The 275,560-nt window shown below is 37.9% G+C and overlaps 10 protein-coding genes across 22 annotated transcripts; 7 read left to right on the top strand and 3 right to left on the bottom strand.

Annotated features, from left to right (window-relative positions):
- Nucleotides 1–3,455: 3,455 nt before the first annotated feature.
- cacng8a (calcium channel, voltage-dependent, gamma subunit 8a) lies at nucleotides 3,456–16,681 on the top strand. The gene is made up of 5 exons (XM_042012635.1): nucleotides 3,456–3,974; nucleotides 8,022–8,273; nucleotides 12,818–12,901; nucleotides 14,522–14,662; nucleotides 15,410–16,681. Exons 1-5 carry the CDS (start codon nucleotides 3,944–3,946, stop codon nucleotides 16,255–16,257), a joined length of 1,356 nt encoding a protein of 451 aa, XP_041868569.1. The 5' UTR covers nucleotides 3,456–3,943; the 3' UTR covers nucleotides 16,258–16,681.
- Nucleotides 16,682–37,502: 20,821 nt separating this feature from the next.
- LOC121656312 (voltage-dependent calcium channel gamma-6 subunit-like) lies at nucleotides 37,503–74,097 on the bottom strand. Of its 2 annotated transcripts, XM_042011342.1 has the most exons (8): nucleotides 73,973–74,097; nucleotides 71,401–71,532; nucleotides 45,555–46,247; nucleotides 43,270–43,380; nucleotides 42,972–43,080; nucleotides 39,422–39,496; nucleotides 38,778–38,915; nucleotides 37,503–38,681 (listed from the first exon to the last, which is right to left on the bottom strand). In XM_042011342.1, the coding sequence occupies exons 3-8, from the start codon at nucleotides 45,759–45,761 to the stop codon at nucleotides 38,461–38,463; spliced, it is 861 nt and encodes a 286-aa protein (XP_041867276.1). In that variant the 5' UTR covers nucleotides 45,762–46,247; nucleotides 71,401–71,532; nucleotides 73,973–74,097; the 3' UTR covers nucleotides 37,503–38,460. The 2 variants fall into 2 exon arrangements, with proteins under 2 accessions (XP_041867276.1, XP_041867277.1); XM_042011343.1 differs by lacking the exons at nucleotides 71,401–71,532; nucleotides 73,973–74,097 and adding an exon at nucleotides 49,392–49,428.
- On the top strand, nucleotides 61,026–83,895 carry si:dkey-14o18.2 (neuronal pentraxin-1). The gene is made up of 8 exons (XM_042011434.1): nucleotides 61,026–61,173; nucleotides 61,381–61,506; nucleotides 72,026–72,579; nucleotides 77,186–77,501; nucleotides 77,787–77,960; nucleotides 79,214–79,464; nucleotides 82,043–82,222; nucleotides 83,194–83,895. The coding sequence occupies exons 1-8, from the start codon at nucleotides 61,026–61,028 to the stop codon at nucleotides 83,401–83,403; spliced, it is 1,959 nt and encodes a 652-aa protein (XP_041867368.1). The 3' UTR covers nucleotides 83,404–83,895.
- A 3,232-nt stretch (nucleotides 83,896–87,127) lies between these two features.
- LOC121628139 (C-type lectin domain family 6 member A-like) lies at nucleotides 87,128–94,899 on the top strand. Of its 2 annotated transcripts, XM_041967064.1 has the most exons (7): nucleotides 87,128–87,321; nucleotides 87,776–87,898; nucleotides 88,056–88,145; nucleotides 91,139–91,303; nucleotides 92,735–92,886; nucleotides 93,388–93,512; nucleotides 94,208–94,899. In XM_041967064.1, the coding sequence occupies exons 1-7, from the start codon at nucleotides 87,258–87,260 to the stop codon at nucleotides 94,359–94,361; spliced, it is 873 nt and encodes a 290-aa protein (XP_041822998.1). In that variant the 5' UTR covers nucleotides 87,128–87,257; the 3' UTR covers nucleotides 94,362–94,899. The 2 variants fall into 2 exon arrangements, with proteins under 2 accessions (XP_041822998.1, XP_041822999.1); XM_041967065.1 differs by lacking the exon at nucleotides 87,776–87,898.
- Nucleotides 94,900–95,413: 514 nt separating this feature from the next.
- On the top strand, nucleotides 95,414–99,896 carry LOC121657219 (cytochrome c oxidase subunit 6B1-like). 2 transcript variants are annotated; one of them, XM_042012626.1, is made up of 4 exons: nucleotides 95,414–95,584; nucleotides 97,119–97,243; nucleotides 98,657–98,757; nucleotides 99,768–99,896. In XM_042012626.1, the coding sequence occupies exons 2-4, from the start codon at nucleotides 97,138–97,140 to the stop codon at nucleotides 99,819–99,821; spliced, it is 261 nt and encodes an 86-aa protein (XP_041868560.1). In that variant the 5' UTR covers nucleotides 95,414–95,584; nucleotides 97,119–97,137; the 3' UTR covers nucleotides 99,822–99,896. The 2 variants fall into 2 exon arrangements, with proteins under 2 accessions (XP_041868560.1, XP_041868561.1); XM_042012627.1 differs by lacking the exon at nucleotides 95,414–95,584 and adding an exon at nucleotides 95,773–95,843 and having other exon boundaries at nucleotides 99,768–99,890.
- Nucleotides 99,897–101,376: 1,480 nt separating this feature from the next.
- On the top strand, nucleotides 101,377–115,898 carry slc2a3a (solute carrier family 2 member 3a). 2 transcript variants are annotated; one of them, XM_041967157.1, is made up of 11 exons: nucleotides 101,377–101,691; nucleotides 101,970–102,101; nucleotides 107,423–107,524; nucleotides 108,150–108,310; nucleotides 109,513–109,753; nucleotides 110,106–110,268; nucleotides 111,110–111,297; nucleotides 111,659–111,763; nucleotides 112,640–112,738; nucleotides 113,262–113,465; nucleotides 113,676–115,898. In XM_041967157.1, the coding sequence occupies exons 2-11, from the start codon at nucleotides 102,090–102,092 to the stop codon at nucleotides 114,012–114,014; spliced, it is 1,614 nt and encodes a 537-aa protein (XP_041823091.1). In that variant the 5' UTR covers nucleotides 101,377–101,691; nucleotides 101,970–102,089; the 3' UTR covers nucleotides 114,015–115,898. The 2 variants fall into 2 exon arrangements, with proteins under 2 accessions (XP_041823091.1, XP_041823092.1); XM_041967158.1 differs by having other exon boundaries at nucleotides 101,967–102,101.
- Nucleotides 115,899–119,061: 3,163 nt separating this feature from the next.
- On the top strand, nucleotides 119,062–132,602 carry LOC121656568 (polyhomeotic-like protein 1). 4 transcript variants are annotated; one of them, XM_042011620.1, is made up of 15 exons: nucleotides 119,062–119,353; nucleotides 120,570–120,701; nucleotides 122,694–122,810; nucleotides 123,155–123,226; nucleotides 123,346–123,474; nucleotides 123,566–123,727; nucleotides 123,814–123,886; nucleotides 124,006–124,982; nucleotides 126,281–126,416; nucleotides 126,531–126,703; nucleotides 126,797–126,887; nucleotides 129,175–129,262; nucleotides 130,052–130,277; nucleotides 131,267–131,477; nucleotides 131,849–132,602. In XM_042011620.1, exons 1-15 carry the CDS (start codon nucleotides 119,171–119,173, stop codon nucleotides 131,998–132,000), a joined length of 2,922 nt encoding a protein of 973 aa, XP_041867554.1. In that variant the 5' UTR covers nucleotides 119,062–119,170; the 3' UTR covers nucleotides 132,001–132,602. The 4 variants fall into 4 exon arrangements, with proteins under 4 accessions (XP_041867554.1, XP_041867555.1, XP_041867553.1 ...); XM_042011621.1 differs by having other exon boundaries at nucleotides 123,814–123,895; nucleotides 130,070–130,277; XM_042011619.1 differs by having other exon boundaries at nucleotides 119,080–119,353; nucleotides 123,814–123,895.
- A 1,922-nt stretch (nucleotides 132,603–134,524) lies between these two features.
- styk1a (serine/threonine/tyrosine kinase 1a) lies at nucleotides 134,525–148,845 on the bottom strand. 3 transcript variants are annotated; one of them, XM_042011628.1, is made up of 10 exons: nucleotides 148,585–148,845; nucleotides 145,395–145,450; nucleotides 140,215–140,418; nucleotides 139,852–140,088; nucleotides 139,456–139,637; nucleotides 138,966–139,034; nucleotides 138,384–138,598; nucleotides 138,230–138,270; nucleotides 137,685–137,781; nucleotides 134,525–135,935 (listed from the first exon to the last, which is right to left on the bottom strand). In XM_042011628.1, exons 2-10 carry the CDS (start codon nucleotides 145,447–145,449, stop codon nucleotides 135,740–135,742), a joined length of 1,296 nt encoding a protein of 431 aa, XP_041867562.1. In that variant the 5' UTR covers nucleotide 145,450; nucleotides 148,585–148,845; the 3' UTR covers nucleotides 134,525–135,739. The 3 variants fall into 3 exon arrangements, with proteins under 3 accessions (XP_041867562.1, XP_041867563.1, XP_041867564.1); XM_042011629.1 differs by lacking the exon at nucleotides 148,585–148,845 and adding an exon at nucleotides 147,911–148,016; XM_042011630.1 differs by lacking the exons at nucleotides 145,395–145,450; nucleotides 148,585–148,845 and having other exon boundaries at nucleotides 140,328–140,418.
- A 5,341-nt stretch (nucleotides 148,846–154,186) lies between these two features.
- Nucleotides 154,187–200,080, top strand: clcn1a (chloride channel, voltage-sensitive 1a). The gene is made up of 23 exons (XM_042011623.1): nucleotides 154,187–154,237; nucleotides 164,627–164,897; nucleotides 164,984–165,115; nucleotides 166,672–166,805; nucleotides 166,902–166,979; nucleotides 167,122–167,200; nucleotides 167,840–167,965; nucleotides 168,349–168,433; nucleotides 170,208–170,309; nucleotides 170,406–170,490; nucleotides 176,456–176,611; nucleotides 183,292–183,361; nucleotides 184,396–184,506; nucleotides 185,658–185,871; nucleotides 186,116–186,249; nucleotides 187,131–187,222; nucleotides 187,932–188,024; nucleotides 189,072–189,159; nucleotides 190,284–190,366; nucleotides 191,677–191,721; nucleotides 193,426–193,530; nucleotides 196,572–196,658; nucleotides 197,447–200,080. Exons 1-23 carry the CDS (start codon nucleotides 154,187–154,189, stop codon nucleotides 197,954–197,956), a joined length of 2,931 nt encoding a protein of 976 aa, XP_041867557.1. The 3' UTR covers nucleotides 197,957–200,080.
- Nucleotides 200,081–204,633: 4,553 nt separating this feature from the next.
- On the bottom strand, nucleotides 204,634–275,204 carry LOC121656570. 4 transcript variants are annotated; one of them, XM_042011624.1, is made up of 11 exons: nucleotides 275,015–275,203; nucleotides 241,874–241,911; nucleotides 223,131–223,166; nucleotides 217,829–217,934; nucleotides 212,619–212,837; nucleotides 211,350–211,490; nucleotides 209,170–209,325; nucleotides 208,901–209,073; nucleotides 207,859–207,993; nucleotides 206,901–207,035; nucleotides 204,634–205,511 (listed from the first exon to the last, which is right to left on the bottom strand). In XM_042011624.1, the coding sequence occupies exons 1-11, from the start codon at nucleotides 275,040–275,042 to the stop codon at nucleotides 205,281–205,283; spliced, it is 1,398 nt and encodes a 465-aa protein (XP_041867558.1). In that variant the 5' UTR covers nucleotides 275,043–275,203; the 3' UTR covers nucleotides 204,634–205,280. The 4 variants fall into 4 exon arrangements, with proteins under 4 accessions (XP_041867558.1, XP_041867559.1, XP_041867560.1 ...); XM_042011625.1 differs by having other exon boundaries at nucleotides 217,838–217,934; XM_042011626.1 differs by lacking the exon at nucleotides 223,131–223,166.
- Nucleotides 275,205–275,560: the final 356 nt, after the last annotated feature.

Below are 275,560 nucleotides of genomic sequence, written 5' to 3'. Positions count from 1 at the left end.
GATACTGATTGCAGCTTTTAGTTGGTGACCTGTCAATCACAAGCTAGCTGCATTGTTAAAGCATACATACTACAAATTAAATATCATGCGACCCAGACCATAAACTCACTAAAAAATATTTGAGAAGGGAGAAGTGTTTTTTTTTTTCTGATAGACTTCTCTATGTTATGGCCATTTCACAGAATGTAGGTTAGACACTTTTTGCACAAACTAAATTTTTTAAACCAAGATCCATCTTTTATATCCAAGAGTCTGAGCATAAATCTTCTGGTTTTGACTTATTTTAGTGGCACACTGACATTCATTATGCATTTTCCTGGAGCTGTTTTTTTCCCTACAGCAGGGTTGCCCAAGTCTGGCCCTCGAGATCTACTATCCTGCAACTTTTAGATGCATCCCTTCTTCAAAACACTTGTATCCAATGGCTACATCCATTCATCCATATGTTATTCATCTATGCAGAGGCCTGGTAATGAGACATTCATTTGATTCAGGTGTGTTGGAGGAGGGATGAATCGAAAAATTGCAGGATAGTAGATCTCGAGGACTCGACTTGGGCACCCCTGCCCTACAGCATCCCAAGCATTGGTATAAAATTGGGTAGGGATGGAAGGGACACGCCTGAGTTGTCGCTATCATTTTCCGTAAACAACTGCAAGTAGAGATGTGAAGTTTGTGAATTAATCCATTCTTCTGAATAGCTTTTTTAAATGAATGATGAGAACTGAGTTGCAAGCCATTTGTTTGCAAGCCATTCTTTTTTATTTACAAATTTTCCACACTGCTTTCACATGACGTGTGTGCCATCCTGGGAGTCTGATGTCCAGCAAGCTCTGTTCACATGAATGTGTCTGTTTGGAAACAAATACCATGAGTCCCATTCAAAACGTTAACTAACATTTGCACTGCTATCCATCAGGTTTATTCTGTTTTTGTTTCTATTTTTTCCTGTATTTCTGTATATTTCCTGTATTTTTTTTAATCTTGTATAATTTGATATAAGTACATTTTTTTATTATTTATTACTCTTGTATATTGTGAATTCTTTTGCAATATTAAAATGTTCTTGTGTGGAAATTCTGGAATAAATTTGTTTTGCGTGGAAGTTATTGTTGCCTGCTGAGTTTTTGTTGTGCCACAAAGGTTTTTGAGGGAAAATCGAAAATAGTGATCTTACTGTCAAAGCATGGTAATATGGAGCCACCTTATGAAATGGTAACAATGAAAACACAAGTTAAATAAAAATATAACCAACATTCCAGAATAATTCCCATAAACAGAATAGATGTTGGTGGGGTGTGTAAGTTTGAATTATTCTGATCCAATTGCTAAAAGTGATTTTGAAAGAATAAAAAATAAGGATGAACCAGACTTTTGAATGGCTTTTTGAAAGGACCAGCTCCTCAAGATTAAGCTCCTATCAAAGAACCATAAATCTCATCTCTGAGAGACCCATGAGCTCTGTTGGCAATATTGCTGCAATAAGTCCTGCCATAACTTCAGCTACACTGATTTGATGTTTTCTTTTTTCCTCTTCTTCTTCTTTATCTTTGGTTTTTGTTTCGCTAACGTGACTTGCTGTCCGGCTGTCACTCACTCAGTTGCCAGACCTAGCACTTCTGGCTAGCTAGCTATGCCAGAGAGCATAACACTGATTGTGGCAGTACTTTAAGAGGAAAGGAAAATAAAGGCGGACATCAGGAGTAATTTTAGAGTGACAACTTAATTTCAAGTGTATGTCACACAGAATTTACTTTTCAACTGCTAGGGTCATTATTAATGGTGATAATAACTTTCACTAAGTTTTTAAAAAAGAAATTGTTTCCTTAGTATGCATCAATTTGTTATTAAAACCTACTTTGTATAAAGGGTGCTTCTTTGGGACACTTTTATGTCCCTGCCAATATCAAAATCAAACCTACATTGGACTGACATTGACTGATTGGAGAGAGCTCAGAAAGGAGACAGGTTGCAATGCTGAATAAGCCTTGATTAGGAGGGTGTCAAAGTAAAAAAATCTGCTGTAGTTCAGTAGTGCAGCTTTCATTGCCCTGTCTGTTGTGTATTGCATTGTAAGCTGATGTATATAAGTGTTTCAAAAACCACTTAAGTATAACCTATTGTTGTCTGCAGGTTTATAAAGAACATGATTTTGGTCATCAGGTTCCTTTGGATCAGATTTTTTTATCCATTCATTCTCTGTTTTCCACAAGATTTTGGACTGTAATTCTCTTCCAAAGTAATCTCTTCTAACATTTCGCGGTTTGATGCCCAGTGAAGAGACAATTTGTCTCTAATACAAAATGTCATGTACAATAATATTTTCAGTTACTGCTTTAATACTAAACAATTAACAGCTTTTCATTAAGTTTTTACATAATAAATTTTAAAAAAAGTTATAAAAAAGTAAATAAATAAAAAAGATATGTGCTATTATTTGGCTTTGTAGGTTCTTGATATGGCTTCTTGCTCAGAAACAAATTGGGATCCCATGCTTTGCCACTGCAAATATCTCTTCTTTTTTCTTTTTTGTAAAACATGTTTTTTAAAAAATGCTAAACTTGACCCTGAGTCAGTGCCGCTGGGGTTTTTTTCTTCAGGAAAAATGTGGCTGAATGAATGTAAGTTTAAGCAGGAAAGCATCTGCACTACTGACATGCCCTTAAGCAAAGCATCAAATCCATACTTGATCTTCCAGCTTTGAAAAATCTGTATTGTGCATTTCAAAGCGTGAAGCAGTGCTAAGTGCTGGTGATGAAGCCATCACACCAACAGGAAGAAAGTTGGATAGATGAACCATGCTGAGACGCTGTGACCACTGCGCGAATGACTCATGAGTCTGTCATCTTATGAATCTTTACTCCTCATCTTCCATACACGGTCATGTATGTCAACTACATAAATGGGTGCTTTTCCATCCAGGATGTATAACATATCAGGCACCAGTGGAATTCACACACTTTTTTGAAAAAATATTTTTAATCTCAGCAAAATCCTCTCAGCTGTTACATCCATCCCTTTACTCCCCCAACACAGACACACACACACACACACACACATACATGCACACTCACCAGCTCCACCATAGACTTTGGAATCCACTGTTGCCATGGCGATGGACTAGAGCACGCTCTCTCGCATCGCCAGTTCTTTTCTTTTGCTTTATCTCTCTTTCTCTGTGGAGGCAAACCAGCTTCGCTCGTTTGACAGGGGGCTTGTTTTTGCCATTAGCATCAGGTTTTGCTTGTCTCTTTATTTCACTTTAAATAATATTTATAATAATAATATGTATGTATACATATAAATACATATATATATGTGTATATATAGAGAGAGAGAGAGAGAGAAAGAGAGAGAGAGAGAGAGAGAGAGAGAGAGAAAGAGAGAGAGAGGAGAGAACATGTTTATGTGGGAGATGTTTTGGTAGAGGAGCATCCCCCCGGTTTCAAGACCCATGTCACGTTTGTTAATCAAATTCCCCGCCCACCTCACCTCACCACTAATCTAATCTTTTCATCTCATTCTTCCAGGCTGAGCTCTCTTCCCTTCATCTATCCTGTCTTTTCTCTTCCGTCCCTATCTTTTCTGTCTTTTCTCTCAGTCTCTCTTCTACTCCCACCTCCTCACCACCAACTCTAGCTCGCCCCTGTCAGTTGCTAAGATGACTGCCGTGACAATTCAATGAGAGGAGAGGACGCAGAGTGAAGTGTCCACCACTTGCTGAGAAGGAGCGACGGAGTGCTCAAGGTAAAAAAAAAAAAAGAGAGAGAAGAAAAAAGAGGAGGTGAGAAGTGTTAAGAAGAGAGGAAGTGGCAGAGGAGCAAGGGAAGGGGAAGACGGTGAGAAAAGAGAAGGACAAACGGTGGATGGAGGCGGCTCGGACCGGGGATACGGAGAGCTCTTCAACAACGAAGAAGAACAGCAGCAGCAGGGGGGAGAGGACATGGAGACTAAAGGGAGAAACATGCCCCCAGGTAAGACACTCACGCAGGAATGTGCATGTGCTCTGACACACACAGCCAGTCGTCTACATATGTCGATTCTAATACGCTTGCATTCACACACATGACTCGTACTGTATGAATATGCAAGTTTAGGAATTAATTTTCAGGAACACAGTCATGCAGGAAACCACCCTTATGGACACATGGACAGGAACACCAAAGTACAGATGTGTACAGATATCTGAATTCAAAGGGCAAGGGCTTTTGATTAATATGCACAAGCATTGCTGTAACCAAACTAAATGTTTGGTCATATTTAGATCAGATATGACAAAAAGGAAAGAAATTTAATTTATGTTGTCCTTACGTGCATCAGTCTGACAGATTTCTCCTCTCATTTGTACAACACAAACCAGCCTTCGTCACTCATATTCCTTATATTCTTTCAAAACGTTAGCCAACCAGGATCAAGTAGGGTTGTGTCATCTCCTAATGTCGGCATGGACAATTTCATTTTTAGCCATAAAATATATTTTTATCATAATATTGGAATGTGAACAATACCATAAGAAACCAATTATTTAAATTGATTGTTGCTGCAACCTAAAGCATACCTGAAGTTTACCTGCCTGGTCTCTTTTTTTTACTTCTAGTATATTTGAAGTACTAATTGTACAAACAAAACTATATAAGGCTTTTTGGCAGATCCATGAAGCAACTCTGACAATCAGTTTAATTAAAATTGTGCAAAAATCTCCTTAACTAAATCATTTTAAACTGTGAAGACTTGTTAATTGTTACTGTTTTTAAATGGAGCTTTTTATGGTTCATGTGCCTCAGTGTGGAAGCCTGTTGCTGCTGTTTTGCTGTGTTGGTTTCTGTGGTTAACTTCAGAATAAAACAGGTTGGATAATAAAGAAAACTTTTTTTTTTCTAATTTACTGAAAATCCATGACACATGTTGATTTCATATTTTTTAAGGATAAAAGGTTGATGTACATGTTGTAAAGTTTTAAACACAGCCCTTGTTTGGTTTTATCAATGATGTATTTTGCAGTATACCCTAATAACCTAAAAAAAAAAATTCTACTCTTTTTTTTTTTTTGGTTCCCAAGCTGCACACACACAAAATAACAGAATTAATAAATACATTCTTTTACTATATATATTTCTTTATGGAACTGCGGATAGAAATTAGCAACCTGCTAAATCTGGCATATTTACAACAGTATTGTACATTCATTAATGTTGTTATTAACTATTAAAGAAGTTTTATGGGAAAAATGCAGAAATAAAGATTTGTAAGTACGTCACAAAATTCTTTTCAACATTTAGTCCCTAATAATAAGCATGTTTGAATTCACTGAATTGAATGAACAATTGTCTTTGGGATGTACCCTATGCATATTCAAACAGCCAGGTCACTTCCAGGGTCATACGTACCAATGTTGTTGTTATTTTGGGAGTTGTTACCATGGAAACACCCTGCAGGGCAGATGAATTGGCCAAAAAGTTCAAAAGCTCACAATGAGAGTCTTATTCTCTGTGCAATTGATTGCTTGCATCAACCTTTCATTTGGGATGGCATCAGTTAATATGGTTGCTCAGGGGTGTCACAACAGTAACTGAATTTTTATGCACTTTTATGCACTTGATTTCCAATTTCATTTGAATGGTTGACCCCTATTGTTTCCAACCACCCAACACACACTAAACATTGAGATATAGTCCTTCTTCAAAAGCTTGCACAATTTCTACAGTTGTTGTGCTCATCTTCATTCTTCTGCTTTTTTGTTCCCTTCCTGATTCTCTTCTTCTTCTCTGGTTTGGTTCTTTCCTTGGTTGCATGTCAGTTATTGTGCTCAGCACTGCCCCCCTGATTTCGGATGATATTGCTGCCTCTTTAATGTGTCACCGCTAGCTAAGCTCCCTGAAAACTGACTAAATTATGCACGTAACTGACACAGGAGATGGAGGAAACTGTCAGTCCGTTTGCATGTCTATCTTCTGTGCCAAGCAGAAGTGGGCCTTAACTTTACTTGAGAGGAGGAGTATCAACTAGATAGCGATATGCCTCAGCTACGTCCATGATGCCATCGCAGCACCTTCCTTAAAGTATATCCAAAACATGACTCAGAAACAAAGGAGGAGAATGGTGGTCATCCAACAGTGTATGTTCTTTCTTCTTGGCGGTGCTTCATAACGACATTGTAAATGGAGATTTAATCAACAAAAAGAAAACATTGCTCTAAACAAGGAGTCGTTCCTGCTTTGTTTTTATGCCAGGTCGCACGTGAAGTGACTTTTTTCCTCAAACAATCAACAGATTGCAGTGTGTCAAGCTCCACCCTTTTGGGTCGGTTCGGTCAGATTGTTACCCTAACAGAAGGGTTCCAACAAAGTAGGGCAGGTCGGGTTGGATATTAGGGTACCCTTCCCAATTTTCGTGAGTGGTAATGCAAAAAATTGCTCCTCGTCCCGTTCCAACCTGCCCTCATTGGAGGAAACGGGACTATAGATACTAGTGATGTTGCAGTCCAATCCAAAGCTAGACTGCCTCTGACTAAACCGAATATTCTGTAAAGGCATAGATTTGATTTTATTATTATTATTATTATTATTATTATTATTATTATTATTATTATAAATTGCAGGTGGCCCTACTGTAGTGTTATTTGCAGGATTTTATTATTATTTTTGTGTGTGTGTGTGTGTGTGTGTGTGTGTGTGTGTGTGTGTGTGTGTGTGTGTGTGTGTGTGTGTGTGTTTAGGTGGGGTCTGCATTTTGTTTGTAGATGGCTGCATGCTGCCATCATACGATGGGAAGACTTAACCCCATAAGCAGCTCCCACCAGTCACTTACAGTGGCCCAATGAGGGACAGTAGTTCTATTAATGCATGAATTTATTTGACTACTGAATACACCAATTACAGGTGACATGCAGAAATCAATCAATCAATCAATCAGTCAATCAATATGTATCTACAGAACACTTTTTTCATACAAAGAAATGTGATGCAAAGTGCTCCACATTAAAAAATGTAATGAAATACAAAATAAAAAAAAAAATAAATAAAAAAACAATACCTATCAAGACCCCCAGACCACAAACCCACAAGTCACACATAAACACAGCATATTTACATGCAGAAAAATATAAAAACACACACACACACAGAGACACCCACACATGTACATAAAACTATGTTTCAAAAGTAATGGTCACATGGCGTTATACGGAAAAAAGCTTCACATGCATAAATGAATATTTTTTTCTCACTTTATTTCCTATTATGCTATGATTAGTTCCTAGCTGCTTCTCAATAACCAGCTTAATGAAAACATCAAGAATCATGAAAGAATTTATTAAAACAGACCATTCAGACGAATAATGTGGGTAGGTAAAGGTGCAGGCAGTCCCAGCAGAACTCCCGCTGGTCTAAAGGTTACATCTATGTTACATAATACCCTTTCCAGACAACTTACTTAGTTAGAAGGTGCACTATTCTTCCTTTCCTTCCTTTATGTTATTCAAAAATAACATAAAAAAAATGTAGCAGTAAAAAGAAATATTTCATTTTGCATAAAAAGACTATTATAATACAAATATAGCACAATTTTACTAAAATGTGATGTTAAAAAAGTTAAATGGGTCAGTTCAAGTTTAATTCTGGCATTACTCTGGTATTTTACTGTAAATTTATTTATACTGTTAATATTGTTATACTATTTATATGTGTATATACATATGGTGTTGGCCTAGAGGTTAAAGAAGTGGACTTGGGCCTGAACGATCTAGATTCAATTTTCCAGACAGGTAATAAACTGAATTGTTTTATATGTGTTAGGGTCCTTCCTTAAATATTAAAAGAACTAAAATAAAACATAAGACCCTATGCAAAAATAAAGGTGCACACTAAAATTTTATTATGGAACTTCACAATTGTATTTTTCCTCTTGTTTTACAATATTCTTTTGCCCCAACTGCTGGAAAATTACAGTTTATGTGAAGCATAACTGAGCGCAGGTCAGATATATCTACCAGACTGATGGTTTTGTTGCCTTTTTTCTTCCAGACATCAGTTTCCTTCCCCGTCCAGCGATGGTTTGGTGTGAACGAGGCATCCAGGTGTTGCTGACCACCATGGGAGCTTTTGCCGCTTTTGCCCTCATGACAGTGGCCATTGGGACGGATTACTGGCTGTATGCCCGGGCCTTCATCTGCAATAGCACAGCTAACTCAACCCAGGAGGACTCCAACAATAAGGACAAGAAAGACCCCGGGGCTCTTACCCACTCCGGCCTCTGGAGGATCTGCTGCCTGGAAGGTACAGTTGGTGGAGTGTTTGAATACACATTTGCCTGTTTGTGTGTGTGTCATGCTGCAGACATAATAGTCCTCTAACTTTGTTTTACTGTTTAACCATTATGTATTTCTGATTTTGGACAGCTGCCTCATATTATTGCTGCAAAATTATGCTGATTCTGGTTGAGCTTTTCCATCTTGCTCGCCTTGAGATGCTACCAGCAATAAATTTGTGTTTTCTTACAATTATGCTAAAAGAAAAACTGATTATTTTTTCTTTTTTAAACAATTGAACTTAGTACAACTGATTTAAAAAAATGGATATAATTAGGGTAGATGGCAGTTTATACATTATGGTCTCTCAGCTCAAATATTCTGGGTGAAAAGCCTCTTATTGTTTCGTTCGTAGTTTGTGGCATGGCATACACTGCCAAAAAGACAAACAAAAAAACAACCTATCTATGATTGAGGGCGATAAAAAGTAAGCAAGAAGATCCACATGTAAGAAAAAAGAGAAAAATGCTTTAAAGTATAATGAGAAAAGCATGGTGCTGTCTGTGGGGCTGAAGAAGCAGGTGGACTTTTATTGTACCTTTTTCTTTTACCACTGTGTTATCACTCCTGCTGATAAATGATAAGTCATCTACAGCCTGTCTTGTAGCCTTGTCAGCTGTGGGAACAATTTGAAGTTTGTTCTAGCTCATTATTTAAGGTAGAATTTTAGTTTCAATTTTACTGATAACAGGATACCTTCAATTATTATAACCTCCATTGAGACAGAGATTGTGTTTTTGGTGGCACTGGTTTGTCTGTCTGTCTGTCTGACAGCCAACATAACACAAAAATGTTTGGATAGATTTTAGTTAAATTTTCAAGTAATGTCAAAACTTGAATATGGAACAAATTTGGGCGGAGATCCTGATCACTGCCTGGATCCAGCAATTTTTACCATTAGGAGATCAGAATATTTTTGACATTAGTACAGCTTCTTCACAGGCAAAACAAATAAATAAATAAATACAAGATGACATTATGGTAGATGTTAAAAACACTAACAGCTAACCCAGACTCCCATAATTAGAGAGAATGCAAATTTCTTCAGTAACTTCATGACTATTACAGCCATTTGCTGAGGGTATGTTTCCAGGGTCAAGTATTCTAAAGATGTGGGATCTATCATGATGATGGAATTAGTTTGAAGTACATAAGAGTGTTGGCATGCAGTTGATGACTGGGTGGGCTTTTTGGTCTTTTGAAATTTTTACTCAGGTGAATAACTTTGCGGAGGTCTGCGCTCTCCGAGTGCTTGTAGTTTTTTTTTTTTTTTTTTTTGCTTTTTTATTTGTTTTCTAGTTCCTGATCCTTTCAGATGTCATGCTTTTCTTGGCTGATTTTTTTGTTGTTGTTTTTTTTTACAAGTGCGTGTGTATTTGATATCTCATTTTATAATGTTAATACAAAAATGGCAACTGTAAACAAATAGACGTGTGTCAGTAGAGCAAGGATATAAAAATGCTTCATGTTGTCATTCGTTGCATATAACACCAGAATGGTGGTATGCAGTTTAGCAGTGGCATTGAGGAATATTTTTAGCCTCTTAAGTTCAGCACAGCATGTATACAGGGGGCACAGAATTATATGCCACATAGAAAAGTGGAGGAACAAAGACAGCATTTGTGTTTGAGAGAAAATGATAGATTTTCACAGACTACATCCAGATTCAAATATGTTTCCTTCTGATTCAGCTTTTGTCTACTATTTAATCAGAAATGGTTTCTGATACTTCTTTTTTTTAACATGCAAGTGCTTGACTGAATGATTGTGTTGCTCACTGTTTAATTTTGGTTTATGCCCTTTTTTCGTTCTTTTTTTTTTTTTTTTTTTAAATCAAAAATACAAATTTAGTTGGAGGTTTCCCTTAAACTTCGTCATCATCTCCTCAATTACAAGAATACATTTTATATTTGGGGTTTCATGTTACATGAATTAATGACTATTGGACTATTGGGTTTTAGGTCCCACTCAGTTTCTATGTACTGGTGTTTGGTCAGGAATATCAACCGCCTTTAATTAATATAATGTGGCTTGTAAGCAATGTGGAGAAAGTTGAAAACCCAAAATATTGTCCTAATACAAACCAAAGCAGTTACAAAGTGCCTAATTGTTGTCATTTTTGTTGTGTAATGCTAACCAAACAGTAAGAGACAGAATGTGATATTAAAAAAAAAAAAAACAAAACATAATGGTCTGACGTTAAACTCACAGCTGCAATGGTGTCAAATTAAAATGTCCCGAATCTTCAGTTAGTTTTAACAAGGACTAACTTCTAACTTCCAAATATAGATTTGTTTGATGGTTTATAGTGTGCATGCTGGGCTCTGGTGGAAGACAAGGCTGATGCTTAGGATACACATTGATGGAGGATTATGCTTATACATGTGCAGGATGCTTTGAACACCATTTATCTGGTCTCATTGTGTCTTGTTCAACTATTAATAAATTTCTAGCTAGGTTGAATTCAAACTACAGGCGTACCCTTTGAGCTGATATTTGACACAAAGGCCTGGATTTACTAAGCAGGGCTAATTACCATATCTTTTTTTTATTCACTTATTAACTTCCATTACATAGTATAAAAAACTGTTAATATAAACAATTAATATAAAAACATCCAGAAAACATCATGTTTTCCGGTTGTTGCCATGGTTCTTCTTTGTTTTTCCGGTTGTTGCTATGCTTCTTCTTCTTCGCTTTTGTTCAATCACGTTTGATGACGAAAGATTTCTGGCTCGGAGGGCTAGATTCTAGATCGGTTGTGGGACAAAATTGTTATGTGTGTGTTGTTCTGTGCTGAGATTATTGGAGCACACCACACACAGTATGATCAAAACTGTAATGCCTGATTTTTTATCTTTATGTGTGGGGTCTCTAACAGATAACAGAACTTCAGATATTGTAAAATCTTTATGTGTGTCTCAGCCTTTAGATGACTGTCCACCCCAAAGATATTAAAAGGCTATTGACCTCTTTCTCTTTTGGACAGATAATTTTCCATTGCCCATTAGAATAGCACCAATGAAATCTTGTACCATTAAAACTCAGCTGTGAACGTTATGGTGGGTCTCTTAAATCTAAACAGACATAAATGAAACAAGGTGCAGAAAGGAAAAGCTGCAAAAAGTTTAGGTCCACTTGAATCTGTGCCCCCTGAAGAAGCATCACTGCAGAGCAGACAGTGGCTCCATAAGCACTTATGCATAAGACTGGCATTTGAAAACTGAACGTAGTTGTTAAAACTTAGCACACTAAGCTTTTTCTTGATATGACATTTTCCTGTATCAAATGTCAGTGAGCCTCTGGTCAGTTTAAATGTCTATAGATGTGCTTTTAGAGTTGTGCAGTTATTTTAAGAATAAAATTTAAGCTGCGATTCCAACATTAAAACTAGATATTTAACTGCAGAAACTCGACTGATTTTCCGAGCATTTCATTAACTTATCTTTGCAAGAGGGTCAGACACAAATATCACTTTGTCAACAAATTTTAGATGCTAGCTTAACGGTTTGCCTTGTTGTTTACCGATACAGGGTTTGAACCAGGCACAAAGCAGTAATAAATCTGTTCCCAGTAAGCGTCCAGTCAAAGTAAGCAGAATCTAAACTAGTATGGAAAACACTGTCAGTTGCAAAAGAAATCATATTCAGGTGATCAGTTCTGGGGTTTGGACCAAAAACTACACATAACTACCACAAATCCCAATGCTCAGCATAATGCTTCCACAGAATTTATAAATTACTGTTTCATTTGAAGTGGCACTCTAAGAAATTCATTCTTGGGAGTTATTTCCAGCATGGTGAATTTATTTCTCCAGGCTAAACATGCTAACATAAGCATGAGGCATTGTTATTGTGTGCATGTTAGCATATTGTTTACTTGGTAGTCTTTAGCTCAAAGCACTACTGAATGTCATTTTATAGCTTGACTGTAAATAAGCAGCATTTATTTGTTATCAAATTTGTTCTTTTGAAAACAATTACACCTCAGGTCTGTCTTTTTCTTTTTTATTTTCCATAGTTTTAGTCTCTTCATCAGTTCATTAATATTGTCAATGCATCTCTGAAGATCCTTGATCCTTTCTCTCACAGCTTGTTTTAATTCCCTTGACTTATATCTCTCTTCCACCATATGCTTTACCCTCCCACTTCACTCTTTTTCACCCCCAAACCATCTTTAAATGCTCTTTCCAAAGGAGTTGGTATTTACCACATATGTTTGCACGTCCCTCCCCTTCACTGCCAGTCTTCCTAATCTTACTCTTATCACCCCCTTTTACCATTTTTTTTTCTTTCTTTCCCTCCCCTTCTCACTCTAATATCATGTTATACTCCACTGCCATTTTTTCAAAAACAAATTAAGACTGAGGGACGCCATGTGCATCAGTTTTTTGATTGTGTATTTTGTATAACAGAGACGTCAGAATGTTTGGCAAATTGGCAGGATCTTAAGTCGCAAAAAATGTTTCCTTGTAATTTATTTCTATGCTCTTCTTCTCCATGTTGTTTTCAGGCTTGAAGAGAGGTGTTTGTTCACAGATCAATCATTTCCCAGACGACGCAGACTATGACCAAGATGCTGCAGAGTATCTGCTGCGTGAGTAACATGCACAAAGTTACAAATACACAAACAATAAACAGAGAAATGTATAGTAATATTAGATAACAATTAAATGGCACACACACTTTCTGCACACTAAACAGCACACATACACAACACTCTTCATTACACAGAAGGGGAGGGTGGGCGGACATCAATGCATGGATGTCAGATTCTAGCAAAGTGTTCGTGAAGGTGTGTGTCTGTGCAGTGTGTGTGTGTGTGTGTGTGTGATGCCCAGGTGCATGAGGTTGGGAGTCTGGGGGTGTAGAGAAGGTTTTTTTTTTTTTCTTTTTTCACAGATGGATTGAAAGAACAGCCTTCACTAATGGATTATTTTCAGTGCAGTATTCAGGTTTCACATCATGCCTCTATTGTGACAGCAGTCATTTCTGACAGCCCTGAACCTTTTAGCTTAAAAAGATAAGAAAAGATAAGATTGTTGATTCCTCAATGCGGAAATTTACATGCCACAGCATGTATACGTCAGCAAAGTATATGTTATATATGTATGTTACATAAAGGTATTTCTGAAAAGGGGGCTGTGATGCTATCTTAGGTCCCTGTGTCTGCTTTGCTTTGAAACTCTGACTGAACAACAAAGCTACACTAAAGGCTGCAGAATCTGTTCTTACTGGAAACCCTATAGTTAAATGTTGTGCTATAGAGATGAATGCCACCCACACAGAACTTTTCTCCTTTAAATTAATGATAATAATAATAATAATAAAAACTTAAAAATCAATTGCTTGACATGTCTGACAAGAACTGCATTGAATTTGTTTATCAGAGGTTTATTTTTCCCTTTTTGAGGTAAACAATCTAAAGCAAACTGAAGTCACCTTGAAAATTTGAACACTGCCTTTTTGACTGTTTCCACCTGAGTTGGAGACCAATCCTCTGTAATTTCTTGCTGCTACTGCTGATGGTTTGCAGTGTCATCAGTATTTGTGAGGACATTGGAATAATGCAACCTTTGCAGAACATCTGGGCAGATGTGGCTACTGGCTGCCTGTTAATATAATTCTTTGACAATAAATTACTGGATGTGTTTTATTTTCTAGATTCTGACACAACAGAAAAGCAATTCTTTAGGTTTGATAAAGGCATTCCAGATACTAAAAAGACATTTTTTACTTAATATTACATAGGAAACTGTAGCAAATTTGCAACGTCAGGGGTAACCCAGCACAGCAACCACCACAACTCAGTAAGTTTTACACACACTTACTGGTGCACCAACACAACAGCCGTCTTTCCTTGCTCCCGGATCCTTCCTGTCCCAGGCTCCAGCATGCTACTGCAGATAAAGAGTTCAGGATTAGACATGCGTTGCATCTGTTACAATCTGCGTTACCTGCTGCTCCCTGCACCACCACCTCACTCTCCTTCTCACAGCTGAGCCAGGACCACTCCCCCATCGCAGAAACATTTAACCAGATGGCTGCCGTGCCATAGCAAAGTTGTAGTGTCGACCATAACAAGTTTCATTAACACCTTATCCCAGGGGTTCCACATGCTATTAAATCAAACTGTGTTGAACCTCAAGAAAATGTGTTGGCTTGACTACTGAGAAAAGTGCAGCTAAAAGGACAATGTGTTTGCAATCATGTGCAGGTGTGGTTAGAGCTTCCAGCATCTTCCCCATCCTTAGTGCCATATTGCTTCTCCTGGGTGGAGTGTGCGTTGCCTCCAGCGGCTTTTACAAGAGCAAAAGGAACATTATTCTTGGTGGAGGGATACTTTTTGTAGCAGCAGGTAAGTGTACAGGTGTGCTATATTTTTTGCAGAGAAATGTGCTTTTTCAAGTTCAGTCTCTACATGTGCTTTAGTATTTCAACTTTAGCAGGTGTTGTTATCCAAAACACATACTTTTGCCCTTCTAATTTATTCCCTTTTGTGCCTTTTTTCATGGTCTCTTTCTTTTTCTTTTGTCAAATAAGTATGCAATATCACTTCAATAAGAAGAGATTAAACAATAAACAAAACATAGTGTTGCCCAAATGTTTAATACAAATGTTGGACAATTACACTCTGATAGAGCATCATGCTAGAAGATTGTATGAAGGTAACAGGAGAGGAGGTGGATTTTCTGAGACAGTTAGGAGAGAGAATGACATAAGAGAAGTGAGTTATGAAGGGATGGGTGACAGACTGGCTTGAAAAGTAGCAGGCAAAAAGAATACTCGACCAGTGCAGTGATGGCAGAATTAAGAATGAGGTGGTTTGACAAGGTGGGAAAACAAAAGTGACTAACAGTAGCTGAGGGAAAGCCTAAACACCTAGAATAAGAGCAGACATGAGTGAACAGATCTTTCTTACTGAACTTATAGCAGCTTCATTTTGTGCTGCACAATTTGCAAAATGACTTTATTATTGACTTATTACATAGTACAAGCCTCTTATTTATAATTGGATGCACTTCAGTCTCTGCCTGCAAAACTATTTGTGAATCTGCAGGTTGGTTTATATAAGAGGAGCAATTAAACGTGTATATCTCCCCAGGCCTCAGCAACATCATCGGAGTGATTGTGTACATCTCAGCAGCACTGAGCGACATCTCCCCAAAGAAAGATGAGGATAAGAAGTGGCATTACTCTTATGGCTGGTCATTCTACTTTGGCGGCCTGTCCTTTATCCTGGCTGAAATGGTAGGCGTCTTGGCGGTTAACATCTACATAGAGAAGAACAAAGAGCTGCGCTGCCGCTCTCGCACCGACCTCTTCAAGAGCACCACTCACGCCATGCTCCGTCTGCCCAGCTATCGTTTTAGACGGCGCTCTCGTTCCAGCTCACGCTCCACCGACCCGCCTCGTTCGCAGGAGAACTCGCCCGTCGGAGCTTCTAAGACCTTCACCCTGCCACCATCTGCCCCGCCATTCTCTGTGGCCACTCTGCCCAACCCACACCACACCAGCAGTGGAGGGAGCGGCGGGGGCGGTGACATCTCCATGTACACCCTGTCAAGGGACTCCAAGCTGGGCAGCCTTGGAGGAGGCGCCCCTCCGCTCTACGGCACAGTGGACCGAGCCACGCTCTACCAGCTCCACAACTACTTCCCAAAAGATTCGAGTGGCAGCGGGGGTGGAGCAGGTGGAGGTGCAGTGATAAGCAGCGGTACACTCCCATCCCTCTCTAAGTCCAACTTAGCAGCGGCAGCGGCAGCTGTAGCCCAGAATGCAGCACCGCTTAATACGTCCACATCCGCTGCTGCACCTGCCCAGGCAGCCCCTATATCCACAGCTACTATGGAGAGGGACAGGGGAAACGTGGGAACCCTGGACCGACTGACAGCCAAAAGAGACAGGGATAGCAACTCAGATACGCTTAACAGGAAAACTACGCCAGTTTAAAATTAACCTCAAAGAGTAGGGGTTGAGGGCAAAGGGAAGATAATGGGAGGGGGAACAGTAGGGCTGAAATGTGTAGGAAACATCTCAACAGTAATGTTAATGTCATTGAGCCTGGGGTATCTCGCAGCCATAGATACAACTATTATCATAAACAGTCATGAAACACCCAATGCCATGTGCAAGTACTTTACCTCTGCCTTAAACACTTGTTTGTGTGCTTTGATTGTGCAGCGATGGAATCAGTGTATTAGAAAATTTTTACGTTTACATTTTGGTTTCTGAGTCTCCGTTCGAATGACATGTTAAACAAAAATCATACTTTGCTATGTGTAGATATCTGTTTTGAACCTAAATTCTGAGGCATATTTTCTTTCTTCCAAACACAAAATCCTTATTTTGAGACATTCTTTAACAGTCAACACACACAACAAAAAAATGTGCACAGATGTATGAGCTACAGCTGTGTCAAATTTCCGTTTAAAGAAGCAGAATGACACAATATCCAGTACCGAGCTGGCCACCAATTCAAGATGACAGTAGTTACTTAACCTCTGGTCTACAGAGATTGACCCCAGCCATATGTAACCTAACAGCACACACACGGGAGGATGCTGCCACACTGTGAGCCCATTTATTTCTGTGTTAGGAGTAATTACGATGACAGATGGGCTTTCAGCACAGTCCAAGAGAAAGAAGGAGATATACAGTACCTCGGCTCTTCACTTTGAGCGTCTCCATTAAACCACTGCCAGGTGTTACTGTTGAGTTAGATACCACAGCATGATGCGCAACTTTATCCCGAGTCTTTAATTTTGTACTCAGAGAAATATTCTTTGTTTTATTTTTTTGTTTGTTTGTTTTTTTTCTCTCTCTTTCAAGTCAACTCAGTACATTAATAGTAGCATCTTGCTATATAGTTAGGCTTATGATTTTAGCAGGGTTTAGCCACTACATCCCTTCATTAAAGGTAAAAGCAGTGAAAATTAATTACCGATCACAACAAAATCAGCTGCATTTTAACTTCCTGCTCATCCATTATAGTCACTGTGTGCCAGGAAGCTGCACAGTCTATCAAAGTACTTGTATAGAGGATCTGTGCTGCACCCACTGTGGCATTTAATTACTTAAAAAAGAAGGATATTGGGGGTTGTATGACTGCTTATGATGATGATTAAATACTGAAGGCTCCAAGGCAGCATCTATTGAGTGTTCCTGCTAAGGGCTGAAAATAAATAAGAAACAGGGTAGGGGTTGAAATCAGTTTACACTCAGGGGGTGGAGTTTTAGTTAAAGTCCTTAAAAAACCTTAAAAGAAATTAAATCACACATTGATCTAGAGTGAAATATCAATCTTACTCTTCAAAGTATGTAATTTAGTTTTTAAAACAATGAAAAGCACATTAGAGATTATTCAGAATATTGGTATTTAGAGAAGATTTCTAAATAAAAAACAATTACTACTTTGAGTGAAGCATATTTTGAAACATTATCCGAGATATTCCAAATAGAATAATTCTCCAAATTATATTCTATATAACATGTTGAACCAAAACTCTTGGAGTTGAAATATCTGATAATGGGACTGATGAATCAAACACTGAATGCACTTCTGAAAATGAATTCAACCCAAGCATCTGGTTGACGAGGTGGAGGAGGAGGGGGAAAGAGATACTGCCCCTTGTCCCCCTGTTCTTCTGTTAGCTATAACTAAATACTGTTTCACAAAATAGAATAACAAATGTATTATGAAGTATACTATTGACCCATTCATCTAAATACAAGCACATAACGTCTGTAAATGCTAATCTTTAAGTTGTTTTTTTCGTTCTGAGTGATTGATTATCATCTCTAGGTTACATGAGATTGTATCTACTTGAGTATTAATATCATGTTGCTGGTGTTTCTTATGATCATAATGTTTATTGCAGGGTATTTTTTTTTTTTTTTTTTCATTTTTGTAAGTTTTATATTCTTTTTCATTTCCTTTTTTTTGCTCAGTGGTGTCATGTGGAAAGCATGTGCACAGAAGTGAGAGGGTGTTAATGTGTAAAGTTGTTTTTATTTCATCTTCATTGTTGTATTTGCATCCATTTGCACCAGGACAGTTGACTGAGCATGCATGTTCTGTTTCAGCAACGACCTGCTTCACCCTCACGCAAGCATTAAAAGCTGGGACTAGAACCTGCCTAGTTTAAACCTTAACTGTCTGGCTTGTTTCTGAGCAGCTCCCCTAAAACAACTGGGGATCATGTGCCTTGCTCGAGGGCACATCAGTATTTGTTGAATATATGTAAGTGTTTTTCTTATTTTTTTCTGATTGTTCCACTCATTCTAAAGAGATAAATGGGCATCTTTCTGATACACTTTATTCCCAGTGTCACTGTTATTTTTCTTTCTTTTTTAGTTTTTACAGTAATTATATTAATGCCCTTTGTTTTATTCTGATTTCATGTAATTATTCTTTTTTAATACATTACTTTTTCTTTTTCTTGTTGTATATACTTTTTAGTTTTTACTTTTTTTCAGTATTTTTGGATCCTCTCTTATTTCTTATATTCCTTCTTGTTTTTTTCTATAATAGGTTTGTCCTCATTTCCTTGAAGGAACTGCATTAGTGTTTTACACATAACCAACGTAGCCTAATAATCAGTGTTTTTTAATGTTCTAACTAGTGTACAACTGTAGGTGATAGACTTTATATTATATTTATTTTGGTGGTGGTATGTATAGATATTCCTAATGTTATATTGTTTCAGAGCTCTTACACCTGTAACTTGGGGCTATAAAGGCTTCAGGCCTACCTGTGACACATGATCGGTAGCCTTAGTGCTGGCAAAATGAGATACACGTGGCCTTTGCCGGCAGTCTCAGTGTTTTGTTTTGTTTTTTTTAGTATTAGACATAATTTACAATAAAGTGCATCAGCTTCTGTGTTATAAAATGCATGTATTGTTATATCACTAAATAAACATTGGCATTTTTTCTAAACTTGGAATAAAAGTAGGTAAAGAACTAGTATTTTATTATTTTAGATTTGCCCTAGCATTGTAAAAGCCATCCTCAGTTATTTTCCCAACACTTATGCTACCGACTCAAGTCAAGTCTGAAACTCTTCAGATGTAAAACTAGTGAATTTCCATTCAGCAGACCGATACATGTAAAGGACAATAATGATAAAGGGAAGCAATACAATACTGTACATTGATCCTCACTGGAAAAAATAATAAAATAAAAAAATAAAATAAATAGAGGGTATATATGAAAATATAAATATATCAATACATCCAATAAAGTTCTCTATGAAAAACTGGTTGAGTCATGTCTGTTCTTGATTGCCAATATGATTCATATGACCAACACGAGCAAGCTACATGATTAAAACCCCTGACAGGTGAAGTGAGTAACACATTTCATTTTGTTAAAATGCAATGTTGGGGAAAAACCTGCATCATGAAATTTACATGGATGAATTTGTCTACTCAGTATTAAGCAATTTGTCACAATTTCATGGCTGTTTATATATTAAAATGACTATTTCCCAGACATTTTCAGCTCTAAAGATGGAAAATACCCAGACTTCGCCATCTGTGCATTTGGTCCAACTTTTGTTTCTTAAGAGCATCCTGAGATGCATCAAAGGAAAACAATTTGCAGGGCACAGCAGGTGTGTGCAGTATTCATGGAACGAAGCTCTCAATGCATTTTGGGCCCACTGGGCGTTGATTAAATCATTTCCAGATAAGTCAAAACACTTCAGAAAAACTTTCTATATATGTACTGGTGTGCTTATGAGGAGGCCAACATTGCACTTTTAGGACTATTTTGTGTGCTTTTGCTTGCAAAACAACAAAAAACAAAGAACTTGCTGGCACAAAATTGAGTTAAATATTGTATAAGGTTGGTTGAATCAACTATGGCTGCTTGTGGACATGATACACTTGTGCATACTGTTTAGAAAATTGTTTCACACATTTAATTTAATTTAAAAAGGTTTCAGTGAACTGAATAGTTCTTTCCTCTATGTGCTATGATTGCTGCTGAGGACTGCTACAGAATACAAATTGGTCATTCATACAAATAAAAAAATAGACAGATGGCTAGATGAATAGATAGATTAACAGCAGGAGAATAAAAAATTAAGCAGTGCAGACTATGACAGGTAGTAATGAAGCTGTTGCACTTTCTTAATAAAGCCGACACAACATTCTCTCTTGAGAAAAAAGACAGGGGAAGAGTGTAAGCCCCGGGGAAATGTGCCTTTTTTTTCTGCTGACAATAAATCTGCTGGCAGAGCACATCAGAAACTTTGAAGCATTTGGTTGAAGTCACAAGAAAATGGGATTTGATGTCGAAGTTTTAATTGGTTGGCCTCTATTATTCTGACACCACAGAGTCATATTTGAAACACAATATTTCTGCAATGAAGCAAAGACATAAGAGACCTAGCATTTTTGTGGATCACTGAATTTAGAAATTCTTTATACAAAAGCACATTGTCTTTTTCTTTTATTTTGGATTTTCTTTGATTATGACAGTTACAGCTGCAATAAAGAAACTGAACATCACAGAACAGGTCATGAGCCATGCAGCCGATTCATTTAAATAATGTCAGAGTGTTAGTGACTTTACAGGAACACCTCCTCTGGGAGTTACAAGCTTGTCTCGTTGAGTAAAGCAGACAATTTATCTCCTTAACAGACATGTCACTGCATTTCTTTCAACACATCATTTATACACTGTTCATCAGCCTTTGGTGGAACATGAGGTTTGGTTATAGGAAAAAACCAGGCTAAGGGTTGGAAATCTTTTAGAGGCATTAATGACTTTTGACACATAGTGATCTGAGCAGTTTGTATAGAGAATTATAAATATTTGGATCCAAGATTTAAAAAAAAAAGATTCCATCATAGTGATTCCGTCAAAATAATTTGAGGAAGACAAAAGGTAGTTGGGTTTAGACTGAACTGGTTACATGGCTGTGATCAGGGTTAAAGTTACTGTCCCACTTACCTTACTTACACTAAGGGAATCAGAGATAACAACAAAAGGAAAATAAAGTCCGTTGGGAGTTTCCAAGCTTTTCATGTATTTTCTTCCCTCAAGAGACAACATAGCATATGTCTATGCTGTGGAGTGTTTCTCAGCAGCCAGCTCAATTATACTGCAATGAAAGTGTAGCACAATATAAAGCTGTTAAACTACTGCATCATTACTCCCAACACGAACTTTTATTCCTCACAATTGTGCTTTTTTCATTTAGCCAATTTTGTTGTTTTATAAATAATTGAAAAAAAACTGGATGATAAAAACAAATAAAATTGGCACAAAAAGTAAGGAAATTACTTTAAATAATACAAGTTGGTGTTGTATTGTACATTGTTGAAAAACCTGATTAGTCACAACAAGGTAAAGCTTGTAAGGATCATGCTCATGTGGATTAATTAGTCACCTTTGCAATGACATCGGAATGCTGCCAGGTGTGTCAGTCACAGATGTATGACTGGTATCTGATTTGCATTTAATGTATAAGACAAATATATCAAAATGACATTCTCGAGCCAGTGGTATGACATATCTCCTGATTCTGGAGCTTAACACCATCATCAAGACACCATCTCCCACGTACCCAGGATAATCACAGAGAATAACCTGCTGTAAGTACGGACCTCAACCTAACTGAACACTTGTAGGATCCGCTTGGTTGTGCTGTTTGTGCTATAGTTACCAACACAACTACACTGGTTGAACTTCATCAAACAATGAAAGTGACCAGGCTGTTGACCAGCACGAGAAAGAGGCTTCCAAGCTGTTGTGTTTTTTACTTTAATTTGTTTTTGTTTTTTTGTTTTTTTTTTTTTGTTTTTTTTTGTTTTTTACTTGCTGGTTAGGTTTATGCAACTCAGTTTCTGGCTTAATCCCCCCCCCATTATAACTTTTTAACCTTTTAACTTTTATATGTTCATAATTTTTTTATGTGTTACAACTATACCTGAAATTCCCTTGCTGGAGGATTCATGAACATATATGCAAAACTGGCTATCAATGATGTCTTTCATCTACAGCAGGGCTCTTTAACTCACCACCATCTTGCAGATTCTAAATGTTTCCCTGGCTCAACATAACTGTTTAAAATGAAATTAACTCAACAGCTTGTGAAGTTCAGCACAATGACCAGTTAATTTTAGTCAAGTGTGTTGAAGCAGGAAAACATCTAAAACCTTCAGGTCTGTAGCCCTTGAGGACTAGACTTGAATAGCCCTGATTTGTAGTCTCAGAACGATGAGGTTAAATAGCCCGCATGTTCCACATGGAACATTTGTGTGGTATCGCAGTTAATAATTTGTTACTAGTATACCTACTTTGATATGGCTCGTAGTTATACTCCCTGTAGAGGTGGTCCACTCATTCTAAAGAAACAAAAACCGGAGTTCACGCTACCATTCCTATAAAGTAGTGGAGACAAAAGATGAAAGTGACAGTGACGGCTCTGGACAGGACTCTTTCACAGTGAACAGCATCAAAAGTAGACAAGAGCAACTTTACAAATTAGTGGGTTGGAGCACATGGCACCCGCAAAAAATAGACCCCTACACTGTGGATCTAAAACTCAGTGAAAGAGATGTAACCTTTGAAATTCACACTGGATGCTACCTTATAGTCATGAGTCAAGAAACATTTAAAGAAGCACAGAGACACACCAAACTCCCTAGTCTGAGGCCCATCAAAATTAAACTGGAAACTTACACAGGGGATCATGTTGAAGTGATTGGTGCCACACTAGTCAGAGTACTAACGTGGCCAGGAAGTGCAAAACAATATTACATCCAGTGAAACACTTTTACATTTTTGTGATACATATTTACATTCAGTGAAACATCTGGATCTCAGATTTTGGTCTAACACCTATCTTTGAAATTGTGTTTTGGTAAACTTGTAAAATTGTTTCACTCGATGTAATATTGTTTAGCACTTCTTGGTCACCATAGAGTAAAATACCAGCAGCAAACAAAAAAATTGCCCCTGATCAAGGTCGAAGGTGATGGGCTCAGCTTGCTGGGGCAAGGCTGACTGAAGGACATGTTCCTTTTGCCATGCGAGCAAAAGTAGATGAAGAAATAGACTGACTACAGGGAGAAAATATAATCTCGGCAGTAAAAGATGTGGAATGGGCGGCACCAGTTGTGCCCATTCAGAAGCCTACAGGGACAGAAAGACTGTGCAGAGACTTCATGCATACCGTAAATACAGTGGCTTTCCTGGAACAGTATCCAATACCTAGAGTGGAGGACCTGTTCACAGCTCTTTCAGGAGGAAAGCAGTTCTCAAAACTCGTCACGCTCACCAGAAAATACTCCTGGATGAGGAATCCAAAAAGAATGTGACAGTGAACACGCACAAAGGCTATTCAGGTACAACAGGCTGCCTTTTGGAGTAGCATCTGCACCAGCCATATTTCTGTGGAAGGCCTTTTGATAGAGATACCTGTGGTGGTTGTGTATTTAGATTTGGTAAGTGGGGAGGATGAGGCAGACCACCTGAAAAACGTAGCCGAGGTGTTGAGCAGGTTGGAGGAGGCTGACCTGCGGCTGAAAAGAAGCAAGTACTTGGCTTTGTTAAACTATTACAACAAATTCCTTTCCAATCTGGCAACCCTATTGGCCCACCATACATGAACTTTTGAGACAGAATGTAAACTGGGTGTGGTACAAGAAACAAGAAGCATTTTCCAAAAAATCGAGCGTTACTTCTCTCATGTGATGCGTCACCATGCAGTGTGGTAGCTGTACTGTCATACAGGATGGACAATGGTAGTGAGAAACCGCTGGGGTTTATGTCACGCCCATTCTCACCTGCTGAAAAGAGGTACTCTCAGCTGGACAAAGAAGGCTTATTTGTATGGTCGAGTTTTCACTATCTATACAGACATAAGCCACTAATTTCTCTTTCAACATGAAGAAGCCTATACCTCAGATGGGCTCACCAAGAGTGCAAAGATAGGCTGTGACATTGAGCACTTGTGAGTACAGCATAGCGTACAAGCCAGGCAAACACCATGCAAATGCTAATGTGCTGAGCAGATTGCCTGTGCAAGAAACAACACCTGAAAAGGTTGGCCAAACAAGTATTGATGATGGATGTACTGGATGACATGCTAGTTGCCACCGCACAAATCAAACGTTGGACAACTAAGGACACAATTTTGTCCCAAATTCATTAACACACTTTAAAGGGCTGACCTGTACAAACAGATGCCTGTTTCAAGCCATATCAACAAAAACACGGTGTAAGGGATGCAGTCAGAATAGTCATCCCCACCAAAGGCAGAGACAAAATACTGAAGCTTCTGCACCAGCATCATATGAGCATCTCAAAGATGTAAGGCCTGGCAAGGTCATATATATGGCGGCCAGGTATGGATGAGAACACTGAAAGGGAAGTGCAGTCGTGTTAAGAATGTCAAACATACCACAAGTCACCACACCACCATTACACCCTTGGGAATGGTCATAGTCACTGTGGTCCTGGATCCATGTAGACTTTGCAGGGGCTTACCCTATCAGGTACTTACTTAGAGCTGGAACATATCGCTACATAGTGCTTTGCAACAGCTGATTACTTGTTTAAGCATTCTACTGCCACATGAAGGTATTGGTAACAGTATACAACAATTTGAAACATACATGCCTCATAGTTTGGTTTTTCAAGTTCCTGGTTTCTGCTCTGAAAATGGGAAAGAGCTCCTTAGCTTTTGTGGAGAAAGTACATGTGAGAGTAAAATTCAGCTTTTAGCCAAGAGCTGTCTGGGAGCTTGGTTGCTGCAGACAGTCACTAAACTAGCTCTTAGATGAGCCATGAGTCAAGAGCTCACTTGTGGTGGCTCAGTTGATTCTCTGTCACCTCTTGATTCAAGGCTAGCTAACAATGCTTTAATATGATAGAAAGTAAATATATTACTGTTCTTATCTTTTCATGTGCATGCAACTTTGTACAGTGAAGCTTATATTGTGGAAAAACACTGAAAGGTACAATTCTATAGAAAACCTGAATTGTTTTGCAGGATGATTAACTGATGGTTTGAGACATAGAGCTTAGGCACTAAATGTGCTTGGTTAGACATTCAAAAGATTGTGATTTTATCCAAAATTCATTCTTTCACAACTGTGTTATGTTAGAGCAAATCTTTCTGTTGGTTACATGCATGCCTGTGTGATGTTGCATATTTTGGAATATTCATTTACCATGTAGTTGCAGTTTTAACAATAAACCCGTCGGGTGTTTTTGTAGGAGAGAAATTCTCAACAATCAAAGCTCAATACAATATAATAATTTATATACACTTGGATCTCCCTTGGTGCACCTAGATGTTATGCTTGGATATGGCTGCAGCAATAAACAGTGTTGTCTTCCAGACAATAAAAGCCAATGCCTTGTGTCCTTTTTCATGAGTCAACAGGAGTATGACAACTGAGTAGACATTTTACATTTTAATTTCCTCTCCTTGTTCAGTCTGAAACTTTGCCCAACTGTCTCTCTTTCCAAGGCTCTTTGGTGGTGAAAAGTGTGTGTCTGCAGTCACAGATAACAGCTTCAGGCACACTGACAGATATCCATATGGCAGTGGGGGGATCTGTCACTCCCTAGTCCTCAAATCCTGCCTCAATTGGAATAAAATCCAAAAACAAACCTGGGCAATATTCAAGAAATCTAAAAAATAAATAAATAAATAAATGTAAAAAAAAAAAAAACACCAAACAAGGTGAGTTGCAAAGAGTTATAACAAACACCTGCAAAAAGAGAGATTTTAATTCTCTGCAAGGCCATTAATATTGTTTTATCTAAAACTAAAGTGATAGGGTTTCATATATGAATAAAAACTTGCAAAGTTAGCCCAGTGCAGATTAAGCTCGTCAGGGCTGTATGCACTTTCCTCCCTATATGATAGCTGTATATTTTACACCAAAGCTCAATGTTCAAGAAATCTTTATTATCCCATAAGGATAATTTGCTTTGCAGCAAGCAGTAAAAACAATCATTCCGTCTACAATCACACAAAAATATTTATTATTTAAAAAAAATACTTGTCATCCCAGTGGACCAGCTTTATTGCTTCATTCGCAATGCTAACAAGAGAGACGTTTGGAGGACTCTTCCAAGAGTTGATACACATTTCTTTTGTTTTGTTTATGTTAATGTTAATGTTAACAACAACCAGCAATTATGTATTTGTCAGAGATGGATGGAGGAAGAAAATAAAGAAAATGAAAATGGGAAGTGGTTGCCCTTTGGGTACAGAGATGGGTTTGGGTCAGGAGAACCACTGTGGGCCCCTGAGTAAGGCCCTCAACCCCTGAACTGCTGCTCCCATGGGTGCCGATATATGACAGCCCATCCACTCGAGATGGGCAAAATGCAGAACCTTATTTCCCAATTGGGATGAATAAAGTGAATTTATAAAGGCAAAATAAACTGCAGCATATGCAAGTAATGTAGTAATGATCTTTGGTGGAAAAACCAAAAAAGCATTAGAAAACAGTTCCAGGCTGCACAACATAAAAAGAAATTTAAGATTTAAGAGTAAAGACGCATCCAAAAAGGATGATAACAAACAGGATTTGGTCCTGCACAGCTTGTGTAAATACACTCACTTCTGGAGGGAACAGGAAGTGCAGCACTACACATAGGTTCTATAAAAAAAGTAACATTTAACTGAAAAAACTGAATGGTGTATTTTCTTTGTAAAGATTGAAACATAAAGCTGACAATTATACAGTGGATCCATCAGCCCAAGCGATTATTTATCTTCTATTTTACTGTCTCCCTTATTTCCTCAAAGCCATGTCAGAAAAATCACACAGTACAAACACAAAGGGCTAATATTACATTTCAGTCAACAGCATGATTTTGTATTGTTTAACTTTAAGTCATTATCTGACACACACACACAGGCTTCATCATTATTTGATTATTTTATCCCCTTTTTGTATCTCAAATAAGAAATAAAATAAAATTTAATCATTTTTATTATAAGATGTGCTTCTTTCTGAGTGACCTTCAGTCACAGGTTTTTAATAAATGGTCTTGATTTAATTTCAGTAACAGAATGAGTGAGGATGTTAAGACCAGAGATTAGCTATATTCATGAGAATAATCTTTTGTCTTTATATTTTAAATGAGAAGCAATTGACTGCTGTGACCCTCTGAAGTTTTAAAAGACTGAGTCACCATTCTGGGATAAGTGTACATTTCAGAGGCCAAACTTTTGAAGAACAAAGGAAAAGAGTGTTTTTTTGTTTGTTTTTTTGTTTGTTTGATTGATTGTTTTTTTTTCCAGTTTTGTGATGCTAATGTATTAATTATCTGAGTAATTTAATTTACCCACAATGGAACACGGTTCTTTCATAATATACTTTGTGATCAATCAAAACTTTATTTTCAAATCAAACTTTATTTATAAAGCGTTTTTTTTATGCTGAAGGCAACACGAAGTACTTTACATGATTAATAAAAATTAACAAGCCTTTACACACATCAAAATAGATAACAAAGCAATAAAAATAAAAACAAATAAAAAAAAAAAAACAAAATACTTATTAAAGTCTTTCAGACACAGTCGCACGCACACACATGTATACACACAAACAAAACAGTACCTCCTGCCCCCCTTCTGTACAAACATGACTACCTAATTTCTGTTTCCAAACTGAATGTAGGTATAAAACACTAAAAGTCATAAACATTTGGCTTGATGTTGCTGTTAGAAAAAACAATATCAAGGGGATTCAATCACACCAGAAGCCAGTCCCTCCCATGTCCACAGAGGCCACTACCCAGGCTGGGGCTTACACCACAGCCATAAAGCTGCAGTGCAGGGCCCGATCCATCAAGACCGGGGTGATCACCAAGGCAACAACCCCCAGACCAAGCAGGCAAAACCCCCAGCATGAAGGATCCCCATTAAGAAAACACTGAAGCTAAAACAAATATTTAATAACCTTAACAAACAATATGGACAACTAAGAATAAATAAATACATAAATAAATAAATAAAGTTGAGTAAAATTAAAGTAAAAAATTGTTGAAAAAAAAAATTTAAAAACACATTAAGATCAAATAAAATTAAATTAAAAGCTAAGCTAAAAAGGTAGGTCTTAAGCATCCTTTTAAATACATCAACAGTCTCTGCAGCCCTGAGATTCTCTGGTAGGCTGTTCCACAGACGAGGGCCATAATAATGGAAAGAGGCCTCACCATATGTCTTGGTCCTCACCCTTGGAACAACTAAGAGACCGGTACCAGAGGACCTCAGGGTCCATGAGGGTTCATAATTTAAAAGCAGGTCAGATTAATAAGATGGCCCAAGACCATTAAGACATTTATAAACTACTAAAAGAACCTTAAAATCAATCCTGAAATGCACGGGGAGCCAATGCAGTAATTTCAAAACTAATGTAATGTGTTCCCGTCCTCTGGTCCTCGTCAGAACGCATGCCGCCAAGTTCTAGTAGTTGTAGGTTTGTAGTGGAGAGCAGGGCATTACAGTGATGTAATCTATTCGAAATAAAAGCATGCATCAGCACCTCCAAGCTGGCAAGAGAGCGAAATGGGCAGACTCTGGAGGTGTTTTTAAGATGATAAAATCCAGTTTTTGTTACATGATGTGTGGAGTAAAATCCAGCTCAGTCAAAAAGAACACCCAGATTTCTTATAAACTGAGAAGGATTCAAATGTTGTAATTTTGATAAAATGATCTCTCTCTTGCCTCCAGGACCAATAATTAAAACTTCAGTTTTGTCCTGATTAAGCTGTTAGAAATTCTCTGTCGTCCATGACTTTATATTTAAAACAGAGTTGAGAAGGACATTAACTGGCTCCAGGTCATCAGGAAACACGGTGATGGTGGTAAACACATATATAAGTAATAACATTGCCTAAATTTTACTAATCTTTGCACCTGCTGTCTCATGTTGCCAAAGAGTTACAGTAGTTAAGGAAAGTATATAGCCTCTGTCATTGAAACTGTTTCTCTTTTTTGTTCCATCCTTTAATTGTATATGGCTTCTGTACAGTTTGTAACCATGTAGACTTCTCTGCACACTTTACCATGCTCTCAGAGTCACAATTTCTTTATCATTCCTTTAGTTTGAATTTACTGTCAGCCTGGATGGTGGCAAAATGCTTCCTAATAAGATATCTTACTGCGCATTGGCTTTTCATGTTAGAGGGAATAATTGTGTAATCATTAAGAAATTAAATTAAATTAAATTAAAAATAATACATTAATCCCCCTGAGGGAAATTATAAATGACAAAAGAATAAATACTAAAATCCATAAATAATAAGATAAATAATAAAATAATGATAATTAAAACAAGTAAAAAATATAAGCAAATTAATGATAACATAAATAAAAGATAATTATTTCAAATTAATCTAAAAAATAAATAAGTAATAAAATACTGAAAATGTATTTTTAAATTAACTTATAACTTGTTTTATCCCAGTTTTAATATTTTCCTTCATATTCCCGGAGCCAAGGTTGTGACACTGACAGTTAGAAAGACAGGAGTATTTTTCCTCTAAACGCACCCCCTCCCCTTCATGTGCTGACCACCAGTATAAACAGTGAGCATATACATTTTGCTCATTGCCACTTCTCAGTTTGCACTGAACTACAAGAACTGGCTGAACGTCTTTTGATGTCAGCTATGCTGCAGACTTCCAGCAGTCTGCTTGCTGCTGCTCTGTTTGGGCTAAACTGTTTTAATGGCTGTCTGGGTGAATGTTCAGATACAACTGCAGAGAAACCTGGAAGAGTAGACTGTGTACGAAATTCTCCCACACACTCCTCTCCTAATGCCAACATTAGAGCGTAATATCAGTTTCCACTGAGTGCACTCATCACTTGTGAAGTTCTCATATTTATTGCAAGTGTGTAATGTTTTTTCCAGAAATTTGGATGAGGCTGCAAGTGTATGACTGCTAGCTGTCACTAGAAATCAAACTGTCCACTAGCTGTTCAACGAGAAGTTAAGTAGCACTCTGCAAATTATGTTTGACTGACTAAAGTGCTTTATTTGATAGAAATGTTGTGCATTTTCTTTCCTAAGTGAAGAAACATTATTTCAAACAAGGCAACAGTGCAAAGATGAAGATTCACAAATGTATTAAAATCAATACAAACTCTTTTCTCTCTCTCTTTCTCTCTCTCTCTCTCTCTCTCTCTCTCTCTCTCTCTCTCTCTCTCTCTCTCTCTTAATTTCTGTTTTCCCTCCATTGCACACCTGTTGGTCATCAGTCATCACTCACCTTGCATATGTACCCCTCTGGTTCAGGAGTCACTTTTCACATTGTGTTACTTGCTCTGCAGTTTGCTTTCCCTGCAGGGTTCTAAAATTCAACCTCAGCTTACTCCTGATTTAACCTTTTTTTTCACTTGTTTATGGCATTGATATTTGTGCATAGATTGTTTTTTTGTACCTTTTGTTACTGGCTTTTAGTTTTGATGGATTGTGAATCTATGAAATTCTCCAGGCTGACTGCCTGGTTTTGAGCTGTGCTCTTTCATTTAAGCCAAGTGTTAAAGTGTTCCTTTACATGTATTAGAGTTTTTTCCTGGTCTGCCACCACACAAATGATAGGATAAGCCTGCTCACAGATTTTCATACCTGCAAACTCAGAAGTTGTGAAAAAGGTGACAAATTCACATGTTTCTAACTCTGAGTGCAAAACAAAAATATATAAAACGAAAAAAGACATTTTAAAATAGCATTTGTAAAATCTTGCTCTGATCTTTTTTAAAATACTCTGTCAAGGAAGCTGTGATGAGCTACTTTACCTCGGTCTTGACCTTTTAGTCTTTAACCAGGTCCAGCTTCATTTGCCCTGAATGAAATAGCGTCTTCCTTTTTAAAATCTCTTATACTGGAGAATAGTTGTCCAAACACTGTTGGCTAGCCCAGGGCTCCTTTTTTATGAACATAAACATTTAAGGCTAACCGCAACTGAGCCATCAGAGCATGTATTGCAATCATTTATTAAGCCAGATACTGGTATGTGTTTCTGTTCCCTTCTTATTTTACGACAATAATGTGAATTAAAATCAGAAAATGATACAGAAACAGCGAGCGCTAACAAACAGATGGAACTTTTGTAAAGAAAGATAAAAAGTTTAACATGTTGGGAAAACCTGATAGAGAAACAGATCATTACGTACTACACATTTTTAAGTTACACAAGAAATTATACTGCAGATACTACTAACAGATAACGAGAATTACCTCCAAACAACCGTTGACGTCTATAAAGAAACGTTGAAGGCAAAAATATTTGTTATCCATGGGGCAAAAAAACAGATGCTGTCATCATGATTGTGATTGGGCAAATGAAGACCCTGACACATTCCATCAAAATTGTTCTATTGTGAAGAAGCTAATGTCCTCTGTTTTTTTCTTAATGTCCTGTTCCTGATGTTGAGATTCACCGACATCTTTCACTAACAATAAAAGCTGTTTGAGTTTACTGGTTTGGTCTAGAAACATCTTGCTTTAGGTGCGGAAAAAATAAATAAATAATAAATAATAATATTAAAATACAGTCCTTTTTTCCCCACATATGCATCACATTTAGACCAGTGCTTTTCAAAGTAGAGGTTGTGAGATAATTTCAGTGGTCACCAGATAATTCTGAAAAATATATATCCTACATTTATCAAAAAAATTTGGGATTTTTACCAGGGCTGTCTAAATAAACCATTAATTTAATTTAATTTTTTTATACATTAACCCATAAACAACGAAAGTTAGTACACATGCCATGTTAAAAAGCTGAATTTGACATTATCTCTGCAAGAAAAGCTAATTTTGGACATAGGTGGTTTGTCACAGTCGTGACAAACCACTTTACCGTTTTTATTTAAGAAGATTCAGACAGTTTTCCAGCCTTAAATTTAAAGAACATTTGCAAGATGACCCATATAATACATCACACAATTAATCACTGAGTTGTCGAGTGGGGGTTGCGAACACCAACGTGTGTTATATTGGGGGTCGTGGCTCAAAAAGTTTGAGTACCACTAAAACAGAAATGACCCTCATGTGAGGGTTGAACTTCTGAATCAGAAATTCAGTTTCACAGTGGATAAGTTTTGCAGCACAAATAAGAACACTCACAAACATGTATAAATGTGTAAACATCCATTTTAAATGTCACTGCCCACAAACCCAGTGTCTGCTTTATGTTGGTATGGTTTACAGTAATACATCTACTAGAATGCAGTGCAGAATTCAGAGTTCACTTTTGAGTTCCGTTATCAGTTGTATTGCAAACATGGCAACGGTGGAGATCATGATAATGTACTTTCTTAGAAAGAGACATAAAAGGAGGCTGCATAGTAGACGGCCATTAAATGCATTGCAGCTACTTCTTCTTTGTTCCTTTTGCTGGTCGTATGTAAGCTATACATCTTCAGCCGACATCCTTGTTTAAATGCTTTGTGTATAGTTCAACAATAAGATTTTTTTTAACACATCAGGGGATTTTCAAACTTTATTTTGTGCTTTAAATGTAAATAGAAATGGAAAAGATCCAGGGCCCAGCTCAGATTTTTAACTCATTTTTTGCCACTACATAATACAACATTAAAGAGGTCATGTTTCCTTTTTTCTGCATGTTTCTCTGAGATCAGGTTGATTAATAATGCAAATAAAAAGCCTGAAAGCCTTATGAAATTAGTAATGTCACAAAGAGGCTAATCAGCAAGTGGGATTGTTTACCAATAGAGCACTGATGTCAGCTAGTTTGCTATGTTTTCTACTTAGCAAGCTAGCAGTGTCTGATTATCACAGAGGAACAGCTGCTGGAGTGTAAAAACTGAAAGAGAAGGAGCTGGACCTGTAGCAGACTGCTGATGTAGAGAGAACTGTAACTTTAACAGTGCTCACTTTAGTTTATGACTTCTCCTGTTAAACTGAGGATGATAATTTGATTCTCTGTGGTGCAGTAAAGAGGATCAGATGACACTGAAGATGTTTGACATCAGGGGTTCAGGTTAAAGTGGTCTCTCACTGTTGTCACCTTTCAGGCTCCATGTGTCATTGACAAGTCCTGAGCATGCAGAGTAGAAAAACCTGCATGTGGACAAAATAAAGAGCACACGTGTGTCAATAAAAGAATTAGAGTGTGTTTGCATGCACAGCCTCCAGGTTTGTGTTACTCTCTTGCTACGTCAGTCCTATTGGCCATGCTCTATTTTTAGCCAGGAGGTTGCTGCCAAACAGCGTGGGAGATGGTTCTGAGAGACGTGAGCCTGGAAGGAGGTCAACATGGTGACAGAGATGGGCTGTGAGAACGTTAACAAGAAATTAACCAGCAATTAGGGCAACAGAGGGTCAGAAAGTGGCTCAAACAACAGTTATAACCCATCCAACCACATTCAAAGTTAATCCAAGTCACTGTGTGAAGGTTGTGGTGATCCTACACATATACACTCATTCATAAAGTTGATCAAGTTTTAAAGAAAACCATACAGACTGCTCTAACTTTATCAGGACCAGAAGCAACTACTGAATGTGAAATATCACAATTATCATGTGATTATTTAAGAGTCATTGCCAGTATAAAGAAGAAAATAAAAAAGCCATACTAGTTCAGGCACTCTAAAAATGCACTGTATCATATAACAGCATGTAACATGCAACTGAAACATCCCGAGTTCAAATTTAGCCAGAGATCTTTGTTATATGTCATTGCTCTCTTTCCCTTCTCTGATTTCCTGTTGCTGTTCATGGTAACTTGTCTTAAAACCATTACAAGGTTAAAAATATTTTATTTTAAGTGATCCCAAATTGAAATATTTCTCATAACAGGAGGTATTTTCACACATGAGCACTTGAGATTTCCAGGAGAAAGTCTGGAACATTTGGTCCAGTGTTTTTCCACAGTTCCTTTTCACTTTCTGCTGAAGACGTGCTCTCCCACGGAAATCACTGCTTTTTTTTTTTTTTTTTTTTTGCAACACATTGAGCATTGCTGTTGATGCTTCTTATCGTCCTTGCCAGTAATACATGTATCTGTATAGAACATCAACAGTGGTGAGCAAGCATAAAGCAGCATACACATTCTCACAGGTGCATGTTAACCCGATTCTTTCATTGTAAGCTTGAACAAAAACAGGTAAAGCAATGCAGCGCTATAGGCTCAGAGGAGCAGCAGTAAATGCACTGGAATATTTGTTGTCTCACTTGCTGATGTTTGGAAGATATTACGAAGAGCCTGGATGGAAAATCCTGCAGAAAACACAAATATTGTAGATATTTCTGCTCTCACACCACTCCAGAATGCTTTAAAAATTCCAAGACTAGTGCAAAAGTGGCCTGGTAGAGCCTAAATTTTCTGGTTTGATTTCCATCATCCTGGACTTTTACTGCAGGTTGTTCTTCTGCTCTCTGTCCTCATGGTTTTCATCTCAATTAGCTGCATGGTATTAATAAATACAAACTTCCTGAAAAATAGGTTCTCATAGGGATAAAAAACAAGCTTCCATGATAATGCTTACTCCAGATAAGATGGTGATGTAACATCACCTCCAAATGTTTAAAGCTGTGATGTTAAATCAAGACTAACTGCAGCATCACCAATGCTTGACTGATTGATGACGATGAAGTTTCACCATTAGACCCGCTAGTGCACGCACCGCCTACCTAATTATTTCTTAATAAGGCGTTATACTTTTTCTATATATCTTTTGTCATACAGTATACATACATGTGCCATGGATTATCTCCACTCATTGGTTCAGGTAAAGTGGTGGAAAATGGTTGGTTCTTCTATTTGGGTTAGGCTTGGTTTTTTGCTTTCATAAATATCTCATTCATTTAGTTAGTATTTGTTGCATATTCTAGCCACTTTAATAGCCTTCATTTTAGACTGACTTAGATTAGTGGAAGTACTTTTTCTTTTAACAATCAATTGAAGTCTTGTGTTTTCTTGCTTGCAGTGAAGATTTGTGCCTCAAATACCATATTTGCAACTATGATCAAAATAGTGAGAATTATTTTAGGGGTGGGTCTGGATGCTTTACCCATCTAAAAAGATTGGTCTATGGGTCTTTTAAGTTCTATATATTGTACATTAAACCATTAAATTAGCTTTGGGTTTAAATTTAGAGAACTAAAACTATTTGCATCCCAACATAGTTACTGAAGCCCATGAAGGAATAGTGGACTGAAGCCTGAACAGACTGTATGAAATAAAACTAGTCAGCTCAATTTTTATCATGACTTGTAAAGTGGATTTGCTCACAATGACAGTGATTGAGAAGGCAGCAACTGAAAGATGAGAACATGTTGAGAGTTCAGAATAGGAGAGAAATGGAACCTGAGAGAGGATGACATTAATTATTCATGTCATGTTTAATAATAAAATGAACTCATTCATACTCAATCGATCCAGTTCAAAAGAGTTACTGAGATTGTCTGTCTTTCATTTCGGCATAGAGGAGCACTTTGTTCTTTCATAAATTATCAGAGATAACACTAAAGGTCAAAACATGGCAGCCTCTACATGCTAGGGATTAAATGTTTTCTGGTTGTAATTTAAGTTGTGAACCTTGAACTTCTAGTTTTCTCCTTCTCAACTGAATTATAAACAAATGCCACAGGAGAGAAGCCGATCAGCTGATCACAGACAGCCGTCTCAGAGACGACCAGAGAGCCACTGGAGCAAACACGTTGGTGCAAAACGTCGCAAGTTTAAAAAATAAAGCTGGGAAAGTGCTGGTGTGGAACCCTCTCACCAGGAAAAAAATGTGTGTTAAAACACCCTCATTCTCCACAGAGGCGCCGTCCATGGGTTGTGTTTATTCTCAAGTCCATCCATAGAGCCACCCAGCTGATCTTTACCATCGTTCATCCCGCTGTCATAACAGAGAAGTGACGGATTTATGGAGGTTGTCATGCGTTAACAATTTAACTCAATTATTTACATAAATTAAGTAATGCCTTTAACGCGTTAAACCATTTTTACATATTTGTAACATTGTTGTTCATGACAACCATGTCTGCTTGAAACTATGAGTTGGATTTTCCCAACGGAGTCATAAAAACCACCTGAAAATTCAGTTCAAACATCATTAACCCACCTCTGCATCAATATCTCCATCCACAGCTTTAAATCATGTTCACTTTTTAGTGTTGTAAAATTGGAAAGATGGAACTTGGAAACATAATTTCCAACCTTCACATTTTCAAGTTACGACAATGGGAAAGAAAAATAAATTATTTTTTATTGTTCCTCTGTTATAATAAATTTACAAGTTTTGTCATTAGTTACCTGTCGTAATTCACTCAGCAAAGAAATAAGTTAAGAATGTTTTGAAATCACCTTGTTTGTTGTATGAGGTCAAGAATAACAAATTAAAAACTTTACATTTATTTGTAAGCTACATTACAGAGAAAACCTACTTATAAGGCAAACCTTTCCAGATTTCACAACTAGGAAATCTTAAGCTCCAAAATTACCCTGTTATCAAGCTGTTGATCTAAACCTAAATTTAATGTAATTTCTTGGAAACATGGCTGACTCTGACAACTACACAGAATTTTTAGCTAACGTACACTGATCACCCACAACATAAAAACCACTCCTATAATTATATAGGTCTCCCTCACTGACAAAAAAGCTGTTACCCATAATGTTGTAGTTAATCAGTGTCTATTGATAATCAACAAAACAGTCAATATAAAACATAAAAAGGCAAATCTGCAGAGGAAGGCAATAATTGTGATGAAAATCACATATACTCTTGAGAAAATTTGTTCACCTTGTTCATGTGTAGCTGAGGAGATTCTACCTCAAAGACAGCTCTGTGGCGTAGGTGCTGTGTGAATCTCACTTTGCATCAGCTGCTGTCTGTCTGTCAATCATTTCTGTCTGTGCATCCCGACCTGCCCACACCTCCACCCCCAACCCTTGCGGTTTCAGGCATTTTTATAATTCGGCTGTGGATGGAGTTACACAAAGAGCAGTGTGTGTAGTTACACTTCTCATTGTCTTTGTTGTAAGTCTAACCCATCACACATGGCAAAGTAGAAAGGTAAGAAGTATTTGAAAGATATTTGCCCACCATCTGTATATACACATTTTTTCTGCTTGTCATTGCTTAGCAATATGATTTTGTGACAGTTTCATAACACACAAAATGTAAACATGTCAAGGAATTTGGAGCCCAGAAAGTAACTTTGCTGTTTTTAAACGTTTATTTTAAAAAAGTACTATATTTTCAACTAAGGGCAGATGTGGCTCATTTACATTCTGGTACAAGAATCATGCATGAACCTTCCCAGAACAAAAAGACACAATTTCTCACTTTAAAATGACAAAACATTGACTTGAGGATTCATCAAACACTAGACTTGCTGTCTGCCTATGCATTATGGCCTGCTTTATAGAAATAGTAGCTGAACACCAGCATTTTTTAAGGGTTCAAAGACATCAATAATCAACTTAAGCCACTGTGTAAACTTTAAAGCAACACAATTAAAAACAGTGTTTATTGTTTGACTCGAAGTTTCTAATGAAAATTCAGAGATGGGAGACATTGCTGAAAGGTTTTCATTACGCAAACAGCCTTAGTGAATGTTATTGATAACTAACAGTAAATTGCTTTCAAACTGCTAATAAGTAAGACAATATAGAAATGTTTCCCACATACATCTAAGCATTGAGATCACTGTATCTTAAATAGAACAAAGTGTTTTCTTAAAAATTTTAATGAATTTAGCACCAGTAATCCAGAATGGAACAAGAGGACAACATTAAAATATAGTAGGCTACTCTTGTGAAAAGTGGTTGGTACACTTTTTTTTCCTGGTTGCAATTCCTCCAGGTGCGTGTTTCTCAAGTACCACTGCACTGCATGTTTTAAATGTTCCGTGCTTCAACACACCTGGCTGAAATGAATGGTTCATTAACAGGCTTGCAAAAAAACTTGATGAGAAGATTCATTAATCTGAATCAAGTATATTGGGGTAAGAAAACATCTAAAAAATGCAGCGGTGGTACTTGACAACCGGAATTAAGAAACATGGCTGCAGGTCAACCAAGAAAGTAATCTCTACCAAGACGTGTCTGGGAACCATCCTCACCTCTCTACCTCTTTCCTTCTCAAAGAAGGGGCAGATAATGTGCACCATCACCTCTAAGCAACTAACTGCTGCTGTCCTTATGAGGGAAACACTTCTGCCAGGGGCTGCAGGGTAGCGCCAGCAGCAGGAAGAAGATGCCACCAACGATGAGGACGGCGCCGGCACAACCGATACACGAAACTGACCAGGAGAGCTCGTGGTGAAGAGGAACTGTGTGGTCGCTGGCTAAGAATGCCAGGACGGACTGGTGGAAGACCAGGAGGGACAGTAGCACTAGAGCACCTGAGAAGACACCAGTTTTCTAATTATTATTATTTTAATAACACTTTGCTTAAGATTTCTGAGTAATTCTATCAGTTTGCTGCTACCTTTACTGACCTGAGAGAATAAAGCAGATGGATGCTGGCTTTAGGAAGAACAGGATCTCTTTACTGAGAGACATGGTGATGCAGATGGCCCCCATCACCATCAAGAACAGGCTAAAAAGAGCCAACATTGCTGTTGCCACATTCAGGTCTGATCAGAAAAAGAGGACAATATCACCAACTCTGAAGATATTCATCAAATGAATACACTGAGGCCTAAAGAGTGATTTTGGTGTACATCTCTGCATTTATTGTATGGCACTGTGTGGTCTTAATACATTATGAAGCTGCCAGTGAAAAGAGAGGTTAGACAGCAGCTCAGAGACACTTGAATGCAGCGTGGGTGGAATACATTTTAAACATTCAGAGAGCAGACAATAGCCAACCTAAAAGAGAGTTTTGAGGAGGTGAAGGCAGTCACAGAGGAAAGGAAAGGAGACAGAAAGAGAAGGATAGATGGTGGAATAGATGACAGCAAGAAAAAACTAAGTGAGAGCAGAAACAAAACTGCAAGAAAAGCAGAGAAAAGGGGGAGGCAGTGAAAGGGATATGTGGAGAAGATGGAAAAAGAATGGGGAGGTTAAAAAAGGAGGGAGTGGGCGGATAAGGTGGGACAGCGGCTGAAGCCAAGAGAGCCAAAAGAGGTGCATGACTCACTCTTCTGTGTTGTCTTTTGAAACATCACAGCATTTTCCCCTGTGGTGAAAAACTTGAAGTAGGTGCAGTTTGATTCTGCAGAAAGGAGAGGAACAGCTACTGTAACTGAGACAGAATAAACACTGCCAGGTAAATTCTGTTAGCCACAGACAATCGTGATATACATCTTATTGAAATTCAAGGAGGCACAGTTCTCTTACTCCCTCTCTCACAACCTGACCACGAATGATTTTAATTGTTCTCCATCAAACATAATCAGCTGTGAACGTCAATGACAAGCTCAAGGTGACAATTCAAAGCTTCCTGAACAATTTGCATTCTGCTGTTCCGATGATGTGTTACAGCAATTAGAATTTGGGCGTCAAATAGATTGTGACACCTCTATCTGTTCCCTCGCACATTTACGAACACAAGCAAGTTAACATGCACACACATCACTCCTAATTAATGTGATGAAAGCCTCGTTTTTTTTCACCAGAGCAGCTAAATGTGCTACAGCAAATACTGCTGCACACAATCCCACTTAACTAAATTAAAATCCTATTAACAATTTAAGGGTAGCTGCATCTGGCCAGTTAGAAAATTTGGCATTTTACTGACCCCATGTTTTTGTTTTTGTTGTTTTTTTAATCTCTTGGGGCACATCTGCCTGAAAAAGACATCGGCTCTGCAAGGTAGAGTAGTCGTCTTGTAACCTGAGGGTTGCCGGTTTGATCCTCGGCCAAGTCAAGTTCGTGTCGAGGTGTCCTTGGGCACCGAACCCCTAATTGCTCCTGATGGGTCGTGGTTGAGCACCTTGCATGGCAGCTTCCGCCATCAGTGTGTGAATGTGTGTGTGAATGGTTGAATGTGATGTATATTGTAAAGTGCTTTGGGTGTCGTTCCAGGTACAGTAAAGCGCTATACAAATACGGACCATTTACCAATTTACCATCTTTGCTATACCATAATACGTTAAAATTTAATGTAAAATGCATTGATAGAGTTTTAGCTTAAATGGTAAATTCATTGCATACTGGTATCATAATGAGCTAATCCTTTAAAATAAAGTAGGTAGCTTATTTATATCCATAAATATAACACATATTGATAAGTAAAAAGTGGGAAGAAATGTGACTTATTTGAACGTTTAACAATGAAGCAGACATAATTCTCAAATGGTTTTTTTTAAGAAAAGTGCATTATTGCTTTCACAATAGTCCTTTAACCTGCATTTGTGGATGGAACCTACAATTATCTCTGGAGCCCATGCACTGATTAAAGTACTGCCTGACGGCAAGTAATGATTTTTCAGTCAGGTTCCCTCTGTAACAAGGTGTCTCCAAACTGTCTGTTTTTTTTGTTTCTTATTAAAGGCTTGTAAATGATTGAATTTCCAGTTTTTTACCTTTAATTTATTTTGAGGAACTTTTTCTAATGTTTCCCAATCATTTTTAAGTGCAGGTTTCTGTGAGTTGCTAAATTTCTGTTTATTTATACTGCAGAGAGACTCTGCCTCTCTAAGGTGCTCTTTTTATATTAAAACCTGTTAATGGCCTGCTGCTCATAACCTATTTTCTGCAACATGTTTTAACAGCTTTTTCTTGATACCACTTCTTTTCCAGCCCTCATGTTGCTACCACGAGATTTAAGGTGAACTAAACATTTTCATGGAAAAAGAAATGTTTTATTTTCAATATTTATTTTGTTTTCTATGAACTATTGTAAAGAAATATTAGCTTGAGATCTTCAAATTACTGCACTCTGAATTAATTTAAATATAGACAGTGTCCATACTTTTTTTTGTACTTGTGTTATTCCTTGATTGCAACTTTTTGTCTTTACTAACCTCAACTCAGCTTCCTTTATAAAGCACCTTTTCCATTTCAGTCAATTTCACAACAAGCAGACCAACCTAGACAGAGCAAAGTGCTTTCCTGGGGTGATAGGGAACAATAAAATCTTTGAGGCAGGTCATTGCTTGACCAATAAGAGTTTTGTAGGTGAAAAAATGGATTCTAAATCTGATTCTAAACTTTACAGGGAGCCAATGTTAGAGGCCAAAACTGGAGAAATGTTATCTCTTCCGATTGTGTGAATGAGTACACTGACCTCAGCGTTTTGTATCATCTAAGATAGAAATGTAGTGGTATTTACTTTTGTGTTAATCATTCTTCAAAAATGTGAATTTAATGAGGTGAGTTATGACCAAAACTCACCAAAGAAAGTTCAAATTTAGATGTATTGCAGTTTCAATGAAGTTATGTTTTATGTCCTTTCCAACAGTTGTGCTTCAACCTTAAATTACCAGCTAATTCAAATTGGGAAATGACTACATAGCTGTAGTATGTTGTTGTGCATGTGAATGGGTTTGTTAGGCTCTGTTATGGCCCCAGGCTTGTCAGCCTGAAGCCGTATATGTAAATATAGGAGTGTGCCAGCGCTTCCCAGTGATTGGCTTCAGGACTGTTTCCTGGATCCACCTTCCTTCACCAGGATTGGTTGCTGACTGTTCTGGATCTTCAGTGGCTGACCAATCAAGACGATGCTTCGCCTTTAAATACCTTGGATTTCCCTCATTCATAGCAGCTGTGTACAGCTGGGACACAGTTCGCCAGTTTTGGTGTGATCGCTGGACTGTTAGCTGTTTGTTACCCTGTGTGGGTTTTGATTACAAGTTGTGGTAGTAATTCTGAGCTTACTGGCTCTTTCTTTCCTTTGTTTTCTGTGTTGGATTTGACATCCTCCCTGAGCTGAGTGAAGTTGCATTGAGTTGAGTAATTGAGTGAACTTGAGTTTCATTTCCTTTCCTTTCTTGTTTGTTAACCACCAGTGTGGGCGTGTAAACCTGAAAAGGGATACTTTTAGTTTCAATAAATTTGTTGGATTTTGCCTTTTCTTTTATTTAGGAATATTTCAGCATTAGTTTTGGTTGACCCATTTTTGTTTATTGCTTTTATTGTAAATAAATTGGGTTTTATTGTATTTTCCCTTCTCCAACTAGTGTGTTACTTCCCTTTTACACCCCTAGACAAAAGGGTACGTAACAGGCTCCTTTACTAATGTATCTATGTAGTACTATATTGCTGTAATTCCATCAGTTTTCCATTGCAAAGATGATCTTTGGCCTTAATAGGACATATAGTTGATGAAAAATAATACTTTTTTTAATGGTCAAAAACCAAGACATGAAAACTCAAGCAACTCTAAAAATAAATCAAAATGTAATTGTGCAGACACCCTGCATTCATTTGAACTAAAAACAAAATGTAGACCATTTCATTCATGTCACAATGACTCAGCCAGTTAGTCAGCTGAACTGTTCAGACAGCCAGCCTTCACACAGTGAGCCAAGCATGAATTGTCTGGGCAGGAAGTCAGATAGACCACTCAGTCATGCTCACTCACACCATCAAACTAAACTTTCCAACAAGCTTAACAGTTTGACAGATGACCAGTCAGCCAGTTTGTCTATCAATCATCCACTTAAACCTCTCTTCCCTTAAAAAGAGTAGTCAGCCATCACAAAACACACACATCCACCCAACCAGCCAGAAATACTTTGAGTCACCTCCAGGCAATTCAGCAGGTCCACAGCTCTCTCGTTCTGGGTCGATATCAGCCACCCACAGGGTCTTGGTGCAGCCCTTCCACAAACCATAGTGAGCTGTCAGACAAGTCTGCAAAATGGAAATGAAACAGAACAGGGTCCACAGTTACATTGCTTTATCATCTCAGCAGAATTTCATTTCTGAAAGGACATTACTTCTATGCTTTTTGTGCTGCAAAACACGTCCCAGAACAGATCAGAGGTTCTGGTATGGGTAGAAAAACAACAAATTATGTCATGAAAAATCTGGAGGTTTCACCTGATTGTTATAGAAACTCTTTGGGGGTGCCAGCTCCACCCAGAACTCTGTACCAACCCCAAGAACTGTCAGAACAACACCAACGATGGCCACAAAGAATGCCAATTTGATCTAAGGACAAACACAATAAAAGATCATTTCAGTGTGAATTTATTTTATTTGTGAATTAAAAACATTTTTCAAGTTTGTGTTTAAGAATAACTCGGTGTTCCTCCTTCATTAAACTCTGTTTTTAGCAAACATTCGCAGATGTTATAACAATGTGGATATAAAATTTGTACAAGGAAATTTAACATGTATCCTGTTCCTTACTATTGAGAAATGATACAAAGACAGTTATGCCCTTTGCTCATACAGACTGGGAATGGAAATAGAAATAGGCCTCCTGTTCATCACTCCTACACAAAACACAGCACAGAATTAGCATGGTGCTTACTTCAGTCAGAGATGCTCTCACTGTGCTCAGTTCCAAGTGCTTAAGTCCATTTCCAGATAATTCTCATGATAGCCTTACATCTGATTCATAACAGGCGGATGTTAGTGTAGTCATTCGTTTGATTTTTATTTTGACTTCTATTGTTCTTAGTTAAAATGAAGCACACCTACTAAGGAGTTAAAATACAAAACTAACAACATTTTCAATTTATTTTATTTATTTGTTTATTTTGGTGAAGCAGCCTGCAACTCTTGGATTACCAATACCTAAAACCCTGTACGTTGACAAAAAATGCTTTATGAATACCCTATATATTGAAAACCACACAAGGAAAGACACAATAACAAGTAGTTAACACATTAGTCCTGGAAGTTTCCAATCCAGTCATGCTCATTTCAGATCAGAATTGTATTCAGATCAAGAGGGGTGGGTTTTGCAGGCTGTTTTTGATCAGCATGAATGAAAACTATTCTTACTGCACATGCCTGGAATACTGCTTGTATTGCACTGTTTACTTCACTGAATAAAGTTCATTTAAAGATTTTTTTTTTTTTTTTTTTTTTTACATTTAGTGTCAGACAGAGTGAGACCTAAACCAGGAATATAAAATTATTAAGGGGTAGAAACTGAATTTTGTAAGATAAGTATGCAAACACTGCAGTGTTTGTTTACACCACAAATCAAAGCTTCTTCTATTTCTACTGTTTCCGGTAAATCGGATAGCGGTACAACTCTGCACATGTCAAAATGATCTATTGCATTAACACAAGTGATACAAGTAAATGTGAAAAAAAACAGCACAGGTCTGACTGGAATTTTTTTACTTGATTGAAGAGATTTGGTACTTGTTAACATTGCTAATAACAGGAAATGTACCCATAGCCAGCTTTTTACTATAGCTAAACAGGCCATGATTCTACACTATTAAAACAATTGTATTTTTTTTTTTCTTTTTTGTATTATTTCACAACATCCCTGTATTTTTTAGATACTGGAAAATACCAATAAAATCATTTAAATAGTCTGCAAATTGACAAGTCAAATGTGAAACAACATGAAAAATCTGTGAAAATACCTAAGAAAAATTAATTTTGTAGAATGCAATACAATTTAATTTTACATAAAAGTGCTGTTATGATACATTTTCAAGTTTATCATAATTTAAAGGATCCACATTAAAGTCCCCAGACTGGTAATGAATGGGAACCGCTGTGGGCCCTTGCTGCTGCCTTGGTGCCGGAATACCCATTTTTATAATGTGAGGGATTATGTCTTATATTTGTAATTTAATTGCTGTTGTTATACATGCTAACTTTCAGTGGCTGGAATATTAGATTTCTTTTTTCTTTTTCTTTTTTTTTCTTTTGACAGTGTAGCTAAAAACAAGTCCATGTTCTGTGACAGAATCTGATGCAGTGGTGGCACATTCCCTGTGGATCTCAGTACTTTGAAGTAACAGAGTCAGAATATGTATTATTATAAATGAACATCCTGCAATCTGACAAGATGTCAGTCACCAAACTTGGGATACCAATTTAGTTACTTCCCATACATATATTTCGGTCTTTAAAATTAAAGGAATCAATAAAACTATTAGATAAAAGCTTTACAGTAAATACAATCCCACAGAACACTTAAAATTATTTTTGAGTTTAATGTTTCTCTCTTTTGAGCTCTTGAAGACATTCATTAAAAATTGTTTTTGATATAATATTGTTTTCCCTACTATGCAGACAAGTCTGGTTTTAGTTGGAATAGCAGCTTTTTGACAGACTGGTTCCAAATGTTCAACAAAACATTCATGCAGCTCCAGAAAAAACACATTATTACAACACACAAAACCAGTCACCTTTCCCTCCTGGGCTTCACTCATTGCATGTCCTGTTGCCGTCGTCCTGCGGCGTTTCCCTCCAAATGTACTTCGTCCACCCATCAAGCTGGCCAGACCACCTCCACCCTGAGGTGGTCCTCCTGCTGCAACCCCTCCAACTGTTCCTGCTCCTCCTGGTGCCATGGTGCGGCCATCTTCATCAGTCACAACAAATGTTGACCACATTTTGTACAAAATAGAGAATAACAAGGGGTAGCTAAGATTTGTCTTGATTAAATTTCAGCAGCCAAAAAGACGAAAGATGATAGCAAAAACAATTTGTTGTGTATTATCAGTTTTTTTTTTTTAAAAAAAAAAGGAAAACTAGCTACAAAGCAAGAAACTGTCCTTGAAATATTTCCAAATGTACAAGCAGAAATCTAGAAAGTAAAAAAGAAAAGAAAACTAAAAGTAGAAAAAAATGTCTTCAACTCTCCTTTGTAGCAGGAACCAAAGGTAGTGGTTCTGAAAGATTTAGTAGGGAAAAATCAAGTCAGGAAACAGTCTTTTCATGAGAAAACAGCACACAGTCTCTAACAGCACATTCATAGCTGGTAATTAAGTCATCACGAAAAAAACAAAAAATCCCACAATAAAGGAGGAGTTTAGGAAAATCTCTGCTTTTCAGTGTGAAAACAGGTAGAAGTGACCAAGTGATGGTGACGATTCTTCCTAAAAAGTAAAAGAGACAAAAAAGCAACAGCAATTATTATCAAATAAAACTTAAAATGCAGGTGTTTTGTAGTTACTAAGACATATTTTTTGTCTTCAATAACTCAGATAACTTGGATAAATTAGAATTGGATATTGGGTAAACCAGCTGCCAAATAAAAGTAAAATACTCATGTCATTAATGTTACATCAGAATTTATTAAACTTGAATACATTACAAACAAAAACAAATTTAAAGTAAAACAGGTTTCAATGTATCCACAAATAATTCTCTCAAAAGTTGCAATTATGTGGCATGATCACACGAGTAATTTCTAGAAATATTTCAAGAACCAAGAAGATTTAACTCATAACCATAACGATCATCTGATGATAGAAGAAAAGCAAAATGAAAACAGTGAAGACCTTCAGCAATGCTTCTCAATTACACTACCGGTCATAAGATTTGGGAAACTTTCCCATTAAATTCAGTGGGACAGTTTTTCAAAACTTATGACCAATAGTGTAGATTTTTTCTCTTCTTCATTTTTCATCAATAAAGAAATATGAAAACATTAGCAACACAAATCATGCCAGTTATATCACAGCAAACATATGAAGAAACCTGTCAGCATGCTGATACCTGATATCTATTTTCAGGCACTTTGTGTTATCTCTACAGCACTTATTATGGTCAACTCAAAGCCAGTTATCTTTTCTGGGAATCCCTGCCAAAGAGAGGTTACACAGATACACAGCTGGAAAATTGAATCCTTTGTTTCTGCCGAGTGAATGAAGCAGCTGTTGTTCCGCATTCTGCTCAGATGTGGTGACAACAGACGTGACATACAATCCTTCCTCTTGTTAGCATAAATTAAAGGCATCCCTTTGGGAGACCATATTTTCGACTGTGTCTGCCTTGTTAAGAAGATAACAAGCACAAGTTTTGAGAGGTTTTAGACAGGTTCATGTAACCAACAGAAGACAAACTTTTTTTTATCAGATTATAAAAAAGGAGTATTTCATTTAGCCACTTAGCCATTTAGCTCTTTTTCAATGGTTTTCAATAAAGATGAAGGCATACATTTTTTTGCTTTTTTTTTTTGTTTGTTTTTTGCTGCAAAGCTGTTCAGAGTGTAGAAGTGTTCCATTATGATTTCCAAACTCCATTTGTCAAAGCTGGTGTCTCTAAAACATCTTAAACTGTCCTTTAGTATTAAGGGCAAGACAAAACATTGCTCTATGAATGAACTTTAAAAGAGCTGAAAGCCTTCCAATGGATTAAGTTACAGGACTTTCACTTTGGAGACCTAGGCTTGACGTCCAGGCAAACCTCTTGGGTTGTGTTTTTTTAACAAAGTTTTGGCTCAGACAATGTGTGTCAAATATGTAACATGTTAAAAATGATCTCCTCTAACAAGAAAGTCTGTAAAATTTATGGATAGATTTAATTCACACATAAAGGTGCATAGCTCAGGAGGAAGAGGGGTTGTCTATCAATCAGAATGTTGCCAGTTTGATCCCTGACCTCCCCAGTGTCAAATGGGAAAAGATATTTGTAGGTTGTAAGACTGCAAAGCAAGATATAAGGTGATGTGGTTAGGATTGTAAAACAGGTTTACATGATATGCAAAATTAGATAAGTACCTAAGAAATAAAGGAATATTACAAGATATTGGACATTTGAGGTAATTTGCCAACCACTGTGCAAATCAATAAGAAGAAATATCTCTTCAGTCTTTCAGTCACTGAGTTTAGTTTTCACTGAAATACAATCACGAATACAAGCTAAATACTGTAATAATTTCAGAAACCGATTCTGGTGTCTTATCTGAAGTTTGGTATGTTGTGCATTAACATGCTGCCAAGCATTTAACCAGAATAAAAGCATTCTTCCATCCATCCATTTTATATCTATTTATTCTAATGCAGGGTCGGGGGGAAAGTACGACCAAAACAATATTAAAAGTGCAGTTTTCCCAACTTTATTTCCAACTGAACTGAGCATAACATGACCTCTCCTGTTGTCTATAAACAAGCAGAGAGTGAACGTAACCCTTTACAGTTCAGTTTCTTTCTTTCCACTTTGAAGAAACTCCTTTTATCCACATATTTATTACAATCAGAGACAAACAAACCAGTATTAGACATACTGAACAATGTTGTTAAGATAAGTCATTGCAATAAAAGTAGACCCATCTAAACACTTAATGGGTAATTTAATGTAAATCTATATGTAATACTTCTACATATTTTAAATGCATTTGAACCTGATGTATGATAAATCACAATTAGCTGTAAAAATCTATTAAAAACTAATGTCTGACATTCCTATCTAAAACAGAGCATCAGAGACAAATTGATAGTATGACGTCCATACTTTAATGGCCATTTTAAGCTTACATAGTTTTCATTCACACAACCACTCATTCAGCACTTCTTATTCTTCTAAAGTTACAGAAATATGAGCAGATTGGAGGCAATGTTAGTTTTGAGTGTTTAGCCCATGGACACCTCACCACATGGAGCTGCATTGGATTAAACTACCAATTATCTGATTGTAAAGCAACTACTCAAACACTGGAGATAAGGCCAACATCAGCGTGGGCTGTTGCAAAATAAATGAGCAACTTCAAAAAGTAGTCACACTTCCTATCAAAATGTAGTCATTTTTGTTAGTGATTGAAAACTTTAGAAGTTGTTGAAAAAACACTTGGAACCATTGAAGAATGATAAATAAGATTGCTTGTCCTTACTCATCAAAACTGACCACGTTCCTCCTTATAAGGGATCCATTTTGACTGACTGGAAAATCACCATTGAAGCACAAGGAAGAAACTCAGACCAGCGTCAAACACATTCATTCTTATAACAAATCCTTTTCTTGTCTCTAAATAGGAATCAGCTCCATGGAGGATATTTCTGTTATAATACACTTACACTAAACTCTGTGCAGGCAACATTTAAAGAAGTCAGTTTAGCTTTATTCACCACCAGCCCAGCCCCCCCTCAACCAATACAGTTCAGCAACCAGAAAGCATCATGCTGAAATTAGACACATTAGTTTTATTTATTTTTACTCTTTAACACGTGCTGCACGCGTGCCTCACAGTGCTCTCTGTCACTTCACAAATATCACAACAATGACATTAACAAGTTGCTGACCTGGTTTTTGTGTGTGTGCTTCTGCTCGGAGTGACGAAGGGCGAGGTGAGGCGAGGCGAGGGAGTCGGCAAGGGGGAGGCGTACGGGTGAGGGGGGTGGGAAAAGGGGGCGGAAGTCAAAATGGTTTGGTGTTACGTATGAGGGAGGACGGGACGATGGGGGTTAAGCCATGAGCCCAAATGCCTGTGTGTGTCTGTGTGCTGGTTGTGCATGATGTGGGTTTACTTGTGTACATGCACATAGAGTTGCAGGTTGCATATCTGTGTGTGTGTGTGTGTGTGTTAATTTATAAGTGAAAGTGCGTGTACATTCTTACATATTAACTTGCAATTCCGTGTGTATATGCCTGCTTCCATAAACGTAATGCTTAAAATAAGTGTGTCTGCATGCATGTGCATGTGTGAGGTATGAAACCACCCTGAAGCTTCTGTAACTGAATCTGTTTGTTTACACTAACTGCAACAGTTGCACTGAATGAGATCCCTATTTTCTTTTTTTTTTTAAATGTACTTGTGTATAAATGCATTATACCTTGCACGCTCAAACTAATCTTCTTAACTTAGTGTATGTATGTGTGTGTGCCTCCCCGAGCTATTTTTGTCCCTCACCTGTTAATGACATTAAAGTCGGCCAAGGGGAAAGGGCTGTGGCAGGGGGGCTTGTGTCAGCTCAACGCTGGCTGACTCTCATGTCTGCTACCGCTACGATCCCGCTGATTGAAGAGGCAATAGTAGATTCAACACCTTGAAAACAACTATTGCTGTCAGTTGGATGTCTCTGGGCTCACATGATCTTACAGCTCTGACATCTGACCAATTCCACCAGACAGTGATAACCTGATACCGTTCTGCCTGCTGACACAAGCAATGCAGCACTTGATCCAGTTTGCTGTACAGGAAGCATGTCTTGAGTTCTGTTAATACTAGAATAAATCTATTTATTTAAAGGTTTATAGTGTTGTTCTCAGTCAGAGCCAGTGAAGGACGATTTTGCATTTATACCAATACCAAGTATGATTATATATTCTGAATAATCTTAAGTAATATTAGATGCATATACCTGATATACATAGATATTTTTCCATGTAGTTGCAGACTCTTGTAACATAGTATGTCCACATAGTAACACAGGATCCCCCCTTTATGGGACAAGAGTGAAATTCATTAGGAAGTGATTAGGTTTCTCGTCACACGGTCTGTGAAGAGTTACTGCAGCTTTGCTACTTTGTAAATGAGCTATTTCAGGATGCATAACTATTATCAACAACCAGCTGGAATAGGTTCATATTAGGACACACGGTACTGTGCAAAAGTCTTGAAACACTCCCAAAGTTTCCTTGTAGAAAACTCTTTAACAAACCTGCTCACTTACATGCTCAGTTATGCAATAAACTGCTCACTGGTGCAATGACCATGAAGATATTTTCATTTCTAATTCTCGAGGTCTTTTTTCCTTTTTTTCCTTTTTTTTTTTTTTTTTTTTTTTTTTAACATGGACACTGTCAACAAAACGTTCTGAACAAAAATCTTCAGAGGTTGATTTAACTCATATTGCTCTTCACTCAAAGTGATCAACTTTTTTCATTTCAGTATTAAGCAGTGTTGATTAAGTCATTTTAGAGATGCCTCTCTAATGTGCAAAGGCAGATTATTCCACAGTTGTGGAGCAATAGTGAAGAAGACCATGTCCCCTCTGGGCTTCCTTCTGGACCTTGGTACCTGCAGGAGCAGCTGGTCAGCTGACCTAAGGCACCGAGAAGTCGAGCAGGGGTGAAAAAGCTCAGAGAGGTAAGGCAGGGCAGGGCCATTTAGACATTTAAAGACAAAAATAAGAATTTTAAAAAGAACCCTAAAACGTATAGTCAGCCAGGGGAGTGAAACCAGGACAGGGGTGATACATGTTCTCTATTACAGGTAAAAGTTGTGCAGCTGCGTTGTTGTGTTGTTACAGACGTTCTGAATCAGCTGCAGGCGTGACAGTAAAGATTGACTCGTTCCAACATAAAGTCTGTTACAGAAATCCAAGAAGCTTGAAATAAAAGCAGGTATCACGGTTTTGTAATGCTGCCTGAAGAGAAAAGATTTAACCTTTGCCAGTCCATCACTCCGAGCAGAAGACACATAAAATAACCAGACTGTTTTCATTTTTCCAGGATGGCCTCGCAGTATAGTGAATGCAAAGAAATCAATAAGGGCTGTAAACATACCAGTGTTACCTTCCACTAATGTTTATTGACATTATACTGAATTTTAAGTGTCAATCACTGCATTTGCACATTCCAATCCAGTTTCCTTCCATCTTATCAAAGGGTCATTGAGTGTGTGGTCCTCCTTTTGCCTAGGAAATAGAGCAAGCACTGCAGTCAGATGTGCCTGGCATTGTGATCAGTGGTGTGTGTATTACCAGAAGGCCAGGCAGACAGAAACACACACAAAAATGGAGGGCTAGAAGTGAAGGACAGAGAAAGAAGATAAAAGAAAAGAACTGTCAGGAAAAAGGAGCACTTGAAGTTGGTGGACAGGGAGACAAGATGAACTGAGACAGGTATCTCACCTAAGAGCCAGAGCAGGCAAATTAAAATGCTCAGCAGGCTGAAGTGGAAGATAGAAGTTCATACAGACCAGCAGAAAGCTAATTACATGAGGCTGTTTTTAGCCATTATTGAAATTTGGCCCTGAACCAAATGGAAAATACAGCTTCTTCTTACATTTGATTGTTTATTATTGTAACTTGATGTCAAATATGAATATGATGATAGTTTTTGTTTTCTTTTTACTGAAATGTTTAAACATGTTGAAAGTATCCCTGTTTTAGCATTTCACCATCAGTTTTGCCCCTAGATTAAGTAAGGTGGTAGATAGCTCTGTAAAATTAGACCTCCTTCTTGGTTGTGGATCAGCAGAGGTTGGGAGAGGTAGATATTTCTGATGAGGCTCCTCTGCTCCCAGGAAGACATGGCAATGGGGAGGAAGCAGGATTCACAAGAGTCCATCTGGAGCGGAAATGACGAAACAGAATATTGTTTAAAGAATGTGGCTCAGCCAGATAAGTTCAAAAAGTAGAAGGCAATAAGCCCAGACACCAGAGAATGAGAGCAGATGCAGGGGAACAGATATCCCTTATTAAACTTTCACATATTAAATATTTATCTGAAAAGAGAAGAATACTCCTCTAGGAGCTCTGCAAACCTCTTTAGCAGACTTAGCTTGTGAGGCAAATGGATTCTTGGGATTCTTATTACATCACAATCTGTCATGTAATCTTCAAGCAATGGCAAGCAAAACAATGTGTTGCCTGCTTTAAAATGTGGCTATTGCTGCTGCCTCTTAAAACAGTATGTTACATTTCTTTTAAGCCCCTCCAGCACCCCTGCATCCACTTATAGGTTTAAATTTCTCTAAAATATTACTCCAATATCAATCACATGTGTGAGGAGGGATGGGATCGGAGCCTGATGCTAAACTTCAGTCATATTTCTTTCATAAACATTGACTTTCTGATCAAACTCAACTTTAACAGGTCATGCAGTAAATTCACATCTAAACTTCTTGCACAATATTGATCATTTCAGTTTGTCTGACCAACATTTTGTCTCCCAGAAGTAACCTTCATCAGTGTTTCTCAAGCCTGGTCCCGGGGAGCCTGTCCTGCATGTTTTAGAGGTTTCCAACCTGTTTTAGATTAACTAAACTGTTCATCAAATGCTTTGCAAGCCTGCTGATGAGTCATTCATTTGAGTCAAAGTACAGAAACCTGTCAAACATGCAGGGAAGGGGTCCTCAAGGACCAGAATCAAGAAACACTGGCCTACATGACCCTGAAAATGAGATTTACTTCCACCTGACTTTAACCAAAAGCTAGATTTTACCAGCTGGTTTTTCGACTTTGCCCTACTTGGTTGACTTTTTTTTTCCATGAAATGGTTGTTTTTATGTCATTGCCTTTTCCAAACATCTCCTCTATCACAGCCGTGTTTATTTGCACTTGTTAATAGTTCTTTGGTTCCTCCTAAGTTGCTGGTTTAGACTAATTCACTCTTGGTGTTTTCTTTTACTACGTTTCTTTTTTTTTTTTTTTTTTTTGTAAATCCTCTGTATTTGTTTTCATTTCTGTTTTAAATGTTGATTTTGGATTGTTTTTGGATTTGTCTCCTAATTGCCCCACACCTGTGTTTTACTAGTTAATTACCCCAAGTAATATCTAACCTCTTCAGCCCTCTCTGTTTGCATCTAGATCATTTTTTTCCTACTGTGTTATTGACATCATTTAATTTAGTTTTTCCAGTTTCTATCAGGCGTTACAGTCTGTTTTCCTCAACATTTTGGCTCTCTTCACACAACATGTGACATTTCTAATGATGGCCTTGTAAATTATTCTTTGTACAAAAGATGTGCTTAGATCCCCTAGATCTACTATAAATAAAGTTGTTTCCTTCACCAAAATCTAACAAAATGATACAAGCTGAATCATTATAAAGAAAACATTTAACTGTTGAAATATTGCTGCACTGCATACTGATGCTTTTGATGATGAAAATTAACTACCAGTCAAAAGTTTTGGGAACCTTTCCCATTAAATCCAATCGGAAAGTAAAGTCTGTGTGAAGCAATGAAAGTCAAAGACTAAACAAGACAAAGACTATGAGTATACATATTTTTTCATTTATCACTTGCTAGTCTTAAATTAATTGCAGTCATGTTGTTAACTGGATTACTTGGAAAGCCTTCATGCCAAAAGTAGCAAGTTAGCTCTACTGGCTCATAGCACAGTTAACACAATTCAAAAAGCCAATACTCAGTAAAATCACAGAACTTGGAGGCTTAAAGAATCTGAAACCTGCCCCCGAAGACCCTTTTCCTGATAAGTAATTTTTGTTGCCTAGACTAAACCAATAAGGAGGTGGTTGAAGTCAGCTAAATCAGATTACATGGTGATCTCAGGTCTAATTACCACAGCCTAATTCCAGTAATTAGATGCTGGAACATTTTTAATTGGACTTTTTCTCATTTTGCCTGATTGAAATGTTCCACTGCTTGAGTATTTTATAAACCTATTTTAATTTAACTTAGGCTCACCCAGCCAGTTAATCATGGGGTATTTAATAATGAACTTAAGATTTGCTCCCACATTACCAGCACAAGCTCGTTTGTCTCCAAGGAAATCTGCCCAAATATCTATCCACGGTGCAACGATGATTCCTAACCATGAGATGGCAGTACCTGGCAGAGAGGCATAGATGAGGGGGTGAAGGGTATGAAACTAAGCTGTCCTGACCCCCCAACATCCAGAAAGTCAGGACTGGGACATTGTGCTGCTCTGAGGTGATAAGATTACACCAACACAAAGGACAACACTAGAGGAAATTCATCCAGTGAGTAAGAAAATGGAAATAAGTCGGCAGTAGATGTTTTAAAATTATTGTTTTAAACACAATAAATATTTTTTTATGCAAAACTTAACTATACAAAAACTGTATTGGGAAAACATAGGCTGCTATCTTAAATGGTTTCTTTTGATTTCTTACAAAAAATAATGCATAGATATTCCACACATACCCTGCCTATTCCTGAGCAAAGATAAGTCAGTGTTGGAGCTTTGTCATGGTGTCTGCAGCACTTTTCTAAAGAAAAAAGTCAGGAAAAAGATTTTAATAACTTCATTCAATCATTCACTGATTCATTCATTGATTCATTCATTCTCTATTCCAGCACTAGTAGGCGAGCCTTTTATCTAAATGTCACTGAATTAACTGCGGTAAACTATTAAAGTTTTGTGTTGGACATTTTCTGTGTGTAGCTTATATCATTCCATGCATCCATCCATCCATCCATCTTCTTATGCGTGGTTGGGACGCAAGGGCAGCCTTAGCAGAGAAGCCTAGACTCCCCTTCCCAGATTGTTTGTTTGGGGGTGCTGGCTGAGAAATGTAGTCTCTCCAGCATGTCCTGGCTCTTCCCCAGAGCCCCCTCCTGGTCAGATGTACCCAAAATACCTCACCAGGATGGCATCCAGGAGGCATCCTAACCAGATACCTGAGCCACCTCATCTGGCTCTTCTCAGTGTGGAGGAGCAGCAGGTCTACTCTGAACCTGTTCCAGATGACAGATGCCTCCTAACAGGTTGAGTGGGCTGTTATCATCTATTCATATCGCTGATCAGCAGCACTGATACAGCAAGACTCTAGATCCCATCTGAAAGCCATCCAGTCTGCCGGTAAAGGTTAAACACTCAGCATTATGGCACATTTTCATAAAAGTAAAGCATTTAAACTGTGACCATGAGCAAAACAAGAATGATAGAACAGTCTTCCAGTGCTAAGTCCACCTTTCTAACCCGCTGCTTCTCTATACAACATTTTACAAGCTTAATAGTCATAATCAGCAGGATACATTATGCCACACTGGGTTTTACTGGAATTCAGCCTTGATTTCATTGTCAAAATGAATCTCACTACTAAGACAGACAGATGAAATGAAAATATGGGTATATGTTGTATTGGTACAACTGCTTTAATGTGAGCTTGGTGGTCCTGTTTTTCACCAATGATGCACTCGTTCTGTAAACTTATAAACCTTATTCATCAAATAGCTCAACTCAGATATTTATCTCAAAGCTTTATTTAAAGACTGAAAGATTTTCTCATAGCCTATAATAGTTGAAACTTTTAGAGGATACACAAGTCTGCTTGTAGAAGAGTGGCACTTCAGCTCCTTAACTGTGAGTCAATTTTTTTTTTATCAGATGACAAAGTTCTCTTTTCCACATTTTGAACAGAAGTATTTAAATTTATTCATAGTTTCATTCCACTGCGTTTACATGAGCTTATCTCTTCCTGGAAAACAATTATGTACATGTCAGTCCAACACTTCCTGAAATGTTTTTATCACACAAAGAGCATTGTTTCATTCTGGCTTTGTTTCACGTTTGGGAATAAAACGATTTCATGACATCCATCTTTCAGTAGCACAAAGAGGAGTGAGAAGACTGCCAGCATTAAAAAAGGACTTTTTTTCAGGCAAGCATTCAGCACACCTGCTGCCTACTGAAAAACTAAACTTTTTTTGTGAAAATTTTCTACATGTAGAATTTATTCATTATGCCATTTGCATGTGATAACAGAAAGGCGAAAGTGTCACAGCTAACACTAAAAGATCTACTGGGTATCAACTGGTTTTTTGGCAGAGTCAGACACTTTAGAATAATTGGTTTTTCATCCTCCTTTTAGTTTTGCTTCCTGTCTTTATTTCTCACCTAGATTCCTGAATCTGACACCTGCATCTCTCCTCTTCTCCGTATATATTGTTCTTCGTTTTCTCTATCTTACCGTGATATTCATTTCTGAGCTCTTCTTTTCAGATAGATAGATAGATAGATAGATAGATAGATAGATAGATAGATAGATAGATAGATAGATAGATAGATAGATAGATAGATAGATAGATAGATAGATAATCCATTAAAGCCCAACCCAAGAAAAAATGGTGAGAAAAATTCTATTTCTTTTAAAATCTGAAATCTTTCTTTTGCTCTTAAGCAAGATGTTAAAAAAAATAAAAATGTACTTTGTATATTAACCATTTTTTACCATGTTATATCAATATAATATTTTTATTGTCTCCACCAGGGGGTAGAAGACAAGTTTCAGATTGTGTACAACATGGTTTTGAGCTATGTTTTTACCACTCAGTGATTCAAAAGGTCTCAGAAACACTGTGTATCAAATATGATACCTACAGCATCAAAGGGTTAAAGAAGAGCTCCTAGTCCAAAATGGCTCCAAGGTTCCTCATTTTTAGACTTTCATACTGAGATTCTCAGGTCCAAAGACAATAAATTTGGTTTTGTCGTCCAGGCGTTCATACAGCCATGTTTTAAGACTATTTATACACAACTGATCTCATTTCGTTTCCTGACAAAGACTAATATTACAACATAAGCATTTAACCATCCAATGACAAATTTAAACTAAAGTAAAATGTTTTTTTTTTTGTTGTTGTTTGTTTTTTTCTGGCAAGGTGCTGGTAGAGTTTGATGTGAAGTATTGGGATGTATAATTAATCGTATCACTTTTAATTGAAAAATTACATTTAAATTCAGTTACAAACTTTTACATTTCAGTAAAAATTTTAAACGGAAGGATTATTCTTTATACTTAATAACCTACAAAAATAACAGACTTAAATTGATATTATTTACAATTAAAGCAAAAATTAGTTGAATCTTTTCTAATAATCTCTGAGTTCCCATTAAGCATCCTTAGATATAAGTTTTGAACATTTCTGTGATTTATACCATTTTTGCTTAAAGAGAAAATTAAGAAAAACTTGTACCATCAAGTTACTTTGAATTTTCACTCTTCACCAACATGAAATGTGTTAGTTCTTTACTTACATGTGATTATCCAACAGTAAACACATAATACTCATTAGTCTAATTTCTTTTTTTTCACTCTCTGTCATATTTTTAGCACCACAGAGAACTTATATGATGACCTAACCCCAAAGTGATAATAATAACAGTTAAGCGGCTGGTTGCCTGTATCTGCTGGAGCATAACCAGAATAACAGGGGTCAATGTGGGAAAAAGATCTGGATTTAGCTTGGCAGAGCGTTTTAAGGTCAGCCTAGCAGGATTATAAAACATGCTTACTGTACGCTGAGGAGGAGCCCAGACCTGCATGTAATCTGTGAAGTGTTCTGATGCCTGATGTGTGACCCAGACATGAGTCATGGATAATACTGTGATGTTAAACAGAACTGAAAACCTTAACAGTTTAAATTATATTCATCTCTTTGACATTTTCACAGCAGCTCCAGAACTGAAAGGTTGAAAGACTGCCATGGTTACATGCACAGACATCCTGTATTCATTACACTGAAAAATTGAATACCTGTTCTTGGGTTACACTGCACCACATCTCTAAGTAATTTCATGATACTTTTCATTGTGAGGTAATACCTTAACATAAAGAGAGGGCAAGCAATTCTACTTCATAAAGAGAGTGAGTTTCAAGATTGGAAAGTTACATAAAGTTGCACTAAGTAACTCCCTTAAGTAGAACAAATAGCTTCTCCAGGAGATTTTAGCCTGGACTTCTTTTTTTGTGCTTCTAGTCTTATATTTTATTTAGTTATTTTTTATCTGTTGGGACTGCTGGATCTGACTGATTGTTTCTAGATTGATTGTTGATTGTGAGGTGGATGTGGGTGAACCACAAATGAATTGTCCTTTAGGGATCAGTAAAGTTGTCTTGAGTTTCCAAACTTAAAACTCTGCTTTACAGATTTGTTTGATGGTACAGGGACATTTCTGATGTACCGTCACTGCCCAGCAGCATCCCAAGGCACAGAAAAACACTTCACAACTTTAGCTTTTGGGCTGCTGTGTGCAGCTTAATTTGGCTTTACCCACCATGTTATACACTAGCGAGGAGATATTTACACACCAGCTGTTTTGTAAATGCAAAACTGCTGATTCCGCAAAGAAACGTAAGAGGAATTCATCAGAGGAATAGAGGAAAAGAAAGACTCAGCAAAATATAAGACAAGATTCAATATAGGACTGACTTTAACGTTCTAGAAAGAGATTGTGGTATAGGTAGGATGCAACATGGATGCTGAATTAACTGTCATTAAGTGGTGCATCACTGAGAATCTGACACAGTTCTGTAGAAAGCATTTTTATTTAAATAATATTGATTGTTCAGCTAAACTGAGCAAGTTTAAAGATGCTATAATTCTAGCATTACAGTAATATAAATTAAAAACACATGCTTGTTTTAGTAGCCTCTTGCAACCCAATAAAGAGCTCCATTCTACAGTGAGTGCTGAGCAGCAGTGTTAAAATCATACAAGGATTCCATGGAAGAAAAGGAAAGCTTTTTCTTCACCCACATACAGGTTTAGAAAATAGATCAGAGTGCAGTGCAGTCAGAAGACCTGCTTTAGTTTATTCTCACTTTTTTTACACTCACTTAACTTTCACACTTTTGTTCTTACTACCACTACCACCCTCCACCTACATGTACAAGAACAGAAGCCAGCAATGTGCAAGTAAGAGATCTCACACTGTGGTTGGACAATATGATCTAACATTAACACATGAACACCGTTCCTTTAACCACATTTTTTTGTTTTTAAATCTGTTTTGAAAGTCACTTTAGCATGCACCGTTTTTCTCTGTTTCAAGACAATATTGACATGTTTCTTTCTCAATAACCTGAATGCAATTGTCTTTTTCTGTGATGCTTTTTCTGCTTTTCCAAACTGAAGTTAGAGCTTTTATAACCAGCTTTTAACCTGTTTCAGCCCAGTTAGTCATTATATTTAGGATTCAATGTAATGTTTTCTATAATGGTTTCTGTAATGGTTTCTTTCAATACTTGTGTTTGGTGATGTTTTTGTGGTATCATGATTCCAGAACCCAGCTTGCCAACCTCTGAACCAGGAATCCTCAATGCTGGTCCTGGAGGGCCAGTGTCCTGCAGGTTTTAGAAGTTTCCCTGCTGCAACACACTTCATTCGGACTTGGTATAACATGGAGCTGTATTAGATCTACCATTCTTGGGGCGACTATATATTTCTCAGAACTTTTATTATTTTTCCACATCTGATCATGAGCCATTTCTACCAGCCAGAGCCACCTATCATCCCACTATTATCTAAACCAAATCTGCCTCAACATGGGCCAAATCATTAAGAGACTGATCCCACTTAAATGCTCTACTGAACAACACAGGAAATCATTCCTACCTGTGTCCATCAAACTGAACAACTCCTCCATATAGCAGCAACATTCACTGTTATACATTTGTACTTTGCACTACATTTACATTTACTGTATCATATTGATAATACTGTACATATTACTCACTGGCAGGATTTATCCTGCATCTGTTTATACAGATGTTGTAAAAAATTTGTAATTTTTCTTATTGTGATTGCTATTTCTACCTCATCCTTCCTTATTTGGTACGGAGCAACTGTATGCACACAATTTCCTACAGGATTAATAAAGTATTCTGATTCTGATATTGAATTATTTAACAGTAATTTGTCCTGTAAAGTCAAAGTTAATTTAGTAGACAGGGCCCACCCTCAACAATCAATTACCCGGCCTTTTACTGTCTCCTGGCATCAGGACAGAGTACCAAAACCTTAAACTATGCTCATGAGATTTCAGTAAAAAAATAAATAAAACATAAGATCACAAAGACAGTTATCCAATGAAGATATAACCACACCTTTCTTCACCAGTCTAGGCAAGGCTACTTTGGAGGAATGCTCAGGGAAGTCTGACCTGAGATGGCCAGGATACTCGTGGGAAGAACTTGCTAAGGAAAAGAGGTCTGGAATAGCGTAAGAAGTTTCCATATGATCCAACCATGGATGGATGGATGGATGGATGGATGGATGGATGGATGGATGGATGGATGGATGGATGGATGGATGGATGGATTAATAGGTGAATTTGTCAAGGTGGGACTGAGCTTAAACCTTAATCAACTTTATGGTTTTATATTGTTTGATATTTTACAACTTTGCATGATTTTAACAATTAAAACTTGTTTGTGGCTTGTATGTATTGTTTGCATTGTTTGAATAATTTTGTTTACCACACCTCCATGGTTTTGAAATGGACAATGGGGAGCCTCTTTTAAGGATCGAGTGGAAGAAAGGACTGACAGAACAAGAATCAAGGCAGGCTGAGGACAGGAAGCCGAGGCAAGCAGAGGAGAGAACGACCGAATGCAGACAGAGAACTGCTGCACCGGCGGGACCTGGTGCGTTGGAGGAAACAGCTCCATGGATCACAGGCAGAGGACAGGAGATGGCGTGGAACCGATCCAGGCTGAGAGGAGAATGATACAACGCCCACTAACAGCTGAATAAAGGACAGTGAAAGAGCTGGTCTATGCTACAAGCATGCAACCTTTTTCCTTCCTCCTAAAATTGTACAACCTGAGCTGTGCTCTCCTCTCCCCTCACAGCTTTAGTATTGGCCGACAGTGTGGCGACCACGACCTCAGACCCCGACCTGTCGATGGACCCGGATTACTTCCTTGAGGATGCCAAGGATTACGTTGGGACATTCTTTGAAAGCCTGCCAGTCCCAAGTCAAGGACAGAGGTTACACGTTTTTGGTTCCCTTCCGCCTTTTAATCAGAATTGGGGGCAGTTTTAAACCATTGTTATATTATTTTTTTATATATTTATATTATTTGTTTTAACAATTTTTTGTTAATGAAATTGTAAACCTTGCTCTATTTGTGCCTTAACAGAGGTAACTATTACTCTTGCTGGTATATTAAAGAATCTCACACTACTATGTGATTGATTGATGGATGACCACAGCTGGACAAACGTGAATGTGTTTTAATTAGATAACAATGATTACACTTGACTTGATGATGCCTGTAACATGCCTTGAGATGCCTGTTGTAAATTGGCAGCATATAAAAGCTGAATTGAACTGAACTGAATTGAAAGCATTAAATCAAATCTGCCTCCTCTTCTTTGGCCTTTGATTTCTTATTATCCAAAGCAATCTGTTAATTACTAACCTAAATGCCACCTGACACTGTGCAGCTGAGTTTAACTTCTCCAGACCACATAATGGCATGGTGCCTAATGCACACTTCAAAGGTTGACCTCAAACTTGCATGAAACTTTTGTGAAAAGGTTTAAGAAATATTTAATTACATTTTTGAATCACTGTTGGCAGACATGCAATAAAGTCCTGCTATACAAACAGCATGACACCTCAGCAGTATTGTTGTTTCTAATCCTGGCATCATGCCAATCAGGTAAGTAGGACTTTTCCATTGTGAATCTTCTGACCAGCCACATCCTGTGACGCAGTGAGACTGTGTGTGAGCCTGCTTGAGATTTGTCGGCTACAGACCAAGGCTCGTGGTTCAGCCTAATTATCGATTAAAAACTGCTTTTGGGAGTTTGACCCAGTTCAGGTTTGGAGTTAAAACCCAAATATGTGTTGAAAAAGCCAGAAGTGCAACAACTTTTGACAGAAGTCTTAGTGGTTTTTTCCATAAATAATCTCAGTGAAGCTCAGACTTATGAGTCAAATTTCAAATAAGAATCTTGACTAAATGAAGTGAAATGCACCACCAGGTTAACTTAGCTGTGAATTTTTGCTGTGTAATTTACAAAATTTAAAGACGCAAAAGTTTATTAGTTTTCCAAAAGTCATTAAGTTAAATATAACACATTTTATTAAGTCCCTGGGTGCTACCTTTAGAATCTTGTGTTGATAGTATGGATGGAAATGGCATTATAGGAATTAGATTATTCTCTAATGCCTGATTTTTCTCAACAATAACTTTTAAAAAAAATTGTATGGTGCTCTGTTCCTTTTTTCACCCTAAAAATAGCACAAAGATACAAAACACAATGATAATGAAGAATGTTGTTAATAATGGTAGTAGGGGTGCTGATTTCTATGTTTTAAAATTAGTTTCAATCCATACAGAAATCTTTCTGATGTAAAATGCTCCGGTCATAACAGAGTGTGGCAACATCACACTGCAACATAGGGGAGAGAGTGAGAGAGAGAGAGAGAGAGAGAGAGAGAGAGAGAGAGAGAGAGAGAGAGAGAGAGAGAGAGAGAGATAAAATTATCCATCTAAAGCCAATCCTCCTCAAGCTGATCAGTGTGCTGAATGGACTAACCAGCTTGGGGACTTCAGACTTGCAGGCAGGTAAGCAAAAACTTTTATTCCCCTTTCCAGAGCTATTTCTCGTTTTTTGTTTTTGTATTGTTTTTTTACAACAGAGACTTTTAGACAGTTAGATTTCTTCCAACAAGCTTTCATGTGATTTTTTCAATCAAGCCTAAAAACAAAAAGCATATCAGCAGGTTTATTTACAGTCACACAGAATACAGTCACAGGAAAGTGCTCCGTCAGTCTCGATGAGATATTTGTCTAAGCCTTTCTCTTTGGTACAGTTTTGTTACTTTTTTTGTATTATAATGTAATTCATCAGTGTATTTATTTTCTTATAAAATTCAGAATTTCTTAAGAGGGCCACAGTTTACTGGATACCATAAGCTCCAGCTTATGTTAATAGGGAACATAAAGCACACATTGTAGCAGCAGTGATCTCAGATCTGTTGAAATGAACAATCGGACAATCTATGTAAAATCTCCACTGACACATGGTTTGCAGGCCATATCTTTGATCCTTTTAACATTTTTGAGAAAGAATTTAACAAAATTATCCCAAAAAATTAGGTTTTAAATTGCATTTATGCTTAAGAAAGTACTCTAAAAGTTATAATACTTAAATAAATATGGGTGCATAGGTTAATGGGTTGCATGACCCTGATTGAGTAGGTATAGCTGATGGACGGATGGATGGATGGATGGATGGATGGATGGGCAGACGGACGGATGGACGGACGGATGGCTGGAGGTTAATGAGTTGTATTTTTACTTAGAGCTCAGATTGGGATGTATGCCTTACACATGCAGTGATGATGAATATGAGGCGTTTTCTGTCAACTTGTGCTAAATTTGTGTGGTTAATTTAATCTGCTTTGTTTTGGACGGAAATACTTCCTGTAATCAAGTTTTTTTTTACATGTTTAGAGCTTATTTTATTCTACTTGTACTATCCAGTTGTCTTTTTTTTACACTCAAGAGAGTTTAGCATTTAGCAAGATTAAATTAGATCATTTCCTAATGTGCTCTGAGTACTCTCCTCTTTTTTTGCACCTCTTACCGGCATGTGCCTTTAGCCTTGTCCAATTATCTGAGCAGTTTTGATGAGCTTTAGGCCACGTGCAGCTAAATTCTTAAGGTATTTTTCACACCTCGTACTTGAACTCACATGTTAGAACAGCTGATACCGATGTTTGTGCGTAAATATTTGCTTTAATATTTGCAGCATTTTAAAAGTAAACATGATTTTACGGTAATGGCTGTAACTCTGCTGCTGCATCACTTTTGGGGTTCACTGTAAATCTGCTGTATATTTATAGTGAATTTACAGTGTTTTTCCATTATTCGTAGTAATTATAGATAACATTTAAATAACTTTGCCTACTGTATATAAACAGTTAGCCAATAACAGCAGAGATAGTAATTAAACAGTGTTTTCTACCATTGATGTAATGACACAATAAGTTATTGGATTGATTATCTTATTTTAAGACAAATGCCAAATGTCTATGGAGCTCCTGGAGGCCAGTTTACAAAACAGAAAATAACATGATTGTTGGAAAAATGACTTACTACAAAATCAGTGAACTTTATTTGTCATCTAAGGAACAATTAAAAGAAAAATCTAATTCAACATCAAACAGTCGATAATATTTCTGCTTTTGTGCTTCAAGTTCAGGTATTTTAATTGTCAAATTGAATAGGAAATTAAATGAGCTATCATTAGATAAGTAATATTACTTTTACCTACACAAAGTATTAATAAAATAAGCTATCATTCTTACATGTTGTCAAGAATTTACTGAAACTTTCAGATCTTTTTGCATTTTGTGGACTTTCGTGCTATCTTAAATGAGTTGAAAAGCTAGTCTCAGTTTTTGTTGGTTTTTAAAATGTGTATGCATTTGTAAACATATTACATGTAATAGCAAAAGATTGTGTTGCTATATGCTGTAGAATTATTTAAAACAGCTCTCCTATTGTCATATATGTAATCCAAATTTGGTTTATATTCTCTGGGCTAAAAAAAAGAATTATGTCATTTTTCATGATGCTGTTATGCTCAGTTTATTTACAGGGACAAGAGCAAGAAATTTTTCTTATTTGGAAACTGTTTATGTAAATATATAAAATTCCAAACATCTGATATAAATAAAGTGTTAGGTTCTGACTCCAAAACCAAAGGTGGAGGGAAACTAACTACTTCTTAGTCCTTGTCTGGTCAGTGTAGGGTTGCCAGGCTTGAGGCCACGTGCAGCACTGAGACCTTTAGTTTGACTCCTCTTCATTGGCTAGAATCAGCTTACAGAGGCCAGACAAAAAGTGGGGATGATCCATCACCCTTCAGATCAGAAGTTCACCTGCATACAAGCGTGACGCCTTCTCTCACGAAATCACAGACAGGGAAGAATTTATTTGGACGATAGATTCAGAATTTTTCCAGATCCCTAAAATTAGCCCTCAGGTGATGGCAAGAAACTTCACATACTGGGTTCTGGATATACAGATTTTACCTTTTCTGCAAGAAAAACACAAACAAATATGCATATGAAAGTTCTCAGCTTTTACAATGAGGCACCTGAGAGCACAACAGAATTAAATAATGGGAAAAAATTAAAATGTATTGCTCATGTTTTAAATATTAAAGTTAAAACAGAAAAACTGACTCATCAGCTTCTGTTTAAATATCTTATTGCAGCCCCTCTGGAATAGCAATGAGTAACATAAAGCCCTCTGCCTGTACGATATCTCGTAAGCTAGTGTATTGTCACATTAGTAAGTGAAAGTTTTCACCCTCAGTGCTTGAGCCTTAGAACTTTCCATGCCATTGCAACTATTCTGAGCCAGCCCAGGAAGTGGAGACCTCACAGAAGAAGGTCAGAGCTGTTAAACTGTAAACTCAGGGGATGTGTCTGCTGGTCAACCTCCAAATCTTACAAGTTAGCTTAATTTAATTTAGCTTGACAAGTAGTTATAGTGACAAAATATTTTCATTGTTTGTGGTTCAGTCTTCAGAAATTGAATGTGTCTTTGGTCAAAAAGCTCTCTGCTTTCATCAGCAAACAAAGCATAATTATTTTTATTTCACATTCTTGTCAATAATGGAATTACTTGTTTTCTTTGTGAAAAAAGTATTAGAGGTTAATGGATCTGTCGAATATTATGTAATTTATAGCATTACCTATTAAGATTGACTTAATGGCCATATAATTTCCCCAAATACTTCTTGACAGTGCAGATTATAAACACATGAGCTCTGTTTGTGCTAAATTTGACAGAAGCATAAACAGATATTTATCTATTCATCCTGGAAAAAATTGTGTTCTGTAGATTGAATTTAAATTAGAGTTCTGCCTTTTTTCTAATCTAATCTTCATTTCTACAGATAAGTTAGAAAAACTGCATAACTATTAATATATAAAACACAAAATGAGCGAAGCCTCTCACCTCAGAGCTGCATCAAAGTGGACGGTTGTTGACCGGCCCATTCTGGACTTTTATCTCATGTGACTGTGGAACAGTGATAAAAGGTTTCCATTGAAAAGGAATTTTTTTGTGTCGTGTGTTTTGCGAGTAGAAAGCATGCAGCTTTGTGCGTTTTCATATTAATACAATGCTTCATCCTTAGTTTTCATTTGTTTGCCTGATTAAATGAGATGTCTGCACCTTTAAGAAGAACGAGAGCAAACGAAACAAGTAGCTACTAAGTGTTGTTATGTTGGAAGTTTGGAATTTAATATTCTGAATATTCAGAAAGTAAGTAAAGACTTGAAAATAAATATTAAGCTTGATATATTGTAATGTGAATCATAAACTTTGAAACCAGGAACCAGGAAGTGGCACATTAATTTGCAAATAAGGACTTCCTGCTTTATGAATAGAATTTTCATTCATTAATTTATACATAAGCTTAAATTTAAAAAAAAAAGATTGATCTATTAGCTATCATAATAATGTGTTTAGTAAAAGACATTCTTCTGTTGTTCAGAAGGGCAAATTGTCAAAGGATAAATAAAGACTTGCAGTAAGGTCCAAAAAGGTAAAAGCTAGCTGAAATACTTAATCGTAAAAAAGCAAAAGAAATGTCAGGACCAACATTTAGTAATTAAAACCTATATAATAATTAAAATCTTGCACAACAAAAAATTCTCAGTTGAAACTGTCATGACTCCAACTTTGTTCCATAATTTACTTTAATGTTTCTCGTTTGGGTTTATTTGCTAAATGTTCCAACAGAAAACTACATTCACTGATAAATCTGCCCACAACCAAATACCCTTTATGTTCAAATCCCTAATTTCAACCAAAAAAAAATGAAGGATAACAATAACAATCTTTTGACTTGTCAAACCTGAAATTCTTGCAGTTAAAATGATATATCCTGAATGATTTGAAAAGTTCACAATAGTAAAAATAGTTTTTCAGATTTTATTTCCTGAACGTTCTGTGGATACCCGGTAACTCACTTCCACTCCAAGCTACACAGCACCTGACAAACAGGTTAACTCATGCAAGGTTGAGATCACCACATGCACAGGGGGATGAAGAGGAGGTGGGATTTCTTTAAGCTGCAGGGACAGCCTTTTATCCAGTGTTTACATGTCCTAAACTTGGATAACTGACTCTTTAGTGATGAACTAGAACTCACCTGAAACTCTAAGAATACAACATGTATTCTATTTAACAGGTGTACGAAATAACTACAGGACATTAAGATTTTTTTGCTTTTTTTTTAACTTCAACAAGAGATGTTATTTTTGCATATTATAGTTTGTAGGTGCATTTCTGATGCATGCATATCTTCTGCAGAGACATTTGTGACAACAGTGGCTTGACTTTGTGGATGGGAGTGTGATTACCAGAGTTTCTAGCAGACGGTACCCTGCAGGCAATCCCTCATTAAACAGTATTACATCTAACCAATCCAGTTAGTCCGTCACCCTCGAGGAGACCAGGAGAGGCCTTGAGACACGGTCTGCACTCTGCACCTCCATGTGTTGCTGTGAGTCCAAATAACTTCGTACTTTTAACCACTAAACAAATCAAAATGACAAAATATAAAAATCTATCTTAATATGTCTAATAATACAAATGTAGAGGTCTTTTGACAAAAACAGCAAGATATGTTGATGTATTTGATTAAGAGTTAAAACATTAACTTTTTTAAAATGCTATTTATGATGGGTTTCTATTGTACATAAGATTATCTTATTGTGTATGGTCAAATATAGTCATATCCCATATATGAGACTGTCTGTGTTATATAGGTGCGGGGAAAGAGGAATATTATCAGCAAATTAGTGCTATTCAAAGCCCTTGTGTGGAAAAATTAGTGCATGAACCTGACTTTGTTGACCCACCTTTGCTAATTTTCAAATGGTCCTTCAGTAAAGCAAAACTATGAAGCAATAGAGTGGAAAGTTGTGCTTCAAACAGACATCATACATTTGTAACCTATTTAAAATGATTTTCCCCTTTCACCCTTAAAATATTTTATTTTATTTTATTTTATTTTATTTTTTTTTATGAACTCCTACATTAAGTGGGAATTTAAGGTGGTTACTGTGGTTTTATATCAAACTTTGTTAAAGTCTTATGTTTGAAAAGGTGCAAAAGCAAAAGTGAATATCACTGCTCATGATGTGACACTTTTTTGACTCTTGTGCGAAGCCACGTGTCTCAGCAAAGTATCACGTCCTCTAAATCTGCACTAATGTTGTCTTTAAGTATCAGACAGCAGGGCTCATTGTCAGATTAAGGCCTCCAGCTACTGGCTGCATGCACATCCCTGAATGCCTCATTAAAAAGGACTCAGTTCTCAGACTGAACCAGAGAAACATGTTTACTACTCAGAAATAGTTCATAAATCCGACTTTGAAGCTGCCAAAAGCAGGATATTTATTCGTGTTAATTAAATATTGGATGTTTTAGTAGCTTTTTCAATTAAGATTTTAGTTTCTTGTGATGATACAACTACATCTTTTGGCACTGGATTGTTAAACTTCACTATTTGTACATCAAAGTTCTTATTTGGAAATAAACTCTAGTTCATGCAGTAACAGTGGAGAAAATTTGATGCTGGAATAGATATAAATTAACAAGTGTAGTCAATTTTGTTTTAAGGAAGATCATGGAAAGGGCAGTCCATAAGGCCTGGAGGTTTCTACTCAGTGTCATGGGTTCACTGGGTGTTTGAACTGTTGATAGGCTATAAAGATAAGGAGCTTAGAAGTAACAACAGCTTATGTGTTCTGCTACTTGTTTTTGGCTTTGTGTCCTGCTCTCTGGCAGATCCAACAAGCGTGCTGGAGGTGCCCTTTCTGCTGCTAAACAGCGCACAGACAACATTTCTTTCTTTAATCTAGAATAGTAAATGAGATGTCAAGCAGCGATTAAACTTGATTTTCCAGATCAAGGAAAAGAACCACACTTATGAAAGAATGAAAATTTCTGTGAAATTACTTACATTTTTTTCCATACAGAGTTAAATGTAATACTGTAAACTTCCCGGGAGATTTGCATGTGGGTAAATTTTAACCCGCAGATAACAGATTACAAATAAGCACAATATTCTACAACTAAGTAACCAGTAACATCTGTTCATAAGAAGAGTTGTGGACTAATTTTGAAATGGGAAAAATATTAAATGGCCAGACGTGTTAGTAGTCCATACAAGTGTCAATAAAGCTTCAATTTAAGGAATGGTATAAGAGGACAAATAATTTATTTTCCTCTGAATCATGAAGGTTTTGACTTTTAACAATATATAAACCCAATGAGGACTTGACTTCATAGTGACTTTATAATGTGCTGTAGTGTTGATGTGCCACCAAAGCAACAAGCACTACAATGTTCGTTAAGGTTGTTCTAAACCAAAAACTTTGATTTTTATCTTTAACCCAATGATGTTATTACCGATATCAAACCAGGATGCCATGAAAATGTAATTAAGCATTATGTTATTGGTTGTAAATACCCCAGAAAATAAAAACGCAGTCGTTGCATCTGGGTGTCAAATTTGCGACCCATGGCTTACAGCCTTGCATGTGATCGCAATATCCACCGATTCCTCCTTGAGAGGATTTTGTGGGGTTTTTTAATTATGCTGTAAAAACAGAACAGTTGAACCAACTTATATTAATCATTTGAATTTGGTACCAAGTGACTGACTTAAGTTTATCCAAGTCCATTAATTAAATTCATTCAACTTGAGAGTTTTAAGTCTGACCCACACAAACAGTGTAGTTACCTTCAAATTTAACATTAACAGAACAGAACATTCCTACAACATTGTCTAAATGTATATGCATGTAACTCAAATTTATAGGACAACAATCACAAAAGGTTCAATTCTAGCTAAATATGCATTTCCCATAATTCTGTGCTCTTTGTACAATTGGTATTAAATAGCATTATTGTTGTAAAAAATGGTATTGTTACAAATTAAAGTAATTTATTTAAGTTGATTCTACAAATCTCTTGATTTCAAGTTAAGTGAACCAACAAAGTTCTTAAGAGTCACTAAGAAAGTCACTAAGAATATTATTAGAAATGCATATAATTCAAATAGGTACAACCAAATATGTTCAACGGTGGTTCTTGATTGCCCCTTCTGAAAACCAGACCCTTTTACTCTGAATCTGACTCTTTGCTTCTTTCATTCTGTAAATCACTGGACTTTGAGGGCAAAATCAATTAGCTTTAATCTGACTAGACTTTAGCTTTAAAGCAAAAGCTTTAAAGCTAAAGACAAGTCAACCCCCCCCCCCCCCCCCCCCCCCCCCCCCCCCCCCATCTGTCTATGTCACTGATCTTATACTGTTGTCTATTGACAGATTGGAAAACCATTCTGTTAACTTTACTAACACACTGTGTCCAGTTGTTTAGCTATAAATCTGTTTATCTATACATGAGGACAAATTCTGTATAAAGCTATTCACCACCTTCAATTATTAATTCAATCGTGACCCAAATCCTCATCTATACTTATGCATCTCTCCTGAATTATTTATATTTTACAATGAAAAAAAATCTAAATAACAATGATGTACAGTACCATTCAAAAGTTTGGGTAAACATGTCCAAACTATCGACTAGTACTGCACTTCATTATTGTAAAAAAGACTTAATCCACTAAGCAATCTAATTCCATTATGTCTTTACTATCCTCAACTTGTTATCTTAATATCTTGTTTTTATCTGCTTTCTGTGTGTGTACAATAGGTCATGGCACTTTTGGAATTGATGGATGGTTAGAAGCCGAAGTTAAAGGGATTATACTCTGCTGTTGAGAGCAGGAAGTCTTCGGAGCCAGGAGTGATTACTTACCTGGCAGTGGCCCAACATCTTATCCTGACGACGGTGGGAGAGCCTCTTAGGATATATCAGCTGACTCTTCATAGTCTTTTAACCCCCTGGCAGTCCTGCAGGAACATCCAAAGTCGCCGTTCCTGCGACCCACTGGAATATCAAAGGGTGAAGTTGTCATGGAGCTAAAAAACTTTGCCTGATATTGCAAAGTGGTCTTGGAGGCAACAGTAATTTTTTGGAGTTTTTGGTTCATTTCTTTTATGTTTTCTAAGAGGAGATTCCAACTACACATTATCTGTTGACATGCTTTGCCCCAACACCCATCAATCCAACACAAATGACTTCCATTCATGCTGTTCTTCACAGCAAAACTAAGTCTTGGACAAACTGTCAGTTGTTGAGGAATTACTTGCTTTCTATCCAGATATGGCTAAAGACTGCATTCCTCTGAGCCTCATGCTTTCATCAGCAAGGCATGAGCAAAAGATTGGACCCTCTCTGGGATTTGTCTTCCCCCTTTTTCCCCTTCGCAGTTTAATTTTTTATTACTTCCTCTCATGTGCTGCAACAGCAGGTAGTTTACATGGCATAGAATACGAATATGGCATAAGCCCCAAATTTGTTTGCACTCCTATTCCCCCAGAAGCAGACCCCAGCTGCTATTCACCACCCAGTGTGCCACATGGACCAAGCAGTAGCAGTCATAGTAATGACCACAGCAGCGGAAGTCATCGAGGCATGATGTCCGATGAGGCCAAAGCCACTATCTTGCACCTACGTGAAAGCCTTGTGAGGCAGAAGGAAACCATCCTGGACCAGCGGGAGACCATCAGAGAGCTAAATGCCAAGCTCACCTTGTGTGAGGGCTTTGGGGGTCACCATAGTGTTGGCCATCATGACAGCCACCTTGACAAACACCACAGCAACCCTCACGACACCCACCCTAACACCCACCACAGCAACTTTGACAACCATCATGATGACCACCGTGGACGTCACGGTAGCAATCATGGGCCATCTTCATTGCACCACGGGCCCTCAACACATCATAGCAATGATCCCCACTACCCCCATGGCAGCCACAGGCCTGATCCACACCACAGAAAAGGCTCTTCATACAGCAAACACGGCACCTTCTCTCCTGAACAGACTGGAAAGACCCTGCAGACACTGAAGGAGAGGCTTGAAAACTTGCAAGTAAGTGGAATGAGGTTTGTTTTTGTTTTGTTTTTGTTTTTTTGTTGTTGTTTGTTTGTTTGTTTGTTTGTTTTTAGCCAAGTCTGAACCTTTTCTCATTTGTGCTAAGTGCCAACTTAATTTATTCTTCACGAATAACCCATACAGGGATAACAAATCTCATAAGTGTTTTCTTTACTATGGTTCCAAAAGTATTCAGATAGACCTGCTTGCAGACGAATACTCATTTAATTATGGGTATGGCAACTTTCAAGCATATACCCAAAAAAAAGTTCAGGATTAAAAGGATTAAATAGAAAGTTAGATTTTTCACAATTTGCCAGTGCAAGTTAAATCATCTTCTTTTTTTTTTTTAAAGATCCATAAATTGATTTTATTCTTTTGGGGCCATAAAATCCCTTTATACTTCTGGCTACCTTTTTAAAACAAATATTTTCTCTATTAACAGATGTATGTAAAAAATCAGTGTAAATACACATGATTAAAAAAATTAAAAAGGTGGCGTGACCACATAATGCCATCCTGTGGTTACACATTATGCTGTGGTCATTGCATATTAATGCAAGGAAATTAGATAACTAACTTGTGGCTATGCATTAGTTAAGCGCATATTTATGGGCATTTATTATTTAATGTGATTCTCTTTTAATGCAGAGCTGATTTATAGACTTGTAATCGAGCTTACTGGGTTTGCCTAGCTGAACAGTTTAACTACAAAACAAGAAAGTTAATGTGGTGTCCCATCTAACAAAACGTTCCCCAAAAATGACAAATCCCACAAGATAAAAATCCCACATTCTGCCTACACGGTGGTAGCCTTGGGAGGACATACATCATACTCAAAAACCCAAAACATTATCATCCAAATTGGTCCTTTCCATTGATATCCTGCAATCTACTGTGATTTATGCATCCCTTTTCAAAATAGATATTGTTTCACATGATTGGCCGTAAGTTTATTTAATAGTTAATGTTGCTGTATCAAAGTTAACTAATTTATAATGCATTCATTGTATTTCTTATCAGGATTATGGTAATGTAAATGATCATTAGTAAAATGAATAAATAAATGAATTGTAGGTGTAATAAATGGTAATTACAGTTAACACTAGCAGAACTGCAGGTAGACTTCCATAACTTTGACTTAAATATGTTGAGGGGCGTATTTCACAAATGCACAATAAACCCCAGCAAGCTTATGGTGATTCATGCATTATACATATAATTTTATGATCAGTGACACATTTTCCTTGCTCAAGTTAAGAGATGCTACTTGTAGGTGCCTTTCTGGTGATATGGATTTAAAACCACAAGAAAATAACATCACAAATCTGGACTCAACATGTCTCACACAAACATAAAAAACACCCACTAGTCAGTGCGAGACACTCACCACCCACAGAGCTCAAATCAAGGCAGTTAGAATGGACGTTTCTACTTGCTGTGGCTCTCTTTGTCTCCATTTTGGGGATCACTGGACAAGAATATGCAAGTGGATTAACCATCACCTGTACCTCAGAAAACATATGTGTATATAAATAAAGAGACAGAAATGAGTTTGATCACAAAGCGAAACACAAGAAGCCAAACAGAGGCAAAGGTTTTGCTTATCTCCGTTTTCATTTATTTAATTTGGTCAAATTAATCTTTTCCATTTAATCTGACAAGTGTATGTACATTGTAGTTTTTTATCTATGTTTTGCAAGTTTTTTTTTGTGCATATTTTAGGTATTACCGTGAAGACATCACATTTTAGCCAAAAATGCGCTTATTGAGAATAAAATTAAACAGCAGTTTAAAGCTTCATCACTGTCACAACAATAAATCATCAAACCTTTTTTTAATATTAAACTATATATTACTGTACTATACTACACTATACTATACTATATATTGAATATTATACTATATAAATGATCCTGGAAGCAGAGGAAGGTGATTTGCTGCTAAAAAAAAATATGTCTGAACATTTTGTTAAAATGGTAAATGGACTTGTACTTATATAGTACTTATACTTAAAGGTTGGACTGGATGTAGTTTAAAAAAGACTAGCAGCATATTTGCTTGACAATAAAAATGGTATTTGTTATATTTCAACCAAAACTAGAATTTTAAATATGTGCTTAGATGCTACTTAATATGGTCCAAATATAATATTTCATATGGTACTTGTTTACAGTTCTGTAAAATTATGTATGTAAACTGTAAAACCTCCCATTTAGATTTTTATTCAATTTGCTATTGTTAAATAGCTAAAAACATCTGTAAGCTCACAGTCATATAACGTGTTTCCTTTCTGTGGTTCTTCAGTCAATAAGTTGATTATTATGCAAAACTGTGCATGAATACTGGGACAAGGACAGCGATGCAGTTAAATGGAAAAATCAAACTGTAATTGAAGTTTGACTCAAATGTAGGTTTCTTGAGAAAGATTGGTTGAGTTCTTTGAATTAATTATCCATAATGAATAGTTTTAAGATAACATTTTGTTCTTTCAATCTCTGAAGAGCCAAAAACATTAGAACAACTAATCCTGTCATCCAAAATCTGTCACTTTTAAACCTTAAATTTTCTTAAATATAAAATTTTGCAGCTATTTCTGTCTTTTTGTTTTGTGCTTAAACTGCGCATCATATTGTATATGAAAGAGCATCATCTGTTCCCTCATTTTCCATGACCCCTAGTGTCACATTGCAAAACTAAAACTTTGCTATCCACTGGCCTGTGAAAGCCTTATTATTAGCGTGGGTGGTCGCAGGCTACGCTCAGGGAATGTGCTGTTAGAAATCCCCTATGAGCTCCCTTGAAGATGCGAGACATAACACAAGAGGAGCCGGGATTTACCCTCCATCACTCCCTCTTCTAACAAGATGTCTACACCACCAGCCTCTGGTCATGCACCGTGGGGTGCTTGCCAACCTCACCTTCAATTAGATTCATCCTCCCTGACAAGGCTATTAATCGTGGCGTGTGCTGGCAGGGAACAAAGCCGGATTTGTTGGTGAGGAAGAAGAGGATGAGCAAGGAATAAGAAGAAAGTGAAGGGAGGGGTGTAAATTTTTCTCCCTGCAACTTTAAATGTCATGCCACAGTTCTTCCTACTTGAAAATAATGCAAAGGAAAATTTACAATGCTTTGACATTAACACCAGAAGTTAAACAAAAATCCTCTTCAGTAGCTATTTAAATATAAAGACACAGCACTTACAGTTCAAAGGAAACAATATTTTAGAGAATGAACAAAGTCCATCCACTAATGAAAACTAGTCATTAACAAACAAAGGGGTGAGCTTTGATTGTTTAGTCACGTATAACCACTGGCAGAAACAACATGAGTCACCACTCAGGATGTTTATTCAGCTGTTTTAGCTCTGAAGTCACAAATATGACAAAATAATTTAAATAGTTTAACATTAAAACAAAAAACTTTTATCTAGTAGGAAATATGTGTTATAATTACATCTTGAAGGCAAAGTAGCAGAATCATCTTGGAGTTTGTATCTCTAAACCAAAGAGCCACGCATGTCTAAATATGTAAATGAGTCTGCAGTTAATGAGGGTGTTTGCAAATGAACTGTTGTGCCTGGCTGATTGACAAGAAACAAGGTCTCAACAAGAGAGCTGTCGGTTCAAACATTTAAAATGAATATAAAACTCTTTCAGCCTAGCATGGCCAAAAGAGGATGGCAGTTTCCAATCAGCTGTGTGGAGCCATTAAAACAACATATAAAATGTGTAAAAGGGAAACATGCAGATAAACCAAGGAAGATGTAACGGACTGTGAATCATTGGATGAAAGGGATGTTCAGTGATGAATCACAAATAAGCATTGCACAAACAGATGATGCAGGAACTCTCTTTGGCTCAGGTCCAATCGAACTTGTAAAGGTGGCTGCCTGCGTATACAGCCACATTTCCATGGTAACTGACAATATGAGGTGATGTCAGGTAAATAACCAGGGGAAATGGTAATTATTACATCCTCAGTAAATGAACAGGTGTAGGCCTTATTTGAATTTTTTTTAACACTTTTCTTATCCACCAATACAAAGTAGGTTTTAAGGATGACAATGCATCCCCCTGCAGAGTAAAAAAGGTTAAAACGACAATATAAGACATCATCACTCAAAGGTGACTGACCAAAATTGGCCAAAAAGTAGATGAACATTAGAATTTGATTAATAAATAATTTTGCTTTTCATTGGTGCCATCCATAACTTGAATAATTCGAGCCATGATTAAAACCATAGCAGCTATATAGTTGTTTTTCTTTTCTTTTTATGTACATGATTCAGCAGTTTGGTTTACAACTTGATCTTAAATGAATTGCCTTTAATTACAAAAGTATTTTAAATGTCCAGAATGTTCATACTTTTTGTCATATTGGGGGTTTTATGTGTGTGTGTATTGTTTTTAACCTTAAAATTAAAGAGCTGAATTATTTGCATTGAATATATCAACAATAATGCTAATACAAATATTATTGCAATGCAGCGTATGCTATTATTTTTTTCAAGTTAGAAATTTGGTATAATTTACTATTGAAGTTGTCTGGAAGGCTAATGTTATCACTATATGGAGGCTGAGTAATTATCTTATCTCTACAGGCCAGGAACTCTTCCAGCTCTTACTCAAACTCCCTGAGAGAACTGCTCCAGCGAAAGATCAGTGCCCTTGAAGAGCAGCTGCACTCATACCACAGTGAACACCCTGACTACGGCCACCATAATGACCACCACGGAGATCACCATGATGACCATCCTGAAAACCACAATGGCAACGGCCACAATGATGACCATCATGATGACCACCATGGCACTGGCCACAATGATGACCATCATGATGACCACCACGGCACTGGCCACAATGATGACCACCATGGCACTGGCCACCGTGATGACCACCACGATACTGGTCACCATGAAGACCACCACAACAGCCACCACAGTAACCATCACGGCGGCAATAGGTATAACCATCACAGCAGTTACCATAACCGGCATAACGATCACCACTATGACCACCGCTTTGACCAGCACCATGGTCGACGTTATCATCGCTATGGCAGCCATCACAGCAGCCACCACAGTGACCACCACAATGACCACCATAATAACCATCACGATGACCACCATGATAATCACCATGGTGGCAGTCACTATAACGATCACCACGATTATCACCATGGTCCTGGACATCACGATGACCATCATGATGATCACCATGAAAACCACCATGGCAATGACCACCACGATCCCCACAATGGTAATGACCATCATCCACATCGGCTGCCTTCCAGCAGCAAAGAAACCAGTCTGCGAGGCACCGGGCACAACAAGCTGGAAACGGTTCTCAGCCAGATACATCATGGCAACGACCACGGTAAAGATACACACAGAGGGTTGTGGTTGGGTTATCACAGAAGACACTTTAAAAGAAGTGTTTATCTTTAAATAGAACTGATGTCACCATACTGGATTTTTTTGTTTGTTTGTTTGTTTTCTTTTTGTTTTGTTTTGTTTTGTTTTTTGTTTGTTTGTTTTTGCATGCCTATCAACTACTTTTTACTGCCATTATAAAACAAATTTGACAGGCCTTGTACTATGATTTTTTTTAAAAAAAGACCCATCTGTTAGCTTGGTTAAATAAGCTTATTGTGGTCCTTTGTAAGATTTCAACTCATTTGATATTTTAACATTTTGGACATGAATGTAGTCATAAAAGACTATTGCTTTGCTAATATATGGTGTAGTGAGCATGTCCTAAGCAAAAAACAAAACTGGCAGCCAACTTGGTTACTAATGGATGTAAGTCCCGCAGTCACGAACAACCTTTCAGATTTACTTCCTCAAAACATCCTTTAACCTCCATAGAGTTCCTAATTTAACTTAAATATCTAAAAATCTAAAGTTTTATTATATCTTTTAACAACATAATTATGTTAATTATAGATGGAGACAAACAATGAAAAAGTTTATTTAGGTTGGAAAAAATAGTTGCTTAATTTAGTTTTCACCTGCATGTTTAAAATGTTCTAAATATTAACAATAATTGCTCAAAAATTGTCAACAGCACAGGATAATAATAGATATAATTATTATTATAAAATTATATTATAATACAAACTCATCAACTAGCCATATAAAGACTTCAAAAACCTCTTGTTTACTAGATTTTCCTGCATAAAGCCAACATAATGAGTTTATTTCTGTGTTAAAGAGTTCAATTGAAATCCCTTATTTTATTATCTAAAAAAAAAAAACCAGATGAAACTTAATTATGTCCTAATTTAAATGTTGCACTTTGATTGTACCACTCAGGATAACTTTCACAGTAAAATAACTTTCAGTAGCAGATTTTTTTCACCTGTACTTCACTTGTGTATTTGGCAGATGGATTTATCCCCATTAGGACATTATTTTTACAAGCCGTGTGTAAGAGGTTCTGTTTATTTTTTGGCTAGTCAAGACTTTTTTTCCTGTCTTTGACTAAGAGTTTTCCTAAACTTAACCAAAACTTTTTGTGAGCCTCTTAGTTTATTTTAGCCAAATTTGACCTGTATTTGAATTTAATGGGAGAAGAAACAGATGTTCTTTATAACAAAAACTTAACTTAAACTTTGTTCATCTCTTCAGCAAACCACAAGAAGCTTAAGAGTCCCAGCGCATTCCTGCTTGATTTCCCCATGAGGACTAATTACATGTACGCCAGGATGAAGAGGTCGGTGGTCAATGAAATCTTTGCCATGACCATCTGTCTGTGGCTGAAGCCAGGTGAAGGTCCCGGCCTTGGGACTCCCATCTCCTACGCGGTACCTGGACAAGCTAATGAGCTAGTACTCATCGAATGGGGCACCAACCCAATGGAGCTGCTTATTAATGACAAGGTGAAAACAATATGTTGTTGTCTGTCATCACATCATACGACAAAGCTTTATGACTCAAAAGTTAAAAACCTAAATCAGGATTTTAGAACAGGCCTGACAACATGAAGGATTTTTCCCAGCTACTGAATAAGACAAATAATATTATGTTTTGTTTTTTTTTATTATTAATTTTTCATTGTTGTTTTGTTTTTGTTGCTTTGTTTTTTGTTTTTCCTTAACCTTGTCCTGCCCAGCATCATAAGGAGTAGAATGATGGTCTGGCTACCGTGTTGTACCAAAAAAACTCACTTAACTAAGACTGGGTACAAACATAAAGATTTTTTTAATTTGATGACATTTTTTATCTGTTCGAGACCTCACACATGAAAATAAAAAATCAAGCATTAAACAGTGCTGATCATACTGTGTGTGGTGTGGTCCGATAATGTCATCACAGAACAACACACATAACAATGCTGACCCACAACCGATCTACAATCTAGTCCTCCAAGCCAGAAATCTCACATGATCAAACATGATCTAACAAAAATGAAGAAGAAGAAACATAACAACAACTGGAAAAAACAAAGAAGAACCAGAAAAACACAACATCCAGCATGGAAGAATTTACACAAAACGAAGGAATGATGGTGGTCTTGGGACTATTGTTAACAGAAAAAACCAGAGCCTAAAAAAATAACAGACTGGAGACAACGTGAATACAGACTTTATATCCCTCCTTGCTCCCACATATGAAGACTTTTGGTCGTAAATACTGAACATGTTCAATACTTCTGATTGTCGGCCACGACCCATTTCGGAGCTGATTGTCTGGACTAATTCGTTCTTAACACACCTCAGACCAAATGATCATTTAAATAGTCCGGAAGGGGCAAAATCAGGTCAAAAACAACTCAATAATCTTTGTGTGTACCTAGCCTTAGAGTGAGCTTAACGGGTATAAAGGGATTGCAACTTGCTGGGTATAAGGCTCCATGACACTTTGGTGATGTTCTTTTTTTATATACGTTTTTGCTGAATTGTAAGAAAAAGGAAGGAATAAGGGTTAAAAAAGAATAACAAAAAATTCTTCCTGATGCACAAAAGCACTCCCTTTATCAAACTCTGAATAGGCCAAATTCATGAGCATGATTCTTTAAAAATGTGTTTCAGAGCTAAATGTTAACTATTTCATTTTAAGTAAATCTGACTGCAAAGTATCTTAAGAGTAGGTCACCCACTGCATGTAATGCAGAGCAAATAGTCAACACCTTTACGCCCTTTTGCTGTCTGTTCACAAATCAAATAAAATCCGGTGTCCAGTTGTAACATCTTATACCATCCAGTATTGGAACAAATCAAAAAAGAGCAACTTTTAGACAGTTTAGGAGGTTGTTGGTTTTTGTTTAGTCTTTCAGTGGTTTATCGGTTGAAAACTGCCTCAAATATGCTCATTTTATCAAGATTTTATATATTTTTGCTCAGATTTTAGTGCATTCAAAGTTCATCTGTGTATTTCATGTTTGTAAACATGCAAACAAACAGCTTTTTATTGTCTTCTGGTTGTTTTTTTTCCAGTAAAATGCTGTATATGACCCAGTTTAAGTGACATAAATCTATACATTACATATATGTTTAATTATTCTGTTAGCCAAGTAATCTTGTTCTCCGAAAAGCTGATATCTTTTCCAGTAAACAGAAGATAGGGTGTTGCCTTTTTTTTCTTCCTTGCCCTAGTACTGTTTTCAGTGAGCTAGACAAACAAGTCCACAAGGCAATTAATCTTGTTATTGTCTTGCTGATTGACCTAATTGTCTGTGGGAGAGACCCAGAGGGATAAACCCTCAGGTTTGTAATCTGGAAGTCACAAACTCCGTCATCAAACTGATCAATTACACGGTTAAAGACGCACTACAGAACTTTTGCAGATTTTCTAAGTGACGCACATGCTGTCAACGGTTAATTCGGCATCCAGCTATCCATTCTATCTGCACTCAGAGCTCACCTGACTGAAAAGCATGGTGTGTTGATATCCGCTTGCTAGCGTGTGACATGTTGCATAAAGTGAAACTAGGCTCCAACATCACACAGTGTTCTGGAGGACAGAAATTGTTTCTCAGCCTCAGGATGCTGCTGGGCAGCAATGGCTCCAGAAATGTGCATAATAAATGTCACTGTGCCATCAAACTAGTCAGGAGTTTTAAGGTCAAAAAGTTACATATCTTTAAGTGGTATTATGCTGCAATCTCATTGTTAATTGATTTTTTTAGAGTTTAAAGGGATGTGATGAGTAGAGATTGGCATATTGTACTAATCCACTCCCCATTAAGTTAGTATGCATGCATGACTCACATGGTCTTCACTGAGTTTGCAGAGATCAGGATGAAGAAGTCAGAACTCAGGGTTTTGTGACCTGAAAGAGCTGCCCAAGCATGGATCATGCAATTACCTTTTCACTGGCTGATAGTCTCATTTGATGAATTTGAAAGTTTTTAAGAAATTGCAGTTATCAATAAAGTGATGAAAAGCCTTTAAATTTGACTATTCCTCTCAGTGTTTGGTTTTATACCTGTCTTCCTCTTTGTATTTATCTCTTTAGGCGGTTACATTGCCCATAACCATGACAGATGGGAAGTGGCATCATGTTTGTGTGACATGGTCGACACGTGATGGTGTCTGGGAAGCCTACCAGGATGGAGTGAAGAAAGGCTCAGGACAGAACTTGTCAGCCTGGCACCCAATCAAACCAGGAGGTGTTTTCATCCTGGGTCAGGAGCAGGTGAGCTCACAGGATGCTTTTTCGACAACGGCTCACACAGTCACCAGAGGACTAAGAAATCTGTATCTCTTTAAATGGATTTAAACCTTGATCATGAAAGTTAAGAGGACATGATTTTCAGCATCTTCACTCACCAACTTTATTGTGTCAAGAAATATAAACAAATGTAAAATCTGATCCAGCAACTCTCTCAAAAGAATTGAGACGAGAAAATGAAGGCAGAAAACTTAAAAAAAAATGTATTTAAAAGGAAGGTTTAACAATGGTTTAACATGCACCTGCAACTTTTAATGAGTGTGCTGCTGGCATCATATTTCGAATTTTATATTTAACTAACACAGTGAAGTTGGTCAGAGTAGACATTGAGGATCTTTGTGTTAGAAAGATTCAAGAAATTAAATAACTTATGTCTTTAATTCCTTTTTCCAGAAGAGTGTGTGTTAGTATTATTCACAAACATTTTTCCATTTTTTTTTTATTTTTTTTCCATTCATGGTCATTGATTTATTTATTATCTAATTGTAGTTTTGTTTAATTTTCTTCCAGTCCTTTTCTTTATGTTGTTTATTTTTTTTTTATTATTTATTTATTTATTTTATTCACTTTTCATGTAATTGTAAATAAATTTAGGCCTTGAAGAATTAAATTAAATTAAATTAAATTAAATTAAATTAAACTAAATTACTATTAATTTTCTGAAGCTGTAAGACATGAAAGATATTGTTTTATTAATTAAAATATATGTGTGAAGATACATAGAATACATAGAAGAATCATCACATTGAGCAATACTCAAATAATCACCTATTAATCATAAACATATTGTAAACTAACCTTCAGTAGACGTGGCTTTACCGAAGTGATCAATTAAGTAATTTTAAGTTTTTATCTTCATATTTGTCTGACAATTGTTTTATCTGTGTGAAGAGATAAACCTACATTTTCTGTGTTTCTGTCTCCTCCATCTACAGGATACAATGGGAGGCCGATTTGACATCACTCAGTCCTTTATGGGAGAGATGTCAGATCTACAGTTCTGGTCCAGAGTCCTTACGGCCAATGAAATCCAAACTCAGGCGACCTGTGCCGGCCACCTGGTCGGTGATATCATGTCGTGGTCAGAAGAATGGGTGGAGCTTCATGGAGGCCTCACCGAGCTTCCTTTCGAGCCCTGTCACTAAAGATGGACACTGATGATACCCTAGAAGCGGAGCTGTAGACTCATTTGTGATTAAATACCTGTGTCAAACATAGAAAGTGCAAAAAATATGGTCATCTACCAAAATGAGGAAGTAACACTTTTTCTTCGCGGGTTTTTCATTGTTGTGATCAACACAGCTTGGTTAACCAAAGCTCGGCCATTGGTGACAGGCAGAGGAAAAAACTATATTGCATTTTCTTTTTTTTTCTTTTTTTTTTTGCCATTCCTGTCTGACATGTCTGCCTTCTCCGCCCACTCCCTCACTTCCCCACTCTCAGCAGTACAGCTTTGGAAGCTCCAGAGAGCGCAGAGCTTTGGACTTACTGCCGTTATGGCCATGTCTGCGTCTGCGCCAAGGGATCAAACATGCGTAATTAGATTTCCTGTTCAGAAAATCAGCTCAATAGGTTGCTTGCTGCCATTAACTAGCTTGCTGTAACATAAACATTACAGAAGGTGAACAAAAGATTAAAAAGGACAGGGGGCGGGGGCACATCTGCACCGGCGTGTGATGATATTGTTGAAGGACCGTTTCATTTTTTTTGTTATTGTCTGTTTCTTTTCTAAACAGTGCAAGCCAAATTTGGCATTGTAATAGCATGACATAATAATGTTGATTTTGCACATTATATTAGTATTTCACATTGAAACTATATTAAAGTTTCTTGTAGAGAGAAACATGCTTTTGTGGCATTTAAAAATGTTTGCTGCATGCTTTATACGGCATATTCCAGCAAATGCTGCATGTAGTCGATGCAGGACTGAATGTCTTTCAACTTTAAATGTCCTCTGTCTTTAAGTGGATCACTGTCAAAAGGTTGTTACATAAGAGCAGGAAGGTTTAACGTCAGGTGTGACATGTCACCTAATAGCATTGGCTCAAAGTTAACCAGCCCTCAACGTGTCAGTTAATGCCAATGTCTCCTGATCAAGCGGTGGCTTAAGGTGGGATTTAACTGTGAACACCTGACCTGATCTTGCCTATTTCTGAACAGCTCAAACCACATGGCAGAGGCAGAAACACCAACACATACACACACTTGCACATACTCAGAGAAGCTATAGGGGAGGAAGGGAAAAATGCTAATCTTGTGCTAGCTGCTTATAGCTTCTCTCATGTTTTTATAATGAAAAATTATTTTGTACACATAAATTTCCTCCTAGTGTGTTCTTGATTTATAATGAGAATGTATTACAGTATTTATCACATTGTAAATAAGTCAATAACAACAATGCACCTTCTATTAATTTTTTTGATAATTATAGCCCTTTGCCATCTGAGTTTAACTCAGGGTCAGACAATGCTGCTTTGACTTCACTTTGTTAGTAAAAAGTAATATCTGTGGTTCATTTTCACGCTTTAGCTGTACAAATCTGCAAAATCTTCACTTGTGATGCCAAGGTGAGCAGCACTTTGAAACCATGCTCCTGTTTCTTCTTATAATAGTAATGGGCCAAATGTATTTTATCATTTATTTTTAAATTTTTTTGTCACTAAGTTTTGCTCCCATATATTTTAACTGTGTAGTTTAATATTGACATGTAAAAATGAAAAGGAAAGAGTCCTGTTCATTACAGATTAACATAAACCCTTACTTGTCTTCGCCTTTGGTGTACATTTCAACATTTCATAGAATTGATTTTGTTTATTTTTCTGTCTTTGGTTGTAAATATACTCAAGTATGACAGTGTGTTCAATCAACAGTCCCTCCCTCGTGTGTAAGCCAAAATATAAAATAAGGTTGTAAAACTTGAAAGAGTAAGATAATGCATTTTAAATGCTGTTAAATATTGTAAATATGTGAGGATTTTGAATAAAATTATTAATATATTTCATGATTTCAAACAGAACTGTGAACATTTTTTTTCTATTTTGCATAATAGGACTTTATTTTTCATTTTTAGTGTGAAAAGTAAAACATATAACTTAGTCCAAGAAGTAAAGAAATTTGTGTTTAGTCAATTATTTCTCCTTTTTTTAACAATTCCAATTGATGTTGCATTATGCATCATTAGAAAGCCTGCTTAGTCACCTTTACAATGAGGTATAACTTCTGAGAATTGTGCTTCTTTGGAATGAGCAGAACTGCTAAACATGTAGGTAGTGTCCCCCAAAAATGTACCAAAATCCTTTGAAATAATCTCCTTTTAGCTCTTTGAGTTCACGGATTAGATTGGATAATTGCACATTCCCACAGTAATAAGGAAGAAAACAACACATATTGGTAATTTTAACACTTTATTTATTTTGCACTCTGAGTGTGTGGAGGATCCATACGAAGCCACGGCAGCTTGACGTCTACTCTTTACGTTGGACACCAGCCTGGTTGCATTTAGCTGAGGATGGCATCCCATTCCTCAACCAGGACTTGTTGAAGGTCAGCCAGTGTAGTTGTGTTGGTCACTAGCATGTACAGCATGACCAATCTGATCCCACAGTAATTCAGTCGGGTTGAGGTCTGCACTTACAGTTGGCCATTTTATCCTCTTCACTCAAAAAAAGCCTGGAGGTACTCAGTGATGATCCTGGTTCTGTGGAGAAGAGCACTGTCAGCCAGACCATCATTCTGCTTGCTACGATGCTGGACAGGACAAGTTTAAAAAAAAAGAAAACAACAAAAAAAAAGAAGGAAACGTGTGCAGATTCAACAACATGAAAAATTGTCACAAAATAATTACATTGTGGATCGATTCCAGGCTTCCACTGACCATGCCGAAGTGTCCTTGGGCAAGACACTTAACCCCACGTTGCCTCCCGATGTGCCTATCGGGGTGTGAATGTGTGTGTGAATGGGTGAATGTGATAAGTAGTGTAAAGCGCTTTGAGTGGTCAAACTGACTGGAAAAGCGCTATATAAGTACATTTAAGTATATTTACCATTTCCATTTGTTTGGGATCATTTATCTTGTTATTTTGAGAAAACAAAGTTTGTTTCTGGAGATGACGAATTATTATGCAGACTTGTGAGGAAGCTGGAGCTGCTCCTGGTCAATCACAGAACAACACAAAGAGACAAACATTCAATCAGACTCTCACTCAGTCCTAGCGAGAATTTAGACTCAAATCAGCCAAACATGCACAACAGATAATGAGTTAATTTTCTTTTTATTTGACATTTTAGCGCATAACATTTACATGCGTTGGCATAAATCAATATTCAATCAATAATTACTTTTATAATCAAGATTAATAACTACACTCATTTGACACTTTGTTAGGTATATTTTTAGCTCTGATTGGTCAGTTCCAGTGGCCTGATCAGATGCTGCCAATTTTTCCAGATCAGCTCTACTAAAATCCAAGAAAATATGATGTGCATTCAAGTGCAAGATGAGTCATCAGTATGAATACCGGGAAAGAGACCTTCAGTCACCACGTGGGCAGATAATAATGTTCAGAGATATTCAGCTAAATATGCTTAAACACTTCACATCTGATGTGAACTCATGAGTTTGGGTCATTGCTCCTCACACACAACTGCTAATCTTTACTTTCTTAATCAAAATAAAAGCAAATATCCATGTCAAATAACAACATGGTTTGACTGTATTAAAATGAGGCGTTCATGTGCTTCCCCTCCTAACAGACTTGTTTGGTTATCAGACTCAGTTCTGCTTTGCATACAGTTGAATGTGAGCTAGTATTTTTAAATTCAGATGAGATACGGCTTACATTTCAATGTTGAATGCTGGGCTGTCATATGTGTCTTCATTTGGGGATATAAAGCATTTCGGATGACTTAGAGACAAAGTTTAACACAGGACAATTATGCATTAATTTAAAAACAAAGAAAGCACCGCTGTGGTGTGTGGAGTCTGTGTGACCAGCTCGACATGGGAGTGAATGATGGATCAACAGTGCTGAAAGAAGAAACTCCTGAAACATCCACAGACAAAAGTAATTAATTTTTATTATTTTTGCATGAAGCACAGCTTCATGCATGTATTTCCATTTTATAAATGCTTTATTTAAGATCAATTTTAATATAACAAATTCAAAGCTTTTCACCGCCTACAAAGATCGAGAGCTTTAAGTGGGTTTCTGCTGCTTGTTATTTCTGTATTTGACATTTTAGCCTCAAAATCTAATGAACCGTGTCAAGTGGGTTTTAGAAGAGTGCTATGAAATCAGTGTTGTTTTTGTTGATAATTTTAGTTAATGAGCTCACTCAACTTTAAGTTTCTTTTTTATTTATTTATTGTGAAGTGAAATTATATCCACTCATCCCAAGTGGCGTCTGGCCATGCTTATAGTTTCAGCTTTATTTGAGGTTTGAAGAAGCAGCTTATCTTGTATAATCAAAGTGATTTTAATGATGTCATTCAAATATTACTTTTGACAATCTTTCCAGAGCCCATGTCCCAGATACTTATGATAATCTACAAAACTCGCAGCAGGAATGTGGTTGCAGTGTTTGCAGCAAATTACTCAAAAATGAAAAGCAAACTATCAGCATGGCTTGATGTTATTAGAGGTAAGTGAGGAAATGCTCATAGTGCTGCACTGTTGGGTTGGTTTTTATCAATTAATCCTTAAAAAAAAATGTGTTGCATGGTGATAATTGAATTCCCACTGATATGACAGAGTGTGTTAAATCAAATTGAACTTTTCTGTGTGTTGTTGTGTCTTAGGTTCACTCAGTCAATACAGACAGCTGGCTCATTACTTATCTCTGCTCTGCTTCCTGCTCACCATCATCACTCTGCTGCAGACACTGTGCTGTAAGTAGTTCATGTTACATCTGCCATAGTGACCAGAATGATGTATAATTGTATACATACAACCCCAAATCCAAAAATCGGACGATATTTCATGGGTTTTTTTTTTGTTTGTTTTTTTTAAGTTTTTATAGTCAAATTCATTTTATTTCTTTATCAACATCAGTCCCCTTATTACAGGCCTGCCTCACAACTAGACTAGTTATGAATTTAAATAAATCACTAAATAAATAATAAACTAAATACCATTATTATTCAAATAGATGATAGGAACCGGGGGTCGTATTTATGGTCTGGTACAAAAGCAGTATCTGTGAAAGATACTGCTCCATTTTTGATGAGTTTGTTTTTAAACAAATGTATGAACATTTGTTGCACAAAAAAGAAAAAAGCAACAAAAAAGAAAGGAAGGTTTGAAGGGATTTGCATATTTCTCCTTCTGTGTTGCATAATATTAGATAATTAAGGGAAACTGGAGGAATTTCAGTGTGTGTAGTAAACAGCATGACCCATTAACTGGGTCTTTGACCAGACAGCACCGTATCGAGTACAGTCATTCCTCAAGTGTTGCTTTGCATATAGGCAAAAGAAGTCCACATTTAGAAGTCGAATGGGTTGGGGGATGGAGCTACATGCTTCACTGCATTACAAATCGTCTTTAACAACTTATATTACACATACTGGCCCACAGCTAACAAGCTAACAAGTTTCAAAATGGATGCTGGAAATATTTGTAAAGTAGCTAAATTACCCTTTTTAGCTTCTGTCTTCAGTTCATGTCCCTTGAGTTCCTGTCATGCTACATATGACATTCCCACTCTTGTGACATGATGACGTGAACGCATGTGACATAGCTTAATGATGACATTTACTGTTCATCAATTACAAAAGTTCCACATAAAGGGGAGAGAGAGGTTGATTTCCTCTTCACTCCTATCTTTCTTGCAGAACTACTACCTTTTTCCTACGTGGACAAACATTACCGTTTAATCATTTCTGCTAAGACCTGGCTGACCCATTGTTTTAATGAAATGACAATTTCCTTGATAACTGGGATCTGAGTTTTGCCCGTCTTTGCCAAACACTCAAAATGTGCTGGACAGACAATATAACACATGGAAATACAGCATGAAAAAATATAGATTTCATCTTCATCTGTTCACTTCCTTTTATGTGTTTTTTGTCTTCCCATGAGACTGGGCTGTAGGGAACATCTGACACATCAGTCCAGGATCTCCTTTAGGCATTCAGCTGGGTTTATCAACTGCAAATACCATAGCATATGATTCACATCATTTTCATGCTTATCAAACCCTGCCACATATGGAAGCAACTCCCCTCCAGACACACACTTTATGCCATCATTGTTGGGGTCGAGCAACCTGTATATTCTCTCGGTGTACATCATAAATGCATTCGCCCACATGTCGAGTGCTGAAAGATGACTCATCTGAATATATCATCTTTTTTCAAATCCTTGTAGATTACTTATCATGTTTTTTTGCACCACTGAACAATCAAATATGCATTCATCATTTTAATAATGCATTACAATGCATTCTTTTGGAGCTGCTCTCCTACTTTGGAGATCAATGCCCAAATGCTCCAATTACCATAGTCGCCATTATTTCCTTCACTCCCCATATCTTTTTAACTTCCTGCTTCATCCCTTAGTTGCCTAGCTTGATGCCATTTTGGGATATAAATAGAAAAGCCAATGACTGTTAACAACACAGTGGAGGACAGAAATCGAACCATTCATTTCTTGCATGACGGGATCACTGATTCACAAATATACATGAATAAGCAACGTCTATCATCCCCCACTGAAAGCATTTAGAGATCTTCAAGTGCAAGCCACAAATTTGTCATCTGTTCAATTTCTACCCTTCATGCTTTATTCAGGAATTATTTGTATAAATTACTCTATTAGTCAAGTGAGACTGTACAAGCCAACACAAGGTATTCTTCTTTAAAATACGACGTAACAGAATGTAATGTTTGTGATTTCTTTTTTTTATAAGACCAAAATAAAATGAAAGTGTTAGATCCCTGCTTAGATGAAGTGTGAATACCATTCTAGCTGGAGCTAAAGTGACTATACTATAAGATGCAAGCCAATGAGCAGCTGGACTAAATCCAGAAAGAAAGCCAAAAAAATAAAAGCTCAAAGCCTGAGCATGTGTTTCTGCTCAGCTTTTTACTCACTTTTTTTTTTTTTACTTTTTTTTCTTTTAAAGAAGATGGCATCATAATTAATTTGGAAAGAATACACACATATTTTGTTTGGTTTCAAAAAAGCAATTTTCTTCATTCTGCAACAAGCCGATGGCCCTATGTGCATGCCAGTGAAGCTTTTCTCAGTGACCAAGAACTGAAAGGTCAAGCCAGTCAACCGATTATAATTATACTGATTATTTTATCACCTGAGGAGAGGATTTGAAATGAAATACAATAAAAATCAAAACACGTCAGCTCCTTTGAAGGCTTGAAGAAAAGACACTGATGATGTATGCGAGGGGATTGAGTTCTGTTATCATTGCATCAAAGTGCTTTGTAATTCTTATTTTAATGGATGCTTTCATGAGTAAAACACAGTCATTCTTTTTGGAGCATACAGGGTTGAGGTTCGTTCAACAGCAGAATAAATCCAGAGGAATGATTGGCTGGATAATCGTTGCTTCCTGTAACAAAAGAAGAAAAATAAGGAATCAAGTTTGACCATCTAAGGAAAATTAAAATAAACCACTTAGAATATACAGCAGCTGTTATTTAGTCAGAAATAAAGACGTCAGTTTTCTCAATTTTTTTTAAATGATCTTTAAATGTGATGGCTTATAGTGATTATCTGTTGTTTTAAACAGTCTCAGTTTTCCTTTCCTTTTTTTTTACTTCGATCAGTCTGCTTTGTTTTCTCTCCAACACATCCTTTTTTTATCCTGTATCCATGGATACATCCATGTGCCCAGTATGTAATTTTCCATCTGATACCACAGTGGTTCAAATCACCTTGATGACTCAGTCCCAGTCGACGCTGCAGGAAACCAAACTGAAAGATGTGACCAACAGGCTGGAGAAGCTCAACAAGTCACACCAGCTCTTGTTTACCCAGTTTCCATCTCTGAGCCAGTACTGCCCCATCACAAATTCCACCACTGGTGGTGAGTGTGTGATCATGTTTTATTATTATAAGTATGCACGATGTTTAGCAAACAGCCTATAAAGCTTGACCTTAAAAAATCTGGTGCCATTCTAGACGCTTTCCTTACCTTACTTTAAAAAAATACATTATAAACATATCTGACACAATTTAACTTGACCTGCAGATATTTTAACGGATCAGACCATCACTGAGTGTCAGTGCAGCTAGAATGTTCCTACATGCCATGATATGTGCTCACAGTGATTATTGCTTCACGGACAAAACATTTAAATATGACTGTTCCATATACATAATATGAAATGGACTTGCACCACCACTACTAAAATCGTTTAATTGAAAGGCCACTAGAACCACCACAAGAGCATACTTTGGTCCTCCACAGGCACACCTCTTTTGGACTATCCATGTTGTCAGTGAGGGGTAGCAACATCTGAAACACAATACCAACTGGAATAAGAAAACCACATACACCACTTTTAAATCCCATTTAAAAATTGGCTTTTAACCAACCAAACTTGTTCTCACAGCTAGAAAGATGCTCTGCAGTGTGCAGATACATATAGGTATGTAGCTGTGTACATCTGCCTTGCTTTTGATGGTTTTATTCATGTTATGAGCGGGACATGTTTACATAATACTAGTCAAAAGTTTAGACACACTTTTTTTACTTTTTCCAATGGGAAAGTGTCCAAACTTTTACTGTATGCATGAATACCTTTGTATACTTCTCCTGTTTGAACAGTAAATGACTGTGTTTCAATTTAATTATAGTGTTTGCATTTTATCTTGTTATCCTAAAACTATTTTTCAAGTCTCATGCACCTTAACTTTTGCACTTCATACAATATTTATTGTCCACTTTACTTTTTATTACTGCACCTTGTTTTTATACCTGTATTGTTGAGGTTTGTCTGTGACCTGCTATTGGACAACAGATGTAAATCAGCAGTCATGCTAACTCTGCACACATTGTATTTTTTTTTAACTTGTGCTCATCAATGTGCAATATTCTTCTGATTTGTTTGAAAGGGCAAACAAACCACAGCCTTACTATGACAGTTTTAAGAGTGCAACAAAGAAATGTACAAACTTAGCTCAGACTGATAGCCATCATGATGGAGAACTTTTATTACAAGGCTGTATTAATTTTGCATCAGTGTAAAATGGATTTTAGCCCCTAAAATACATCTAGGAGTAAATTAATGTGGTCAAAATTATAATAAAAATAAATCTCATGCTGCTTCGAAAAAAAAGTACTTGCGAATTAATAATTTACACATGCAGAGGCTACAAAATCTCCTACTGGGATGTCTTCACAGCTGGAAACTTTCAAATCGATGCTGGAAAATTGAAAGGGTTACTGATGGCTTGAAGCAGATTAAAATAAGTTTGAGTTTCACTTATTTAATTTAATTTTTTCTTCACTCAGAGAGAGAGTGCAGACCATGTCTGGTTGGCTGGATGCCTCAGGGGGAGAAATGTTTCCTCTTCAGTCAAGATAGAGCAGATTGGATCAGCAGTCAGTACCGCTGCATGTCATTGGGTGGCGCTGTAGCCACAATCAGGACAGAGGAGGAGCAGGTTAAAACGCTCTCTCTCACACACACACACACACACATGCAACACTATTCTAGTCTGTCATTTTCTCAACATTACTGTTCATAAAGCACATTTTTATAGTACCCAAAACACTAGAAACTGTCTTCATGCTGAATCTGAAAAGTCTTTTGCTGTTTTTGTGTCTAACTTGGAGCTTCACTGTCATAATCTGCATCTTTCCAGTTGTAAACATCTGAGATGTTGATATATTAGGTGTTAGGACACAAATACACACAGACACATAGCATTGGAGAGGAAAGGTCATGGGTAGATTTACAACTTCTAAGAAGTATGCATATGTCTGAAGAAGCAGCCACCACTTCAGGTCATTCAGGGTTTTGTCTTTCACCAAAGTTACTGTTCATATAACACATTTATCTTTTGAACTGCTCTCCAGCAGAGATGAAACACACTGAAGAAGAGGAGAGGGGCAGTCAAAAGGCTGCAAAAACAAATAATGACATTTTCTGACATGTTTCTTAGGTGTTTCTGTTTCAAACTGCTCAGAGTCTGAGTCATGGAGACTCATACTGGCTGGGCCTGAGGAGCAGCAGCAGTGACGGGGCCTGGCAGTGGAGCGATGGCTCCCTGCTGGAGAAAGGAGCACAGTGAGTATGAGAGGTGTGAGAGGAAGGCGTAGGAGGAGGAGCCAGGGGAGGGTTGCTCTGCTTCTAGAGCTTGTCACAGTTTGATCGGATGCTGCTGGACCAGCTGTCAGGATGCAGCGCCATCCAGTCACATGCTACTGATGCTGAGATATTAAAATCTATCAATGCTGAACAATGACAACTCTCCTCATGATTTACACCTAAAAAGTGTGTGTGTGTTTGTTATATATGTTTATCATTTCTTGACTAAAAATTCCCAAACTTTATAGAGTAAATTATTTATTTCTAGCCATCGCTAGCCATCTGCAAAGTAAGAGAGAAAAAAAAGAGGTTGATCTGGAAAATACATTAGTTCATGGTTCAAGTCATTTTGACCTAAACCATAGTTTGCAATGTGCTTAGGTCTTTTTTTTTATTCTGAGAATGAGTACACTGTATGAAACAGGCCACATGTTAAGCTAATTAAAAATATACTAAACTAAATTTGGATTTGAGAATCAAAATGTCCTAATTATGGTCTCTTGCAGCTGTGGATATACTGAGAAGCAGATGAAAAGACAGTCAGAGACTACTTTAATTGCATAATGTATCTTTCTGTGGAGTAGAAGCGGTTGCCATGGTGACAGATGAAGTCATTTGGGAGATTCATTTTTCCTTTATTCCTCCTTTTTTACCCTGCTCACTTGTCTTTGCAGATTTTGGGAACGTGAGCCAGGTAAAACAGGAGATGGAAGGGAGCTGTGCGGTCGACTCACCCCAGGAGACAACTACAGGAAGAGCTGGTTCATCTCCAGATGCTCCAGCCAGATGAGGAGGATCTGTGAGAGGAGAAAGGCAACTTTACAGTGAGAAGAGAGATGAAAAGAGAAACGAGCTCACAAACACATTCCTTTGTCCGTGTTTCTCTTGCATTTTCTACAGCAAGCAATTAACCTTAACTGTTATTTCTTTATAATATTGTTTTTATTGACTTCAAACTCTCAATACCTTTTATTTACTTTAAGATAGCAAAAAACAGAGTTTATCTTAATGTCTGTTCTATTTTTCTGATTTTCTGATGTTCTGTATGCATGTTTGTTTAAATGACTGAATTTTATAACATTTTCTCACATCCTCAATGATGATAATATTTTATTATATTATCACAGCCCTATTTCTTAATTTTTCACTGTTAATTACTTATTCATGCTCATTTATACTAGTCTGTGAGTTAACAATGTCATAAATGCAGGTATCATTTTTAACTGAGAGTTATTTACTTGTTTATCTATTTTATATAAAGCATAAATAAAGATTAAAAACAGCAGCTCTTTGAGGTTCTTGGTGGCTGATTGATGTCATAACAGTGAGAAGACCATGAAATTTATTACTTCAGCTACAAACTCTTTTTTCGTGCTGTTGTGTTTTTGTTTTAGAAGTTATTATTATTATTATTATTATTATTATTATTATTATTATTATTGTTGTTGTTGTTGTTGTTGTTGTTATTATTACATATATCACTTTGTATTTCTAACTAATAATTTTTTATGGAATAAATTGATAAAAGATCAACTTTGGAGTCATCTGATATATTTACTAGTTTGTGAGATCGGAATTTAGTCTTAGATTCCAAGATAGGCATTTGTAAGTATCGGATGTGCAGTTAACTGTTAGTCCTGTTCTTATTTTGGTCAAGGTTTCTTTGACGAAGTGCCCATCCTAAGGTTACAGTGTATTCTTGCATTACTATTTAATATGAGATTAACATTCTTATGATTATTTTGTCCTCTAAATTAATCAAAGTTCGTCATTATAATTTTAACAGAGGACTAACTCAGTTCATTCTGCTGTCTGGTTGCACCTCCTAATCTCGTCCAGCAGGTGGCAGCGCCATTCTTTTAATATATTTGGTCCAGAATCCTTGTCCCAGCATGCCTTGCGTATGTGTGGGTCTGCTCCTTTACTGTCAGCCGAACGATGAACCGGTCACCAAAGAGAGAAGTGATCGTGATGAGAAGCGGCGGTGAGTTTGCCGCTTAAGTGGAGGGGAGAGCGTTTGCTGGCGGAGAGAGGCTTTTCCATACCAAGAGGCATTGGTCTTTCAGTGCGAAACTGAATATTTAAAATTAAAAGTTAAGTATGAAGCCATAATTTTATACACGTTTCTTTCAGGTTGTAGTCTGCAAAGTGCAACAGTTGCCATTGGAGGTCTCTTAACATATAAGGACAATTAGTTTAAAAAACCCCGCCCATCCGGCTAACCGCCGGGTCGCCCGGACAATAAATAGTGCGTACCCACTATCCCTGAGGACGCGGAGAGTAAGAGACAGTCCAGTGTGTATGTGGAAGGTATCAGAATTTATTTTATATTTCTGAGTTCTGCTCGAGTTACACATCTTTAGAAATTAATTTTAAATGTGTAACTGCTTAGTTTCTGTGTTATTTATTTATGTTAATTAAGTTATCTAAGTGTAAAAAGAGTTTTCTGAGTCATTAGCGTACCTGCAGTGACCGTTAACAAGGCTTAGTTTACTATAATTATCCCTTAAGACAGGGGTAGCCAACGTTGGTCCTCGAGGGCACCAATCCAGCTGGTTTTCCAGATTTCCCTGCTCCAGCACATCTGACTCAAATTAAATGGATCCAACAGCCTATAGGGATCTCCACAATGACTTGTTAGTTTAAGTCAGGTGTGTTGGAGCACGGAAATCTGGAAAACCTGCCGGATTGGCGCCCTCGAGGACCGACGTTGGCTACCCCTGCCTTAAGATTAACGTCAGTGAACGGCTTTAAAAAGCTCAGCGTTCTTTTCAGTAAACATTAACTTTATTTTTCACAAAGACAACCACTTGATGAAGGAATCGTGCTAAAGTTACATTATTTGTTTGCTTTCTGAATCAATTAAGCCACACCTGAAATAAAGCCCTTTGGCATCAAATTATAGAGGGTTTTCTACAAAAGACGAGACATTTTTTTCAAATTGTCGTCAGTATATGTATGAGCTTCTCCATAACAATTTCCCTGATAGATTATTTACGAAAAATGAGGTTAAAAATAAATAGGGCACTATTTTTCTACGTTTTATCAACTGAACTTGTTTTCTTATATAATACAGCAGTGTGACACATAGGTTATACAAGTAACTTGGTATTTTATTGGAGTTTTATATTAATAAACAGTTTCATCTGTAAATATTAGTGCAAAATGTGAAATGACACAACTTCTCTGTCCATATACTTCAGGAATGTTTTCACGTATTATTAGTTACTTGTGCTTTGTGACAGAAATCTCTTTTTCTTTGTTTTATAGAAAACTTTTTAATTTTAGCTTTTTCTAATATTTTTATTTATTCATTTATTTAGCAGTTAATTTGTTTGAGTGTCTACGAAGGGAATTCTAATTATAAAGAAGAGAACTTGACTGTTTCTAGTGTTTTTTAAATGGGCAATTTAATTTAATAACAAATTTGTTGCTCTAATCTTATCAGATGGAGAACTTTCTAATTGTTTTTTTTTATTAGATAAGTGTCTGTTTTTACTTTTAACCTTTATTGATAATGCAAATGCTTGTGTGCGTACTAGTATTAAAGTCAGGAGTTGCTGGCATGTTGTTAATCTTTTGCAGAGAACCAGAAGGGGGGAAAATGTCTGACGAAATCAGCGAGAAGCTGAAGAACTACAGGACTGCTCCATTTGATGCCCGCTTCCCCAACACCAACCAGACCCGCAACTGTTACCAGAACTATCTGGGTACGCAAGATAACCTGCTTCACACAATTTTGAGAATATCTGATTTAATCTTTTTGAGTTACGCATGTTTTTTGTTCAGTTTTACTGTGTTGTTATGACTTGTTTCCAGGTAAATCATGGTTTTAAAAATTTTGATATGATTTCAAAACTGCTAAAAGCTCCCATTATACCATCCTTCTTTATGACCCACAACTGAAAGTGCAGGGATGCCAGCTGTGTAGAATAACACCCCCTTTTCTCTCTGGAGGTAATAAAAGCTGTCAGTCAGTTGTGATGACTGAAAGAGGAGAATCCTGATTCCCCCCCCCCCCCCCCCCCCCAAAGATGGGTAAAAAATCCAGTTCTGTACCATTTTTAGCTTTTATAACTTTTAGGCTACAATATTCAGTATGAGTGTTGCAAAAACATGCAGGTCTGTGCTGCTGTGTTTACACTGCGCTTGTCGAGGACTGACACACCAAATAGCCAATGAAACTCTATACTTTGAAATGGCCAGTAAGGAATGTTTTGCACAAAGCAAACAACTAGAATACAATGTGCACTCATGAAGAGTAAACTATGTTTCTTATTTTTGTTTCTCACATCAAAATGTGGCACAAAAAACATCAAAGCCAGTTCACTCCACATTCACACACTGATGGAGGAAGCTGCCTCCATATATATATATATATATATATATATATATATATATATATATATATATATATATGATTCAAAATAACAGGAACAGTTAGATCATAGATTTAAAAAAAAGCCACAAATGTTTTATGTTATTCTGTAAAACTGGATTTTTTAAACCACTTTAGAAGCAGCCAGCATCTGCAGCATAATGCAGTCTTTTAAATATGTTTGTGAAGGCTCCACATTATTGGATAGCAGGAAAGCAAATAAGAAGTGTATAAATAAATTAAGCCTAGTATCTGTCACTTCTTATAAGAGGAAGAGCCATCCAACCTTTCCATACAGCTTACAGTGATGAAGGTTACATAACCAGTGATGAATACAGTCAACACAAAAACAGAAAAAAACAGCCAACCAGCTGCTACACCTGTAGCAAAACTCTTCCAGCTTCTCTAAGAAAACAAAGCAGAGAATCAACAGGAGCACCTAAAAAAAGCCAAACTGAAGAAAACATGAAGACAACAACAAATAAAAATAGAATCTTATAGTTTATGTGTGTTGTGCATTGCATTGACGGTAACGTTCTAATTATGTCCAGTTGTTACAAACTGGAATATTTCTTGAGAAAATGGTGTATACTTCAGTTCAGACTTTCATATTATTTTAACATACTAAATATGTTAAAGTCAAATATTAGTTGCAGACAGAGACAACATTAGAAAATATTAATCCATCTCTTTGTTTATCTTCTCCTAAGCTAACTGGTACTTCCTTTCTCTGTTTCTCCAATAGACTTCCATAGATGTAACAAAGCTCTTTTGGCCAAAGACCAGGACACAGCTCCCTGTGAGTGGTACCGCCGGGTGTACAAGAGCCTCTGTCCCGTTGGCTGGGTACGTCCCTATAAAAACAGATTTCTAAATCTGTGCTCAAAAGTGTCTTTTTCCGCTTGTGAGGGCTTGGCAAGCGCCCAGTCAGTGTGTAGAGTACAAGTTTTACTGAATTCCCATAAACTCCATTCATTTAGTCATTTTAAAGGAAAAGTTTGACATTTTAGGTAATATGTCAAATCCTACATGTCATGAAATGGCCTAGAAAAAACCATTTATTTGCTGATTGTGTCCTAATTGGACTCTTGCAATTCCCCTTATTATGGTATTGGCCAGTCGTCTCTTCATCGACTTCAGCTTGCTCAAAACGCAGCTGCCCATATGCTGACTGGGAGGAGATGATGTGATCACATTACGGTCGTCCTTGCTGATTTACAGTGGCTCCCTGTCAGTTTTAGGATCCAGTTAAAACATGTATTAGTCGTTATTAAAGCATTAAATGGCATGGCCCCTTTATTTTTGTTTGAGTTAGTTAATCAACACATTCCAGTCAAATATCTTTGAGGAACCAAGGTGGTTGTAAATGTGCTTTATAAACACAATAGGAAGATGCTATGTCACACTAAGTTACAAGAACAAATCGCATAAGGAAGTTTAATATTTCACCTGTTTGAATGTCTTCCCTGCTTTTTCTTTCTTTTCACTTCATCACCCAAAACATTTCATCATCTGTCAGTTATCCAACGTGAACGTGAAAAGGCTAACGTCAGCATTTTAATTACATGCAATAATTGTTGTATAATGGCTGGCATGAAAGGAAAAAATGATATCATTAATGTTGCGTCTTTCTGTTAATTTTGTGTGAATAAATTAAATATGAAATTTTGATTGTTGGACTCACTGCAAACCTAAACTTAAAACCCATGTTTGAATTTATTTAACAATTTTGGTATTTTTGATTTAATGTAATTGCATACAGGAGATTGGATCATGCATTATAGTCCTGCTTTATCTAACTATGTTGCTTCATCATTTTCTGTTGGTCTCATGCACTTCTTTTAACTCTCTTACAGGTTCATAAATGGGATGACCAGCTGGAAGCAGGAACTTTTGCAGGGAAGATTTGACAGCCCATTCCTCATGATTTATTTTCTCATCTTAAAATCTTAGTTATACATTCCTATATTTATGTACAAAAGCAGTTAAAGAAAATAAATAATTCTACTTAAAACCGTGTTGTACTTGGACTGATAATCCTGAACACAAAACAAAATGGGTAAACCTAAAGAGGACCATATATGTAGACTTTAAATTTGCTGCCGTGAGTCTTAAGAGTCCAAGTAAAAGTAGCCAAGAGGTGTTTCTGTCCTTTTCTGTTTGTGGCTACTTCTTCTTTTATTCCCAGACAACCTCAGAAGACGTAAGAAACATAATCAAGGAACATAAACTTCTTGAATTGTTTATTCTTTTGTTGCATTTGAGTCTTTTATACAATCAATATAAGGGAAAGGAGGGCGTTTTGGGACAAAAAATTTTTTTTTGTCTGTCAGTACTGAAGAAATAAGATTAAATGGGATGTGCATGGAAAGAAGTACCAAAAAAAGCTAAGTTAATTTTGTTGATACAGATACATATTTGATTAGCAAACATTTGGGATAATAAAAAAAATAAAAATGATAATAAAAAATTTTTTAAAAATTAATTTCTTAAATCCGTTTTAGTCGCAGAAGTCCAATGCTTAATTCTCTCAAGTCCAAAGATCCACAGAACTATTAGGTTATGTAATTTACAATTTGTTTAAACTTAATGTACAATTACTGAGTTTACATTGAATTTTGTTAAAGGCCACAGTATAACTTGTTGAGGACTCAGAGCTTTCCTCTTTCTTGATTTAAAGCTTGCCTTAGAATTTGAGCAGAAAATACTTATATGACTTACACAAGAGTGACTTGGTCCAATCTCTGAAAGGATATCACATACAAGATTGCATAACAGTTGACAAAACAATCTAAATACAAGGCCTCTTCAGTGGCTATTGTGGTGATTCTAAAACCCTAAATTAAACCTCTGTGATCTTGGAAAGATTAAAGCTTTCTGGAGCTTTGCAGTGACTGGAGAGCAGGTTATACTGGAAGTGGCTGGATTTCAGTGTCTGTTGTCATGTGCACAGAAGAGTTTGTTTACTTGATGCTTTGGGACAGATTTTTTTCAACCTATTGCATAAGAGTTTTACTAAATTCTCCTTGACATATAGATAGCTGATTTTTGTCACGAGCAAATCATGATGCAACAGCAGGGAATGGTGCATTTATTTGATGCCATATAAATAGACCTATATAGCTTTACCATGTTGAAGATTAAAAAAAATCTTATTTGCAGATGCAGGGCAAAAATTTTAAGTAATCATTTCTACAACTTGAGCAACCATGACCTGCATTGACTAGTTGCCCCAGTAACGGCCCTCGTTGCATCAGCATCCGCAGCATCAGCATCAGTCACCCAACGGCTGCTGTCAAGGTCGCCAGCGAGAGGCATCATGGGAGGGCGAGGAGGACACCAGAGCGCGCGAGAGAGAGGGATAGTGGAGGTTTAGAACATCTCACGACTGTAGACCCTACCCCACCCCCGCCACCACTACGCATGCGCCCATTCTATTGTCAGCTGAGCTGACCAACTAACCGAATAAAGGCTCTAACCATAATAGGACATGGAGGCCGCCTCGCCCAGCGGGATGCGGTGCTGATGCACGACAGTCATGGGTTTGTGCACGTAAAGGCGGGAAGGCGGGACGACGTCACGGCATCCCAGCGCTGCCGTTTCTAATAGGCTGATAAGAGACGAAATAAATAATGAAAACAAGTGCGTGCGGTTACGTGCGGTCTTCCTCGCAGTCCCTGTAAGAGACCACATATACGAGAAAAGGAGGATCCGCGCTGCAAAAGCTGACTGCTGCGGCTCGCTGAGGGCTTCTGGTCTGCAGCACTGAAGTCACGACAGGTGAGTGTCCGGCACTGGCCGTTTCTGCACTGATCTGGGGTCATGGTGAGCTTCAGATGGAAAGATATCTGTGGTTTGTCCAGTTTGACCGACATTAAAGCTCAGAAGTAAAATGATTACTGTGTAGGCTTTCACTGCATTTAGCCTACCCTTTTGCTAGTCAACATAGGCTAATACATTATCTTGGATGTTGGTTATTATTTGTTTTCTAAAGAAAAGGGAGACAGCTGTTTAAGGACCACGGACAGCGACTAATGAGATTTGTTCATTTTCAGCAGCTGTCAGAGCTGGGTAGGTCCTGTGAGGGTTTTTAACCACCACCTGAAGCTCTTTCCTCCTTATCATCTCAACATTCTGCAAATTTGACTTCCTAGTACTCGCCAAGAAGATTTCTGAAGATGGAGGGCCAGGCAAGTGATTTTCTTATTGTACTGTGTGTGAGAGCCATTCAGAAGCGTATTAAGGGGATTTGCTGTTCTAGTTAGAATGAAATGAGTTGCAGCTTGTTCTTTACAACTTCAGAGTTTATTTGTGTTGCAATATGTGAATACTGCATGTGCAAATCTTGTTTATAACTACAGTCAGTGTCTAAGTAGATGTGTGGGCGGTGTGAGCCTTCAAAGTATGTATGCCATAGCATGAGTCACCCTCTAGCAGTTCACGTGTGTTAGTTGTGTTTCGGATGAATATCAAGTCTGTTTGTGGAGCTTTTCATCGTATATTACATATATATATATATATATATATATATATATATATATATGTAATATACTATATTACACACACATATATATATATATACTATATATATCAGTCTGTTCAACAGTCATATTTCACAAACTATGCAACAGAAGAAAGCAGCTTAATGTGCTCAAGCCAATTCAAAAGAAACTAAATATGGTTACTAGTGCTCAAGACAACACCCACTTACACCTTGCATTTGCTGGCCTAGAAGTAAGAAACAAAATGAGGCTAAGATGTATTTCCATTTCCCATGCATGTCTTTTTGCACGTACTCTTACTAGAAATGCAACCGATCGATGAAGCTTGTACACACCTACCCTTTGGGAGTCATAAACAAAACCTGAGGGAAATACAGGAAAAAGCAGATGGAGGAAACAATGAGTGAGATGTGGTAAATATGGCTACAACAAGCAAGACAAGTAAATCACAGCATTTTTTCTTTGTTTCTTTCCTTAGTTCACAAATTACATGAATATAGATTTACAGAGTAATGATCCAGACATAAAAAAACACCTATACAGAAACTTGTTTTGCATCAGCATGCATCACCTACATAGTATATATAGTTTTGGATCTTTTTGTCCAAGTTTAACACGAAAAAAAATGGAAAAGACTTATATTAAATCTTATTGAATATACAACTATAATGTTTTAGCTGCTTCTGCTATATGCAAAACTTGAGCATTCAAATCTACTTTGTTAAGGTTGTTGGCAACTGGAAGGAAGAATTTTAATAAAAATAAAAATTGTTTGGTGGATAAGCTAACACTTGCATGTCTAAAAGGTACAGTTTAAACACTTCACATGTTTAGTAACCCAAATATCTCTAGAAACATCTTGTGCATGTGTGTACCCATCCTATTGATTCCATCACAGAACCTGCCACCTGTTTTAACACTAATTAGCTGATTAATGTCTTGTTTGTTAGCTTTGTGCAGATGCAGGTCAGATGTAATCGTCATAATTCTGTATGTGGTTATGCCCACGTGTGTGTAAACATACAGGCTGTCTTACTCTATATGAGTGTTCCTTGTGTGCATGAGTGCTGCTCTCTGATTACTTTCGGCCTATGTCAATAAAACTCCAGCCTGCTGCTATGGAAATGGGTGACAGAGGGGGATGGTGGGGCTTAGGGAGAGAAATGGACACTTGTGAAGGGATGGACAACAAGGAAGGGCTGTGAGCTCTAGGCAAACAAACACAGTCATTTTGTTTTAAATGAATTAAGAAGAAGAAAGATGTAGCGTGAGTGTGGACAGTGTAAAGAATAATTAGATGAGACACAGCACAGATGTGTCCGTTAATTTTCTATGTTTAGTTTGAGAAATGTATCTGTTTAGTTTAGTAGAAACATATATAACAACTGAAACACAACATGAAATCAAATTGGATTTGTATTCCTTTAGACTTTAAAACTGATGATGTCACCAAGATGCCGGTCGCTATGGTAGCGTAGCATCGTTCAGCAAATCTGCCTGTTGCTGCAGGCTTCTGGCAGCACACTATTATAAAGTATTTAGAGGGGGTTTCTGCTTTTTTTGCACAATCAGACATTCTTGCCTGTTTTCTTAAGACACCTGCCCTGTCTTTCAGCAAAAAGGTAATTACATCATCCTCATCTTCACAGCAACATGAGTCAAATGCTAGAAATTAGCTATGATAAGAGCTGGTTAACTAAAGTGGCTTCACCAAAATACAAAACAGTCCAGAAATTCTCATTAGTATGAAATGCTTTGAATTATAAAGTAGTCATATGGATATTTGTCCTGTATACTTTTATTGGGTCACTATCCAAGACATTTAGGGCGTTGTCATGTGATTGAAAAAAAAAACAAAAAAACACTGTCATTAGGCATAAAGAAGAAAAATTGGTGAACTTCGGCCTGTTTATAATAAACGATGCACATCTGTGTGATGGAACGTTGTTTATGTTACTCTAATGCCATGCTCCGGGTTCTTACCTCTAAGCCTGTTAATTAAGTATTAAGTGATAATTATGACTGAACTGATTTCTTTACAATGTTGTTTCAGTTAATTTGAATTTGTCTACATGTGCGCACATTCTCACTGTTTGGTTGCTATAATCATTGAAAAGCAAAAAATAAAAGGTAATGAATCACGTTCCAGGTGAAGGTCTTTCCATCTCAGTTCAAATGCTGAGATACTGAGAGCAAATGCAGGCAGTTCCTTGCCAGACACACCCAGAGCTTTCAGACTCCGACCGCTGACAGGTTAATTGATCGTCTTTAAATGTCATATAAATCCTCTGGGAACAAATCTGAGTGCCAACAAAGGGAGAGGAATAAAATGAGACAACTTTTAGCAAAAAGGCTATTTTCCTAAACCCCCAGAGCCTTTAACACTAGAACCGCATAACTAGTGTGAAAAATATTTCATCAAGCAAAATGGCTAACACGTAAAGTATTGGTGAAAATAATTATCAAAGCAAACATGGTGGATATTGCTGCAGACAGCCTGTTGATATATGATAAGTGAGATCCTGGCCTGAGCAGAACAGCAGGAGTCCACCTTCTTTACCCCCACCACCATTTTGCCTTCTTGCCTACCCTGAAGTTGTTTCTGGTTATTTTCACCTTTCAGAAAAGCTCTTCTGTCTTGGTTCTCTTGCTCCCCTCTCGTATTACCAACTTAAACTAACACATTTTGACTTTTGGTTTATTTATTTTTTTATTTATTTATTCAAAAGGTTTAGGAGCATATACACGAATCCCCTATGATCCACCTGTCTCTCTGACTTCTGATTGGTCGTGTTTAACTAACACCCCTCTGGCTAAAATGAGCACAGTGTTTATACACTATGTTAATATCACCTGACCTCGTTCTGATGTTCTACCAAGGGCAGTGGATCATCTGAGGCTTGGCCACACCTTTATTCCATCTCATATAACAGCAGCCAGTTCTGCCCAGTCAGCACTGAGTCTGCCTGTGTGCTGAATCACGAACATCAGCAAAGACAAAGACACACTGCCCTAATACCTGCTGTTGTGGCCTAACTTGACCTGAATCCCCTGAGGTGGATCAATTATTCAAAGACTGGCATATGTTAAAAGTCATTTTATGAAGTTGTATTTTATTATCACTTAGTGGTAGCAGAGGCATAAATACTGCTAATATGTACTGCTAATACTCTGCTCTATGTCAATGTAGATTTATAGAACATGCTGTTAGTATAATAATAATAATAATAATAATTAATAATAATAATATAAAGTAAGAAACAGAAGCTGGAAAATGAATACAACCAAACCTTTATGCTAATTTTCTCATATTTCAACATCTCAGAGTCTTCAGTTATTTTGTGTATAATCCAGTTCAGTTCAGTATTGCTGTTACTTTTATTTAAAACACATTTAAAAAGGTGTAAGGGTGATGCAACATTGAAAAAGGAAATATGTTTATTAGGTTTTTTTTTGTTTTTGTTTTTTTTTTTTGTTTTTTTTTTTTTTTTGCTTCGAAATCAAAAATTTAATTTTCTAAACTCAATACTGAAGAACAACCTATAAGACACTTCACAGCAACATCATGTGACCCTTCTACAGGGAAGGGTACAGGAAGAACCTGAAACCTGTCAAGGTAAACATAGATCTTATTTTCTTATCTTTCTTATGAAAAGGAAGTTTTGTGTAATAATTGAACCAGAAGATGATGTAAACATTTTGGACAGAGAAAACAAACTGTTGAGAAGAAGTATTCCATTTTCATTAATCATTACTAAATGTTTAGCTTGAAGAGACACTACTGAACTTTGGCAGAATTTTGCACTTTGGCGCCCCCTAACAAAGGCTAATTCAGCATTCACCCTGCATCCTGTCTATTCTCTGAGCACTCTCCAGCAACTTAAAGCCAGTCTGATGTTGATCATGGGTTTTCTTTCCTGAATCAGCTGTGGTGCATATCCAAAACAGCCGTGGTAATGATAGCCAGTTTCTGGCATGTGACCCGATGCCATAAAGCAAAAAACAGCTGCCACGTGATGCTCCGTGCTGAACCACAAAGTTATAAAGTGTGGTTTATCAGCCCTTTTCTTCTCAGGCCTTTCTTCAGGGCAATGACAGCCCTAGGACTGTAAATAATGAATGTCAATGTGCCATCAGAACAAGGAGGAAGCATTTTAAATTGCAGTAGAGTTGATAATGGTTATGGATGTCAGGTCACTGAAACTGACTGAAACGACCACACTGGGTTTTGTGGAAAGGGAACAGCCTCCCTAACCTTTGTCTGTACACTAAATATGTATATATTGTGAAGATAAATCGCATGCACATACACAAAAAATAAGCTCATCACTATTTCTCATAAACATTGCTGAGACTTAATGAGGGTCAGACATTCAAACATCAGATGATAATGACAACTCCTTCACAGAGCATCTTGGTTTCATTAATAAGATAAATTAATGTTATTATGAGAGCCAGGCCCTATTGCAAGAACGCAAGTGACTTCAGAATTTGATAATATTTGCATTTATGTAATTATCTCCAGGACAGTCAAACCAATTCATAAAAGCAATTGATCATAAGTGTGCTATTTGCAAGATTAAGCTAAAACTTGCAAGACCTTATAAAAATGGCTGTAGAAATTTCTTTTTAAAAATCATTTCAAGTCACACACTTAACATAATGTATGAACTTATGTAATACCACAATACAGCATCAACTGCAATAACCCGCAGGTATGAAAATTGAGTAATTGTGTGTAACGTGGATGCTTTTCACTTTAGTTTTTTGTTCACGGTCCATCACCTGCCACTGTTGTTTAATTGTATGTGCATCACTGTATCCCTGACCTGTGTGCCATCAGTTTAGCACTTTATCTCAACTGTCTTACTGCTGCAGTGATTTAAAATCCAATTAGGAGCTCATATTTCATTCATGTCATACTCTGTGTCTCCTCCTCCACCCTAATTATGTTTCCATTTTTTTGTTTTATCTGTTCTCTCTTTCTCTTCTGCTCTCTCTCTCTTCAGGAAAAGCAGGTTACAGGTTATCTCCTGTTTTCATTGGGAACCGCTGTCATTGGCTCTCTGCAGTTTGGTTACAACACAGGAGTCATCAATGCTCCAGAACAGGTTGGTAATGGAAGAGTCATACAGTAGTAACCTTAATTTTAAGGACTTGTAAATAAGGATTTTGCAGAAGTATGTCTAATTTTACATTAATATTTGCAACCAGTGTTACCACCTAAAAGCTTTTTTGTTGGCATTACACAGCTTTTAGTTCTATATTCATAAATATATTTTTCACAGATTACATTTATAATAGACCACTCATGCCTGCAGTGCAATACAACTTTTGAAAAGAACTACATGATTTGGTATCACTTTTAACAGACTACTGCCCAACTGAAAAAATAATATTTCAGCGTATTGCAATAGTGAAAAAAGGGGTTTTTAAACAAGCATGTCACAGTTATCAATGTATGGCTAGCCAAACTTGACAGAAAAAAAGTGGTAGAAGCTATCTCTAACTTATATCTTATATGTTTTCATTTGTATGCCAAAGAAATATGTAAAAGCAATCAAATATCTTAGTGTGAGTTTTTACTGTCAAAAGAAGGCTAACCTTCTGTTGGTCTTTAAGCTAGGCTAAGCTAGTAGGAGAATTAGCATCTTCTCTAACTTTTAAATAGGAAGATCAAATTCAACTCAGAATAATGCAAAACCTTTTTTCCTCTTTTGTCCTCCATTGATTTAGAAACTACGATCTTTCTTCAATAATACTTGGGTGGAGCGTTACGGCGTGTCCATTAGCCCGGGAGTTTGTACCATCGTGTGGAGTATTGCTGTTGCCATTTTCAGTGTTGGTGGCATGGTAGGCTCCTTCAGTGTCGGTGTTATGGCCAACCGATTCGGCAGGTAGGGAGTGAAATGTCTATTCTTTGTTGCCTTTGAAACAATTAACTCGATTCTTAATTCTTTTCGATTCACCAGGACTACAGATATTAGTTGTTTTTTTTTCTGTTTGCCTCTGAAATTTGATTATCCACATTAAAACAAACTTAAGTTTTCTTTTCATGGTGAGGCCATTTTTTTGTTTTGACTGTATTATGAATATTTTTTCTGAATATAGTCAGAGATAAGTCTGATTGTAGCTCACATTGCATAAGCATTTGCCCTTTTTAAGCTAAACGTTTCCAATGTAAAGTCTAAGCCAAATTTGTGAACTAGATATGAAAAATAATTGCACACAAAGGCTGCCATCTCCCATCTGGGATCATAGATAGGTTCTTTACTTACTATGTATGAATCACTGGATGCATTATGCAGATGCATCTCTGATTTTTTCTTGTTATTAAATACACTTTTCTTGGCAATGAATGGTTAGGTATTTCCATTTGACTTATTGCACTGATGACATGTTTGATCTAAGTGTCATTGATGAGCAAAGTGTGGATACAGAGTCTGTAAAGTTTTATGAAACAAGATCAAAGTTTTACACAAAGTAAGCACTGTAAAGACTTCCCTGCCTGACCTTGTCTTAGCCTGGGACCATGTTCTGTATATTTGCTTAGCAAAGGCTAGTATAACCTTGGAATAATAAACAATTTCATCCATCATTTTTGGCAGTAAGTTCACTTTACTGCCTTGTGATACCTGGATTTGCTTGTACAGAAAGAGCCTTTACAAAACTCAGTGTACAAAATTGAAAATCTTTAGAGATTCAGGTGATTAGCTTAGCTTAGCATGTAGACATGAAGTAGAACAAAAAATACACGTGTGACTGTTTTTTTTTTTTTTTTTTAAGAATTATGTTTGTTTTGAATAATGAAGGTGCATTTTAATTGATGACATTATTAAAAGCTAGGCTTTGTTTTTTCACCATAAACCACCATGCATGTCAAATTAAGATACTTACTGTTCTAGATCTTTGTGTTTGGGGCATTCACAAAATTTGGCATTGACCATGCTGCTGAGATGTCTAGTCAAATAGTATAAACACTCAAGTTGTACATAGGTCTTTGAAGGTTGAACTTTTCTAAAATTCTCAAAATATGTGATTAAGTAAGAAAAACACACCTAAACATTATGCTCTGCTGTGTCACTCTTGTCCCCCTCAGGCGTCGCTCAATGTTTCTGGTAAACTCTCTAGCGGTGATAGGCGGCCTTCTCATGGGCTTCTCCACTATCTGCTCCTCCTATGAGATGGTGATCGCCGGTCGCCTGGTCATTGGCTTGTTCTGTGGTCTATTTACCGGCCTGACTCCCATGTATGTGGGCGAGGTGTCACCAACACCACTTCGTGGCGCTTTTGGAACTCTGCACCAGCTCGGAGTGGTGGTGGGAATCCTGATTGCTCAGGTTATTATCAATATAAGCACCATATATATATATATATATATATATATATATATTTTTTTTTTTTTTTGTTTTGTTTTGTTTTGTTTTTTTTGTTGTTGTTGTTGTTGTTGTTTTTTTGGGTTTTTTTTTTTTTGTTTTTTTGGGGTTTTTTCTTTTTGTTTAATTAAAATAATCTTCTGGTAGGTCATTCTACAACTAAGTGGCCCAAAGATAAGTGGCCTCTAATTTGAACAACATGGAATGACCTACCAGGGGCCACCAGGCTGCAATCAGACTGTAGTGGGGGTTAAAACTAACTCTCAGGCACCCAAAAGTTGATCTTGGGTTTCCATTTGTGTCCCCTTGCATTTAGATCTTTGGTCTGGATTTTCTGCTTGGCTCGGACAAGCTGTGGCCCCTGCTGTTGGCCCTTACTGTGGCCCCTGCTGTGCTGCAGTGCATCCTGTTGCCTTTCTGTCCTGAGAGCCCACGTTTCCTGCTGATCAACCTTAAACAAGAGGAGCAGGCACGCAAAGGTATGCACTGATGATGCGAACTTCCTACCGTATCGACATACAACAAGAAGATTGAGAAAATTAGAGGGTAGTATGCAGAGATGACAAGTGAACTCAGCAGCTGCAGTTACATCAATATGAGGTCAGATGAGATGGGCAAGTTTATCCAGGAAGAACAAGTCCTTGAGCAGACAAGGATTTTTGGCATCTGTTCAAAAATCAGCCTATTTTGGCTCAGAGGCTTACTTGTCTCTATAAGCAAAACAAGCACATGATCAATGCTCTGCTGTTAAACATTCTCATATATTGAGTGTAAATTCTAAAATGTTGCAGCTACTGAAATCATCACATCCACTACGTTGTTTTCTCTCCACTTTGGTAGCTTTTGTGCTAATTGTGGCTTCTCTGTGGGACAATTTATAACCATCACCATATCTACAAAAAGTTTATACAATATTGTTTTATCTCCACCACCATAAGTAAAAATATTTTAATCTTTTTGTTGAGCTATCATATTAACTTACAGCGTAAAAAGATATTGTTTGTTGGGACAACAGGAAATCTGTGCTGTTTCTTTTTGGAACAATTAAAAAAAACAGCCAAAGTTCTCATCACACCAGTGTGTGAAAGACTGAATGAAAGCTTGAGTTTAAGGCAATCTTATGTGAATAGGCTGTACTGACACTTTTAGCTTTTTTAATCATGACTATAAGTACACCCACCGAAATACAATCCACTGATAGACACTAGCTTGTTCCAGTGCGTCCGTCCAGAACTTTTCCTGTATGGATTTTCTTTTTTGTTTGCTGAATCAGCCCATATCTGTAAAATATAACGCATCCTGTCTGGATTCTGTTCTCAGAACTGGTTCGTCTGCGCGGCACCGAGGATGTGAGTAAAGACCTCCGGGAGATGAAGGAGGAGAGTGCTAAGATGGCATTGGAGAAGAAGGTGACCATCCTTGAGCTTTTCCGCTCTGCGACTTACAGACAGCCTCTCCTCATCGCAGTCATGCTGCAGCTCTCCCAGCAGCTGTCAGGGATCAATGCTGTGAGTTCACAACAGGAAGCATTTACATATACATAGAAAACTTTTTAGTTTCCTGTGGTCAGTTTAAAAAATATCCACTATTAGATCACATTTTTATCAGACCACAAAATTGTAACCAAGTAAAAAAAATAACTTATTGACTTATTTTAAAAAGAATTGCTATGATTTGTGTACAGATTTGATTATATGAGCTCACTTTTCCAACCTGCATATGCTGGTACTTGGGTTGATCGTTTAGCAATGTAATATTAGGTTTATGAAAACTGGTTGCTAGCAAGAAAATGCATTTTTAAAAAAGTATGAAATGTTCTTATAAACTCTGCAATCTTGAATATCTCTTTTTTTTCTGTCCTCTCTGCAGGTATTTTACTATTCCACGGGGATCTTTGACTCAGCCGGAGTGAAAAAGCCCATCTATGCCACAATTGGAGCTGGTATAGTTAACACCATCTTCACAGTTGTTTCTGTAAGTAACACATATGGGTTTGTCCTTCTTTCTGCATGTGTTTGAGTACAACCAAATAGTCAGAAAAAAACGCCCATCTATCTTTTCCTAAGCCAATGTCATGAAGTTAGGTAAAGATGATTAAATCAACTTGACTGGGTTTAGTTTCTTTAAGACTTTTCGCTCTCATTCAAAAGAGCTTTTTTAGTTCTGGTGGAGGTAGTGGAAGATTAAACCACTTTAAACATTTAAGTGAGATCTTCCACCATCTCCATCAGACCTGAAAAATCTCCTCTGAAAAGTGAAACCTCTTTAAGAAACTAAACGCATCCATTTTACTTAGCTCAACTAATACCGGGTAAAGATCTGGATGAATGACAACCATCATCATACAATCTGATTTACAGTTCTAAAACTATAGAAGATCAATACATAGTCTACACAAAGTGCTTTAGATACTTCATCTAATGAATTTTCCATTGCACTGTAACTCAGAGGCCAAATAATCTATTTACGACATATCAGGCCTATAAGATACAATAGAAATTAGGACTTTATTGTGAAGGTTAGTTATTAAAAAATGCACAGAAAAAGACAAAAATGTCAACTCCTCCCCCTGTCTTAATATTTTTACACACAAATCCACATAAATCACTTTGATCTGGATGTTGTCAGAAACTGTGGGATGGATTTATCTCTTTTCCTAAATGCAGGATGATTCAAGGTTTTCTATACTACAAGAGAGAGATAGCAAAAAGATCTTAATAAGTCTTATCATGGCCACCTCTCTGATACATCCAGGTCATTTTACTCAGTAAAGAACCTAAGCAAAAAAGAAAAAAAGGAGATATTTGTGCATTCAGCAGCACTTCACCCTCTCCTCTCTCTGTTCTGCAGCTCTTCTTGGTTGAAAAGGCGGGACGGAGGACTCTACACCTCCTGGGATTGGGTGGAATGGCAGTCAGCGCTTTGCTCATGACCATCTCCCTCCTGCTGGTGAGTTCAGTTCAGAACAGCTTGGTTAATGCAGGAGGTGCAAACTGTACACAAATATATCACCTACTTCTGAATGGGATTCATCCTAAGAAAATAATTAAAATGCCAGTTAGATTTTTTGGTGATTTTTCTTTGATCAGCCTGGATGTTGCTAAAAAAAAAAACAATGAAATAAAAACTAATCTCAGCACTTTTATGCAGATCAAACTTTGCTTTTTGTCTCACTCTGATTAACTGACAATTCTGGAGTTTCGATAAATAAAAAAAAGAAACTAAAATGTTTTAAACTCATGAAATGTTGTCATTGGACTATACCTTAAACCTTTTAAAGAATCACGCAGGTATTACTAGATCATTCTGAGAAAAGAAACTAAACAAAGAGACATTAATTAGGTAATTAGAGTTGTTTATTTACCATCAGCTGTTCTCACAGTCATTAACTTTAATGAAGATGACAGTTAACTTGTAATAAATCTCTATGTCTGATGAGCTCCTCTCCCTTTGTCTTCCTGAATCTGAGCAGAAGGACACCCCAGCTATGAGCTACGTGGCCATCATGGCGGTCATGCTCTTTGTGGCTATGTTTGAGCTGGGACCCGGCCCAATCCCTTGGTTTATTGTGGCTGAGCTGTTTTCCCAGGGACCCCGCCCTGCAGCCATGGCTGTTGCCGGCTGCTGTAATTGGACCGCCAACTTCCTTGTTGGAATGAGTTTCCCAAAACTAGAGGTAAGGGAGGGGCAGTTATGTTGGTTTGGTTTAGTTTGAGCTCTTTTTTTTCTCTCTCTGTTTTTGTTTTCTTTCCCAGAACTTGTTGCTTTGCTATTTTCTTTTGTTTGATTCACCTATTTTATACTGAATTTATATATAACCAATAATCATCTTGTTTTCATGGAGTAGTTACTCAGCTATTCTGACTCCACCTTCTTCTCTCATCAGGAGTTGTGTGGGCCATGGGTCTTCCTCATCTTCACTGCCTTCCTCCTCGCCTTTTTCATCTTCACTTTCATCAAAGTTCCAGAGACAAAGGGAAAGACATTCGATGAGATCGCCCGCAGCTTCGGTAGCATTCCGCCTCCCACCACCTCGTCTGCTGATGACCCTCCTGCCACCACCAGCACCGCTGTCACACTTCCTGTCTCACCCAAAAAGGAGAAGGTCCCGCTGGTGGAGACTCCAGCAGCAGCTCCGCCTCCAGCAGGAGCACCTCCAGCAGCTGAAACCGCTCCCCTCGCAGAAAAACCCAGTGGTACAGTAGATCCTGTAGGTCAGGTGTAGACAAAAGTTTTGATTATTAAGGGAGTTTATAAATGAAGGAAGATTCCAAACACAATGTAAACCATAGAAACAATTTCACTTCCTTTTTTTATTCCTTGGACATTTCTCACACTTCCTTCTTTTAAATCCTCTCTTACTTTAACTATATTCAGTTGTACATTCCTGGGAATTTCTCTGCAGGTATTTAGAGGGTGTGTCCGGTCAGGATGACACACATTTCCAGTTTATTGAAGTGAAAGCTGAGGTCAGTAAAGCATCCAGCTGAAATGGTCATCTCACCAGTTCAACGAGGCTGTGAGGAACGATACAGATGTTTCCGTAAATGTGATTTCTGAGTTCACGTCCAAGTAACGTGAGCGAGGCAAAGTGGGTATCCATGGTCATCTTTTTAATTAATATATTCCTGTTTTTTAACTTCAAACAGGTGTTTGTAGTGAAATATAACTCACAGCCGTTGCTGTAGGTTTTATTTTATTTCTTTCTTTTACATGTTGAAATGTGTTAAGAAATTACAGTTATGAGAGGATATTTTCTAAGATATATGCTCTGCTTCCAGCTAATACAATGCAGGGCTTTTCAACATTGCCAAAGTACTGAATTTAAATGACCACCTAATGAACACACCAAGTCCTCTTGAAGTTCAATTCAGCTTGAAATAAGCTGTAACCACAGATCGTGCTAAGTTTAATCATGAAGGCCAGTGTTGTTTTTTAAAGCTCTGATCCACAAATTTGACATTGTGTAGTTGGAATTTAGCACCACACTTGGTGTAATGAATAGATTATTGGATTTGTTTTGTTCTGTGTAAATATCGTATACGGGTTATGATATATTGCAAGCTTGAGAAATTACAATCCAAATTTCTGGACAAAATCATTTTGACCACATAGTTTTAGACCTTAAAATTGCATTAGACTGATAAGCAGTGTAGATTTTTTGTGTTAAAGGAAAAATTATTATAACTACCATAGAGATAGATTTTTTGGTATAAAAACATATAGTTTTAGAGAATATTCAGAATTTTAGTGGCTTTTGGCTTTAAAGTATGAAAAGGGTCTGAAGTGATCTTTCAATGCATCTCTTAAAGTGCTGCTCCAAGATTAAGATTTATTTTTCATTCACCCTTTATGCACTTTGTTAACCAAAAAGTAAAAATAAAAACAACAAGCATTATAATGCCACTATCAACTAATCTAGAAGTCACTGAGCACAGCAGCGCTTTATGTCAGACTAACAATGATCTAAACTGTATTTACATGAGCAATTGCATATATCTAACATAGTTGTTAGTAGAACAGATAAGAGTTATATAAAATGTGCAATCAATGTAGAAACTTCAGCCATAATGGGAAGAGGCAACTAAAGGGAGTGTGCTAATATTGTGCAAATAAGGGTTAAATGGTATTCACGGGGAGACATAACTGCCTTTAGTGGGGGTTTTTTTAGATAGAAAACTAATTTTTTGTTTTCATAAAGGGAGAAAACACTACTCATAATCGGAGAAAAGCATTTTAAGAATCTATGTACTGGAATTTTATGTGTTTTATTGTCTTATTCCACGAACGAAATGTGGAATCAGCTGTGATGGAGGCAGGACTGATTGGTGGGCAAAATGTACCAACCTTTCTGTGTATTCATTCATTTTTCTTTGTTTCTGAAGGTACGCAGACAAAGTGTTGGCAAACCTTTTCGTTTTTAAGCTTGACAGACTGTGGCTTTCCTCAAAGTTTGCTCTGTTGTCACACTGTGGAAACACTGAGCGAATATGGGGCTGCACAACCCCCAACCTCTAACTTTAGTTCCCCTTCTGGTCTTTAGTTTAGTTGTGAACCTGAAATTTGTCTTTGGGTCATAATGAACATATTTTTGTTCCCATGAGTATTTCAGATCTATAAAATCCCCCCCCACTTTTATCTAACACGAAGAATGTCTTCAAATGCTTTAAAAATTCTCAAAACAACCAAGAACGGCTCTGCCTGCTGTTGTTAACTAAGAGGTCACAATGAGTTCATTTAATTAACGCAGGTCAAAAAATGTTTTAAGAGATTCTATAAATGTGCCCTCTTTTCCCCTCAGAAGAAAGAAATCCTGGCAAAACATTGTTCGCTGTTATGAGATCACATGCTTATTCTGGAAAGGCTGAAAGTTAGTGTCTGGGTCATTAATTTTAGATTTCAAGATAGATGCTAAGACTGTTCAACACAAGAAAAGAGATTAGTTTGTAGTCTTAAATTAAGAGCTGACCAACATCCACCTCTTCACTTCAGCTGCTCCAGAAGTTAAAATGTAAACTAACCCAGAAAAAAAAGTTTATTCCATTATAATAAAATGATTCAGTTGTGATCTTTCCATTATTAAAAACATCAATCATGGCTGTCATTTGCTGTAACGAAAACTTAATACTATTTTAATAGATATCCCTCTAAATATGAAAACACCTGACATTCTGCTGCTTTGGTTAACAGCAGCTTTCAGCTGTGGTGACTTTAAATCCAAAAAAAAAAGTCAGGCAGTAAAATGTGTTTTGTTCCCTTCTTTCGTCTTTTTTGGTTGGGGGGAGGGGCTTAATGCTGTCAACACTGTGACACTTTGTCTGCAGATTGAGTCTTCACAGATTTATGTATTACAATTGCTGTACAGTGTGTGTATGGTGTATATGTGTGTGACACAAAGTATATTTTCTATATTCTGCCGTGACCATGTGGATCACTGTAGCTACTTAAAAAAAAGCTATTTTCACCCACGCTGGCCACTAATTATATATTTATTTATGTATTTCCTGTATTATTTATTTTTTGACTACACTGGAAGAATATTTAACTTGACAAATTATTGAGAGAAAGGTGAAATATTTTAAACAGATATTTGAAAGTTTATTGGCATCTATCAGATGATGTGAACGGGTGCGTTAAGATGAATAATTCTTACAGTGAGAGGATGAATTCATGGCTTTGATATGTATTCCTGTATTTGTGGATGATATTGATGTACTGTGATTGCACTAAGGGAAGGGTTTCTTACACTCCTCTCTGTGTTCAGTGTTTGTATTCACTTACTCCTGTAAAGGTCCAGCTCTCAGTAGGCTGCACTGTTTCTGTACTTTTAAAGAAAGCTTAAATGATGTTTTTTGATGTGGAAAGATTTTACTTTTGTGCACTGCATGTAAGAAAGAACTATTAAGTTTGGTGCAATCACACCGACAATGTGTTTCTTTTAATTCCAACCGTGATCGGAAAGCAACTATTTTTCTTAAAGTTGGTAAAACTGCCTATTTGCTGGTAAACCAGGGATAGCTAAATACAGCACCAGTCTTGTTGCTCAATAGAGATTCAATATGTCACTTTTTGGACATTTAGATTGACTAAGTGAATAAATAATTCAGAGTTCAGGCAAAAAGTTTTCTGTGATTGCACCATGAAAGACCTCTATGTAGGTGTAATGTAGCACAAAAGTACATGACAGGGTTTAAAACGCATAAATGGACCCAGGTGCTTCTACCATTGCTGGCTACTTAACACACATGTATGAATTGAAAACCTTCCACTGGCAGAAGTATAAACAAAGAGCATAAACACTCCTTTGTAAATATGTATTTTTAACAGATTTATATGTTAACTTACGTGTGACTAACACCAGTGTCTGTGTTCTCATTTTCACCTCATGTCTGCTTCCATCACTCACTCGCAGCCATGCCTGGTCAGATTACACTTGGAGGTGTTTATGTTTAAGTTTTGGCAGCTACATGGTCGTTATCCACAATCTGAAAACATCTTGGTCATAATGAAATTTACTACTGCTGCCATCCTTTAAAAAAATTTACCACAGAGTCATGTAACCTAGCAACAGAGTAAATTACAAACAGTCATAACGCCCAAGTTTAATTAAAAGGCTGTCTTTGTAGGACATCTTGTCACATTTTCATAGGGAAATGTCCAACCTATTGTGTGTTAAATCGGCCGCTCTGGATTTAAAAATGTGTCCAATTTGAACATAACGTCAAGAAAAATACCTCATTAACTCTGTGGCTGCTGCGATTTTGTTGTGTGTGTGTTTGGTCCTGACTTGTGTGGAATTGCTGGGTAAATGTTCGTGTATCGCAAGCTTTTTGTCAGCTCTTTGTGCCTCTGTACCTCATACATATTTTCAACAGTTATTCAGTGTGTGTGTTTGTGAGAACGCTCCCATCTGCTTCTCTGTGTGAGATGTGTCAGGAGTCACTCCTCCCTGCATGCTCCCAGTCATGCTGCAGAATCAGCAGGTAATTCAGAGTGAAATATCAGGATCTACATCCACAAGTCATCTGCTATTTGTATGTTTAAATGATGACTTGTGATGCAGTGCAGCAGCTGGAGTGATTTCAGACACATAACAGGCATCGTCTGTTTGCTTTGTGTTTCAGTGGCGGCCAAAAACTATATGTGTCTCAGTTAAGTGATATATGAGATGTTTTAGGGTTTGATGGTTTAATTGGTGAGTTTATCAGAGCAGGTGATTCTGTGTGAATATCAAAGCTTTTTAACATTTCTCTGTGCCACAAGTCATACTGTTTCTGATTGTACTGTACAAACCAGATAATATTGTTAAATAAACCTGTCATCATATTACTAGAATCAGTGTGAATGTATTTTTATCCCACAATAAAGAACAAGAAACGTTTGGTTCTAAGGTTTTACATATCAGGATGTCATTAAATCAGATCTTTGTAATAAGGTAAATGCATGGGCTGAACAATATATTATATTATATTATATTATATTATATTATATTATATTATATTATATTATATTATATTATATGCCTGGGTATGTGAAGAAAAATAAATAAATGAAACAAAAAGTCATAAAAAAGTCATCATAATCAAGAAAATACTAGTAATAATATGAAAAGAAATATTTTGGATATCCTCAAGAAATTGTATGATGTCAGATAAGGGATAACTCTCTGCACTTCGGCTTTGTTACATACTTTTTGGGATAGTTTATATATGTTTTATTAAAACTCAATGAGCCAGCACGGGCTCGGCTACATTGGGGGATCTATGCGGGGTTGGGTGTCCCCCTCGCCCAATCCTGCTCCGTCATCCTCTGGCGCCGGAAAGGGCAGAACGGTGGAAAAAGGAGGCGTTGCCCTCCAAACAACACATCAGCTGCAAATTTATGCAGAGCAGTGAAATCTCTGCTGCTGCTGGTGCTGCCGTCCGTCCTGCAGAGAAGAAGAAAGGGAGGCTGCATCGGACGAAGCGTTGGACGAAGGGCGCGGGGAGGCCGCCGAGTCGCTCGGAGTCGCTCTGCTGCGGGCCGCCGGTGCAGGAGGAGGCTGAGAAACCCGGAGCGGTGAGGGTAAGGACGGACCGAGGGACCCCGCTAACCAGCCAGACAGCAGCAGCGGCTAGCGGGATGCTAGGAGGAGTAGCCTCCGGTGGATCCAGTGTCAACTGGTCTGAAACATGGAGGGCAGCTAGCTAATGTTAGCTCTGTGTTGGCTTCTCAGGTGATTGTTCCAGCTGAAAGAGGTTTTTATCAGGTTGTGGAGAAGAAGGCTGGTGCTGCTGGGACAGGATGGTGCGATAGGAGGAGGAGGAGGAGGAAGAGTTATCACGATGCTGTAATGATAAAAATGGATTATGAACACCTGATTTTATGGATATAAAAATGAGCTGTTGAGGCATTTCTAATTGCGAAGATGTTTCTGCAGCATAAATCAAATCGCTAGGTCCGTTTTCCCCACCTTTCTTTAATTTCCTACTTTTTCTTTTTTTTTTAGGTTAATGCACGTTTTATCATACAGTGATTTACACAGTTTATACATATTTTCTCTTTTGAAAAATGTGGTTAATATTGTGGACTCCACAAAGAGCGGATCCGCTGTTGCACGTGTGTTTTAGTGGTTAATCCACATCAGTTTATCTGAGGGGGGGACAACATAAATAGATGCAAAGAAAAATTCAACTTGGACTTTTTAATCAAATAACATGCACTCTTGCATCTGTGCAAACAACTGACATGCAGTTTTATTTATATTAGTGTTTTTTTTTCTTTCTTTTCTGACATTGAACTTAGTCTGCAGCTTTTGGCTTTGAAGATTTGCATTATTCTTCAGGTTTTGAAATGGGAATTTTTAATTTGTAAGGAGACTTTTTTCTTTTTTTTTTTTTTTTGCACTTAAAGATACTTTGAGAACAGGAAGTGAATTAATGTAAATCGCCCATTTTATTTTTCAGTTCTGGGGTTGTTGGATGTATCTTGTATTTAAAAGTTTCTTCTGCGCTTTGCTTGGCCCAGCATCCATCTCAGTTTGTAAAATTGAAACGTAGTGATGCTCTGCTAATAAATGATCAGATTGAAAGATGTTGTAAGGCACTGAAGGCTTCTGTTCATATCATTTTCACCAGAACTGTATCAGTCAACATTGTTATCATCCATTGAGTAAAATATGGACTCCCTGTCACGGCTCTGTGAGGAATGATGTTTGTCAGAATCAAAGACAGGTGTTTTTCTTCATCAGCCCGGCTCTTGCAGAGAGAAAGTCATGCTTCGTTTTGTGTTTGACTGACAGTTGGCTGCCATGGAGACGGATGGAGAGCAGAACCAGCAGGGAGCCTCCACCAATGGGAGCTCCGCATCTGGGGCGAGCTCCCGTCCATCGCCAATGAATTCCATGTCTCTGTATGAAAGGCAAGCGGTGCAGGTAGGTGTAATAGTGTATTTGTATGACTATAACTGTGAGGGCCGGTTTTGTCTGGCCCACTTTCTGGCATATCCACAGACAGTTGATTGAAGGTTGAGACCTGACTTTTGGGTTGCGTTAGATCAATAAATCTCTTTACAACGAGAGCTATTCCATGCTTTATTTACAGTTTATATCGGGGAAAAGTGCATCCAGTCATGCTTTGTTTTTTTTCTCTCTATGTTGTAGAAGAACACTGACATCCAAATTATTAAATAACTCATGGAATAATGTGGTAAACAACCATGACGAAGAAACGTCTTTGCTGACATTTTCTCAACCAGCTTTAGTCTTTAAGAAGTTCTCAGTTATGTTTAGCATTTGTTGGCATTATTTATTTACTACACTTTGTGGTCCAACTTAAACTGTCTCAGCTGGGTTGACTGGAGATTAGGTGAACTGTTGCAGCCCTTTAAACATCTGAAACTGTGTTCTGTTGGTCCCACTAAAACATTTCCAAAGTGCTGATAAGGGACAATTTTGGTTTCAATTTGGACTCAGATGAAAGTACGGATTTCTTGTTGGCCTTTCTCCCTCTGTAATGGTTTCTGTGCAGCAATGCAGTAAGGTGCAGTTAGCTGATTATTTCTGAGGCTGCCAGTGTGAACGAATTCATCCTCTGCAGCTGCAATGTGTGTGTTGGTCCTCTTGTCTGTCTTTGCAACTACACTGAAACACATTGGCAATTCTTGTAGTTTTTCCAGATTAAATGACAATCATGTCATAAAGTCATGACAAACTGTTTGTTGTTTTTACTTATTTGAGCAGTACTTTACAATGATTGGATACTGCAGTTATTATTTAGGCATGTTAACTCTTCATCCTGGTTAAGAAAGGAAAGAAGTTTATCCAACTCTGATCTCTACGCCCACCCAGGCTACTCTGGATATGACACGCATCATTGCCTTTATTGCAGCTGTGTTGATAAGTTTTTACCAAAGGAACAGCTTCAGTTTGAACTTTTTACTCCTGTTTGTCATGAGTATGTCCATTCATGGCTTCATGAGTCTTTAAGAGGAAAAAATGTCATGTCTCACTTTCCTTATCCTCTGCTTGAAACTGTGCATCTCTTTCACCTCGGCAATGATGGTCCAGCGGCGAGGGACGTAAATTCAGCTTGCGAAATGTTATTGTTGGACGAAAAGTAGGCTGCGTGCCTGGAGGATTTGAAAGCATATGTACAGGTCTAGACTTTAAAATGAGACTCCAGGGAGCTTTCAGGCTGTTGGCTCATTTCAAATTTATGTAGTATGCTTCATAAATTGCTTACAATGGGTCTTTGTGAAAGCAACAGTTTAACAAGACCTGAATTAAGGTCAGCTGCACCTTATTGTTACTGATGGTTAAACTATTTATTTACAAGCATAATGAGAATTCAATGCTAGTTTTAATTAATATTTTAATTTCCAAATTCAGCATTTGGCTGCAGACCATTTGTGGATATGTAAAGGAGGAAAAAGAACTTCTTTTACATGATAGTGTGTGATTAATGAGTAAGCTGATGGTTAGAAAGTGATGAAGACTGGCTGAATCAGGGAGGTGCAGAAAGTGATTGAGTCTTGCAGGTTTGACAGAGGCTCTGCGTTATTTTCCCAGGCTTTTGTCACCCTCGATGGCCATCTGTCTTTGTCACCTAGCACATACTAATCCAACCCGCCGCGCTCGCTTTCATCCCTCAACTTATTACTGCACGAGCACCGGCTCATACATCAGACAGCTGGCAGGAAGGTGCTACAGCATCCCGCCTTCCCTGTTCTCCCTGCCCTCCTTTCTTTCAATCGACTCCCTTCTTCTCCTTCTAAAGTCCTCCTGCATTCATTTGTCATTGATTGTATTCTTTCACAGGCTTCTCCTGTCATTTTTCAGCATATCCTCATCTTTAACCCCCCCCTCCCTCCAATCATTTGACAGTCTGTTCAGTTTTAATATTTGCTCCTGTGCTCCTCCCTCCAGGCCTTGCAGGCATTGCAGAGACAACCTAATGCAGCTCAGTACTTCCAGCAGCTGATGCTTCAGCAGCAGATCAACAGCGCCCAGCTGCAGAATCTGGCCGCTGTGCAACAAGTAAAGGTGTGTCATTTTAAAATGTAAAAGAACTGTGTTAAAGTTGTTTTCAAAAGACTTGACAAAGCAAATCACAAAGCAAAATAAAGCTGACTGCAGCCAGCACACATAATTACGTTCTATGAAAACCACAAGAAAAAGATGAGGAGGCAATGGGAGAAGTGGACAGCTTTGCTGGATGAGCTGAAATATGGAAAAAGGGTGGTTCAGTAACCAAAACAAAAAGCCACGACTTGCTTTAACCACATGACAGCCTCTGTAAACACTTTGTTTGGATCTGACTGAAGCCTGTAACGTTTCCTCTGTCATTTTCCCCCGCCTCCTCCTCCTCTGTCTCTTTTTCCTTCCAGGCTACTTTGGCTGCCAGTCGTCAGTCAAGCCCCTCCAGCAGCAGCTCTTCTCAGACCACCAGCACCACAGCTGTATGCTCTGTTGTTTACAAGCTAATGAAACCTAGGATATTTCTCACAGACAGTTGACAAACATTTTCTCTCAATTTAGCATCTTTTCAAATAAACAAAAATACCAAATTCTTCTTTAGGCCAGTGTGACATCTGGGTCTGGTTCTACGGCCAGCAGCCGTCCTTTGGGCACCTCAACAACATCCACGATTAGCCAGTCGGTGCTACTGAGTGGGACGGCAGGAGGGCAGGGACAAATGTATCTGAGGGTGAGTTTCGTCATCTGACCGTTTCCATGCCTACCGCCACCATCCACCTCATCTTCCGTGCGTTTTAGTGACTGCCCCAATCATCTTACAGGTCAACCGCTCCCTCAGGGCCCCTATTCCCTCTCAGCTAATCTTCATGCCAGGCAGCACGGCAACAGCTGCTGTGGCAACTGTTGCCCAGCAGCCACAGACTCAGCAGCAACAGGAAGGGACTCCAGCTTCCTCTTCCAGCAGCCAATCAGATAATGAGCAGGTTTGTTTAGTAAATGGGTTGATGTTTGGAAGAGAGAAAATGGATCGCTGGTGTCATGCAAGTATTTTTTGTGTCTATTTTTCTAGGCACAAAATCTAGCCATGCGAGGTGTGTCGAGTCCCAAAGGTGTAGGGGTGAAAACTGAAGCCCAGGAGAGGAGTGACTCAGGTTTGAAAGAAAAGAGCCTTTCAGTTGTAAACAAGAGACTTGAATATTGTCAGTTTTGTATTGTTTTGTAAGTTTAATTGTGACTTTTCTCCTTTTTTTTCCTTATCCAGCTGCCTACTCTCTAGTCCAGCCTTCCCACCAGTCAACCCCCCAATCCCCCGCTAAACCAACCACCCAACCAACTCACATCAAAATCCCCTCTTACCCCCAGCCGACTAACCTCAAAGCCCACCCCTCCTCTTCCTCCAGTGCTTCATCTTCCTCCTCATCCTCCACCTCCTCCATCCCTCTCTCCCAGCTCTTGCTTCACGGAACTCGAACCCTGACCACAGGAAGCGCAGCTCCCACAGCAGCACACGCCCTAGTCCTAACATCCAACGCCACTTCTCAGCCTCATGGGTACCCGGTTGGCACGGCAACCATCAAACCGGGGGTTAACGCTCAGACTTTAGTGGTGCAGCCTTTACAGAAGACATCACTCGGCGCTGAGAAATCAGGCCACGGGAATGGACCCATCCCCATCCAGCCAAAAACTTTACAGGGGCTCCGCCTGCCTCTCCAGCTGCCTTCTAGGAACCCTCCTCCCATCCTTCCAGCCCCTCCGCCTGCCAGCAGCTCCGCCCAACCTTCTCAACCTCCACACATCCCAGTTCAAATAGTGGGTGCCAGGCAGAGCACACTGGGTAGCACCCAGGCTCTCGCCCTCGCCCGGGGCAGCTGCAATCAAGAGGGAGCAGCTATCCTAAGCAGCTCATCAAGTCTGCTCACTATGGTGGCATCTATCGCTTCCAGGGAGGGTGGGGTCGTTGGCCGAGGGGTGGGGCTTAAGACTCTTCAGTCATCCCAGGAGGCTCCTCCATTGGCTCAGGTGTCTCAAGTGCACCCACAGGCCAATCAAAGCTCTGGACAACGTCAGAATGGACCTCTGGCTCCCAGCCTCGCCTCCTCTCAGGCCCCCACTGTTTCCTCTCCTCCATCCATGCTGTCTCACCCCTCCCTCTCCCTCCCCCTGGTTACTGAAGAGCAGAGAGCATCATCAGGTGCCGTGACCACCAATGGAGACTCATTGGGAGATCAGACACCACAGGTCAGCTGATTAGTAATTAGTTCTCAAAAGAAAGCGGAGACGTGAGATTACTACACAAGTGTCAGAATTAAGTTATGTGTTACTGTGTCAGAGTACATTCACCTGGAACACAGTAATGTAAATGGTTATTTCCTCATTACTTTCAATCAAGCCAGAGGGTAGCAGCCCAGTTCATCTACGTACTATAAAGTAATGTCTGATAATAGAACTCTGCAAAAGTAGAAGCCAAATAAGGAGAAGCTGAACAGTTTTACAGATGTTGTAATTGGAGGTGTTTCACAGTTAATTTCTTCAGGCCATAATCTGATATTAATAATTGACACCTTAAATTGTCAGTCAGGAGAATCGATGGGTAGCCCCCAAATCCACCTTAGAAACCCCATCAGGGTCCAGACAGAGGTGAATGCCAAGATAGAACACTACTCACAAAAAGTTAGGGATGATCAGCTTTTGGTTGGAATTTTCGGAAAATGTCAAAAGTTTTGCTACTCTGATATTATATCATGAATTTAAGACGTATAAGTATAATAATGCTTCTCAAACAATTTTTTGAAACAATCTAACAACGATGGTGGATGTACCACAACATGAAATACATCATTGTGTCAGTAACTTGTTATGTATTCGGTGTCGTTTTGGTCTGATGTCAAAATGTGAAGAGTATGATGAAGAGGACTGTTGAGATGCAAGATGTCATTGAAACTGAACATTGAGTGGTCAATTTATGGACACTATTCTTTTGTTTGTATTTTTTTATGGTTAATCACCTTGTGGGGGAAGAGCACATCGTATAATAAATACTTAAACAATGAACAGTTGCACATGGGAAATGAAAAGATTAGAGAAAATCAAATTATATTCACCTGTAAAGGTTATAATTAATTTTAGGTACATTATGACATACAAAAAGCCAAATTTCCCTTAGTTTTTGTAAGTAGTGTTTGTCATAGGAAGAGTGAATACTTCACTATAAAACCTTCATCTTCGTGGAGACTGCTTAAAAATAGAGACATACATCTTTGTAATCAGCAGTCTCTGCATTCACATGACACATTGTTTGTGTGGTTTGCTTGAAGTGGACAAATTAGTAGAAGCTCTAAAATGGACAGTGCTGTTTTTCTTACATTCCCATGTAATAGCTTTGAATTGTGTTGTATTTGGATGCTAGTGCTTGGTTGAGTCTTTTAGCGGAGTTTTTCTAGTCTTTACGTATCTCATGCTGCCCCCTGTACAAGGGGCTCTTGTGAAGAAGAAGGTAATCTGATAATAATCTCCTTTTAATTTATTCGAAACTTAAGGGGAAGCAGATGGCCGTCTCCCTGAAAAGGAAATCTGACTCCAATCCAGTAAATGATGAAAATGGCCCGTCTCCGCCACGACTCCAGCCCATTAGAGACCACGTCTCCGCATCCCCAACCAATTCCACGGGAGCAGGTGACAACACAAAAATGTATCGCTGTAGATTATACAGCAGCCTTACTGATGTTAAAATTAGGCTAAATATATTTCTTCTAACTTCTCTGGTTTCTCCTTGGCCTGTCTCTCCAGGCTCTGGTTCTCCTCCTCCAGCCTCTTCTTCTCCTGCTCTAGAGCTGTCGGTGTCCCGTGGGGCTTGCAATCAGGGGGAGAGAGCTCCTCCTCCTCAAGCTGTGGTTAAACCACAAGTTCTCACACACCTCATTGAGGGCTTCGTCATCCAGGAAGGGGCAGAGCCTTTCCCGGTGTGTACACAAAGCATTTCTGTTTAAATATCCCCTTCGGTAAACACAGTACTGGTAACTGAGATTTGTGTCTGTTGTGTCTTTGACTGACAGATGTGTGGGACAGTAAAAGACTCAGCCGGTGAGGATTTGACCAACGACAGTCCAGACACTAACCAATCGGAAATTGTTACCACGGCAACAGGTACCCACCAAACTGCCCTGGAAAGCTGTTGGAGGAGTAAAAAAAAAATCTGAGTTACCATCATTTATACAAAGGCTACTCAGTTTGGTCCTACCAGGGGCACAGTCCTGCAGGTTTTCATTGTTTCTCTGCTCCAACACCCCTGATTTAAACTGAGTCATTGTGCAGAACTTCATGGACTGTTGGATCCATTTAATTAAACACATTATTATTGGCATTTTGCAGAGTGCTGTAGCTTCTTATTCCCTCTTTTTTTTAGAAACCCTTTTGTTGAGCTCCCGTCTCTTTAAGGTGTGAAAATCTAGTCTGCTCTGACTCAAATCATGTGTGGCAGCTGTGCGTGAGGAATCGATCCTGGACTATGTTTGTGGTATAAAATCTTTTGTATAATTAGGGTTTTATAACTTGATTGGATCCACAGCCTCTCTGGCTCCAGCCCCCCAAAACAGATGCTATATTAGTTCTAATTCCTGTCTGAGACAAGGCAAAAAAACTGTAACTTTAAGGGCCGATGGCTTGATTAAAGAAACCAACCAGGTGTCTAGTCGGCTTATTTAAATTAAAAACTTAAGGGGGCATTCACACCAGCCCCACTGACTTGTGTTCTAGTTTGTTTGCTCGGAAAGTCTGCTTTGTTTGGGGAGGTGTGAATGCACAAATGAACTCTGGTTCAGATCAAAGAAGTCCGACTAAAGGTGGATTATACTCGCGCGCGTCTGCGTGCGGTCGGTTACGGCGTAGCTGACACTGGTGAGTTTGCTCTCGCACTCAAGCGTAGGGGCTACGCGTCGTTTTGGTGTCGTGTTGCAGTTTCTCCTCCTAATCTGAAGGTGGCAGCAGGGGTGGTATCGGCTGGTAAACTCACCAGGTCGGAGTTCTTTTCATGGTTCACTTCAGTTCGGTAGGTATTATCTGTTTTAAAACAACAATGGTGTCCAGTATGGTTCAGTGTTTTTATTAGTTTGTGGAAGAAAACAAAGAAATAATTCAATCAGCCTCCCATCAACTTGACCCACTGGGTGTTTTTCAGCACGAAGATCCAGAAATCTGGAAACTTGTAATGCCAAATTGACCAATCATAAGGGAGCACTTCCATGTAACCGTCTGCATAGCAGGGGAGCATGTCGGGTCTGGAAGAGGTGTGCGTCGGGCCTCCGCGGAGCTACGCTGTGCCTACGGCGGTGACGCAGACGCCACGCGAGTATAAATCCACCTTGAAAAGCAGGTCTTGATCTGCTTCAACTGAGCCAAATACAAGTGGACTGCAACAATGATCCCACTCCGAGTAGCTGTCCGGTTCCTCCCTGATTCCCACAGCAAAGAGCAGTGCACAGTTTTAAGCGGCTGGATTTCCCACTCAGATCAGTGGTTCAAGCGGCCTCTATAAACCCTCCACAATCATACGGTCGATACAAACACCAGAAGATTATATTGATGTCATACAACATTAATGAAGCTAATCATGTTTGCTGAATTTATGTTTTGTCCTAGGCGGTGCATTAAACAGCAAATCACTGCTACAGTTTTTTTTTTTTTTTTTTTTTACCACGCAGCACGTATATCTTGTCGGCATTTAATTACTTTGTAAACCTTGTTTGTCAATGGCTGCTTTGAAGTGTTTCCTTCTCTTCTGACAAACATATTTCCCTCCATTTAAGATGCTAACACCTTCCTCTTCACTCCTCATCACATCTACCCGGCTCATTTGCTGACAAAGGGACAGACTTCCCTCGAATGATTCACACAGCCCAAATTCAAATTAATAAAACGTCCATTAGAGTAGATATTATGGCTTCTGGACAAAAAAGGCCGAATAAACTTGTGTTTTCTTATTAATTAACTTATGGGAAGGAAAGCCGCTTTAAAATATCTTTAACCAGCATTTAGTTTATAATAAAAAAAAAGTCTTTGATTAGCTAAAAGATGAGGACATCATCAAGTTTAAATATGCACTTCCAGCTAAATGTTTGCAGGAATTATCGGGTTAACTTGCCAAATATAATTACCATCTCATGGACATGAACCGGAGGTTTTTATGTTGTGCAACAGCATAACCCATGATTGGCCCTTGTCTGCTTGAGCCAGGTCACATGAGCACAGAGAGGTTTTAATTAACGCCTCCGAGCTGGAAATTTCCCACATCCGAGTGTGTATATAATAAAATATCATACAAGCATTGTTTTCTGCAGATGTTCTGGAGATGGACTACATTGTTTATGTAAAACATACTGTTGAAATTATGTATTTACATCTACTTTCTTTTTTTTCCTCTAAAATCTCCTTTCAGTGCTGAAGTGTGAGTACTGCAAAAACTTTGCTCCTGCCAGCCAGTTCAGAGGCACCAAAAGGTTCTGCTCCATGTCTTGTGCCAAGAGGTACTTCAGAATGCATGAAATAAATGATATACAATGGAGGCCATCGGAGAATCCAACTGCTGTAGTCCAAACTGCTGCAGCTGATGCAGATTTTGCAAAACCGTTGCAAGTCTTTTACTATTTGACGGTATAAAATTCTGTGCTGTAGCTGCAGTTGTAGCAACGCTCAAGTGACACAAACCTCTAGAAAAACTGCTTTGTTTCAATTTTATTTAACAAATCTAAGTATTAACCTCAAAACTGAGTGCAATTTAGCTTTAAATTAAACTCCAGCTCATCATTTAAAACCCAACGTTCTCAGAAATAGTAAGAGGACTAAATGTTAGCTGTGGGCTGCTGCGGTGGCAGCTGCAACAGTGGTGTGCATTCTTTGGTGGCTTCAGCTGTATACTTCACAGCATCCATGTTTTCTTTGCTTATGATTTGTCTTTATTTTTGATAACTCTGACAGCACCGCTTCATCTGTTTTGCTACACAGAAACAGCCTTTTGTTTGTCGATTGTGCACAACATTCTCGGGAATTGGACATTTTTTTTTCTCTTTTGAATTTGCTTCATATTAGAGTCTAAATTGTATTTATCATGTTTCACTATATAAACAATGCATTCTTTGCATTGTTTAGATTATCAACTTTTTTTTTAAATTTTTTATTTTGCTTCTGCTTTGCATTTGACCCTTTGCCCACAGCATGTGTATAGCTTTTATACCATGTATGGTGCAAAGAGACAAAAACTGTGTTGCTCATCCTGGCTTCAGTACCGTATATGTCACTCTTTGTCTACGATACAGTATGTATTGGTTCCCCAGGTACAACGTCAGCTTCAGGCAGCCCTTCTCCGTGCGACAGGGTCACAGCCAGCGTCAAGATCAGGATCACACTGCAGATCGGGATCAGGGCCACGGCCACATCTCCAACTCAGACGAGGAGGGAGGGATCGGCAGGAGGAGGGTTCCCCGCAGGACTAGCTCAGAAATTGCTAGTGCAAAGATAGCAGGGAGACCCATACCTGTGAAGGTGAGGCAGGACTTTAGTTTGCAGTTTTTTTTTTTAACAAGGGTCTTTAACTTAATGAAAAAAGAGAATTATTTAGTTGTCTCTTTGTTCTTATGGATTCTGATCTATTGCAAAGCTTCTTTAGTGTTTTATTAGCTCCATGATGCAGCCACAGGTCAGTGTTTTCAAGGATTTTAATTACCTAGAAATTATTTATATTCACGGCAAAGATGCAAAGAACTGGCCACTTTATTAGGGACACCTGTAAAATAATAATAAAATTAGCCAATCAGCTCAGTGCATTTAGTCATTTAGTCATGGTCGACGATTTGGTGACGTTCATCCAGTTTTTAAGGGTTTAAGTTGTGTGTACATGCTGCATATTTTAAAATTCACCTTCCTTCTTAAATTATACCGCTCTTCGCTTTCTGAAACAGATTCTTTACGTAGACATGCACATCAGACTCAAATGTTGAAAACAATAAACATTCTAAAAGAAAGATAACTAGTCCACATAAGTTTTTCACATCAAACTGGAAAAATTATTTTTATTAGAGATCAGATTTTGTTCAGAAATATCATGTATCATGAAAAGGACAAATGTTTGTACTGTATTATATCATTATGTGTTTTTTTTCTATCCTTCATTGTTACAAAAGACAAAGGGGGCCAGGCCCAAACCACCAATAGCCACAGACTGTAAACATGTGGACACACCTCTGGACACACTGTGTTTATATAATTTAGAGTAAAAATGTGCTACTACAACAGAGCTGAGTCATTAAAGATAAGTTTTGATGCCATCTAGTGGCAGCTGTGAAACATATTAAAGTACAAGCAAGTTAATAAATTATTGTGGTGTTCAAACATAGACCACTTTTTAAATTCAGGTCATATTAGTTTTCTGACACAGCAGCGATGTAGAATGTCATCTCAGGAGGAAAAACACAGCAACACCAATATAAAAATCACCCAGTAATGCTCTGCTCACCCGCTTCTCTCACTTGCAGTGCCGTTTAGAGTCCAGCCATTCAGAGGAGGAGTCCACTGGAGAGGAGGATGAAGATGACCCCTTGTCTCTCTCGCCCGCCTCCTCGGCTTCCTGCCACCAGCCGCCCCCGCCTCCGATCCAAACGGAGAGCTCGGCGCCCAGCTGCTTGTCTGCGAGCCCTGCTCAGTGGAGCGTGGAGGAAGTGTCACAGTTTATTTCCTCACTACAAGGTTGGAAAATTACATTTTTTTTTTCTTCATCCATTTAAGGGTTAATATTTGCCCTTTTTTCCCAATAACTGTTGCATATTGAATGTTCTTTTCTGGTTATAGACTAAACAATTCATCTTCTGTTCCGTCCCATTGTTTTTTCTTTTACATTTTGTTTTTTAATTTATTTAAAAAGGGACATATTGCACATTAATTAACGTAAGATAAAGCGTACAAAATGTAAATGTGCTGCTAATTTGTCCCTTGGCATGTCAGACAAACATTTAACAATACATGTATAATAACAAGTCACATTTCAACTGTTCAACCGTTCCCTTCCTCTCCCTGTTCATCCTTTTCTCTTATTCTGCTTCTCTTCCTTCTCTTCTCAGGCTGTGAGGAGTTAGCTTCCCAGTTCCTGTCGCAGGAAATTGACGGACAGGCTCTGCTCCTGCTGAAGGAGGAGCATCTCATGTCCACTATGAACATCAAGTTGGGTCCTGCACTCAAGATCTGCGCTCACATTAACAATCTGAAAGACTAAATTTCCCATAAATCCGACCATGGTTCAGAGTCAAACCCTGGCCATCTTACCCACAAGTCCACGCTCCGATGTGGTGACAGACCTGGAAGTGATTGTATGAAGAACAGTTCATTTTCAGAACAGAACTCAAAGCATCCAGGCCCTCCCAGGGCCACGCCAGAACGTTGGTTGTTGGTTTGTTCAATCCTGACCTTAATTCTGGCTCATTTATCCAATGATAGAATAAATGGCCAGCTATATTTTTGGTAAAAATACCATTGCCCCAAAAAGGCTGTTGCTGCCCAAATTTGGTACTTGCAGTCCTGAAAAATGCATAAATGAAAGCTTTGAATGTCTTTTCAATGTAGATGTTGCTCGTTTAAATCTACATTTCTAAAATTTCTTTTTTCTTTTTCATTTTTATTATCTACGAAAAGGGCTTCTCCTGTCGTAGACTGAGGCTGTGACATTCTGACAAGTTTATTAAGTCTTCTATTTTTAAGTTAAGGTTAATCAAACAGTAGTAAAAACTTAAGATATAGACAATAATATCTTCTTCAGTGTATGTACAGGAAGTTTGAAGGAAATATTTTGGATAGATTTTCCAAATATAAAGCTTAAATTGGTTCATTTTTTTTTTTCTTTTTCTTTTTTTTTTTTTAGAAATATGTTTTAATTACAGCGCTTCATCTGGTTAAAGCTCCAATTAACACCAATTTCAAATTACCCCAAATATCATGTATGTTATTATTTAAAAATGAGACACTTTTGCTAATTTCCTGTGAGAAAAAAACACTTTGTTGATTCCAGACGTTATGTTTGTAAAAGCGATTACTTCTGAGTTGTGATTATTTAATAAGAATAAGCATCACTGTGTATACATGCCCCTTTAGAAGTGGCTTCTCTACAACCAACAGGGTACAGTGAGTTTACAGGGTAATGGCTGCTCAAATACCTGACCAGAGTCCAAATAAAACCAAAACCCCTCAAGGTTCTGAGAGCATTTCATATGTTAGGTGATGCATGTATAGAAAGCACAACAAGAAGTTGCTTTTCCAAAACTGTTTCCACTCCATCTTTATGAGCTTTATACCAGAACCCTCGCTGTTGAGTTCTGTGATAAACTGTCGGCCAGGTTCAGGGTCGTTTTCTTCAGAGGATTCAAGCAGCTGCTTCTGATCAGTCCAGCTGGACGTGCAGTGGTGCTGTTGCACGAACCAAGATGCTGTCATAGGCTTGATTTTGTAAAGTTTAAAAAGAGAAGCTGTTTAAAGTGTCTTTACGCTACATTATTGAGTCTGCTAAGAAAAATGAAACCACATGTGGACCTATGTTTATGATGGATGGGGGGGGGGGGGTCATGCCTGAGTGACTGTGTGAAAGAAGAAAACCCTAAACTATACTGTAGTAAATGTAAAATTTGCCTTTCTATTTAATTGCACATTTTTTGCTGGACTGCCTTGTTTAAGCTTTTTACTGTAGGAGTTTTTTCTCATATCTCTGTGAACCTCGTGGCCTTTCTCACTAGTTTCTACGCTAGATTTTAGATGAGGATTGTCTGTTTTTTAAACTGCTTTTCATATCATTCCTTCTTTTACATTAGCGCTTACTTTTTTACAATTGTTATTTCAAGCAATGACATCCGTTGCCTTTCCCAAAGTGTGACTGAGTAGTAGCGACCTTGATCAAGAAAACTTGCTGTCTTCCTCATAGCTTTGTCACATAGCGTGTTACTACCAACAGTATTTACCTTTCTAGTTAGCTATCTTTGGCTTTATTCTTAGTGACTGTGGCTGTTAAAGTATTTTCTTTAAAAAGCAAAAAGGATATTCCTTGATAGCTGTGTGTTTATATTTCAGTCTCCCCAGGATTTTGGAGTCTTTTCTTTATCAGGTCCTTTAAACAGTTGTTAAGATTCGGGGGGGAGGACCCAAGTCTAAGGACAAGTGATGTGAGTGGTTCAAATTCTGATGTGAATTACATGTGAATTATTTCCTTTAGTGGCAGATCACGGCAGCTTTGCTTGTGTGATCTCCCTTTACTCAAATAGTAGCACCTTTTTACCCCCCAAATAACAGCAAACTTTTATATAAAGAAGTTCAGAATCAAATGCTTGCTTGCAATAATCAAAAAAGCTGCAAAATCTTGGAGGAGGCGAGTCTGACTTTTGACAAGGAGAGGTTAATATTATATTGCAAATAAATAATCAAAGAGCTGTTTTAAAACTTTGATGTTGACGTTTTTTAATGTCTCTATAAACAAAGGTTTTTTTTTGTTTCCCTACCTACTTGTGAACATTATTTGAAAGTTGCTTGACATTGCTTGGAATATATGCAAAAAGAAAAAAAAGGCCACATTCCAAGACTTGAACCTGCACTGGCTGCTATTTTTTCCCATGCAGGCATCCAAAAACCTAACAATGCATGACACTGAGACAAGTATGCCTTGAGTGCTGATTGGCTGGAAGGCTAACTTGGATTTGAAGGGGCCTGCTAAGGCTGAAAGCCAGTTTCTTAACAAAGAGGACAAAGTTCCAAAAATGATAAATAGTAAAGAAGCATGACACTTAGTTTTATTTCACCACAAAGCAAATATTTTCCACTTTAACTTCTGTTTCCCACAGCAGAGCAAAGCTAAAGCACTAACAACACAATCAAGTGCAACCCATAGTCGATTGTTCCACATATTTCTGATACTGCCCCCAAGTGGTGGCAAGACGCTATCGCATGCAGACATGGGTTTGCAAAGCACCAAGACAAGCTGCCGTCAGATATTTTAAAATATTTTAAAGTATACAAGTGAATAAAATATTAACATCTGCAACTTCAGCTTGCATTTAGTATACATAGGGGTAGATTTACCATCTTGGGCAAATTAGCAAATATTGTTTGCGAATAGTGAATTCTGCAGATGGGAATGTTCAGTTATACAGATGAGGTCCTAAACTGTGCTGATAAAAAGTTTAGGGGCTATGATGTTTTTTCAGTAATGACAAACTGCTTATATACAGCAGGAAGTGAGGTTTTTCATGCATTCCAAATAAAATTTATATAAATAAAATATCTCTTTCTTCACAATACTTTTACCAGTGTTGCAACATCCTTGTCAAATCAGGTGTGGAGATGACAATGTAAGACCTTTGTTTTCAGAGGTAAATAATATTGAATGTTGAATTGAAGTGATCAATAATCTAAAAAAATCATTCTAAGTTATTCATTAAGATTGGTTAATTCAAATAATATCTTCCCTGAAGTTTTTTTTTTTTTTCCTTTGGAAAGGAAACTTCTGTAAGTACATGCAAAGCAGGGTTAGATGCAAAGACCACTGTGCACAGCTGTCAGGTAGTTACCTCAAAACAAGGTGAAGGGGAATCTGTTTGATGGGATCATCCCCTATGGATGTCAAAAACTGTCTGGCCCCATGTTAGCATAATTTTATAGTCCGATTTAAAAATAAAAGCAGCACTGACCTTAAAATGAAAATACATTAAACATGTCTTTTAAATTTCATAATTATTTACCAGACCAGAGTAACATTTACCAAATTAAATACATATTTACAAAAAATAAATTATCCTTCAAAGTGATTGTGCTTTAAATATTCTTGAATGTGTTCCAACAGTAAAAAGAAGTACAAAACAATATTTATTTTATATATAAAAATATAACTTTTTTTTTTGTCTACATTGTTCTTGGTAATAGTTTATCGGCGCGGGAACAGCAGCCTTAAAGAACTTCTGATTGATAAACATTTTAACCAATCAGAGCACAGCAAAGTTGAACGCCTCTCCACATCCCGCCTCCCTCATATATCTCTCGAAGTTCAGTGGTTCCGTGACCCTCAGAACTGTTCTCCCATTGGCTGATTTCTCTTTCGTATGTAGCACCCTGAGTAGTTCCGACACGGAGAGACGTTGCTGAGGATTCCATTGGCAGCATGACTTGATGATGGAGTACCTACGGACCAGAGTATAACAATGTGAAATTCAGCAAAAATACATGATTTGAGTTTCTACATAATTAAAATCAACAGCTATAAGATTAAAAGAAGTTGTCCTCATAAGCATAATTTGCACCACACATTGGTACTAGTTAATCTTTTAAACTTAACTGATAAATTAATTGATAAATAGCTAAATAAACAGATAGATAATACAGTGCAATAGCGTTTATTTGGTCATATTGTAGGCTCTAATTTTTACAAACAAGACAAAAATGTATTGGAGTGCAAATATTAAGGTGTGGGGATAATTTTTAAACTTGTGGCTAAATACAAGACTTTTTAAGATTGAGAAATCAATCATTTACTTTAAAGCAAATTCAGCTGCGGTGCGGCCATGTTTGTAGTCCTACGAATTGGGAAAGCTACTAAATGGAACTGGTCCAAACATTTTAAAAACTACAATACCCGTCTGCCTTCAAATCTATGCCTGAAGATAGCAACGCCATAAGCGCGAAGGTGATGGGGCAGTGTCAGGTGTGTCGGTTGCTGCTGTTACCTAGTTTTATTTTATTATTTATTTATTTATGCTTGTTTGTTTATTAGTAATAATAAAAGTTATAGTTTGTTTGAATCCTTTATTTCTGTATATTTATTCTTATAATGGAGGAATTTGTAATTGGTGCAATATTTGCATGCCACTAAGGTAAGCGTAGAAAACAACCGAAAATATTGTTCGAGTAAAAGTTAGGTAAGCTATTTTAGCTAGTTTCTGAGATTCCAAATGGTTCTTTGCTTCTCAACAGACAGCTGCTTTTAGTGCAATACGTGGCATGTAGGGCACATCTGGTCCAAATTAATGCACTTCAAACCTGTGGTAGTTTAAAACTCATTTAATTGAGGTGAAGCTAATAAAAGCAGTTAAACAGTTCATTTGATAACGTCTACCCAAAAGATGGGGGAAGTATGTTTGATTTTTCCAAAGGGATCTCATCCCTTTCCCAGGAATGAAAGAAAAGTGTAGCAGATGTGATTGTAAAGGCAGGAAAACTCTATAGTGCCTACATTCTGCCTTACAATGCAAACTGATGTCATGAAACTTGACCTGTTTTACATGACCTAACACAACCATATGAAATTATTGACCACTTGGTCAGGAATTGTGTTAGAATCCAATAGTATATTTTTTTAGGATTAATTGATTTATTGATTTATTTGATGGGGTCATAAGTTCAACCTGTTGAAGCTCAAGTGTGATTAGTTTCAGCCATTGTCCCAGTCAGAGCTGCTGATTTCTGTATCTCATATAGTGTGTTATGCAGCTGATATCGTGAATTAAGCTATCAACAATGATCAAAAACTATATTAACTTCAAAGTAGTATTTTATAATTTAATTATTTCATTGTGCTAATGTTTAAAAATATCATGGCTGGCTTCTTCTGCATTTTACAGTCAGAATCTGATGGAATTTAATGATCCCAGACTGGCAAACTGTGGCATTACAGCATCATTATATACAGCAGCTTATATAGAATTGAATGGAAGAATGAGATACAAGAGCATATTAAATAATCATAATTGGAAAATACTGAAGTGATATACATTTAGAGTGAAGATTCATTCATCATTCATTCATTTTCAGTACCGCTTAGAGTGAAGATGTGTAATATAAGATAACTTTTGCACCCTAACTGCAATTCTTATAATACTGAGAAGGAAAAAAATCTTAATTCTTCATGAAAATAAACTCTGCTGCTGTTCTTACAGTGAGTTGGAGCAGGTGGCTGGCTGTTTGAGGGACTTTCCCCTTTGGAGATACTGCAGAAGTTCAGTTGCCATAATTGAAGCAAAAGGTGGGTCACCTTAACATAAGAGAAATATATGTTAAACAATAACTCTAAAAAGCATATTCATTAAATATTAAGGGTGTTGGACACCTATAATGCTGTATGCAGTGCCAACATACAGTATGAATTATTAAGACTCATTTCCTCACTTTAATAATATCAATCTGTTTAGCAGAGATGAGGTGATCTTTCTTTTGGGGGGATCAAGGAGTAGTGGCCATCCAAATAGCCTCCCACACCACATTTGGAGGACCAGATGACCACTTACACCCAACAGGTAAGTACCCTTTATCCCTCAATACAGATGGATAGACTCAAGGGGAGGAATTGTAGTAGGTAGTTAGTAGGTTCATATTTATTTTTTGCTGGAAGGGCCTCAGTTTCGTACTGTTTTTGGTGACATTTTGGTATTTACTGAATTAAAAAACTTTTGAGAGACATTATCTATTTGAAGAATACTCACCCAATGTGACCATTTCATAGAGGAGGATTCCAAAAGACCATCTATAAGAAAGCAAAAAAGATGGGCAAAAAGCATTTGCAATTCATCTTTTAGTGGCATACAGTATTCCCAATAAGTCTTTTTAATGTCATTGATGTTTTTACAATGGACTCACACATCACTGCTCGGACTCACGGGCCTCCCGGCCAGCACTTCAGGTGCCTGCCATTTACTCAGCTCCATATCGTCCACTGCCCCCGGTGAGCCCAGCTGTGTTCTCCTGCGGTAGACTGAGCCCAGTCCCCAGAGCTTAGCTGTCAAATCTTCACCAACCAGAATGCTGCGAGCCCCCATGTTGCTATGGATACAGCTCTTACTATGCAGATACTCCTAGAATACAATCAGAAATAAACAGAATATTATCAGAAATGATTTGAAGATAGGTTTTTTGGGAGCTGGTTGTGGAGTTGTGGGAAAATTCAGTAATACAAGGCTACTAGAAAGATACATCAACCAGATTTAGATTAGCATTTATCGTCATTTGTAAACTATAAAAATAACTTTAACCTGAATAGCTAACATATTAGAATTACTGAACCATCAGGGGAAAGCTGGAGATGGGCACAAGTTAATGTAAAACTTTGCCACCAAAAAAAGATTTTTCAGTAAAGATAAGAGATGAGCAGGCAGACGGAATAACCTCTTTACAATTTGATTTCCATAAATTGTTAAAGGACCAGAAAAAAGGTCAACTAACCAAAGCTGAAGCCACTTGTCCCGCCATGGTGAAGATCATCTTCTCTGTCATGTCATAACCCGAGTTATCCTTCAGTAAAAGACAGGGACAAAGTAGAAATGGGGACACTGTGTCACTATGTTTTAATGAGATATAAGATCCCAGAAATCTGCAGTCATTAAAGTAATTCTTGAAGGAAAATCTGTCACCATTATCCTCTTGTTTGTGTCCATAGCAACTTGTTTTTTTTTCCTTCCTTGAAGTATAACTATGTCTTGTACAGAATGGCAGCCTTTAGTAACTTTTAGTTTCATGTAGTGCCACCTTTTTTAAAAGACATTACACAGCCTAGTTGAACTGCTTCAAACCAGTTAATAAAAATAAAAAAATCATATTCCTTTTTGGTGACTTTTAGAAGTTTGTTTCAGATTTTCTGCACAAAAAATAGACATTCTGCAATTGTGAACCCATGTCCTACAGTATGAATAATCTCTTCTACATAACACTGTACCTGTCTGCATTTCCACAGGAACCCCAGCAGGTCTCTGTGTTTTAGCTCCTCCACCACAATAATTAAAGGTGGTTGCACTGAAACAACACCCAGCAGCAAAGGAATGAAGGGGTGTGGCCCCAATTCTGACAAGAAGGAAGCAAACCCCAAAAAGTGCTGTTTCTCACTGCTAGTTGCTGTATCTGGGGAAGAAGATTGATTATAGAACAGAGCAGATTAGACATTGAAAGTACACAAATTGGGAGATAAATCTCTTTAAAGAACTTTCCTGTTTCACAATTACTGTCTTACACATTTAGTCCAGTGCTTTTTAAACTTAGAGAAAACGTTTTTTTCTTAGACATGCAGTAAGTAGGTGGTTGTCTTTGAGACTTGCTTTGTACCAGCTCAGCTTACCTTTCAGCACCCTCAGGATGACATTCTTGCTGTCCATGCTACCCCGGTAGAGGTTTACCGTGTCGTTAGGCTTGATGGAGTATGACTGCGGCAGTGCAGTGACCTGACCGAAGGCTCCCTGATGCCTCTCTGTGGACACCTGCGGTACTGCAGTTGGAGTTTGTTTGCTATTTTGCTGCACTTGTTGAACTTTCATTGGCACCTCTTCATGTTCCAGTGGGTTTATCCCAGGTGGTGCTTATGAGAGATAAAGAGTCATATAAAACACTTTGAACAGAATACACTAATAGATCTATATGAGTAGATTTTGTGAAATATAGGGCAAAAGTTTAAAAGAACACAATCATTTGCTTGCTTGCTTACCATCTATGCCGTATAGGTGGTGTCTGTGGCTGTGTCTGTTAGTATGTCTGTGTGTTGAGCTGTGGTAATGTTGTGGGGCTGTGACTCGGGTCCGCTTCCCCTTATGGCAATACCTTAGTATTAACACGGTCAGTAAGGTGATGGCGGTGCCCAGGAGGAGCAGTGCAGGGACAACAATCACTTCCAGCTGATACTCCCGTGTAACTTGAGGAGAGAGACACAATTAACGGTGTAAATTTCAGATCCAAGTGGAATCTGTAGATTTTAGCCTTTTTTGTGATGTGTCTGCTGCAAATGTCTTAGAAATGAGAGACAAACTTTGCTTTTCAGAGTATGTCTAAAGGCTGAGCAGGTTTAGTTTCAGAGTAGCTTGTGGCACTTTTACAGGATGACTGTTAGGCTGTAGAAAGGTTGTCTCATGATGACAGGATGTTCTGTCTTGACATTGCTTCATCATTCATTTTCCCTGGTGCTGAAGTGTTGTTACTTTATATAGCCAGACATGACTGTAATTTGGCAAAGACTGGCCACATTTAAATCCAGCTATCAGTATCCTCATTATGAAATCACTAGAATTTTCTATTGGGGAGGTAATTAGAAAGTTTGTCAACCATAAACCTAAAAATATATTTTTATTTTTCTCTGTATGTGCAGTTATAAATTAATCATTTAGGCAAAATCTTCTTTTCTGAACATTTTTTTCCCCATTCTTATCCTTATGGAGCTAAGAAATGCCAGGACAGTTGATGTTTATGAAAAGTGCAGGATAATACCTGCAGTGTCCATTGTAAGGCATCAGTGGCTGAAATAAAGGTCAGAACTTCCTACTTTGCAGTGAAAGACGTTTGTGAACATTATATCCCTTATGCTGCGTTTACTTGCAAAAAAATTACATTAATTTATATTTAAATACATTTCTTAACCAAAGTCTGTTCTTTTAAGCTAATAAGTGTTTCATTTTAATTATGACTACAATGAAAGATTTCCTCTTCTGCTTAGCACAGGGAACCCAGAAAGCTAACATTGAGTTAGTAAGATTCAAAGCCAGTACAAATAGGAGTTTGATAATCCAGCAAGACCATATTTGTCCCTAAAATCAATATAAGTAATTGCACAAATACACAATTTAATAGTAAGTTGAGAAGTAATGAGTTTGGAAAGTGAACTGAATGTGGTACATAATACGTTTGTTTATTCTCTTGTGCTACATTCAGTCAGTAAAACATTTTTGTCGCTACAGTTCACTGGTTACATTGAAAACCCTTTTAATTATGTCTTCTTTATGTTCTCCTATGTACTTTTTCTGCCCCCCACTGTAAGGCTTTTAATGTTTTATGTAGGATACTTTAAATTGTCTTGTACATGAAATGTGCTATACACCTGTCCCATTGACCATCACTATTCAGAGACTTCACATGCAGTTGGTTATAATCCACACAGTCGTCAGTTAAAGTGAGGAGGGGAGGCCACAGTGCATAAACACATGAAAGACGAGCAGAGAGACGATGTATAAGAGATTAATGCATCCACAATTTATTTACTACATAATGATTAATCTGTTTTGATGAATCGGTGTGGATTTCATACCTTTATTTTCATATAGTCTTAAAGAAACGGGATGCTAATCTCCAAAAGCTAAAAATCAGCTCTGCAGAACCCTTTATTCACAAAGATCTCTGATGCTGTAACAGGTAGCTAACCCATTACAGCATTTCAGTGTGAATATCACACATGATGACTAATTTCAACATATTTCGGCTGTGCACATTCCACAAAGGGAACAAAGTTCCCAGTGTAAGTTTTTCCATCTACACCATAGAAACAAAGATATTTTTTCAGGCTTTTCAGGTGGTTGACAAGACATATAATGACAGGAGAAACTCTGCTTGTGTATAGCTTGATTTGCCATAACTGGCAATTTGAACTGAATTGAACTAGTTTACAGAGATTTTTTTTCTTTTTGAGTTGGCAATATATAAATAAGCTATCAGTCTGATCAGTCTTGATAGATTAAACTCTGCTTTTCAAATGTATACACATTTAATTATGGTTCATGCACACAGGGACAGATGGGAGCAGCCACAAATAGACAAATTGTTGAAATTGTCCCTTAATTTGTGGTAACTGTATAGCAGTTAAACATCTCTGCTCACTAACATGAACAGCCATGCATCTGCTTTCCATGTCCAGAATGAATAACTTGTATGTACAACATCTTAGTTCCTTATTTCAGCTCTAGTGAGGTGGACTAGAGATTTATCTTCATTTAAACTTAATATTTATCGGGAAATGCTGTTTGACCAACTTGGCAGATTACATGCAGTAGGTTTCTCTGTGCCCATTTGTGAGACAAGTGCGCAGACCAGTTTCTAAAATTGAAAACAAAGACAAACAACATCACCTGTCTTGAATGCTCGATCAAAAGATAAAGGTGGACTATCTTAGAAAAATAACTTGGCATTAACCTGGAGTTATTTATCTTGAGATGTAGTTTTCATTAAAGTAAAATTTATTTAATACATTGCAGGATTTTCCATTAAAGAAACAAAGAATATCAGACTGGATTAAGAAGTTTACTAATGTTTCTTTGGTAGATTTTTTATATTTCATCACTCATTTTTACTGGCTTACCTGGCTAATACATAAACAACTCTTCTGCTCCATTGTTAGCATAATTATTTCACTTCATAAAGCAAAATGGGTTTCAAAGAACCAGGATGGGCCATGTGTTGTCATCCAGATAATTAATGCAACCCTTGTTGTTTGATTACATGCAACTTCCAGCTGAGATGCTGACTCATATATCAATAGTTGTGACTTAGAATTTTTGCATTTTTTAATTTTAATTTTGTTTTCAGTGCCACTGAAATTAAAATAAGTGTAAGTAAATTTATGCAAAAATTTAACAACCATCTATCTATCTCTCTCTCTCCTGGTGACTTTCTTGAAAACACTACACACCGTTCTAGTTGCACATTGTATTAGACATAATCCTGAGAAATTTGTAAGGTTTGTCTTATTTGTTTGCTCATTACATCATCCTTTTGATTAATAATTTGGTATTATTACACCAAACACCTTCTGTGTCCTTTTCTAAGGCTGGGCAGGCATTTAAATCCACTGGTGTGTCTTTAAAAAGAAAAAAAAACAAGTTCTGGTTCTGGCACATTCTTAGGAGTGGTGAGAGCTTTGTGTAATGACATATGATTCCTGACATGGTCAGGAAAGGCTCAACCTAAACTTTCAAGAACGCTTTTCCTCAAAGACTCACAAGTTTGTTTATTTATTTTAATAACCAGGGCCTTCTAGCCCTGTTCCATTCATAAACAAAAAATGGGCTTAAATTAAACCATAAACAGACTGAAAAACAGCTGGATAGGAAAAAAAACAACAAAAAAAACAAAACAAAACAAAACAAAAATCAGCTGAAAGGGCTGAACATCCCATTTATCTCTATAGGTTCAAAAGATGTTGTGATCACACAATTACAGTCAGGCAATCCAGGGAAGTATTTTATGGCTGCTCTGGTATAAAGTTTAAGAGACTGACTGATATAGCTTTATTGTGGGTTTATTGGTTCTGTTTCGTGTTTTTAGTCTTGTGTTCAGATTGCAACAACTTGTACTGGATGTAAGAACATTTTTAAAAAGGCTAAAAAATTATTTGTACTGAAATCAAAAAGGAAAATCCTCATAACTCACAGGGTTTAGTTTAGTTTATGAGAATATTATACAACTGTTGTCTGCTTGGATGATGGGAAGACAGTGACACCTGACAGTGTATGGTACACTCCAGAAAACATTTAGCAGTAATGCAAAGTAAAGTTTAAAATGTAAATAAATAAATAAATATTAATTAATTAATTAATATATATATATATATATATATATATATAATCACATTGACTAAGGGATTTATAATCGACACTTATAATCAACCTAAACTCCCCCAAAGAGATCAGTTTTTTGTTAATTTAATATCAGTTTGTAAGTGTTTCCAACGGGAAGGAGCAGCGTGTTTGAAAGCTTTTTATTTATTTATTTTTAGGCCATGTAGCAGTAACATTCAAAGTGCAGTGATATGTATGTGATTTCCATTGTCAGTAATAAAAGACAAAGCACACTGGTACATGGTAGCCAGTTTCCCAAGATACTGACCAGAGGCTTTCAAAGAAAAGTTTCTCATTATCAAGCAGAGACGAGAAAGAAGCTGACATCAAATATTCTCTTATTTTAAAGAAGAATTTGTTCCTGAAAAAGTAACCCAATTTAACTTTTAGCTCGTATACAAGGTTATCAGTGTGTGTCTTGTATGACAGATTCTGATCAATAGTGATTCCTTAATAGTTGATTATATTACTAGTTAAACCCCTTAAAACGTTAGAAGCTAAGGAAGATTTTAATTTTAATTTATTCTACTTGATTAATCCAAGCTGGAAAATTCTTTCTCTGCATTTAACCTATTCTAGTTGCTAGGAGCAGTGGGCTGCCAAATTCCAGCGCCCAGGGAGCAGTTGGAGGTTAAGGGCCTTCGCTCAGGGGCCCACAGTGGTTTACCTTAGTTGCCAGCCTACGGTCTTGAATCCAGGTTCTCCAGATCCAAACCCACCTCTGTAACCACTAGGCTACCAAGATGAGATGGTTTTCCTTTAATGTGACATAACTGAAAATGTATGGAAATGTACCACACTGACATGGTGACGTATGGGAACTTAAACTGTGCCTGTGTAGGAAACAGACTAAGTAAAAATGTAAATAATGTGTTGCACTGTGAACCAGTTCTGTCATGAGACAGTGCTCTATTTACTGTTCAAATGTAATGTCATTTTATCCACCAACAGATGAATTCAGCCCTATTGCAGGACATAATGAAATTTCTAACATTGGAGCTTAAAAAAACAATTGTTACAGTTTGATTCTGTTATAAGAGGAAGTTGGCAAAATACTAGGTTGGAAGTACTTGCATGGAGTTCCCCACTGTAAAGTTTAGTAACCTTTGTCAGGTAGATGTAACAGTAGTAGTAGTAGACTGATATCTGGGCATGTTTTAGATGGCTGAGAAAGAATTGGACATTTGCTGAGGAAACACAGATTGAGAGGTAAAATAGGAGCAATGAAGGGAGATGGTTTGTAGGAATGGTAAAGGAAATTATAACGATGAGAGAGTTGTTGTGTCCTTACTGCAGAGTTTGTCATTTGGTTCACACAGATTGCCGGAGGTAGAGTTGGATGTCATGCTGGAGAGGAAGAGAAGAGCACAGTTGTATCAGCATTACTATCAGTTAGAGGGACAGATCAGCATTTCCTCTGCTCAGCAGCAATCCTAAATCCTCGAAGCTTAGACAGTCATGCAGTAACTACCTTAATAACTGTACAGTACAAAGTGGTTGAATAAAGTATGTTCAGGGAGAGTAATCAACTTTTTAAGAAGACCTTTTTTTTTATCTACGTTTGTATGGAATCTGGAATCATATTACAAATATAAGAAGAAATGCTTGAAGGCTTGTTTTCCAAAGCTATCAGTTACATATATGATAGAGGAGTAGAGATCATCTTAACCACCACTCAGCAGTAACCCAAAATCCATCAAAGCCTTGAAATTGAGACCAGGTATTCAGCAGCTCATTTAGTGTCTCAAATCTCACTGTTATACACTGGACTTCCAGTGCATCTGGAAAGTATTCACAGCGCTTCACTTCCTCCAGTTTGTTACAGCCTTTTTCCAAAATTGAATAAATTCATTTTTGTCCTCAAAATTATACACAGAATAACTCATAATGACAATGTGAAAAATGATTTTTAGAGATTTTTGCACATTTATTAAAAATAAAACTAAAAAATCCCATGTACATAAGTATTCACAGCCTTTGCCATGAAGCTAAAAAATTAGCTGTTTCAACTGATCATCCTTGAGATGTTCCTACAGCTTAATTGAAGTCCTCCTGTGGTAAATTCAGTTGATTGGACATGATTTGGAAAGGCACATGCCTGTCTATATATAAGGACCCACACTTTACAGTGCATGGTAGAGCACAAATGAAGCATGAAGTCAAAGGAATTGTCTGTAGACCTCCGAGACAGGATTGCTTTGAGGCACAAATCTGAGGAAGGGAATAGAAAATTATCTGCAGCCTTGAAGGTCCCAATGAGCACAGTGGCCTCCATCATCTGTAAATGGAAGAAGTTTGGAACTACAGCATTCCTCTGTGGAGATAGGAGAACCTTCCAGAAGGACAACCATCTCTGCAGCAATCCACCAATCAGGCCTGTATGGTAGAGTGGCCAGACGAAAGCCATTCCTTAGTAAAAAGCACATGGCAGCTTGCCTGGAGTTTGCCAAAATGCACCTGAAAGACTCTCAGACCATGAGAAACAAAATTCTCTGGTGTGATACAAAGATTGAACTCTTTGGCGTGAATGCCAGGCGTCATGTTTGGAGGAAACCAGGCACCACTCATCACCATGCCTCTACCATCCCAACAATGAAGCATGGTGGTGGCAGCACTATGTTGTGGGGATGTTTTTCAGCGGCAGGAACTGGGAGACTAGTCCGGATAGAGGGAAAGATGAATGCAGCAATGTACAGAGACATCCTGGATGAAAACCTGCTCCAGGGCGTACGTGATCTCAGACTTGGGCGACAGTTCATCTTTCAGCAGGACAACAATCCTAAGCATACAGCCAAGATATCAAAGAAGTGGCTTTAGGACAACTCTGTGAATGTCCTTGAGTGGCCCAGCCAGAGCCCAGACTTCAATCTGATTAAACATCTCTAGAGAGACCTGAAAATGGCTTTGCACTGATGCTTCCCATCCAACCTGATGGAGCTTGAGAGGTGCTGCAAAGAGGAATGAGCAAAACTGCCTAAAGATGGGTGTGCCAAGCTTGTGGCATCATATTCAAAAAGACTTGAGGCTGTAAGTGCTGCCAAAATTGCATCAAAAAAGTATTGAGGAAAGGCTGTGAATACTTATGTACATGTGATTTCTTAGTGTTTTATTTTTAATAAATTTACAAAAATCTATAAACCTTTTTCACATTGTCGTTATGGGGTATTGTGTGTAGAATTTTGAGAACAAAAATGAATTTATTCAATTTTGGAATAAGGTTGTAACATAACAAAATGTGGAGAAAGTGAAGCGCTGTGACTACATCCCAGATGCACTGTATTTTACCTGAGAACATTTCTCATGAATTGTGAAATGAATTTCAGTTTTTATTGTAATTGATAGTGTCTCCATGGAAAAAAACATCCTTGAAAATGAGCTTGGGGGGGTTAGGTGAAATGCATCCAAATACTGAAAACATGAAGTTACAGTAAAAGTGAAGGGGAAGTTGGAGCTTAAATACCCCTGGATGTCACAAACGATTGTTTTAGGTGCAAGCATGTATGCTTTCCCCCACTGGTTTGATTTGTTTAGCAAATGTAGCCAACAGGCAGAGATGTATCAGGCTGTGGTTGAGTGAGATGCAGTCAAACACAACAGTTTAACACTGTAGTTAAAAGGAAGAGAATGATGTACATCCTTCTCTTTTGAATATGTTTACACCCTATTAATTTCAGTTTTAAAGTTGATTTTTATATCATTACTTATAAATCTTGTTACTTTTGTCTGACATAGTGAGCTGTTAAATAAAGGATTTTTCCAGAGGTTTCTTTTACTGGATTAAGTATCAAAAGTAGTTTGCATGCCTACCTTGTTGTTTCTTTCACGTAATTTCACCAGATGCATTTAAATCTAAGTTAATTGAGGTAAAGTTTCCACATTGATTTCAGGGAGATGTACAGTATGCATATGTAGGGTAAAATACAGTTATGTGTTTGTTTTAGGTGTTAGAAATGCCCTATCATCCTAGCTGAGTGTACGCCCATTGTGGTACATGAACATGCATTCTTACAAAGTGACATTGGTATGTAACAAGCATTTCTGAAGGCTGAACACATGTACGTGCAGACACTGTTGTTTGTGCTTTAGCTTTCATCCATGTCACCGAACCAGTTTGTCTGCATTGTGCTTTGACATTCATGTTATCCAAAAACTAACAACACATACTGTTCTCACATGCACAGCAAAAATGACCAAGTCATCTCACAACACACACAAACACACACACAATCAGTGAAAGCAAACTGAAAGTATGCTGTTATAGACATAGACATATCTGTACATGCGGTCCTGCAAACAAACTGGTGCGTCAAAACACAGTAATTCATCTGCAAGAGTGTGCATGTTGATACAGTAAATAGTAGAGATTATGATCTTGTGCGATTTAAAAAAAAAAAAAAAAAGTAGAGAAATATGTTTGAACTGCACTTCATTTGTAAAATGTTCTGAGTTTCAGTGGTTGAGCCACCGTATTTACATCTTACCTTGCTAGCTCTCTGGGACTCTTCAGGTATCCAAGTCTGTGTTCTCTTTTAAATGTATATTTCGTTGTCCAGATTGCTTTCTTAGTAGAGAATTGTAAAAAAACATCCAAGCCTCCCTCTCAGTTTTCATGTTTCCTTAGTTGGTCCAATGTTTTCAGTGCAAGCAACGGTGAGACACATCTCCGATTGGGGTGTGAGTGATTTTAGATATGCTGATTCTATTCTGCTATTACCAGCTTCTCTCACTTGTATTTCCTCTTGTCTCTCTCGATCACACAGGTTTGCCACACCCACCTGTCAAGACTTTTTTCCAAGTCACACTTATCACTTGCACACACCCACGCTCAGTGACTGTTATATATGTTGTCTGCACCGTTTATGCCTTAACATCTGTTCATTAGTTCACAGACAGCTGGCTTCACTCATCAGCCGTGTTTTTCTAATTTAGAAGAAAGTACAGAGCTTCTATTAAACAAATGAACATGATATAATAATCCATTAAAAATACTTTTCTCTTGTTTCTGCGCAGTAATTTTATCATCTTTACAACATGCATTGGCACAATGGGAACATGTTTTAGAAAGCTTTGGTTTTCTTGGACCATTTTTGTGTGAGAATTTTAGATAATTTAAGATGAATGCACAAAATCTATGAAAACGAGTAAAGTGATTCAAATAAGTTCTGTAATCAGAGTTGAGCTAATTTCTACACCAGATATTCTTTATTATTTAAAAAGAATAAAATGTAGTCCACAGTCTTTAATTTTTCTTTAGATCCTACAGATAAGAGTTAATAGTAGAGAGTTTTTTTCTGTAATTTATTTTGCTGTAGGTATGCTACATATTACAATATATGGGTTTTATTTAAGCTAAAAAGTCTGACCCACTAATAGTGGTATGGTCGGTATTTGTGCTGAGTAATCATGACTTTCATCTGGTGTCACCTGTTGGGCCACCTCCACTCCTCCTCTTTTTTTTTATTGTTTAAAGCAGTCTATTGACACACCTAGCGATACTGAAAGTACTTTGGTATGTTTCACCACTGTCACCATGTTGATTATTACACTGATGAATTAACATATTTTCACTAGAATCACATTGATGTGAAATATCATTTTGACAATGTGGAGGCTGCAGATTTAATTCTCACCGCAGCAGTTTTAGTTTGATGTCTTTTTAGCTTGTAATACAGTAAAATTAAACTGTTTTGGTAGCGTGTGCTTAATTTGTACTGATCCTCTCAATTTATTGTCAAGTAGTTTTGGTCTCTATACCTTTATCTTTATTAAAAAAAAAAACCAAGAACATGATAATCCTACTTTTTCTGTTTTATGTTTGCTTTGAAAACAGTCAGCGCTTTCTCTTTTTTTTAGAAAATAGGAAAAAATTTTTAATGTATAGTTTCCTTTATTTCTACCTAATCAGGACATTAAACTAGGAGATTAAAAATATCTTTACATGAAAGGACTGAGACTAAAGAATAACCCTCAAACAATGAAGTGTGTTCAGTCAGAGGCTTCTTCAGCTCCAGTGCAACAAAGAATGGTACATGAGGTAATTTCTTCCAAAACAATAACTTTACACAATACCCTTGTAATCATAACTGACTGACTACTACTTACATTTAAAAATTATTTCATTTGTTGGAATTGATGAACTATTATACACCGTATATTCCAGACAGTAAGTCACACTTTTTTTACATATATTGTTTGGCTGGTTCTGCGGCTTATAGTCAAGTGCGACTTGTATATATACAGTATAATTTAACATGGTTTTAAATGTTAATTCAAACCGACTGACATTAACTAAGGAGTAAACATTGCCATCTACTGCCACTAGAGGCCACTCTAGCCTTGTAAAAACCACGGTATTTGCTGCTCATGTACCACTGAAAAAACAAATTAATTTAAAGACAACTGAGAAAGACTGAACACTATTCACTGAACACAGACTGAAAATCCTATTCTGCAGATTACAAACTGCACGTAGTAAAATATGCAACCAAAAACTGTAATCGAGCAGTAATTGGCGGAGTTGTTCAGAAGAGACACGAAGGATGAAGAATTCAGTAGCTTCAGTGGAGTGGAATGAGATCGGGAGCTTGGTGAACTTGCTGACCAGTAACTTGCTTGTTGAAGTCACTGGCTTATTATGTTAACTTAGCCTATTCAGCCTAACTGGTATGATGTTTATGATGTTATGAAGCTGAATGTGTTCAGAGTTTCCGTTACATGAATGATTGTGGCACACCGTAACTGCAAAATCAAAGCCACCAGGACTTCAGGACTTTTTTTCTCCAGATGTTACAAAGCTAAATTATTTTTATGAATTGATCCATATGTACAAGTCTCTGTGCACATTTACAGACCATAATAAGAGTTTAAAATTGTACTCAGGAATTGTGACACTGGTCTTCAAATATGCCACGGGAACAAGAAAAGTTTGTTTTGGTCCAATCAATTCGTACTCCAGGAGAAGCTTCGTCTGCGATGGTACGGGGCTTTCTGCAGGGGGATGTCTGTGTCTTTATGTGCAATAAACAACTGACCCGGTTATGTCATATTTAATATGATACTTCATCGGTAGCAGACACAGTTGTGCACATGCCATTGGCTGTGTCTTTAAATGCCAAATTGTATAAATGTTCATACTTTCTCAGCACCTAAATCCGCTGTTCATTAAATGTATTAAGGAGACTAGTTCTTCCTCACAGTTTAAAAGAAATCCTGGAGGAAACTCTGGTGTTACATTAACATACTGGACACATATTCAGCCTGTTGTTCTGTGGGCTATTGTGTAGCTGAATGACTTGCCTTTTCAGATTAAAGTGTAATTACACCACCTACTTAACTCCACCCACTGCCGAATTTGAAGAATGCCAGAAACTTCAAGGGTTGGGGTGGGAGGTGTGGGGTTATCAGGGAGTGGAGAGTGGGCGGGTCAGGATACACAGGCAGAAATGTTTGACATAGAACAACTCCGTTCACTGGCAAGATGCAAAGCGAGATTCACACCTACGCCACAGAGCAGTCTTTGAGGTGGAAGACTTTTCTCCTACACATGAACAAGGTGCTCCTGACCCGTATCTGTCTGAGCCGTTAGCGCTGTTGTGCTGACCTGTCAACAGCTCCAGCAGCTCTGGAGAGCTGTGGGGACTCATGGCAGGTTGTGGCCATTGCCACAATTTGAGCTGCTGTCTATCGCCAGATGAGCATCAGCAAGTAAAGAATAAAGTCCAGTGTTACTTTTACACCCCTTAAAAGCACAAGTCTGTCCCATTGAAGGAATATTTCATCAGGAACTCTGTCAAATAAAAAGAAGTCTGAAACTAGCAAATCTACACCATATCAGTTCACATCCCTTCATATGTGTTGGTGGGCGTGGTTTCTATGCCTGCAAGGTGAGGACCCGCCTCTCTGCATCTGGAGGGAGGGGCTGTGGGGTTTTAAAAAATTTCATGCGACATAGATAACCTCTCTATATCATGAAAAACATAACCTGGTTTTACCCTGTAGCAGCCGTTATGAGCCATTTTTTTACCCACAAATTCCCGTTTATTAAATAAATGTAAAAAATAAGAATTTTATTAACAGCATATGTGGTTTTAATCACGATTAAGTAATACTGTGTTGTTTACAGCTCAAAAAACACATTTTTGGGTGCACTACCCCTTTGAATGTGTGTTCTATGGCTTTGATTTTGAATGGATTTTTTTTTTTTTTAAATAAATTCGACTTATACTCCAGAGCAGCTTATAGTCCAAAGAAATATAATTATATTTCATTCACTGGAAGCAGCACAATTTCAAAGCTTTCCGATGAGCATATGTTAATAAAATTTACATGATAGTAAAAAGGCTTTATGAAATTATAAAATCACAGGTCATTTGTCACAAGTCGTCATGATCATTAATCTAATTTCTTTTGTTTGTCTTTTTAAAAAAAAAAACATTGCCCGTCAGACTTTGCTTAGCTGTTAGCAATGTGATTTTTAGCTTCTTACTTTTTAATTTAACAGTCATTTGGCTTTTTTGACGCTGATGATACTTGTTTCTTTGATTGTGTCTTCACTAGATTATTTTATGACTTCATCACTGCTCATAAACGTGCTTTTCCTGTACTGGGAACCAAACTGAGACAGCTGTGTGAGGAAAACTGCTGTCAGTCCTCATAACAGCTGTAGAGCCGGTGTATGTTAATTATACAAACCGCAACCTAAAATCACATCCAGGAATGCTGTTTGGTTATTTATAATTTTTTTTTTCCTTTTTAGATGAAGCCTAGGGAATACTGCTAAACAACTAAAACTTTCTTTATATGTTACTACTGCATGCCACTGTATTCACTCTGTACACTGCCATGTGTTTCACGTAGTCACCAGTGTTTTCACCTGCCAGCAGATGCTTCAGCAGCAGAGAAATTTTACCTTAGTTTGTGTTTAATAAAAGTCTTGCATAAACTAAAGGCTGCACCATGAATGTCTGTCCTGCACCATCAGCAGGGTGGATTTCAGCTCTCTGAGTAATAAGTGTTTGGTACTGTATGTTTGATCATCTTAGCTTTAATCACATTTAGACCTTTGTTTCTGACCTTTTATTCCTTACGTCTAGCAGGTCAAATGTGCAACACAGGGCTTTACTATTAAGCACTTTCTGTACTTTCCAATGTACCTGAGGTTTTCATGTCAGAAATGATAACTTATTAAATTTTTCAACGTGAGATTCCCTCCCTTCATCAGAAATAGATCTTTCACTGAAATTATTTTAAGGTGCAAGCAAGAGAATGACAGGATGTGTTCGACTTAAGATCGCCAGTATCTTGCGTACACATGACACCTGCAAGATAGTCTCTTTTTGTTACCCTTTGCTGTTTGAGTGGATCATGTTCAAAATGAAAAAAATAATCAGAAATGGAAGATTTATTTTGAAGTTTAACTTGTGTGCCAGGTTGTAAAATTTGGTTGTACTGTCTTAAAAACAAATGACAGCAAAATTTGACTATATGGTTGCGGTCTGAGAAGTTTATTTTTTTAAGATCTAATGTTATTTTTACAGTAGCTTTCTATTTTTTATGGAGTTAATGACGTACAGATGTGTGCATTGTAGTTAGAGAAATTACTGCAAATTTTGTGCCATGATGTGATCGTGTCAAGATTTTATTCTGCAGAAAAATGAATCCATTTAATCTATTTAACTACTTTGTCATTTTTGTTTCCTTTTATTTGCTGTCAGATTTGGTCAGGCAGCATGAGAGCGTGAGCCAAAAAAGAACCAAACCAAAAAGCTTGAGGACTTGTTAATACACACTGTAGGCAAGGGACGTTTCCAGGGATGACTCCCAACCAGGGAAAGACCCTCAGAAATGGGCACTGGCCCAGGGAACAGGGACATCTGGTCACACTATTGTAGGAATCCCAACTTACAGTAACTACAACTGGAACCAGTTCACATGCATAAAATGTGTGTGTGTGTGTGTGTGTGTGTGATGATCCATGCCTTTTTGTGTGTGTATGTGTGTGAAAGAGCGTCCAGAGCGGTCCTGGTAATGCTGAGACACCCGTTGAGTGGCTGTGTTTATTTTTGGGTCAGAGACAGTGTGTCAATGGCCGCAGATGCGTCGGAAAGGAAGGCTCTGAGATACAAGCAAACTCTGGTCAGTGTCCCTCTCTGTGTCTCTTTACTTTCTTTTTATCTCCCTCCATCTTTCCCCATCTTTATGTGTATGCCAACCTCCATCTGTCACATTTATGTCTGTGCCGTGTCCACACCGTCTTTGCCAGAATCACTTCTCTCTCATGACGCACCTGTATTGGCAGTGCCGACTGCACTTGCATGGACGGTGTTTGTCTAGTTTAAGGTTTGTGTATCTGTGAAGGAAAATGTGTCTGTGAGCTGTAGTTATGGTTAAAACCAATGAGCTCATGTAAAACAACATTGTCATGTACACACGGTCAAGCAACAGGTGCCGAGGCACTGCACCTCCTTTACCCCTGATCTTGGCATGCACGTATACATGTGCACAGGCATGCATACATGATACATTTTGACACTGTCTTGCTGTTTCCTACTTTCACTGCCACCACCTGTTTGCTAGCCTCTCTGCACCTTGTTTCTTAAGCCCTGGTCAGGCTTAACACGTAGGAATGACTTCTGTGAATTGTGTATTACAGTTTTCCTGTGTGTGGTTGTGTGTGTGTGTGTGTGTGTGTGTGTGTGTGTCCTAACATGTTTATCTGTATATATCAGTTACATGTGTGTTAATGTTTTTGTATGGTCGCTTTCATGTTTAGTCCCGTGTATGTGTGTCCTGGATGTTTGCACTTGTCTTCCAAAGAGGAGAAACCTGATCACACATGTGCAGTGGCGCCTATTCTCACCATTCATGCAAATATGGAAAAACCAAAGTCCATCTGGATGAGTTTGATTAGAATATATTTTATCTCTGTTATTGTTATTTATGTTTCTGTTTATGAATGTACACTGCAAGACCAGAAAAGTTCCAGGACTTGTGTGTTCCTATTGAATTCATTTCAACAGCTCTTACATAATTATTTGTTTGAACATGCAGCTTACATCCAACAGTGGCCTCTGTAGCCAGGCACAGGAGGTTTCCCGTAACAAAAAATGAAAAGAATCGGAAAAAAAGAGGCTAAAAAAGAAAAAAGTTATGGAAGTGTCTTGCGTTCACTTTTTATTAAGTTAAACAGGTTATTTTTTTTTTCAATAAAATATTTATTTTCAGTTTTTCTCACTTAATAGTTACATTTTTTTAAATATATTTTTTCAATTTTTTTTTCTCTTTATGAATTAAGTTTATTCATTAGAAAATTATTTTTAGTGGAAAATTATTAAAAAAGGAACAGAAAAAGCCCAAATCTTATAAAATTATCTAAATAAAAGAATAAAAAAAAAGTCTAGTTTGGAAAAACATTTTTTTTCCTTGTTTTTTTTTTCAAGTGAATGCAATATGACTCTGTTAACACGATGTTCAGGTCTTTTTTTCTGATTTAATCTAGTATTCTCAGAAGTGAATCTTTGCTTGAATATTGCGTTGGGCTCTCATTGTAACACTATAAATCTATACTGACAATATTGTGTTACGGTGTGTCAGGCAGGAATGCTTTCTGGACCCCCAAGAGTCAGACGCTGAGCAACCAAAAACAGCAGAGAGTGGTTGGGTTAAGAAACAAAAGGGAATTTAATAGAGTCTCTTTGAACAGTATCCAAAGCGCAGTATAAGCCACAGGCAGGATCCAGGAATCACGATGGTTCATGGTAGGCAGAGTGGATGACAGGCTGAGCGTTTGTGTGGAGCTGGCTTGAGCTGGAGATGGATGGGAATCAAGGCGACAGGAAAGCAATCCAGGAGGGAGGCGTAGCAGGCAGGGCTGACAGAATCCAACGAACCAGGAACCTGAACACAAGACAGCGTTAGAAGACACGAGTTGGGATTTTAAGCAGAGATCTAGAGAGGCCACGATATACCAGGAAGTAACTGGACGATCCGGCGAGGAATGAGGAAAGATCAGGTGTTTAAGTATGCAGTGGTTGATGGGATGAATGAGGTCCTGGTGTGAAGATCAGCCCAGGTGAGGTGATTGCTGCTGCTGACACTCTCCTGGCTGGGGACAGACATGACGCACAAGACAGACAGAGGGAGCCAGACGCACACACTAGGGCAATCCAGAAACATAAACACACATAGGGGGGACAGACAGGGACCCTAACATATTGTAGCTAAATCAAATCAAATCATACCTTTCTGGCCGCACTCAGTTCATCCAGTTGAAAACATTTACTTCCCAGTCACTTCGAGTCAGCACTGGTGTGCCCCAGGGCTCTGTCCTGGGGCCCCTGCTGTTCATCATGTACCTCCTCCTCCTCAGTTATATTTTTAGAAAACACCACATACACTTTCATTGCTATGCGGATGACACCCAGCTCTACCTCTCCACCAAGCCTAACTCTGCTCTCACACCATCTTCCCTCACAGATTGTCTTCAAGAGATTAAGTCCTGGTTCACCTCAAATTTTCTTAAATTAAACGACAGCAAAACAGAAATGTTATTAGTAGGCACCAAATCCGCTCTCTCCAAATCTGACAGTTTCTCCATTCCCATTGATGATTCTTCCATTTCCCCGTCCCCTCAGGTAAAGAGTTTGGGTGTCATCCTCAACAGCACTCTGTCTTTTACATCTCAGATCAATAACATAACCCGGTCAGCATATTTTCACCTTCGCAATATCAACCGCCTCCACCCCTCCCTCACCCCTCACACCGCTGCCATACTCGTTCAGTCTTGTCACCTCCCGTCTAGACTTCTGTAACTCCCTTCTGTTCGGTCTTCCCCAAAAAACACTTCATAAACTTCAACTGGTTCAGAATGCAGCAGCCCGGGTCACTACAAGAACCCCATCCACCCATCACATCAGCCCTGTTCTGCAGCAGCGCCATTGGCTCCCCGTCACCTACCGCATCCACTACAAAATCCTGATGTTCACCTACAAGGCCATCCCTAACCTCGCTCCTCCCTACCTTTCTGATCTCCATGTCTCCATACCAGTCCATTCCCTAAGATCCTCCTCCTCCACCTCATCGTTCCCCCAGCCCGCCTTGTTACCATGGGGAGCAGAGCTTTCAGCTGCTCTGCTCCTCATCTCTGGAACTCACTCCCCCCAGACCTCCGTAACTCTAATTCTATACAACTGTTCAAATCCAAACTCAAAACACATCTGTTTAAACTGGCATACTCACTGTAATATTTCACACTGCTTTTTATTATTGTTTTATGCATCCTTTAATTTGAGTGTATTTATTGATTTGTTTTATTCTTGTGTTTTATCCTTTAAGGTGACCTTGAGTGTCAAGAAAGGCGCCCACAAATAAAATGTATTATTATTATTATTATTATTATTATTATTATTATTATTATTATTATTATTATTATTATTATTATTATTATAGGCACAATAGAAATAGTATTTATTCATTGTGAAAGGTGTCATTCACTTCCGAATCCTTGAAGTCTGATGCATTCAGCTGCATGGGCTGTGTGGTGTTGATATGCTGGAATGTAAAGGCTGGTGATCATGAACACCTATAGAATTTAATAGCTGTTGAAATCTTAAACCAATGGGTTATGCAGCAAGTCTCAGGTCATCAAACCTGTGGGTGTGCTCTTGAAAGCTCTGTGGACTGTGGTGACCCTTTTTGTTTATACTGTGACTCATGGCAGGAGGGAGGGATATACACAGAGATCTGCTTCAATTTTCTGCCCTTTATTTCCTTTTATTTTTTTCCAAATAGACAATCATAATCACACCCCAGCTTAAAGCTGATATAAAGACGGGCCACGTGACTGGAGACTTGGCAGCCATGTAGGGAATGTATGGAGTTAAACCCTTCTCTATTTTAGAAGACCTTCATATGCATACGTTTGACTTCAAATACATGCTTATGATAGCATGTGCTCATATTTATTCATACACATGTAGCTGTGTGCAGAGTTATGTGGGGATCAGAGGGCCTTTCAATGACATTGTTCCATAAATGAGGTATGAGTCAGTTTGGAAAGAATATCATTATAAAAACGTTTTCAGAAATATATCTGAAAATCTAGCAGTGCAGAGGAGATCCACCTAATTCAAGACTGATAGTTTAATATGCAAACACATACACAACAACAACAAAAAATTCAGATCTTATAACTTAGGTTAGTTTCTTCCATCAGTGTTTTCTGCCGTTAAACTGCTGTAGATGTAAAATGGAAATTAAGTATACCAAAAAGTTAATTGGTTTTTAGTCCTTTCAGTGATGCAGATGCTTCAGTGGATGTTTAGCTAAATCAGATGTATCATACACATAATGATTTATTTCTTAAGTCGATATGACCAGTGGATATGTATTGTTTATCTATAAAGCCTGCATTGCATATTGTGCATAGTCAAGACACTCCAACTTTTTTATTCTTTAAAAGAATATTGATAAGTATGAGGTCAAAGTCAATAATTTACAGTAATTAAGGTTTAAACTCAGATTTTTTTCAGGTTTTAGAAGGCTGTTTGAAGCCAAGCCTAGCCTTTAGTTTTAAATACATTTTCCCATATTTTCTTTAAAGCGACGCTGATCAACTTTGGCAGATATGTGCACTTTGGAGCTGCAGAGTTTTACATTGGGGATATTATTGCACATACACTTTTTCTCTTTTACAGTTTGGACTAAGGCCCTAAGAATAGACTTCTGATTATAGTGAAGTATGTTAGGACGAAAGGCAGGAGTTGGAATAGTACAGGAGTTGGAAAAGTAAATGAGAGAAAGAGATGAGAAGGAAGGACAGTTGAATGTTGGAAACTGTGAGGCATTGTTTGTCTTTTAACTAGGGCTGGCCATTAATGCATTGATTAATTAATGGCATCTCTGAACACAGAGAAACCACATGCAGAGGCTTGCAGTCCAATGCCTCTTCCTCCATGCCTTGTCCTGCTGCAGCAGTGCGTCTGATATAATCAGGAGAGAGCAGGTTTATCAAAATGAAGAAAAGTTTTCTGTCTGGCACTCAAGAAAGGGGGGGGGGGGGGGGGGTATAGAGAAAAGAAGTGACATTTCTATTTGTCCATCAAACCCTTGCAAAGGGGCAGACTATTGCTATTTTTGGATGGAAAACTGATCCCAAAAGACAATGAGAAAATTTTTTATTTTATTTTTTTTAACTAAATGCAGTTTTATATGTAATTTTTGAAGCAAGACAGCAAAGTAAGATACTGTATGACTGTTTTACAAACATGAAGTATAAATTGGGCTTTCTTTTGCTTCTGGTTTAGTGAATCTTGGTCATAGTGAGGCTAAATTGGCATCCATCTTTTACCCTGTCTCTTCTCTGAACTCTCTCCAGCCAGTAGAAGTCAGTTTGATGTAGACTCTTTTCTTATCTTTTGCTATTTCACTTCCTGTCTTTCTTTTTCTCTCTTCCTCTGATAATGTTCTCTTTGGTTTCTTTGCTGAGTCAGCCAGCCAGTGTGTTGATATCCAGATGCTAACAGGTGACAAGGTGCCATAAAGAAAATGCTGCTGTCAAGTGATTTCCTGGGCTGGATACAAAGTTTTAAAGTCATATTCTAATGTAGTATTGCTTTGAGGATATTAAGTGGCATATTTGATTTTGGAATATTGCATGCTTTCTTTTCTATCTATATCTTCCATAATTGCCTGTTTTTGTATTTAGTGCTTCATCTTATATCTTGGAAACAGATGTTGTTACACAATGACCCAGGTGGAGCACATTTTGATTAGTTAACCATTAACCATTCTTTTGTCAATATTGTACTTAGGGTGTGGCACATTATACATTCCCATCAGGTGTTGGGTGAAGATTGGTAAGAAGCTTGTAACTGTGAACTGCATTTACTTGATGAAGCCTAGATGGGAAATTTTTCTAGAACTACAAATCGAGCCCTTTAAAAGGGGGCTTCTGGTGACTTTGGAGTGAACAGATGGCAGAAGTTTCCATGCAAAATATGTTTTCTGTTTTGAGGTTAATGAGGCTTTTAATGTGCAAAAATTGTTCCAAATTCCAATTTCTCAACTTAATTCTACTTTATACTAATTTGCATCTATTTAAATAGATAATGGCTCATTTGCACATTTAAATAGATAATTTCTGAGTGTTAATTTGTTTATTAGTAGAAACAGATTTTGGGAAATTTAATGGTAATATGTGTTAGTGAAAATAGTGCTGTGTATGTGTATATATATATATATATATATATATATATATATAAATATAATTTTTTTTTGTGTAAAAAATTAAACCTAAGAGAAACTGAGGAAGCACTGCAACGTACACAGATGGTGAAGAGAGAGGTGTGGGAACTGTAATGAGGAATATTGAATCACACTGGTACTAAATTTAGCCCGGAGTAGTGTTTCAGTGGCACTTGGGGAGCAAGGGAAAGAAATGAAAAGGAGACTGAAGCAATGACGGGAGTGGGTAAAGAACTGTGAGAGATTAGTGTAGGATTGAGTTTCGCTCATGTAGAGGAAAAACAGGAAAGGGGTCATGGTGGGACAATGTGGAAGTATTTTATTTATGACAACATAATAAACTTCTTGTAGCAGCAAGTCCTTCTTTTCCTGGGCTGAAAGTTGAACAGCTGTTTGCATTTCCAAATTTTAAATTAGGTTTAATTAAACTCCACAGGGGTGAATAGTGCGGATTAGCATTTTAGGTGATTTTTGAAGTCAACTACTTAGGCCAGTCATAAGTGATTAGTCGTTATGTCATAAACAATTATCTCCAAAGGGAAATTGTGGGAGATGTTTTTTTGTATTTTTATTATTTTGTAGGATCTAGTGTCTTCTATTGCAGTGATCCTTAACCCTGGTCCTCAAGGTCCACTAGCCTACAGGTTTTCCTGCTGCTACACACCTGGTTCCAATTAAATATATCTGTACAAGCTCTATACAAGTTTGCTATTAAGTCATTAATTAGTCAGGAGTGTTGACACTGGGAAACAATGAAAGTCTGCAGGACAGTGGGCCTTGAGGACTGGAGTTGGGGATCCCTGCTCTATCATTCAGCAGGTAGATGAGAAAGTGGGTCAGGGAGATGTCTGGATTGTACCTGGCAGCTGCTATGCTAGGTGAACTAGACACCGTACCCACAGAATTATTCAGCAACAACAAAACTAGTTATTTTTGCTTGTCTTTCCTTCTGGTCTTTTTGCTCCTGAAGCAACGTTTCACTGTGTAAATAAATTTATTGTTTTTGATAAGGAAAAGGACATTTTAACAATGCTATTAATCGCAAGATTTCATGCAATTAATCAGCATTAAAAATTTTAATCTTTGCCCAACACTACTTTTTACGTTTCCATTAAGTCTTTTAGCAGACACTTTTAATCAATTTTCTTAAAAGTGTAATGTATCATATTGAACTACCTTTAGTATAGACGGCATGCAATTGATTTTCATGATTTTTGTTAGTGGTTGAAACATCTTGGTGGTGACTTTAGGTGTGATGCCTGATGCTTTTGACAGGCAGCCATATCATGTCCGTTAATGTCTCTTTCAATATAGTGTGTGCCATAAACTTTTAGGAGATTGAGGCAGGAAAACATCTATAAAATGTATTTAGCTTCTTTGTTGAAGCACTTTGTGCACTTTAATGTTTTTACAGCAATAAAGATGCATTAAAAACAAACTTTAAAACAAATAGAAATAAAATAAAAATAAAAAAAGCTAAAATTAAATGGATAAAATGCAATAAATACAAGTTCCAGTGTGAGTATTTAACAGTAGTTTTGATAATAGGAAGAAAATAGAGAAGTTTTTAATCTTGATTTAAAACTGCTGAGAGTTTTAGCAGACCTGCAGTTTTCTTGGAGATCATTTTACATGTGAGGAGCATAAAAGCTGAATGCTGGCTCTCCATGTTTTAGTTCTGACTCTGGGAACAGAAGGTAGACCTGACCCTGATGACCTGAGGGATCTGGTTGGTTCATAACAAACCAGAAGATCCTGAATGTATTTTGCTCCGAAACCATTCAGTGCTGTGCAAACTAGCAGCAGAATTTTGAAGTCTGTGCTTTGACAGACAGGAAGCCAGTGTAAAGATCTGAGGACTGGTGACTGGTCTTATTGAGGACTCGGCCAGCAGCGTTCTGGAGAAACTGCAGTAGACTCCACTCTACTAAAGATAAATGCATGGACCAGTTTTCTAAATCCTGTTGAGTCATCTGTCCTTTAATCCCTGATATGTTCTTTAAGTGATAATAGACTGACTTCACAAATGTCTTTAATATAACTGCTAAAATTCAGGTCTGAGTCCAGGACTACTTCCAGATTCTGGCTTGATTGTTAGTTTTGAACTTACCTGTTTGAAACACAGTTCTGATTCTTAATCTTTCTTCCTTGGCTCCAAAAACTGTTATTTCAGTTTTGTTAAACTGAAGGAAGTTCTGGCACATCCAGTCTTTAATTTGATTGATGCAGTTGATCAGTGTTTGGATAGGACTGTAGTCTCTTGGTGATATGGTTATGTAGACTTTAGTACCATCAATATAACTATGGCAACATATTTAGTTGTTTTTCATCATTTGAGCGAGTGGCAGTATGTGGATGTTGAACAGCCGTGGCCCCAGGATGGAGCCTCGAGGAACTCCACAGGTTATTTTGGTTCACTCAGCTTTATAGTTACCTATAGACTCAAAGTAGTCCTTAAATATAGTTTTTTTTTTTTTGTTTGTTTGTTTGTTTGTTTTAATCTCAGCAGAACAACACATAAAACGTTTGTCTTTAAACACTGGAGCCCTTTATAAAAATATATTATTTAAATGGAAACACTTCCTGGTTTGAGCATTTTTTTTTATCTGAGGTGCTTTTTGAATTGGGCTGCAATGCATTTTGGCTCGCTGACCTATTTTCAGTCAGGAGTCAAACAGACTTAAATGGAGTTTAAGATTTCTTTATTGTGGAATTCCATGAATAGGAATTTTCTAACTGTAATGAACTTTCCATCAACAGCACTTCTCCCATAGGAATGGCAGAAAAAACAACAAAGAACTACAAATTGGTATACCTGAATACAACAGAAGATGCCACCATTTAAGCCACAGCATCCTCCAACACTCAAAGTCAACTACATAACATCATTAACAGTAAAAATTACAAAACAATTTCAGAACAAAAAATTAAGTTTTACAGTTTATGAAATGATTAATGATGTACTCCAATGTAGTTTTTCCCCCCCTACATTTGTGCAGTGATTACATTTGTAGGAGCCCTTTTGTTCTGATCCCAACCAACTACAGCACCTTTCACCAGGTCAGGACCACTGTGCCTTTTGTTGTTTGGGCCTTTGTTTTGTGCTGGCATTCAGTTACAGTACATTGTGTGTTTGGCTCATTAAATTTCACTGTGCAGTGACTAGCATTCCTGTATGCACGCACACACACACACACATGCACACAGGCACACACTCACATGTGCTAGCACACACAGCTTCTACAATGCTTTATGTACATGTGTGTCTATATAAATCCATCCATCTTTTAAACGCCCTGTCCATGAACCTGCTACATTAGAAGCTGTTGAAAGGTTACTGCATGGTCATCATAAGTGTTGGCATCACACACACCTTACCAGCTTGTCGCTTATATTCCTGGAGTGCAATTGTCTGCATCTGTTATAGTAGCACGAACACATTGGAGCCACAGCCAAATATTTGTTATATTATGTTGCAATTATTTATAATTCTGACTTGCTTAGATATGTAAATTAATTGATACCATGAGTATAGCTGGTTTATTGAATGCATATTTTTGCGGTGTGGGTACACATAATCCAACATAAATTTTTTATTCAAGTCTCAACTTTGGAGACCTCTAGTGTCACATCACAGCATTGCTTTAGCTGTCAGGGAGAACCTCTAACTTTAATTTGACTAAATTACCAAATTAACTAAATTGTAATTAGATTACAATCAATGTATCCTTCTCACATATCCTGTTGAAGTCCAAAGAAAAAAATTCCCAGTAGCATTCAGGTTAAAATACAGAAGAGAAAGTATCTGCATTATATCAGATTTAGAATAGAAAATTAATATGTGAAGGAGAAGAATAAAGAATGTGCTTTGGTAGGTTTATGTTGGATGTTTGAGATGTTTTGTTTAAAATAATACAATAAATAAAAAATACAAATGAGAGAATCTTCCATTGTGAGCTTCAACATGTTTACTAGTGGCAGAGAGACTGAGACAGGCTGGAATGAAAATTAATATCTTCCCCAGATGTCCTGGGTAGTTTTCAGGGAGCCTGTCCAGAGGTGATAAATCATATTTCCGCTTCCAATAGAGCTGCGTGGGTCAACATGGTCCCGTCTATTTTTAAAACGAATGCTTCTCTGCCAGAATACTATCACACTCCACGTTCTTACTCGTTACAATCTTGCTTTGGAACTGTTGGTGCAAGTTGATGTGTATGAATTAATGATTTGCCTTCTTGTGTATTAATTGTTGAACGGACCGGTCCACTGATTGGCTTACAGCTCTATGGGGAATACCAAGAGCACCAAGGAGGCTCGGGGAGGCGGGAGGCCACACGCCTGCTGACAGAGAGGCAGATCAAAAAACATGGTAATCACCATCACAACCATGGGAGGACACGGCACGGGCATGGTCGCCATGGCCATGGTCATCACAGCAGGCAGAGGACTAAATATCAGACCAACATGGACAGAGAGTGTACTGATGAGCAAACACCTGAACAAGATCTCACCTCGTCTATGAAGAAGAAGCGCTCCTACTCCAAATGCAGAGGTTAGGAGTACTAAATAATATATTTATGAAAGGGGATGAATTCATGCTTTATTTACCCTTTTTTTTGTCTATCTGTTTTTTTACAGACTGTATAGCACGAGTGCAGCGATTCCTTGTGACAAGGCTGGGAGAGGACTGGATTTTCCTGATTCTGCTGGGTATTACAATGGCACTAGTCAGCTGGACAATGGACTATGCCAGTGCAAAGAGCCTGCAAGGTACAGCTATAAAGATCACCACATTCTTAGGACATGAAATAAGTTAGATATTGGTGCCAAAAAAGGAAACCCCTTTTGGTTAGATTTCCATTCCCATTTTAGCTTTGCTTTCAGAAAATGTTAATAAGAAAATTCAATGGAAACACCATATACTTAGCTGTGGTGATTTTTGCTGAATTCAAGGAGTACTTGATGCACATTAGGTGGCCTGGAAATAACTTTTAAGAATTGCGTTAGACCTGGTTAATATCAGCAGCTTTAATTACAACCTCACCAGCTGTTTCAGGTCAGACTCATGTGACTGATCAACATCTTACCAGATGTAAAATAACTGAGGTGTTGCTAGAGAGTGCATTCATAAAAGCAAAACCATTTCTTGTCATCATCTCCTCAGGTAAGAGATCTAGTTTCAGGATAGGACAACTGCATCACTGTAACCTATACTGCCACCTTCTGGTGACACTACTCAGACTAGTTTTTCCACATCACTCCAGTTCAAGAAAACCTTTCTTAACATTTATTTACTTCACCTTCACCAGTAAATATACTGGTTCTGTCCATCATGCTTTTTGTTTCTTTTTATTCCTCTCTCCCCTTTCTTTTGCTCCTTATCAAGCCATTATTTTCATTTTGTCTCTATCTGTTCATCTAATTTGGTTATTCATCCAATTCACTCATGTTGCTTGTCAATTTCCTCTTTCTAACCCATTCCTCTTCAGCCTATAAATGGATTCATGGAGAGCTGAGGGGGAACATCCCCCTGCAGTACCTGGCTTGGGTTTCCTATCCTCTGATGTTTATCCTCTTTTCCTCCATCTTCTGTCACCTGGTTGCTCCTCAAGCTATTGGTCTGTACCTCTCTGCTTCCTCATTATCATCATTTATATATATCATACGTTTTTCTGTGTACAGCTGCCTTTTAGTTGGATGAAAATTTGAGAATCGTTACTTCAGGGTGGCCTAGTAAGTAGAAAGGAAAGGAGCTCCCATCTGGTGTATACTTTTGGCCCCATTTCAGATCCACCTTGGTTTTCACAGGGTGGGCCAGTCACAGTGTGTATCTGAGATGTTATGGGTTTGATAAAAATGTGACTTAACATTAAAACTCCAGTGAGGCTTGTCATTGAGTATTACATCACATGTTTCATAGCTCTGATGGGTAGGTCTCTTAAGTATTGTTCAGAGGCTTTTCTGTCTTAATAACACACCCTGGACATTGAAAATACAATGGGAGTTCCCACATTTTACGTTTGTGTATTTATCTTACAATACCAGGCTGAATTCAAAGATGTAACCAGGAGGTGAACAATATTTTAGTACATTAAAAATTAAGTCTGACAAATTCAGATTCTTATCCAAACATTTGGTTGCTAACCCTTCTGAACAAGGACAATATTATAACATTTTATCAAGGGAATCGTAATTTTAAGTGTTTAGTCTCTTTGTGTCATAGTTTTGGCGTAAGAGTACACAGGTGCTTTAAATTCTACAAGGTCTACAAAAGCTAGTATCTTCCCCTCCGGCTTAAACAAACTCTGTCTTACCTTCTTTTAAAGGTTCTGGTATCCCAGAGTTGAAGACCATCCTGAGAGGGGTTGTACTAAAGGAATATCTAACACTCAAAGCCTTTGTGGCCAAAGTCATTGGTCTGACTGCAGCTTTGGGCAGTGGCATGCCAGTAGGAAAAGAGGTAAGTAAAAAAACAAAAACGAGATTAAACATTTATGTATTCATCCCAACGCCTTATTGCTTCATTTATTTAGTTTTCTTGTTCATTTCTTTTCAGGGCCCTTTTGTCCACATTGCCAGTATCTGTGCAGCCGTTCTCAGCCGCTTCATGTCCTTCTTTTCAGGAGTTTATCAGGTAAGCTGATGTCAGGAAACACACATAGTTTCCATAAAATATTTAATTTGACAATCAAGAATGTGTACAGCATAAGATATTCTTCATCTATGTGATACTTTTCTACTGTTTAATGCTGTCTCCTCCCTCTCTGGATCAGTAGAACCCATACTGTTATACAGACATCCTCACAGTGGGCTGTGCAGTTGGGGTGGGCTGCTGCTTTGGTACTCCACTTGGAGGTACATGACCTCTTTTTCTCTCTTGTTTAACATTTTATTTTAATTTTATTTTATCCAGTTAATTTATTTGACATTTAATCTTATATTTTTTTAAATAAATTATTTTGTCTTATTTACTTTAATCAAATAGTTTATTTTAATTAATTTAATCTTATTCTATTTTGTTTCAGTCATTTTATTGTGTTTTCATTTTATTTTAGTCTTTTTTTTATTTTAGTTTCTCTTTCTTTCTTATTTTAGTTTCTCTTTCTTTCTCTTTCTTATTTTATTTTCTCTTTCTTTCTTATTTTAGATTCTCTTTCTTTCTTTCTTTCTTTCTTTCTCTTTCTTATTTTAGTTTCTCTTTCTTTCTTTCTTATTTTAGATTCTCTTTCTTTCTCTCTTTTCTTTCTTTTCTTTTCTTTCTTTCTTTTCTTTCTTTGTTTTCTTTCTTTTCTTTTCTTTCTTTGGGCATTTTCATCTATCATCAGCAAACATGTTTTGAAGAAACTAATCTAAAAGCCAAAACAAGAACAAGCTGAAAATATCCTGTAATATTTATTCATAGTTTAAGTATCCTCTTGAATAAGTTATTTTATTAGAAATGTAGTTTTTGAGGTGCCTGTCTAATATTTTATTGGCCTTTTTTCTCTCCACCAGGTGTGCTTTTCAGTATTGAGGTAACATCCACATACTTTGCTGTCAGAAACTACTGGAGAGGATACTTTGCTGCTACATTTAGTGCCTTCATCTTTAGAGTGCTGTCTGTGTTTAACAAAGATGCAGGTATGAAAGGGAAGGAGAGTATTAAGTTGATATTTTAGGCCTGATCATGTTACTTTCACTTTCTCAGACTTCCACCAGAGGGCGCCCTTACTCCAATATCCATCACGCCTTTATGCTGGCACACAATATGTATATGTGTTCTAAACACGTTTCATTAGATGCTGTGCTTCTCCATCACTTAACATCAGGGTTTGTTTTATGTCTATTTTAATGTTTTTTGTTATGAAAACACTGAAGCTGTTGAGTAAAACAAATGATTTTGGTTGTTACAAGGTTTAAGCTGACTTTTGTTCTGCTGAAATGACCACTTGGTATCCATTTAGTGGTTGAATCAATAACTGGTGAGATGAATTTCAACATTTCAAATTTTCTTTGTTTTCTAGTGACCATCACTGCTCTGTTCAGGACAAACTTTCGTATGGATTTTCCCTTTGACTTGCAGGAGCTACCAGCCTTTGCCATCATCGGGTGAGTGATTACCAAACTGAGACAACTGCAAATGACACACATTTGTAAGGTAAAAAACTTGTTTAGATAAAAACGATAAACAAACTAACAATTGCCAACATTTAGAGTTAAAGTTGGAGATGGGAATCACCTCAAATGCTCCCTGTTCCTGTCTAGTTGTGCTACATCTATATCAGTTGGCTAAATTACATAAACAAGAAATTCTGATGCTGCTTTAGTGATTTCCATCTATTTCTTTGCTTTCTTATTTTGCCTAAATCAATTCACCTCTCATGTTTTCAGTTCTTTGACAAACTCGATTCATGCACAACTATCTGTTTTTGCATTAGATAAGAAGTATGATCCTCCATTTCTCAAATATTTACCCTCAAAGATCTCCCAAATTGTTACTGACACCCTGGGACACTTCTTCTTTCTTCCTCAGATAGTTCATTTTTTTGTTTATTTTTTGGGCACCACGCACAAAACAAATTAATCTCAGAAGAGGCTAATTACCATATGCAGTCTTAGGGCAAGTAAACAAAAAGTACATTATCATCTCTTCTTCTTCTTGCCTTTTTTATGACAGTAATAATAGTGGGTCTTAAAAAATAAAGCATAAATTATGGTTTAAGATAAAACAGCAAAGTGATTAGATTCTAATTTAAACATGGCTTTTAATGATATTATATACATTTTACCATTACGATCCTAGTTAATCTTTCATACTCAATTTTTTTAAATCTTAAAAAACATCAAAACATTATGCAAATTGCAAAAACTTTGTCACATGTTGCTTAATCACTGAACTAGCCGGCATATGGGAGGTTGGACTCATGTGAATCAAGTTAGGTGGTAAAAGCATTTGGTGGTAAAACATCTTGGGGGTGGTGGTTATTATGGTGATGATGATGCCAAAGGCCAGCACTTCCAAGTTTTTATATTTTTTTATATCTATACTTCTATACTTTGGCATATTTCTACATTATACCAAAGATAAAAAGTGACGTATGACTCAACGTACTGCAACATGTCAGATTGCCTCCTCTCCTGCTGTTCATGCTTGACAAATTCATGTGAAAACCACCTTAGGTTTTAAGACCAAAGTAAAAAAAGAGAAACCCCAAAAACCAATTTAATTTGTTGCTCAACTGTTTACTTGCAGTGAAGAAGCCGTTTTTGGCCCTGGGCAATCAATGAGCCGGACTTTCTTCTTCTTTCTTTATGGTCAGCAGTCGTTTTGGGGAGTACTGCCCCTTGCAAGCAGTTATTGTTACTGCATGACATGATCAAAGTGGTTTGGTCTGCTTGAGTAAAGTGTGAAAGCAAACTAAACAAAAGTGCAAAATTTTCGGAATTCCCTGTCCAATCAGAGTCCACCGAACAATTCTGGTGTGTATGTGCCCTTAATATCAGAGGTTTATGTGGTGTTGGTTAAAGTCTTTTTTGTAATATTCATTCATTCATTCTCTGTACCGCTTATTCCATTACGGGTCGTGGGTAAGCTGGAGCCTATCCCAGCATTAACAGGTGAGAGGCAGGGTACACCCTGGACAGGTCACCAGTCCATCGCAGGGCCAACACATAGGGGACAAACAACCACTCACACACACACTCACTCCTAGGGAGAATTTAGAGTCATCAATTAACCTAAACATGCATGTCTTTGTAATACTTTATAATTAATTTATTTTTCCACAGATGGAGATTTTCTGTTTTCGGGGCAATTTTCACATGTAGTGCATTGAAAGTGTTAAATGCTTGTTAACTTAATTTGACTATATTATTTGTGCAGGATCTCCTGTGGGTTTTTGGGAGCGTTTTTTGTCTATCTCAACAGAAGAGTGGTTTTGTTTATGAGACGACCAAACGCTATGACTCGCTTCCTGATTAAACAGTAAGTCTCTGTATGCTTGGTTATGAAAATTTTATGTATTGCAATTTCTACCACCCAATTCCTTTTTTTTTTTCTTTTCTTTTCTTTTTCTTCCAGTCGACTGGTCTTTCCTGCTGTGGTTACGTTCATTATCTCCACCTTGACTTTCCCACCTGGATTTGGACAGTTCATGGCAGGCGAGGTCAGAGCTCAGATCTTGTCAGTCTTATCTGTCTCTTAAGCAAACGCAGAATGCCCTACATGAAATTCATATATGAACATCTGCTATGTTGACTATAAAATGTACATGCTTTTGAAAACATTTGGTCAATATATTTATTTACAAAAAGGAGCAAAACTTTGGTGCCCAATAAACAGAATATTCTCTGGCAATTGTCATTATCCCCTGAAAGCCAACTCAGAGCAGCAGGTTTTAAAGCTCCATCCAGATCCATCCAGATCCGCAATACAAAGAAATCTGTCACCAACAGTCAGATCTTTTAGTATTTTTCTTCTTAGTTTTCCTTTGGTGTGAAGCATCATCAGAGAGGCATCAGATAAATGGGAGGCAGCTCATACCTTGAACTGATGCAACATCACAGGATTATTTTGGTATTAAAGTTCAAACTGTGACCTTTCTTTGCTTCAGTGAGCCCCCTAATGTGTTTTTGTGTGCCCAAACAGCAGCAAGCTTTGGTCACGCAGTAATATTCATGTCATAAAATTAATTCAGTTAAATGTGCAAAAGGCTAAAAGGACTTAAAGACTTAATGTAAAGATCACTATTTTTGATGTGTGAAAATTGCTCGATTTCAGGGTGCATTTACGATGCAGATTTGGAAGATTCTTTATGAACAGAGCTCAGTTGTGTCACAAGGCATGAAGGTTTGAAACTTCAATAGTTGCAAGATGTAGCTTCAGTAATTTGCCCTGCTGCATTAAACTGCGTTGAAATAACTATAATATCTTGTGCGACAAGGGTGAGGTAGATAGATCAGCAGTAAACAATTAAAAAACAGTATTTTAAAAGCAGACCTCTGGAGAAGAAATTCACCAAATCTGTGGCTTTCTTTGGTCATATGAAATCAGAGTTTTGTTTTTCCTTCTTTGATCGACAGCATAATAAGATTGAGTTGATACATCCATGCCTTCACACAGCCTTGTAGGAAGGTGCTGCATCAGATGATTTAATGTCAAAGTCCCTGCTCTGCTGTTCAAGCATGAATGTGTGAGAAGCAACTAACAGGAGGGAGACTGATTAGGGCTCCAACTCAAGGAACTGCAAATTTATGGTTCTCACACCTGCATGCTGTCATTGGCTGGTGTCTAATCACCTACTGGCAAAAGTTTTCAACCTAAAACCCAAAGGTTTCAACATGGTGAAATGAGAATCAACACAGGGAATATAAGCAGAGGATTTTTTTTTTTTCAGTAAAACACATAATCCTTTGGAAACATGGATGAGGGAGGTTGCTATTATATGTAGTTAGTAATATTTTTGTAGTATAGTTTTTGCACATTTTGTGACAACATTAAAACCCTAATATTGTGTAGGCCAATTTATTTATTTATTTATTTTTTTTACTTCTCCCGTACACCATGGTAGCAGGCAGAATGATGGTCTGGCTGCTGTGTTGTGCAAAACATATTTGCTTTGCCAAGGGGAGCTTTATGGGTATAAGGCTTCTCTTGATAAGCTCGCTCATTCATTTATTCATTCATTCATTTTAAATTATGGAATTTATGGAATCTTGCTAGACCTGGTGGAGAGATGTCGTGAGTTCTGGAGGAAAAGTAATACATCATCTTAGGTTCTATATTGTTTGTATGGATTCCTTTAATTTCTTTATTTTGTCTTCTGGCAGCTGCTAAGGGTTCAATAAAAATGGCAAAAAGTGAGGGAGAAGGCCCCTTTCTACAAGAGTCCCATGGGTTGTGTTGGGGCTTAATCCATTTTTGGTCACATTGGCTATATGTACTTGGACAGCAGCATTTTGACTATTGAACTCAATCTAAGGCTGGGCTTACACCAGAAGACTTTTAAAAGATTTGCACAAGACTCTGTTTAGTCTTAAGTCTCAGCCTAGTCTCAGACTGAGATTTGACAAAGACTGTGAATCTTGTAGGGTCACAAATCACAAGACTGCAACTAGATTCTTTTAGCCTTTTATTGTGATATGTTGGACAGTTGATTTCAAACAGGGCTGATCTGCCCACAGTAAAGCAAATAAGCGGAGAATTTCACTCCAGGAGGGAATTACACATCATCATTAAGTGTGGCTTTACATCTCCACCAGGTGTTACACCGACTCATCAGAATCTGGAGGGATGAATGAGTTTCTCTTCTTCTCTTATTTGTTAGATCATTATACTGTAACACATAAATGATCCACAGCAGACATTTACTTCTAACAACCACTCGCTCCTCTTTCTGGACGATTTTGCTGTTTTTGTTGTCCCCCGTTTTTGTTTAAAGTGGATTAATTGAGCCTTTTCCTCACCCAAAAAGTATGTTGTTTTTATACACTAACATTCTTATTCTGCTGTGAAACAAGCAACCTGATGTATGAAAACAAGCTGAAAATAATCAACAGTTTAGTTTATTCTTTATTATAAAAATAAAAGAGGCCCAAAGTCATTCATTAGTTTAGCGGATTTGTGTACTAAGGCAGCATGTAAACTGTGAAATGATATAATTGAAAATCTGCTAGTTGTAGTGGGATTAGTAGGGGACATTTCTAAAGAGGTGGAAATCACTAGACAGTATTTTGACTAAGCTGATCACAATTGCAGATATCTCAAATTGTGCCACAATGCAATTTTTATTTGATCTGATTCAGGAGCCATTGATTTGAAATGAGACGATGTCACATGCTGTTTTAACAGTCACTTCCATTTAAATGAAATTGCAGTTAACAACTGGAATATCAAAATATATTTTTTTCCTAAACTGAATTTAGGTTAAGAATTAAAAAAAAAAAAGAAGTTATTTTAACAAAATACACTGTACCGTATTAAATATATTGAGTTTTAAATGTTTAATATAACCTAAAAGAAAACTGAAAGAACTAATTTAAATTTGTACTAATTAAAGCAGGATATAGTGTAAACCAGGCGTGCCCAAGTCTGGTCTTAAAGATCAACCATCCTGTAACTTCTAGATGCGTACCTTCTACAACACACCTGAATCAAATGGCTCATTACCAGAGCTGAGTGTGATGCTGATGAGGAAATTCAGCCATTTGATGTGTTGGAGAAGGGTTGCATCTAATTGTTGCAGGACAGTAGATCTTGAGGACTGGACTTTAGCCCTGGTGTAAACCTATTGATTTTCTCAAACAACAAATTTTTAGAACTTAGTTATAATAACCAAGTTAGTTTAATCAGACTTTACCACACCTTTGGATATCGAAATTTTCTTAATCAAATTAAGAAATTTTGGTTGTTAGAACAAATTGTTTCCATTGTGATGAAAACAATTCTACTTGAGTTCTTTCTTAAGCTTGTCATTAATGTTATTACCATATGGGTGTTTCATAGATTATTTTCAGTTTAGAATTATGCATTTGGCTCATTGAAAACTGAATCAAGGTATTTATGTAAATTTGTGTATTGTTACACCCCTGCATTTCAACACAATGGAGCTAAAGCTGAAAATATACTTGCTTTTAATTACAAGTACACGTTTGTCTTGGCTGCCTAGCATAGTTTGCCTTTGTTTGATGTGTTGTTTTAGAAGTCCTTAGAAAGTAATGCTTTGCACTTGAAAGCTGCAATATGACTGGAAGTAAGCTATGGGGATCAATAGTGGCAAAAATGCTGGAAAGTTTCGAAGCAAGACATGACATTCTTGTTTCAAAGGCCTTACATACCATCTACGACACTGCTGCTGTAGTTTTCTTCTGACATGATGAAAAAAATTAACCAAATAACTTCTCTAATAACCTCCTTTATTCAGGGTTGCCCAAGTCCAGTCCTCAACTTTCTTCTACTATCCTACAACTTTTAGATGCAACCCTTCCCCAACACACCTGAATCAAATGAATGGCTCACTACCAGGCATCTGCAGAGCTGAATGACATGTGGATGAGGGAATTTAGCCATTTGATTGAGATGTATTGAAGAAGAATTACATCTAAAAGTTCCAGCATAATAGATCTCGAGGACTGAACTTGGGCACCCCTATGCTACATTTATCATTTTGTTTGAACCACACACATTCTGCAACTCACTCCAGTCTCTAATGCGCTCCCAGTGGAATCCTTCAGTAACAATCCTGGTACACAAGCAAGTACAATTACACTCAGAACTGGTTTCCTTCACAAACGTGAGGTTAAAATGCAAGCATGTTCTTGGCCCAAGACTGGCATACTCCACATAACTAAATTTTGTTGTTGCTTACTGAGAATATAACCACTTTTTATTCAAGATAATTAGAAAATGCTGTTTTTGTTGCTGAGTCTGAGTATGGTCTTAAATAGTGAATATTGTCATTTTCCTGTGCATGTAAATGTATCTAATGCAATCTATGGAGTTTCTATGTCATGTTTGTTTTCTCTTTGTTAGGTCTGTAGAGCTGCTGTTTTTTGTATGATGCAGCAGAGCATGTTGTGTATGCATAGGCAACCATGTTTACATGGGTGGTCCATGTCAAATACCAGGACTAAAGGTCTTCCAGCAAAACACTGCATTATAGCATGACCAGTGTGGCACTGGCTTATTTAACTCATTTCACCTGTCAGCAGTTTTAATGTTTTGGCTGATTTATATATCTAGAATATTTGAACACAATCACCATATTAATGTGCATCTGCGGCCTCATTGTGAAGTCAGTGTCCTTGTTTCTACATGAATTGAGTCAGCCTGTCTTGTAGTCTTCTCTGCTTTACAAAAGGAGCTTCAAGGTGAAATCTCAGATAGCTGTGTATCAACAGCTCACTAAGCCAGAACTAAAGGCTCATCATGTGTTTCACAGATGCTCAGAATAGACTGCTTAGCAAAAACCAGGTGTGTGAGAAAATGCCTGTGTGTGTGTGCATATGTCAGTCAGTAACACCTTAACATGCTTTACACCCTCATTGTAGAAATGCATCACACCTTTTAAACAAATGCTCAGGTTTTTTTTTTTTTTTTGTTGTTTTTTTTTTAATGGCAGTGGATTTGGGTGATATATTAATTTAAATAGCTTCACCTCAGAGAGTCGTGTTGCAAAATGGATCCAACATTTTTTGACAGAAATCCCTTTTCTCCTGTATGAGTGCATATGGAGCTTTTATAGCATGAAATCCTTCCAATCCAGCTTGATAGCACAGTGCAGAATGACAGAGGAGGTAGCAAAACCAGAAGAGATAAGATGCTGCAAGGTTTGTGGACCAGACTTGAACCCACAACTTTAAAAAAACATGAAGAGGAGAGGCATTTCATCCAGCTCTTCCAAGGCTGTCAGCAGCTTTTCACAGGGTTAATCCTCACATTTTCGCTGCCATTGGAAATGATACATTTCAGGGACGAAATTCAACCCTAACACCAGCAGGAAGTTTTAAGCAGTGGTGTTGTTGTTGTCCCCCCTCCTAGAGAGGTATTATTTGAGGCACTGGGATTTGTGTCTGTGAGCAAATTCAGAGTTTTATGCAAATGTGGAGGAACATAGCTCAAGTGAATTAGTCATTCATGACTCATCAAGGAATGAGTCATTTTACATTGCCACCAGTGCCCATCTTTCCAAATTTCCAAATGCTTTACTGCCTGTTTTTCTTGACTTTCTTCCCCTCTTCATCTTTTTTTCCCTTTTGTCTAATCTTTTTTTCTTTCTTCCTTTTTTCCTCTAATCTTTTCTTCTTTCTCTGTTTCCTCTCTTGACTAAACCTCCTTTTCTTAACCCTGATCACCTTTTATAAACCTTTATTTTTGACCTTATTATCCTCTAATGTGTACTTGCTTCCCTTTACCTTCGACCCACTTCTTCACCTCATTTTTCTTTTTTTCTGTCATTGCTTCCACTATTCTTTTTAACCAACATCAATTTCTGTCTCTCTGCCCACCTGACTTAGATTTCTAACCACTCTTCTATTTTTCTCTCTTGCTGACACCCCTCTATGCTCCCCCTTCCCTTCTTCTGCTTCCACTGTTTTCTTCCTCTTTCTACCTCCTCTCCCACCTGTCTACAGTTGATGCCCCGAGAGTGCATCAGCTCTTTGTTTGATAACTTCACATGGACGAAGATTTCAGGATCTCCTCCCCCAGTCGGTCTGGGCCGCTCCGCCGCCTGGCTGCATCCCGACGTCAGCGTCTTTGTCATCCTGCTGCTCTTCTTCCTCATGAAGGTATGTGGCTGCTAGGGGATTTTGCTGGGTCACTTAGATATTCATGCGCATATCAAGCGTGTGTCATTGTTTCTGTGTGTGTGTTTCGGTGCATTGGTCTCTGCAAGTGCATGCTTGTCTTGCATCTGCCAGTATGCATTGGTGTGAGCTTGTGAATGTGTGCGCGAGGGCCGGCTTCCCTTGACGTCAGCATCTTCGTCATCCTTCTCTTCATAAGGGGCATTTGTTGCAGGTCATTCATGTTCTGTGTTGGTGACAGGGACATCTGTGTATGTGTATTTGTCTTGTTTTTTCTTGTCCAAGGTCAATGGTGTTGGCAATCTGCCCATAGTTTTAGCTTTCTTATATTTTCTTTAAAGCAGGCACACACACACAGACACACAGGGAGATTCACGAGTATGCTGTCTTATGAGCTTAGACATGCACTGTATATAAATCTAGGCTAGGTGCTTGGGTGACTGTGAATCAGCAAAAAGTTTATAGCACTTTGAAATAATTCCGGAGAATGCATTCAAGTAGAAAAATAATCACTAAAATACTACAAACATTTTAAATAAATGGTGGAGGAATCATAAGGAGGCAGCAAAATAGATTGAGATGAATTTGATAAAACAGTATTAACCATTTTAAGTCTATATTGATGAGACCTGGCATTAGTAAATGTCTAAGATAATCCTATCCCAGTTGGAAAGTTTCAAGAACAGACCCATAATCACCCAAGTTCGCATTAAATTTTAAAATATAAATTTTTGCAGCTGTGATCAGCAAAGTTTAACCGTGTATATAAATTATATCAGTGATGAGGAAATGGGTGATATGGTGTCAGATGGTTGTGATGATGTATGACAGATTCAGGCGTTCATCAGAGTGATGGCATGTGGGAAGAAACAGAACGTGGTTGTGCTGGCATACCATGTTCTTTGGCACCTACCAGAAGGAAGAAGTGTGAACAGGTTGTGTTTGGGGTGTGATGGGATAGCAATGATGTTTCTTGCTCATTTCCTGACTCTGGAGGTGAATAAGTCCTAGATGGAGGACAGTTTGACACCAAAGATCCTCTCTGCTGTCCTGATTGCCCTTTCAGCCTGTGTCTGTCCTGTTTGGTGGTTGAGCCAAACCAGACAACCAGGAATGTGCAGAGAACTTACTGGATGACTGCATTGTAAAACTAGATCAGCTACTCCTGAGGGCAGTGTTTGTTCAAGTAGTTAGTCCATCTCATGACCCCATTTGGCAATAGTCATCGATATCCATAGAAGATGCCAAATTGTAAGAAGGGAGATGGAGGTGGTTTTTAGATTTTAATTACACTTATATTTTTAATTTTTTAATTTATTTATTTATTTATTTTTTTTTACAAATATTAATGAAAACCTTCTGTGGGTTTTAAGGTCACATGAACAGAAGTGAGGAACTTCTGTGGTGGATGCTACTAAAATCACTAATCAGCTATGAAAAGGTGCCAACAAAGTGTGTTAACAAGCCAAACAAAGGTTGTAATGATTGTAGATTCTCTTTGTAGAATTTTCAGAAATGGCTATGATTTTACAGTGATCCAATTATTAGTCATTAATTTCACAACTTATTTATTTTCATCTTTATTCCAACATTACTAAATGATAAATCAACAAAAGGTTCCATTGCAACAAAATCACCTCTGCTATGTAAACAATAAATAAATACTGTATATTTACTCTGAATTTCTCATAGAGAAAAAGTGTACAGGACTTCTACTTGAACTTAAGCTTCTACTCGGAAGGTTTTTCTATTTTTGTAAATTACTTTACGGGACTTCCGGTGCCGTTATAGAGGGGATGGCAACTTAGCACCTCGGGTCGGTGTGTCTCCCCGTCGGCGATTTTACGTAAGAAGTTTGAGTTAGATTGGGACAATGAACATATCAAGTATTTAGGAATACACCTGACTAGGGACCTCTTCAGGCTCTTGCAGGCAAATTATGAACCAGTATCCTTGGACATAAAAAGCGATCTATACACTTGGAACCTGGTCCCTTTCCTGGGCATTAGCTCTAGAGTAAGTGCAGTTAAAATGAATTTACTCCCCAAACTACTATACCTATTTAGAAATTTGCCTATTGAGGAGAACGAAGACCAATTTAAGGAGTGGGATAAATGGATTTCCAGATTTATTTGGCAAGGTCAGAAACAGAGGATCAAATATTCCACCCTTCAACTCCCCAAGGAAAATGGAGGGCTAGGCCTCCCATGCCTCAGAAATTACTATTATGCAGCTCAAATAGCCCCCCTCTTAAATTGGTGCAATAAAAAATATATAGCTAGGTGGAAGGTGTTGGAGCTCAGTTTATCAAGTCAGTTCCCCGTTCAGGCTGCTATTGCGGATACGGGTCTGATGGGCCGCTTGGAAAAACTAGGGAACCCTTGGCTGTCTCACACACTGCAAGTCTGGCAGAAGGTTACCAATTCTTGCAAACTACATACAGTTTTAAGAATTTTTAGATGGTTTGCGTATGACTCTGACTTTATTCCTAATAAATATTACTCTAATTTCAAATCATGGTCAATGTGCGGCCTTTCAACCTTTCTTTCACTTACTAAAAGTAATATTGTCCACAGCTTTGAGTCCCTTCAGGTCAATTATAGCCTGGGGCGAAGTAAATTCCACAAGTACTTGCAACTGGGATCATATATTAACAGTGAATATAAATTGACCGACCTTTCGAAAGCTGAGTCAGTTTTTTTTTTTTTTTTTTTACCAAATCCTGAAAAATGCTAAGGATGTGATCCCCTCCAAATCCACTTCAAAGCTATACAAAGCTATTTCCTGTGCCAGAGCTGATAACACCCAGTATATAAAGGCTAAATGGGAAAGGGAATCTGGGATAGATATTACTATGCTGTGTGGAGTAATATTTGGTCTTTTTCAATGGTCGACGTCCAGTTCCATGTCCTGGAGAGAATATAATTAGAAGAATATAATACGATACTTCAAACCAGGAAAATTATAAGGGAGCTCCTATGGCATGCTGGAGACAGTGTGGCTTGATTGGTGCCAACCACTACCATATCTTTTGGGAATGTCCCAATTTAAAGACCATATAGGATATACAGGCTTCCCTAAGTGCAGTATTTCAGATTCAAGTACCCTTGAGGTTTGAAGTTCTCTACCTAGGCCACATTATCTTTTTGAACCATAGGAATGAGGTTAAGTTGTTTCAACTACTTTTAGTGGCAAATAAAAAAGCAATTACTAGGAGGTGGCTGAGCCCGGTCCAGCCAAACCTAGACAATTGGATTGGAATCATTACAGCTATGCTGATGATACGCAGCTTTATATTACTGTGTCTCCTGATGACCTGGAGCTAGTTAATGTCCTTTTAAACTGTATTTTAGATTTTAATGGATGGATGGATGGCAGAGAATTTCCTACAGATTAACCAGGACAAAATTAATGTTGATGCATGACTTAATATATAGTAAAATAGAATACTGTAATGCTCTGCTCTGTGGTCTTCCCAAAAGTGTATTTCAAAACTGCAACTACTTCCAAACTCAGCTGCACGTATTTTGACGACACCAGTTTAAAAATGGATTCATTGGCTCACTGTGTGTTTCAGTATTGATTTTAAGGTTCGTTCATAAATGTCTTTATTGCCTTGGGCCTTCTGGTTTTATGGGCCCTGAGGTCCTCTGGTACCGGCCTTTTGGTTTTTCCTAAAGTCAGGACTAAAACCAACTATTAGGCCTCTTTCCAACACTACGGCCCTCCTCTATGGAACAGCCTGCCAGAGAACTTAAATGCTGCAGAGACTGTTGATGATTTTTAAAAAGTCTCAAGACAAACATTGCTTCATTAGTTCGGAGTCTCATGTATAAGAACAAAAACAACATAAACCTGGTTCTTGAGTATTAGAAGCTGCTTTTAATTAAGTATAAATCATAACAAATAATTTCTTTTTAAATTGGTCTGTTTTATTTTTGGATTAAGAGCCATCTTTATAGTTCAGCATTATATTCCCAACATAACTTGAACAAAATTAGAATTTTCCCCTTAAAATCCACAAATTCTTATTGGCCTTTTTAGGGTTAGCTTAATTCTGTTTATATGTGCTGTTTAGACTCAGATTAGGCAAAAATGCCTTAAAGATAATCCTATCAACAGGATATTAAAGCCTGTCACTCGACATCTTACACTGCACTGGCGCTCCTCAGTTGAGTGAAGCCGCTCCCCTGTTGTGAAATTTTAATTCAGCCAAAGCGGAGAGCAGCTGGATGTTAAAACTCCTCTCACAACATGTGCACCCACTGTGTTTTTCTGCTTTCATATCGTCTGCTGCCGTCAGCTTTTCTTTTATACACACTCACACACACTCTGGATCTGCCTCAGAGATGCTTGTGATTCCCTCTTTCTGTGTTTGTTGCTGCAACTCTGCCTGACATCCAGCAGACTTTTCAATCCTAAGATTTAGGAACATAATTTGATTTGATTGCAATTCAGAAAGCAGAATTGTTATTATAAACAAGTATAGATGTTTTTTGATTCATTCATTGTTTAGCTGATTGTAACAATCTAGATTTTCAATAATTAGTTTCTGCATCATAACGACTCTTCACTCCTCTTGTGAGAAGTGAACATGATTTTTGATCGTATGCTTTTATTTGATAAACAGATGAATTCCGTCATCAGAGCCGGCTTCTTTCAACTAAGAATCCTTTTTAAGGTCAAATTATCCCCCTCTTTTTCTGACCTTGAGAAAGCGATTCATGCTTTCATTTCCTTGAGACTGGACTACCGTTAGAGTTTTTATTCAGGTATGAGTCAGTCTCGCCTGAAGTTTGTTCAAAACGCAGCTGCTCGACTTTGAACACTCAAAAATGTGATCATATAAATTTGAGCTTTATCACTGGCTTCCAGTCCATTTTTAGAGTCTATTTTAAGATTGTTTTTAAGTGTTTCAATGAGCTAGAAGCCTCTTATTTTTCCAATCTTTTAGCACATCTTAAAACAAGACAAACCTGTACCACCAAAGGGAACGTGGATAACTATAGAAACGGAGCATTGGTTTAAAGGTTGCAAACACAAGTAACTGCAGGATGAAATTACCTCCTTTTTTTCTATCTTTTTTTTCTTTTTTGTTCTTGAGATAAAGATGGTCTGTTGCTAAAGGAGAAAACAGAGACAAACAATGGACCTCTTTCCTTAGTACTGGCTGCCACTCAAATATCTCCGTATCATTTCACTCAGGTGAGGTTCCTAAGTTAAGTTCCTGTTCGATCTGACCCTGTATATAATACTTTTTTTACTGACAGGTTTGTGGCTTTTCTAGTTCAGATCTTGAGAGCATTGTTCATTGCTGATGTGTTTCGACTTTCTCAGACTTCTGAGATGGACATCTTGTACTGACAGAGGTGAGATGTTGCCCAGGTTTTTGCTCATTATATTCAGTTAGGTTACACATTTAAGTTTTAATGTCACATTTTGTACTATTCCTTCATCTTTAGTTCTAGTCCTTATTTTCTATCACTTTAAAACACAACAGCAGCTGCACTAATTCTGTGTTGCAGCTCTTATTCTCGGGATTTGTGACACTGATGTGAGTGTGTGCCGGCTGACACGTCTCTGTGCTATGAGACAGGTTTTGTGAGCTGTGGGTGTTTCTCTGATTGATTTTGGCTCTCATGATTAAAAGAGAGAACTGAGCGTGGTCCTTTCTGTCATCAGAACAGTAACCACCCTGTGAGAGACGTGTTAATGAGTTTTTATCTCGTTCCATACTAATTAAGTTCTCAAACACTGATGACGTGATGATGTGTGGAATGATGATATGCATTGGTAAAATGGTAATTTCATGTTTCTAAAAATTCTTTTTTCAATCTAAATGACAAAGCGCAGCATGTGGCATTTTAGAAAACACAGATGCTTTCACCCACGCACCTTTAAAATTCCACAGCTTTTCCGAAGGTAGTCATTATCTCTGATGAGCTCTCTGTGGCCAATAACGAAGCACATTATTAGAAAATCTATTTTGAAGTTACATTTAGATTAATATAAACTATGTTTGGACACAAACATGAAAGATTTATTTCAGCTCTTCACCTGGCGCAGGAGTTAGCACCTTTTGTCTTTTCAGTCTTTCATATCAGCTGGCAGCCGCCCAATGCAACGGCAGCTTCATCTTCTGCAACTTCACTGCGGTAGCTGTTGATTAAGCACCTTGCTCAAGCACACCCCGGTGTGATTGAGTCTCCACCCTATCACACACACACACACACACACACACACACACACACACACACACACACACTCTCTTCACCTCTGTAACTCATCAGTCTGTGGCCAAATAGGATTATATGTTTTCTATTAACTAAAATACAAAAATTGAGACACAACCTTAAAAGGGATGCAGAGACTGAATCACCTTTGTCGCTATGCAACAGAGCACCTCGGTTGCAATCTAATTAGTATTATGTGATCTTCAGGAAAACAATATTGCTAATAAAAAAGAAACCAAAAAGGGTAGATTATGTCCCAAAAAAATAGAATTGAGTATAATTTTTTACTTGTGGATCATATTGACTGGCTGACAACAAAAATCAACTCACGATTTGGTAATCAATATTTTGATATTAAAAAAAGACCATATTACCCACTGATATTTATCAGTATCGTTTTATCAGCTGCATCTTTCTCCTCTTATGCAGTTCTGGATGTCTGCAGTGGCCACCACCATGCCCATCCCTTCCGGAGCCTTCATGCCGGTCTTCATACTTGGTGAGCAAAACCCCTCTTTGCTTTTGCATGCAATAGTTATTTCAGCTTAAGGATGTCTGAGATTATATTCTTTTTTTATATATCATGTATAGAGACTATTATCATCAACAGTTAGCCTTCATTTGAAAAAGAAATGAAGGGATTAAAGGGTCATTATTTTCTATCTGGTATATCTTTATCTTATCTTTTTCTCCACTCTTTGTGCATACACATTGAATTATGTATGTTTCTTTTATATATATCAAACTCTGGCCTTTGTACTGTCACTGTTGTGCAGTGTATTAACATTTTTACATATCAAATCACCAGGGATCCATGAAAAATTAAAAGATCCAGGGTTGCAGTTGCACGTTTTTCTGACTGTAGATGATTTTGAAAAAAATGCAGGATGCTTATTATGTGGCTCAGTAGTACATAAAGTAGACCTGAATGTTTTAATTTCAGTGCCCCTGTTTTGCTCTGAAAGATTTTTCCCAGACATGCAAAAATAAAAGCCAGATTCTTGGAGCTTCTTTGTGTGTTTGCATTTTTTGAATTGTTGGACCTTTTTATGTGTAGCCAGTATGTAGAAATTAGATCAAATATTTCAGTTGGATCAAAAGCTTTTCTTAACATGACTGCAGTTTGAAATGGATATTTTGGCCAGTTGCCTGCAAACCGCAATCACTTCACTTCCTGGCTGTATTTTGCAAGTGCGACCTTGTGTGTCCTCTGTCCTCATTATATCTCAGCTATTTAATGAAACCAAATTAAACCTTAAAGATATTGTGCAACACACCAGTATACAGTGGTTTGCTTTGTTGCATGATGTTTTTCTAAAGCAGATAAATCTGCTGGAAATCTTCTCTTTCAACTGATTTTCCATAATTTTGGCTCACTTGTAATTTACAGATGTAATTTAGATACCTTAATATACATGTTTTATTATAATTAAATATTGCAATGCTGACATGTAGAGTAAAATGCTACTGGATGTTTTTTCAAGGTCTTAATTCAAACATAAATTCATCTTTAGCTTTTCCTTTCTCTTGTAGGAGCTGCATTTGGCAGGCTGGTCGGTGAGATTATGGCCACCCTGTTTCCTCATGGGATTGTGTTCGATGGCATTCTGTACCGCATCATCCCCGGAGGGTACGCAGTCATTGGTTAGTCCCTCGTTTCTTGTATTAGCAATCTTTCCACTTATTTATCGCTTTTCACCAGTAACTCTGTTGTAAATCTCATTGTGAATATAGTTTGATAAAGACCAACATACCATGACTCCACAAATTACAATCATTATAAATCATGTGCAGTTGGAATTGCATACTTTAAAAGCCCATACCATCGAACTCTTACTATCAAGCTGTCAACTTCCTGCTCCCTCAGATTGTCAGCTGTGGTCGGCTGTCTTCTTCCTGTCAGCTGTCACTGGGCTCATCATCTCTCTCCTCTAACTACTTCTAACCTTATGTCAAACTCTCCGGCCCTCCAGTCGTTACTCATGTCAAATTGTCTTACTCCCCACCAAATCGTCTTAACCCCCCCACCCACACACACTCCTCCAGATTTCCATCCTCTCCTTCCTAGAGCTCCTCTGCCTTCCCATCAGAACATGTGGTCACTTTGCCTTGACAGTTAAATGTCACCGTTGGTTTGCTCTACTGTCACCTCAACCACTGACCCAGAAACGTGGCCTTCCTTCAGTCTCTCTCCAGCTGCCCCACAAAGGCCATCACTCCCCTTCATCCCCTGATCCCTCAGCTCTTTCCTGTCCTTTTTTTTTTAATTCTCAATGCTTTCTTCCTCTCAAAGTCTCTTTGTATTCCCATATTGATGCTAATGCTTCTAGTTAGTACGTACACATCTTATTCATTTTCTTTTTACTTTAGTCTGGTCTTTCACTCATTCTTATTCTACCCACAGCTTTTCTTTTTTTTCCACACATTATCCTTGTGATGTTTGATTCCCCTTTTTTCCCTGTATCTCTTTGATCTTATTTCTGTAAAGCTGACATTATTTCTCCATCCCCATTATCTTTACTTCTTTTGGTAAGCATTTCCCATTCTTCTCCCCCTAATTAGATTCTGCTTTTCGCTTTTTCATTTTACAATTTAACTATCCTCTTCATCGCTCTTCCGTACTCCCACTCCCATCCTCCTGTTTCTACTAACTTTTGCATATTTGCTCCTTAACTGTCCATGTACCCCTTAGTTTCCTTTTTACCGCACCTTTCCTTGCTTCCCTTTTCTTCCTTCCACCATCATCCATTTGCCTTTTCTCCCATCCTCCTCTCATCTGCCCATTTTTCTGACAGGAGCAGCAGCAATGACGGGAGCTGTGACTCACACAGTGTCAACGGCGGTTATCTGCTTTGAGCTGACCGGCCAGATCTCGCACATCCTGCCTATGATGGTAGCTGTAATCCTGGCCAATATGGTGGCCCAGGGCCTGCAACCCTCCCTCTACGACTCAATCATCCAGGTCAAAAAGCTCCCGTACTTGCCAGAGCTCGGCTTTGGACACATGAGGTTTGTGCTAACTTCAAATGTGACTTATTGGACACATATCAGACACCTTAATGCATTGCTCAGCATGTTATTAATACATGGATAGAATCACAACTCAAGCATCCTTTTAAAATGGAAATAAAAAGATAAAATGCATGAAAATGGATGAAATACCTTTCAGAAATGTGCTTGTATGGCTCTTTCTGACGGTGTTTGGTATTTGTTTCCAAGCAGTTGCATTCAAATATCTGTGTCCATTCTACAGCCAATACAACATCTTTGTGGGGGACATTATGGTGAGAAAAGTGAAGTTTATTTCTTCCCAGTCCACATACAGAGAAGTCAAACACCTCCTGGATTCCTTCTCACTCAAAACAATTCCCTTGGTAGACTCAAAAGGTAAAGGAGTTCATCATTTTATTTAAACACTGGAATTAATAAAATAATAGAACATTTTAAAAAGCAGTGACAAAAATTCAGTTATTACATCCGAAGGTTTTTAGACAACCTGTAATGAAGATGATCCTGCTGTGCCTCCTCATATCACCAACATCTGTGCAAAAATACTCCAAAGATGATATCCAGCCACCAAACTGGATGATTTGCAGCAGTTCTAAAGCAGCAACTTTGCTGTGTTGAACGCAGCAGTAGTCTATTATTATTTATACCCGAATTCCAAAAAAGTTAGGGTGCTGTGTTCTATTGGGAATAAAATATGGGTTGAGATTTGCAAGTCATTGCATTATATTTTGTTTACATTTTACACAGCATCCTGACTTTTTTTTGGAATTGAGGTTATACCTATTTTTTTTTCTTTAACAAAATTCATGTGCTGTGTGTTGTGTGTTTTGTTTTAGTTTCATGAATAAATTTTGTACATTTAAGCTTTTATTAATCATTTAAGCTTCATACATTGAAAACCAACACAGTTAAATGTCACATTTTCCTGAGGAGTTCATTTGTTACACTAAACAGTCAATCATAGGCACATTCTGCAGATGCACCTTAATTCTGTTGTACTTCTGTGCAACAACAAACTTTATATTTTAGACTTATTGACAAATCAGTGTATGACATATTAGACACTGAAAAGACTCCAGATGGTTGTCGGTTTTGTGCATAAAGACATCTAAAAAGAGAGTGCTTACTTTATTCATTAGAACTTTTTTCTGCTATAAAAACAAAAAGAAAAAAAAATCAATGAATTAATCAAAATCAAAATAGTAGTTTCGGTACATTGAGCTCTGTGTGGAAATCCAGTTAATCCCTTTTTCTTTTAGATTCTATGATCCTGTTAGGCAGCATTGACCGGTTGGAGCTTTTGGCTCTTTGCGATTGGTGGTTGTCACAAGAGAGGAGGCTCCTGATGCAGGTGAGAGCCGTTAAAGAGAACTCTAACATTTATGATTGTTTTATTAAGTCATAACTAGCATATATAATCAAGATTACTGGCTTCTTGGTTCTTGGCCGGTGTTCAATATCTTAAGAGAAAAGTTTGATTTCAAGATGAGATGATGGAAAGGATATTACTGATTAGTGCTTTAGACATGTTGTGGTTTTATTTCCAAATGTTCTTTCATCATGTCCACCCGGTTCCCAGGTGAAGCCTATCATACTAACCATTGCAAAGTTAAGTGCCCTTCAGTGGGTTGTTTGCTTCATAAAACAGATGTGTTATATCAGTAGTCTGCAAACATAATTGTAAATGCAATAATTGGCTTAATGGTTGACCTAAATTGCAAAAGAGGTTATGTTTAATTTGGATAATGATTGTGCCAGTAAATGAGGTTGCTTGAGTGCCTCATATATTTAGCTGAGACTGTTATGGAGTTACAGAAAAAGGAAAAGAAACAAAAGAGATGAAGAAAAATGAATATTTAAATATTATATGTATACTATATGTCACCTAAAGGCCTCTCAAATATTCTGTTGTGTTCAGTATGAGTGAGCTAGGACAGCTGGAACTAAAGCACAGGTGTTAAAGCATCATCAGTTCTATTTTTTTTTTTTTTTTTTTTTTTTTTTTTTTTGTGTTGTGACATAAAGTAATTCAGTGTATTAACATGTCTCTCTGGGTTCAGGGTCGCAGCCTGCAGGAGCAGAACCAGAGTCAGAAACACAGCTGGGAGTCCTTCGCCTTCGTAGATGAGGAGGAAGAGGAGGAGAGAGAGAAGGTTGGCTTCTGATTCGTCATATTTAGTATATTTTTTATGTAAATTTTTGCTGTTTAAATCTGACTCAGTTTTTATGCTACAAGTTTGCTTTGTTCATTAATATGGATTTAATTTTTAGCCATTTGATCTTCGAGTAAAACATATTTTACCGTGGAAAACCTTTTCACATTAGTTTTTCATAACCCTACGTTCATTTTTTCCTCTCTGAGAATGTTGAGAAATTTCAGTTCAAAATGTTGCATTTGCGAACTGCAGCTTCTCCAGAACTCTGCTGCTCGTATCCTGACTCGCACCTCTTCCTTTAAACATATATCCCCTGTACTTCAACAACTCCACTGGCTCCCAATAAAATACAGAATCAGCTATAAGTTACTGGTCCTCACTTTCAAAGGTATTCACAATCTCGCCCCTCCTTATCTGTCTGATCTCCATATTGCCACTCCCTCCCGTGCTCTCAGGTCATCCCCCTCCGTTCACCTCACTGTTCCCCCGGACATGGTCTGTCTACCATGGGGAACAGAGCCACTGAAGGCTCTGCTCCCCAGCTCTGGAACTCACTCCCATCTGAGATTCGGAACATCAACTCTCTGCCATCATTCACATCTGCACTCAAAACCCACCTGTTTAAACTGGCCTACTCCCTATAAATCATGTAAACTGACTTTTTTTAACTCTTATGTAATTTATTTTTATTTACCTTTTATTTATTTTTCCTTTTGTGTATGGTGACCTTGGGTTTAGAAAAGCGCCAAGAAATAAAATGTATTATTATTATTATTATTATTATTATTATTTCCTTCATCTTGTTGCTCTGGCACATTGTACCATCAAGATACTACAGTAGCCCAGCAGGTACAAACCAAACTGTAGCTATTTGTCGCTGTTGTGCATTTTTCTTGCGGTCGCCGCAGTTTTTCCAGCACACTTGGAAAGGGAGTGTGAAGTGAGGGGTTGTAAATTGTAACTCATACCACCAGATTTAACTACACCCTACATGCCAGACCTATAACTGTGATTTACTAAGTTATATCTTTCTATTTTCTGCAGGGCAGTCCTGCTCAGGAGGAGAGAAATGGACCCCTGCCTCCTCCAAAACCTCAGGAGCCTTCATCAAACCACACCGCCCCTGCTCCTGGTGAGTTGAGGGGACTAAACGGTTATTGGTCATACATTATGTGTATAATATACACTGTAATTGTCTTTCTGTTGCATTTTGCCCCAGCTGCTTCAAAATAAAAGGGTACTTGTGCTTTGATAAATGACCACCCACTAAATATGACGAAGTCTGCAAAGCTGCCGTGAGGTTAGCTGTTTATCTACATGTGAGCCCACAAATCTGTCAGTCTAGCTGAGGACCACCAGTTTAATGATCAATTCCATAAATTAAACTGCAACTTCTGATCTCTTTTTCATAACTCTGTTTCACATGATGGGCTAAGGGGCATGGTGGTGAGACCTTTCGGATCAGTATTGATTCCTTTTGACATGTTTTTCTCACTGCCGTGATGTAATAAGATTTATTCTTTGCTATGTCTTCCTTCCTTTTCCTCAAAAAATGATCTGCAGAAATGACTAAGCATTTAGTCAGACCCCAGATGGCGGATGAGGTTCATAGGGTTTTCATGACACTTACTGGTGTTGAACACATTTGACATTTAACTAAATTATACGTGTGATATAACACAATGTATAAAACAGCAACAAGGGTCCAAAGATGCAGACGCCAAAGGATTTTAGGCTCTTTAGGTGTGTTTCTTTTGAGGTCTTTAGATGCACATTTTGAATTAGCATTTTAAATGACCAATGATAAAAATCCACAAAAGTCCGCTGTATCTTGTAGTTACACCAGTGTCCTTCTACCTGTTGAATAAAAACTCAAAATCAACTATTCTCATATTATTTCAGCATTTCACAGTTAAATGAATTTGTGCAAACATGTTTGTTTCACTGCATTTAACAGATGCCAAACAATCAGAGTGAATAATCTTACATCAATGACTGAAGGTTTGGCAGCATATCAACAGAAGTATCCAGGTGGTGCATCTCTTGTGGCAGAGTAAACTTGTCAGTAGCCTGTCACACTCAACAACAGACTCTCTGTCATTGAAATGGTATCCAGGCAACAACAATAAAGGGTTTCTTTGGGTCTGCAGGCTCTTGTAATTCCATTTGCAGTGAGGTTATTTTCTCCAAAAGCTGCATTTGTATAATTTATTGACTTTTATCCACTTCACCTCTTTTTTTTCACTCAACTTGCAGAAAAAGGTCCTCTGCAGTCTGTGAGGAAAACTCTCCGAAATCTCTTCACTTCCAAGAGCAGACCATCAGAAAGAGAGTCACAGGTGTGTTTCTGTGCACTTCTTATTGCATATTATATTTCTGCATTTCTTGTCTATTCAAGGCTTTGTTCAGTTCCATTTTTATGCATTTCTGCACGACTCACGGTTTAATATCTTTGGAGGTCTCTACACCTTTTGGAGACCTTTCAGTTATTTTAATTATTTCATGTCATGAAACATTTGAATTCAAAAACTATCCCATCCTTTGGTCCAAGCTACAACAAAAGCATACCTTCATAGAGCCACTGCACTCATAACAGGTCTGCTCTTTATTCAGGTCGATGCAGTACAAATTTATCTGATTGCCAGAAGTTCATGAATACACAACTTCCTTGTTCTTAATGCCCCCAAGTCAGGCATATTTCTTTAAACCCTTTCTCAGATGGAACATGGGAAGCCTTGTATTTGAGGCAGAGTTTATTGTATTCAGCCCAGCAGTGAGTCTGACTCACAGGAGGAAAACAAAACATGTCACCTGCAGGAATGAAAACTGCACTGTGTGCAAGTGTATGCTTTTAATCCTTCAGGAGCACAATTTAATTTCAAATTTGGGTTGTGAATTGCCAGTTTGATTATCTATTACATTTTTGGAGTCAGTCCATTCCTCCATGGGGAGTGTTTTTAACATCAAGCACATTTGTACCAGCTGGAAATCAAACAGATGCACGGTGAAATATTCCCACCTGCAAGCCAACCATTAACATTTCTAATATCTGGAATTAACAGTGTGCCAGCATGTTGTTAACTCTTGAAGGTGAAATGTTAGTGTACTAATAAACACTCAAATTGGAATACATCCACTTTTTTATTAATTTTACTCGTGTTTGCTGGAAGAAAAAAAGTGATCTCTTGGCTAGAACTCTCATGGCGGATATATTCTTTGATTAAGATGTTTTTATGTTTGTTCCTTCAAGGATATGAACAGTCAGGCTGCGAGTGAATGAATGTGTGAACCACCTCTAATAAATTCAGTCCAAAGAAAAATGGGTCACAACAGGTGTTGGCCTAAATTTCACCTGCTGCATCCAGTTAACTCACAAAGCTGCAGGATGTACAGAAGAAGCAAACAAACTGAATAAAAACAATGGTTGATGAAATTTAAAATTAATTCAGTGTCTTTTTTATTATTACTGTTAAACTGAATATAATTTTTTTTTTTTTTTTAATGAGTTCTGCTTTAGGTTACTGTCCCTTTGTTTCTCTGTTATCAGATTTACATGAGATTTAGAGGGGACATCATGTTGCAGAGAGGACACTGTTTTTAGAAAATCTCTTACAGAAAATATTGTATTTTTTCTTCTTATCCCCTCCAGGAGTCCAGCGCCCCTCCTCTGTCAGACAGTATGACACCAGATGAGGTAATGATGAAAAACATTCTGATTATTTTTGGCTGCTTGAATATTTGCTGAATAATTATCAGTCCACTCTGATATGCTGAGTCACTAAATATCATTTAAGTCCAGGATTTTAAGGTGGAAACAATTGTCTTCAAGTAATTTTAGAATTACATACATAATTCAATTTACCTCTGTTAGATTGAGGTAATCTCTATCTCTCTGTCAGCTAATTTACTTAATAAAGGTAAATGTACTTAAATGTTTAGATATTAGAAGACAACATTTGCCACAATGAGAGGGAAGTAATTTTTAAAATGAGGGGTTTGAATGCCCCTGGAAGTATTATTCAGGTAAAAATCCGACTTGCTATGAGGACGCTGCAGGTGGCATTCTCAACCTGTCCAGTCAACTCGACCAGCAGCACAGATCACTTTAGAATTCCAAAACATCAGCAGAGACCAGATGAGCATGTTGAACAAGTGTACCTGTTCAGGGAAGGAGTAAGCCAACAATTCAGTTAAGCCCAAATTTCAGAGAAATCAAAAAGCCAATTAAATTCTGAAAATGCAGATATTTGCATGTCTTAACTTATTTAAATAAATGAAGTCAGAATATTATTACTTGAAGGATTAAAGGACTCAGCAGGATTTAGAAAAACTTGCCCATGCATTTATCTTTAGTAGACTGAACTACTGTAACGCTGTCCTCACAGGTCTTCCCAAAAAGTCCATCAGACAGCTGCAGTTAGTCCAGAACGTTGCCGTTCATGTCCCCAATAAGACCAGGAAAGTAGATCATATAACTTCAGTCCTCAGATCTTTACACTGGCTTCCTGCTGTTCAAAGAACTGACTTCAAAATCCTGCCAATAGTTTACAAAACACTGAATGGTTTAGGGCCAAAATACATTCAGGATCTTCTGTTTCTTTATGAACCAACCAGATCCCTCAGGCCATCAGGGTCAGGTCTACTTTCTGTTCCCAGAGTCAGAACTAAACATGGAGAGGCAGCGTTCAGCTTTTATGTTCCTCACATGTGGAACAAACTTGTACATGAAATAAACTATTGGGCATTCACTGGTTTGATGTAAATAATATCTATGTGAATGGCATTGAACTATTTTTTTTAAATATAATGAGCCAGAATTTTTAAAAGATTAGTTTATTTTTATTTATTTCCACAAGCGCAGCGAAGGCAGTGTCCTCCCCTGCAGTCCTCTACTGTCTGCCACTTTCCTCTATTCTTCCTGGCACCCTCCCAAATTGCCCCCATAACACCTCTCTGTAATTCTGCAAGACTTCTGCCGCTGTCACAGCAGGCCGATGCTTGTAGGTAAAATCCATAGAGAGGCTAAAAGGTGTCAGACACCCTAAATCTCAGGAGGAAGAGCGGGACATGCAAGGACGCTACATGAGTTTCAAGGTTTTCCACATCTGAAACCCTTCCACTAGTGAACTACCTACCCCCTTCCACACACACTGTTTAAGCACACACCTTGAATTTCACCCGCACATACAGAGCTAAATGTTGATGATTTATCTAACACTTGTTGTTGTTGCCTGGTATATTTAATTAAATGCTTCGTGACTCATGATAAACAAGTATTAATGTTTCCCTGTGGCTGAACTCAGATTTGAATAGAATGTTTTCTCTCATCGGGAGCGTGAATCCCAGCCTCTGCCAGACATTTCATCTCTGTGACCTTGCTATTTATTTGCTGCTGCAGATCAAAGCCTGGGAAGAGGCGGAGATGGACAAACCGATGGAAATCGATGAGATACGTGTTGACCCTTCCCCTTTCCAGCTGGTGGAGAGAACATCGTTACACAAGGTTGGTGGAGAGAATGTAAATATTAAAGTCCTGTTTCTATGCTGTAATGGAATTCATATAAAAACAGGAGTGTGGAGTAAATTTTCTTTCATTGGAACTTTTTTAATTTTTCTGTTCCGACAACATAATCTGCAACAAAATTAAATATCTGAATTTAATAGAAAAACAATTTGAAGAAAAGTTTGTATTTGATCTGAGGAGTTACACAAGCAAAGAAGAAAATTAAGATTTCAGCCCTTTGAGCATTCATCAGGCCTTTTGTTGATGAGTGCACTTGCTGCACCTTAAATTGTTTTCTTCCTTAACATCTCATTCAGTGAAGGATGGTGCTAACCTTGACAGAGGGAGACTGTAGATGAAAAAGACTCAGCGAGGACTAAATTTTATACACAGTGTTGTCTAACCAAATGGAGAAAGGCACAAAAGCTTTCCATTTACTTACTGGGAATTGTACTTTCCCATGTCAGTCAGTTGATTGGTTGTTGGAGTGCATCATCACATCAAATTTGTTGGAGAAAACCCTGCTGACTTAAATTAATCTTTGTGAAGATATTTAACGAAGATATTGGGCAAAGGAACAATACTGGATCAGTTTGTTTAAACTGAGCTGAAATGTTGCTATGTTTGTTAAAATACTGGATCTCACAAGCCATCTGTAGATCAACATGACTCTTCAATGCCTCACACATCAACGAGGAAAAAGTGCCATCTTACATCCACTCCCACAAGCTACATTTAAAGGTGCAGTGTGTAATAAAATCAAGGGTCAATACTGAATAACTATTATTTTTTATTCTATTAGACTGCCTTTTATAACTACTTGGTTTGGGTATACATACATAGCAGCTGCCATATTTGTGACATCATTTTTACTACGGTGTCTCTGAATGGACAAACAACCCTGTGTGAAGTGAGAACTGTCTGAGCTTTGAAACTGCAGCACTGGCTTTGTTTGATAGGTGTTAGAGCATCGTTTGGGATGAGTTACGCCTTAAAAGGCACAAAGAAGGAGACAGTACACATGTACACAATTTTGAAAAAGTTACCTGTAGTACAGTCATCACTGCACCTGAGGCCACTGGATCCACTTGCAGAAGAAAACATGTTTGGAAGAGTTTTGGTCACTGTCTACAACTGTGCTTGGCATTTAAAATCATCACTATGCCCATCTTTACCACTGGATGTCAGTAATTCTGACACACTGTACCTTTAATAAACAAGTTCATAAGCTAAGGGCAGCCTTACTGCTGTCACTCCTCAGGATAATCTAGTTAAGTCCATGTGTGGAGTTGTCTGTGGTAATAAAGCTGATTCGGATGAAGAAATTTAAGAGCTTCCTGACTTCGTGCTCAAGAAAAAGAAAAAAAAAACAACAACTACATCCTTTTGAACACAGTAAAAACACTAAAAGCAACAATTGTATTTGGAAAAATGAATCAACTCCTAAATAAAGTTATTCCACAAGAACACTACAAATGGGACTTTGACAGCTTAACAACCAAAGTGGTAAAATCACAACCCCGTCACAAACACGTACCGGGGTTGAATGTGACTGGGTTGTGATTTTTGCTTAAAATTCCTGCTGCTCTACATACTGAATGCCAATGAGAGAGAGCACATGGCATGCATGAGATTCAGAATTATTATATATTTTTGACATAGCAAACATACCTTTTTAATAAATAATAGTTTTGAATAATTTTTTTTCTGCACAATAGACCACATACAGCTAAAAAGGTCAGAGGTATTTAAACCAATTTCAGTGAATAACTCAAAGATTTGTGCTTCTGGACAGTGAATCCCATACTATTGGAAAGCTTGTTTGTGGGATGAGCAGCAATGGGTTGAGTTTGTGGGTTGCACTCATTAAAAACTTGCCAAATCTTCTCTGCCATGGCCAAGCAGCTTATTCTGCTATTTACTTTTGTTTGGTGTTTTAGCTTCTGCCTCATTTTAACATTAAAATGTTAAAATGGTGCGTAAACCTGTTGGAAACCTTCCTAATGATTTCCGACAGATTTTTAAGGTGGGATATTTTCTTCCATGTTAATCAGTGCATGAGTTGATGTTGTAATCAATTACCAACCTGTTTGTTGTTAATTTCACTCTTGCATAAAATATTTTTAGTGCTGACTAGATCTTTTAGTGCAGATATTGTTTTGAATTTCAGCTAGAATGTGGTTATTTTGTCAGCTGGAATATATGTCCTGGTGCGTTCAGGGGGCTTATACTTGCGGTGACTGGGCATTGGTCTTGGTTAGAGACCAGTATAGTTTCATTTTGGTTTTACTGCATGAAAATTGAAAACCAGCACTCACAAATGACTTGTTTATTTTAAGACAGAAATGTTCTGTAATACATTTTATGATAGCTCTAACACTGGCATTATTCATATGCAAAAAGCCCCAAAATGAGCTCTTTACAGCTACTTGGTTATAAATATTTTCTGGATTCACTGTACAAATTTTGGTATTTCAACAAAAATGCTGAAAATGTGTTATTTGTTCAGTGCTTACACATACCTATTTGTTATTTTTTGTTAATCTTTATTGTGCAATTGTTGCGATTTGAATCACATTATTGTTATTCTGACAAATCTTAAAGTGATCCAGGATTTGCAGGCATTTGCGGGATGCTGCAGCTTGTAAATACCTTCCACCATTATTATGTTTATTTCTTAATTTTTTTTTTCTTCAGTATGATTTCATTTTCAAGGTTAATACTCAGAATATTGCATTTATTCATGTGCAAAATAGGCCTTGTGATTGAGATGTGCTGATGCATACAAAGAGCTCATCCACAGTGTGACCTCAGCTGGGTTATGAACAGAATGTGCATGCAGACACAGTCAAGGACTTTCTCTTTCTGTTTTTTCACCTGCAGCCTGGAGCCAGTTTGCTTTCATCTCCCTGCTTTTGTGTCTAGACAGAGCTGACAGAGAACCACTGGGTTTTTAAATAATCTGAAGCAACATATAGACAAATGTAAAAAGGCTGTTTTGGAGTGAGATACGTTGACTGATTTTCACCCTGTCTCCACAGACCCACACATTATTCTCGCTGCTTGGACTTAGTCATGCTTATGTGACCAGTATCGGCAAACTTGTGGGGGTAGTGGCATTAAAAGAGGTAAGAATAATAACTTATATTCTTTCCCCTCCCAAACACACTGATCTGTCTGCCCAAACTCAGAAGAATATCTTTACATGTGGTCTTGATTTTATTGGTAAACACCACATTACCATGAAGACATCCTGTCAGTTTATCAGTGGTGGTGATACAGGAACAGTTCAGCTCTTATAATGAACTATTTAAACTAGCTCCTGTACAGCTGACAGCAAAGTAAAGGATATGAGACCATTTGTAGAAACTCTACCACAGATATTCAGGTAGAAGCTGCAGCTACTGAGAGGTCAACAGAGCAACCTTCTCTTTAGACTTTAGCACAAACAGCTGAGGACACAGTCAGGAAGGGTGTGGTCAGACAAGCTACCAGGCTGGACCACAGCAGCATGACCCACCACAGCTTTCCCCTGCTGTGAGTGTGTGCTAGAAACACATCATTAGGGCTTGGCACGGCACAGTGTGGCGAAAACAAACAACTTAAAAGGATGCAAAACCTCTAATACTGTTTGAAGGTCACCTAGAAACAAAAGTGTAAGCAGCAAGCCTCTTGAATGGAATTGTTCTTCATTTGTTTGGAGTTTTATTTTATTTTATTTTATTTTATTTCTCATCCAGTGTCATTTCCTCCTTTTTTCAAACCCTTTTGTCCATTTTTCATTTTTCCCACTGTCTCCTTCCAGTATCCAGTTAATGGTTCCTTATCATTTCTTAATCACCCTTGTTTTTTTTAACCTTTTTTTCCTGTCCTGACTTCCTAATTTCCTTTCCCAAACCTTTCCTTCCACACCCAGCTTCAGAAAGCCATCGAAGGCTCCACACGCTCTGGTGTGCGGCTCCGCCCTCCTCTGGCCAGCTTTCGGGACGTCAGCAACCACAAGTCTGTCCCTAAACCTCCACCTTCTTCCACTGCTCCTTCCTCTCCTTCCTCCACTTCTCCTCCCTCACCTCAGATTGTCCCAGAGCCTCTCCCTTCCTCACCACCCGACCACCCCCTGTCTCATCACAATCAACATAATCATGATCAGCCGCATCCCCAGGAGGATGAAACGGAGGTGTGGATTGAGGGTGTGACTCGGGAGGTGGAGGAGAGCAGCAGCAGCAGCACTTCAGGCAGCAGCTCAACTAGCAGACGATACAGCTACAGCAGCAACCTCACCCTTCCTCCGTCCTCCACTCCTCCTCCTGTCCCTCCTCCTTCTACTCCTTCTTCTCCTTCGTCTTCCATCCCTCTTTCCAACCTGAGGCCCACACAGGGACTCTTCGAGGGAGATGAAGACAGTGATGATGAGCCGATGGTTTAGCTTTTAGCTGTTTTTTTTTTATAATGGAAAACTTTTTTTAAAGGCTTGATTTTTTTTTTCTTCTATTCTTAATGTGTTGCTTGTGTCTTTGGACATCCATTTACCTCTTTCTATTAAGCTGTTAAACATTCTGTCAAAATCTTCTCCTGAACAGTGTTTAAATACACTTATATCCACTCTGCCCACCCAGTCTCCACCTATTCCTCTATAGATCTCCGTAACTGTTTTGCTTCTCGTTCATTCTCGCTCTCTCCCAGTTCTTTTTTTTCTCTTCTCAGACATTTCATGTACTGGTGAAACTCTGAGATTGTTGCCATAGGAATGAGTCTAAAGCAGCGTCAACTGAGAAATAAATAAATTATTCTTATTAATAATAATAAGAATACAAATATCAATAATAATAATTATTTTTACTTTATTATTCCCAAATGGGAAATTAGGCTCTGCATTTTACACATCTGTAGTTGTCTTTACTAGAGACCAGTCAGCTGCCCTATGCCAGCACCTGGAGAGCAGTTGGGGGTTGAGGGTAAATAAGGGCATGATGTATTGTTGTCATTTTCTTTGTAGCATTTAGAAATAGTCTGTTCTCTGCCTCTAAACACTATCCATCATTTATCCTTAACAACTGTTGAAAAGGAAGAAAAACCTTTGCTGCACAAAACAGAAGTGAACCTATGCATTAGTTCTGCACTACCTGAAAGTTTATGTCTTAAAAGTTTTTTTTTTTTATTATTATAACTTGCAACAGACCATTTAGGTAGCAGCGAAGTAATGCAACTGCTAAGTCTACAGTAGAAGATTGGCCAAAGCCCCACAACAACCTCCAAACTGTATGTTGACCTTGTAGGTGCAGCCTCCGAGCTCATCTCATCATGCTCAAGTTGATAAATGAAGCAGCTAAAGGCAGCTGACAACAGCTAAACCTTTCCACACAGATGCTTTTTTCCCCTCTGGTTTTCCAAACAAGGAAGCCTCCCAGAATTTACCCAGAATCTCTCATGATGACTACTTTGAATCATTTCTAACCACGATGGTGCACAGACAGAAACATTCATCTGTCATTGTGACAATGAACCACCGCTGACGTTTTGTCACATAACATTTATATATGTGTTAAACTTGAAGACTAGAAGTGTTGACACACTGATATTTTGATTCAAGCTTTAAATGAACTTGATAAATGCCTTCATTAGCACATCCATGGCCTTGTTATGTCATACAGGCTGTTCGTGTAAGGTTTCCCTGAGTTGAATAAAGCCGGAGTGACTATTAAAATGTGTAGTTTAAGAAGTAGTTCCCAGTGGAAATGTAACTGAGATTTTTAAAACAATTACTTAAAATGACATTTTCTTTTAAAACACAAATTGTTTTAATCTCAAGTCACATGGGGTTATATAATGTGCCTCCTTTTTAAAATCCTGATTCAGAGAAGTTCTTCAGTTTGCTCTGATTAAAGTAAAAATGAAGACTAGAAAGTGAGGAGGCTCTAAAACAAGATATCACTGCTGCCACATCAGCAAACATTAGCATATCCCGACACACAGGACAATCAAATAGTTCACTGTAGCAGCTTATGAACCTGCAATAAAATTCAAAGTCAGTTTAAAAAAAACTTGAAGCTTGAAGAATTTAAGTTTTTCTATATCTCAATATGTTCAACACAGCAAGCAAAACCTTAACATTGAGTTGATGGATTTAATATTATCATAAAAAATATAAATTTGTCACCAAACATTTGATTGATAGACTGTTATTTCCTGGTAAAGTATAAAATGTATTAAAAGTTATTAAATCAGCAGACCATTCATGAAATATACCCATCTCTTCTTTCACTGTTCTCTTGTCTCAATCTTAAATCCTGGAGTCAGTTTCTCAGGTGCTGCTGTAAAAGTCTTTAAACCTGCCATTTTACCAAAGCTTTTCTCTGTTCATATAAAATGTTTCTGTTTCTTAAGGAGGTCTTTGCTCTCTACACGTCTTTTGTCCTTTGTCTAAGGCTGTGGTAATACATTCATTTATTTATATATTTATTAATTTATTGGTGTTTTAATAGAGTCAAATGCTATCTCCACATTTATGAAACTGTGAACAATGTGGCTAAATAAATTTTAATGCTAAATATTTAATTTGTCATCTGGTGCTTGAATGTGACCTTTTTTTTATTCCAGCTAGGCTTGTTTTAAGACAGAGCAGGGGGCAGGGAGAGGCACTTTTCTAAATCCACAGAAAAAGATGTTTCCTCTTTCTTCAATCAGCTGGATCGGCAACTGATTTAAGGTATAGGTAAAATACTTACCTTTGCTTCAGACAGATCACGATTTTTACATTTCATTTTCAGTACAATGGTATGCACAAATCTGCCAGAATTTGGGAGGAACAATCCTCATAGATTGACACATTATATTTTAAGACTTTAGGTAATTATTTTTTAACATCATAGTGCTGCATCCATGACAAATGATGACAAAATGTAAAATGTGTGTAGTTGAGGTCAAACAGGAGATAATGACTACAGATTATAGCAAAAAGGAACAAAAACCATGGCTGTCTTATCTTAATCACACTTTTTTTTAACTGTTGTATTCAAAGCTCTCCTAATGAGGCATCTTCGTCTGTGTCTAAATAATAAACTGAGACAACAGAGTTCAACGTTATCTAATAAAGGAGCCATTTTTCCCACCTTTCCCACCAGATAAACATAGTTTAGAGCCGCAAAACCCATCACTCAAGTCCAAGAATAGATATATTAGAATATATTGAATGAATGATTCTTAGTCTCCATTTGTAAACAGAGCTTACTATCTCCTTGCAACAAAACCTAGACATGACTTATATTAAATTTGTTTGCATTAGTCAGCTTACCACAGAAGTTCAGTACTTTTTTTTTTTTTTTTTTAAATCATCTTCAGCTTGGTACTTTTCAGCAAATGCTGTTTCTTGCAAATGTCTTTCAAAATGTTTGTTCTTGGCACAAATCACACCTATGATGAAACCAGCATCGTTGGCAATAAATGCAAATTGATCTATCCACACAGAATTACACTCTGGTTTCCTCTGGAGCCCAGTAGGACGGTCGAAGGAGCCTCATGTGGCTCAAGCGCCACAGTTTGCAGATCCCTGACCTAAGATGGTAAAGTTTCCTATGTTTTAAGCCACCCTACATTTCAATATATATTGTGAGGGAAATGGGAAAGTAGAAATGTGTAAACACAAATGGAAAACTATATGAGGCAAAAACACAGTTTGTGTAGTTCTAAAAAGTTTTCTTGTAATTTTAGGTAGTCTTCAGGAATAGTTCTCCAGGCATCTTAAAGGACTTTCCAAAGCTGCTCTTTGGATATCTTCTGCCTTTTGTTCTGCTCTCTGTCCGGATGACCCCACACTACTTCCCTGAGACCTGCTTGCACTGATATGTAGTCCAATTTGTTTCATTTGGCATATCTCAGCCTTTTCTCCCTGTTTCCACAAAAATGCCTTTTTGATGGCCACCCTTCTGATGAGGATAATAGCAGATGGATCAACTTAAGCTCTAGATGTATCTCTCAGATTTGTCAGATTTTTTTCCCTATTTCTTAAGGACATCACTTCCAGGTACTGTTGAGCTGCTGTAGACATGTTTTATAAGCCCTGCTACTTTTTCAGCCCTCCACATGTCCAGTTTTGACAGCATGCTGAGAAGAGGCCAAGTTTTGTCAGCAAAAAAAGTATTTTATGCTTTTAAAACCAGTATCTTTTGGTATTTTTTGTAAATAAAGAAATGGAAGCAAATAATATGCTTTTGCTAGAGGCTGCTTGTAACTAAGAGATTAAAGATACACTTTAGACATTCCTCTGGGAATGATCAGGCCCAAGGACTGGACGGAAAAGGAATGGAAAAAATCAGCCAGAAAAAAGTGTTCATAAAAAACTTTAATAAGTGTGGAGAACTTGAGCTCTTAGCACTTTAATGATTAAAAGGAAATCTGGCTGCTTTGAAGCAAAAATAAATAAGTGAATGACCGTTCAGTACTTTTCCATGGCATTGCATTTTAAAAGATTTGCGACTTCCTCTGAAAATGTCATTTTTAAATAAAAGAAACCCAACACTTAAGATATTTTTCAATAATGGCCTTTCAATTTTAGAATAAAGCTTAAGTGAAAGTCGAAGCTCGTGAAGTGCATTACTTTATAATGGGGGGGGGGCACCTTCTCAAGCATGTCAATCATTTCTTAGTTTTTTGGGGCATTCGAATGACTAACAGGATGAGATCTGAGCAACAAGAGGATAGTTAAATATCAAAGCAATTAGAGGGCATCAGGGTCTTGATCACTGAAGTGAAACAGTGAATTGTCCTCAAGCTGCAGCACAATGCTACTCTTATGACTCTTTCCCAGTGTGTCTATAAACATGCAGTATACTCCCAGTGGTTAAATACACATTACTATTCCAGACTTTTCTGTGATATCAACCTAAATTTTCACTTTAAAGCAGCAGCACATGAGTTTCTAACCCTTAGATTGTGTGTTTTTGAGTCATTTTGATGGCACACTGACATTCATTGTTCACTTTTCTGGAGCCGTTGTTGCCCTGCTGAGAACCTGCACTTTCCCTCTTGTTTTTCCAACCTTGAGCATCACAGGCCGGTTGTGATTTAACCTGGATAAAAGTTATCCGTATTTGGGAATCCTATTTTTCAGGATGGAGGATCACGTAATCCATCGTACTTTTATCCTGGTTGTTCAAAGCAACATTAGATTGGATCACCCTGATCCAGAATCCTGTTTTTCAGGATTCCCAAATCTAGATTACCAGCATTTAAATCAATGTGGGCTTCGGGCTATGTCAAGAACAACAGGTAGAAGAGCCGATAAGGGGTTACTTGTAGTAAGTTTCACTTTGCGACAACACACAGCAATCATGAACATCCACTTTTATGTATAATTGTATGACTTATCATTGGAGCCACAACAAATATAAAACCAATCCGATTTTCTAGAAATGTCTTCACAAAGGCGCAATATCCCTCTCTGTGACATTGTTAATTATGCAGCGGAGCCCCATGATGAGGAACCGGATCAATCTTTGGCATTCTGTCAGAATGAGGGACTGACTGGACGTGTAGTAAGGTAGGGTAAGGAATGCAAATTTTAAACATTATTCTTGACCAGCTCTTCCCTGAATATGCAGTGATGAGTGACAGGAACATGGATTATATAGATTTGTTTTTGTTGCTGACATTTGCTTTGGGGTTTATTTCATGGGGACGAGTTAATGTTATGTTTTATTGTTACTGTACTATGATGACAAGCTTAATAGGTAGCGTATGCCTACTTTATCTACTTTATCTCTGTGACGGTTAAACAAGTCCGGTGCAACATATAAATATTAGAGTATGCACTGACTAAAAAGATATAAGTATTCAAATCTGAGGTTTTACTGCAGTTTCATCCTGTAATCTGCCTTGTAATCCTACCCTCTGTTGGGATCAGGGTAATCCTGTTTTCGTGAGTCAAAGTTATCCAGATCCTACTCAAAAGTTTTGAACAACACAAACAGGGTTTTATCCAGACAGCAACCAGGATTGGATTACGTGATGCAATCCGATTTCGGAATCCTTCTTTCCTTTTTGAACAACCCATTTTCATCCGATCAGATTATGTTTGAACAGTCGGCCCCACGTGACATCTGCGTTTTGCTTTACAGTACTGTGTTGCATGCAAGCAACTGGATATCAGCACATGGACGATTTTCAATGCACACCATGGATGATTAAGCAAAGAAACACAAGAGGGCATCAGAAGAAATAAGGCAAAGAAAGAGGGGAAAATGACAGAGCAAGAATCAAGACAAAAATCAACATTGGACTGACTTTTGCCCTCCGGAGAGATCTCAGAGAAGAGACCAGATGCAGCACAGATGTTGAATTAGTTTTCCTTGGGGTCTGGCAAAGAGTTCAGTAGTGCTGCTTAAAGTAACATGAAGTCTTTTACTAAACAACATTTCTCACTGTTAGCTGCTGTTCTGACTTGGTAAAACACAGCTCAGTGTTTAGAGGCACTTCCTGCCTCCAGGCAGTAATTAAGTCTTTACAGACTGAGCCTGTTCTAACTTTCCTGATGCTCCTTGAATTAAAAGCAGCAGGGCATTAAAGAAAGGAAAAAAACTTTTTTTTAGAATGGCCGTTTTGACAGTTACAGTGAAGATTTGTTTTAGTATTGAGAATTAGAAAAAAAAGATAAGCCAAGAGCTGGGTAGTGCATTTTCTCAGCAAATACATGTGTACTGTTGTCGGTTTATTTCAGAGAACTGTGTTTGTCCTTAATCGTGAGGTGTAGGGCCAATACCTGAGGCTTAGAATTGGCTTGCAACTAAGGGGAGTGGTTAAAGTATCAGTTATTTTAGTGAAGATGCACTTTTAAAACAGAACAGCACCAATTTAGTTTCCCAGAATATATATGTATTTTACACACAAAGCAGCTACATTCATACAAACATACATACAGTCTTACATTCATACAAATACATATCATTTTATTGACCTTTTTTCCTTTTTTTATAAAAAGCAATTTGTTATATTATTACTTTGTATACTGCGTTATACTGATAGGGCTAGGTCACTGTTAAAAAGCATGCACTTTCTTTTGGTTGTGTTCAGATCATGTGTTGGCAAATAACTCCACGCACAAGCCTCAGGTCACTTCGACTTTCAGGTTTACTTCAACCAGATATCTCTGCTCCGCATCAGTCCAACCAAAACAAATTTATCAGCATATCAGGTATGTCTCTAATAAGGTATATCTGGCCTTTCAGTCTTTTGGATCCTTCTAATGCTGGAAGCAACATGGAGCAAGCACTGTGAATTATTTACTGACCCATTTTTATGTCCATATTCGTTGTATTGCACAGAATTTTTAGGAAGGCCCTTGTCTTTCCTCTTCTTCTTGTCCTACCTTTTCTTTTGCTCACGTTAAAATCACGCATCCATCCATTTAACCCGTTTGGCTCACAGTCCTGGCTCTTTGGTCCAGTTGGTCCAAACTTTTGTTAATCCATTTTATCTTCACATTGCTTATTTCAGCAGTCACTGAATTCACCTTAATTTAAATTTGTTCATTGTCTTGTTGTATTCCATATTTCGCATAATAAATTGGGGGGATGGGGGTTGTTGGCGTGTAGTTTGTTTACATTACATCCCACGTTTCCAGCTGAAAAACTCGCCTCACATTTCCTTTGACTCACGGTGGGTAAATATTTGGGAGAAGGAGGGGATGGGATAATAGCTTGATTGATAATTGGAATATTTATGTCCAGCTTCTGTCAGTCTTTGTGTGGCTGTGTGTTTTAGTTGGTTGCAACAACAACAATGGAGCCCTCTTCCCCCTCCTCATCTTTTTCTTCCAATGATTGGACGACACATGGCGTGACGTCAAATGGTATTCTGTCTGCAATAGATTCGGTGGTCTGTGCTGGTAGTCCTGGGCTTGAACCTCTGGTCGAAGATGCATCTTCCCTCAGCGGGGATGGTGTCAGAGAGCATGGCTCTGGCTCTAAGGTTAATGTTACCTCCTCTACCTGGAAAGACGGGACATAAAGTGTTAAAAAGATCACTTGTGAATCTGAGATTGTGAAGTGTTCTGTTAGAAATATGGAAAAGAAAGTAGATTACATTTCAGGTCTGTTTTCTGTATGTTAATTTAGGTTTGTTTGCACACAGTTCCCTTAAGGTCTGGTCACAACAGGTTCAAGTCTTAAAACTTGACTTCATCCTTGCATCAACTTGATCCTGTTTTTCCAGCGGTTGAGCTGTGAGTTTGCTGCAGTGCATGGGATCATTGTAGTGGTATATGACATTATTTCAGTCAAGCTTTATCTATCAGACAAATGACCTTACATGTGACTCGAGAATGTTTTGGTTTACAGAAAAGTTTATCGTCAACTTAATGATTGAAGGGTGTCCAGGTCCTGTAGCTGCAAAACAAGCCCTAGACATCAGACCTCCACCACTGAGCTTGACAGTTAATGAGGTGTTTGTGATAATACTGTGATCAGATTTCATCACACATGCTGCTGTGCATTATGACCAAACATCTCCACTTTCCAAATGACATTGTTCTAAAGGTGCTTAGTTCAAATGGGACTTTGCAACCCTGCGCTGAGCTCTCATCTTTTATTTTTCTTTTTTTTTATATACGAGGGTTTCTTGTCATCCTTTCCAAATAAGTCATACTTCTTCAGTCTTTTTCTAAGTTCTGTCATGAAGATTTAAGTGAACTCAGTTTTTTTTTTGTTGTTGTTGTTTTTTCCCCAGTTTCTCAGATTGCTTAATCCGACCTAGAAATGAACTTGCTTGGACGTCCGCTGCTAAGAAGATTGGCAACTGTCTTGAATGTTTTCTGCTTGTGGTTTTTCTTTCACACTGTAGAATGATGGAATCTAAATACTTTGAAAAATAGCTTTACAACCCTTCTAAGACTAATGGGCAACAGCAGTTGCTTCTCTAATATGATTGCTGATATCTTCCCTCCTTGACCTTGTGTTAAATACACACCTGCATGCTCCATTCATGACCACATTAAAGATGTGGTCATGTTTGCTGGTAATAATACAAAAGCATTTGATTAGCAGCTTATCCCTTCAACTCCTACAGGAGCGGTACTTGGTTCTTTTGACACTGCTTCTGAAATTGACTTAGTTCTCGTAAAATATTTGCACAGTGTAATAAACTGTATTTATTTAAGGTTTAACATATATAGCCCTAATCAGATCTTAAAATTAAGATATAAAGAAGGTATAGTTTATTTTACGTCTATAAATGAAATATTAATTTTTGTGAGGTTTTTATTTTAAAATATAATTCAGTAGCAATCATTAAAACTTCTGTTTAAATAAAATGTGACTTCTAGGAAAAAATAAATGAAAGGTTTTTTTTTTTTTTTAAATGGTAAACTGTTTCTGACATACCCTCGTCAACTCCTCTTCCTCTTCGTGTTGCTCAGGGATCCCTTCAGACTCGGGCTCTGGCTCTTCTCCAACTGTTTCCACCAGCCCTCCGGCCATGTCAGCCATCTGTGCACTCAGCTGCCCGACAATCTCCACCTGGAAGCAGTTGAGGTTACTGAATGAATTGCTTGTGTTATTCTGCTGCTCCAATTTCAAAATGAAAATACATTCAACAGGTTGTGGTCGTTTTAACTTGCATACATTAATACTAAACATCCACCCTTTGCTTGATCTCCTGTAATCTTCAAAGGGAAGATGGACAAGGAGTTTATATGCTCTCCTCTGTCCTGACCCAGATTCCTGTGCAACAGTTGCAGATGCTGAATCTAAATTCCTATGGTTGCAAACTTGCAGACTTTGTGACATGCCACTGTGGCAAACCAGGCTGATTTACCCATGACTGCTTTCAAAATTCATCAAATCCACCTCAGGCTGTCATGCAGACTTTTGGGAGTGCTCCATGCAAACCTTCAGCCTGTCTCCTACCTTGAAGACTTCCCTGGCAGCTCATCATTCACTGCACTACAGATGTGCTAAATAGGCCTGCTGATATAAACAAAGCCAAATCCACAAGACAAAACATTAGTATACATCACTGTCAGGTGTAATGAAAAACAAAAAGGCTTTATCTTGTTAAAAGAATGGTTATGTATTGTCGTTACTCCTGATAGCTTAAACCAAACAGCGTTACCTTTAGCTTCACATAATAAGCATGCTGTTGTGGTTGTGGTGATTGTATTGCTTCAGTCATTCTGTAATAGTGACTAAGGACAGATTCTATGCTTGTGACTACATATGCAGTCATGCATCCCTCTGTCCTTGTATACTGTCATGGCTGTTCTGTCAGAACACATTAAGCCATTATCTCGTCCGCAAGGTCTGTAATCCGATCATTTGGATTCAGCAGGCGAGTGCCTACCTGATGTGCCTCGACCTGTGCGGCCCCCCACAGGTCAGCTATCCGAGGGTGTGTGGGAGGACCGAGGCTGTGGATGGTGCTGTTTGGAGTAACTTGGAGGGAATGGGAGTTACTGTGTAGCCTGTGCTCCAGAGTCTGTAAATGAAATAAAAAAAGAGAAGAGGGCACAATTCTTTAAAATGTATTGGGCTCATATGCTTAGACATTTGACACTGGAAGGTTTCATTATAAAAGTTATGTAATACATCTAATAATGCTTAATATATTATGTTGAAATCTTCTCAAGGAAAGCCATATAATGCATAGAGTAAAGCTAACAAGTTCATTTCCATTGTGGTCTGGGATCAGTACACCTTCTCTGTGAAACAGTCCCTGACCTTTTAAAGTTATTATTTCAGAACCCACAGTTACTTAATGAGCTCTGAGAGTGCACCGAACAAGAGCAGCCAATGAAGCCGAAAAAGTCTTTGGGAGTCGGGGTTTATCATGATTCACTTCATTTGCAAAAAATCCTCAAGCATTTTGTGAGCAAAAAATTAGCAAATGATTTACAAAACAGCTTGAAAATTGATTTTTTTTTTGTCACCATAAGCGGGTGTAGTAAAAGCAGGAACATGTAACGTCTATATTAAGAAACACAGAGTATATGTGATGAATTGTGTTGTTAGTGCCAGTTTTAAGTCTGCTGTTGCCCTGCAGTGTCTGTTTGCTATTTTGAATCAATGGCTGCAGCAGATGCTGAGTCACACACACACCACAGGCTCCTGCTGGCCTCACAGTAATCTCATCACACAGACATATGACACAGCTAATACAGCAAGTTTTGCAAAGAAGCATCATAAACATTGTCCGTCTCCCCCCCCCCCCCCCCCCCAGGGTTATTGGTCCAAACAAAAGGAACAGGCTTAAATGTTCATCAACCTGCAGTGACACTCACCCTCCCCCTATTTGCCATCACAGGTGCATCTGATGCCGATTCATTTGAAAACAATAGAGATGGCCAAAACATCTCTGTATACAGTCACCTTAATGCATCACAGACCTGATGTTGTTGATATTGCAGAAACTGTTGCTGCTGGTAATGATGAAGCTGTTGGAGCTGTTGGAGCTGGCTATGCTGCTGCAGGGCGAGCTGAGCCTGGTGTTGCTGAAGATAGCTGCCTACAGTCCCCTCATACCCATCCCCTGGCGTACACCCTGCTCCGCTGCTTCCACCTGAAACAGACATGAAAAGCCTAAACAGGTGCTCACAGATTGTAAAAGGAAGAAAAAAAAACACTATTAGACCATAAAAGAGTAATAAATCATCACCAGCAGCCATGATGTAGGAGCCTGCAGCAGGCGAGGCCATGCCCGAGGGCTGGCTGGTGATTGGGTCCCAGGCGTCAGAGGATGACAGGCAGTATAGGCCCTGTGAGACGTAGGTGTGAGGCCAGACATCCGCAGAGGAGTGATGGAGCACCTGGTCTGTTCAGGGACACGCAGATGCGTGGGTGGTGTTAAGAGACAGAAACACATAAATGGTTGAAACTGAGGGGTAAAAAGGAGTAGGGCTATCTATCTATCTATCTGTCTGTCCGTTCATCAGTCCTGTTGGTCAGACATGGATGAATTATTGTTTCACTGAAAACATCTTTCTTATCTGAAATGACTATAGAAGAAAATCTAATTAAAATCCAGATGACCGAGCTATCCACTGACACTTAAACTCACCACATATTGTGACAGTGTGAGACTAACAGAAGCTTGAAAGTGTCAAAATCACACATACACTATTTTGAGCATTAACCTAGTTTTGTCCATGAGAATCAGGTGATTTGTGCATGTGTATATAACTTCGTATGCACAGGAGCCTTTTTTAAACACAAAATTGAAAATTAAATGTTTTTTTCTTTTTTTTTTTTTTTTTACGAACAAAAGATTAGTGGGTCAGCGATGTACGTTGAGTTTATGCAGGTCCTACCATCACAAAGGTGCCTCTTTTTTAATCTGGATGGATCTCAATGATAAATGATGCTGGACACAACTTGCAAATTGTTGATGACACCATGGAAACCCGCATGCTGCCAAGTCTATTTTACAATCAGTATGTTATTTATTACGGGAAATTTGGTCAAAATCAAAAGAGACTTGTGAAGCAGTATGGGATGATCTTAGAGATAAATATTCATTTTGAATTTGATGTTTAAATGCTGTCATGTACAGAGTTCACAATAGATATCAATGGCATAAAAGCTGATATTCTTCCCCTGCTTTATTTGCAGCACTAATGTTGCTTTTAAATAACTTTTATATATTTTCCTATTTATTTTAACAACTGAACCTCTCGACTGTTTCTACATTGTGAGTTTGGTTTAGTTTATCTCTTCAGGACAACTGTAGTTGTAGCTATGAAATAAAATAGTCTTTAAAAGCCATGCATTGAAATTGAGATTTAGTTCACCTTATCTAAAAACAACACACTGGAATCCATTTAAAAGGTGTGTGATTGGCCTGTCTGCAGCAGCGTTGTTGTGACAGAGTAAAACCATGGACGATCAAACCCAGTGGAGGAGAAATATCCCCTCAGTCCTGAGTGTCTTTTTATCCGTTGCTGCGTTTGTGTGTATATGTGCTGCCCATGTGTCTGTTGGTGTTGTGAGCCAGATGAAGTACAGAGCAGAGCCCATATGGTGGTGTTAATGAGAGTGAGGTTATGTCCTTGTGGTAACCCACAGGGTCCCTCAGGGCTTCAACAGAGTTCTGCGTTGCTAATAACCAGCGAGAACTAAAAATGAAACCGTTTACAGTGCTGCTCTGTGTACAAGTGAAAGCGGCATGCAAACCAATGTTTTTAAACAGACAAAAAAAATGGTTTGCTGACTTTTGTTTTTATGAAGTTGTGTGGCCATTTCTGTGACGTCAGATGGGAATTTCTAATCTTGCATGAGCTAATTGCTCTCCTTGCTTCTCCTCTTTTTGTTTTATCCTCAAATGTGTGACTAAACTCTAGACATTGTAGCACCTGATGCTGAAAGTATTTTGTTTACTAAAACCATTTTGGGTGGAGGGTTAACACAAGTATAAATGTAAATACCCTAAATGTGTCTTTATTTGCTTCTTGTTATATATTTTTGGTGAATTTTTGAACACAAGCACAGTAAACCCCAGTCTGGTGTCTCTGAGTTGACGGTCGTCTGGATTTGGATGTTTCTGAATAAATGCCTGGTGGGAGTGAAAGGCAGAAATGTGCAGCTGTGTGTTTGCCCTCCAATAGTCCTTGACTGCTGACTAAGACAGAAACTGACATGGCCGTTTTTAGTTGGCTTCAGTACATTTTAAGCAGAAAAGAAAAGATTACAGATTATAAGATTACAGGGAATAAATAATTCACACTGTACTAGTGGGCCTCAGACTGTCCTCTTGAACAATGACTCACCCCTTGTCTTATATTCAAGCTGTAAATGTAAGTTTGTCACTCTGAGCCTATCCTTTGTGATCATGTCTCATACCTCTGCTGGTGATGCTCTCCTGGTTGACCTCACTCAGGTGAGCGACGCTCCCCTGGTTGGAACCAGCTCCCATACTCTCACCGTCCATCGAGTTCCAGCCAAAAAGAGTCGCCTCAGAAATTGCAAACTGCTGCATAATGCCTGAGTATAGAGGGGACGAGAATAAGCAGCATTTTAGGAAATTCAGCATAAGATCCATTAATTCACTAATTAGAGATGGTGCATAATACAATTCTGAGTCCTTGCTTTAACACACAGAAATGTTAATTAGTAATAAAAACAAAGGAGTTAACAGCTATTAATGGAGAAATTGGATTTTGAGAGCAGTGGAGGAGAATGTAGTGCTTTTTTTTCTAATTGGGAAATCCAATAATGTTGAAAAATTAATGTGTGTTTAACTCTTCTAGATATTCAACCCCAAACCAGAAAAAGTTGGGACAGATGGAAAATAGGGACTGGAGCAAAAAACCTACAAGGATTCCTTCATTTACTTTTATTTTACTTCCGTGAGTATGAAGTGAGTTATTTCATATTTTTCTCTTGAACTTCTCATTTACTTTACTTCATAAACATGTTTTATTTTCTTTTTTTTCCTCTCAGGCTAAAAATGGTTAAGTATGTAAAATGCTATGAAAGATGGTTTTGCATTGTCTTATTGGACATCTCTGGGGGGGAAATGTGGAATGCAGCATTAGCATCCATCCATTTTCCTTCACTTGTCAAAGATTAGGTGGTGGAGGCAAAAGGTTCAGGGAGGAAACCCATGCATTCCTCTCCCCAGAAACACTCTCTATCTCCTCTGAGGAGATTCCAAGGAGTTTCCAGGCCAGAAGAGATATATAATCTTTTAAACAAGTCCATTTAATTAAAAAACAAATAAAATAGGTGGGATATTGATTGTTCTGACTAAAATGCACTTGGATATAACCCTGTTTTGAAATACTTAACAAAGGTTTCCTGAACTTATCCCTTGCTCTTTTGTTTACATCAGCTATTTATCAATTAAAAAAAAACCTTGATGCAGTGTCATCTAAGTGATCAGATATTACCACCTTAGCATATTACTAGCTTAGGCTTTATTGTAATAATCCACAAGAGGATAGAAAATTAATATTCACTATAAATAAATGTCTTCCAGTTTGTACCTTTGAAAGATATTTGAAAATAGATTAATACAAACTTTTTTCTGTTGCACGTGTAGGTCTTGGTGGGAACTGGCCTTGTTTCCAAACATTTTATATGGAAATTTAAACTTCGGTTTTCCCTCACCTGCAGCAAAACGAGCCTCCTTCTCGCCATCGCTAAGGTCACTGTAAGCATCGTTCTCCATCCTCCTCTCCTTTTCTCTCTGCAGGTTGGTATGTCCCGCACCCCCGAGTGGCCCTGCAGATGGTTTGCCCCAGCTCTGCCACTCGATCATGTGTGCAACACGGCCCTGGGCCATGGCAGTGGGCTTGGTCACCTTGTCTTTCATGGAGCGCGTTACACCTACAACAGGTATGAGGGCAGCAGGAGGGCCGGACCAGCAACACAAACACACACACAAGACACACACACACACACACACACACAAATATATTGTCAAAACTAATTCTGGACTCTGCAGTTGACTATACCTCCAGCTGAGGTTAAGGTGGGGAAGGGGGAGAAGAATGATGGTAGAAACTGTGTAATGAGGAGGATCTTTTTTAATAGTAGAGATGATGATAAAGGATGTCAGTGGGGTAATAAATATAACGGCATGGATGAAATCGGGTAAAATGACCAGATACAAGATGATTGGTACAAACTGGCACCAATTTTATCGTAAATAAAAACATGTTTAGCAGGTAATAATGACTAGAATGAGTGCTGAAATTCATTCTGGAAATTTTTATGTTAAAGTACTTGTTCACAATAGGTTTGCTGAGGAATATTTATTTATTTATTATTTATTTATTTAGTAGCTATGAGCTCCACACCTTTCAGGTGTGAGACTAGACTGGCTGAAGTAGCTGAAATTTTATATGAAGTGCTCAATAGTACCGCTTCTGCATTCAACATCTCTAAGTGGAGCTACAAATATCTGGTGTGAACACCTATAATACCCCCTTAAATTTTTTAACATTTGTAATATCTCGTCACTTATTTGCTTTGCTAACCTGAGGCATCTAGTGCAAAATACTCTGTTTCTTTAGACTTCTTTGAAGCAGTTGTTGAAATAAGCTAATTGAAGTAGAAAACACTGTTTTTCAGAGCGTGTGACTTCTTTGTTTTAAATTATACTGGTTTATTAAATAGTTTGAATGTGGAGTTGACACTAAATTTATGCACAATGCTCCTGGTGATTTTAATTGTAATAGGCCCTAACAGGTTCATTCAAATATTTTTCCTCAAAATACATAAATAAAAGTGAAATCATTTTTTTTTAATAGAGTGAGAAGGGAAGCATTATTTTTGGCAACAGGTAATGTTGATTTTGCCTTAATGTGCATTATATTTATTCATTTTTGCAATGCTTGATTTTCTTTGTGTGAAGCACTTTAAGTTGCTTTCTTACTAAATTTTTATCACTGTTCTCAAAAAATGAAGCTTCACTCACATTTTATTTATTTATTATTGTCAAAGTTGATACACACTATTTCTGAGACCTAATGCATCACTTTCTGGTAAAAGCTTTTCTCAAATCTGCAAACTGTACATATATGCATATTTTTTTTCTTTTTTAAAATCTTCTTTATTTAAACTTTCTGCCCATTATATTTTGGTCAAGCATTAATGGGTTAACTGCTTTATAAGTGTAATGCTGAACCATGAAATATCACAGTATGTAACAATGTGGCCGATGGTGGTGAAAAGTAGATGTGAACGTCATGCAGCTGTGCGCTCCTCACGTGCCAGATTGCTTTAATATGTAAATTCATAAGGGGTATGTCTTATTTGACACATTTTTGTATCTTGAAAAAATATTTATTTGATGAATAAACAGCCCAAAAACTAAATAATTGGATGCATTTCACTGTTATAACTAGCTTTATATGTGGTGGTGCATGTAACCTGCTTAATAAATGTACAGGCATGAGAGAAAGGGATCAGGTCAGTGATCGGAGGTAAGGTGAGAAATTAGGCACAGCTGCCTTATTATGTTGCTGATTTCTACAAAAAAGGACAAGAATGACTGCTAAAAATCTGATAAAGCCATATCAAGAGTTAAAGCCATTACCCATCTCCTGATTAATGATGTTCATTAAAGTTATATAATCAAAAACAGAGATGAAGAATCCTCAAGTGTTAACAGAACATTGAGATAGTTTCACCGGCAAATCTCTACCCAATTAAGATTCAAATATACGATTCCAACTAGGGACATATTCCTCGAGTCAAATGTGTGCAGAGAGGTTGATCGATAACAAAGAAATTTAAATTAAAATCAAGCAACCATGAATAAATGGAGGCAGGGTTTAGGAAATTGCTCCCCTGGTCTGCGGGGTAAGTTACAGGCAGAGTTATAAATAGACACAGTTCTCCCCCCAGACAAAGAGAGTCAATCTCATTTGAAAATCAAACACTCGCTGCAGAGCCTAATTGGGATGGAAATAGGAATGGATAGAATGGGGATGAAGGATGAGGGAGGGTGTTGGGGTCCTGGCTACTCAAAGGCTCAAAAAAAAAAAACTGATAGTATATATATTATACAGTATTAAATTATACCAAACATTTATCTTAAGTACACTGGACACAACAGAAACATCTTTTATACAAACACTCTGAGATGCTACACAGTGCCGAGCACGAAGAACTACAGTCCGAAGCACAAGACACAAGAGAGCACAAAAAGTTTCACCAAGCACTGCACAGAAAAGTCACTATTTCACAAACCAGCAGCACTGCCACGTTGTAAATACACTACATTCCCCAACACGCCTGTGGAGATGCTTCAGTAGGTAATTAAAGTAAGTAATCTCACTTACTTTAGTTTCTTTGAAATCAAAGATCTGATTGAATTTCCATCAATGACTCTGGAATATGTCATTGACGTCAGCTGTTGATATCAATGGAAGAAAGGGGTAAGTAGGAAGTGATATAGGAAGGGGCACCCACAGGGGTGGTCATGTTGATTCCAAGCTCCTCTTCCTCCTCTTTTTCCTGTAGAGTGAAGTTGCCTGTTGGAGCAAAGTTTAAACAATCTGCAATTTAAGGAAAGGTTTAAAAGATATCTTTTTAGTTTTCTTTTATGTGCATCAGATGATTTTTGAGCCCACAAAGAGTACAAAAAATTAAGTGAAAGACTAGGTTTAATAGAGATTTTAATACACAAACTTTAACTGTTGGAAACCAAATATATTAATTTAGTCCAATTTAATTTGAGCCTTTTGCATCCATATGATCTAACTATGGTATACTCTTCACCTATACCCACCTGTCATGCAATTGTTACCCAGGCATTTATTGGCTTCTTCTCGTCACAGACTAGTAAGGCTTTCAAAGGTGACATGCTTTTACTTACACTACTTATCATGATTTGTGTGTGAGTAAGCTATGGCTGCTCACTGACTTTTCGAGATGTGTTCCTTTTTTTTAAGTTTGGGAGTGGCATCTTATCTTTATTTCCTTTAATCAACACTGACACTATTGTCACTTCATCTTACTCTCTGCTGCGCTGTCACATAAGTTTGTACATACTGTGCGAAAACAGAGAGCTTTGCTGTTGTTCCGGAGGTGGCAAAAACAAAGTTTGTTTTGGTCTGGGTATTTATACTTCGTGAGAAACATTCTCCGCGGTGGGGTTGGGTTTTGTGCGGGGTGGTGTCCATGTCTTTTTATGTCACGTGTTGTAAAGATTTTTGTAGTTTCTCACTGCCTCGACAAGGTGTTTTTATTAAAATGATCAGTTTAACCTTGGCAAATCTTTCACATGAACAGAAAAGTGGAAATGAAAACTTTCCACTTCATGCTTCTCCGCATTAACCATGCAGACCACCCATACAACTGTTGTCGGACACCACTCAAGGAAAAATGCAGGTGATGTGTTAAGAAGAAGCTGCATGAACTCCCATACCAGGGCAGCAAGGTCTCTGTTGTCGCAGAGTATATAAAATAATGCAATAGAGAAGCAGAGATGATATTTGGCACTAAAGTTCAAAAATCACTCACACTGAATGCACACACATAAGATAAATTACTCAGGATTTTATTAAAACCAAAACAAAAACTGGGCTAATGACTTCTTATTTGCTTCATTGATCTTATTTATGATTGTTAGCTTCTACTTCTTTTGGTTTGGCTGCCATGTATCAATATCAATACCACATTTAATTGGATGTGTCTAAAGTATCGATGAAAAGGTAGAAAGGTGAGGTGTAAACGAGCAGAGAGCAGTGAACTCTCCACACATTTCCCTGATTTGTGCATAGTCATGGGAAACACTGTATCTCATACTACTGCTATTATAACTGTTAATGCTCTTTGTTGCCACTTTGGGAAAGTCTCACAAAAATGATAAATAGCCTGGATGTTTGGCTACATTTCCTTCCGCTGGCAAATCAGCGGATGAAGTAAACAAAGAAATTTATTGCTAAAATAATCGACAGTCCAAAGGAATTGTTGTCTGTCTTTGTTCCTCATCCTTCTTCACAGTTTTATAATTTTTCATACTTACTCCTTGATATGATCAAATCTGTCATCATCTGCCTGCCTGTTTAACTAACCTGGAACCAGTCAATGTTCAACCTTTGCATAACTTCATATCCAAGGGCGATACTCCACATGAGCCCTTCTGCGTTGTTTGAATTACCCATAATCCTTCACTCTGTGAGGGGTCAAAGTGGCGCAGACAGATACGTACATGTTACAATAAATCTCAGTTAATCCTCCAAGCGTGTGCACTTTGATGTACTTTTAAAGTCCAACATGTCATTTATTTCAGCTGGAGGTATAGTCAACTTCAAATTTATTTCAAAACTGATTTTTGGTTCGGTGCAACCTTCATCTTCACTGTCTTATGTCTCACTAAAGCAGCAAAACTGACACTTTCATACTAATTTCTGCTCTAAGAAAGGTTTGCAAAGAAAACAACTCCAGTCTATAAAGTGGAACAAATACTTTGGCTTGAATTGTAACACAAAGAAGATGTAAGATTAGATTAATCTGTATTGTATCCTTAGAAGAAATTTTGCAGTTAATCTGCCAATTAAATTCAGAATGTGTATAAAATTTATTTAAAATCAGTACTAATTACAAAGAAACACATTTGATGTGATATGATCCAGTTACCTCTGTTTAGAGTTTAGTATTTTTATTAAACCAAGCCAGACACTGATCATTTAGCTCCAAATAAGCATCTGAAGCACAAGAAGAAACCCAAAATAATCTTTTTACACAACAGGGAAAAGAGGTAGAGCCCCTGTCATTGCTCAACAACAACTTCACCCTTTACTCATCGTGGAGCATGTGGAGGCAACATGGGGGCTGTTTTACCATCTAGCAGCACAGACACACACCTGACACACCTGTCAGAGAGGACTTAGCCAGGGCACCAATCCCATAGGTGTTGGTGGACTTCCTTTTGAGACGAGGCAGAATGGAAGTAGTGTCCTCCATGGACAGCTGAAGAGAGAAGGGAGGAAGGAGAGGTTTGGTTGCAGTAAAGAGGGTAAGCATGTGAATAAAGATGGAAAAGAAACACCGACATAAAAGGGAGGAGGATGGTGGGTGATAAAGGTTGGCAACAAGATAAAAGACGGGGAATCAACGTGACAAGGAAAATGAGAAAATAAGAAAAGATGACAGATAAATGTGAGAAAGCGGAATAAAATAAATTGAGGTGAGGGGAGCAGATGATTGAAGATTCGGAAAATAGTTTTAGAGAAATGAAGGAAGAGAGTAAAGAGATTATAATAGAGGGAATAAGAGAAGAGTTAATTATTTGAGCACTTTTTAAAAGACTTACAAAGTTCATCAAATGAAGAGAGAATCTTAAATATATTATCACTAAATGGAACATCAAGTGGCACTTCAAGAACAAAAGAAATGAACCACAGAATCTTTTGTAAAAATAGCAGCTGTGCATACATTTTCACTGTAGCATAACACAATACGAACAATACGTACACGGGATTATCTGTCAAGGGATGAAGGACATCTAATACAATTTTATTTTTTATCATGTGGACAAGTGCTGGTTTTATAGAAGTGCAGTATAAAAAAAATCTTGTAACTGTGGAGCTACGTCTCTGAGACAGATGACTGTTTTTCATTAAAATAGCACACCTTGTAGAAACATTCACTCTACAATAAAAGCAACAGGGCAAACATGCAGTTTAAAGATGTTCAGCGTGTACAAACTGGAACACAACGTTGAATCAATTTCAGTACCTACAGTACTACCATTTCCACTGCAGATGAGATGGTCTGGTAACACCGAGCGTGCATCTTTATGCATTGATTTATTCAGCATATGAACATGCATCAGTATGAATTAAGTCTTATTTTGTTAATCTTGATCTACATGGAACAATATGAAAGATGGGGCTGGGGCTTCTCAATTTACATGTGTAGGTGCGGCTTCAAGGATAAAAGGATGGGAATTTCCCTTTCATATAAGGGCTCAAAATTTACATTTACCAACACGCCAAATCCTGGTTAAAACTCATTTATGAATTAAAACTTACGAACAAGTTTGGGAGTTGATGAATTAGTCAAATCATTCTGGTTATGTGTGCTGGCAGTGCTATCACTATAGAAAGGAGGAAAGGAGGTAGGAATGTAGGGATAAATGTTGATGACAATGGAGAAGGTGAAAGTCATTGAGATCTGAGGCCTCATGCATAAAACTGTGTAGCAAAGCAAACTACAGGTGGCATCCGCATGGGGAAAAAAGGAAATGCGGCGCACAAAAACTTTCTTACTTCTAAAACCGTGCGCATGAATGGCCCATGCCTGTTTCCATTTATAAATCATAATCAACTCTAAGGCGGGCACACGCAAGGTAGCGCCTCGCCCCGCCCACATGGTGGCTGTAAAAGGTTAGGTGAATGGCTATAATAAATAAATTCTTCACATTTCCAGGTTGGCTTAGGACAGGAAAAAGGCTTTTTTCTGAATGTGAGACAGAGATCCTGATGGACCACAGTGAAAAATGTAAAAGGTTTTATTTGGTGGAGACGGCGTGGTCATTACTTGTGTCAGAAAGGCAGAACAGTGGCAGATGCTGTCATCGCAGTGTCAGAAGGCAAGACACGCCAGAGGCATCAGAACGTGCGGCTGGATATCTCAGTTGATAGGGCATCCGTGTGCCATCCAGGAGATCAAAATTCGAATCCCACAGGGGTGAATATTAACACCCTCCAGTTGAGGCCTTGGGCAAGACGCTACAGCCCAGAGTAAATCGTTTTGGAGAAAAGCGTCTGCTGAATGACAGTAATGATGCCTGTAATTTAGTCATTTGTTTTAATATATAAAATAAATATTTACAGATACATCTAAGATTGGTAGCAGTTTATTTAGTGTTAAATAATATTTCTTTATAGTTCCTAGGTCTTCCAGCTGGGTCAGCGTTGCTGCAGCTGTAGATGGAAAGGGTGAGGCTAGAGACTTCACACAGCAAACTAGACGTTTTCTTTGACAGTGTGAGCAGATTAGTGCAGTGGTGCGACCAGAATATTCTCAGACTGAACCCCACCAAAACAGAAGAGGTCATTTTTGGAAACACACAATATATACCAGCATCTGTTGTGATTCATAACAAAAACAATAAAACAGTCTGCGTACTTCAAATATTTGCGTGTGTACGTGGACAATGCCCTTTCATGGTCCCATGTGGATTACATTTGCAACAAAGTACAGCAGATGATTTATTTTTTTAGTGGACTCAGGTCTTTTGGAGCAGGCAGTAAAATCCTCCACAATTTCTGCAGCGCCACCATATTAAATATCCTGCATGTCATATGTCTGGCTCTGTGGTCTTTCTGTCCAGCTGAAGTCCAGGATACTGAAACAGCTGAACATCTGCTCCAAGGTGGTGGGCCAACCTGTGGAGAGCTGTTTCTTTAACGGCTGGTCTGCACACACCCTTAGACTGGTAAATAGGATAATCGCAGATCCCTGTCATACCCTCTATGATGAGTATCAGCGCCTCCCATTGGGTAGGCACTTCAGGGTGTCTTACTGCTGGAGGAATGAATAAAAACATTGATTTATTCCACACTCCATCACACTGCTCAATCAGTAACATGGTGCTGGTTTTCTATCAGTCTGTGTCTGTAATCCTTGTTGATTCGGTACAAAAAGATTTTCTGTGCAAATGGACAATAAAGTATTCTCTTATTATCTTATTACGTGTCAAATAAGGAGAGAGAGGACTTGACTGTATCAACTAAAGCCAGAACGGGAGGATCAAATACTGTTTGGGGCGTACAACAGAGTCATTCTCTGATTTCTGGCGCCAGAGATTATGGCAAACCAAACTGAAACCTAATCAGCAACGAGACAGAACCTGTGTTCCCGGAAGCTGATTACAGGAGGAAATGCAGTGTAAACTCTGTTATAAGTGCATGCAGTGCTTGTATATAATTTGGAGCTACGTGCAAAGAAAAATTAATGCTATCAAGGTCTTTTGTGACAATGGAGTGTCATCCATGTGATGTATCCTTTTGATATAATCCAGTATCCAGTAAGTCAGCAGGAACACAAATATAACTTTTGCTGCAATCTTTCTCCATTAATTTAGTATCAGCACAAAATGTAATAATCCAGAAGTGAAGATGTATTTTGTAACAACAGAACTAAATATTTGTTCTCAAATATGCTTTGTGTGTTCTAGGATTACATCCAGCTGTGAAAAACATAATTCAGGAGAAATGTAATCAGCTGGTGAGGCAGTATATTTCAGATCAACAAAATATGAGTTACTATAGCTGAGTACACCACCAGGAATCAGTTTCCTACCGAAACTGGGCTGGTGTTTAAAGTTCATGACTTAAATGGCCTGTAAATGTTTTCATATGCATTAATTACCATTTCCTTTTTATATGGATACTAAATCAGATGAATATGTGCCATTTGAGGGGCCAGACATAGAAACACATCTCCTCCCCGCAGCGCTGTGACCCGTGTTTTTGTTTTTATGGCTTTTACTTTTGTTCATTCTTGGAGTTCTTTTCAACCACAAACTGCCAACAAACTGTCCTCAGCTGCTTTGATTACTCCAATCTATATCCCCACACAGCACTCGACAGAAATGGTTTCTAGCTCTGGAAGAAATGGAAATATCAGGGAGCTTGTGGATGTCAAAACAAGGCTAAAAGGACTAGCCACTTTCCTTTGTTTCAGCTGGACAGGACTAAACATAATTGTTTGTTTACATGGATAGCTTTAAAGAGTAGGGGCTTTAAAGGAATCATCTCAGACATGGATCCATAGAGCGAAGGCACCAATGCCAGGAAACATCTAGCTTTTCAGAAACTCTGCATGCTTACACTCTCAGTTAACACAAGTTATATTTAAAGCTTGATGAGGCCATGAGAATTGACTACTCTCTTTGTTTTAACATTACAAAAAGGAAATCAGTTTATTGATTTTTATGTTATTTATGCCAGTTGTTTCTTTTTCTGCTACTTTTTTGATCAAAGCCAAGAACATAGGGAGCATACGCAGAGGTGGCTGGTCCAGTTTGAGTCGAGTTAAGCGTGTACATGTGGAAATAATTTCACTTCCAACCATTATTATAATAAGAGAAACTACAATGTTAAGTTAACATGTAATACATCCAGGGTTTTTCCATCAATCTTAGGGCACATTGCACTTGTTCATGCAGACCAAACCGTCTGGACAACATCATGCAATTACAACTGCTCACTAGAGGTGATATTGCCTGAAACGACCCCTGACCAAGAAGAAAAAAAATCGGGAGGAAGAAGAAAAGCTGGTGCAATGATTGGGCAGGGCTCCAAACAGAAATCCTCCCTCTTCTGCTGGCTCGTTCACCACAAGAAAACAATAGAACAACACCAGATTTATGCAGTCTTGGGGTTTCTGTTTTTAATTTGGTCTTAAAACCTGATATGATTTCCACAAAAAGCTGCCCAGCATGAGCAGCAGGCGAGGCAGCAAGCAACACTTCCTCTCTTTGGATCACTGGATGGTCCGTTTGCTTTCATCCTGTAAGTGGACCAGAGTTTGCTTCTCTGGTTCGCACCAAGCGGACCAAACAGCGCCAGGGTAAATGTGCCCTTTAAATTAGCTGGTGTTGCTTTTATTGTCAGAAAGTCCTCATTATCAGACGATCTGTTCAGATACCTGTTGCTTTAACCCAGAAATGTCTCTGTAAGATTATTTGCTTTCAGATAGCTTTGAGACAAACAAAATGTACATGTGCAAATAAATTCTGCTGAAAGTACACAAACTGTTGGCCAGTGATGCACCTCATCATGCATTGCTTTCAGTAAAAGCTGGGACTTGTACGAGGCTTCAGCTGTGTATGAGATAAGCTTATTACAGCCTGTTATCTGTTACTCTGTGTGTATATATGTGTGGCTTGCAGTACAGTAGATTAGCAGAGGGCTAAGAGAGGAGACATTGGAGAGAGTTTATGGATTGAAAAAGTAAACCTGGGGATAGGGGAGCAGCAGTGGCAGAGAGAGATAAGCAAGAGAGAAAGAGTGGCAGGAAGGGGTTGAAGGATAAACGAGCAGGATGTCAACTTATGTACTCAAAGCTCAAACTCAGGTAGTTGGTGGGTGAAGGGGGGGGATGACATAAGGAGATTTAAGGGGAAAAAAAAAAAATTTAAACAAGGAGACTTACATTGATTCCTTCCCAGGAAAACTCGGTACGGCCATGCTGGGGCAGAGGGAAGGAAGGAGAAAGTTACAGGAAGGAAAAGGAAAGAAGGGAAGAGAACAAGGAGATTTAAAAGAAAGAAGGTAGGGATTGGTACAATAAAAACTAATCTTTGCCTGAAATGAAATGTTTGCAAATCGTGTCTCCTTATTCCTAAGTTATGTTTTGAAAGCATACATTACATTCTTGAAAAGTAATCAGCTCATTCACTTTTGTAAGCAAATTTCTGTAATTCTACAAAAATATTTTAAGACATATTAATAAAGCAGTTGTGGCTCTTTGTTAGCTTTGCAGTGCACCAAAAAGTCTAATGTCAAAATAGTTAATTTATTTTGATGAAAACGTCCAGACAGAGAGGCAAAGATTGTGGAACAGTTGAAATGATGCAGAAATGATGGAACAGTGTGAGGCTCTGTTTGCATGCGATCAGCTTCACACTAGCCAGAATGTTTAGGTTACCAATGGTTACAGTAGTGACGCAGTTGCCAGGGGCAACAGCGATTCTGATGGATGCTCAAACCTGGACACCATTTCTTTTGTGTCCTCGCATGCATGCACATACATATAAAGTGTATGCAAATGGCCAGTTATGCATATTCATTGTGATGTGCAGTTGGCATAAAGACAGAAGAGCTGCATCTTCGTCTGTGGCTGTGGCGGTCGGGAGAATTTAAGCAGACAGTCACAGAGATATTTTACTTTTCATTGTTTTACATCAGACCCTTTGACACAGTGCTCTAAAGGGTTTTCTTCACAATGTCAGTTTGTTATCATAGTTGTACCGTTCAAAGCCACAGATCACAGACTGCACAGTGAGGTAAAACGAGAAAATGGCATTTACTTTATGTCAATGTAAATGTCAAACTTTATCTTCTGTCCTTGCCCAGCGGTTCCTGTTACTACCAGTCCACTTCATTCAGAGTTTCTCAGATATTTCCATTTATGGTCAAGCGTGATGTAAAAACTTTGATTTAGATTTGGATATCGTTGCCATCATTAGCATGGAAGAACATCTACAAAACATACATAAAGGTTCAAAGATCATCATTGTGACAGATTTCTGTCAATGTCAGAAATTTAAGATAATCACCCCTCAAAGGGGTTTTTGCTGTTTTGCTAAACAGCTTACAGGAATGTAGCATGGAATGACATGTTCAGTGCAACACTGGCATCATTGTGTAAAATCAGTGTAGATGGAAGCCAAACTAGGAAACATAACAATGAATGGCAGCAGAAGCCTTTTCTGTCTAACATGTTGACCAGCTCAGACCATGCCAAGAAGTAGAATAACTGGAAAGAAAAAGGTTGTAGCTACAAAATGAGCTTATAAAACTGGCTTAAATTTAATATGATACTTAAAATCTGTTGCTTTTCACAGTTGCAGCCAATTAGTATCAACATTGTGCAGTCTGCATTCATCTAACATGATGTAACATATCCATATCCAAGTTTAATAAATGACTGCTTCACAGTTTGACTTGCATTGAACTTGCAGTTTGTAGCTGTTTAAAGTATATAGATTAGATATAAAGGAAAATGCTGAAAACCGAGTAGCAATTTTTGTTCAGGAGAACCTTAAACCTTGAAATTAAACGCCATGTAACACCATGTAACAGCAAATGAATTGCCCAAATGGGATGAATAAAGTTTTCTGAATCTGAATCATCCCTTACTGCTGTAGTTTCCTTCAGATTTCTAGCTAAAGAGGAAAGAAAACTCAAGTTTTTGAGTATGTGTTATGCCTTTCATACTAATATTTGCAATAGAATATAAAATAATGTGGCAGTCATTTTTTTTCATTGGCATACAAAAGTAATCCGTTCAGTTTTAGACTTAAACTGACTTTACTGAAACACCTGTTCTATGACTTTAATTAAATCACATGTGTTTTTTTTACATGAAAATCTAATGTACACTAGTTAACCTGAGTTTGTCTAATAACATTGATGTGATATTAAAGGACAAGAGTCACCAGTCAGGGGTCCTTCATATCATATCAACTGATATGGCTATGACATAAACTCCAATGAAAAAGCAAAGCTAACAGTAGAAAAAAGGGGGGTAAAACAAAACAAAAAAAAAAAAACAATGCAATACTATTATGGATCATCTCATTTCATGTTTCCAGTAAAAGAAAGAGTAAAAAACTGCATGAATGTGGCATAAAACATGCCACATGGAGGAGCTCAGCCTTTGTTCAGAATTTATTCATGCTTTAATCAGCAGCTGCTGGGCGCTGAGACTCTATAGCGTACATGAATTAATGTGTACTTGGGTCTAAGTTGGTTTGAGGCCTTACTCTTGCTGGCCTGATTAACATTTTTCATCAGGTGTCAATGTCAGGGGGCATTTGGCAAATTGAAACCAAGGGTGGTCCAAAGCTAAGAACTAGAATTAATTCCATCATTTTGCATGTCCCTACCATTTTCTCTGAGCCATTGAAGGAATATTTTGCAATATTTGCAAGAAATGTTTAGAATTATGGTACCTGAATAACAATTATTTGATAACAAAGAAACCCCTGATATGGCAGAAGGCTTGTGCACGCCACAAGTCGCCTCAGTTGGTTTTTGTCTTGAATCTGCATTAACAAGAGGGAAATATGAGGGGGAATAATTCATAAAGTTGTAATGAAACAGCACAAGGACAAATCTTCACCAAGCAAAGGAGTTAGTTTGATTTTGATATTGGTAGGAACATAAAAATGACCCACAGAGGCCTATGGAATTAGATTCATTTTGTTTTATTGCACTTGTGTTTATGTGCAATATTATCCAATTTAAAGTAGATAAACAGTTAAAATAAGTATAAAAAGAAATTGGTTAAATTGGGACGCAGTTCAGCCATGTCCGCAAAGGCTTTTGCCTTCCTTCCTTTGCTTCCTCTTCTCTACAAACTGCCTCCACTTTGACTCCTCCACATCAATCTGCGTCTGACCCAATGAGTGTCATGTCTGTCAGTGATGCGCTGTTCTGTACTCAGGGGGTCTTTGCTGCTGCTCCCCCTGCCTCAGGCATTTCACCTTGCATGTTGAAGAGCAGCAATGTCCCACAGCAGAGCCATAAAACCACACAGACATTGTTTTAAATTGCTACTATGACTGAAGTTGATAACCTTTACCATTAACTGTGACCAATATCAAGGGCATTTAACATTTTTAATCTAGACTAACGGTTTGCTCTGTTGGGGGGAAAAAATACACTGCTCAAACAAATAAAGAGAACACTCTTCTGTTTTCACTGTACACCTCCTCACTTGGTGCAGTCATTAACTCTCATGACTTATCCTACCACTGTGATGCAGATGACACTCAGCTTTTCCTTACTGATATCTCCGCATGGATGAAGGATCACCACCTTCAGCTAAATCTGTCCAAAACCAAGCTTATTGTCTGTCCAGCCAATCCTTCCTTTCTGCCACAGATAAGCGTGCAGCTCGACTCTATCACACTTGTACCTACGTCTTCTACCAGGAATCTTGGTGTTACTCGGGTTTTGCCGATTTGCTCTCTATAACATCAGGAGGATCAGCACCTAACTGACATAACACACAGCAGCTCCTGGCTCAGGCTCTGGTCATTTCATGCATTGACTACTGCAACTCCTCACTGGCAGGCCTGCCTGCATGCTCAGTTAAACCTCTGCAGACGATTGCAGCCGCACATCTGGTCTTCAACCAGCCCAAAAGAGCTCATGTCACTCCGCTGCTAATCGCTCTTCACTGGCTTCCAGTTGCAATGCACTTTAAATTAAAAACTCTGCTTCTGGCTTACAAAACAATAACCCAAACGGCTCCTGTTTACCTTCACTCCTTAATCCAGAGCTACACTCCCTCTCGGCGCTCTGCCAGTGAAAGTGCTCCCACCACAACGTGGAGCCACAGCAGTAGCTAGACTCTTTTTCTCTGCTGTTCCCTGGTGGTGGAATGATCTACCAAACTCCGTCCGATCCGCAGAGTCCTTATCCACTTTTAAGAGCAAACTAAAAACTCAGCTGTTTCAGGAGCATTTCTGCACTTAACTCTTCTACTTGTTGGAATGAGTTAGAAAGATTTGTCCAGCTCTTTGGCTCAACTCAGCACTGAAAAAGCTGTGTGCACTTATGCCCAAGATGATGTGCCTCTAGCACTACACGACAGTACCTGGGTCCAACTGGACACACAGCTGTCTGACTTGCTTCTGTTGTTCTTACTCTCAGATGTGAGTCGCTTTGGAGAAAAGCATCTGCTAAATGACTGTAGAATAGAATAGAACATAATCATTCCCATGAAACTCAGTCAGTCACACTTCTGGGATATTAATCTGTCCAGTTAGGAAGTAACACTGATTGTGAATCAGTTTCACCTGCTGCTGTATAAATGGAACAGACAACAGGTGGAAATGAGAGGCAATTAGCAAGACAACCCCTATAAAGGAATGATCCTGCAGGTGGTGGGTCCATACCGTTCCCCTGTCTTCATCATTTCTGGCTGATTTTTGGTCATGTTTGCATTTTGTCAGTGCCCTCACCACTAGAAGTAACATGAGGCGATGTCTGCAACCCACAGAAGTTGCTCAGGTAGCGCAGCTCATCCAGGATGGCACATCAATGCACATTGTGACAAGAAGGTTTGCTGTGTCTCCCAGCACAATGTCAAGAGCATGGAGGAGGTAACAGGAGACAGACCAGTATACCAGGAGATGCGGACGGGTCCATAGCAGGACAACAATCCAGCAGCAGGACCACTATCTGCTTCTTTGTTCAAGGAGGAACATGAGGAGCACTGCCAGAATTATACGAAATGACCTCCATCAGGCCACTAATGTGCATGATTCTGTTCAAACTGTCAGGAATAGACTCCATGAGTCAGATAGGGCCTGATGTCCACAAGTGGGGCCTGTACCCACAACCCAGCTTTGTGCAGCCCAACTGCCATTTGCCAGAGAACACCATTGGCAGACTGGCCATCAATCTCACAGATGAGAACAGGTTGACATCGAGCATATGTGAGAAAGTCTGGAGACACAGTGGAGAACAATCTACTGCCCGCAACATCCGCCAGCACGACTGGCTTGGCAGTGAGTCAGTGATGGTCTGGGAAGGTATATCCTTGGGGGCATTACGACCACCATGTGCCAGCCAGAGGTTCCCTGACTGCCATTAGGTACCGAGGTGAGATCCTCAGACCCATTGTTAGACCATATGCTGCTGCTGTGGGACCTGGGTTCCTTCTGATACATAACAATGCTTGGCTTCAAGGGGCTGGATTGTGTCAGCAGTTCCTGCATAACAAAGGCATTGATGCCATCAACTGGCCTGCCCGTTTACCAGACCTGAATCCAGTCCAGCATCTCTGGGACATCATGTCTGGTTCCATCCACCACCGTCATGTTGCACCACAGACTGTCCATGCGTTGACTGATGCCCTGATCCAGATCTGGGAGGAGATCCCTCAGGAGATTATCCATCGTCTCATCAGGAGCATGCCAAGGCATTTTGGGAGTGCATACAGTCACGTAGAGGCCACACACACACTTTGCCAACTCTTTGGTAAGAAAAGTAACTTTTGGCCGTCCTAAAAGTCACTAGAAGTTATTAAATGACATCATTGTCTAATTTGCATATCAGCCTGGTACATATAGTTGTAATGGAGGCTGCCATGAGGGGAATGTTGTGGGAAAGGAAAAAATTGACAGAAAGACAATGTTTAAAAAGCAAAATGAATAAGGAAAAGTTAAAATAAATATAATATTATATTTTCATTGTTTTTTTAGATTAGTTTTTTTTATTTATTAGTAAGTGTAGTTTTTTTTCTAATTAAGAATCTGCAACATGTCACAACACTTTTCAATTTTGAAATGTTTTCGCCCACATGGGCATTAATATCTGATTGTAAGCCAGCGTGGGATCAGCCAGCAGCAGCTTTGCACAATTCATTTTCAGCCTGGCGATAGAGCAGAGGTGATCATCTGCTCTGAATGCAGCTGAAAGCTGCTGCTGTCACTGCGTGAGGACCAAGCCTCTTCTGAGTGCTTTTGGATGGGGGAGGGGTCTGCGCCGCACCCACTCCTCATTAAAAGAGTAAACTACGTTCATTTACGTCAGTCTCCAAAAGTCTCCAATAACACCAGAAAAAGTGGCTAGATTTGTCGCTAGTCGCTTTTTTGAAAAAAAGTCACTTGAGGGATCTGAAACGTCGCTAAATATAGCGACAAAGTCGCTAAGTTGGCAACACTGCACACACACTACTGAACCTGATTTCAAACGGCCTTGGGGACTTTCCGCAGAACTTGGGTCAGCCTCTGATCTTTCCACTTTTTTTTTAAGTATGATTCTGAATTCAGACCTCAATGGGTTAATGATTTTCTATTGATCATTCTTAGTTATTTTCTTCTCAACACATTCCGCTATGTAATGGATAAAGATTTTAAACTGGAATGTTTAATTAATCAAGATCAAAGATATATTTTTTAAATGTTCCCTTTATTTTTTTTCAGTGTTGTACATTTGATATAATAAATTTGCAATTATATTTGAACAGTTTTTCATGTGCATACATTCATCTATAAGGGAGTTTGGCAATGAATTACTGGAAAACTACACTGTAAAAGTACTTCATATTATCTGTGCAAGTAGTATAAAGTACTTAGAGCAGTACAAGTTTTGTGGACTAATTACTGAAGAAACTTTTTTTTTATTGGACTTTAAATTGAGACAAAAACATTTCTTATTGCTATCTGCAAGGGACTTTGGAATTGAATAACTGAAAAACTACACTGTAAAAGTTTATATTTTTTGCAAGTAATTATGAAGTACTCAGTCCAGTAGCATGTGTTGAGCTACTAATTGAATAAATTGTTTGTTTTTTTTTTGTTTTGTTTTGTTTTTTAAATTTCATATCAGATGAAATTGCGTGTCATTGCTATCTGAAAGAGACTGGAAGACGAGACAGACAGAATGAGAAAGAAATGCTGTATTTTGAAATCCAAATGTAATCATTGGTGGCAGTTGCTTTCACCATAAACTTCAGAGTAAATCTGCACTTGAAATGCAGCAGCGGCTGGCTTGAAAACGAGAGGCGACTGGCTTGCCGGCAATAATATATATATATAATCTTTTTTTTTTGCTGAGGAGACATCAGGCCACTTCAAATCTGTCAGTACAGTTCATTTTCTGGTACCATGAATGTTGGGACCACATTTTTTGACAATTCTGTCATTACCAGAGAATCATGTTTCTACATTTCTGTTGCTCAACTTTACATTTTCATTTATTGAATAAGTCTCGCAAGCAGCAGTGAGCCTTGAAATCTTAAAATCTCTGCTGTTGTCCTCCTAATCAATGAAGCTGTGATCTTGATCAGTGACCTTGTTAACTGATGCAGATATTTTGTGCCATGGAGCAGAAAACTGGGTATTTGCTTTTAAAGTAACACAGCTCAAGGTCAGTTTGTTGTTCACAAAGATCAGCACAACCAATGTGTGCATAGGATGTTTTAACCACAATTTATAATGCTCAGAGTGGTGCTGTTAACACAGTCCAAGGACATCAGAGTAGCATTTGCAGGATTGGGATTCACATGCAGCTCAGTGTGTGACGCTTTCACGGTCAGCCTTAGATAAAAAACTGGGCATCATCACACCTTTGTAGTGTGTGTGTTTGTGTCTGCATGCTCATGTTTAGTATTCACATGGACATACTGTTCAGCTGAGCTCTGCCATGCAGCCACGTCAACGTTATGTTTCTCAACATCAAGCTGAAACTTGCATTCATTAAGACGCAGCAACACTGACAGGAGCTCAGTAAACTGAAATTTTTAGTGTAACATATAATTGATGGATAAATCTGTGTTTTATGCTGCAGTCACATTTTCCATTTTTTCCAGCCAATAATTTGCTTCTTGTATTTATCCTAATCAGGGTAACAGAGGGTTTAATATGAGTATGTATTGGGCCAAAGGCTGAGTAGATAATGACTTTCTTTTCTGGTTATTTTATTCTCTCTGCATTACAGTCATAGCAAGGTCTGCTGCTAAAGTTTTCATTACGAACTGCTGAGACAGTCCTCCCAAAAAATTACTTCATGGATCATTTGTTCTATAACAAAACCTTATTTTTTAAGAATACATGGACTCTATTTGCTGAGAGCAATTGCATGTGAAGTGTTAAAATTACATCTAATAATGTGACTGTGCTGTAATAAGAAGGGTACACTTTAGCTTTAACCATGTAAGGTTATTGCTGAACCCAACCAGGCGGGACTAAAGCCTTTTCTTAAAGTGGTTTTACATTTTTTACAGAAATGAATAAAAAAAGTTCTTCTTTAGGCCAACAGTATAGTTGCTTATGTCTTCATATTTTTATGATGGCTGCCTCAAGCATGCAGCATTTATACACGACTTCTGAAATTAACCTAACACATATGCATGTACTTTGTATGCACCCTAAATTCTAAGTTCAGTGTGTTGTTTCTACTCCCAAACTGTAGCCAAGAAACTCATAGCTCAGTGCATTTTACACACATCCACCCACTATTTGTACAAAGACATTTTTAAAGAATTACAGTATGAAATAGCTTTATTATCATTATAGTGACTCTTACATCCATAACAAATTACTATAAAATAAACATATCAATAAATGTATTTGGAATTATTATGATTTATTTATATTTGTTAAGAAATAGGTTTGGATTTTATGAAGATCAGATTTTGGTACATGCTGGCTTGTTTTTTTTTTGTTTTGTTTTTTTTAGCAGATCATGAATTCATTCATTTAAAACTTTATTTCAAACATGTTCTTTCATTTACAATATTTACTCCTTCACAGTTCATGTCTGAAAAGGAGTAGGTAGGCAGAGGTATAAACTTATATAGCCCTACCCCATTTCTACAAGACACTGTAACTCTCCAACTCTATTACACAACTCAAATTTCCTACTTCACAAAAAAAAAAAAAAAAAAAATCACTGGTGTGATTCAATAACTCCTTGTCAAGTCAGTCTTCTTTCTATTTTGTCTTTTACCATCTATTTTCTACCCTAGATTTATCAGTTTTACGAAACCAATACAAAGTTTAAGCAGGTTAAGATGGCTCTCCCATCCTCGCATACACACAGCGTGACCTTCTCTATTCAAGTAACTGGTAGAAACAGTTTAGCAGTAAATGTAACCAGATATCTGATGTAATTGATTTGTAGGGCCAATCCAGACTTGTACAATCTGAGTTTGCTGGTTTGGCTGCAACTGGAATCTTAGATGAAGCAATAACAGGCACAACAACAGATCCAGTTGCTGACATGAGCCTCAACAAAGCAAATATTTAATTTGATTTTTAAGCGAACACTTGAGAGTTCTGTTTTCTCCAATATGGAAACACCAACCCCAATGAAACATATAGAGAGCATGAAATGACATCATACTGGCTGTCATGTGATGCAACACACTGGGACAGTCAGCTTCATCAGAGAAATGGGAGAAACAAAACTAAACACGTGGAGATAAGTTTAAAGATTGCACACAGAGGAATACAAAGCAGACCTATGTCAAAGAAAGAAGGAAATGAGCCGCGTTGATCAATTTAACAATAAAGTGGTCAATTTATTCATTATTGGAAGTGTAGCTAGATTTGGAGATTAAGCTTCACACAGTTCTGATCTCTGGCTCTGATCTCTCTTCTGTCTGACTATGATGGCCATTTTGTGTCCCCACAAGTGTCGGGTGAAAGCTGCCAAAGGTGATGTGTGATGTCACAGCCAGTGTGCTGCATATGATTCCTCTTTGATAGCTAAGCAACTTTATTTCTTTGTTTTGCTACTGAGAAGGAAAACAGAAAAAAAAAACTGACATCTTTCAAGATTTGATTTCCTAGCCAGCTGTAAACAAGGCTGCAGCTCTTTCTCTTTCTCAAACTGAGTATCTGAAAACAAAAGAGCTATAGACTCAAGAGGTAGAGTTTCATCAAGTCCCATGATGCATTGCATTTTTTTAAATCTTCTGACATCATATTCCAAAGCTCTTTTGCACTTAATAACAAACATACTACATCAGATATGTTCGGTCCTCAAGGACTGCCTGTGTCAGCTGTGTTGAAGCAGAAAACAACTAAAACGTGCAGCACAGTGACCCTGGAGGATCACAGCTAGACGTTTCTGTCCTATATGGTCATTTAAGCCCTGTTTCCACCAATGGGTCCTGGTCAATATGGAACGGTTTGGTGTGGTTTTGTTCGGTTAACCCTGATATTTGTTGCGTTTCCACAGTAAATGTTGGGGTTGGATGCCTCTGGAAATGCAAAAAATGCATACCAACCTGCACTGTACCAAACCTGACCCGTTGGTATAAACAAGACTTTATTCATATAATGTGCAGTACCTTTTGTTTTTTAAGGGATTTAGAGGCTTCTTTTAAAATGTGACTTTAAAAAAAAAACATTAACAGTTTGGTAGCCCAATGTACACAAAACTTTATGTCAAAAATAAAAAAAAAAGGTCCATAGAAACTAATGATTAGGTTTTTAATACATGCTAGATCGCTATGTAGTAGTAGTAGTGGGATCCAATTTACAAAACAATGTTTGGAAATGCTGTTTGGGAAGCTTTTCCGCATTTTCACTATTAAAATGCCAAATTATAAATAAAGGAAATGCATCACTTTGTGAATATCTTCTGGTAGTTTTCATATAGCTCACTGCAAGTCCAATGCCACGAACAAAGGAAAGATTTGCTGATAGAGATTAACATTTTCAGATGGACTGAAGCTAAATCTCACTCAGATCTGTCTGTACTTTCCGTTCTTTGAGTCAGGCTGCTGTGAATTTGGAGGGCGTATATCCTCAGAGGAGATCTGGTTGAATCATTCAGTATTGATCAGACTTTTAGCGGAACCACAAACAGGCTGATGTTTCTGCTAATGTGCCTTTCACTGAGCCTTATGCCAGAGGGATGTTTTCCTCACTTTAGCTGGCAGTGTTTAATATGTTATGTGAGTCCAGCAGGATGAGCTCATACCTTTGATTTTTCATGGGTGCTAGTAAAGACCTACAGTGCAGGACTTAAATGAGCATCTATTGCCATTGTTGTAGGTTGTGTGGCCAGAGTGGCAGAAAGATGGCAGTAGGCAGAGGTCTTCCAAAATGGCAAGAATTTATTCACCAAAGTGCATGTTTCAACAAAAATATATGTGGACAAATGCAAAGAAACATAATGTAACTTAACAGTTAACTTAACCAACATAACTGAAATCTAATAAACCAAACTTAAATTAGACATGCACTCTGCTACATCATCACAGACTAAAGGCCAGCCTTATATAAGCTTGAGTTCCATCCACAAAATGGCTTCCCTGGGCTCTTCTCACTTACCAGGTGAGTCTATCCTTTCAACATAAATTCAACATACAATTTAAATTAGTAATTCCCAGTCAACTTAAATAAACACCAACACAATTGGTATTAAATGAATCCTGGTACCACCCACAGGCAATAGAAAATCAAACATTTCCTGTAACAAAACATAATCAAACAACCCCCCCCCCCATACTTAAACCCTTCCAGTGGCATCATTAAATCAGGGCAAACCCTATGTGCTTTTTCCTCCTTTTGCTCCTGGAACACATGGTGAGTAATATATTCAAATGACATATTTAACAAACAAAACTGTTTTAACCAAATAAACAGAACTAAAGATATTAACAGTGGTCTGAGTCTTGCTTTAACAGCTTGTTATGTATGTTGGCTGAATTCAAATAGAAAGCAAAACACAAACGAGCCCGGGATAGTTGGTGTCTGCTGACCACTGAGCAATGATGAAGCTAACATTGTTAAAATCAAACAGGTGTGGTTGAAATGATATGAAACGATGGCAAATGGTGGGAACTCACCCACTTTGTCACAGACATCATACTTTTGCCAATTGTGCTGCCAACACAGTTAAGTCCAATGAGGTACCTGCATGTATCATTCTTTACAACTGTGTACAGACATGTGTGTGTGTGTGTGTGTGTGTGTGTGTGTGTGTGTGTGTGTGTGTGTGTGTGTGTGTGTGTGTATAACTTATACAGGCAGACATCCAACCCTCCAAAAACCTAGTATCACATACTGTACTTCTTAGAGATGATGCTATGTGTTTGTTGAATGCTGACTGACTAATTGTTAGCACAAGCCAAAAGAGGCTGATAAAAACAATTTGAAAAGCACAGAAAACAGCTTAATTATCTCATCACAAAGCCAATCTTTGGCTGTTTAAAACCATACACTGACTACACACGTTTGACCACTTTTCATTCTTTGTGGTTAATTTTAAAGCAATGCCAAAGCACCAACCACACCACTGAAACAACAGAGAAGTCCACAGCTCAGGTTGTTCCTACATATTTTTGATACTGCCTCCAAGTGATAAAAAAGCTAAAACAGAGGGACATGCATCTACAAGGCCTGAGAGAAGCAGCATACAGAGGTACTGTATTTCTGAACCCTTATGATGAAGTCTATCAGTCCAAGATAAATCTCTTTATTTTGCAGTTAGTGGTAGGGCATGTATTGAATATACTCAACATATCCTGTGTTGTGTAAGATGTGGTGCATTAAATGGCTATATCATGACCACTGAGTTGAAATTATCATGGTCATTTTTCTAAGTAATCTACATATGATTTCCTTTGTAGTTTGGCTTCTCTCACCCTCTATTAAAACCCCTCACGCAGCAGACAGAAAATTCCCCCACCCATTAAGTAAAGTCTCCTTTATATATGTGTGTTATGTAAAAAGACACAGGAAAGAAGGATGACAGATGATTTAGGCCAAGATTGTACCTGCCTTTTAACCTAGAATTTGTGTGATCAGCCAGCTGTCAGCGTAATCATTCATATACTAGCTTGAGTACCAGGAGACACATTAGAGAAGTCTTTGGGATAGGGATGCTGAACTTTCAGGGTATAAATAAGATAAACATGGTGACAATAGAGGAAGTTATCATTTGGTTAGATTTGAAATTTCAGCAGAACAAAATGACAGTAGCAATATCGTAGATGGTATGTAAGATCCCTTCAAACAACGTGCCATGTATTCTCTTCTAAACTTTCTTCTTTTATCAGAGTTCCAGTCAAATTAGTCCCAACACGGCCCCTAGCTGTTACTTCCATATACAGCTTGCAAATGCACAGCTGAGGATGCTTTAAACAACACTTCAAACAAATACAAAATTCATGAAGCTGCCATGAAAACCATGAGTAAGTTCATTTAAAGCAAGTACATTTTCAGCCTTAGTTCACTAGAAAAGCACTGGTTCTATCATCTGCAGTGGTTCAGGTTTCAAAAGGAAGACGTTAAACACAACGCAGTTGTCTGTGAAATATGCCATAAAACCATCACCAATAAAGGTGGCACCTTTTACCACCAGTAATGTCCTTCACTGTAACACAAAGAATGTCTCAAAGGCCACATGGTCACATCTCCACCCAAACTGAAGAAAATGTCATACAAACCTGCCGCAAAGCAAATGACTGGTGCCTTCTTTTCCAAAATATTTTTTTAAAAAAAGGAACAAGAGGTAATAATGGCAGCTTGAGTTTTATTTATTTTTATTTTTTGTCATTTAATGTACGTGTTTAATGTTGAATTCAGCATTTACAGGGTTTTAGAGATTTCAAAACACTGAAAATGTATCATGTATCTTGATAAAACCCCCAAAATATCAAAACATTAGGTATAAGCCTAATATTTGCAGTATTTTTTACTTTTAGGTTTATGTCTGGTTCATTGTTGATGTATTTTATTTTGTTTTTTTTGTCAGTGAAGGTGACTGGTTTAACAGAACTGAAGAGGAGAGAAAACAAAGCAACTTGAAGCATGTTTACACGAGACAAGAAAAACTAATGTTAGTCAGACCTAAGCTAGATTTTCCTAAGCACATAAAAACACATTAGTCTGATCAAAATCATACAAAATCAAAACTCTTAAATGGGACTAACCCACCCAGATATTGTGGCTGAAGTTTGGATCACTACATGTAAAAGCTAAAGTAAACTCAAGTGAGCATAAACACTTGACACATTTTGAAGTTTCATCTTTTTTTAAAGACTAAAGTAGTGGTTCCCAACCTTTTTTCCCGGGGACACCCTTCATGCATATACAGACGTGGACATTATTGTTGGTACCCTTCGGTTAATGAAAGAAAAACTCACAATGGTCACAGACAATTTTGTCCACGTCTGTACTAAAATGCCATGGACGCCCTGCTCCATCCCGTGCTAACACCATGCTTGGTTTTCGGCTTTCAAAAATGAGATTCTTGTCATAAATAATGTATTCTGGTTCAGTCCTGTCCTTTGATAAAAACCAAAGTTAAATGAACAACATAAAGCCTTACTTTTATTCATTAAAATAGGGACAAATTGTGGACATTAATCACAATGGCTATAATGTTCAGAGTATCCGAGACCCCCTGTGCTCTTTAAGGGGCCCCTTGGAAGGTCCCGAACCCCAAGTTGGGAACCACTGGACTAAAGCATCACTGTTTATTGATACAAATTCCCAATGAAGCTGCTCTCATTAACACGTTTTATTGTTTGTGTAGTCAGAAGTCTAAATGCATCAGAATGTTTGACTCCAAAGAAGCCCAATAACTTGCAGTCATGTAAAGCATTTTAAATTTCTTTCGCTTCTGTTCATCGATCCACTGCTTGCAGTTAAGATCCAGTTTTACATGACCAGGATGGCAACAACAAAAGTTCTGAACTTTAAGCTTAAACATGGCAGTACACAAATTACTTAATGAATTTACACTGGATGCAGTTATCCGTGTTATACTGTCTCTGATGCTAGCACAATAAATTAAAAAACTTTGAAATGATAAACTGGACAGATTGCTGTCTTTGTAAGCATGGCTATGTCTGCAGATAGATTTAAATCTGAGCTACTCTGCCAACTCAGTTATCTGTTTCAATCAAACCTTCATTATTTCTTTAATATTTCAAGCCTGTATTGTTTTTTTTTTTTGTTTGTTTTTTTTTTCCTTTTGCACATAATGTATTTGATTTATTCTGTCAGTCTATAATTTTGTTTGTTACACTTGATCCTAAGTCTGAATCATGTCTGTGAACTCCTTTGTTATATTCTGCCAAATCCCCCTCCAACTGCTGGCCTCCTTCTCTCTGCTGGCCTTTAAATTACACAGAGGAGACATGTTTGTGGGAGTAAACAACTTGAAAGCTGCTGTGGGATCGGTGCTCGACGCAAACAACACTTTATCAAAAATGCATCTTGCTGCTGAAGTCACTAAAGGCCAAAACTATATAAAAAAATTTAAATGCGTCTAATTTTGTAGGGTTTCTTTTGATTGCAGGAAGGCAGAAATCAGTTCTAAGATGTGTTTTCTTCTTGTGCAGGAGGCTGAAAGCAACAAGATTTGTGGAAAATGTGGCCATAGTTGGAAAAAATGTTATTTACTTAGCAGTAATACAATGTTGTTGAAAAATAGATATTTAAAATATGAACATATCTGTGAGCCTTCAAGGTCTTACATTAAAAGCAAAAGGACACTAGTACAGAAAAAAAGCATCATTCAGTCATGAAAAACAATAAGATGGATGTCTTTGTTTACGCTTCCCTACCGTCGTATTCTTTCTTCTCCTCTGCCTCTCTCTAGAGTCCACAGCTGAGAAGTGATACATGGCTCAGAAATACTCTGAACCCTGGGGAGAGCAGCTCTGTGGCCTTGGTAAGAGGCTATCAACGCAAACGCACCTTCACACCGAGTCACGCACAGCCAGTCACGAGAGTGCAGTCAAACACACAGGAGAGCACGCAGGTTTGATTAATACGAGGTGCTGCAGGGTGTTATCAGCCTTTACTCTCCTCTTTCTACATTTTCACACAAGATACTGAGACACATTCAAGACTGTGAGACCGTTAAAGTAAAAGATAATACTGCATATATTTAAGGAAGGGTGACACACAGCAAACATCCAGGATGCTGAACGAAGGATAAATTCACCCAATGGTTTCTATATAAAATATTTAAAATAGGTGTAAAGTGCTACCCCTTTAATTTGATAATTTCGTGCATAACCTCCAGAATCTCCATCAAAATATCACTTATCATGCAAGGTGGTCTAAGCTTCTTTCCTTCTCACATCAAGCTCAGACTGAGGACATCCAGGACAAGCTGCAAGGTTCTCATACAGCTCACACATGAAGACAGACAACCATTCACACCTCCACTATTTAGCAGTCATTAATGAATCTGGACTGTGCACTTTAAGAAAAAATATGAGCAAACTCAAACAAATAACCATTTTAGCTGACAGAATAAGTGGGTTTTTTTTTGGGGGGGGGGGGGGGGGTGAATTAACATAAAAGCTGCATTTCTATGTTTATAATTTATATCTAAATATGTTTTAATGCTTTTGGTATTGTCTTTAGATTTGCTATTACTGAGACAAATGATGAAGAAGAAAAAACAAAATGCAACAAATGGAAGTGGAACAACTGGGAATGAGTTGCATGTCCTTTAATCCCTTGACACTCCACTATACTTAACATCTCAATGTCTGAATGACTGTCTGAAGTCTGTGCCTTGCAGACATCCCCTGTGCCGCTGCCAGACCCACACAGCAGACAGACTTCCAGGACTTCGGCCTATTCATCAGCAGCTACACGAATAATCATTTGAATTGAGGTCAGGCGACTGGCTCAGCTTGTTGAGAACATCCCACTGATAAGGCATATAAATAACGTCTTGGCTGCCTCGCCTGTAAGCTACACGGATGCTTGTTTGGGTGCACTGACCCTAAAACAGGGGGACTATTTATTAGAATACCGGACCAAAGTGGAAAGTAATCACTTCTAAGCTGTTAACCCCGTCTAGTCTGGTGGTCCCTGTAGGTTCTGAAATGCTAAACAAGAAGATGCTGTTAAGCACCGGATACAAGTGTACATTCTTAGTGAGTTGCTGCGCTCTCTCCTCAGTCTGACAGTCTTGCATCTATATAGTCTATGGTTGTTCATTTTAACCTTAGAAGTTTGTAATTGTTGCTAAAATACAGAAGATATGTCCCCCCTTTTATTTCAGGTAAAAACTTTAAACAGATTATCTTTAGGAGTTCAAAATTATTCATTTTCAGTCTTACATGAGATTATTTAAAGAAGGATCCTAATTAGTGAACAAGAACTACATACCTGATACCTACATAACTATATTACATCGCAACCACCATCTAGCAGGGGCTCTAGTCTCAAGCAGAGAAGAAGGGAGGCTTGCAGAAGGTTATCACCCTGACTGGAGAAAGCTTTATTTCTTGGAGGCTTTCTAGAAGGAAAACCCTAAACCTCCAGGAGAAAATGGAGTTTTTGGTCCCGACTCAGGACTCAGGACTCAGAGGACATGCTTTTACATCACACAGCTCTGTCTAGAGTTTTAAAACAGATTTTACACTTCCCAACACCATAATGGAAACTTTAATGTCTGACATGGGTCAAGATTCTCTTTCCATTCGAGTGCCCATTTAGCATTTATTTCTGGCTTTTTTCTTTTTCATTGCATGCTACTCTTTTTGTGCTTTAAGCATCTTTACTTAAAGATAGGCACATTCAAGCAGGGAAACATTTGCCTTATATCAGGGATGTCAAACTCCCACTTTCTTGCAGGTTTTAGATGTTTTCCTGTTCCAACACAACTGATTGAAACCAAATGGACCCAATAGTTTATTGTCAAATTCGTTACACTGACACATTACTTTGAACCAAGTGTGTTGAAGCAGGGAAACATCCAAAACCTGCAGGATGGAGGTCCTTGAAGACTGGAGTTTGACATCCCTGCTTTATATGATTCATGCCAGTCAAATTAATGCTAGCTTGTTTTGTCTGAATTTTGCCATCACTGCACATCACATGTGATGAAATAATTCTTAAGGTGGTTGCAGAGTTTAAGTTAAGCCCCGTTTCCACCAAGCGGTCCGGCTCAGTGCAGATTTTCCACAGGCAAAAACTGGGAAAGGTGGCAGAATATCCAATTTGAGCTGTCCTACTTTTTTGGGACCCACTGGGACTGATGTAAGTTTCACTGAAACACATGATATGTGATACATTTTTAACTTTTTGAACACTTCTTGTTTTCAGATATTGGCTTTAAAAAAATATAGTTTTTGTTTTTCAGCAAAGCTGTAAGAACAGATCAAAGTCATTAGTTATTGCAGCCCTAGAAACATGATTATGATTAACAATAAAAAATTGAAAAAAGCACATTGCTTAAAAAGTATCAGTTGACCTGGCGTAACAACGTCTACAAGTTAAAGACAATTTATAGTGATGAAGCTGGTACCTCTGGCTCAGGATGTGAGATTACTGGACACTGAATGTTTCAGGTGAGTGTCGTGCTTTTATTCCTGAAAATGTGCATGAATGAGTCACAAAACAAAAAACACTGAAGAAAATACAAGTCTCTTGCTGTGAAAAGCTTTTTCCTCAAAGCTTAGATGTGGGCAAACCAAGACGTCTCGTTTAACATCAGGAGGATGTTCTGGGTGAGTAACCATGTTTTTCTCTCACTTCTAAGAGATTTAGGACAAGAATTAATTCTCTTACACCCCCCATTCCTGATGAGAACACCAGCAACAGGGTTTTGTGATTTGTAACAGCAGCTTTTGGTAAAATAGAAGTACATACTGAGGTGTACAGAAATGACAGTGGCATTTCTAGAAAAAAAAAAAAAAAAACAGACACAGTGGCATTTTACCTGATCCCCATCTTTCCGCACCGGCACCGCATCCGCTGCTGGAGAGGAAAAAAGATAAAAAGTAAAAATTAGATGAATTTCTGCATAAGATGCATTACTTGCAACAGGTATCCAGCCATGATCAGAAAACATGGATGTAAGATAACGGGCAACATAAGCCTGGAATTATTTTGTCCCAACTGTCCATGATAGCAGAGGGTGAGGGAGGGGAGTAAATACTGACAAACAGGGAGATAACTGTGTCAAACTGATGCCGCCTTCAGCATCCTCGCTGAGAGAAAATGACAACACCGTCCAGTATTTTTCTCTCTCTCACACACACACATGCATATTGAGCTAAAATTAGATTAATTATCCACGGCAAGCATTACCTCACAGAAGGCTTGACCAATGTGAGTCATGAAGGTTAGAAACGATCTGCAAATATTTGAAAGTGATGAGCCATACTCATTGATATTATCACACATAATGGAGTAATACTACCATGGTTTATAAAGAAACAGATTCACAGACTTCTGGTAAAGCATGAACATGGATATGAAGATTACAGGATAACAGACTTAACATGGTGACCCAAAGTCTGAGTAGGTTATCTGATAAAAACTAAATACTACAAAATGAAAATTATCCATGTGTTTCTAGGAGATAACACTGTACAATTAGTTTTTTTACTATGATTTTTGGTATATCAGTTAATCAAATCCACTTGTCTTGTTTATGCTTGTCCTAACCCATCTGCAGTGAGTGACATTTCCTTCCAGTTAATGTCAAAATAAATGTAGGCCTAATTCTGATCGATGGTACTTCCTACTCCTAATACTTTTGAACATTCCTTGCAAACTGAATGTGAGTTACAGAACATAGTCCATTATGAAATTCGAGAAGTCACTACCTCATTAGAGGTTGTTCCTTTCCTGCAAACAGATGTTGCTGTGATCTCTTTAATAGTGGGCCCAAGTCCAGTCCTCGAGAGCTACTATCCTGCAACTTTTAGATGCATCTGTTCTTCAACACAACTAAATTAAATTACTGAATTTCCTTATGCACATTCCATTCAGCTCTGCAGAGGCCTGATAAAAAGCCATTCATTTTATTATATGTTCATAATAAAACTCATGAACATATAGCTGAACGATAGAAATTATGTGAAATTTCTGCCAGAAAGAATTGAAATGATAAAATGATTAGACCACAAATAATATGAATATATACATTTCCTTAAATTGATTATAAAATATAATATATGATAGTAATATAATAAATATAATGGAACATAATAAGCAAGAACCTGCATTAGATCAGTAAAATAAAACACAATATCATCACCAACACTAGGAGCATCATCATGACATTATTCTGTTGCCTAAAATTCTTCAAGGTAAAAGAAAATTCCATGTTTTGAGTGGTACCTCGATAATCAAATGAGTATCAAATTTGATATTTTGACTGGCAGATATCAAAGTATCAACTCCAGAATGCTGACACAACCATCCCTAGAGATTTTCTGGAGGTTTAGATGGAGAGAGATCCTCAAGAGCATTACATGTAGAACATTTAAATGTTTTCAGCACCTAGAAATGATAAACAACATGTCACAATGGTCGGATGACGCTTCTGAGAAAGACTGCAGATGCCAGTCAAAACATGTCAAGGTAAAACAAACATCTTCCACTCTAACTTTATATAAAAGAGGAAACTTTGAATATATTAAGAAAGAAAAATCAACCTTTTTGAGCTGTCTGGGAAAGCTGTTGCAAGAGTTTACGGTAACTGTGATAGACTGCACAGAAATCTGTAGTTAGCCACATGCTAATTAACGTTAAAATAAGCAAGATTTTATGACGCAGGATCATTACTTAAAAAGATGGATTCACATATCATAACACTTAAGTTTTTATCATTTTATTACCCTAAAATTTCTGCCAATGGTTTCATTACAATACAAGATTTTTTTTACTATAAATATTAGAAAATAATCAAATAAAAGTTTTTGGTTTTTTGCCATTATTCCAGGTGTACTCCAGCTTTTGTTTTTGCTCTTGAATGCATGAATTTAGACCAGCAAGTAGCAGATCTTTTCAGTATTGAATAAGCTGTTATTCTTTCAAATGGATTTAATTTAGTTAATCACATTTTTAGGTTGAGAAAGTCTTTGTTTTTTCAATAATTAATATGGTAATTGCATTATTTCTTTTACTGTCAGATTTTTGACACATTCTGTCACAGCGTTTATCCTGTAAGCATCATGTCTTAGATGTAAACAAAAACAGGATATGACTCATTAACTTGGAAGTGCATTTAACTGCATTTAAATCTACTCGGTGTTCTCATGCATCATAATAATCAGATGACTTTTTCTTAGCACCACCCTCCTTTACTGCAGCATTAAGATTAGTAAAAAAGAAATAGCTGTCTGATTTAACATTGAGCCAGAACTAAAATTAGATTAATTTTCCATGCCATGACTTGGCACAGTAAGCTGTCACCTGCATGAGTCAGCAACGCCTGAGATGTTGAAGGATATTATATTTAAGTGGCAATGAAAGAAGAGACCTACCTCTTGTTAACAGAAATATGACTTACATCTATATTTTATGTTGGAGAAAAAAATAAACAGTTATGGTGGATCTAGGTTGCTGCAGAAGAAATAGAATTCTTTAAGTAATTTTACCCCAACTTTAGCTGCACATGACAAAGGTCATAGTAAAAGTGTTGTTAAACAACACTCTGTTGGGGTAATGCTGAGTTCTTCACTCTGAACATTTTACTATCAAAAACTCAAAAATCCTCCTCTTTTTTGATGAAAGTCTGATAGAAGTGGATTTAACAGCTGAAATCAATACAACAGCATGGACTCGCTCATCAGTCTACCTTACACTAAGAGCCAATATATCATATGTATTGTATTCCCAACAAATGGCCCAACATCTACATCGATACTGTCTGCATTGATTTCATGCTGTATGGCAGGTTCCACCCCCGCTGAAGGGAGAACTGCCAATTGACAGCACCTAAAAATACCCCAGGCTTCATTCTGCCTGCACTGGAGGCCAAAGCTTTCTATGCAAATAGGTGTCACTAAAATCAGTCAGGGCAAAGACTGCAAGTGGTGTGAAGGGGCAGTTAATGCCTTTTTCTTAGTGGTGGACGATACCAGTGAGCTATATATTATATATATATATATATATATATATATATATATATATATATATATATACACATATATATCACAAGCGTTTTCTTTAAATAGATAGAGAAGATATAACTTCCCAGACTCATGTTGATAAGTCACTCAGTATTGAAAGCATGATGACTCATCCACATTTTCTACCAGCTGTGATAGATGGTGTCGAGGCTGTTCTGCCCTGTCATACAATATTTTATCTGGCAAGATACAACAGGGATAATTTTGCTATCAGACAATGCTCTGCTTTTTTTATTTTATTTTTTTATTCCCAATGAGCACTGAACATGCACACAGAGAATAATGGATTCCTTCTAGACAATTGTCGAGGCCCGGTTATTTATTCATTTATTTCCTTTTTCAGCCATATTGGATGTTAAGTTCAAGACTAAGATCATGTTTTGATCCAATTCTACTTGATATAGGCTAACAATAAACATAAATGCCTGTTTCAAGTAAAAAAGAAAATCAGTTTGAACATTTCCCAGATCATAGCAAATCTTCACTAATGATAAAGCAAGTTATAGCACATATTGACTATAGTTCCATGTCATGAACATGCAGTAGAATATGTTTGAAAATCATTTGATTGTAAGAAATCAAATAGTTTGTGTGACTGTCCTTTCCACATTTCAATTGTCTTGTTTTAACAAGTGCTTGAGTGTGATACATTACCACCACCACAACATGGGAGTAATGCATAGTCGGTTGTAACGCCAATTTAAACAACTGAAGAGCTGATGCTCTGGTAGAAAGTGAGTGGCACTGTGAGATTCGAAGCTAATAAAGTAAAAATGTAAGAAACAAGCAGAGCAAAGGCAAAAACTGCCAAAACGTCTGAGTGGATCCCCTTGAAGAAAATATCAAAAATGATCAATAAGTGCAACCTCAACCAAGTAAAGGTACTATACCATAAGTCAACCACAATTATACACAGTTATATGACAGCAAAGCATCCAACAAAAAGTCCATCAACAACCAGCAGTCAGTTGTTAACTTTGTCACCAGATGAAGGCTGATGTTACGCCTAAAGAGCACATAGCGGACCTAATCTCAAAGATGATAGCTAAAGACATGCTCTGTTTCGTTGTAACAGGTCAGTTAACAATGCTAGCAACATGCTGTTAGCCAACCCTGAAAGCCTGCTAAAGCCTCATTTATGCTCCCATTACATCTGTAGTTACATCCTTGGCAAATATTGTCAAATAACACTGCCCACATACTCCCATGCATGCTTTTACATTTGCATGTTTTTAGGCAATATATCCACTAGAGGGCAGTGCAGTTCACTTTCACATTCAGTTTTTCAACAGCAAAATTGCAAACATGGTGACAATGGAAGAGAACATGATAATGTTCAAGTTCAAGTAATGCACATTCTCAAAAGGAGGCATTGCAGTACACTACAATGGTCTGAATGACTATTAAATTAATCATGACTTCTTCTTTGTCCCTTTCCCTGATCACACATTAGCTACACTGTGCAACACTCCCACCCGTTATTTCTGGTGGAACTGCACAGTTTGCTACATTTAGCTATGGATCCGCCATCTCTCTAAAAGCTCACTGAAATACACATGAAATGAGCACAGAGAATGGACAGAGGGTTCCATCCATGTGCATATGCATATTTACCGTTAAGCATAAATTAACCCTACAACAGTATGACATACCGCCAAGGGCCCCAGGTCAAGAGTCCAACCTGGGCCAACTGCACCAAGGAGCTGTGACCTCTGACCATGAAGCAGCCATTCAACCAGTTACACTGAGCTAAACGCTGCCCCAAGGAAGTTTTATTCTGTTGGAAATCAGATTCTGCACCACAGTTACTTGTTCATTTGTAGATTTTACACAGGAGCACAGTAAAACTGTTCATCAGCCTACTTTGATTTACAACTTTTAAACTCACACAAGGTGCATCCACTCAGTCTAGAACTGTTGTGCAGTATTATGTTGTGCCTTGGCAGCACAATTAAGCTTATCTCCAAAAGTAAATTTTATTTTTTTTTTATTTTTTTTCTCTCCCATACCCCATCAAATTTGACTATTATGATCAATGTTTTGGCTAAAATAAAATTTGGCTAAGCCAGTTACATTAGTAGTAAGCACAGATAACAGGAGAGCTTTTCTCACAAGATGGCGCTCCCATCTCAATATGCAGGCAAATTTGTCATATCTCCATATCTTCTACAGACATTACTGTCGCAGCTGGAGTTCAGGACAGGTTCCAAATACATATTCTAAGGAGGCAGGTCAGTAAGGAAACCGTCTTTAATTATTCAACCACAAGGTGCTGCAGGGGCAAGAAATTTAATATAGAGAATTCCATATGGTTAATAAAAACAGAGAAGGGAACACAAGCAGAGCAGAACTGAAAATAATGATGGTGAAAAAACAATAAACCAAGGAAACCAGGCAGATTAGTGATGAAAGGCATTGTAACACCGGTGTGGAAAAAGACAGAAAGCGAAACTAACCGGGATGCTGATGCAGCTTGAAAATTAAACATGAAGTAAAGATAAATGATGCACAGCGTAAAAATCCAAAAACCACGAGAAAAGTTCAGACTATAAACCAGAAAAAGAATCATGCTTTCTTTTGACATTTTCTGTCCAAAGTTGATGGGACAGATTTGAGTGAAACACCATTAAGGGTCAAACCACTTAGGGAGATCAGTTACATCGGCTAGGGCACAGTCCTAAAAGTAGCAACCAACTCCACATGATGAAGGAAGCATGCGCTCAGGTTTAACTATAGTATTTAATTCACTTAATTATTGTTTTTATTTGCACCATAGCCTATTTAGCATTCTCAGTGTCCCGCCCCTGACACACCCACTAAAACTCACTGCAAGAATTGCTTGGTAGCACTATGTAACTTTCTGACCTTAGAAATATGCATGTCTGACTCATTTTGATGGCACAGTGACTTTTATTATGTTCATTTACAGAGCAGCTGCCCCACTACATCCTGAAAAACCCTAATTTTCTGGGATGCTGTGTGATGTTACAGCTGAGTTTTGCTTTACGCACCACGGCACATGCCAGCAACTGGATATCAACACACTAGCTGTTTCGAATTTGCACAGTGGTGGATTCATCAAAGAAACACAAGAGGCCATTATCAGAGGAAGAGAGGAAAAGAAAGAGCAAGTAATATGACAGCAGTCAACATCAGACTGACTTTTACTGAGTGGAGAAAGCTTAGAGTAGAAGTAGGATTCATGATGGATGCCAAATTAGCCGTCAGTAAGGGGTGATTCGCTGAGAAGACCTGCATTTGTTCAGCAGTACTTCTTTAATGGTGTGTTAAACTCATAGACTGTATTTAAAAGATGTAAGATCTTGGCAGCATCACGTGTCGTCATTCCCGGAAAATCCAAAAATGGGCAAAGAGGTGGAGCTGAGAGGGAGACTGTGAAGGTGGGGGTGGATGATTGACATCCATCAAACTCCGAGCTGCCTGTAGCTAAGAGCTAACTGAGCTAACAATAGCTAACCAGCAAATGGAAGTAGGCGGGCTAAAGCTAAGGCGCGCTATTTGCCGACTAAAAACAACAGTTGTGCTGCACTCTTCCTTCTTGCCGTGGATATTAGATAGCTGTCACTCAAAAGGACACACCTTTAATTATGCCGAATTTCAAGATTAAGAACATCCAAACGGATGAGTGAGAAAAAACTTCACCACCCTCACAGTTGCCATGAAGGTAAACTTGAGCTATTAATCCTAAAATGTTTTTTTGTACCAGGCTTTAAACATTTATTTTTGCTGTGAAGTTGGCCTTTTTTAACATGGGAGTCTATGGGGATTGACTCTGTTTTGGAGCCAGTCCCTAGCAGATGAGGGGTGAACTGCAAGTTTTTGCACTTCCGCATAGGCTCCACATTTTACTGGTGGAGTTTGTTGCTTGGTTAAAGTAGATCTAAAGGCATGGCAGAATGGCAAGTGACACATTAGTTTTATGTGAATGAGGTTTGAATTCTCTAGTAGCCCACTGTGTTTTTAGATAGTTATTTACACAGGAAAGTCATCACCTTCCTTTTAGTTCTTATCCAGTTCTTCAGGTGAAGGAAACATTTCTGCTGCAGCAGTGAGTTCAGCTGACTTATTCAACTTTGTTCACTGTGCTCTGTGCCGCCTCCTCTCTCTGTGTTAATGAAAGGCATGCAGTCTTAGTCATGACTGCTCTCTGTGAGCAAATTTGAGATGCAACCCAGGGGATCTTGGAAGCCATTTACTTCGCACAACACACCCACACGCATGGAGACCCATGCAAGCACACACACATCTTTAAGAGATAAACACCCATACAAACACACACACACACACACACATTCCAGGCGCACGACTCTGGACCTCTGGAGCTGATGGAGCTCCCTGCTGGAGCCACAGGAGAGGAAGGAGCAGGTAAAGGGGGGCAAATAAGGGAAGCTCTCCAAAAAGCAGAGAAAAAACATTAAAGTGGTAACGCAGGAGAGGATTAAAAACCAAGAGACTGATGGTAAATCAGAGCTGGAGAGGAGCAGCTTTGTGAAGGGGGGGAACAGCAAGAGCTGCTGAAAAAATATGGAAACCTGGACAAATATGGCGAGGAAGATGACAACATAGTGTCCAAAAAATTCCAATCAAATTTAAAACAAAAAAATAAGTCCTACCTTAAAAAAAAACTACAAATTCTTCATACTTTCACTGATGTGCATAAGTGTCTTAAGTGCAAACTAGTATCCCATCTTCACTTTCTTAATCTTATTGATAATTCGGTTTGGCGCTGTTTTATTTCTTTATTCTTTCAAAGCATATCATGGAATACAGTGCTTTTACAGTTACAGTGTGAACGGGCTACTAGGAAATTTAGCTGCTTCATGCATCAGCCATTCACTTCCTAGCTGAATCTCTGAAAATGTTATGACCAATGTCTGGAAAATATCGTTTTACTGGACGACTCCTTCAGTTATGTGCTTTGCTTTTTTACTGTATGTTAAGACATGAAAACAGGGATACTTTTTAGGCCAGGTTAAGAGATTAAGGTTAAATCAATGACTATATATTCAAATTAAGGTATAAAGAAATGAACAAATATAATGCTTGCCTAGGTGAACTAAAATTTGTGTTTGATTAAAGTGGAAAATCTTGTGCACAAGTCTGATTGAGCAAGTAAAAATAAACGTGAAACCTTCATTTATTTTTTTGTATTGGCATTCTTGTTAACCATCTAATAAACATCCATGATGCTGTGTGCAAAGCCTGTCTACCAATCACTGACTCCATTTACAACTTGTGGACTAATCAGACTCAGTTGTTCTCACACTGTGGGATTTGCAATGTCAACAGACACATAGTGCAAGCAGCCACATCAATTTGGGCTTAAAATGGTTGTAATCAAACATTTTACCAAGTTTGTGGTGAAAAAGTCACAAAAACCAAACATAAACAGAAAAGCAGTGCATAAACAGGAGTTCTGGGAGAAAGCAGAAATTTTGGAATCTATTGATTGATGATTGTTGTTTGATTTAAAAATTCTTATAAACTCTCACAGCCACAAAACCCTAATATGATAGCTGAAACTGAAAAGTTTTATTACACGTTCAGTGCTGTGCAGCAACAAAAAAAGAAGAGATGACACAACTGTGCAATATTAATGTAATATGTTAATATACATATTCATTTTAGCTAACAGCTTTACTTATTACTGAGGTAGCCTCAGCATAACATTATTACTTCTCCTTTTAATAGTTCTATTGGGCTGCAGAGGATTTGCTCAAGAGGGGGGAAACGGTGAAGACTGAAGATGACAACACACAGTCCACAGGTAAGTGTTCATGGAAAGACCGATCCATTGAGAGAACAGAGCTAACTACGTTTGGAGTTTTTCTGATTGACCTTCCATGGCAAGACGACAGGTGAGCAGGGGAAAAAAATGTTCTCCCTCTCCTGCTCCGTTGCAACTTACCTTGCAGGGCTGAACCCTCAGCATGTTAAATAATGTTATTAAAACTAATTATAGTAGTTATAGCATTGTTCTTTATTAGGCCATATTTTATATTCTGTATACAGATTTTCTATGCTCAACCAGCAATATTGTATTAGGTGGAAGGTGGCATCTAAAGACATGCATGTTAGGTTAGCAAAAAAGTTCTCTTTTGTAGATGAGACTGCATATCTCAATGGGACTGCCTGTATAAATAAGGGTTAATATTAAATATTAAGAATTAAATATTAAATGATAACAAATATACATCTTTGTGACCACATCTAACAAAATTTCTTTGCACCTTGCTCTAATTTCCACTATAGTCCAACAAAGTAGCTTTACAAGAAATTAAAGCTCAAGATAAGTTCCACAACTATGAAGGAAATTTTTTTTTTACCATAAAAATGACAGAAATCTGTGTAGATTGCCCATTTCTAATACTGTTTCCTCATCAGTCTAAAGTCCAGCGTAGTAAACCAACATATAAAACATGACTCAGTAGTTATTAAAAAAAATATGAAAAATCATGTGTTCATTTATAAAAAAATCGATATTATCTAATTATAGTAAACTGGATGTTTAAAATTAGGTACAGTAGTAGATGATTTACATAATTAAGTGTTTGATCCCTTTCTGTGACTGTTTAGCTAGTAATATCTCTTGCTTATTCATTGTACGAGGACTTGGTAATTAATTGGAGAAATAGTCTGATGATGAATTACTGTGTTTTTCTGAGACTGCAGTGTAATGTTTGCTTGTTAGACTGTGAAACATGCAGCTCGCAGCCTCTGAGGTTTGGTACAGTATGTATGAGCCTGTTAACCTTTGAGGAAAAGGTCATGAGTGTTTGTGCACAAATCCAAACACTGCAGTGAAGTTGTACAAAAACAAAAGACCAGCAGATATAAAACGGAAGGCCGCCTCTTGTGTGACCTCAGATGTTGTTTATAGACACGAGTTACTCCTCTAAAATACTACTCTAAAATATACAAAATGCCACTCTTTTTATTGTTTTGAAAAGGATATGTTTTTTTTTTTTTGTAGTGTGATAATCCATTTTCTTACAATTTGGTAAAAATATAACATAATCTGTAAAATATTATCTATAGAGTGGATAACAGGCCTGTACCATGGTGTCTTTATAATTCACATAAATTAAGTAAAAGAAGACAATCAATTTGTAAATAGTTAAGTGGGCTGGAAACATGAATGCCACAGGGTGGCAGTAGTTCAGGTGGAAGTCATTCAGAGCGGACGGTTCATGGTTCAATTCCCACTCCCCCAGTCATCAAGACACTTCACCCTCCTTGCCTCCAGTGTTGGCAGTCACGTTTCCATCAGTGGGCTCCAGAGCAGCTGTGGCTACACGTTTAGCTTATTATCAACAAGTGTGAATGGATACAATCGTTTTGGTGTCGTGTTGCAGTTTCTCTTCTTAATGTGGGGGATTGTATCGCCTGGTAAACTTAACAGGATGGAGTTATTTTGCAACATGGTGCAGCGGCTTCATGACCTTGTGGAAACAAACAAATAAATAATTCGATCAGCCTCTTATCATCAACTTGATCCACTGGGTGTTGTTTTTAAAAATGGCAATTACCACTCAAATTCAGCGAGATGATCCAGAAATCTGGAAATGCGTAATCCCAAACTGACACAAGGGGGTACTTAAGTGTAACGAATCACTGTATCGAGCCTCCGCGGACCTACGCGGCGCCTACGGCAGTGACACCATAACCAACCTTACCCAGACACTGTATGAGTATAAATCCAGCTCAAATCTCCGCTGGTAATTTGTTCCACGTGTTTGCAGCATAACACAGTCTGGACTCTGGCCTGGACTCGTTGACCAGAGTCTTTGGCTCTAAGAGCTCTGCTGGGTTTATATTCTCGAACATATTGCAGATGTTATGTGGGCCTAAACCATTCTGGGATTTGTAGATGATCAGAACGGCTTTGAAAAAACTGGTATGATGTATTCAGATCTCTTAGTTCTGGTTAAAACTCTAGCAGCAGCATCTGGATGAGCTGCACATGTTTAATGCTCTTTTTAGGAAGTCCTGTTAAAAGACCATTACAGTAATTGAGTCTACTGGAGATGAATGCATGGAGGAGTTTCTCCTGGTCTTTCTGGGAGACTAAACTTGATTCTTCTGTTGATGTTTCTGAGTTGGTAACTGCCTTAGTGACAGCTTTGATGAGGCTACTGAAAGTCAGATCTATCAGCACTTCAAGGTATTGAACTTGGTTGCTGATTTTAAGAGCCCCAGTCTCTTTACTCATTCCATATTAAATATCCAAATTTGGCATTTATAATGCATTATGTAACTTTTCGACTTTAAAATTTCGCAGTCCAGATTTGTTTGATGGAACAGTGACATCTGTTATGTGCATTTCCGGAGCAGTCGCTGCCCAGCAACATCACGAGAACGAGAAATATAAAAAAAAATTTATCCAGGACATCATGTACCGTTACAGCCAAGTTTCAATTTAGCCACCACTTTACGTGCTAGCAAAGAGATATAAACAAATTGGCCGTTTTAAAAGTGTTTAGCAAATAAACACAAGAAGACTTTATTGGTAGAAGTGAGGAAAAGAAAGAGAGAAAGGGACAGTGCAAGAGATAAGACAAGAGTCAAGATAAGACTGTCTTTTACTGGCTGGGGAGAACTCACAGTATGCAAGATGAATGCCGTATTTTGTCATCGCTAGGGGGCACATGACTGAGAAAACTGCAGAAATTCTGTAGTGCATCTTTACTTCGGCAAGAGAAGCTGATTTTGGGCATGTACTCAATGTGCCTTGTCATATTTGAGAATTGAATCCACCAAAAACCATTTTACCCTCCTTATTTATGAAGATTCCGACAGTTTGGAAATCCTCGTTTGATGGCACAGCGGCATGTATTATGTGCATTTCTAGACAAGGATGTAATTGGAGGAAGAGAGAAAAAGAAAAAGAGCAAGAGATAAGACAATATTTAACTACGGACTGACTTTAACCGTCTGTAGAGAGCTCATGGAAAAGATAGGATAAAAGACAGATGCCAAATCAGCCGTTGTTTTCTCACTGAGAAAATCTGCTAAAGTTCTGTAGTGCTTCTTTAAACAATAAACTGTTTCCTGTCAGTTGACTTCATTAGCTTTTGTTGAAAGCACTTTCCAACTAACCTGATTAACAAACATCTCTGTGGAGCAAGAAAGATCGATGGCATCATCTTTTATTTAATTTGAGAGGAAAAAGAGCACAAATGACAAGTAAAATTCATCATGCATGGAGGGGGCAAAGAGATCTAAAGGTGGTTTTGACCTGCAAAATGTGTAACATTTGATGTGCCATCTTTCTTCAGTTGCTGTATAAGAACTAATGAACCTCAATGACTGCACAACAGAGACAGGTGGGAGAGAGAAAGAAAACATGACTGTAACAACCAGGGAATTACTAAATGGAGGATGAGGATGTTTGGGGAGAAGAGAAAAGAAATTGACAGTTTAAGAAATATTTTTCAAAGAGTGTGGTTTGTGAAGTGCGCAGGGGTATAAAGAGTGAAGAAAAAGTAACATGAACACAAACACATGCACCTGCACATGTACCCAGAAGCACACACACAAGCGAATGTCTAAGGAATGGTGGGGCTGTGGGACGCAGCAGCAATAGGTCCTGACAGCTCTCTCTGGCAAACCCTCGCCTGTCGGCTGCCATCGCTCTGGGAACTCATTGCGTGTTTTTGTGTGTATGTGTGAAGTGACACACAGCCTGTGACATTGATCCAAAGTGAAATCTTGAGTCTGACTCACCTCCGCTTCAGTAGCGGACGCTCTGAGCCGACACCAAAGACTAAGGAAGTCCTGCTCGCTACAGCAAGTTAGGGTTCATTCATTTCTTTGTCTGACTGTGTGTGTGTGTGTGTGTGTGTGTGTTTGTTTGTGGTAGGCAGATTGATCTGAATATTGATACCAATGTTGGTATTGATACTTATTGATCGTATGACTGTATATTAAGATTAATTTGCTAGTTTCAGTTTAGTTCCTGTATGCAGTGCATGTACTGCTGCATTTTAAAAAAGAAGTGACCTGGGGCCTCCTCATATTTTGCCCCCCATCTCTTGTGTTTTGAAGTTGTACCGTCATGTGACTCAGCTGTGCCAGGTAAACGAGCAAGCAGACAGGTACCAGCCAGCAGCACACACAAACAGCACATCGACAGAGCAGAAAAGTGTTAGAGCAGAAGAGGAGCAAGGAAACAGCAGCTAGCTGTTTAATTTGCATGAAGGCTGTAAGATACAACAGTAACACAGCAAGCTGATGAAAAGTCATGTGAAAGAAAACATGGCGCTACAGAGGGGAGAGAAACTCCCCCATTCCTGAAAGGTCCAGACCCCCTAACTAGAAGCAGAGGTAAGTGGCAGAAGCCTTTTAATGTAAGTAATATCTTGGTCATCTTTGTCATTAGTTCATATTAATTTATAAGGTGCAGTTCATTTATTACTTTGGTCAACTCAGAAAATATCAATTATGCTCACACCTTGATAACGTACATTTATCCCCCTGAAACATGTAATGAAAATAAATACATTTACTGGAACTGAAACAAACATACTGGATATAGTATGACTCAGATTTCATTGAATATAATCATCCCTTTGTGTTAACTGTGAAAGGGATACTGTATAATTATCACACTGCTCAAAGAAAAAAATAAAGGGCAAACTTAACACATCTTTGATCTTGATTAATTAAATATTCCAGTTGAACATCTTTATTCATAACATAGTGGAGTGTATTGAGAACAAAATAACATAAGAATGATAAATGGGAATCTAAATCATTAACCCATGGAGGTCTGGATTCAGAATCATAATCAAAATAAAAATGGAAAGATAAGATCAAAAGCTGACCCAACTTCTGTGGAAATTTCTTAAGACAAGTCAAAATGAGGTTCAGTAGTGTGTATGGCCTCCACATGACTGTATGTACTCTCTACAATGCCTGATGAGATGATGGATAATCTCCTGAAGGATCTTTTCCCAGACCTGGATCAGGGCATCAGTCAACCCCTGTGGTGCGATGTGGCTTTGGTGGATGGAATGAGACGTGATGTCCCAAAGGCACTCGATTGGATTCAGGTCTGGTGAATGGCAGGCCAGTCCATAGCATCAATGCCTTCGTTAAGCATTAACTGCTGACACACTCCAGCCCCATGAAGCCGAGCATTGTTTTGCATCAGAAGGAATCCAGGTCCCACTTTAGCTGCATATGGTCTTACAACAGGTTTGAGGATCTCATGCCTGTACCTAATGGCAGTCAGGGTACCTCTGGCTAACACATGGTGGCCGTGCGGCACTCCAAGGATATGCATCCCCTGACCATCAGTAACTCACTGCCAGTCATGCTGGAGGATGTTGCAGGCAGCAGAACGTTCTCCACAGTGTCTCCAGACTCTCACATGTGCTCAATGTGAACCTGCTGTGATGAGCACAGAGCACCAGTGGCCAGGCTGCTAATCCTGGTGTTCACAGTGTTGGATTGTGGGTACAGGCCCCACTTGTGTCTGTTGCATGTGTTCAGCGTTAAACCCGCTCTTATCCATGAAGTGTACCAGGCGCCAATTGCCAATCCTGGTGGTGAATGCCAGCTGGGCTGCACATGGAGTCTGACAGTTTGAGCAGAAACATACATATAAGTGGCCTGATGGAGATATTTTTGTAGGTTGTTTTGGCAGTGCTCTGCGTGTTCCTCCTTGCACAAAGGGAGCAGATCATGGTCGTACTGCTAGGTTGTTGACCTCTGGCACCCCATTCACATCTCCTGGTAAACTGGCCTATCCCCTGGTTTTTCCTCCAAACTGTGCCACTTGACACAGCAAACCTTGCCACAGTGTTCATTAATATGCCATGCTAGATGAGCTACACTACCTAGTACCAGCTTCCTACTAGCTAGTAGAAAAGAAGAAATAAGAAATTTTAAGAACCTCACAGCCCCCTCCCTCCAGATGCAGATGGGCTGGTCCTTGCCTTGCAGGCATATAAAACCGCACCCACCAATGCATATGAATGGTGAAATGGTGTAAATTTTATAGTTTTACACTTCTATTCTTTCACAGAGCTTCAGATGAAATATTGCTGCAATGGGACAGATTTGTGCTTTTGAGGGGTGCAAAAGTAACACCGGACTTTAATTCTTTACCTGCTGATCCTCATCTGGCGACAGACAGCAGCTCAAATCGTGGCAATGGCCACTTACAACAGCACTTCCAGCAGCTGCCACGACCTGCCGCGAGTCTCCACAGCTTTCCAGAGCTGCTGGAGTTGCTGACAGGCCAGTGTAACAGCTAATGGCTCAGACTGATACAGTTCAGGACCACCTTGTTCATGTGTAGCTGAGAAGATTCAGGAGGGAAAAGTCTTCCACCTCAAAGACCGATCTGTGGTGTAGGTGCTTTGTAAATCTTGCTTTCCATCTTGCCAGTGAGCCGAGCTGCTGTCTGTCAATCATTTCTGGCTGTGTATCCCGACCCGCCCACTTTCCGCTAGCTGATCACCCCACACCTCCAACCCCACCCCTTGCAGTTACTGGCATTTTTCAAATTTGGCAGTGGGTGGAGTTACGCAAAACGTAAGGGGTGTAGTTACCTACCTACAGATGCCACCAGCAATCAAACCAATAGGGGGATTGTTGTGCATGTTAGAAATTTGTCTAAGTACCACATGAGGATTGTTACATCTTGCAGCCCTGGAGCTGTTAACCTTCACAGTAACCAAGATTCTCGACTTTCATTTCATGTCTTTATTTTAGTGCTTCTGCTTTGTGATTTCTGAATTCAAGTACAGCATAGCTGATCCCTGCAGATTTAATGACAATGGAGAAATGTTTTGCTTTAAACAAAACTATGTGTAAAGGAGTCCATTTCAGTCCAGTGTCTCCTCTCAGTTAGGACAGAACAGACATTTTTCCTGCATAAAATGTTGTTTCACAAAATATAATTTCTTGTTTCCTGACAGTAATATTGATTTTGTTGCACTTTTTGACTAATTAACAAAACCTGGCAGAGAAAGTAATTAAACAAGTCCAACTAAAGTCCAGGGAGAGAGTAATCCAGCATGAGAAACTAAGGATAAATGTACTCTAAGACCAAAATGCAACATGTTGATGTTTAATTTAGAGTCAGGTGCAATTATTTTTGATTTGCTGTGCTAAACTTGAAATTTGCTATATTTAATATAAAAAAATAAAAAAATATATTAGCAAACTTGATTGTTGCATGTTCCAAACTTAGTGGAAATGTCAACTCCCTGTGTGGAAATCCAGGGCTATAAAGACCTTTTTCCCTAGTTTGATGTGGGAGGAAGATTAACTGGCCAGCACAGATCAAGTTCATTCTATTTTAGAATGAAATGAAACTCGGGTCTTATCGCCCTTCATCAGTGCTGAACCTCACTAATGCCCTGTTGCCTGAATGGGAGCCAGTCTCTGCAGTCGGGTCCTACATGCTGAAACCAGCAGTGCAGGCCGTTTCAGCAGCAGGTATGTTCCCACTGCAGCTTTTTAATTAACTGGATGTCCATGCTGTTGTGACATCATAAATAAAATTGTAAGATTAGTTCATGGTAGGACTGTGTAACATCAAAAACACTTGGTGTTCCTCAAGTTCTTCAGGTCAGTCAAGTTCATGGCCACCTGTAAATCAAAATCACTAAAAATTCGCCTTACTAGGATGTGTCACCTCCTGGCTCCATAGCCAGATCACACAATCCATCTTTAAATGCGCATTTGTGTTTATCTACAAGCACATCTTTCTGTTGGTCACTCAGCAGAGGTAACACGGTCAATATTTTAGAAATGGGGAGGGAAGAGGGCTTTCCTGTGAAAGCCGATACCAACTCTGACAGAGCAGAATAAGAACAGCTGTTAAGAAGCTTCTACTTTTGGAAAATGGCTGAGAAACCACTAGAGTTTGATACAGAGTAAATGTAAATTTTCACCTCTTGCCTCTATGTCTAAACTATAGTTGGTACCATATTGTAGTGCCAACTATGTTGTGAATGCCTTCTGATCAGAAACTCCCCAGAAATAAAGTGAAAAATATTGGAGCAATGGTACTTGTCAAGCCCTGAAATGTATAAGATAGTGAATGAACTGTCAGTTCATTTAAGAAATGAACACAGTTAAACATGAGTGACGGCCACAGCAACAATAGTTGAAATATAAATACATCTAGGTAAAATAACAAGATTTCCAAAATGAAAACCAGAGACACATCCAGTACATCACCTGTCAATCACAGGACTAACATGCATGTCTTTAGACTGTGGGAGTAAACTGGAATACCATGGCTGAACAAAAAAATGTCCAATGTATTTTTTATTTCTAGCATTTATGCATCATTTTACAAAGCGAGGAGGGATTTGAACAACAGCTTTTCTGTGTGGAGTTTGCCTGTTCTCTCTGTGTTTTTGTGGGTTCTCTCCAGGTTCTCCGGCTTCCTCCCGCCATTCAAAGAGATGCATGTTAGGTTAAACTCTAAAGTCTCCCTAGGAGTGGATATGAGTGTGAATGGCTGTCTGTGTCTGTCTGTGTGTTGGCCCTACGATGGCCTGGTGACCTGTCCAGGGTGTGCCCTGCTGCTTGCCTGTCTAATTGCTGGGACAGACTCAAGCCCTCTGCGACCCTGAATTGAAGTAAGTGTGTAAAAATGAATGAATGGACTAATTTACAAAGTGAACCTTTAAATCATAGTTTAAAATACCATGGTCTGTAAAGCTAAAACAAAATGTGGCATACCACATGTCACAATGTTTGAAGAACACATTAACACTTAACACAGTAAAGGAGGATATTCGTGTTTAGTCAATTATTTCTTTGTTATAACAATGCTTCTTGGCAATAAAATTTATACTGCTGAAAAGCCAATTTATTTCCTTTTTAAATGGTCCCACATTAAGGAATGGAAGTTGAGTTTTATTGAGTTACACCCACGGAAAAACTTGCCAAATCTTCTCTGCCAAGGTGAAACAACTAATTCTGCTGTTGACTGTGAAGCGAGATAAAGACGTGAATAACTTTGTGCTAATTGCTGCACCAAACGGGTAATAGTAGGACTGGGTGATATGACCAAATAATTAAATCTCCAATTTTTTTCATACAAAGTTCAGTTTCCAGTTTTAATGGATTTTTTTTCTATCTTAAAAAATGCTATGTAAACACTTCAAAATAAACAATATATTTAGACAGCTGAGAATTTTTTTAAGTGCCGTCTGAGTAGTCTGCAGTCATTTCTCCCACTCAGCAGCATGTCTCTGTTTTTGGTTTTTCTCCCACCCTTGGTAGAAAGAACCTTTCAACTAATTTAGCAACGTGTCATTACTTGGTCCGAGTCCAAGGTGTAAAACCGAAGTAGTTTCAAATAACTGATGACATGGAGCCTTTTTGGAATGACTTATTCCTTTTTACATGCAGTGGTTGGTTTAGTTTCGTGTGTGCACAAGAATGTGTGTGCATCTGTGGAATACAGGCTTACATTTAAGCCAATCTCAGTGCAGAGATATTGAGATGAAATTCTGCCGTGAATACAAGCCAACAGTTTTTCCGACTTACAGAGTCTAAACAAAGATAGAAAGCTGGTAGACAGCGCCTGCCTGGATTCTGTTTGTTTTGTTGAAGATCCAGGAATTTACTGATGCAGCTCATGGTACAACATGTGGTGGTCATTTTGAATGGAAGGATTATTTACTGGGATACTAAGAGGTGTGACGCAGAAGCTGTCAGAATTATGTGAGATTGATAGCAGACGGGTTCACTCCACACAGATACGTCTACTGTACATCTCCATCAGTATCAGGCTGCCAAGACACTGGTATTTGTAGGATCAATCATGATGCCTCACTGACATACAACCCAAAAGAGACAGGAACTGTGCATTGTAAGTCTTGTTTGCTAATTCTATCATTCATCTTTCATTCAGTATTGCTTGAGTTCCCCTCCCTGCACTGACATATCTGGATAGGTACTTTTTTAAATGTGCCTTCCAGCCATTCCTTGACCATTAGGTTCCACTTCATGTCCTGTTTTTATTTATCTATTTTATTGGAGAGGTAAACAACCATCTTTATTTTTGTCACACTAATATGTATTTTTCTGTATTTCTATAACATTAGAAATTATTTGCTAACTCATCACATCAGCTCAGTTCCCCATTGGTTTACAGCACAAATAATTGTCATTGATGGACAATGTTTCTCCTTATCCTTGTGTTTTCCTGGTCTCTATGACATCAAGCTTTTTAGATTATTGTATATCATGTGCTTGAGAATTAACATTTTTGATCTGTTTCTTTGTCAAGAATCCTTTTTGGGTCCACATTTCTTAACTCAATCTAACACTGCTGCCTTCACTCATGCAATGTTACTGTTGAGCTGTGTTATGTTCTGTGTTTAAAATAAATAAAAAATACTGAAGTTCTTGCTATATGCTCCTAACTTAAAGTAACTGAGGTTTCTAACTTACAAGCTGCATTTTTCAGAAGTCAACACATATAAAAAAAAAGAAATAAGCATAATATGCCTTCTATAAACACAATTTTCTTTACTTAGAGTGTTTCTGCATGAGCTTCTTTCTCTCTGAATGACTAAAACTTGTTGTGTTGTAATGTTCATCAAGCAAAATGTATTATTCAGCATGACATGCATGGCCGAGGATGGATAGATGGATGGATGGATGGATGGATGGATGGATGGATGGATGGATGGATGGATTACTTCAACAAATCATAGCAAGCAGAGTGCTTGGTGTCAGCTCAGAGCATCCACCACTGAAGCAGAGGTGAGTCAGACTCAAGACTTCACTGTGGATCAACATCACAGGCTGTTTGTCACTTCACACTCAGAGAAATGCAAACAGGGACAAAAATATGGATGATTCAGCTTTCATATATTTTTTATTTTCAATATTTATGCGTAACTTTGTACATGGTGCACTAGGATGTTCATTGTGCACTAGAATTCATATCTTCACCTCCTTCCTCTCGTAATGGCCTCATGCATTAAGCAACTGTAAATGCCAGACATTGGTCCATAGGGAAAACCAGGGATGCACAATAATAAAAGACACATAATCTGTATTGGTCGATAAATGCTTTAAAATAAAAAACTCAGCATCAGCCATGTTGACAAGGTCAAACATGGCATGTTTGTGAGTAATTTCAGGACGGTGACTTGGAGTGACTAATTTTATTAAATGAAATGAAAAATAATTTATTTATCCCAGAGGGAAATTGTCATCAAGCTACACTTCATTCTACGCTTAAAATAGGGTGAAATTTACAGTCTTGCTGAAAAACAAAGCATGTGTTCAGAAAAACTTGTGTTCTGCATAACTCCCATATTGCACTGAAACACGAGGTTGCCTCCCTATAGTCTCTGCTATTTTGCCAGTTGGGGGCTTTATTTATTTGATTGGGAGATTGCTGCATAAACAAGATATCATTCACCATCCCTGGTTTCAGCTGTGTTCTCTGTTCCTAAATCAAATAACCAGCAGCGGAAAAATCTCTCAAACTTGCTGCACTGGACGCCGTGATGGCGAGAACATTCCTCGCAATAAGCACAAGGTTTGGAAAAACTCTTGCAAGGCTTCGCAGTAAAGGAGGCCCCAGCGCCTGATAAGTAAAACACTTGTCCACAAAAATAAGATAGAAAAGGAGAAAGAAAAAAAATCCTATTGTCACCCCCAACGTACCCTCAGTAAATAAGTATCTACCCGTACTTGTGAAATTATATCTGTAATTGTTACCCACAAAACATTTTTGTGGGTACCAGACCCCTTAAGTCACCTTCTAACTGACTATATACCTATTTACTTTATGCTCTACTCTAAAGATGAATATGGAGACTCCCATCTGTCATCTGAGTTCTTTACATGCATAATTTGGTCCATTTTTGTTGTGCTTGCAAATACGTAGCCTGACGTAGTAAACAAAGTAGTACCACCAGAATACACGAGGGCGGTGCAATCAGCAAAAGGAACAAAAAGAAGCTGTAATGTATTTAATGGCCAAACAGACCACTGCCATCTACTGTGCTGCTTTTTATTTCTCTTTCTGATGATCATGATCTCCTCCATCATCACCGTGTTTACCATGAGACCGACTCAGAACTTGGAAGGGAAAGCTGAACTCTCCACTGCCCTCTGGTGGACTGCATAGCCGCCATACCAACATAAAAAATGCATGACAGTATGAGGTCAGTGACGTTTTAAAACGGATGTATCTATTTATGTACACAAAAGGGAGTATAAATGAGCCTTAAGGCTACATACACACAACCAATTACAATTTTAAAAACGTTTACAGTAAAAAGACTGAATCATTTCAAGAAATGTGTGCATCTACACAAACGAAAACGCTGTCTATGCCAGGCCTGTACATGTCTCTGCAATACTGTTACAAAAATGCAACAACAACTTAGATTAAGTGATGGAGCATGCTTATAAACTCATCTGATGTTAAAAAAAAGAACAATCAAAGAGGAAGATGGTAGAGAATCAAGCATAAATGGAGACGTTTGTGTGGATTGACAATGAGGTAAAACTTCTGCTGTAAAATTCAGATAATACAAATAATAATAATAATAATAATCATAATCCATTTTATTTATAGGTGCTGTTCTCAATAGTAAAGGTCACTGTACTGATAAAAACAAGGTACAAAATACAGTAAATAATAAAAGACAAATGCACATTCAGCAGCTTCTGCAGCATGAACGCAACTCTGTAATCCACTATCGTTCTAGCTGTTAGCTGGGTTTGTGTATGTGGGTTTTGCTTTGTGCACTTGTCACACGCTAGCAAGCAGATGTAAACAAACCAGAAAAAGTCACTAAATTTGTTGGTAATCACTTTTTTTTTCTTTATTTAGAGTTGTTGTATATAACGACAAAGAGTTGGTAACATTCATTTTGCACATTCTTTAAGCCACTGTTGACCTGCAGTTTCACAGGGCTGAGAAATCATACCTGAAAAATAAAAAATAAAAATTCCAGCTTGGCGCATCACGTGACACCTCTGTTTTGTTTTATGGCACATTACGTCTTCCCAGGAAACATGCAACATGGCTGATTAAGATAGGAAATGCAAGACGACATTGTCAGAGGAAGCAAGAAAAAGAAGGGATAAGCGATAAAGCAAGAGTCAATTTGACTGACTTACTAGCTAGAGAGAGCTGAAAAAAAAGGACAAGATGTGAGACAGATGCTGAATTAGTCTTTGTTAGAGGGTACCAAAGTGTAAAACTCTACAAAGGTTTAGTATTGTGGCTTTAACAGTAGATGTGATCTCTCACTTTTAGTAAATAACGCTTTAAGAGGTTAGAAGAGACTTGGTGCTAAACGAAGGACTAATATCATAAATTGTGATATGGTGGCTGTAATGTTTTGGCTCATTTATTTAGTCCATGTCTATAGACATGTTGCAAGCAATTAAATTTATTTGAAAGTTAAATCAGGGAAAATTGTAATTTTTTTCATTTTAATTATCAGTCAAAGACTAACAAGACTAACTGTCCCTGTCAGAGTTAATAAGTGATAAACAGACCAGACAGTATGACCATGAGAGCTACTCTGTGCTATCAAAGTGTGTGATGAGCCAGTAGATAAGCTTTAGTGCTTGTCTTGATGGTTGCTTCATGAAAGCACAATCTGTGCTGGGACAGACTCCAGCCCCTCTGTGACCTTGGATGGGGTAAGTAGGCTGAGACAATTAATTAAGAAATGTCTGAGGACAGTTTTGGCCACTGATGTCTGCATCAGAGCTCAAACCGAGCCCTCTTTTACACGTGATATCTTACTCTGTATGAGCATGAACTTTTGTAAGTTCATATAATTCAACTAAATGCTTTTTTTTAAATAATTTTTCATTTTGATATACAGTTTACTGACATGACTTTGCACAATTTTCCAAAATTGAAACTCAAGCTATTACTTTTAGGTGCCATATATAAATAGTAAAATTGCTCAGAGCGGCTTTTAGTGTCTATCAAAGCTGCTTCCTAAATGCATCTGGCAGCATCGGGCTTCCATGTCGAGAACCTGAAGCTAGAGTCACTGCAATACAAATTTAGAGAAGAAAACGGGAAACGAGAGACTCAAAAAAAGACTAGCCCAAAGGAGGCGTCACCTTCGTTTTCCATTTCTGGCCTGAATCGATACAGCTAAAAATAAAGCCAGCAGAACTCTGATCCTGTTGAATACGCAGATGACCGCACAGGCCAGAGTGTCACATCAGATGCGACTTGAATCATCCAACCTGTGTTTATTTATGTGGAAATCAAGCTGCTGAATGCCAAACTGTGAGTGTGTTCTTTACTCTCAGTGTCTCACTCTGACGATGTCTGCTGCCAACCGAAACCCATAAGCCAAAACAACACTGCACTTGCAGACTGAGGGATCACATTACATCTCAGATAGCAAAAACAAATACTGTATAATGCATAAATGTCAATACCAACGTCCTTGTAATATTGATAGACACTTTTTAATAGTGACTATAGTTCTCACATTTATGTCTGAATATTTCTATCTAAATTACCATCTAGCTGCTTATCTCTAGTCACTCGACCTCGTCATGGAGCCATCTATTGTTGCATCATGACAAAGATGAAACAATCAGCTCTGTCCTTTTCCCACATGAAGCCCAGTGATTTCCTGGAAAAAAGTTTGGTTAACTGGGGCTGGACTTTCTATACAGTTGGTGCTAACACGAGTACGCATTAAAAAACCCTTCACTCTAAATGAACCCTAGCAATATTCAGAAGTGGAGTCTGGGTGGAGTGCATATGATACAGGTCATGATGCAAAGGGTTTGGTGTGGAAATAAGTTTATCTGTACAGAGCATTGATGGTTGAAGCTCAAATCCATCCAATCCTGCCAATCCATGATTATCAGTAACAAACCTTAGCCTGTACTTTGGGTTCGAAGTAAACAAACACAGCTGTATAGTGTCACTAGAGGGTAAAATGGAGTGTGTTGCTAGTGTCCAATGAAGAAGAATGAAGGATAACTGGTAAAGTGTCTCCATCATTGAAGACAACAACTGTGGTGGAAATCCACAAGGGGAAACTGGGAATAACTCCTCTTTAAGAATTAGTTTAATCTGTAGAGGGATCTTATATCTGGAAAAATGCCATTGAGTCACAAGTTTGTTCACTGGCATAAACTGGAAACAGCTGAGGTGGTGCATAACCAAAAAGTAGGATACATGAGTTTGCCAACATAACCACTCAAGTATGTACTTACAAGTAATATTCCTGGTCTAAGAGGCTGAAGTGTGACAGCTGTAAGACCAAATCCCTGAGTTATAACAGCTTAAGCATCTTTTCTTTCATCTTATAGACATTTTTCACTCTGGAAATGTAATTATTGGTGGTGACAGTTATTCAGAATTGTAATTTAATTCTCTGAAATCTGTTCCAATTCCCATTATTAATGCATCATTTAAAGAATTTTTTCTTAACTTTAAACATACCTAATTTTAAATGTTTAAAATAACAAAGCCAGCAGTATTCACAAACACCTGATTTTAAGCTGTCATTTACTGTAACTTGTGCTTTTCTATGTAGTGTTTGTGGGCTTCATTATCTGTCTTCAGTGACAGAAAAACAGTGAAACCCTGTAAGCAAGATGTGCGTCCTTAAAAGGCCTCCATGAAGCGTTGCTGAGCATCAGCCGCTGGCTTGGATTTGGAGGAAGATCTGCTGGATTGGGAACAGTTGCTGGAAGCTGTGTTTGTCCAGAATGAAATTAAATAAAAAGTAAATAAAAATTCTTTATTTAATACGGAAGAAAATTAAAAAGGTATTAAAAATGTAAAAGTTTCTCGGGAATACAAACTGTTTACTTTTAATTTTTAATTGTCATTGAAGTCATGACAAAACTGTTATTTGTTTCAGGGATGTAAAAACTTAATCATAGCCTCTTAAACAATGTAATGTTAGTGAAAAAGAAGTCAAATCAGACTTTTAACTGTACTTAGTGCACAAAGTTCAATGAGATTTAATGTATTTAGTTACTTTATATTCATATAAATTTTTCTGTAAATTTATATTTATTGGAATTTTGAAGCTGATATGAGAAACTGACTTGTGAGTTTAAAAATTGAGTAGAGAGAAACAAACAGCCTTGATAGGTATCCCTAAGTGTTATGTGTATACACAACTAGGGATGGGCGTTTGGAATCGATAATTCAATATATGCCAATCAACATCTTGGCATCAATACCTGCTTAAATATCGCAATGCCACTGTGCCATACAAAAAACTCCATTTTCACTTCTGAGAGTCATAAGCTGCTTTATACTTGTGCAGTGTCGGCGTAAGTTCAGTTGCAGCTTGTTTGCTCCGTGTAAGTCCATGTGGGCTAGACGCGTACCTCTTCCAGACCTGAAGTGCACCCATGCTTGCAGTAGTTACACGGAAGTACTCCTTTTTGATTAGTCAGTTTGTGATTACGTTTTTCTTGATTTCTGTAACTTCTCAGCAAACTTGTGGGGTAACCACAGAAGAGAGACAACGACACTGTAACCTTACGTTTGAGTGCGAGAGCACTTTTCACCAGCTTCATCTGCGCTGGCCCTACCGTACGCGAGTATAAATCCAGCTTGAGACAATAAAATTATGTGTCAGAATATTCCTTCCTGTCTTGCGTGTAATATGTCATTGTCTGTGGCTTTTGGTGTTGTTTCCAGGTCCTCGAGGCCCACTGCCCTGCATGTCTTAGACATGTTCCTACTCCAACACACCTGATTCAGATTAACGTGCATCCTCATCAGTTCTTTCCAAGTCTGTTAACGAGCCCTTTGTTTCATTCAGGTGTGTTAAAGTAGGGTTACCTCTAAAACATGCAGGGCAGTGGGTCCTGAGAACCAGGATTGAGAAACACATATCTGTGGTTTCCTTTTTTTATGTTAATCTTGGATTAATTGCGTTCACTGCTTTTGGAAAGCTCCTATTCTGCATAACTAGAATTTTTCTTATTGTTGCTTTATATTGAAATAGCCTTTATCTTTGTGCATCCAGATGAGTTGGTTCCCCATCTTTTTATTTCTGATTTCCTACCCCTGTGCATATACTGCACATTTTTCTTTGTTCTTCACTAGATTATCATCTTTCCTCTAGCGTGGATTCTGGACTGTTTTCATTCCTGTCTGTTTCTATTGGGACAATTCTACTGGGACATTGTTTGTGTCTATTATTCCCCTGAAGTTTCTACCCTGCAGCACTTTTAATGTGGTCCTGTCAGCCAAATTGATTAGTTAGTTAAATGTAAAGGAACTTCTGTGAAATTTATATTACAACTTAAGGCAAGCTAGTATAAGTCCTTGTAATCCTTACAAGTTATACGTCATTGTAAAAAGAGCTAATCAGGCTATAAATTCTAAATCTTATTATCATATAAATTATAATTTATAAGATTCCTTGCTGTGAAAGAGTTTGGTTGTGCACTTATAAAATAAAGTAAATATCGCAATTATCTGTAAATTTTCCAAATTTTCAGAGAGATGAAGATGAGGCTGAGTTTAGACAGAGCTTTGCATTTTAGATTTTGTCTTAAATCTACAGCGAAGATCTCTCAAACATGGTGATATGATAGGTGACAGCTTAGAGAGCTTCAGAGCCTCAGACAGCTGGTGCCTCAATCCTCTTCAGTGTGATCATTTCTAATTAGTGGTAGATTCTGCAGAAGGCATTGCCTTTCTAACCCCTACTGCAAAGTGCGGAGTAAGAGATACGACTGCCTGAAAGCAAAGACTTTCAGTGTGAATTCCCGCTGTCTGAGTGGTGACTGCTAGATATCAGGTCTAACGTAACTGGAGGATAATCGAGTGTAATAACAGGTGGTGATGCTTTCGTTAAATGGCACCCTGCAGGGGAAACAATAGATTACTGCAACATCAAGCCAATGTAATACAGAAGTGTTGTTGAAGTAATTGATAGAAATATTGGAAAAAAAAACAGAACAGAGCTGTTTTTGCTAAAAGATTCTAGTCTTTTTTTTTTTCCAGATCAACAGACAGAAGAGACCTCCGAAAATAAAATCTGAGACACGAATGCAACATAAAGAATAACAAAGAGTCAGCTGTTGACCAGTATTTACTGTAATATTTTCCCTCCCCTTCCCTTCGTCTCTCATTGACCTCCATGTTTTACCCCGGTTTATTTTTAGCAGCAGCCACTCTCACTCAGGCCTAATATAAGAATAGATGTTCCTCAGAAGAAGCACAGCAGGAAATATTCTGCAGGCAATAAGTTGGAGGGAGGGGTGCCTACTGTCCTGTCACTCAGACCGATTTGAAGAGCTCTGTCATGCAGTTTGTCTCTGATGCTTGTAACACTTTTGCTCAACCCTTCAGTCTGATTTACTGGAGGGTTTTGGTTCTTAGAACCTCTTACAGAGATTTCCTCTCACGGAAGATAATGGTGCCCATAATAAATCTCTCATAAGTGTATTTCTTCCTGTTCAGATGCTTCGTTTTGACATGTCTCATTATACTTGCAGCACGCTGCTAGCATTTAAGGATCAAAACAACAGCTTGTGCCTTGTAGATAGTCTATCGTGTAAGCAACAGTTTAAATTTCTACCAAATTTAGCTTATATGATCTCTAATCATGACTCGTACATAAAATCTGGACGTAGCTCATTTTAAGTGAGTAAAATTTTTTTTTTTTCTTTTTATCTTCCAACTTTAGAAAGGAGAAATTTGTTGAAAGAGCTGGAATATTTTCTGTATATCCTCCTTTTGGTGCAAGTAGTTTGCAGTACTTCTACCAGTGGTCAATGAAAAAGTTAATTATTTAAGTTTTATATCTCTGATATGCCATGTTTCAAAGTGTAAGGTAAATTCAAGTAAATTCCAGGTTTAAACCATGGCTGGGGCCTTTCTGTGCAGAGATTTGCATGCTCTCCCCATGCTTGCCTGAGTACTCTCCGGGTACTCTGGCTTCCTCCCATGGTCCAAAACCAAGCTGGATAGGTTAATTGGAGAATCTTAATTCTCCCTAGGAGTGAATTTGAGCATAACTCTGCATTGGAATAAATGAGTGTTGAAAATGAAGATGAATGGACAATCTCAGTTGGCCCAAGTGCTTTACAAGCTATAATAATTAAAATATGTAAGACTGATTAAATCGAAAAGAAATTGTTGTCAAATAAAATGAGTAAAATGCATCAAATAAAATAAAATAAAAGCTGAGCTTTTGTACTAAAAGTCAATATGCTCAATCAAGACTAAAAGCTTAATTTTGGTCAAAATGACCAAATAGGAAAAAATTATTAAAAGTGATTCATATTTACAATTTAATTTTGGTTTACTGTTTTTTTTTATTATTATTATTGATTTTCAAAATCCCATATTGGTATTGCAAGTGATTTAAAAACATACCGTCTACCACAAATGTACTTCTGTATTAAACTACCTTTATTAACATGCTAAAAGGGTTATGAATGGAACTGGGTTTGATTTTGAAAAGTCTTCAGGAAACATAATTATTTCAATCTAAACACCCTAAAATTAGAATCTGAATGAAAACTGGACTAGATCTGGACAGCATAGGACAACTTCAGCCTGGCTTCTTTGTTAAAACCAGACTTGGCTTGCTATCTATGTTGTACATGACCTAAATCTTTACGATCACGCTACGGACGTCTTTCCAACAAACAGTCACAGTGTGTTTACTTTATCCATGTTTTCTACAGTTAACCAAGAAAGACCACACTCCATTTACTCATTATCTGTATCTGGATATCCTGCTCAATAAATAGAAAATGTTTGAAGGCAGAATGTGCTGGAATCCAAATTTGTACAAACTATGTACAAAGATTACTATGTCTCTCATTGTGTGTTTACCAACTCCCAATTACCACATTATTAGGGGGAAAACATGTTTTTGATTTATTGAAAGGTCATATAAGTCTGTGGTACTTGGGTGCATGTCTCAAATGTTCAAGGAACTTAACTTCATATGCATCATGTTTGTTGACAAATTGCCAGTCCTGAGTAATCAGTATAAGTATTATTGTACTTTCTCCTGTTGCTGTTCTCATCTGTACTTCACAGCAAGTGTTTCTCTACTGGAGAGTAAATACATGCATGTATAAGCTAATAATACAATGGAGTGGCATGTCTGGAACTTGGTTTGCTTGGAGCACATTGACAAAGATGGATCAAGCTCTCTGATGGATGTTTTTGTCTCGACATCAAAACCTTTATTCAAACATATCATTGAACAATGCAACATATATGTCAGAGGAAGAGTATGAAGCAGCACCTCTTATCAGCATGTACTTACAGACTTCTTATGAAGAATCTGATTGTGAATACTTCCAAAGTACAGAGCAGATGCTCACTTGCATTTTTCAAATAAAACTGTATCAAATAGATATTGGAGAAGCATAAATTTGCATAAGGCATCCTGGACTGTCAGTTAAGCCGCTGTCTGATGACATGATGCAACAATCAGGCATCTGTCCTTCTTTCTCCCCCATAAACACACGTTACTGGTCTGTCTCTTCCAAGTGTATTTAACTACAGATGTCACCCTCACCTGAGAGCATATGAAATGAAACGATTTCCAAACTGAGCAGATCATGTCCAGCACGTATCTGGTGCAATAATATGCTTTGATCTACTTCTTACACGGAAAAAAATAATGAGAGGATGAGGATGGTAGGGAGGGAAACAGCCAAAGGGGATGAGATAAAAATAAAGAAAACAACAACAAAGGGAACACACCCACATATGAGGAAAAGAAAACAATAGAATATTTATTTTTACCTTTCACACTTCAGGCTTTTTCCCTTAAAAAAAAACCTCCATCCTAATCTGTCCTCAGCTACTAATATCACGATCCTTTTCAAGATTCGTCCATGCACCCACCGAGCTCAATGACAACCAAAGGTCACATCTCCCTTCCTTTCTTTTATTGAAATTCTCCGGCAGCCTCCATTTGTTTTTATAAAGGAGCTGATGAGGCTTTGATGGTGCATTATTAGAGGAGGTGGGGGGGTGACAGTACTCTGCAACAATGTGTGTCTGCATATATGAGCATGTGAAGGCAGGAGACACCAGCTGCATGCTACACTTAATGGGAACTGACTGATGATACACACTTTCACAGGGGTGACCATGTTTCCTGGAACAGCACTTTGAAGTGCATCCCTTGGATCTTAATATGTTGTGAGGAAGCGTTTGTGGAAGAGTTAAAGAAGTTTTAAATCACGTACTTTCTGTCTTTGGGAGGAGCAAGTTTAGATGTTGAGAGAAAGAAATATTTTGTTTTCCTTCTTTTCTTTAAAAGTCGTGTTAGTTTAAGATTTTATTTTTATATATTCAAGTTATACATCTTACTTTTTATGTATGAAAATTTGATAAATCTGTTTATTTTTGCATTTAATCTAGGTGTTTTACACGTCTTCTCAAAGACGCACCATTAGCTTGGACCGTTTAGGCTGCAAATGCTGATACAACCAAGCAAACCTGCACTTAACTTTACCGCCCATAAACTTCAAAGGAAAAACTTCTAAGCCTACCTTGTTAAAGAAGGCACTGATTGCTCCTGAACATAACTTTTTGCTTGTGTTATTCAAGACCTAAAAGGTCCTGCACACTTGACTAATTGACACTTCTAGAATAACGTTTTTATGCTAATTCAAAATGGGCTTAAATTCTTCCAAGCTGCCAAAGTGATGGTCTCACTATCAGCTTCAATGGTTTTGGTTAGGAAAGCTTTGACATGTTTGTGAGAGCAGCTGAGGGCTTAACATAAAAAATGAAGAATATTACACAAGTAGAGAGTTACTTTTGTGATCTTATCTCACTGCACTGTAATTCACTGCTTGCACTATTATGTTATTAACCTGTTTTTATTTGCCTTTTTCTTATCTATCTATCTATCTATCTATCTATCTATCTATCTATCTATCTATCTATCTATCTATCTATCTATCTATCTATCTATCTATCCATCCATCCATCCATCTATATAAATATATATATATATATATATATATATACACACATAAACATATACAAATACATATATAGTTTGTAACTGAAGTACAGAATCTCTGAGTAATGCTTTAACAAGGTTTTCATATTAATGACACCTTGTTTTGAACTTAATTTTAAGTTTTTGTTTGAACATAAAGACAAATGAAAAACAGGAAAAAGAAAGGAAAAAAAGTAAATAAACTTTTTACCAAAGGGAGTTGGAAGAAGCCAGCGATTATTCAATCCCAGCCCTTTGCCAGACAACATTAACTACCTCATATATGTTACATAACACTGTATACTAATAATATTCCAGAGGTATTCCAGGCTTTATATAAGAAAAGAAAAAAGAAGAAAAGAAAGTAAAAAGAAAGAAATTGTTGATGAATCCAATCAGGAAACAATTCTTTTCCATTCAAAAAGCCTTTGGTGTTGTTTTTTTTGTCCCCCCCCCCCTTATGATGAACAAATACTCCCCAGTTCAGATAGAAGTGATGCTACAGCACATTAACATCAATGCTAACCTCTTCAGGAGGTACAATTGTTGACTGGCATTACATAGAATCTCTTAGCTACCAGTATTAAAAGCTGACTGTTCCCAAACATTTTCACTTGGCCTATAAACAGATTCTTTTGTGATTGTAATCTTGAAATTCTTCTCAGAAACCACCTGCTTTGCAAGGTTAACATTTGAAAAAAGACATGTGAAACAGACTGGGTGGTATTTCTTATCACCAAAGGCTTGTGTATACTGAAACCCAGAAACTAGAAAGTGTGTTTCTGGATCATGCAGCAGGTGAACAATTTTCTTTCCGGTGAGTGGGTGCCATTTTTCCAGCCGCTATTAAAATCTCCTTTAAACATCCATGAGTTTTGCCACAAGAGAGCCAATTAAACAACTACTGCTTTACTTCCAGCACAGATAGGATCAATGTCAGTCAGACTTCATATGTTTAGACAGTTTTAATAATTAACCTAAAATAGCAATATCAGCACACAATCCCATCTCTCAACCTTTCTGGAACTGAAGACAAATATGACATTAGAGCCCACCCACACAGATATTGACTAATAAGAGACACTGTCATTGCAATTAGATGTATTCAGTTAAAATGGCTATATGGTGACATTTAAACCTGATGAAAAGTGAGTCTAATGCTTAAGGTCAAGGGTCCAAAAGAGTATAGTAGAAAATTGTGTGTGCAGAAAAGCACCATTGACTTTGAAGAATTGACCTACATGTGCAGAGCATTCAGGCTCACACCTGAGTTTACTGAGCCAGGTTCTGAGTCATCCTGCACGAGTAAATCTCCGAGCCTCCCTGTTCATAACCCTGTGTGCCAGCCTGCGTGTGCGCGTGTAAGAGATGCCCGGTGTGCACAGCCTGCATCTTCAATATATTACGTCGCTGCGTGACGCACAGTAGAGAGACAAGAGGAGAGGACTGAGGGGAAGGATAAAGGGGAAGAAAAGATGAGGAGGGGAAGAAGGGAGGAGGAGGAGGAGACAGGAAAGGGGTGAATTTTCTCAGACGCCCAGGATGCAATGACCTTAGTTTCATGTCAAGGCGGAGGTCTCTCTTCTTGTCTGACACACACACATCGCCTGCATACCCGGTGTCATCCATGTGGAGACAAAAACATCAAGCCACATCTTATTCCGCTCACATCCCGTCTCTTCTGCCTCTCCTACAAACACTCACCCCAAGCGCACGCACACATTAAGGTACTGTAGTAATCCCTACAGTAAACTATAAAAGCAATGCACCCTAAAAAAAAAAGACACCTCACATACACGAAAAGAGACTCTTTAAAGCGCTCCAACTCCATGCAAAAGTATTCATACATTTCTCTTCTTTACAACGTATTCCTGTCTTTTTATTCTCTGCACGAATTCACCCATCCATCCATCCATCCCTCCCTCCACATGGCAGAATATAAAGCGGCGTCCTTACTGATCGTCCGGGATCCAATGCAGCCCATGTTGTTTTACAGAGGCTCGTACAGGTCGGGGAAAATAAAATCCATCCGTCCAGCGAGCATTTCTCCCCGGATCTCTTTCTCTGCGCTTTTCACTCTCCTCCTTCTCTTCTTCTCCTCCTTTATCCACTCTGTCTTCCTCACTATCCTCCTCTCCTCCGTATGAGAGACACAGAGAGGGTGTGTGCGTGTGTCCGTGAATGTGTGCTCGTTAGTGTATGGAAAGCCGCCAGTACCAAAAACACGCGAATTTTCACGCAGCGTTGATGCGTCGTTTTGGTGTAAATATTTCAGACGTTAAAAATGCGTAAAAAATAACAACAACAAAAAAAAAGAGTCTACATGTCCAACCAAGGTGTTAATTAAGCCTTAATTAATAGTCAATTTAATAAGTTTATGGCATTTTTTTCTGACTGCGTGAGCCTCCTCACTTCTCATTGGCTGCTCAGATTCAGGGTTAAACCAACTCAGGAGCCAGAGGGGTCGCTCATCAAGCTCCAGTGGACAGGTTAATTTTCCTC

The sequence above is a fragment of the Melanotaenia boesemani genome, chromosome 17 (genome assembly GCF_017639745.1).
Source record: "Melanotaenia boesemani isolate fMelBoe1 chromosome 17, fMelBoe1.pri, whole genome shotgun sequence".
Lineage (NCBI taxonomy): Eukaryota > Metazoa > Chordata > Actinopteri > Atheriniformes > Melanotaeniidae > Melanotaenia > Melanotaenia boesemani.
Note: the sequence above shows the minus strand (reverse complement) of the source record. Positions and strands in the feature narration are given on the sequence as shown.

Excerpts from the sequence above, each read along its gene's own strand:
- LOC121656568 (XM_042011619.1), top strand. The coding sequence starts at position 119,171 with ATGCAGAGCAGTGAAATCTCTGCTGCTGCTGGTGCTGCCGTCCGTCCT. Across the intron at positions 123,896-124,005 it reads CCAGGAGAGGAGTGACTCAG|CTGCCTACTCTCTAGTCCAG; the intron begins GTTTGAAAGAAA and ends TTCCTTATCCAG. Across the intron at positions 126,888-129,174 it reads AATTGTTACCACGGCAACAG|TGCTGAAGTGTGAGTACTGC; the intron begins GTACCCACCAAA and ends ATCTCCTTTCAG.
- LOC121656312 (XM_042011342.1), bottom strand. The coding sequence starts at position 45,761 with ATGTGGTCAACATTTGTTGTGACTGATGAAGATGGCCGCACCATGGCA. Across the intron at positions 39,497-42,971 it reads ACCTGCTGAATTGCCTGGAG|AATCAAACTGCACCTACTTC; the intron begins GTGACTCAAAGT and ends TCCTTTCTGCAG. Across the intron at positions 38,682-38,777 it reads CATCTGCTTTATTCTCTCAG|GTGCTCTAGTGCTACTGTCC; the intron begins GTCAGTAAAGGT and ends GTGTCTTCTCAG.
- si:dkey-14o18.2 (XM_042011434.1), top strand. The coding sequence starts at position 61,026 with ATGGACAATGGGGAGCCTCTTTTAAGGATCGAGTGGAAGAAAGGACTG. Across the intron at positions 61,507-72,025 it reads TGAAAGCCTGCCAGTCCCAA|AAGCAGACCCCAGCTGCTAT; the intron begins GTCAAGGACAGA and ends CTATTCCCCCAG. Across the intron at positions 77,961-79,213 it reads ACATCATGGCAACGACCACG|CAAACCACAAGAAGCTTAAG; the intron begins GTAAAGATACAC and ends TCATCTCTTCAG.
- clcn1a (XM_042011623.1), top strand. The coding sequence starts at position 154,187 with ATGGCCGCAGATGCGTCGGAAAGGAAGGCTCTGAGATACAAGCAAACT. Across the intron at positions 183,362-184,395 it reads CATGCCGGTCTTCATACTTG|GAGCTGCATTTGGCAGGCTG; the intron begins GTGAGCAAAACC and ends TTTCTCTTGTAG. Across the intron at positions 187,223-187,931 it reads AGAGGAGGCTCCTGATGCAG|GGTCGCAGCCTGCAGGAGCA; the intron begins GTGAGAGCCGTT and ends CTCTGGGTTCAG.
- cacng8a (XM_042012635.1), top strand. The coding sequence starts at position 3,944 with ATGGAGACTAAAGGGAGAAACATGCCCCCAG. Across the intron at positions 3,975-8,021 it reads AGGGAGAAACATGCCCCCAG|ACATCAGTTTCCTTCCCCGT; the intron begins GTAAGACACTCA and ends TTTTTCTTCCAG. Across the intron at positions 8,274-12,817 it reads GAGGATCTGCTGCCTGGAAG|GCTTGAAGAGAGGTGTTTGT; the intron begins GTACAGTTGGTG and ends TGTTGTTTTCAG.
- LOC121657219 (XM_042012626.1), top strand. The coding sequence starts at position 97,138 with ATGTCTGACGAAATCAGCGAGAAGCTGAAGAACTACAGGACTGCTCCA. Across the intron at positions 97,244-98,656 it reads CTGTTACCAGAACTATCTGG|ACTTCCATAGATGTAACAAA; the intron begins GTACGCAAGATA and ends TTTCTCCAATAG. Across the intron at positions 98,758-99,767 it reads GCCTCTGTCCCGTTGGCTGG|GTTCATAAATGGGATGACCA; the intron begins GTACGTCCCTAT and ends ACTCTCTTACAG.
- LOC121656570 (XM_042011624.1), bottom strand. The coding sequence starts at position 275,042 with ATGGGCTGCATTGGATCCCGGACGATCA. Across the intron at positions 223,167-241,873 it reads TGCGGAAAGATGGGGATCAG|CATGGCCGTACCGAGTTTTC; the intron begins GTAAAATGCCAC and ends CCTCTGCCCCAG. Across the intron at positions 212,838-217,828 it reads CTCTCTGACAGGTGTGTCAG|GTGTAACGCGCTCCATGAAA; the intron begins GTGTGTGTCTGT and ends TACCTGTTGTAG.
- styk1a (XM_042011628.1), bottom strand. The coding sequence starts at position 145,449 with ATGACATCCAACTCTACCTCCGGCAATCTGTGTGAACCAAATGACAAA. Across the intron at positions 140,089-140,214 it reads CCACCTATACGGCATAGATG|CACCACCTGGGATAAACCCA; the intron begins GTAAGCAAGCAA and ends ATCTCTCATAAG. Across the intron at positions 139,638-139,851 it reads CATCCTGAGGGTGCTGAAAG|ATACAGCAACTAGCAGTGAG; the intron begins GTAAGCTGAGCT and ends CTTCTTCCCCAG.
- LOC121628139 (XM_041967064.1), top strand. The coding sequence starts at position 87,258 with ATGGGAGTGAATGATGGATCAACAGTGCTGAAAGAAGAAACTCCTGAA. Across the intron at positions 87,899-88,055 it reads ATGGCTTGATGTTATTAGAG|GTTCACTCAGTCAATACAGA; the intron begins GTAAGTGAGGAA and ends GTTGTGTCTTAG. Across the intron at positions 93,513-94,207 it reads CTGCTGGAGAAAGGAGCACA|ATTTTGGGAACGTGAGCCAG; the intron begins GTGAGTATGAGA and ends TTGTCTTTGCAG.
- slc2a3a (XM_041967157.1), top strand. Across the intron at positions 109,754-110,105 it reads TGGGAATCCTGATTGCTCAG|ATCTTTGGTCTGGATTTTCT; the intron begins GTTATTATCAAT and ends CCTTGCATTTAG. Across the intron at positions 111,298-111,658 it reads AGCTGTCAGGGATCAATGCT|GTATTTTACTATTCCACGGG; the intron begins GTGAGTTCACAA and ends TCCTCTCTGCAG.